This window comes from Hippoglossus stenolepis, chromosome 15, assembly GCF_022539355.2.
Source record: "Hippoglossus stenolepis isolate QCI-W04-F060 chromosome 15, HSTE1.2, whole genome shotgun sequence".
NCBI classification, from domain to species: domain Eukaryota; kingdom Metazoa; phylum Chordata; class Actinopteri; order Pleuronectiformes; family Pleuronectidae; genus Hippoglossus; species Hippoglossus stenolepis.
In genome coordinates this window covers 34722-323079 of record NC_061497.1, presented here as the reverse complement: position 1 = coordinate 323079, position 288358 = coordinate 34722, and the positions used below count along the sequence as shown (strand labels likewise).

Sequence of the window (288358 nt, the reverse complement as noted above, 5' to 3'; positions counted from 1 at the left end):
AAACCACGTTCATATGAAGTGGAGACTGCGGACGGCTGTGGCACAACCCTTCACACCTAAAGGAGGTGCCAGTGCCTCCTGAAATAAATAACATAAAAGTGACTATGTCAGGAAGGCAATCTAAGGCGTCTGACAGACTGGACCTGTGATTCACACTCACACACGTACACAGGGGTTGGACCCAAATGCACGACTCAGACAATGAATGACTTGGCGTGACGTGCTGCATAGTGTGGTAATGCTCAATGTCGTGGCGGTAGGTGAAGCTCGCTGGCTTCCACAGAGTAATCAGCAGGGAAACAGGTGGACAGGATGCCCATACCTGCCAAATCAATCACAGACACACTCACACATACAAGCCATGCCACACCAATCAGTGCTCATTCAAACTTTCATTTGGATGCAGGTTTTATCAAACACTTGATGTGTTGTTATATAACACACTGTCTCTTTATATACCATATCTTCTTTACCTCTTTCACCTCCACTCTCTTTTTGAGTCTAACAAGAATGGTTCTCCACCTGTCGCCATCATATATATGTATATATATATCCCAAGAAGTGGCACAACTACAACTGCAGCTCTTCATCAGTCTACTTCAACACTTGATTATTTGGGCTGCTGGTCATCCTCTGCTTATCTATGCTACATCAGGCTCCATAAGAAGGCCATTACTTAAAAGTCGCTGAACCGCTTGGCTGCCAAATGCTTTTGTTGCATATCAGACAGTTTGCTGCACCCTCAATGCTTGTATATGTATCTACTTGCTGCCTAATGCTATTGTTGCATATCAAATGGTTTGTGCAACCTTGATGCTTAACTATGCATCTGCTAGGCTGCCTACAGCTATTGCTGCATATCAGGTAGTTTTTTTGTTTACAAATGATGAACGTGAGTGTTAAATCATATTGATTTATTTGCTGCCAATGTGCTCGCAGGAAAACCACATTTACGAGGTAGAATATTCCCCAACGGGATATTTTTCCCCATGTTAATAGGGTTTTTTGGTAGTTTTTCTATTCTCTTGTTTAGGGTTAAGGACAGAGGATGTTGTTAAGCCCTATGAGACAAATTGTGATTTGTGAATATGGGCTATACAAATAAAATTTGATTGATTGATGATCTCAGTTGACCATACATTTCTGTTTTATATTATAAGTTCAATATTTTTCATCACCACACTATCTGCTAATTATTTCTTCCACCTCTCTTTTCTCATACAGACTCTTTTACGACAAGGAATAAATCTCCTTTTAAATCAGATCATTGCATTATTGATACCAATTCATCAACATGTAAGATGCATTTAAATGTGTTAATGTAACAATTATCTGAAATATTATGAAGTAGTAGTAGTTTGCACTTAATATTTGATCTATAAATATATGTTTTTTGTATCCCTGGTGCTTTCCCTTATAAACATGTCTCAAGCTTCCTATGTTGCAGGAGCTCAGTACGAAAGATACCGAGTTCAGTTGACTGAAGGGACACAGCAGCACACATCTGTCAAGAGAATAGATCACAGTTTGAATGTGCTGTAGAGTGGATGCTTGATACAGTGCTAACCAAAACCTCCACCTCCTCCTGCTATCCCTGCTGAATCCAGGTTTAAGGTCCCCTGTACAGCCAGGCAAGTGCTTACAGCCAAGGCCAGGTGAGATTATAATTATAGATGAGAGACAGATTTATGAGAAAGTTGTATCCAAAATATGCAAACAGTGGTTATCCCATGTGTTGTGTTACTGAATGAGTTACTGTACCGTACTGTGAGGCTCTCATCAGTAAGCTATATAATTGTTAATTAGTCATAATTGAGTGGTTAAGTGTAGTGAAACTATTAAGTGACTGGCTGAGGTTCAGCTAAAGAATTTTCTGGAAATTCCCTGTGCCTCCAACATCCCCCAAGAGACTCCGATAAATTTCAAGAAAAGAATTATCTCTGAAAGGGCTGTGATGGTACTTTTCATAACTGATGTCATCAACTTCCACGCTAAACTTTCCAGCAAGGCACCCTAACCCGGTACTGGGGCAGGAACTAGGAAACGTTTTCATTGAATTAACAAAACTGTTTTCCTATGAGTCTTTCCCGAGAGTACCTAGAGTTTAGCCATACATCTAGCCCTTCTGACCATTGCCCTAATTTCAGCTGCCAGTAGAGAGATCTGACAGCTTTCTCTGTGAAAAACGGAATATATAATATATGATGATATGAAACATATTTTCCAGGACGCGACCGTATTTTTCTTTCACATTTTACCATATATGTTGTTTTCTATAGGTTTTTCTCCCTCTCCAGCCCTGATTGAAGTGCAACGGATTGGAGATGACTTTGCGGCATCTTGCCTACAGGTGGTGATAGTGTGCATTCAGGCGGCTGCGGGATGGGAAGAAGAAGAAAGTCCACGGTGTTTTCCTGGATGGATGGCCCACTCTGGATCCAGCCTGTCAAAGCTGCACTGAAACGAGAACGACGTGGGATAAAGTCAGTTAAATGTTGATTAACTATTGTTATATAAGTAAGTGCAAACTGCATCGGATTACGTGATTACGAGGGGCTGTCGCTTGTAAGAATTGTTTGTCGACGACTTTGCTGCTAGCTACATCTACCAGAAGGCATATGATCGCTAATGCAAGACAACGTTTGCAAATGAAAAACAGAGTATGGAAGTTATCAGTGTGCGTTTTAGCCGTAAAACATTGACTAAAACGCGATAATAAGCTTTAATTAGCCCAGTTAGTTGTGACTATTATAACATCTGCTTGGAAGTAACGCATTATTACTCGAAGTATCGGCGCTAAAAGTTCTCTGCGTTAGCGAAGTAACTTTAAACGACTGCCCAGCTAACAGCAAGATTTGCGACAGGTTAGCTTAATGCCGTGATTCGCGTGGTAAGCAAGGACACTGAAACTGAATTACAGTAACGAATAATCCATTTTATTTACCTCTAACATACTCATATTTTCCATTATGTGTTAGGTCAACGTTAGCGTTAGATATAAGTTATAAATATAGCCCTTCTTCCCAGCAGTAGCTTTCTCTGTTAGACGGTCAGATCACACACTAAATCGGTTAAGGTACACGCCTCCTGGAAATGAACTATATAGAAATGTAGAACATTTCGTGTTATTTTGTGCAGTGTTCCCTGCTCTGTTCAGCTTCCCCTTGACTTCAGTAATGATTCACGATCACGTCAAGACTCGCACTGTTTGACATCACCGTCGTTGGTGAACGGCTGCAGCAACATGAGCTGCTCCTCGCCAAATGTTGAATTGTTTACTGCTTTCTAAAGCGTTTCATGTGCGACCCAACGAGATGTGTACTCACAAGTGACTGATTACTCACAGGTGCGGCTAAACTTAGCAGATCAACAGCAAAAAATAGTTAGTTAATACAGAGTTTGCCAAGATGGACACATCTTGCCCATGTGAGTGGACTTCACAGGGAAAGCAATCACTTAGTTTCAGATTTGTTGAATGTTTTGTATTCTTGTTCTGTACACTGCTGTTTCTTGATCCTAACCCTGATCTTAAGACCCTGTGGAATGGTACCATTGATACCATGTTTATGGGCTGTTAAAATCTGGCCACACATCAGATGATTTATTTGTTTTCTGGGCAAAGATAGAAACGTGTCATCTACTGATATTCTCACTGATCCAGATTTGCATTTCCCTGACCCATACCACATCCTTCCCCGACACACAAAAAACAACCCTATCTTACAATGCTAAAGAAAGTGAAAAAATATAACTGGAGCTGTACCAAAATTTAATAGGTTCTTGTTTTTGTCACGCCCCACTCCTCCACAAAATATCATGTAAATCAGTTGAGTAGTTTTTGTGTAATCCTTCTTACTAACTAACAAGCAAACACAGATGAAAACATAACCTCCTGGGTGGAGGTAATAACATAAATTAGTGCTGCACGATTAATCTAATCGCAATCACAATGTTAGCCTGTGCAATTATATAACCACAAAAAGCTGAAATTCAAATAAAAAAAAACTGGGAGTAGATTTCTAGAAGCAATTACATGTTTTATTTTTTGTAATCTATTTCTGAGGTTATAAGTTTGTATGTTCAAGAAATATATGTAGAAAATGTTTAGTAACATGTGCATTTTCTTTGATATCCAAGCAATCATACTTAAAATACCAGGAGTTTATTATATCCCAATCGCAATAATGCATATCCTGTAGCCCTAATGTAAACAAGACTTGGTTGCTGCCTTGTATGCTGCCATGTTAAATTTAACTTGATAAAACTTGAAACCCTTAGTATGGAAATAGAGTGAACTGAATTTACCCTCTGTAATCACTGCTGACTGTCTAAACTACTCTGTTACTCATTGAGACTGTTTCTGTTTTTGTATGTGAAGATGATCATATTTCATTTGTCCTGCCTGTTTCATTCAGCAGGTGCTGTTCAGATTTGAAGCGGTGACTGAGACTGCAACAGGCCAAAAGAGAAGTCCACTGCTCCTCCCACCCCCCAACTTCCCTCTCCTGACCCTCTCTGAAACAAAGCTCTCGCTATGAATGAAGTTAATATTATCAGAGAGGGCTGGCTCCACAAAAGAGGTGAGGTGTTATGCTGACAAAGGCTTGTCCTTAAATCAGTGGAAGTCTTAAGTAGGGCTGCACGATATATGTTCCATGCGCCACGCATTCACGCTCTGCATATCAATATATTTGGCCAATCAGATGGAGCCCTGCTGCCCTAGATGATACATTAAAGACATTCAGATTATTGAAGGGTCAATGAATCATTGTCGGAAGAAGAGAATAAGAAGAGATAGAGAAAAAACAGAATTTGAAAACAGAGATTTGACGAGTCTCTTTCTCTCTCTGCTGACATCTCTGATTTGCTACAGTTTAGAAGTTGATTTGTTTGACACCACAATATCAACACCGATCATCACATAATGATCAATACTTTTATTAATGATTTCAAATCTTTCTTTTGAGAAGTGCATTTATCAGTCATCCTGCTCGCTCCTTTCCTCTCTCCCTCTCCCTCCCTCCCTTTCTCTCTTCCTTGCCCTTTCATTCAACGACGGTAAAAACAACAGACTTTTTAAACTATAGCTGGAGGACATGGTGTCTAGCTCGGTTCGGTTTGATGCGGTTGGCGCAACGCACAGCACACAGCACGAGTGATGGAGGCAGAGAGTAGCAGTGAACTACTGACAGAGCCACTAAAAACTCTGAAAAAATAATAACTTCACGGTCCAAACATGCATAAATGACCCCAAATTAACACTAAGGGGATGTAGTGGAGCTGTGCATGGCTCCCTGTTGTCCGCCCCCCGACTTGCTGTGGCCGGGCTGTGCGCCTTCTCTCGGCGCATATCGCATGTTTTCCTAATATCGTGCAGCCATAATCATTAGGTTCTAACACAGAATTGTTGCTAAAGGGTTTATGTTAAAAAGCCAGTTGCATTCCAGTTGACTGACTGTACTTTAAATTGCATCTCTTTTTCTCACCCAGGTGAATACATTAAAACATGGAGGCCCAGATATTTCATCCTGAAGAGTGACGGTTCCTTCATTGGCTACAAGGAGAAGCCTGATCTAAATGACCAGATTTCACCTCCACTCAATAACTTCTCAGTGGCAGGTTTGTCCTCCACATGGTAAAATATGACTAATACCTGCTGCACACTAGGACATAATAACAGATGTAACAGATTTTTTAATCTTTAAATCTCGAGAACGCACACACTAGACCACACGAGGCGTTTATAGAAACATTTTCTGTGTGGCTATTCCACAGAATTGGAAACTCCCAGAAGCTTTTATGATCAAACGTGACTTCAGAATAATACAGGACACATTAAACAAGCACTCACACTGTTGCCACAATTCCACAAGTTTGTCGTCCTTTTCTACTGTCTACCTGCTATGGGAAACTAAAGTCTTATTTACGCTTTAGCCGCAATTCTTCGTTTTTTAACACAAGTACGCAAAACATCCAGTTGGCATTGCCTCCTAGTCGGCTCGCTTTCATTGGCAATTTCTTGTTTCTGCTTACTTGCCCAGCCGCTGTTCCTTTCATTATGTACAAGACTCGGATTAAGTCTGTGACATTAAGATTATGTTTGTAAACCCCTCACAATGCAGGATAATTTGGCCAGATAATCAGTTCAGATCAGCCTCAAATCGGTACCACCCCTGCAATCGTCTGGAGGGCTCAATCGGACCAGAAATCGGGCCGATAATCCTCTAGTGTGCAGCAAGTATTAGAGCCTGGCTCTATCTGGAAAATTACTGCTGTCTGTTTCCAAAATTTATCCTTATTTTGACCTCAGTTTTTTTATTTTTAGCTGTAAACATCCATGTTAACTGTATTTCACAGAATGCCAGTTGATGAAGACAGAAAGACCCCGGCCCAACACTTTTGTCATTCGTTGCCTACAGTGGACCACTGTTATTGAACGCACTTTTCATGTGGACAGCAATGAGGAGAGGTAAGAACAGGGCAAAATATATTTTTAGACAAGCTTCCACTTTTCCAACAGGATTGTGTCAAAAACTATGCCAGTAACATTTTGAATGATATCCAAATTGCATGCAATGGCCTTTGTGTGCAAGAGGCTCTCCAGTACTCAATGTATTTGTTTGATGCCTCAGGGACATAATGCCTGATCATTTCTTGGACTTCTGCTTCTCAGAGAGGAGTGGATGCGTGCTATCCAGTCTGTGGCAAACAGTTTGAAAATGCGAGAACATGAGGAGGAGGAACCAATGGATTTGTTTGGCTCACCCAGTGAAAGCAGCCTGGAGGAGATGGAGGTGGCTATGTCCAAGTGCAACTCCAAAGTGGTGAGGATCAGTTGTGAAAGATGAATAGTCTTATTTTGATCTGATCATTTCTGCCACTTGTATACAATATAATATAGACTATATTCTGTTTAAATGTGCTTTTTGCTGTATAATTTCAATATTAGTCAATGAAGTCAAATAAGTGGTTTTCCCCCTTTAGAGGGAAACTAATAATCTATACATGATAACAGGTCTGCACAGCTCATAATTGTCAAAATTTGTAAATGTGGCAGGTAAAGAACCAATCTATTGCTACAAGTTATTCTTGCATGACGCCCAAGGTATTTTTTCCAAAGATGTCTGTCATTGAGCTTTCTCAAAGTCTATTATGTGATACATTTATAGCTGGGTTCAATAGCAAAAGTTAAGTTCCTCTTTCATCAATGAGGCTAAATCAGGCTAAATTTGTCAACTTAATACAAGCTTTTCTGAAAAGATTACTAAAACATCTATAATACATTAGTTGTAAAAGAGAAACACACCAACAACAATAGAAAGAACAGTTTTCTGCTTGAAGAGTTTTTGTTTTCGTTAGAATTTATTTTCATTATTTTTATTATATAAATTAATTTGACAGCTCAATGTCATGTCCTCCACAGACAATGTGTGACTTTGAGTACCTGAAGCTGCTTGGCAAAGGGACATTTGGGAAGGTGATTCTGGTCAAAGAGAAGTCCACTGGAGTTCACTATGCCATGAAAATACTGCGCAAAGAGGTCATAATAGCCAAGGTAAGAGGTGTTGTGTGTGAGATTAAGGATATGTGAGTAGTTGAATTTTTTATATTTTATATATATATATATATATATTAAATATTAAACCAAAACATCATGGACACACTGATTTGTTCAGGGACTGGAGGACTTTCATCATCTGTGACATTAATTATTGTCCTGCTACTGCTGCATAGGCCAAAGAAGCTAAAATAGAATAATAAATACATAAATTATATTAATTCTGCTTCATCATTCAGTTAATATCAGCCCCAATGCACTGAACATTACCTGTAGGCAAACACATAAGGTCACAGAATATGGTGGATTACCTCTGGTGAACTGAGGCTGAGACTGGTATTTCTCACATTATGAAAAATCACCCAAATTCATACTTTAACCATGTTGGACAACCATATTGTTTTTAAAATATGTCAGTGAAGGTAAACTTGATATTCTTGTTCTGCTCTGTCTGTAGCAACCTTTTGGTCATGCCTGAATTAGACATTAAATACAGAACAGTACATGAAGTAAATCTTCAAGTTAAAACATTTATTCTCAAACTGCTGTTTTATAACATGATAGTTCAGTTTCTTTTCATTCACTCCTGCTGCATGCTTCTTGGTGTCCATTATCAGTCTGCCCTCGAATGTTACTGTACCTCCTTGTGGCATTTTGACTGCATTTGTACTAAACAAGGATTTCAGAGGCACATTCATGGGTTCCACCTCACCTGCTGCACCACCCATCACCTGAAAACTCCAGAGATTTGTGTTGTGAACACATCTGAGCTGAGGATCTCCTGCTGTATTTTTAGTGTGTGAAAGGCAAACTCCGGAGAAAGTCTGGACCCAATTGTGTGGACATTTACTGGAGTTCATGTCTGAAAACAGCTAATGTGACTGTTTTGATAGCTGTTGCCTATTTAAGTATACATAAATAAGCCTATTTATGTATCATTTTGTCAGTCTTCTTGACAATAATGTGTTTGTTGGCAGGACGAAGTGGCCCACACAGTAACAGAGAGCAGAGTGTTACAAAACACACGACATCCCTTCCTCACGGTGAGAATACTTGCATATTACCCACTTGTTTTGATGGCATTTTTTTTTCACAAGATATGATCATCAGGGGTCTCATTTATAAAACAGTGCGTGGGATTCATACTAAAAGTGTACGTGCGCACAAAAGCCGGAAATGGCGTATGCAAAAGAAAATTCTGATTTATAAAACCATGCGCACGCACACCTGAACGCAATGTTCGCTTTATAAATCACAGTCCACCTGGAAACGTTCTTACTTGGATCTGCCTTATACTCCGCCCTCTACACGCCCCCTTTCAACCATAAATGGTCAACGCAAAGCACCTCATGAATATTAAATTGTCCTGCTGACTAATGGGTTTCCAAGGTGACTCATGACAGAGTCACGGCATCAAGCGATGAGAAGAGGAAGCGAAACTTTCTGACACTGACATCGAGGTGTTTGTTAGTGAGGTGGAGGTGAAGAGTGATTTTATTGGACAGCAGTGATGTCACTAATAAAGAAAATACACTGATACTCTGCTGCGGATAATACAGTGAGTGAGAGTGAGGACGAAAGGTGGGGGCAAAAAGAAAAAAACTCTGAATTTAAGGGAACTTTTTGTGTCTCATGTTCGTTTTTTAATCATCCAAAACTGCAGGATTATTAAATTCAGAGACAGCTGTGATGTCCTCAATCTATAGAATTTAACAGAATTATTATTATATGCTCGTGTTTGTACTGGGATGGTTCGGTTCCGTCGGTCGATCTGTGTGATACTGGACTCAGCTCAGCAAAAAGATCACAGATCAATAGAATCTATATCAGCTGATCAGACATCGCTGAACCCTCGCTTCCTCCTCATCCTTCCATTCGCATGAACACATCACGCAGAATCACGCAACAATGTCACGGCAGTATTTATTTATTTAGAGCATCGGACCGATTACCTCACATCAGTGGATCCTAACCTCCACTCTGGGATATTATTTGGAAAGTGAATAGTTTTTCTTCATTTCTTGTAAGTGATGTCCAGTGTGTTCTGTGCGCTCTGTGTGCCTGATGGCACAGTTACGTTCACTGCAGCGATTTGATGATACACGCACAGTCTTAGAAGATATTATTAAAAACTGTTAATGACTCGGCTCTGTAACTCCGCTGTTTAATGGAATCTGAATGTAATTTGCTGTAAGTTGTTTTATATATTTGTAACAATTCACCTTGCTTAGGATGTAAGGGGAAAATTACATACGCTATTCTAAAGGAGCACCGGTGGATTTGTCACGCTGTGTACGGGCGCCGCCCACTGACCATCTTACAATAAACGAATAATACTTCATAGGACCGATAACCTTGTCATCTGGCGCCACCACATATGAAATAATATATATAATAACGAAATTAACCCAGAACGTTGCATTCAATTATCTGTATTTCAATAAACCTAATCACACACACGTAGCACCTGGACGTGTGCCCGCAAACAAAGACGGGAAACTGAACACAACCACTCAACTTAAAACAAATCACATACATCAATATTTCCCCCAAACCCCAGGTTCATACAGTCCCTCAGTTCATCAAACGAAATAGTTTGTCCCTTATAGCCTTGAATCCCCAAAAAACGTCCCAAAGCAAAGTTTAAGCAGCTGTGGCGTGGTGAGATTGCCGCAAACAATAATATACAAATAGTCCACGCTATTCTCACCACCTCTGACCGCCAAGAAAAAGAGCCCGGTCCTCACGGTAATCCCTGAAAGTTTCGCCCAGGCAATAATCCAGTTTATTTGGAAATAATCCTTTGTAGGTCCTCAGGTCCGCCGTTTCACCGAACATCGCTGGTCGCTCACCGGCCTGCACAAACAAAACAAACCCCTAGTCGAGACGTCACTTCCCCCCATTTATAACATTTGGATATAAAGAAACAAATATATACACAATAATACATACAATAAACAAATACAGACGGAGATCCAATCCCTTATCCTTATAATTTAAGGCTTCTGACAGATGGATATGCACAGACTATAATATATGTAGGTAACAAGAGCAGATTTATCTGTTCTCCCTAACACATTTCCTGTACATAAATAATAATAAAGTGCACTTAGGTGACATTTACATATTTATCAACGAAAAGGTTTGTGTGGAACAGATTAGTCGCACGAGCACAACTAAAGCTGTTGGTTTTAAAGTAAATGTTGAAGTGGATCAATAAACTGGTTTCAGTTCACCACCTCACGTTTCCACCGCCACTTTCCCGTCTCCAAAATGTTCGTACGCATGGGTCAGATTTTGCGTGGTTTGTTTTTGAAAAATCCCAATGTCCGTGTGAGAAGTGGCATACGTACGTTTCAGGCCCCGTTTTGTGCGTACGCAACGGTTATAAATGAGACCCCTGGTCAGTACTGATTAGGGTTGGGTACCGTTCACAGGGCCAGACACACACACTGTGGCCCAATCCCATTTCACCCTTGGCCCTACCCCTGACCCTTGTTTTGGGGATGCAAAATGAAATTATGTGAAAATACAGGACTATCATGCAAAAAAAGATCGCTAGCATGCTAACGCTAGCACAGTCGTGATCTTTTGTTTTAAGGTTGTTGTGAAAAAAGTGACCATAATACATTGAAATGATATCAAACTAAGATATTACAATCATTATCATAATTTTTAAATCCTTATTAATTGAGAAAATACTACATTTGTGGGTCTCTCTCCCAACTTGCCAGTGATTCGCAAGGCATTCTGGGTACCCCAAGCAGGGCTCTCCCCAGAAGTTCAGAGTATGATGGTGCTGTTTTCCATGGGGAGGGTGCAAAGCGCAACGCCAGGGGGGAAGCTCTAGCATTTTGGCTCTTTCAAATACAAATGGAGATCATTTCTTGCAACTTCAGTCTTAAATCCTGAAATAACAAACTAAGAAGACACAAAAAATTCTTCAAGTCCAAGATCTTTTTTTATATATAACAAGTTTATTTATTGCACAACTGGGTAACAAATAAAGGCTACAGTCTATATATATATCATCCTGCCACCCAATTTTGTGATTGGAAATACAAAACAAAAAAAGAATGCAAAAAAGTCTTAGTGATGAATATATTACCAATATAAGATTTACCATATCCCTTGCCAAGTAAAATTGAATGCACATATAAGACAGGCTAACAATTCTGGAGAACAGGGAAAAGTTCCAAGCATCTAAAATATTTCACACCTTCTGCCAGCATAATTACATTGCAAAGTTTGAATCCCTAAATCACCAATTGGGGCCATTCAACCACTTTACCGCAGGGACAAGTGTGAAATGTTCACACCTTGTCGATGGAGTTCAGGGGTTGAATCCCCTCTTCATTGTTTAAAAAATTTGTGTAACAAAAGAGATCTCATTTGCCTCCCCCCCAAAAAATACAATTCATATTGATCTTATAAATGGAATAAAACAAATTGCAACAACCTGCTGAAATTTATCAACAAGTGTTAAGGCCTTACTCTCTTGTTACGATCATGGTGAAAATATAGGGATGTATATTTAAAATGGGCTTCAGAAAAAAGACATTAACAAGCATAAAAATCTTAAAGAATGGAAATCATGCATGCCATCATCCCGAAACAACATCCATTTGATCGATCTTTAAAAATACAGGATTACAAACATGTCATTGTACCTCACGAATTTTGATCTCCTCTTTGCCGTTTTCTCTGCAAATGAGCCCTTGTTGACGGTCACTGCGACCGAAGCATTACTGTTGGCCTCCGATCTGCTCGGTTCCTCGGTTGTCAACGTTTATTTTGCCTGAAGTCCACTTGCCTCGGACTAAGCGATGCCCGGCGTCGGCGTTACGGTGGCCCCCTCGCTGATCGCTTCGTCCTGTAGCTCCTGACGTTTTTCGGGTTGTTCACCGACAGTGTTTGCTGCCGAAGAAGCCACAAAAAAAATAAACACTCCTCTGACTAGCAGGCTTTGTGTACCGCTTGCGCTTGGTCATGATTCGTTATTTAAACAGAGACAGCTAAAGTTGTTTTGAAGAATTTCCACACATAAGGGGGCTTTTAATCACTCGCTCGCTCGCTCACTCACTCTCTCTGTCTCTCACACACACACACACACACACACACACACACACACACACACACACACACACACACAGACTCAGCTGATGTATCTGATCCGCTATGTTTAAACATTGATTTGTTTTAAATAATGCCACAATATCAGCACTGATCCTCACATAATGATCGATACTTTTCGTATGTGACTCGTCTCTCATGCTGACACACACTCACACACACAAATATTGTGATCAGACATGTGTAAACTCAGACTTGGTAAAAGCAACAACATTTTAAAACTTAGACAACGAATGGAGACCCAGAAGAGATAGCGGGGCGTTCTCGACCGGTCGGGGTGAGCAGAAAAATGTGGCTGAGAGGGTAGAGTGGTTGTCCTCCAACCAGAAAGTCAGCGGTTTGATCCCAGTCTTCCCTGTCTGCATGCCGAATTGTCATTGGGCAAGATACTGAACCCTGAATTGCCCCTCATAGAAAAACTGCTGCCCATAGATGCACTGTATGAATGTGTGTCTGAATGGGTGAATGGCAATAAATTGTCCTGTAAATTGTTTTAGCGGTCATCAAGAATAGAAAAGTGCTGATCATTTACCATTTAATATAATAATAATGATGATGATAAATAATAATAATTATAATAGTAATTGTTGTCATCTAGATCCTGCAGCCCTGGAGTCTATCTGCAGAATATGTAATTATATAATTATTAAATCAGCAAATCCCCTGGCAGCAGTGCCATGTATAATATCCTGCAGATACAGGTCAGGTGCTTCAGTTTCTGTTCATATCAAACTATAATAATAATAATAATGGCTTATGTTTATATAGCGCCTTTCACAGGACCCAAGGACGCTTTACATATGTTCGTAAGGACAAAAAAGTAGAGAAAAGAAAAAAGTTATAATACAAGTACAGAACAGGATAGAATTTAGCAGCAGGGTGGAGCATTAACAGAGGCCAAAGGCCTTAGTGAAGAGGTGGTGCTTGAGGAATTTTTTGAAAATGTCCGGAGATTCAGCGTTGCGTAGTTCAGCATGGAGAGAGTTCCAGAGGTCGGGGGCTGCGACACAGAAGGCTCTGTCTCCAAAAGTTCGTAATTTGGTGTTGGGGATGGAGAGCAAACCTAAATTTAAGGACCTTAGCCTTCTGAGTGCAGTGTAGGGTTGGAGGAGGTCGGTTAAATATGGTGGGGCTAGAGCGTGGAGGGATTTGTAGGTGAGCAGGAGGAATTTGTGGTCGATGCGAGTGGAGGTGAATGAGGGTCGCCGTGATGTGTTGCCAGGGCTTAGTGCGGGTGAGAACCCTGGCAGCAGAGGTCTGTACATATTGCAGTCGTTTCAGGATGTTGTCAGGTACCCCAAACCGGACTCCATTGCAGTAATCCAGGCGGGAGATGATAAAGGCATGGGTGAGGGTTTCTGCAACGGAGTCAGGGTGTGAATGCCGGATTCTAGAGATATTTTTGAGGTGAAAGAAGGCGTATTTGGTGACGGATTTGATGTGGGATTTGAAGGAGAGAGCTGAGTCAAACATCAGAATAATGAAAACAAGTGATCTCATTGACTTTGTGACATCATTGTTGTGGTCAGGTTGGTTTGAGTGTTTCTGAACCTGCAGGGAATCTCCTGGGATTTTCACATGAAATCGTCTCTAGAGTTTACTCAGAATGGAGCCAAAATCAAAAACATGCAGTGAGTAGCTGTTCTATGTTGGTGAAAGAGGGCTAAGGAGAATGATCAGACTGGTCGAAGTGAACAGAAAGGCTTCAGTTACTCGGATAACCTGTCACTTCAACTGTGGTGAGCAGAGAGCCTTCTCAGAATGAACATGTCTAACCTTGAGTTGGATGACCTACATCTGCAGAGACCATGCCAGGTTCCCTCCTGTCAACCAAGAACAGAAATCTGAGGCTGCAGTGACACAGACTCACCAACACTGGACAAATTAGAGTTAAATAATCTGGTCTCCCCAAAACACCTCTTCTCATGCACAGATATTACCAGCCATACACACAATTATACTCACGCAGAAATTCAACAACCTGCATGTAACACTGGCAGCTCCCATGTAAAAATAATTTCTGTAAAAATACAAAAAGAAGCACCTTCTCTTAAATTATGACTTCTATATCTTTATAGATCTTATGGATTCCAACTTCCCCTCACCTGCATAGGGGATACATCTTCAAAGACAAACTTTAAAAAAAAAATTAAAAAAGTAAATTGTCATATTATTTTCAATTATATAGCTGAAACTAATACATCATCTTACATATTATTCAGAAATAGAGAAATGAGGAAGCTTGTTCTTTACAGCAATCAAGAAGGTAGGCTTAAAGGGATAGTTCAGACTCAATATCTATTCACCACTAATACAATGAAGGGGTGGGTGAAGTGTTTGAGTCCACAAAACACTTTTGGAGTTTCAGGGGTAAACAGCATTGCAGCCAAATCCAATAAAGTAATTGGGGATTGAATTTTTCAAATGTATACAAACAACAAAGGAAGTAGCAATGCTCGCTGAAGTAGCCAGTGCCTTCCCTAGGTTTCTGCCCCCAAACTGTCAAGTCAGATTAACTTGCGCGGCCAGAGCTCCAAGATCGTATGTGCCCCTCAGAAGGTGCTTTTTGCACCTGCAGGTTGTTTTGTTTTTACTTGCCCGCAGCTGCTTGTATTATTCACAAGTTGTTCAACACAGTTGTTTGACATAAATCTGACACCATTCCAACCTCAAGGTTCTGTTTTAGGCCCCATCCTATGCTCCTTATATATGCTGACCCTAGAGTCAATTTTTGAGAAATATGATATCTCTCTCCACAGCTTTGTGGAAGATGTAAAAATCTACCTGACATTGATTTTAATAAGTTTGAGAAGAGTGCAGAAGAGTTCACTGCGGCCCCTGCTTGATTGTCTAAATGACAAATAAATCATGGATGAGCTTAAACTTTCTCAACCTAAATGAAAACAAGACTGAGGTCATTGTGTTTGGACTCCCTGAACTTCTGGATATGGGCAGCCTTGGCCCTCTAGCGCCTAATATTCACTCTCTGTGAAGAGTCTTGGTATTTATTTTGACAGTGTTTTTGAATTTGAAAAGCAGATTTCCTCCATTGTTAGGTCTAACTTCTTTCAGTTGAGACTTATAGTCAAGGTAAAGGCCTGTCTCCCATCTAAAGATCTAGAGAGGGTGATCCATGCCTTCATAACTTCTCAACTTGACTACCGTAATTCTTTGTATATGGGCTTAGACCAGTCATCCATTCGGCACCTGCAGCTCGTCCAAAATGCTGCTGCTCGCCTCCTGACAGGAAAGAAAAAGAGGGACCATATTACAACTGTGCTGCGCCCCCTCCACTGGCTTCCTGTTCATTACAGGATCGATTCTAAAATTGAGTTGTTAGCTTTTAAATCTCTAAATGGACTTGCATCGCCCTACCTAGCTGAACTCCTTCATGTTCACACTCCAGTTAGAGAGCTGAGGTCAGGCCCTCAGATGCTCCTGGATTTGCCTGAAACGAGGCTCATAATCAGAGGTGATCGAGTCTTTGCAGTAGCCCCCAAAACTTTGTGGAACAGCTTACCACTCCATATTGGATTATCCCTCTCTCTCGCACACTTCAAATCATTGTTAAGACACATCTCTTCTCTGTGGCCTTTTTTTCAAGTTGAGAACGTTTCTATCACAGCAGATTTAATATAATTTTATTATCATTAGTCGTTTAAGGTATTAAGTGTTGCTGTTTTCTTGTCGTATATTTCACTTTGTAAAGCACTTTGGTCAACCAAGTTGTTTCAAATGTGCTATATAAATACATTTGACATTGACACTTTCCAGCCTGGTGGTGGTGGTGTTGGGAATGTCTTCTTGATACACAATTTGGTTCAGACATTCATGTTTCTCTCAGGATGAGGTGTAATAATGTCAGTGATCCTCTGACTTTTCATCTAGAGCCATCATCAAGTCAAAGTGTTAGTTTGTCCACTACAGATACTTTATTTGCTAAAATAATCACATTCCCACAAGTCTTGGTGTGTAGTGCTAAATGGGAATGATAAGCTGATTGTAGGATGAGAGCATTACTCTGTTTAAGTGAGGCTGCAGACGATGTGGTTTGTAATTTAAACAATTTTTTTAAACCACACACACGTTGAATTGTGAATTGGAAGATTTAATACTAGATATATTATCCATATTTGTGTTGATTTATTTGTTATTTGTTTTTAGGGTGGTACCTGAACTACAGTCAACTCTGAGTCACTAATTTAGTCCAAATATTCCACTTGAGTTTATTGGGTTATGTGTCTACATCTGGCGCAAACATTCACTTTGACTCATGGAATTTTGTACATGATTAGAATTTTGTGGTCAAAGGTCAAGGTCACCATGACATCACAAAACCCTTCTATGCCCGTGATAACATTATGCCCGTGATAACGCCTAGAAAGCTTCCTTTGCGAATTTGGCCTCACAAAACAGTTTTTAGGCCTCTTGAACATGATATCTCACATCTATGGAATTTCTTAAATTTTTAACTAGTTATCTGGATTCAAAAATGATTTTTTTCTCTTTGATTAGATTTCAGTGGTCATTGGTAAAAGTCATGGTGACTAATGTCTTCATTCTCTTCCTGCAGACACTGAAGTATGCATTTCAAACCAACGATCGGCTCTGTTTTGTAATGGAGTATGCAAATGGTGGCGAGGTAAGTCCTCCCACACAGTCTTATGGAGATCTATTTATGTGTCATGTGTTGTCAACAACTTGCTATGCACACTCCGATTTTATGGAAAGGGTAAGTGTTTGATTCCAGCCGCTCTTGTTTTAGCTCTTCTTCCACCTGTCACGAGAACGAGTATTCACAGAAGACCGGGCACGCTTCTATGGTGCTGAGATCGTGTCAGCACTTGAGTACCTGCATTCACGTGATGTCGTATACCGTGATCTTAAGGTGAGTGCTCATTAGATCCTTCTATATGAAATACAATATCCATACACAGTGTAAATCATGAGTTCAGAGATGATTGATTGGTATGTGTATTAGGGCTGAACGATATATCGGAAATTTATCGTCATCGCTTTATCAACATGCTATCGCAAAAGACTGCTTGAACTGTTCCATACGCCATGTATTCACGCTCTGCATGTAAATATACACTCACCGGCCACTTGATTAGGCACACCTGTTCAATCAGCCAATCACATGGCAGCAACTCAATGCATTTAGGCATCTAGACGTGGTGAAGACGACTTGCTGAAGTTCAAACCGAGCATCAGAATGGGGAAGAAAGGGGATTTAAGTGACTTTGAACATGGCATGGTTGTTGGTGCCAGACGGGCTGGTCTGAGTATTTCAAAAACTGCTGATCTACTGGGATTTTCACGCACAACCATCTCTAGGGTTTACAGAGAATGGTCCGAAAAAGAGAAAATATCCAGTGAGCGGCAGTTGTGTGGACGAAAATGCCTTGTTGATGTCAGAGGAGAATGGGCAGAGTGGTTCGAGATGATAGAAAGGCAACAGTAACTCAAATAACCACTTGTTACAACCAAGGTATGCAGAATACCATCTCTGAATGCACAACACGTCGAACCCTTGAAGCAGATGGGCTACAGCAGCAGAAGACCACACTGGGTGCCACTCCTGTCAGCTAAGAACAGGAAACTGAGGATACAATTCGCACAGGCTCACCAAAATTGGACAATCGAAGATTGGAAAAACGTTGCCTTGTCTGATGAGTCTCGATTTCAGCTGCGACATTCAGATGGTAGGGTCAGAATTTGGCGTAAACAACATGAAAGCATGGATCCATCCTGCCTTGTATCAACGGTTCAGGCTGGTGGTGTAATGGTGTGGGGGATATTTTCTTCGCACACTTTGGGCCCCTTAGTACCAATTGAGCATCGTTTAAACGCCACGCCTTGTTGAATCTATGCTACGAAGAATTGAGGCAGTTCTGAAGGCAAAAGGGGGTCCAACCCGGTACTCGTAATCCCCTCTCGTTCTCTCTCTGTCTCTCACACACACACACACACTCACAGTGTGATCGGACACATGTGTAAACTCAGTCTGGGTAAAAACAACTGTCAACTTAGTCAATGTATTGAGGAGATGTTGGGGTGCGCTCGATTTGTTTTTACGCCATTGGGGCAGCACACAGCGCAAATCATAGAGGCACAGAGAGGGGCAATAAATTACTGACAGCTGAAAACTGTATAAAAACAAAAAAAATACTTTAGATTAAACAAGTAGTCTGACTTTATGCATCATGATGAATTTGTACAGATTTAAAAGTGTAAAACTGTTCTGCCTCCTTGACAGCCATTGGCTGGAGGCATAATGTCTTTTTGGGCTGTTCATCTGTCCATCCGTCCCATTCTCGTGAACGCAATATCTCAAAAATGCCTTATGGAAATTTCTTTAAATTTGTTAGAAATATTCACTTGGACTCATGGATGTACTGATTAGATTTTGGTGGACAAAGGTCAAGGTCATGTCACCTTACTTTATTTTGAATGCAATATATCAGGAATGCCCAAAGGAAATTTTATTACATCTTGCACGAACATTCACTTGGACTGAATGTTTCTGACCTGAATAGAATTTGGTGGTCAACGGTCACTGTGACCTCTCACTCTTGTGAATGTAATAGCTCAGGAAAATCTCCAGGGAATTCTTTCAAATCTGGAACACATGTTCACTTTAACTTACTGATTAATTGATTAGATTTTGCGGTGAGGATCAAGGTCACGGTGACCTCAAAAAACGATTTTGGGCCTCTAGAATGTGATATCTCAACACTGACTTGAAGGATTTTCTTCAACTTTTGATCACTTGTCACTTGGACACAGATGAAGTGATTACATTTCAGTGGAGAAAGGTAAAGATCACAGTGACCTTGTATAAAAATATAATTATGAAAACCCAGAAACTGCACTGGTTGGTAGTGCAGTAATTCTAGTTTTCCTCCAAAATCTACCAAAGGTAGATAAATAACGTAAAACATTATGCTGCAATAAAACTTGAAATTACTCAAGTACATGTAATGCAATGAATGTAACTCCTCACCATCCACTTCACTTTTTGTGAAACCAGCACCTGAGTCAGGACATGTGGACTCTTGTTCCTATCATCATGTTCATTATCATTAAAGTTCAGGTATTTTTGTTTACAATAGAAACAACACAGTCCAATAAAATTCTGAAATTATGAATGGGATTTGAACATTAGGTCTTTTAAAGCATTGATGGGTTGATGTTTTTAATTTTGTTCTGTCTCAGCTGGAGAATCTGATGCTGGACAAAGACGGCCACATCAAAATCACTGATTTTGGCCTTTGTAAGGAGGGTATTACTCCAGATGCTACCATGAAAACCTTCTGTGGAACTCCTGAATATCTTGCACCTGAGGTAAGACACTGAAAATGATAAACCGTAAGACAAAGACATCGAACAATGTGATATTTTGTTGGATATGATGAAATTATACAAGCCATTTTCAGACATGACCTGTGGAGGAAATCCGGAGAATTGAGTCTGGACTTTCTCCAGAGGTTGCTTTTCACAACGCAGCGGTGTGACTGTCCGCTCAGAAGTGTTAGCATCCGCAACAAATCCTCGATGTGGACATTAATGTGGCTAATGTCTGTTCTCCCTCAGGTCCTAGAGGATAATGACTACGGCCGGGCAGTTGACTGGTGGGGTCTGGGTGTAGTCATGTATGAGATGATGTGTGGACGTCTGCCTTTCTACAACCAGGACCATGAGCGTTTGTTTGAGCTTATCCTCATGGAGGAGATCCGCTTCCCCAGGAACCTGTCGCCTGAGGCCAAGTCCCTACTGGCTGGACTGCTCAAGAAGGACCCCAAACAGAGGTGTCTTACCACACTCATCCTGTGTGTTCATTCCTTCTGGAAATACCCTCTTAATTCTTACATGATCTTGTTTGGACTGACAGGTTAGGTGGAGGTCCTAATGATGCCAAAGAAGTAATGAGTCACAAATTTTTCAGCCCCATCAACTGGCAAGATGCGGTACAGAGGAAGGTACGAGACTCTGTAGATGGAGTGTAACTAATGTTTTTTTCTTTGTCACAGACACAAACTCCTGTTTAGTCATCATTGACTCTCTGATTTCAGACACTTTCACCGGGGTTAAAAAATTATCAACTCTATCTTTCACTCAGTCACATGTGGCTAAAATTCTTTGATTTTATTTTTCCCAATACTCAATCAGTATTGAATGAGTAAATGCACAGATTTGTTATGATATATCACCACTACGAAAGCTTACCCAGTATACAGGCTTCTAACTAGGTGTGTGCATTTGAATTACGGCTTCCCAAAACATACTGCATTCTCAAGAGTAAGAAGTAGTTAGTTAGTTGGTTAGTTGGTTAGTTAGTAAGTTAAAGCCAGCCAATTGAGCCACAATTACTGACAATGAATATCATTGACAACAAAGTAAACCTTTTGAGTAGGCTTGGACCGGTGTATAAGTGTTTGAACAGATTTGCTTTTTAAGGATCATATTTGGAAAATGTTATTGATTTTCTGGATTGGCTAGCAATGCAGTAAGACTAAAACTGGCAATTTGTTTGTGGGCTGTCTGTTTGAAAACTTATGAATCAGTGAGCTGTTCAAATTTGGGGCCCCAAATAACATCAGGTGGGGGAGGTAATTGAATTTGAGTTTAAATGCACCAAGACAAGACTGGACATGACCCTCTCAGAGTCCCTAGACATATCTATACGGGCTGCTGGACCATCACTGACAACAGGACGGAAATGGACAACAAAAGAAGCAACTCAACAGAGAAAGCAGCACTCCATCATGCTGACATTGTGGGCCACGTTCAGCAGGGAAGAGGAGGTTTAGGCCTGGGTCAGAGTAGACCCCCGTGGAACCATGCAACTCCTGCAGAGCGGCAAGAATTGGTAGTCCTTTAAATCTGGTCTCTGAAAAAGGCAGCCAGAGGTTCAAAGGGCAGTGGATGAAATGGGAGAGCATAGACAAAAGGTAGATCAGCTGGAAGAACATGTGGGGAAAGCAGGATAAGCTTACTGCTTAGAGTTACCTATAATGTCCTTCCCTCAGCCAAAAACCCACAGAAGTGGCTGAACGAAGATCCATCCTGCCCACTATGCTCAACTTCAGCTACCCTCAGGCACATCCTCACGGGTTGTAAAATAAGTCTCTCTCAAGGCAGGTATCATTGATTACAAGGCCAAAAACCTTGATGACGCTATGGCGCACAACTGAAGTTATGTCCCTAACATCCGCTGGTGGCCGCAGACACCTGCTAACATCTACTGTTAGTTGGTAATTTCAATTGTGCAGATGATCTTCAACCGTACGAGGGAAATTCACCATTTAGTCCTATATTCTAAAACATAAATCTGAAGTAATCAAAAACTGATCAAATCAATGCAAGTAGAAGGGAACTCTGAGAGTGCAAACTGATGGGCCACTTAATGACCATATTGCATGTACATGTATTACATCAGATACATATACCATCTACACAGAAGTTTTCTGCAAACTAATAACTTAAATGCAGGCAAAATATCCATTATCTCATATAATTTCAATGTAATTGATTTCATTTGTTAGTGTACAGTAACTGAATAAAGATAACCCCCTAAAAGTACTAATTTTTATTTACAAAATCATGATTATTATCCAGAGCTGCACAAAATTTCACCTGTTAATAGACATCAGTACTCTACAGTGTTTTTATTTAAAAAGATTTCAATGAAGGGGAGAATAGAAAGGGAAAAGGGGGAAACAATCCTGGATCCACCCCATGGTCCAGATCTGCACCAAAATGTAGTATGTCGTTCCCTGGCCCATACCTCTTCCTTTCACAAAGTTCCCTTATATTCTGACCAGTTTTTGTGTAATGCTACTAACAGACAAAAGCAGATGAAAACATAACCTCTTTCTCGGAGGTAATAATATAAAAATATTTATTTTCAGTTTTCACATTGAAGTGAAGGGGTTATAAATAATCACTCTAATAAAAAAGGCTTTCATGTCAAGTAAAAACTAAAATACTTATCAAAGCTTTTTTTAAATGTGCATCTTTAAAAAGTGCATAATTTTTGAAAATAAATTAAATAAAAGTGCAAATAAAGTTTCCATTGTTCTTTTTAAGTTTCCCACTTTAAAAAAAATAAATAACTGTCTGAATCAATTTTCTATCAATTTCTACACATCTTAACTGAACAGCTTCAACACCTGCTTTTCTCTTTTCAACTCTTATATCCCACCCCCACTTTTCTTGTTCAATGAGAGAAGTGAGCTCTAGCTTGGCCTGTCAGGATTTTAAATCTTAGCTGGAATAGTGAACATATGAGACATGCACCGAACTCCGGAGATCCTCTAAACTTTCTCTGCAGGGGCTGTATGTGTGAATGCAAATGTGAGAGCCACTGGCGTTTTTGCAGCCTTTCTCCTTCTGGCCCTCTAGTTTAAAGTCTGCAGAAAGTCTGGAGGAGCTGATGTGAGAACATAGCAGGAGATCCTTCACAGGGTTCACCGCAGGCAAGTGGGGGTGTTGATGACCTTGATGACATCACCAACAAAGATGTCAAGAGAGCCTTTGGTGATGGGGATCAACGTGCTCTGCAGCAGAATGTATACATTACATCCTGTCTCTGCATGCTGCACCACCCCTAACCTCAATGCTCTGTTGTTGTGAACACATCTGAGCAGAGAATGTCCCCCTGCTTTGTGCCTCTGGAGTTCATGTCTGAAAACAGTTATACTGTATTTTAGCTGCCTGCCTGAAGAATGAACATATTCTGTCCAGTCTTGATTTGAAAACTCTCTTTTCGCTGTCTTTTCTCTTTTGAGAGCACGCCATATAAGGTTATATTTCGTACTTCTCACTGCCCATTCATCCTGCTCTCGGTCAGGCTCTGGATTCTACAGCGACTGGGTCTGGACCCGAGCCACAGTCCACCTATTAGTGACCCCTGCACTTAATAGTAATCTCTACCTCTCTGTCGCTCTTTATCTCTCTTTCTCTCTCAATAAGTCAGGTTTTTCCCATCCTTGGCAGGCAGAATTCATGATAGACTCAGTTAATGTAACATTTGCTCTGCGCGCATGTGTGATCGGGCCAAACAGACAATGATCCAGAGATGAGATGAAGTGAAAACACTGGGTTTAAACGAGATGAGAAAGGAGAGCTCAGTATCATGAGCAAGGCAGTATGTCGAATTTGTTTAGGAACAGTGGCAACAAAAATTGGGAATACAGGGTTGCCATCCTGTTCATTGTTACTGCTGCTGCTTTAGGATTAGAGCTGTCGTGTTGTCCTCCCTCCCCACTCCCCTGCTAACCTGCGCTCACTTACACTTACTCACAATATACACCAACACTAATCAAACGTATTAGGACCTGAACAGTTGACCTGAAGTTTACTTTTTGTATGTTAGATTCACTTGCGTTAATGAGAAACGCATTTAAACACAAAAAAAGTCAGTAGTGTGCACTCAGTTCACCTGCTACACACAACACAAGAAGACCGCAGGCAGGACACAACAATCTCGATTCATGATCCAAAACATTGATTAATAACTAGTCAGTCAGTTTGTGTGTGAAGAGCGACAGAGACAAGACACGCGTGCACACACACACACACACAAAATCCTCAAGGAAATGCTGGAATACTAACCTAATACAATACAAACCTTAAAACTCATCTAAAGCATAACATCCCATCTTGTTTATTGAGCTTTTAACATATATCCTGTGACAAATGTTTAACAAATATTCAAGAGCAATTTTTGTTAACAGCCACATAGTTATTTATTGTTTTGTCTGTTGTTTATTATATTTATATTTTTGTTCTTTGAAAGGGTTTACTTGCATTATTATGGTTTTATATTATGATATCAGTGGTATGCCTGTATTCTTGTGTGAACGAGCTCAACTTTGCATGAATGCTCAACATACTTATGAAATACAAACTGTATTTAATTCCATGACATTGTCATCATTTGCTGCTTAATTGTATTGTATTCCTATGAAAAAGTTCTCAAGCAAGATATTTCAGTTTGTAAGAGATAGTATGGCACATATCCCCCTAGTTGATGTACTCTATGAACAATGCAGTTCAGATGATAGACCATTGTTTAAAATCCAGCATGTATCCAACTGTTGAATCTTCTCCCCTTTCTGCCTCAGCTTACCCCACTCTTCAGACCACAAGTGACATCAGAGACAGACACCCGGTACTTTGATGAAGAATTCACGGCACAGACCATCACGCTCACTCCTCCAGACAAGTGTAAGTATCCTTAGCTGCAGGGGTGCAGTGCACCTACACAATCTGATTCATGATCATCTTCTGGTTTCATGGTTCGAATGTGACGACGGCCTTCTGTCTTTTACAGATAACAGTCTGGACTGTGAGGATCCCGGCCAACAAGCACACTTCCCCCAGTTCTCCTATTCTGCTAGCATAAGAGAGTGATAGCATCTCTGACACACACACACACACACACACACACACACACACATTCAAACACACAACCACAGAAGAGGCATGAACACCTTGGCCATATCACTTACAGCTATAAAATGACCAGAACCTCTATCTCTTTGGTCTCAGCAAGATCTACATGTAATTGCCTCAGCTGGCAGCCGTATTGCTCTGTAGAACCTTCTCTATCCACACGACAAACCCTGGCCACACTGGCAGCACTGTAACTTCAGTACCTCACATAGTCGTCAGCACAAGTCAACAACACACTCAAGACTCAGTCTGTAGCACCTTCGGATGGCCTGTAAACAACTGCTGCTTTTCGGACTGAAATGTTTTTTTTTTTATGCTCTCTGTTCTGTGGTGTGATGAGAAGTCATACAGCTCTTTTGTGATGTTTCAAAGTGCTCTTCTTCACAACTAGCTCCTACCACTGGTGATAAGTCAGGTGCATCTATGAGGGAGGAAAAAGTGTGGCTGTTTGTTTGGTCTGTCAGTCTGTCTGTCTGTTCGGGTGTCTGTTTTGTTTTTGAGAAAATGGGGGCTTCAAATCCAAATTGTGTGTTTTTTATAGGACACTTGCCCAGTGTGCATAAGGAACAACATATGAATGGAAAACACACGAGGATCAAAGTGTCTTCATGGAGAACAGTTTTGACCGAGTGAAACATAAGGGGACGGTCATTTATATATTGTATGCAATGGAAAAAAATCACTCGCACATGAGTTCGCTCTCACCTCAGACATGATCTTTGGTAACAGATCTGTCAAGTGTGGCACCAAAATTATTGGGAATTGGGAATAACTTAATGCACAAGGTGTATATGTTATTTAAAAGAGTTTTTTTTTTTTTTACACATTTTTGATCTTTCTTGATCGTATAAATACACAGCAGCCATGTTATTTAAGAGGCTCATTAAGCACTTACTGGTTTAAAGAAGACCTTATTTCTTTCAGATGGCCCATGTTCATAATGTAGCTGACAGCTTTGTGGATTGTGTGCTTGCCTGTTTCACAATATATCACCTATATATCATAAATGTCAAAAACTGTCAGATACTGAGAGTTGGCATCAAATTGTCCCATTTACTTTAGTTTGCATGAGGTTTTTGCATTTGGCCATTTTTAGATTATTTAATTTCAACAACCTTCTATATATATGTATAGTATAACCAGCCCCAGCGCCAAACTGAGTTATTAGCACTTTCAGAAAACATGTTCATAATTGGAACATCATTATCTCTTGGCTTCCAAAGCTTGCTCTGTAACATTCTCAGTCATGTCTAAATTAGATATATTTTAAATTGTTCCAGTGCATCCGAACTGCTGCTGCTGCTGCTGTTCAGCGATGAATGTGCCACTAGATTTGATTGGACTTGTCATAACTTGAGGGCTTAAAAAAACATCCAGTGATATCAGTGAGCTGTCTATATCATGAACATGGTCCAAGGTGAGATTTTTAGTGCAATGTGGACTTGCAGGGGACGTCTTTTGTTGTTTTCAGTTCTTCCCATGTGTTATTAACAACATGAAGTGGTTATCAGGAGGCGTGCAGAGATTTGCAATATTGGGTGTTACACAATGTTAGATACATTTTCATGTACAGTTTATGTGTCACTCATGATAAAGGGCTGGGGCAGAAAACCTGCTCAACTTCCTGTTACTCTCAGAGCCTTCTACCACCACAAGCTGTTCTGGCATCATATCCGTTATTTTTGTCTCTTATCTTCTAGTTTTAATTGTCCACTTGCTGTTCTCCCTCATCCTTCCTCTTCCCTGAGCCTACTCATATTAAAGGGATAGTTCACAGAAAAATTTAAATTTACTCATCTACTCACCACTATGCCGATGGAGGGGTGTGTTTGAGTCCACAAAACACTTTTGGAGTTTCAGGGCTAAACAATTTTGCAGCCAAATCCAATACAATTGAAGTCAATCATGGCTCCTTCAAACGTAATAAAACAATAGAAAGCCTCAACATTCAAATCTGACTTGAAACGGCACCATGTTTTAGGCCTAAAAGTCTGCTACCGGAAGTAGCGATGCTAGCAGATGTAGTGATGTAAACGTGCACCCCCCGCATGCCCTTGGGCGAGAGCTTGTGTGCAGTGTCAATGGATCACCATTTACTTCAATTGTATTGGATTTGGCTGCAACGATGTTTAACCCGGAAACTATTTAAGTGTTTTGTGGACTCAAACACTTCACCCACCCCTCCATCAGCATAGCGGTCAGTAGATGAGTGAATTTTCATTTTTTTGTGAACTATCCCTTTAAGGAAGTTGATAATGGTTGTCACAAATGTATGTTTTTCAGTGACATTATTCTATCAAACAGTTCATTACTATTTGTTTATGAATGTAATTCTGAAAGACAAGGATCCAATACACCTGTTTAACTGTCTTAATAAACCCTTGTGTTTGTGTTTTGATTCTTCTCATCTCTGCTCTGTTTCTCCACTTGGTGTCATTAGCAAAGCAGGTACCAAGCACTAGTCCTGGCCTCGGTGAGGTGGGTCTGACACTTACTAATACCCCATAGATTTAATTTGAGGTATTGGTACCCCTAAGATGATATATCAGTGGTTTAAAGTTAAAAAAAAAGTATTTCCATGTCCTCTCTTCTGCCTCTCTCTGGAGCTCCAGACAGAACAGGCTGTTTATGTCTGCCTCATTAATTATTAATGAGGCCCCGCTGGAGCATGGAAGAACTCTCAGGTAAACACAAATGGCGACGACTGCAGCTGAGAGTCACATTATTATGTTTGGATACAGCTGCAGAAGACCAACCACTCACTCATGCCCACAGTTAGTAATGATTTCGTAGATAATAATAATACTTTATTTGTATAGCACCTTTCATACAAGAAATGTAGCTCAAAGTGCTTTACATACAATAAAGATAAAAAATGTATTTAGGTTCAAATGTACTTCAAATAAGAAAAGATTTTATACAACATACGAACAGGTTAAAATGACATTGGAAATGAAAAACATAAGCATGCAGGAGTGCAAGATCTAGTTAAAGGATGAAGCAAAGAGATGTTTTAAGTTTTCTGTAAAAGATAGAACTGGCTTGTCTGATAAATACTGGGTGCAATTGTGGCTAGTGTATAATTAACATGTTGGCATGAATTGAAATGCATATTTACAATAAATATATCAACTGGTTAATAGTAATGTTAACTTCACTTTATGAAATAAACATTTGAGGCACTTACGTTACGTAGAAAATTACTTTATTACAGAAAATAAACAGTAACAGTGCAACTTGCAACAATCACACTGGTGTGTAGAAAAGATTTTGATCTAAATGTAAAAGGTTTAATAATAAAAAAAATAGAGATGTCTGTGAGGTAAAATATAGATTTACAAACATTTCAGATAAAAATGGCATTAACTACAATACATCATACATTTATTACCTGCAAAACATTAAAATAAAAGGGACGATGACATTCTTTGAGGCAAACATAAGATAACACTGTAGAATGCCTCCAAAGAAGAAGTCTGGTGGTGGGGGCTCAACTTCTCCACATCTTTCAGGACCCTCTACTTTGTAGTGATCTTGATTTTTCAGGCGAAAAAAAGAAAAGAAAATAATTTCCTTGATATGTATTTTTAGCCTGTTACAGAGAACACACGACTGTGTAAACACTGCGTTCTTATTGTATGATGCACAGTTGCGATCCCTGAAAAGATACTGATGGAACACAAATATAGTTGGAGCATTGTGAAACATTTACAGTACACACCTGGCTACAACCACTTTCTTCGGTCAGCTGTTGGTTTCAGTGGATGTTCTTCATGTGTGTAGACATCTTGGAGGTGGTTCAAAAGAGATCAGATATGATGTCCCCTGCAGATAAAAAGACATGTAAGGGACAGGTGAGGATTTGGTGTTATAAAATGTAAAGTCAATGCAAAGACACAGCAGCCTTGTATCTGCTTTACTCTCTAACACATCTGTGGAAGGGATTATTGTAGGGAGGGACTATTATTATTCTAACAACCACATTGAAAGAATTGATAAGTTTTTCTCATGTAAGATAAATAAGATGCTACCTACATACACTTTTAAACTACCACACACACTAAACATGCACATTTATAGTGACATTGGCTGTGATTCAAGTCAGAATCAATGTGAAGGCAACACAAATGTGGGCTTCATGAACTGTGTAACACCCATAGACTGTATATAAAAAGTGGACGCAGCTTCCGGCTACAAAAGAAGAAGCCTATGTGAAAGTCCTTAAAAGTGTAATACTGTGGATATCCAGCAGGGGCTGGCTTAAACTGCCTCCAAGAAATCTCTGGCTCTAAAGACTGTCATTCAAATTCCCACTGGTGATTACGATCTCATTCGCTAGATACACTCCTTCCTATCAGAGATCTGGTGGTCCATCTGAAATAAATATCGTAATTAATTAGATATTAGAGCTTACAAAGCCAGACAGAGCGCGTTTCTGTTTGATTGACACACAGACTCCCGTATGATTGACAGGCAGCAGTACAGACGGGTCAGAATAGAAAGAGTTTCACCGGAGGAAAACTGTAGCTTTACTTACATTGTGTTCAGTCACTTCTCTGACATTTACTCTGATTATGTTGTTATCAGTCACCGGAGAAGGTTTTTACACCGACACTTTTATTGTTGTCTTTATTAGGGCCCGAGCACTCACAGTGTGAGGACCTTACTGGTGTCAACAGAAAGAAGATCGTGTGTATCACAGCAGCATGTTTGGTGCCATTCTTCAGGATGTGGAGGAGCCTGGATAACAACATCCTCAATTCTTTAATGAGATAATGATTTCAATAAACCACCTTCAGTTTCCTCTGGGATGAAAGACCAACAGAACTTTGTGTTTGACTCTCTTTATTCTCAGATTCAGTTTCTTACCTTTTACTTAATTTCAGCTGTTTTTAGAGAGGGTAGTAACATTCTTAATATTTTATATATATATATATATAAAATATTGTATTATTATATATAATAAATTATTAAACTAGAATTAGTTGATGGATCAACTTCAGCAGTTACAACCTTCACAGGTAAGTGTTTATCAATGTGATGTGAAGAGTCCTCAATCGTAAACAGCTGGAACTGTCCAACCTGAAATTCACCTTGATTAAATGTGTCTTTAACAAATGTTTACTGCTGTTAACACTTTAAAATGATGTATCAGATATAAAAACTCTTAAGTGTTTACCTAACCTCTGATATTTAAATTTGGGATGTTTCCTTTACACTTGACTGTTATTGAAGCAAAATCTCCAAATTGACCAGTGCAGGCATAAACCTGCAGTGTCTGATATTGATTTGCATTTAACACAAGTGAACACACTATATTAAATGAACCCGATGATTGTTGAGAAGTCGAAATGTTGAGCAGTGTGATCACCGGTGTTCACTGCTTATCCCTATGGATTAGATTCCTGACTCAAACACAGCCGAGGTAAGAGTGAGAATCGGATCGTTTATTTCCACCCTCGTGTAAATCACAGGCCATGAGGATCGTTTTATGTTCAAACTGTGCACCCACTGCTCCTCTTAGGTGAACTCAACACCTGAGTAATGTCCAGAGCTTCTGGGGGTTCATGATGTGAGGGTGAACAGTGTTACGTAACCAGGTAGCTTTGCTCCCCTTGCTGGTCAGAGACGCTGGAGCTGCTGCCTGTTCTCCGCTCCAACACGCGGGAGCCTCGCCGCGCTTCTCCTCGCTTCCCCAGCAGTGAACATGTGCTGCCGGGGAGAAACCACGCCTCCGCCCGCCTCACATGTTACCGCACACATTCACTGTCTCATGCCGTGCGCTTCACGTTCAGGGGAACACGACAACACAATCGATGTCTCAGGACACTGTTCTTGGTTCTATTTTACATTTATCTTAACCCATGGTACAAAGCTCATGGCTCAAGTGCATTTAGTCCGTGCCCAAATCCACTTTTCTTAGTTTAATATCAGGAAAAGTTCGTTTAACAGAGGGTCGCTGCTCCATCATGGTTCGGAGTTGATCCTCTCATTGTGTAAAGTATCAAGTATTATGCACCCGTGACAGTGAAATAGTCTGTGCTGCTGGCACGACCACTGGTTCCTGTTGCTCAGTCCAATTCCTCAAGATATCGATGCACCTGACCACCGCTCATTTTAACACTGATGCACCCATGGGGGCTCTGGGGCCGCAAGTGCGCGGGACAGGAAACTATGAAGGTTGCGCCCTGAGCTGCTGAGGGACAGGACTCATAGGTACGGATCGAACAGCGGAGAGACACGAAGTGAAACGTACAAGAGATGACCCCAGCAGATGGCCTGCGAGTAATGATCACAACTGTTCTTTCAACCATCGCGAAGAAAATGGTTTTTTATCCCAGATACACTGATGTGTTCCCCGCACACAGGCACTCCTCCGGACAGTGCTGGAGGAAACTCCTTTCACTGTTTTAGTTCTGCCGGATGAGGTCAGACATGCTTTCAGCCTCTCGTCACGAGCTGCGGTAAACCAGTGTGGCCTGAGACCTGACACGTCACGGTAGTGCCTTTACGTGCTCCCTGTAAAAAACCCCTCGTCCATATATCTCCATTGAGGGGATTCAACAATATCAATCTTGATCAGGCAGCGATTTGGTCGCTATTGATACTGAAGAGTGAACAAATTTGTTTAATGCAGTCGTTGTAGAATGAAAAACGGAAAAATAAAGAGTAACTTTCATTAAGCACATTTTTGTATAAATTTAAAATAAAACATGCGATGTCATATATAATTATCCCTCGTTTCTTTTTGAATTGCTTTAAACCACATTTAAAAGCATTAAGGGTGAGGGTGTGTTCACGTGTTCTTGGTGTCTTTACACGATTGTATCTTGATGAGTTTTTTAATATTGTGATTGTTTTTTAATCAATATGTTATGATTTAAAATAAAAAATATGTAAAAAGAATCATATAAAAATATGTAAACTCTGGATGTACTTTACACTGAATGTACCTATATGTGTAAAGATGTTCTATACACATGTCCATGGTTGGATCCCAGTGTTCCACTGTTCCCACCTTAGTGTCCTTGGGCAAGATACTAAACCCTGGCAGTAATATGTGATGTGTAACAGAGTGTAATAGAGAAAGTGCAGCACATAGATGCACTGTATGAATGTGTGAATGGCAAAAGCTGTACTGTGAAGCACTGATCATCAAGACTAGAAAAGCTCTTGATAAATACAGACCGTTTAGCATATATTTGTAGTAAAAAAATGTATCTTCTTTGCATTTGACCACCAAACAAAGTTTGTCGCTTTAAATGCAACATCCTCCAGCTTTTGTATTCACCGTATTGCCTCCAAATGCAACGCTCACGTGCATTGTCCGACGTCACCGTGCAAACACGTGTCTTGGCACGAGATTGGGCAAACAGCCTCCGCTACGTCATCGCCGAGCTGTTTAGGCAGTGACACAGTCGTGAATATTCTAATATGGAGGCGTGGCTACACAGATGGGCATCATGGATGCTCAGAGTAAATGCTCGGACTGACTGTGTATCCAGGAGCAGGACCCCTCCGGTAGACAGCAGCCTCCCCATGGATCTCCTCAGCACCTTTTAAACTCGGAGTTGGGGGAGGTCGTGCCCCCCTCCATGCGGAGATGCTAAGATTTCCTGCTTCCTAAAGGGAGCTGTTTTCTCTCAGACCCTGGATAAGACACTGACAGGTGAGTGCTTAGTTTCAAAGTATAAAAATAATGTCCAGGGACCGAATCTCCAATGTGAGCCCGCTCTGCATGAACCTGTAATCACACTGTGTGTCATCTTCTGTTGACCACACCGTTATTATTACACTGTGTAGAGTGAATATTGGCAGTGAATGGATTTACAGCAGGCTCGGTTTTTCCAGTGAGCAGTGGCAGCAGTATGTTACGTAACAGAGTTTGTGATGTGACTGTACTGCCTGGGACGATCTTATCAAGTTCCTCCTACCTATGCTACCCTATCCACTTGTCTACTAGGATGTGGGGACCAAAACAATTGACAGGCACTTCCACTCTCATGAAACTGCAACTCCATCACAAAGATGTTGTGTTTTCTCATTTGATGTCACTTATGGATCAATGTTGTGGTCTAAGTCAAATTGGTTTTGATGTAATCTAAAATAACCTGGAGCTATAATGTTTTATATGTCTTCAAATATCTCACTAATCCAGTTTTTCAGTACACCCAGCCTTCTCTGTGGGAGATAATGGCTTAATTAATGTCCAAGTTAGTTTGATCACAAATGGAGTGATCTTTGTTGCACAGTTCTGTCAGATAAGCTCACTGCATGTCTTACATTTCTTTTTACATTCACATAAGTGCTGGAAACATTTACACTGTTCTTTTCAATGCATTCTAACTGGGTGCTAAATGGGCCTATCCTCACCTGTCATGTGGAACTGCAAGCTCCTTTCTTTTGAGCTTACCTTGATTTCTTTGCTCATCTGACTGTAGCATATCTTTGACTCAAAATGCCATGACACCACTACAGCTTCCAGATATTGAGTAGATGTGATCTAGTGTTAGAGTAGCTTCCATTTTATTTGCACTTTAATTCATAATTTTTATGATTGTAGTTATTGGAGTATTCTATTGTATGCAAGTGTGTAGGCCTCATTCATATTCATATATTTTACTTATAGAACAACCTTTAAATTAATGAATGAGGTGCAGAGGTCATTCTTTGTAACCCAGAGGACTGGTTTGCAGTAGAGCTGATGGTGTGAGTACAGTAGCTCCTCAGGACAAAATACCTACAACAGAGAAAGCACAAACATTAAGGGAAACATGCACCAGATCTGGAAATGCAATAAATTCTAAAATACATGCAAGTAAAAGCACCATGATCAAGGCAAACTCTCTAAATACAAGAATGTACAGATATGAATGCAGATACAAATCTGAAATTATATATAGGCTACAGTCATCGATATAAACAGAAAATAAGCTATGCCAAAAGTGCTCCAGGATGCTAGGAGGGGTGATGGACTTGATTTGCATAAGCACCAATATTATAGGTGCTTTTGCATTTCTATCTGACTTTATATACCTCCCCTAACCTAACCTATTAATGTTAGGTATTTTTCAAGTGACTGAAACTAAAAATGTATAGTTTGAAACAGTTTATCCAAAAAAAACTTATTTAGAAATTTGCAATGACACTTTTCAGTTGAGAGCAGAGTGTTATCTTGGTGAGCCCTTTTGTAGTTAACCATTGGCTATGATCGCTGTAGACTTGTTATATATGTTCTAATTCCCTTTGGAAGATACAGTTTGCTCTCAGAGATTAAATCTACTATTTGTTGCCGTCACTTTCAAAAGCCTTTTTTGACTTTAGGCTTCTTAGAATTTGCTTTGTTTTAACAACCGTTACAGATTGTTTGGAATGATTTTTTGATGTTACTGTTAAAGGGGACATAGCATGCCCATTTTACCACAAGTTGATATGGTTCCTTGGGGTCTTAATGAAATGTCTGTAACATACTTTGGTCAAAATACCACAAGGATCATTTAAAACAGCACCCTTTTTACCCTGTATAAAACAGCCCATTATTATTATTATTATTAGTAGTATAATACTACTACTACTACTACTAATAATAATAATAATAATAATAATAATAATAATAATAATCTGTGAAGATTCTCAGTCATCCAGGTCAAGGTGTCTTCAGGACTTGTACATGTGTCCATAGCCAACTGGACTTGATTGTGTTTCTTGAATATGCTTCAGCTCTCATGCGAGAGGCTTCTAGGCTGTCCTAGAAAATGTTACACTCACCTCTTAAACAACAACAGCAGTATATTTAAACTCAATTTATTTATATAAAAAAAGGCTTTAATAGACAATAGTAGATAGACAGCAATAATTTAATTTACTAATGCATTGATCAAATGTATTAAATAACCATGATATTGACACCCTTTCATCCTCATCATTTATTGTCATAATTAAAATCTTCAACTATACCAGTTGAGATAGTTTACTTAGTTTGCAATAGAGTATATGAGAATGTTCATGTTGAAATGTAACAGTTTTGGGTTTCGTAAAATTGTTTATTAGCCTATATTTGGTCACTCCCAACAATTTCTAGTGGCATGAAATTGCGCATCTGTAGTTGATTTTAACTGACTATTTAGGTATATTAAAGGGCATGCAGGGTATATAAATGACTCTGATTTACCTCCAAGCTAGTGAAAAGATGGCAGATCTAACCTTGCTGGAAGGTGCTGCTGCCCGTGCCCGAGCGCATCTTCAGAGACCTTAAAAACATGTTTGAAGAAAGTAAAGATTATGCAATTCCCTGGAGTGGAACATCGTCACTGCGGAGGACAAGCTACTGAAAATTGTGCATTTTGTGTCTGACACAATTATAAAAATTTCTGCTGTTGTGAAATTATGCCGTTTTTGCCTTTTGGGGCCATCTCTTATAACTTTAACTTCTCTGTTCAGCACGCGGCTCTCTTCATGATCCACCAAACGGATGTCCTTATACAGAGAAATAGAGGTGTGGCAGTATGCTAATTGAAGATAGCGGACACACGCCTGTCAATTTAGAATGATGAGTCATTATGTTGGTCTTGTCCGAGTCCCCTGAGTCAATGTGTGAATGGTTATTAGTACTTGTTAGTTGTAGATCCTCCCTTTTATTATGTGTGTCTTCAATTTCTTCAATGTTCATCCTGGCCTGGCACAGAGATCCAACACATGGCTCTCTCTGAGGTTTCTACGTTATTGTTTTAACGTAGAAACGTTAAAACCCTGTTAACCCCGTTAACAGGGTTTTTCTAGTAGTATAAAATAGTATACAAATAAAATTTGATTGAGGATTGATGAAGGCTGTGGATGTGTATGATTTGTCTGGGAATATAATCTAAAAGCTGTAGATGTACTGTTTGGAAAACATTATTTTTTTAAATAATAAACAATTTACACAATGCTTTACTTTGATAAACCATCAGACAAAATGTGATGGAGAAGGCACTGTAGTCACTGTAGATTCAGTTTAAGAGAAGTCTTGATGACCAAAGGCTCAGTGGATTCAACACAGGATTTAAACCCCTGGTGAACCTCACAAACAGACAGGTTGGGTCCTAGTAAGAAACCATAAGAGCTCTGAAAAGTTCTATGGGCTAACGAAACAAAAATAAACCTCTATCAAAATGATGGAGTAAAGTGAGGAGAAAAAAGAAAAGGCTCGTGCCCCAAAGCCACCATCTCATCTGTCAAACATAGCGCTGGTTCTGTTATGGCTCCGACATGTATGGCTCCAGTGGAACTGGTATGGATACAACTTATTAATGATTTCACTGCTGACTGAAGTAACAGGATGAAAGCAGATGTCTACAGGGGCACTTGTTCTCATATTCATTCAAATGCATCAACACCCATCCTAAACATATGACCAAAGCAACCAAAGACCTTTATAGGGTGAGGTGGCAGAGAGAACATCACCAGAGATCATACAAAGAGTCTGCTTTTGTCTTTGGATCCAAGACTGGACACAATCAGATGATTTTCCACATTTTGATCATAATGATTTTGTTTCTTTTCATGTTAATGTTTCTAATCGCTTTTGAACTCTTAATCGTTGGGCTCTATGTGTTAAAAAGGGTTGTCTCTCCCACACAGTTCTTTCAATATTGATGAAACCTGCTCAAGTTCAATCTGGAAGAAGGCTTCAATGTAGTATCCATTATTTTATTATAGTATTCTTCTGTTTCTAAACTAAGCTGAGCCAGTGACTTGACTGGCTGTTTGTTTGGTCTGAATGAGCAGACAGTTGGTCATATATGTGTCTCTGCTCTGTTTTTTGAAAAGTGCCATGTGCCTCTCTAAAGTGAACATTGGATTGTTTGCTTTCATTTTTAGAAAACTTGAATGCCAAAAGAACAGGGGCATTGTGTGGAACGGCCTGTCCGTAGCACCTCAAAGAATGCCAAGGATAAGAGTAACAGTGCCACTCTGCGGGCATCCAAGAGTGGCTACTACATGGAGCCACCTGGAATGGGTGACATGATTGACCACCTGCTGCGCTGTGACTCAGAGAGGGACTCTGAAAAGGATTCTGGGTACTCAGGTGAGCAAAGATCCATTTCAATGGATGGACACAGACACCACAAATTTTTCATTTGATAGTTTTCTTCCTTTGGTGATGTCAGTGCTGAACATATACTCAGTTCTTTCATTTTAGTGGGCTCACATGAAACCTGCTTTAACACTGTTAAAGGAGTCCATAAATAAAATGCTTTATTTCTCCTACATGTTGTATGTCTTTCCTCTGTCCCCTCTCTCACTCCCTCAGATGCTGGCTCAGACTCTGTGCATACTGATGTCGACGACCAGCGTAGCAGTGTGAGCGAACCTTACAGGCAAAGCAGCAAAAGCTCCAACAACAACCATGTGAACGGTGCAGTCCACAACATGCCTCCTTATGAGGAGCTTCCTCCTATTTACGTCATCAAAAACTTGATAGTTAAGCCGGTGAGATAATCAGTCACACACCCAACAACTTATTTAGTGTTATTATACATTTAGTCAGTAACTAATCAAAAAACATCTTCATATTTTCCTTTTTCCTAGTTGTTGAAAAATCATTATAAATAAATTGTTCAGTGGATTTATTGTTTGGCATTGCACTTGCTTTTGAATGTGTGTGTGAATGGGTGAATAGCCAAAAACTGTACTGTAAAGCACTTTGAGTGGTTATCAAGACTAGAAAAGAGAAATATAAATACAGACTATTTATCTTTTTAAGATTTACTATGATATAAAAGCAAACAAAGTGGCTGCAGCCGCGGCCCTGGATCTACGGACGATAAGGCAGTAACATGTATTGATGAGACATTAATTTCTTTGATGTGATAAGGATGGAGAAGAGGAAGGAGAAGCTGGAAAGAGAAGCTCCGTGTGTCATGTGTCCCCCGACATTCTAGACCTATAGCAGCAAAACTAAGAGCAGGTCCAAGACAAGCCTGGACCGGCTCTAACTATAAGCTTTATCGTAAAGGAAGGTTTTAAGCCTACTCTTAAATGTACAGCTGGTGTCTGCCTCCCGAACTGAAAGTGGGAGATGATTCCACAGGAGAGGAGCTTGATAGCTGAAAGCTCTGGCTCCTACTCTGCTTTTAGAGACTTTAAGGACGACAAGTAAACCTGAATTCTGGGAGCGCAGTGCTCTAGTGGGTTGATAAGGTACTATCAGCTCTTTGAGGTATAATGGTGCCATATTATTAAGGGCCTTGAGGGTGAGGAGGATAATTTTAAATTCTATTCTAGATTTAACCGGAAGCCAGTGTAGCGAAGCTAACACAGGAGAAATGTGGTCTCTTTTTTTGGTTCTTGTCAGGACACGTGCAGTAGCATTTTGGACAAGCTGCAGAGTCTTTAACGACTTACTGCTGGAGCCTGATAATAAAGAATTACAATAATCAAGTCTGGATGTAACAAAGGCGTGGACTAGTTTTTCTGCATCTTTTTGAGAAAGGACATGTCTGATTTTTGAGATATTACGCAAGTGGAAGAAGGCAGTCCTAGAAATTTGTTTTAAGTGAGAATTCAAGGACAAATCGGGATCGAAGATCACTCCCAAGTCCCTGACTGTTTCATTGGAAGCAAGGGCAATGTCGTCTAGCGCAGCTATATCATTAGATAAACTATCTCTAAGTTGTTTAGGGCCAAGTATTAGAACCTCTGTTTTATCTGAGTTTAATAAGAGAAAATTGCGGGTCATCCAGGTTTTTATGTCCTTGAGACATGCTTGGAGTTTAGTTAATTGATTACACTGTTCAGGTTTTATTGACAAGTATAACTGGGTGTCATCCGCATAGCAGTGTAAATTTACCGAGTGTGTCCTGATAATGTTTCCTAGTGGAAGCATATATAAAGAGAATAAAATTGGGCCGAGCACAGAGCCCTGTGGAACACCGTGGTTAACTTTGGTGCGCACAGACGACTCATCATTAATTTGCACGAATTGGAATCGATCTGAAAAATATGATTTAAACCAGTTTAGGGCGGTTCCTTTAATGCTAATTAACTGTTCTAGTCTCTGTAATAAAATTTGATGGTCAATTGTGTCGAATGCTGCACTAAGATCTAACAGAACGAGGACAGACACAAATCCCTGATCTGAAGCTATTAGAAGGTCATTAGTGACTTTTGCCAAGGCTGTCTCCATGCTGTGATTGGCTCTAAACCCCGACTGAAAGTCTTCATAGACATTACTTTCCTGGAGAAACTCACACAGCTGATTGGCTACAACTTTTTCAAGGATTTTAGACAGGAAGGGGAGGTTGGATATTGGTCTGTTGTTGGCTAAAACCTCCGGGTCTAGGGTGGGTTTTTTGAGGAGGGGTTTGATTACAGCTATTTTAAAGGACTGTGGTACATATCCTGATGATAATGACAGATTGATTGTGTTCAGTAAAGTACCATCAATTAGGGGCAGAATTTCTTTAAGTAATTTTGTGGGAATGGGATCTAAGATACAAGTTGTTGGTTTAGAACATGAGATTATTTTGGTCAGCTGATCAAGGGTGATCAGAGAGAAGCTGTCTAAATAATTGATAAGATTCTCAGCAGTTTCTGAGATTTCTATTCTTGATGGTGTATTAGTGCCACTTGAGGGCAGGAGATAGTTGATTTATTTCTAATAGTTAGAATTTTATCATTAAAGAAGGTCATAAAGATATTGCTATTTAGGGATCGAGGAATACTGGGTTCGGTGGAGATGTGACTCTCAGTCAGCCTGGCTGCAGTGCTGAAGAGAAACCTGGGGTTTTGATTCTCTTCTATTAGTTTTGAGTAGTAGGCAGCTCTTGCTTTGTGGAGGGCCTTCTTATATGCTTTAACACTATTCTTGCAGGCTAGGAGATATTCAACACGGTGGCTGGAGCACCACTTCCTTTCTAGTTTTCTTGATGCTTGTTTTAATTCATGTGTGTTGGAATATACCAGGAAGCTAATTTACTATGTTTTACACGCTTCTTTTTTAGAGGCGCTATGGAGTCTAATGTTAATCGTAATGACTTTACAGAGCTATCGACAAGATGGTCAATCTCAGTGGAGCTAGGATTTTTAAAGAATTCGTTGGTTATATCAACAGATAATACGGGTTTAAATGTAATTGGAATTATTTCCTTAAATTTAGCTACAGCACTATCAGGTAGACATCTAGTAAAGGAGTTTTTTATTAGTGGCATATATTCTGATAATGAGAAATCGAAAGCTTTTAAATTATGGTCTGATAGAATTGGATTACGTGGAAGTACTATTAGATGTTAAATTTTGACACCGTATGATAATACAAGGTCAAGTGTGTGGTTACAACAATGAGTAGGTTGGTGTACACACTGACTGAAACCAATTGAGTCTAGTACTGAAATAAATGCTACGCTAAGGCTATCATTATTATTGTCAACATGAATATTAAAGTCACCGACAATAATAATTTTATCTGTTTTTAGGACTAGGTTTGATAAAAACTCCGGGGATTCCGTTAAAAATTCTGAATAAGCCCCAGGTGCATGGTAAACTACAGCAAATATGATTGGCTGTTGGTATTTCTTGGATGGGTGTGGAAGACTAAGAACAAGACTTTCAAATGAGTTGTAGCTTAGTTTAGGTTTAGGATTAATTGATAGACTGGAGTTAAAAATAGCAGCAACTCCACCTCCTTGGCCAAATTCTTGGGGAACGTGTGAATTTACATGACTGGGGGGAGTAGATTCATTTAGGCTGACATATTCATCGAGATGCAGCCAGGTCTCAGTGAGGGACAATAAATCAAGGTTGTGATCTGAGACTAGTTCATTAACTAAAACAGCCTTTGATGATAATGATCTTATGTTTAAAAGTCCACATTTAAAAGTCTTTGTTACTTGAGTTGTTGCTAATTTGTATTAGTTTGTTGTGTAGAATTCTCCCTCTGTTATTGTTTGATTTACATAATAATAATAATGATGATATTTTTGTGGCCTGCTGCCTATTTCTTTGTGACTTTAACCTCCTCTGCATCTTCTGCTCTCTCCTTTACACTGGTCTGTAATTGCTGCTCACATAAAACCCTGCTCACAACCTCCTGGTGGTACAGTCTAGACCAGAACCGTTTCTGCATGGTCCCCTGGCATTGGGTGGAGGATGGCACAGCCTCACCAGCACCCAAGCACCCACCCAGCTTCTACTGATCCAACAACCAGCAATGCCTGCTTCCTCCACTTCTACCCCGTCATCCAGTCAAGCTGCCCCTCAAGCTCAAATTAAGACGGGAGGCAGCCGCCACAACCAGAACCACGGCAGTAAGAACTCATACCTGCCCATCCTGAATTCTTATGCTCGCATTGCCCCCCACCCCAGGAAGGAGAGTCATAAGGGCAAGGGTAGAAAATGGGTGGAGGGGTTGGAGGAGGCTGGGGGGGAAGGCCAGAGCCAGAGCAAGAGAGTGTGCACCGAGGATGAAAAGAGGGAAGCTGTATCTACCACCCACCACCTCCTGAAGCCACAGCAGCAGTGCCAAAAAGAGGGCAGATTCCATTCCTATTTCCAGTATAAAGACAGAGGAGGACACAATCCTTTTCCCATCTTATCTCAGAGTCCACCGCTCAGCCATCCCCACCATTTCAAGCAAAGCTTGGGCTCACCCTCCATCTCCAGCTGCCAGACACCCTCACCACCTTCTTTCTCAGAGTCCCCCTCATTCTCCTCTGCTCCTTCTTCATCTCCCTCTTCCTCCACGGCTCACAGCCCATATCGACTGCCTCCAGACAGCTCATTTACATGCCAGCACCGTTTTCTAGACACAGCTGAGAGCCTGAATCAGTTGGGCCTGTTGGCCATCACGCTTCGCACAAAGGAGCTGCTGAAGCAGAATGCCGCCACAGAGAGAGAAATTGCCCAACTACGTCAACACACCCATCTTCTGTGCCAGGTGGCCAAGACCGGCCATAGCAGGTGTAGCAATGGCTCAGGGAGTCTCAACAAACTCCTGCAGGCCTTGTCCAAGTCACCCTCCTACCCCAACTTAGACTTCAATCAACTGAAAACGCTGAGTAGCAGCCGTCAACAGGGCAAAGCCAGAACACAGGAAGACAGAGAAAAAGATAACATAAAAACCACAAAGACACATAGCAACCCACTGCAGGACGTTTCTTTACACAAGTTAGATGATGGAACATCACCCCCCTCTCCGCTGTTTGCCCCCTCACCAGACACAGAAGAGACACAGCATGCTGATGATCCCCTGAATCTCATGTCCACCTCTTTGACTTTTCCCAGGTCTATCCCTGAACAGCGACACAGACAAACAGTCATGGACTAGGAATTAAGTTATCTCACTATGTTGCCAGAGAGCTCAACGCACAATGACTATCTCTTCTAGCCTCCTGGAGAAAAGGATGGCAGGGCAATATAAACCTAGATATAGAAGAGAGCATGGGTTTTGTTTGAATTGTTTTACATATCTGTGTTAAACCGGATATAACTGGTTGAATGGATAGACAGATGATTTTGCTGTACACAAATGCTTCAAAGTTGCTGGTATATTTTCCTACTGTTCGGTCAGAGATTTACTCTTATTTGATGTGCTTTTTCCGCATATACACATGTGTTTGTCATTTAGGTGGTCAAATTCTAACTCAGAGATGGATGTTCTTGGTACGACAAGAAGCAGCGAGCCTAGCTAAACATGTTTACAGAGAAACAGAGAACATGAGTTACACTGTTGTAATCATCACTCAGGTCTCCTCTTGAAATTCATATGCTGATGAAAATATTTAGCTTTGCAGAGAGAGGAAAATATTACTTCACACAATAGCTGTTAAAGCTTACAGGAGTTATCCAAGTAGTTTATAGTTGCTTTGGCTCTATTTCCACAAAGAGTTTCAGTGTGTAAATGGGACATTATTACACACAATTCCAGCTCTAATGTTTGGTTCTGGGACCCCTCTAGAGTAGCTCTGATTATAAAAGGCAATATTAGCACAGGCCTCCTTAAGATGCTTCCTTGCTGAACGTCCTGAACTAAGTAACTAGTAACTAAAACTAAGTAACTGAGCCTGAATCTGATCCAGAATGTTAGAGTGGGCAGAGCAAAGGTTACAATAGGATGTCTATGTTCTCTAAAAATTACACCTATTACCTGCTTATTTTGGAACATAACAGTGGATTTAGTCTTTCAGTCTTAATCCGTATATAAAATGGTAATTCAGCAAAAATTTGGACTGAAGTGAAAAATGTCAGGAAATACTAAAGCTTATGTTGCTTGTAAAATGTAATAGTGTTGTTGCCAAATGAATGTATTGTATACCTTGACTGTCGACTTATTTGTCTGATGAAGTACATTAAACACTTGTAGTACTACACAACACCTGAGCTTCTGTCTTATCTGCACATACGTTTACTTCATTATTAAAACTTTGCTAATGTTTAATAAGGATGTCCAACATTGTACCATATACTGTATATAATGTTGCAATGTATAAATATATATACGACAGAAAATAGGGAAAGGCATACTAGTCAAAGGCATAAAGACCCAATCATTCTAAATTCATCTCTAAATACAATATGCTTACTCAAGAACTACATGTTTAGTCCGCAGAATGCATACACCTCACATCAGCACAAGTTAAGTGCTACGTATTTACAAGCATTTATTTGTATTTGATGAACAGCCTTTCAAAAGACTGATTACAGATTACGTTTTTGTTTTTTTACAACTGCTGACTTGCATTTTTCAGTTTCACTAAACTAGTGAATTCACCCATATTCACGAATCACAATTTATCTCATAGGGCTTAACAAGGAGAGACATCCTCTGAGGAAAAAAGTGGCGTTCGACCAACCAAGATGATTTTCGCCGAACCGGGATAGAAGTCTGATAAATTACAAGAAAGGACTCTGAAATGCCAGAACCTCCTATTATTCGTTATTCATAGAAGAAAATAAGAACAACCCCAGGTTCCTCTTCAGCCCTGTAGTCAGGCTGACAAAGAGCCACAGCTCTACTGATCCATCTATTCCTTTAACTCTAATGAGCAATGTGTGATGATTCTGTGTTTGGTGGTTTTTGTGTTCTCTCTCTCCCCCTCCCCTTTCTGCTCTTCCCCTGAAGGTCATGTGTGTGGCAGGGGGTGTGGCTGGCTTCCCCGCTGCTGCTGATGACAAGGCACACCTGCTCTCATTCATCATCACCTCTCAATAAAAGCCTGGTCTTGACTCCGCTACACTGCCAGATAATTCCGTCTTGTTCGGTAGCACACCCGCATGTATTTCCCTCAGCTCTCTAGTCCTTGTGTTTGTTAATTACTAATCCGTATTTTCCTCCCGTGTTACGCAGACCTCCCGTGTGCCTTGCAGCTCGTCCTCGTCTTTGTTTTCCCATGCCGTGTCCTCCCCGTTCCTGTTTCTGTGTTTGTGTCTTCTCGTGGATTCCAGCCAGCCAGCACCCTGCCTCCACAGCCTGCTTTCTCTGCCTACTTGTGCAATAAACTCTGTCTTAGTTCCGATCTGGTTTCCAGTCTCTGCTCTGGGGTCCAACTAAAAACAATCCCTAACACAATGATTTCAACTTCTTCACAAATAAAATTATAATCATCAGGGAAAAAATTCACCACCTCATCGCCATGAATAGCACAGGATACATAGTACAGAAACCATAGAACCACCTGTAGCACCAGATTTATATTTGGACCACTTTTCTTCAATTGATCTTACTCAACTGACTTCACTAGTTTCATCCTCTAATCCAACAACTTGTCTACTAGACCCAAGTTTTTCCCCTTATTGACAGTTCCATACTAAATGCGATTAATATGTCTTTGTTAAATAGCTAGGTACTGCAGGCATTTAAGCTAGCAGTAACTAAAGCTCTGCTTAAAAAAAACACTCTTGACCCAGATGTTTTAGCTAATTATAGACCCATATCAAACCTTCCCTTCATTTCCAAAATCCTTGAAAAAGCTGTTGCTATGTGAATACTGTGATGGAAATCTGGAAATACAAGAGGCTGGAAACACCAAAGTTATCTACGTGTATTTTAATAGGGGCTTTCTGCAGAAAGGATCAACACAGAGAGTCACAAGGATCTCAGAGTGAAGATGGAGGACACTCAAATGCAAGGATCTTATATAGGAGGACTAAGGCTATCTCTCAGAACCAGTTCAGACTGGTTCTGTAGGCGCAGGTTGAGAGAGAAATCTAAACACAGACAACTGATTTCCATACAGTATGTCTCCTTTGGAGATAAGCAGACATACATTCAGTTCTTTGGAGAGTAAATAAGTGATAAAAGGGTCTGACAGTTTTCAGGTCAACACAGTGCAGACCATAAAACAGTTCAGGTCATAAAGTATTTGGACAGTTTGTATATGTATGTAGATACAGGTCATAAAAGTCTTTAGACAGGGCTGCAAAAACTTACTTTTCAACTACAACATAGGTTTCAACCATACTTACTTAATTTTTCCAGTACAATACTTAGATGGTAATGGTTTGTTGGAAGACTTTCAGTCAGGATTTAGAATCCATCACAGCACAGAAACAGCACTATTAAAAGTTACCAATGACCTTTTCATGGCCTCAGATAATGGACTTGTCTCTATACTCGTCCTGTTGGATCTTAGTGCAGCATTTGACACCATGGATCAAAAGATTCTGTTACAGAGACTGGAACAACATGTAGGGATTAAAGGAACAGCACAAAACTGGTTTAAATCACATTTATCAGTTCCATTTCAATTTCTTTATGTTAACAATGACTCCTCCATGCACAGAGAAGTTAGTCATGGAGTTCAGCAAGGTACTTCAATGAATGGTATTAGATTGGGCCCCAGCTCCACTGTTAGGAACCTTGGAGTTATGTTTGACCAGGACATGTCATTTGACCCACATATAAAACAAGTCTCTAGGACAGCTTTCTTCCACCTGTGCAATATTAAGAAAAGTAGGGACATCCTGTCTCAGAAGGATGCTGAGAAACTAGTCCATGCATTTGTTACCTCTAGACTGGATTACTGTAATTCTTGATTTTCAGGATGTTTGTTAGTCTGTGAAAAGCCTCCACTTGGTCCAAAATGCTGCAGCACAACTGCTGAGAGGAACTAGAAGGAGAGATCATATTACTGCTGTCTTAGCTTCTCTGCATTGGCTCGTAAAATTCTGAATAGAATTCAAGATCCTGCTCCTCACATACAAATCCCTTAACAATCAAGCCCCTTCATACCTCAAAGAGCTCATAACACCGTATTGTCCAGAATACAGGCTCTCTTGTGACTCCTAGAGTCTGTAAGAGTAGAACAGGAGGTGGAGCCTTCAACTACTAGGCTCCTCTACTGTGGAAGGAGGCAGACACCATCTCTATATTTAAGGTTAGACTTAAAACGTTCCTCTTTGATAAAGCTTATAGTTTGGGCTGGATGAGGTGAGTCCTGAACCATCACTTAGTTATGCTGCTATCCTATCCATATGCTAGCCTAGACTGCTGTGGGAAATAAACATTTCTCTCTCTCCCTCTTTGCCCCCAGTTAATGAGATTTTCTTTGGTCGCCAAAGTGCTGCTAATTGTGAGAACTGTTGGGTTTTTCTATAATTTTTAAGGTCTTCTATGTAAAGTGCCTTGAGATAATGTATAATATGATTTGGCGCTATACAAATTTAATTAAATTGAATGAAGCCCTTGCTTTCTTAACGTTTTGCAGTTTTTATCCTCAAATATGTTTATTATGCACCACAACAGTTGTGGTGTGTGTTTTGACCGGAGTAGGGGAAAATGTTAGCCTTCTAATTCCTGTCCCATGTGAGTGTGAATTGTGATGCTAACAAAGCTTGCTAGTTAGCTGATAACATTGCAATGCTGGGCCTACCTTTTCCATTAAGGCTGCTAACCTGTGTTAACCATGAGTTAAAGTTAAGCTTGATGAAAAGATACATTTAACCAACATTAAGATGACGTTTGTTTTGTTTCTGCCACATGTGACTGAGTTTAATTGATGTGAGCTGCATTAATGGAGGTTCAGTCAGACAATGCACGTTCAAATGTTTATTGCAACAGTAGAACATGTTAGTGTTTGGCGTCTTTGCTCTGACTTCATCACTCCCCTCGATATGATTACAGAGATATGATAGGAGTGATGAGCAAATACTTATAACCTCCCGTCGGAGCCTACAGGTAGATGCTTGGGTGGTGGAGGGGCTGAAGCAACTGGCAGCAATACTGACACAGCAGCAAAGGCAAGCAAAGGGAGAGATGACCGCATAATAAGGTGGGTGTGTATTATAGATGATTGTAGAGAGTAAGGTATGTCATGTGGTGTATGTCACATGATTGGAGCAGCGCAGCTCGAGTTGGCTGCCTGAACTAGCTCGCAGGCGTGGATCCATTTCAGTCAGACAACTCACATTCAAATGTTTATTGCAACAGTAGAACAGGTTAGTGTTTGGTGTCTAGTCTCTGACTTAGTCATTCCCCACTTATTTGATTCCATAGATATGATGGGAGTGATGAGCAAATACTTGTAAGCCCCCAAAACAGCACATATTCAGAGCCTGACATTATGGAACAGTATCTTCTATGTCTGCGCCTGGGACCAGCCTCAGTGAGCTGTTCTACATAGCTCCGCGGCCGTAGGGGAACATACTACCTAGTTAGACTGCTATGTGTGGCCATTCTCTGTCGGCGTATTGGCCTGGAGGAGAATATACTACCTAGTGAGGTTCCCCCCAAAGGCACCCTGGCTGTAGGGGGATATACCTAGTGAACTTGGATGTCCTGCGAGCACATGGCAACAACTAAACCAAAATCAAAATTAGAACACTTTAAACCCAGCAAACCACCTGATATGCAACAATATCATTAGGCTGCAAAGCACATACATATTATTTAATCAAATTTTGTTTGCATTGCACATATTCACAAAACATGATTTGTTTCATAGGGCTTAACGAGTGCAACATCCTCTGTCCTTAACCCTCAACAAGAGTAAGGAAAAAATACCAAAAAAGTTTTGAGGAGATCTCGTCATGTATATTCAGACATTGTTGTTGAGCAGGGGTGTCGCCAGATGGGTTGGAGAGCAATGCAAGTGTTTCATCATAGACGAGAAAGAACAGAAAGCAGTATTATTCTTAGCAATGATAATTCAAATGTCTTGAAAAGATCTATCAGTCTTTGAGTGCTACGAAATGTCGTGTACATGTGTTCTTCTAAGGTTAGAGAGGGTAAGGTCATGTAGAGAATTAAATTAGAATGCCTTTGGCAGATTGCTGGCAAGACTGCTTCCATCATCATATCAATGACAGTACTCTGCCTTACCTTGACAACAAGTAATAGAGACAACTTTTCTGACAGAGATGCTTTACTATACTGAGATATTCCAAATTGTGGAAGGGCATGGAGATTGCTCTATAAGAGGCACAAGGCTTTTAACTATGAAGATGCTGCTGACAAGGGGGACGAGATAAGGTCAATAACTAGGAAGTCATCCAAATAATTGAAGCGAAACAAGCTTAACACATCTGAGAGGGTGATGAAGAAGCAAGGGCCACTTTGGCAACCATATGTGAACAATATTAATACCAAAATAGCATTGTAAGGTGAAGAGACATAACTTAGAAGGCATCTGTAATATCACGCCTTTTCCGACAACTCATGGCAATGTCGGCAGAGGAATAGAACAATGAAATGCTTCGAGGAATTAAAGTATTTATCTATTTATTTAATCTAATTCTTATTTATTTCTTAAATGAGGGGGCGGAAACCAGACTGGAATCGTTCAAAGGGGTTATTGTCAGATAAATGGTCATGGAGCTGAGATGAAACAGTTTTTTTTCCAGGATTTTGGAGAGAAAAGGTAAGTTAGAAATAAGACGAAAGTTATTGGAATTGTTGGGGTCTGAACCAGGTTTCTTAAGTATAGGAGTTATTGCAGATGATTTGAAAGATGAGGGAACCAGAACAGAGGTGAGGGAGGAATGTATGATTAGGGAGGCTAGAGAGGGTAGGCAGGTTTTTACTAGGGCAGTCGGAAGAGGGTCTAACTGACAGGTTGATGGCTTCCATTTCTGAATGAGGTCAGAAATTTCAACAGCAGAGGAAAGATTGAAACTTGAAAGTGAAGGAGAGACAGGGGCTGAGAGAACGAGAGGGGATGGACTAAGGGAGGAGTTAGGAGTCAGTTGCTGGTGAATTTTGTCAACTTTCACATTAAAAAGGACATTAAGGAGTGACAGTAAGAGGTTGAGTACAGGTGAGGTGCAAGAGAGTCCGGTGGCCGTAGTATGTTGCTTACCAAGGAGAACAGGGCCCTTGTGTTGCCTCCACTTGAACTGATGAAACCTGAGTAATAGGTTGATTTTGCTGAAGAGAGAGCGTCCTTGTAATGAAGAATATGATCATTGTACATTTCTTTGTGCACAACAAGTCCAGTTTTCTTGTAGAGGCGTTCCAAGTGGTGGCCATTCATTTTGAGTTGGGGTAGGGAAGGTGTAAACCTTTGGGCAGAGCAGGAGAAGGAGACAGACCAGATTTTTAAAGGAGCCAGACTGTTTAAAAGGCCATGAAGACCATCGTTGTAATGTTAAACTAATTCATCAGTGGTGGATAAACAGTTTATGCTGGGGAGGCTGACAATGCCACTGGAGAGTGCATTTAAATTAATGTCTTTAATGTTGCGAAATGAGATTTCACGAGACGGATTTGTTTTGGACAAAACTTAAAGATATCAACTTATGATCAGAGATGGGGAGATCAGTTGTTGTACAGTCAAGAGGAGTAAAACCAGAACAGCAAGTCAAGTCCAGAATATGTCCTTTGGAGTGAGTGGGAAACGCAATATGTTGCTTTAATCCAAAACTGTCCAGGCAAGATGTAAAGTCCCTTGTGAGAGCATTGTTGATAATCTCCATATGTATATTAAAATCTCCCAGTAATATTATGTTAGAGGAGAGTGAGCATACATGGGTAAGGAAAGTGGCAAATTCATTTAAAAAGTCCTTATTTAGTTTGGGTGGACAATAAACAGTTGCGACTATAGTGGGGGTAGGCCCATTCAGTTGTGATACAATAGATTCAAATGAGAGAAAAGCAGGTACAGCGACAGGCGAGACTTTCCAGTTCTCGTGGTAGATTATAGCGAGACCTCCCCCTCTGCCGGAGGCAAGGGGCTGACTGATTTTCTTGGGGGATGACGAGTTGAAGACCCGATGGATTTAAGCATGCTAGAGATTATTTTTTTATGGTTGTTGTGAAAAAAATGACAATACATAGAAACGATATCAAACTAAGATATTACAATTATTATAGGAATTTTTAAATCCTTATTAATAGAGATAAATCTACATTTGTGGCTACATTTGACCCATAACAAAGATCTAAAGTCTCTTCCCGCCTGGTTGGGCAGGAGACATACTGATAAAAATGATTAAGAGTCTTTTTAAGAGATACGTTGTTAAAATCACCCAATATAAAGTTTTATAAATGAGTCAGTGATGCTGCTTGTTAAAGGGATAGTTCACAGAGAAAAAAATGCACTCATCATCTACTCACCACTATGCCGATGGATGGGTGGTTTAAGTGTTTGAGTCCATAAAACACTTTTGGAGTTTCAGGGGTAAGAAGTGTTGCAGCAGAATCCAATACAATTGAAGTCAATGGTGAGTCCTTCTTCAGACGTAATAAAACAACAGAAAAAACATAACATGCCTCCATAATGCGGGGGGGGTACTGGTGGGGTGTCATTCTAAAATTTCCACTGGAAGTGGCTAAGCTAGCTGACATAGCCACACAATGGTGTGTCCACGGGTCCGTGAATGCACCTTGTAGGAAGATATCAGCGGACATTTAGGCTTAAAACAAGGTGTAAAAGTTTTTTTTCCCCATCTTGCCAGTGTGGTCCACGAAGACACAGGAGAGGGTTTAACAAATTTAGCCCAGAAACAGGTGTTACAGTCTTTGAGCTTCCATTTCAGTATGATTACTATGGCTCACTTATTGATATAGTTATATGTATGTTTATCATCTGTAAAGATAATTATTGCTTGTTTTATGACGCCAACTCGTTATCAAGCTAATTAAGCTCACTTATGTGTCGGCAGTGTTCGGTTGTGCTTTATGTTACATTGTGCTTGTTGTACCCTCACAGAAGTTCAACTGTGAGATACATACATACATGTTATAGCTGATTTCTTTATTTGAGTGGTTGTCCTGTTCTGAGCTGTCAGGTATTTCCCTTTTTTGTGGTATAGTGTGGACACCATTTTTGTCTTACTGTTCCACCTTGTGGCTGTGTTAGGCATAACAGCAACTTAAGTTATGTGACCTGTCTTATACAGCTCAAAACAATGCTAAGATTTAAAGTCTGTATTATGTTTTTCTGATTTGGATTTTCACAGTTATGCCTATATCGTAACTAATTTTGTCTGATTGCCGATGCCGGTAAAGATATATGTGCAATATCCAGCAAATGGCAGAGAACATGAAGTCTCTTCTGTAGCAGGATTAACATATTATTTATACCATCTTGTGTCTTGATGGCCTAATGGCAGATGCAGACATAATGTCTGCTTTTGAAGATGTGCACATTACTGGGCAAAATGAGAAGACCTCCTAAACTTGCATGGAAAACATGCCATGTTATTTATTTTTATGTAACAATTTCAAACAAAACTGGAGAATTCATCTTACTTTAACAGACTAGGATGATGCTCTCCCTGAGGCAATCCTAACAATAGCCACTGCCAGGGCAAATTTGACCTCTTTGACAAGTTGCAAAAAAAGTCAGTAAACATAAACTCTGTCCACAGGGATGATGTGAAAGTAAGTGCATTGTACAACTGTACAGCAATTAAAGCCAACTGAAAGAACATCAATAGACATAGTGTACTCTTTTTCACACTGCTGAATACATCAGCCTAAATTCGGAGTTTACATATGCTTTACACACTTAAAACTTAACTAAACTTGATAATGTATTAACTGAAATAATCCAAAAATAGGGGCCCATTTTGGGGTTATACAATCCTTAAAGCTGTGAACTGCAAATTAGACTTAATCTGTGCTGCACAAAGAGCTACAAAGAACTTTGTAACAGCCAGGTGAAATGCAAACAAAGACACTCCTTGCAAGACTGAAGTCGAGCAACATGTCACAGTTCCTCTGTGCCCCCCAGTGTATTTCCTCCTTCCCTTGTTTGATTCCCTCTGCAGGTGTGTGGCATCTCCCTGATGGCGTGGCCAGGGACAGCTCACCACCTCACCTGCAGCTCATTCACTGATCACCTGCAGGCAGGATATCTACCGTCGTGCTCCCAGTCATCGCCAGTCCGTCCACGATATCACAGAGTTAGTACCTCGGCTCTCTTGGCTGCTCTAAATAGTGTGTTTAGAGTTTATTTCTCCTTGTGTCTCCAGGATCCACTCTCTGGTTCTCCTGCCTTCCTTCCTTGTGGACTGATTTCTGTGAGCGAACCAGTCACTCTCCACCACCTCATCTCATCCTCCTGCCACCTTTTGATCAGACAATAAACTCCTGTTGAACTTTCCATTTGGACTAGTGCTCTGTGATTCTGTCTCTGCGTTGGGGTCAACACACACCTGACAGGACAAAGCATAAGGGGACCCCTCATTTTATTAACACAAAATGAAGTTGCACCTTAAATATTTGCAGTTTAAGACAGGAATCAAGACACAGAAAACTGATTTACATGATTTCCTTTGAAGATAAAGCAGACAGAAATTAAGTCCTTGGACAGCCAATAAGCAATAGAAAGGTCATACAGGTATTAGAAAGGTCATACAGGTTTCAGGTCACAAACAGTTCAGGTCATAAAAGTCTGAAAACTGTAAAACAACATCAAAGCAGAAAATGGCTCTGAACAAGAGAATACAAAGATGGTTTTGGTTGATTAGGAAGAACCCAGTCTGGTTCTGACATGTTAACCACATAACAGAGAAGCTCAGTGTACTTTTTAACCAACACATCCCCCAATCAGCGATTTAAAAACTTTAAAAGGATTTACAAGAAATCAAAAAGAAAAAGGGGTTTTAAAATGTATTTACATGAATGCAAAAAGTTACTTTTCAACTACAAAATATTTTTCAACCACACTACAGGAAAATATTTGTCACACAAACAGAAAACTAAATGTGTTGGCCAGTGGGATCAATCAAAATTTCCAAGTAATTCCACTGATTGTCTCTTGGATGAAAAAAAATTGACGGCTCACTTGATTTGATTTTCCCAACGAAATTTGTCTAACTCAGACTGATAGTTAGCCTCAGCTGAGAGACTGAATGCATATCACTGACCAGCCACAACATCAAAACCACCTGCCTAATGCCATGAAGGTCTAAAGGTCTGCAACAATGTTTAGTGAGGTGCTTTATCAGACCTGGCCACCTTCTTCCATTGCTAACTGATACAGTTCTGATGCTTTGGAGTGCCCATGCTGACAGAGGCCAACTTCACTCCCCATCACATCGACAGGCTTTAAGCTGCCCATGACCTAGTTAGTAGTTCACCATTTGTCCTTCTATAGAGCATTTTTGGTAGGTACTACCCACTACAACTTAAAGACACACAGTTCACTTGCTGCCTAATATATCCCACATCTTGACAGGTGCCATTGTAACAACAACAAAAATATTATTCATTCACCCGTCAGTGGTTTTTTAAATGTTGTGGATGATTGGTGCATATTGTATATACAGTACTCTGCACAAGTATTAGGCAGTTAAAGTGGGGGTGCTTTCATGAGTAATACCATTAATAGTTTGATAATTATTTATAAATTAACAGTTAAGAGAAAAACCCAAAATCAAATCAATATTTGGTACGAGCACCCATTCTCCTGGATACTTGGTAGGTTGTTCAGCATCCTTGATAACTTTACACAGTCCTGCTGTGGATTTAAACTGTCTCAAGGTCTTCTGCCTCTTCATGTAATCCCAGACTGAGTCCATGATGTTGAGATAAGGACTCTGTGTGGCCATGTGTTGTAGACTTCTTGTTCTGGTTCTTTATTATTTTGGCTATATGTTTGGGCTGGTTGTCATGCTGCACAATGAATTTGGGACAGATGCCTCCCTGATGATATTGGGTGATGGATAACATTCACAACATCAAAATGTCCAAACAAGTGCTCAGTACTGTATATTTTAGGATAGTTTCCATCGATCTCATTAATAAGGCAACATTTTTGTACAAAAGCAAAGAAATTTGCCACAATACAACAAAAGTAGTTTTTTCACAGGAAAAAGTAAATTTTACCAATAGAAACATAACTATAGGGTGTGGTAACTTACCAAAACCTGCAGTTTCCTGGACCTATTCTGTGATTGTAGAATCTAATGCAGTAACCACAGTCTTACCATTTCCACCCTCTGATGCTGTGACGGCTGTTTCACTGTCCAACTCACCCTAACTGTCTTTGGTCTCAGTGTCACTCAACTCAATTTCCTCTGGGAAAAGGTATTAAAACTAACATGAATAGCTCATCATTTACATTAAAAAAATATTTACTTTGGAAATTATATTTCAGCCCAAAATAGTAGCGACATGTAAATCCACAATTCTGTAATTGGCTGTAAGGGTAAACTGAAAAATCCTTAGTATTGAGAAGCAAAAATTCTAAAATCTGAAGCAGAGCGTGTGTCTAAGGTATTGGAAATCCCCCTGACCAGGTGTCTCACTGCTGTGATACTGTCTACCTGACAGGATGGAACCCTTATTTGGCAGTGTCTCACTGCTATGACCTTGATCAACAGGGTGCATGCCCTTATTTGGTGATGTTTTCTTCCAACTGCTACAGCGGACGGACAGACACAGATGATGATCTCATGTCTTTCATGTCTTTTTTTCATATTATGTTTTATGAAACGCCTCTTTGTATAAGTTCTGGCTTTTGTGAACTTGCGGCCAGTTACACTTTGAGCACCCGTGCTTGTTGTGTAACCTCTGCAGAGCTTACTATTAAAAAGACTCAAAGGCAACTCCAGTCTGAGAATTTCATTATTTCAAATCTCAAGATGAATTCCCATCACATTATATATTTGTATTTTTTATAGCCTACATTTTTGTCTGCCTGTGTGTGCATCTGTACACAGTCCAATTTGACAGGCTATTGAGAGCATCTGAAATAAATGAGCATGTGAAATAAATAATGTTAAGCATTTCCTCACGTTTTACATATCCATATGTCAAACCTTGTTCATATTGCATTAAAATGCTGACACCAAATGGATTCTGATGTGCATTTTTCGACACATCCAGTATTTAATTTTTAGAATATGTTTTTGGGTAACTTGTTTTATTAACTAATGAATGTAACCTCTGGAGTGAAAGAAGGAATTTGCATTTGTGTTTGTTAGTGGGTGTGCGTGTGTGTGTGTGTGTGTGTGTGTGTGTGGGGGTGGGGGGGCGCCAATCTGAAATCTCGCCTAGGGCTCCAACATTGCCAGGGCCGGCCCTGCTCTAAGGGAACCAAAATCATCTGCTTTGCATATTGTGCTCCATTTATCAAACAGCGTCCCTTTTTCTCTGGCAAACTGCACGCAAGTCTGATTCAGATTTTTTTTATGGTTTAGAAATTTCTTTCTGTACGCTTCAGGGACTAATTTGTATGTTCGGAATATTGCCGATTTAACAAGGTCATAATTAAGACTGTCCCCCACAGGGAGAGCAGCTACAGCTGGGCTTTCCTGTGAATTTTACACTGTAACAATATTGGCCACACTTCAGATGGCCACTGCAGAGCTGTAGTGATGCGTTCAAATGCGGCAAAATATGAATCTACTTCGGTTTCACAAAATATGGGCACTACAGCAATGTGCTTGCTACTATCAAATTGGCTAAGTGATAAGGTGGTGGAAGAGGAAGACATACCCAAGGCATCAGCAGATGCACTCTGCGCCTCAGCCTCATTCAGGGACTCGAGCTCCAGCTGGCGCAGTCTCACAGCTTTGTCTGCTTCGATTTCCATCTTACGGATCTCAAGCTGCAACTGTGCTTGTCGGTTCTGTGCTTTTTCCAAGCTTTAACAACTTTTAGCTCCGGGAATCTTTTTAAGAGATATATAGCCCCCAATTATGTTATGACCCGCTCGCTAGGAATGAGGCGGCAACATAAAACCAGATGTTTTTGGTATATGTAAGCTGTTTATTTTAATTTAAACCTGGTTTTAAGATTGCAGGACAATGCAAATAATATGAATTAACCCAACAACAAGGTGCTATTTGAAATATGAAAACAAATATAACAAAGGGAGGACTCTTACTAAGAGCTATCTTGAGAACACCAAAACGAAAAACGGTACTCACTGATAACACAACAGTTTCAAATCAAAAGTCAATAATTCTCCAATGACAATTCTAGTGTGACTCTTAGTCAACATCAATTCTTAATTCAAAAAGAATCTCAGGCGGTAGTTCAATCAGGAGAGACTTGATTCACAAGTTAACGATGTTTATTTGACAAATGCACAGAAGCAAAGTGAATGTTTACAGTCTTTGGCATTTTAGACCCCTGTGAGATGTCATCAGGATTAGAAAGGGGTGGAGCAGAGCATCGAACAGGAATACCCCCCGGGGTCTAGACACTGGTGGTGGTTCATCAGTCAATCGATTGTTTTGGATGGCTCATTGATTTGGGTCATGCAAACAGGAAGACATTTGTGGAACAAATACCACATTCAGATCGTTTACTGGTCAATAGTGACAAAGCACTCACCACACTTGATGTGAGCAGAACTGCAACCTTTCTCCATCTTTTTCCCATGATTTCAATTCGGTTGAAATAGCTGCAGAGCTTCTGTTCAATATTTGACAATCCCATAGCAACATCCTCATGGAGCTTTGAGCAGTCTCTCTCATGAAAACTTTTGAGGCGCATTTTTTAAACCTCCCCAGCACGTCTACGATTGAACACAATGATTTGTGAAAGAGTAACCTTTGCAAGTCGAGCATAATTCTGAGCGGTGGCTTTCTCCTTCAAGTTGCAAAAGGGACTTTCCGCAGATTTCTCAAGGAACTGATCAAGTCCACTGACATTTTCAAGAAATTGTACACGTCCAAGTGGACTGAGTTGGTGTCTCACAGTGCCCTGAACACACTGGGTGATGCAATTCAGATTTTACTTTATGCAAATACTGTTTGTGTTACAGCTATTAAAGGTTCACTGCAAGAAAATGCAACAAAAAAAAAACGCCGGTTCTGTTATTCTTCATCATTTGGTTCGGCTCAGAATTGAGATCACTTTTTTTTTGCACTTTTCCCCACACATTTCTATATTGTGCTCTTGTGTGAACAAAAATGTAAGGTGCAACTTAATTTTGTGTTTATAAAATCATGGTTCCCCTTATGCTTTGTGCTGTCAGGTGTGTGTATTTATGTTAATGAAGAGCTATTTAAAAGGTGACATCATTGTCCCTTTGAAGTCCCAGCATTGTTTGTTTTGTCCTCAAAAGTCACACATTTATCAAAAAGAGGGATGTCTGCGAAAACCACAATATAGTCAGGGTCCTGTGTATGAAGTTCTGTAGTTTATATCTACAGCCTAAAGTGAGCTGAACTTTCTTTCAGATTTTTTGCAGTTCTTCGTGTCCTTCTTCTATTAATGCCTTGCAATATAAGTGAAGTAAACCTCCATTTCATTATTTCATTCCGTGTATCCCGCATCAATCACCACATTTTCATATATATATATATATATATATATATATATATACCATGATATACCTTATTTGTACATTAAAAACGGGTCAAGCATTCATCTCTCTCTCTGTGTGCATGTGTACGTCTGTATTTTCCGCAGGCACAGCCGGTGAGGAGATACCCTTTAATCTTCAGAGATACTCCAAACTCCTCTCCCTGCAGAAACAAGACGACGGGACACCTTTTTTATACTTTTTAATAAATATTAATTAAATAACTCTTTCACGTCTCATTCTTCAACCAGTGACTTCTCATTGGTCACGTTCACCCCACGACGTAGAGCCTTCTCATTGGTTCACCCTCTCATTGGCCAAGGGGTGGGACACCGTGACATGACAGCTTCTCATTGGTCGGGTGAGACTCGAGGGGCGCGGCTTGGTGACGTCAAGGGACGTGGGGCCTGTCACTTTGACAAACAATGTCCCTCTATTCTCTCTAAGGAGCAGTAATAACAATTGTAATGATAGAGGTATTGCCAATAATAGTAGTGTACATGCATAGGCATATTGTGTATCTAAGCAATCTTGTTTTAATCGTAATCCACAATCAGCTGCCACCAGGGGGGCCCGCACCACCAGGCTCAGAGACAGTTTCATCCCCCAGGCCATAAGACTTTTAAACTCCTCCAAACCAGCACCTTAGCATATTTGCACTATTGCACATAATTGCACCATTGTTTTTCTTTAGGTGTGTATATATATATTTAGATATATATATTTTATTTTCTATTTTCAACTTTTGATATTCTATTTTATATTATTTTATTCAATAATTTTTTGCTTGTAAATATTCGGAGCATTGCAATAAGAGAGCCTGTGACCCAAGCATTTCATTGCCAGCGACTGCTTAATGTAATTGTTGTGCATTTCACATTAAACTCTTGAATCTTGAACCACGATCCACCACAATCTAATTGCCATGTCACAATATGAAGAATATGCAGAAAAATTGTTTATTATCAGATTGTGGGTAATCATTGTCCATTCAGAAGCTAATCTTAACTGACCTAACCTTTAAAATATTTTCACAAAAAACACAATATGTTAAACACTAGTCACATTTTTATTTCTATGCTCACTGTACATATGGCACTAAGGTGTTTTTTAATGGCAGATGGCTATGGATTATTAGATGACAAAACCATGCACTATTCCACACGTAAAATATGATGATCATAAGACCGTCAACATAACCAAACAAATTCAAATTAACACAACTTAAGAGATGCCTTGTCTGCTGCTGGCAGCATAAACTGTTGCATTCATATTTTGAAACATCCTTGGCAGAAATACATTTCCTAAGAGAAATACTCCAGCAAATTCCCAAACTGTCTGTGAATCATGACCAGGAGAGCCCCAAGTTTAAAGAGGATGAAAGTAACCAATGTGATTGGCTATTACTGTCACAACTTATAACTTGGCAACCTACAATATACGATGATGTAATCTGTCTGTGCTTGGCATGCCCTCAGTCCTGTGCTGCTAGGTTCCCAGAAATAAACCTCGAGTAAAGTGTTCTGATTTACATAAAAATGGGAAGTTGTGGGCATATGTACATAGGAATTTGTACACTATTTTTCCAGCGACAAAGTACACTACCGTTCAAAGGTTTGGGGTCACTTAGAAATTTCCTTATTTTTCAAAGAAAAGCACTGTTTTTTTCAATGAAGATAACATTAAATTAATCAGAAATACACTCTATACATTGTTAATGTGGTAAATGACTATTCTAGGTGGAAACGTCTGGTTTTTAATGAAATATCTACATAGGTGTATAGAGGCCCATTTCCAGCAACTATCACTCCAGTGTTCTAATGGTACATTGTGTTTGCTAATCGCCTTAGAAGACTAATGAATGATTAGAAAACCCTTGAAAACCCTTGTGCAATTATGTTAGCACAGCTGAAAACTGTTTTGCTGGTGAGAGAAGCTATAGAACTGGCCTTCCTTTGAGCTAGTTGAGTATCTGGAGCATCACATTTGTGGGTTCGATTATACTCTCAAAATGGCCAGAAAAAGAGAACTTTCATGTGAAACTCGCCAGTCTATTCTTGTTCTTAGAAATGAAGGCTATTCCATGCGAGAAATTGCGAAGAAACTGAAAATTTCCTACAACGGTGTGTACTACTCCCTTCAGAGAACAGCACAAACGGGCTCTAACCAGAGTAGAAAGAGAAGTGGGAGGCCCCCGGTGCACAACTCAGCAAGAAGACAAGTATATTAGAGTCTCTAGTTTGAGAAATAGATGCCTCACAGGTCCTCAACTGGCAGCTTCTTTAAATGGTACCCGCAAAACGCCAGTGTCAACGTCTACAGTGAAGAGGCGACTCCGGGATGCTGGCCTTCTAGGCAGAGTGGCAAAGAAAAAGCCATATCTGAGGCTGGCCAATAAAAAGAAAAGATTGATATGGGCAAAAGAACACAGACATTGGACAGAGGAAGATTGGAAAAAAGTGTTATGGACAGACGAATCAAAGTTTGAGGTGTTTGGATCACACAGAAGAACATTTGTGAGACGCAGAACAGGTGAAAAGATGCTGGAAGAGTGCCTGATGCCATCTGTCAAGCATGGTGGAGGTAATGTGATGGTCTGGGGCTGCTTTGGTGCTGGTAAAGTGGGAGATTTGTACAAGGTAAAAGGGATTTTAAATAAGGAAGGCTATCACTCCATTTTGCAACGCCATGCCATACCCTGTGGACAGCGCTTGATTGGAGCCAATTTCCTCCTACAACAGGACAATGACCCAAAGCACACCTCCAAATTATGCAAGAAGTATTTAGGGAAGAAGCAGGCAGCTGGTATGCTGTCTGTAACGGAGTGACCAGCGCAGTCACCAGATCTCAACCCCATTGAGCTGTTGTGGGAGCAGCTTGACCGTATGGTATGCAAGAAGTGCCCATCAAGCCAATCCAACTTGTGGGAGGGGCTTCAGGAAGCATGGGGTGAAATTTCTACAGATTACCTCAACAAATTAACAGCTAGAATGCCAAAGGTCTGCAATGCTGTAATTGCTGCAAATGGAGCATTCTTTGACGAAAGCAAAGTTTGAAGAACAAAATTAATATTTCAAATAAAAATCATTATTTCTAACCTTGTCAATGTCTTGACTATATTTTCTATTCATTTTGCAACTCATTTGATAAATAAAAGTGTGAGTTTTCATGGAAAACACGAAATTGTCTGGGTGACCCCAAACTTTTGAACGGTAGTGTATATGTTCAAATACATTGATGATATATTAGGTGTCTGCATAAAATCTTTTACAATCAGAGCCATTTATCCGTGTCTATACTTTAAGAAACCAAGAGTGAAACTATTTTAAGTGGTTTAGTCATTGGTGCAGGTGTTTTCATTTGCAACAGATGTAAAGTGGTTTATTGTTTGAAGGAAACTGTTCAAGACTGTTTGATTATATTGTAAATGACTGAGTGTTCCTTTTTTGTTATTCCCTTGTTTTCGTGATCGGTGCAATCGCGTCCTTCCATTAGCAACCAACTGCTGCTTCAGGTTCAATACCTCCCTATCTAAAAAACACTGATGTTTCTCACAAGTGTCAATAACACCAGAATAAACTTTTTCTTATGTTAGAGGAAAGCAGATATTCTTGAAACGTTCAATTGCTGAAAGTGTCCACTAGACTGTGAATACTGAGAATATATCTTGATGATATAACATGATTTTTATCAGACTATAACTCTTAAGTTTAGGTGGTTGCCATGTCCTGAGGCAGCAGCAGTCTTTACCTCTGTGTGAATACAGTTTTATGTCTGCAACTTCTACACAGTTTGGAAGGCCTTGGTTTGGGGAGGGACATTAACAGCTTTGGCCCCCATGTGGGTCAGCTGCCCTGTGCACAGTTCAGGGGGATTGTTGGAGTTTGAGGTTGAAATAGAGGTCGGTGTACAGGGTTCAGGAGTCTTGTGAACTGTCAGATTGTAGCCAGGTGGAGAGTGAGGGAAGGTGGAGGCTTGGCAGTCTTCCTTGATGGCCGCCACAGCAGGAACACAGCCATGTTGGCCTCGGGGCCCCATGTTGCGTATCATAGACTGGGTAGAGGAGGTGTCTGAGCGAGAGCTGCCAGTGCGGGATGAGGACAGAGAGTTGGGCTTCACCAGTTTGGCTTTGGGAGCCTCTGCATCCTCCCTGGAATGAGAATTTGGTTGTATGACTTCACAGAGTTCCCTAAACAGATTAAATAGACATTTACCAACAATGTGAAATGGAAAGGTTAATGCTAACACTAGAGATAAAGTGAAATTTGGTTATATCAAAGTAGATCTTAGACTTAAGTCACATCCATAGAATGCATACATTATCTCACGTGATGTTTATACAACTTAGCTGGAGACAAGGAAAGTATGTTAGCTTTTAGCCTTCTTTCTTTGTCACTGGCTACTTGAATTTCTTATAGACAGCAATGTCCATTAATCTATTGTTTTTCCCACAGATAGAATGAATGCTTCAGCTTTTTGTAAACTGGTATAACAAAAAGTACAGCATTTCATGCCACCATTTAGATAATAATGAATGAGAAGTTTTGGTTTTCTTCTTTAGGAGCATTATTAAAGTGTGTGTGTGTGTGTGTGTGTTTGTGAAGTACGGCGCAGGTTCTGGTCCAGGCTCTGGTCATCTCACTCCTAGACTATTGTAACTCCCTCCTGGCTGGTCTGCCTGCTAGTGCCATCCGACCTCTGCAGATCATCCAGAATGCAGCAGCTCGACTGGTCTTTAACCTAAATTCACTCAAACTACTCCGCTCCTCCGCTCCCTTCACTGGTTACCGGTGGCTGCCCGCATCCATTTCAAAACATTAGTACTTGCATACCATGCTGCGAACGGATCGGGTCCAGTCTACATCCAGGACATGGTCAAACGTTACACCCCAGCCCGTTCACTCCGCTCTGCTTCGGCCAATCGGCTTGTTGCTCCCTCACTGCGAGCTAAACACTCATCAAAATCACGACTGTTTGCTGTCCTGGCTCCTAAATGGTGGAATGAGCTCCCCATGGACATCCGGACATCAGAAAGTTTACACATCTTCCGCCGCAAACTAAAAACACCCCTCTTCCGACTATACCTTGAATAAAAGTTTAAACTAACAATTTTAGCAGCACTTAAATGGCACTTACTTATAGCACTTTGAAGTTTGGCTTTCTTGAAGAAAATTGTACTTTCTTGATTCTTGTTGTTCTGGGTTTGTACCCTCATGGTTGACTGCACTTATTGTAAGTCGCTTTGGATAAAAGCGTCAGCTGAATGAAATGTGATGTAATGTAAAAGTACTTACGGTAAGTACTTCAAATATATTTGAATTAATGAATTGATGAGTAAGTTCTCAAACATAATTTTACTTCTGAAAATGGATCTACCAACAAACATTGGTAGGTTTTCTTTCTTTGTCAAGTAACTGTTGCGTTTATGGTCTTCTGGGGTTGCTCTGAATTATTTATTCATAAATTGTAAGATTTAAATGATTAAATTATATAATTTTGTAACCTGTTGTAACAGCTATTCAGTTATTCACAGTAAAAGTAATTTTATTTTGAAACCGGAAATAGTTTGCTGTGAATGACACTTGTCTGACTGTGTAACTCAGAGGGCTCCGTTTAGTTAAGTTTAATTTTTTCTTTGTAATAATGTACATTAAAAAGTAAATGTTCCATTTGCCTCATCTATGTACACTTCCACTACAAAACAGGGGGGTTATGACAGCTGCAGATGAGATTCCTCTCCTTTGAGGTTTTACCTGATTTCGTTTGGTGTCTCTTCTTCATATTTCTTTGTCTCCTTCTTGCGACACACCAGCCAGATGATGAAGATGATGAGGAGGATACCAAATGACACTCCAACCACTGCCCCTGCTACCACACCCATTCCCCTTACATCTACACACAATTACACAACACACACACACAGAGTCATTTGCAAAAGAAAGAGTATAACAAAATTGAACTTGAAAAATCACAGTGAAATACAACTTAAAATGTGATAAATTAGTAAGAGCACAGATTAAATTAAAGGACCTCATGGAACACATTTGTTTTGTGTAAAAGCAATTTAGGACAACTTGCCGCATTCACCAATTTTCTACTATTTGGAATTTTCTTACAGGTATGAAAAGAATATACGAATGATCTAGACCTGTCGTAGTCATATCAAGTATTCCACAAATGGATTATGTATTTTATTACATTGAAAAAAAAAATTAATTACACCTCATAAATATTTTGACATTATTCTGTTTAACGCTGTAATTTTAATTATAATGTAATTCTAAATTTATTAATGTTCCTGCTAAATGTCTAGATGTCCAGGGGAGCACATAATTATTTTGTGATGCAAAATGGTGCAGTTGGCATGTGCATGGAGATGCTTGATTTATTTAATTTGAATGACTATGTGATAGTCACCGTGTAAACTATTTTCAGATTATTTACCTAAAATGGAATTTTTTCTCCAGGTGATTGATCTATCCATTCTTCCAGTAATCCAGGCTTGGGTAGCATACGAAGCTGGCCAAGTAGGGTATTCCAGATGTCCCCCTCCCTAGCAACGCTTTCCAGCATTTCCTAGGGAATCCCGAGGTGTGCCCAGCCAGTTGTAATATGTAATCCCTCCAGCAAGTTCTAAGGCTACCCCAGGGTCTTTTCCCAGTTGAGCTTGTCCGGTAAACCTCTACTGGAAGGCACCCAGCAGGCATCCCAACTAGATTCCCAAACCACCTCAACTGTTACTGTTCTCTAAGTCCCACCACCTGATGGAAAAAACTAATTTCGGCTACTTGGATTTAAGATCTCAATCTATTGGTCACTACCCAGAGCTCATTACCAAATATGAGGGTTGGAATGTAAATTGACTGGCAAATTAAGAGCGTTGCCTTGCACCTCAGCTCCTTCTTCAACACAACACTCGGTACAATGCCAGCATTACTGATGATGTTGCACAGACCCGCCTGTCCATCTCACACTCCATCTTCCCCTCACTCAAGAACAATACCCCGAGATACTTAAACAAAATACATTTACTTTACAGCACAATGCACATCTACCGTCAAGTCCATTGCCGTGTCAGGAGAATGCCAAACCAACTACTGGCATTTCTCCACAAGGAGAAACAGCAGGTGCTAGCGGCACCATGAAAGCGTAAGCTAGTCTGCCTTCAAGTCAAGTCCACGATTGAGTCAGGAGATTGCTATTTCAGCTAGCGAGAGTGCTCCACAAGAAACAGATGTTAGCAGTGGAGCGCAGACACCTGAACAATAACTGTACAAGGTGAGGATATTTGATTGATCCCAGCAAATGGCCAGCTACAGTAACCCAGGCACTTCAAGACATTTTAATTCAGAGAGGACCATATCAAGTCAAAGGAATTGATTTTCCCAGGGACAGTGCACACACAATTTTCTGTACGTCATTACAGTCGGACATTAACAAATGGAGAGTGACTAGAAAGGCAATGGCTTGTTTATTCAATAAGCAAGGAGTTTACGTTTTGCTTCTGTTGGAAACTTTTTGGTGGAAGTGAGAGAAAGTCAGCTCTGGCAAGAGGAGGTGTTAAAGACTTGAAAAATATGTCAAGCATTCTTAGCACCCATGAAACATCACATGAGCATATAGAGAGCTTTCATAAATAGAAAGAGTTTGACATAAGATTGGCCACGTAAAACACCATAGATGCACAAAATCAGCAGAACCTCGCTGCTGAGACAATGCATTGGCATTCCGTGGTAGCACCATTAGAGTGTTTAAGCATAACAATGGCAATTTCCTCAAACTAGTGGAGATGATGGGCCTTTTTGACACCGTCATGAATGAACACATGGTTACAGGAGAGTAACTTCAAAGGAATCGCACTTCAAAACAAAATCATAGCAATGCTCCCATCCCAGATTCAGTAGGAAATTCTCACGATGCTGAGGTCAGCTATATACTACTCCATAATTTGTGCGAGTAGAACAGAATGCATGACCATTATCTTACGCTTTGTTACAAAACAGGGAGGAAGTGTGGACATCAGAGAGCATTTCTTGGAATTCACAGAGATAACTGATTGTACAGGTGCCAGTATGACTGAGGTTCTTATTAAGAAACTTAGGGAGCTGGATATTGACATTTTGGATTTGAGAGGTCAAGGTTATGACAATGGATCAAATATGAGAGGCAAACATAGTGCTGTGTAAAAACGAGTTAGAGAAAGTCGGGTAGATGCGCTTAAAACCATCCGACACCAGTTAGGGGATGTATATGATGCACTGCTGTCAATGGCACAAGATGAAAGTCTAACTGGCGTTTGCGGAGCTAAAACTAGATGTGAAGCCGGAGGCATTGCAGCTCAAATTGAAAGCTACCCATTCCTGTGCTCCATCATAACGTTGTTGATGTAGCTAAAGCAGTGGCACAGCTTCTTTTTTGTTTTTTTTCTTTCACAGAGTTCTTGACTGCACTATCAATGCTGTGGAGGAGCGTTTTTCTCAACTTAAGGAGCACAGGGACGTTTGGAGTGTTGTATGACATTCCCTTCATCGAGAAGAGGAACACTGCGGACGTTCTCCAGGAATGCATAGCCCTGACACACAGTAACTCAATGTTGATGGGAAGGAACTTTTTGCGGGATGTCTGCTTTGAGTAGACATCTAGCAGCTGGAACTAAACCACTAGACGTACTCAAGTTCACCTGTGACAATGGGATGGAATCAGTTTTTCCAAATGCTTTTATAACATTACGAGTGCTTCTCACAGTCCCCATTTCAGTTGCTTTAGGAGAACGCAGTTTCTCAAAGTTGAAACTGATAAAAAACTACCTCCGCAGTACGATGAAAAAAGAGACTTAATGGACTGGCAACGATCTCTGTTCTCCTGCAAGTTTCAGAGCCTTATAATTTATTTAAAGAAAGTCACTAGAAAGTCACTAGTTTGTTTTACTACATTGACCTGTGATGTAACAGGTAGTTTAAGGTTAAACAGGAAGTTGAAGAGTAAGTAGGAAGTCCACTTGTTGATCCATGCTGCCATGTATCCCAGCCATACTGAAGCCTGCAGCCCTGTATACTAATGCTGAGCACAGCCTGTAAGTTGAATAAGTAACATTTTAACTTTTAGAACATCATGTGGTGTATAAAAACACTACATTTAAGCATACTTTGTCACATGGGGATTGAACAGTTAATTTGCCTAATGGGGGAATGGGATACTTTGTACCCTACTGATGGTGGTTTGTATTTTTATGTTGCAGTTTTCACTCTGTCTAATGAGTGGCAAATACAAATAAAGTTCATAGAGGAAAACTACTTCAACCAGTCATTAATTGGAAGAGTTAGCTATCTGCATAGCTGCGTCGGGGAAGCAGCGAGGGCAGAATAATCTCTATAGAACAAGAATAGGCACGGAAAGTCGAAATTGAGCAAAAAACTAAAAACAGCCCAGTCTGAACTTCTAATCTGCTTTTTACAGTCCCATATCTCTCCAAAATAACATTATTGGCGTATGTGTGTTGGGCTTGTATGGTACATTGCAAATAGAGGTGCTGAGGTTTACTCATGATATTTACACACTTTTTTATACATATTGACGAGAGTTGATTGTACATACTCACAAACAAATGTAGGAATAAAATGTAGGATAAGTATTGAACAATGTTTTTGCATGAGGCCCAATGCTTTTTCTAGTTTAGAACTGTGAGCAATGCACGTTTTCCATATTTTCAGTCTTATGTGACATTAATTGATTTTTTTTGCACACTAACATCCTCCATGTACATCTCCTGGCTCTTAGTGTTAGTCTTAGCATCACCTGGGCTGAACTCAAATTTGAACAAGAGAACGTTAAGAAACGAGTGCAGTCCAGTATTTGCAGCCTGTGAAGGAGCTGCTAAGATGTTCTTAGGAAACAATATATATGAGTAAGTGGCTTCTTCTTTTCAATCAAAGGGTGGCAATTTTGTGCCCAAGCAGTGCTCAGTGTTCAGCAAAGGGTGTCCACTCACAGTGCATCATAACCTCCACTGTGCAGCTCTCTTCTCCCACATCATTGTTGGCTGTGCATTTGTAGACTCCAGTGCTGTCCTTGGTCAAGTTCCTCAATGTAACAATTTCTGGGTTTTTCAAATCTTAAAGTTCCAACACAGAAAAAACAGGACAAAACATTGTATTGTTTTATTATGCCATTGTTAAAAATAGACAAAAATAATTGTGAATTACTGCTATTTTTAAAAGTAGATGTTGGTAAATGCTTTACGCCAGGGACACACTGGAGGCGGAAGTGCAGCAAAGTGTCAATTCTGGTGCGAGCAGCCGCCTGGCTGTTCACACCGGAAGCGCATTTGTCCGTGCCGGTCAGCCCGCGATTCTGCTTTCTCCGCTGGTTGTTGTAAGCTCCGTTTAATGTAGAGTAGGTAGATGATGATGGTCTTCACAAGTGACTGACCTACGCAAGCCTATAGCCACCCCCCTCTGTCTGTCTGTGTGCTTGTGTGCCTGTCTGTTTAGACACAACTGACAAATGTGTGGAATAAGTACATAATTAAAAAAAACAATTACAGTGGATGGGCAGATGGGGAAATTTTGTTATGTGTTGGTAAATATTGGGGAAATTGAAACTCCAGGAGAACAGCAGGACACTCAAAAGTATGGGATGCATATTTGACCATTTGTATCATATATAATATATCATTTATATCGTTTACAATCGATTATAAGTGTGTTTTCTGGCCCGATTTGCTCGCAGCGAGTAGAAAAAATAGAACAGATGCCGAAACGATCGCGAGCTGGTGTGAACAGCCCAATTGATTAACATGGGCGCGGAAAGAGTACGGATCGCATTTCGTGGCGCTTTGCAGCGCTTATGCCTCCGGTGTGTCCCTAGCGTGACAGTCTGAGGCTGTATGGCAGGAAGAAGCAGAAATAGAGGGAAACTAATTAGAATAGATAGAGCTTTTGAGAATTTATGACATTAGACTGGTTGAGTTGCTATAAAAAAACAATACATTTAAATAGCTGAAATATGACCACAATCTATCACTTTTCTTGAACTGAATCCCTGTTCACCTGGGTTGGATGACTTAAGTGTTTTGCTAACAGCTGAAAAATCCCACTCTCATCTGCTGTACCAATATGTGGTGACACTCTGCTTCATGTCTCAATGTTCTTCTTTTTGCAGTAACATTTAATACGTGTTTGTATGTACTTTGTAATCGGTAGGCATTGTGTGCTGACTTACCTAACAGTGCCAATGGAGGCAGCTTGCCAACATGCTTGCCATTGTCCAGTACCCTCTGCCATTTATAGTGGATGGGATCAGAGCCATCAGCAGACTTGCAGCTCATCTTAACATCACCACCCTCCAACAGTTTGCCCTCAATCCAGCACTGCGGCTTGGATGGCTTCACTGCACATAGACAATTACATACAAAAACAATGTTGTTTCCCCACACACCAGTTTTTCTCCTGCAGACTGATATTTCCTGATGGCTAAGATATATTATTTAGATTTGTTCACCTGTTCATGCGGACACGGGAACTACATTAAAAAAAAGGTTTAACAAATCAAATCACTACCTAGTATGATCACATTAACCATGTTTTGTCTGATCAACCTGAGTGAAACCTTGAGGACAAGTTTTAACTTTTAATTTAATAAAAAAAATGTTTTGCTCCTTCAGTTTTGAGTTCCATCCAAGTGGAAACCAATCGTGATGTCACTCACTGGTTTGTGAACTTTCGTTTTGAAGCCGAGAGATTTGAATTTGATCAGCGTCATCTTGGCAGTTTGGAGCCGGATGTTAACATATTTGGTTAAGAAGGAGGAGCTTGAGAGGTGGGTCTGAAAGAATGTAAACACGACCACCAACAATGGCTACTGACAACACCGAGCTCCCAAATGCGCTGTGAGAACTAGCTGCTAACACAGTTAGCTTCCATCATCCGAGGTTAAATTCATGTGTTAAAATAATATAAAAAGCTAGTAGTAGACATGTTCACATCATATTTCAGAGCAGTAATGAATTGTAGCTGGAGTTAGCAAGTGTAAGATAATGTTAATTAGTGTGTAAAATATTTTGTGTTTTAATCTAGACCATGAAGAGACTTCAGAACAGATGTGAGCTGTTACATGAACTGTCTGACTAGACTCATGATGAAAAAGTGTTTGCATCTTTCCTCTATTTATATCATTACAGTCATAACACACTGCTAAACATTTTAAATGTAAGAGCAAGTTTGGACTTTACTCTTTCAGTAAACAGACAACTGCAATACTGTAAGTGCTGTGAGGTTTATATAAAATACTACTTTAATATTGTGCTTTCTCTATGCTAACATTTCTACTGTAATTTATACTCACAAAATATTAACAAGTTATGATCCTGTTTACCTTTATCCACAACTGTATTTCATTTTTTGTCATTTAAAGTTATCTATGACACTCTACTTTACTACTCATGATTTGAAGGACCACACCTGATATAAACACTTTGATGGACATGTCACAATTTGAAATTAATTAATTAATCAAATTTTTGTTTTAATCAAATCCATCTTTGACAAAGATATTAGTTAATACCTATGTGTCTTATGACATATCAAATTTTTTTTATTACAATAAAAACATTAACTCACCAAAGTGTCATGTTTGATTTATTATAAGAAAAAAGCTAAATAAGAAAATCCAGGCAAGTCATCTGTAGTCAATGGAAAATGTTCTCAGTACAGTTTAATCATGTTCGGTTCATGTTTTTTAAATACACTGTTCAATTACACGAGCTGTGGTTTCAAAATGTAACCATCAGAGTTTACATTCTCTGAGTAAACACTTAAGAGTTTGTATATCGAATACATACTTTTAAAGTGCTAACAGCAGTTGTTATTTGTTAGAAGTCACATTTAATCCAGTTGAATTTCAGGTTGGACAGTTCCAGCTGTTTACGATTGAAGAGTATTCATGTCACATTGATAAACACTTACCTGTGAAGGTTGTGACTGCTGAAGTTGATCCATCAGCTAATTCTAGTTTTATAGTTTTTAAATTGTGTTTTAAAAATGTTACTACCACCTCTAAAATAGAAGAAATTAAGTCAAAGGCGAGAAACTGAACCTGAAAATGATAATACAGAGAATGATAGACAAAGTTCTGTTTGTCTGTCATCTCAGAGGAAACTGAACTGGAGGCAGTGTATGCATTAAAGAATTAAGGATCTTGTTATCCAGTCTCTCTCCTCCACATCCTGACAGATGGCACCAGATATGCTGCTCCATACATAGGGTCCCCCTTCTGTTAAGAACAGTCATGCAGTTTTCATTGTGGACACCTTTCCAATTGCAGTAAAACACAAACATTTTAGTTAAGACTTGATGGATCACGGTGAATCACATACATAAACCAGCTGTCAGGAGAGGTTAGTTGAGGACTATTGTGTATGAACTTACAGTTTAACATGAACAAACTCTTTAAAAATACAGAAAAAATAATATACATTACATAGTACAAATATTGAATATATAGTTTAATTAGTGAATATCTGCTCACTTTCTTGTATGTAAAGATCTGATCCTCAAAGTTTGAACTGCACAGATGCGATGTGATGGATGAGGTCCAGTTGTTTCACATCGTCATCATCAAGCAATGCATCAGCCTTTTAGCCTTTGGTACATAGATGGATAATAACAAACATAAAAAAGCAAGAGTACAGTCAATTAGTAGGTGAGAGGCGAACATTAACACATGAAATCAAGTAGAAATAAATGGTAAATGGTTTGTATTTATATAGTAGTTTTCTAGTCTTGATGACCACATAAAGTGCATCTATGAGGGGCAATTCAGGGTTCAGTATCTTGCCCAAGGTCACTTCGGCATGCAGATGGGGAAGACTGATCGAACCGCCGACCTCCTGGTGGGAGGACGACCACTCTACCACTCAACCGAAGCCGTAGACACCCAGAAGTCAAACATCCATGCAGCAGGTTATCACAAGAACCCCAACAAAATACAAAACATTAATGCTACATTTCAACCAAATACAAGAAGTTATGTTAAACTGAACTATCACAACATCCTTATTGACTTTCAATAACTCCCATTTATGCAGCTTACAAGATGTAAACTAGGTCACATGTGGCAGAAACAAAACAAACGTCATATTGATGTTGGTTACATTTACCTTTTAATCAAGCTTATCTCAACACCTGGTTAACACAGGTTAGCAGCCCTGAGTGCTCAGGTAGGCCCAGCGTTGTGTAGCCAGATGCGCGCTCCCTCCCTGCCGCTGCGGGGCGCTCTACCTGTTCTAATGGCGCACCAGTCATTAGGCGACGTCGGGCGTCCCGTATTTAAGGAGGCGGCCGTGTTTGGCTCGCACTCCTTCCGTTTCCGCTCCTCTCCGGTGGGTCGTGGATAGCGCGGAAGAGCTACCTCTGTAGCCGCGGCGTGGTTGTGCAACAGCCAGCGCCTCCTCTAATTTTCCCCCCTCGTACGCAGCGTGACTGACTGCTGGCGGGGGATCGCTCCGCCGGGGGACCTTCGGGGTGCAGTTGCGGGTCTGCTTTGTAAGTAACGTTGTCTGCCGTTTCTTGCTTCTCTTACCCAAGCTGACTGTTTATGTCATGCAACAGCTGGACTCATCTACGGCTGGGGGAGACTCCCACCCTCCGGGTTGCTGTGACGGTGCCTTGGCTTGCAGGGTGGTGCGTATGGCCCCATTATTAACCCAATTCAGTTGTTGTCATATTAATTATTAAAATTGTTTATTTCGCCCTCCTAGAGGCCCTGCTCCTTCGTCGGCCGTCATTGGCCACCACGTCTCAGACGGACCTGCTGTTTTGGCTTTACCGGAAATTGCACTATCCTAACTCACACTTTTAATGAACTGTGGCAGCTGATAGGAGCACGGCTCCACAGTTGGAGACTGCCCGGGCTCAGGACCAATTCTGTGTGTTCTTGGAGTATTGTCTCGTGCACTGTGGCTCTCCACGCTACACCTTCACGGCGCGTGGAGTGATCACCACAAAGGGACGCCTAGTCTTTTAGCAACCTTTTAAATACTGTTTATATTGGTTGGTATTTCGTCGTTTTGTTGTTTGTTGTTTCCACGCGGACATGTTTTAATTATTCTTTTATTGTTGGTCAGGTGCTGTGGGCCAGGCGCGACCAATTCCTGGTGGCGGGTTTTCTTCACAACCCGTTTTGTTGGTTTGCTGTGTCACGGGTGGCGAGTTTATTAATTTAATAACCTTCGATTTTTCACTATCAGAATATATGCCACTAATAATGAACTCATTTTCAAGATGTTTACCTGATAGTGCTGTAGCTAAATTTAAGGAAATAATTCCGATTACATTTAAACCCGTACTATCCGTCGATATAAACAACAAATTCATTAAAAACCCTAGCTCCACTGAGATTGACCATCTCGTCGATAGCTCTGTAAAGTCATTACGACTAACATTAGACTCAATAGCGCCTCTAAAAAAGAAACATATAAAACATAGTAAATTAGCTCCGTGGTATAATTCCAAGACACATGAGTTAAAACAAGTATCAAGAAAACTAGAAAGGAAGTGGCGCTCCAGCAACCGTGTTGAAAATCTCCTAGACTGGAAGAATAGTGTTAAAGCATATAAGAAGGCCCTCCACAAGGCAAGAGCTGCCTACTATTCAAAACTAATAGAAGAGAATAAAAACAACCCCAGGTTTCTCTTCAGCACTGTAGCCAGGCTGACTGAGAGTCACACCTCCACCGAACCCAGTATTCCTCGATCCCTAAATAGCAATATCTTTATGAATTTCTTTAATGATAAAATTATAACCATTAGAAATCAAATCAACCATCTCCTGCCCTCAATTGGCACTAATACCCCATCAAGAATAGAAAACTCAGAAACGGCCAAGAATCCTACCAATTATTTAGACAGCTTCTCTCTGATCAGCCTCGATCAGCTGACCAAAATAATCTCATCTTCTAAACCAACAACTTGTATCTCAGACCCCATTCCTACAAAATTACTTAAAGAAATTCTGCCCCTAATTGACAGTTCATTACTGAACACAATCAATCTGTCATTATCATCAGGATATGTACCACAGTCTTTTAAAATAGCTGTAATCAAACCCCTCCTCAAAAAACCCACCTTAGACCCAGAGGTTTTAGCCAATTATCGTCCGATATCTAATCTCCCTTCCTGTCTAAAATCCTAGAAAAAGTTGTAGCCAATCAGCTGTGTGAGTTTCTCCAGGAAAATAATATATATGAAGACTTTCAGTCAGGGTTTAGAGCCAATCACAGCACAGAGACAGCCTTGGCAAAAGTCACTAATGATCTTCTAATAGCTTCAGATCAGGGGTTTGTGTCTGTCCTCGTTCTGTTAGATCTTAGTGCAGCATTTGACACAATTGACCATAATATTTTATTACAGAGACTAGAACAGTTAATTAGCATTAAAGGAACCGCCCTAAAATGGTTTAAATCCTATTTTTCAGACCGCTCCCAATTCGTGCAAATTAATGATGAGTCATCTGTGCGCACCAAAGTTAACCATGGTGTTCCACAAGGCTCTGTGCTCGGCCCAATTTTATTCTCATTATATATGCTTCCACTTGGAAACATTATCAGGACACACTCTGTAAATTTCCACTGCTATGCGGATGACACCCAGTTATACTTGTCAATAAAACCTGAACAAAGTAATCAAATAACTAAACTCCAAGCATGTCTCAAGGACATAAAAACCTGGATGACCCACAATTTTCTCTTATTAAACTCAGATAAAACAGAGGTTCTAATACTTGGCCCTAAACACCTTAGAGATACATTATCTAACGATATAGCTGCGCTAGACGACATTGCCCTTGCTTCCAATGAAACAGTCAGGAACTTGGGAGTGATCTTCGATCCTGATTTATCCTTTAATTCTCACTTAAAACAAATTTCTAGGACAGCCTTTTTTCACTTGCGTAATATCTCCAAAATCAGACATGTCCTTTCTCAAAAGGATGCAGAAAAACTAATCCACGCCTTTGTTACATCCAGACTGGATTATTGTAATTCCTTATTATCAGGCTCCAGCAGTAAGTCGTTAAAGACTCTGCAGCTTGTCCAAAATGCCGCAGCACGTGTCCTGACAAGAACCAAGAAAAGAGAGCACATTTCTCCAGTATTAGCTTGCTACACTGGCTTCGGTTAAATCTAGAATAGAATTTAAAATTCTCCTCCTCACCTTCAAGGCCCTTAACAATATGGCACCATTATATCTTAAAGAGCTGTTAGTACCTTACCAACCCACTAGAGCACTGCGCTCCCAGAATTCAGGCTTACTTGTCGTCCCTAAAGTCTCTAAAAGTAGAGTAGGAGCCAGAGCTTTCAGCTATCAAGCTCCTCTCCTGTGGAATCATCTCCCACTTTCAGTTCGGGAGGCAGACACCATCTGTACGTTTAAGAGTAGGCTTAAAACCTTCCTTTTGATATAGCTATAGTTAGAGCTGGTCCAGGCTTGTCCTAGACCTGCTCTTAGTTAGGCTGCTATAGGTTTAGAAGGTCGGGGGACACATGACACACGGAGCTTCTCTTTCCAGCTTCTCCTTCCTCTTCTCAATCTTTATCACATCAAAGTAATTCATATCCCATCAATACATGTTACTGACTTGACTTCTTCCCCGGAGTCCCTTTGCCTTATTGTCCGCAGACCCAGGGCCGCGGCTGTGGCCACATCATGGATTAGGATCTGTGGATCACGTATCAGAGGTCGTAATGGTGGATCCAGTATGGCGGACTCTGCATCGTGCTGGCTGATCGTGATAACAAAGGCAGATCCTTTATCGTGTTGGCATCAGATACTGGTAGTGGACCACGACCGAGGTGGCAGCTGATGGTGGATCCTAATGGCGGCAGTGGACAATAACTGTGGACTATAGTGGCATCCGATCTTGATGGTGGATCATGATCTTGCTGGCTGCTGACCATGGACTATGATTGCAGCAGGACTGCTCGATACATAGTATTTCTCCTCAGACACTTGACCATTAATGACATTAATCCACCAATTCACTGACCTTCAGTTATACTTCAAAATGTTTACCCTAATCAATGCTGCTAAAACCTTTATCTTGATGTTCTCCTTTACACTTGACATCCATTGCACTTCTGTCCGTCCTGGGAGAGGGATCCCTCACATGTGGCTCTCTCTGAGGTTTCTACGTTCTTTTTTCCCTGTTAAAAGGGTTTTTAAGTAGTTTTTCCTTACTCTTGTTGAGGGTTAAGGGCAGAGGATGTCACACCATGTTAAAGCCCTATGAGACAAATTGTGATTTGTGAATATGGGCTATACAAATAAAATTTGATTGATTGATTAATCCTTCCCCTTTTTCTTTGGTTGTCGTCGCCGCGGTAAGTCCCAGCCCTGTCCCTGTGTTGCTCATGTCAAGCGTTGTATTGCCTGTTAATTGGTGTTCTGTTTGTTTTCATTTTGTTTGTTGATTTATGCATTTATTTGGTTATATTAAAGTTCTTTGTTTATTAGTTAAACACGTCTCTTGCCCCGTGATTTAAACGAACCTGTGCTGCTGCACTTACAATAGTTGAGTTATTTCCTGGAGGTGAAATTCCCCAGGTGGCGTTGTGGCAACCTATCACTATCCCCGCTTCCCCACCTCGCTACAGTTGCAAAAGCTATCAGCTAACTAGCTAGCTTGGTTAGCATCGTAACTCACATTCACTGTGACAGTCATTAGCATGCTAACAGTTTCGTCTTCTCCGGTCAAAACAACTAGAAACACAGTAATTTTTGTGGTGCATAGTAAACACGTGATAATAAAAACAAGAGTTTACTCACCCAACAAATTGGATACCAGCTCCTCTGTGTCTGTTGTCCCGGACAACTCAGAACTAATTTAAACAAACTTACAGTAAAATTGTCCATGCCCACCCACTGTGTAGGCCTCATCTCTGTCTCGATTCAAGTACAAATTGGACTGAGTGAGTCATGGAGAATGAGAGACGTCACGCAGGTAGAATTGGATGAAAGAATAGGGGGAAGACCATGAAGCTGCAGCACAAATGTCTGCCACTGTCATTCCTCTGTGCAGAGCCATGGAAGAAGAGATTCCCCCGGTGGAATGCGCTCTGATGGTCCCCGGAGGACCTGCTCCAGAGGGGAGATATGCCTGTGAAATAGCCTCACACAGCCAGTAGAACACAAATAAACGCTGGGAGCGACGAAGTGCAGTGCTCTCTGAGCCACCTCCATGCCCACATACCTCCATCGCCAAATTAGGTAAGGCCGGATGGCTACCCCTCGCGTGTTTAGCGTATGCACGTCATGTTCGGTGTGAACCGATTGTGGACACGGCACCACAGGTGGCTGATGATCATCTGATTGAGATAGATTCAGCACAGCCAGGCAGCAGTTCACAGGCAGTGGCTGTATACTGTCACAGCATTTTAAAGGAGGAATGGGCAATGATGTGACATCTTATTAAATTATACAGAAGCCCAACAGTTCCCACAATGAGCAAGCACTTTGGTGTGGAGACTGTGGAGAGAAAAAATTTACAGAATAAAAACCCTAGCAGAACCAGACCCAGTATGGGTCCCATCTGCCTCAACCGGTTGGTAAGCAGAGAGAAAATGGGAAAAAGAGGAGAGGTGGGTGTAATGTTATTTCGCTGTTTTCCGGTCTTTCAGGCTAGCCGAAAAGCATCTTGATTGGTGGGATGCCACTTTCTTTCTAACGTCTGTGATGTCTGCTTTAAAGCAAGTGTTTGAGAAATAAACCATTCCCTTCTCCTCTACTGTTAGCAAGAGGACCAACATCACCCATAGTTTTGTGGGAAAATGCAGTTTTCTTCAACACCTTAACATACAGTCAAAGCACTACAATGAATTTGTTTTGCATTTGTTTCTGATATTTATATATATTTATAAATAAACTAAATAAAATCACTCATACTAAAAAAAACAGTTTGTTCTGTTTATTTAAATAGTGGCATATCACACTGGAAATGTGAATTTGGCAGATCTTTATCTTACAAGTTTTGTTTTAGGTCTACAAGGTTTGGTTTGGAAAGTAAGGTTGGAAAGGAGAGCGAGGCTTATTATGCACTCAGCACTCCTGACATCTGGTGTAGAGAAGTGAGAAAACTGGTGTAAAACCTTTCTGTAAGTCCTGAAGATCGCTCCAGTGGAGTTAGGAGGGGATTTTCACGGTTGTGAGAACTCACTTCATGCATAACGTGTTACGATCCAGTCGCCTCTTAATAATAATAATTTAAACAATTATTTGAATGTGTACTTAAGTCTGCTGGTACTTGTTTATACCAGTAATGTATTCTCTAAAGTGGGGTTTACTCTTCTTATGGAAGTTTGTATTAAAGATGTGTTTCTCCCTATTTCACATTTAATACCAACATTGAATGCAATGAGAGTCAGCTGATTGAGGAGGCGGCTCTTCCAAATTAATTTGAGAAGTTTTGCTGTACCATCTCTGCCCATTTTGAGTGAGCTTTGTACAATGAGATTTGTATTTTGTGTTTGTATTTATATAGAGCTTTTCTAGTCTCGATGACCACTCAAAGCGCTTTACTTTCTGTCTGTGTGTACCTCGCATTTCCCCAAAACCTTTAATGCAATCTTTGTTCAGGCTTCTCATGTGTATTGAGGAAATGCAGTGTTGAATTTGGCATGATTGTCACATAAAATACATTCAAAATAAATGGATTTTGAATTAACAGGAGACCAGTGCTCATTGTGGCATTGTCGATCATGAGAGCAGCACGTTCATGACAGTGGGTCTATGACAATGGCAACTGGGCTCTGCATACTGAGTCAAGTTTCACTTTACTGTGAATAAAGCTTCAGGGCCCTGCTGACTACTTTTACACTTTCAGAAAGAAAGCTGCAGTCAGCATTACCACAGGCCAAGCATACAGCCCATTCCAAACGGGCACTGCTAGAAATACTAACTGATGTGTTCTTTACTGATGCATAATTAACCTATTTTATCTGCTTCACTCATTAGGAGAGAGCACCACAGAAGATGTAAGCTACAATTCATTCTATAGAGAATCAAGTAAGTGAATGAGAGCTCCAGAGGTTAACTTTCAAACTCACACGTTGGTGTACCACAGTGTGCTGTGGGTTCAGGATTTTATGACACCTCCAGTTGTACAGAGTTCTCTTGAGTTTCCTCGCTGTGTGGAATTTCTCCTATTGGACTAAGACCTGTCAGTCTCTTACCGAGCACTATGAGGCTGATTGTGCTCCAGTGGTATTGTGCACCATTCTTGACTTTGCAGCTGTACTCTCCTGAGTCCATCATAGACAAGTCACTGATCAGCAGAGAGGCATCGCCTTTTAAGTATTCTCCAGCAAAGGCGACATGGCCGTGCTCCCCTTCACTGGGATCAAAAACCCGTCCAGCGAAGTAGGTGATCACCTGGTGGGGGAAGTGAAATTAGTGATGGGGTTTGTAATGGGGTAAAGATAAGACAGACACACAAGGCACTGGGGAATGATCAAAGCAGAGAATATACACTGCCCAAAAAATTAAGGAAACACTTAATCGTCACAGTATAACACCAAGTCAGTTAAAGTTCAGGGATATCAATCTGTCCATTTAGGAAGCACAAGTGATTGTGAATCAATTTCACCAAAATGCTAATCAAAGTGACAATCAATCAATGAGAGGCAAAAGCAAGACAATACCCAAAAAGGGAATGTTTTTGCATGTGGTGGCCACAGGCAGTTGCTCTCTCCTTATCCTTCCTGACTGATTCTTTTCTAGTTTTGTGTTCTGCTAGTGTCCTTGTCACTACTGGTAGCATGAGGCGGTACCTGCAGCCCAATCAGGTTGCACAGGTAGTCCAGCATGAGGGCCCGACGTTCTTTAGTGGGACCTGACTCACAGCACAGCAACGTACAGCTCGATTGGCATTTGCCAGAGAACACCAGCATTGGCAGGTTCGCCACTGGCTCTCTGTTTTCCTTACAGATGAGAGCAGCTTCACACTGAGCACATCTGACAGGCGTGAAACAGTCAGGAGATGCCATGGTGAACCTTATGCTGACAGTATCATCATCCAACATGACCAGTTTGGTGGTGGGTCCGTGATGGTCTGGGGAGGCATATCCTTGAAGGGTTGCACAGACCTCCATGTCATAGCTAGCGGTACCCTGACTGCTGTTAGGTACCAGGATGAAATCTGATTGTCAGACCTTATATCCTGGTGCAGTGAGCCCTGGGTTCCTCCTGGTGCAGGACAATGCCCGGCCTCATGTGGCTAAATCCAATTAAGCACTTATTGGACACCATCCACCAACTCATTAGGAGCATGGCCAGACATTATCGGAAGTGCATACAGGCACGCAGAGTCACATTATGAGTTGGATCAGCCTGTAATTTCAATTTTTCACTTTGATTTTCAGCGTAGTTTTGAATCCAGCCCTCAATGGGTGATGATTTTGGTTTCCATTGACCATTGTTACATCATTTTGTTCTCAACATATTATACTATTTACATCAGTAAAGATTTTCAACTTGAATAATTTGCTCATCAAGATCTGATGTGTGATTAAACTGTTCATTTAAGTCTTTGAGCAGTGTATTGGGGGCTTACTGGAAAGAAACACAGGTGCAAGACTAATGAGGTAACAGGTAAGTACCAGTTAAACAAGGGGAACCGGGAACTAAAATGACAGCAAGAGTAAGGACATGACCAATTTAAAACAGGAAGTCAAATAAAGAGAATTCCTACAAGAATTTCCTCAGGAGGCAGATCATGACACAACTTGCAATTACAGAAGGCTAGGAATGCATCGGTAAGATAATGTAGGCCAGGGGTGGGGAAGCTTTTCTCTATCAAGGGCCATTTTAATTATTACAACATCCTTCCAGGGCCATACTGAGTTATTGTTTATTATTAATACATATATCACACCAGGGCTCCAGCCTAACTTTGTACATTGGTTGTACTGGTGCACATAATTTGTCGCCAAAATGTTTCAGTGCGCCTTTTGGCACGTCAATAATACACCTATTAAACCTTTTCTTGACAGTTCCCATACATTGCTAATTTCTTAATTAGGGATGGTTTCCCAAATCAATTCGATTCTGGTTCACTAGATCTCGATTTAATTCAATATCGAATCAGTTAAGGATATTTCATTGTACAATACCAATTTTGCCTAGGACTGTGCAAGAAACCTCTAACTTATATTAACTTAACTAAAAATAAAAATATTAAGGTAGGCTTGTTACGACAACAAATTTTGTTGGATGCTATGTTGTCCCAGAAATGATTGTCATACATTATTTTATTGTTTTATTTTATTGTATCAAAACAATAAATAAAATGTACTCTTTGGCTGTTAACAAAATTGCTCTTAAATAAATCTTAAACATTTGGCACAGGATATATGTTACCGGCTCAGTAAACTGGGTGGGAGGGTTACCTATGATTTAGATTAGCTTTATGTTTGTGTTGTATTAGGTTAGTGTGGCACAGGTCAATGCCACCAGGGTCTCTCCACAGCAACCAGAGACGAACCATTGACATTTTAACATTCTTTATTTCTTTTATAAATCAGGAACAAACATAAATGGAACCAACTCAACTTAGAGGGTCCAGCAGTTTCTGCTGATGTGACAGCTCAGCTCGGACTCTTTCAGTCCCTCTCCGAGCACCTCTTATGAGATTTTTCTCATGTTCCTCCCATGTGTCTCCATGTCTCACCTCTGGCAGCTCTGCTGCTGCCTTTTGTTCCAGAGGATCAAGCTAACAGCCCTCAGCTGCCCTGATCAATTCTCTGGTCCAGATGGAGGTGCTCTCTGAGCCACCTCCGGGCCCACAGTTAGGATTCCAGCATTTCACCTAGGATTTTGTTTGTGTGTGTCTGTGTCTGTATGTTGCTCTTCGCACAAACAGACAATCACATTTATTTAGTTATTAATCAATGGTTTCAGATCATGAATCCGGATCATTCCAGTCACTTTAACACTGATGTCCTGGCTGTGGGCGCCTCTTTGCGTCTCATGTTGTGTGTAGCAGAGAGTGCGCAAATAATGTTACTTTAATGATTAGTGTTGGTGTTTGTGTTGATTGCTACAGTGTAAAGTGAGCACAGGTCAGGAGTGTGGAGGGAGAACACGGTACAGGAGACAACACGGAACAAATCATGATCATGATCTGACCATGAATCGTTTTGTATAAGTGGTCCGTAGTGGAAACCCTGTATTGAACAGTTTTTGTTTCCACTATTCCACATTTATCGCCTCGCTCATATTAACAGACTCTCCCCTCTCATCTCTGCTTCACTGTCTGTTTCTCCCTGTGTGAGTGAGTGGGGGCGGGGCTTTTGTGTGTGGGTGTAAACCTCGCTCCTTGACTCATCGGACACTATTCGATCAAATAGATAGACACACCAGCTAAATGAAAATTTGTTGTCACTATTCAAGGATTGTTTGTGGATTTATGAAATGCCTCGCAGGCCAGATACAGTACAGAAACCAGACAATCCCCACGCCTGATGTAGGCTTTATAGACTCATTTTTTTTTTTTGTGATTGTGATTTATTTTGTAATTACATAATAATCTTGTTGATGAGAAAACACAATCCCTTCCAGTCTCATGTCTCTTTATGCTTATTGTGTCTAATAATTGTATTTCATCTATTTAGTATACAACTTAAATTACTGCATTCTGAACATAGCCAATATTTTAAATAGATGTAAAATATTTTAGTACTAGGACTAGCATTCTGCTCTGCCCTACAAACACAGATGGAAGTAACTACAGAAAATGTTTATATTTGTATTGAAATCATTATTTTCCTTAAATTGCCTAATTAAATCACCACACTGTTAGTTCATTCACAATTTTTCATTTACATATAACAGCCAGGAAAGAATCAAAAGTACATTAACTTTTTTTATTTTAGCTATGGCTAGCTGTGCTTCCTCAGCAGACTTTCACTTGATAGGTCTATAGTGTAAGATTACAAGCACAGACTTCAGAGTTCACTTAGTCCAGCTGGGTTAAATTTGTGGCTGTATTTGTTCTGCAGATTTTTCCATGTTGTTTTTAAGGAAATAATTTCTGTTATTATATTTATTTTGAAATAGATGACAAAATGTCTAATAAATGCCTTTCAATTTTGACCGTTGGCTCTCATCCCCTTAATATACTGAACTTGACTAACTATTTCTACACTTCCCAAATGCAGGTGTGTGACGTTTGTAGAGACTGTAACCAAGAAGATTTGAGACTGTACCTGCTGAAGCTTCTACAAAGCAGTGTATTCAGGGTCAGAAAAACACTGATTTTGATTTTTAATAAATACAAATCTACAACATTTCTAGAATCACATTATCACTTTATTGTTATTATTTGAGTCCGTATAGATTTGAAAATTTGCAATTCTATCCATTTAAAATTAAATCTATGACACAACATGCACAAAAATAAAGACGTCTGAATGTTTTATGATGCCAGCAAATACATATGAATCTCTAATGAATATCAGCCGAGTGTGTTCAATCTTGAATAAACATTTGACCTCTTGCATTAAGAGACACTCACCACTTTCTGCCTGCTGGCTGGCTTCAGGAGCAGCCATTCAATGTCCAGAGTGGGGTCATCTCCCACCCAGAACTGATGGTGGCAGGGCAGCGTGGCATTGTCTCCAACAACCCTCTTCATCTCCATCTGGGCATATGTCATCAACACACCCAGCAGGACCACTAGAGAGACAGTTCAAGTCAAGATTATTCCATCAGATAATAAAAGAGTATTAATACAGTAAAAATCACAGAGGCCTGTCTGTAGGAAAAAGAATACATTGAAGTGCTTTCAGGAACTAATTTGTAGACAAAAATGTTGAAATGATGTTCAGATCGGGTTCAGTCACATCAGGTTTGTGGGTTTGTCTTTGACAAGGTTTATTTCTGGATTTCAGTTACAAAACTCTGTAAGTTCACTGTATATCTACATGCTTGACCAAATGGAAATGGAAACCCCGACCCCCATCCCCCACCCACAAGAACAACCAAAGGGCACATATGCCACACAGGTGCAGGTGGAACCATCTACAGCTGAACACCTCCAAGAACAAAGAAATGGTTGTGGACATCCTGAGGATCAGGCTACATCTGCAGCCAGTCTCAATTGAGGGGGCTGATATTGAGGTGGCCAGGACCTGTAAATACAGACCCCCTTGACAGAGGGGGTCAACCACTATTGGTCACTCTGGGCCCCATGACCCATGAGGTCACCAGGCCAATATAAGCCCAGTTCTCCCCCCTTCTTCCTCTTTCTACGCAACCCTCCGAGAGGAGAAGGGTGGCTGCCCAACTCAGCATCTCTTCTACTCAACTCTCCGAGAGGAGGTCTCTTTCTGCTCATCTTCAATGGAGGAGAGGTGCAGCTTTCCACTCACCGAGCGAGGGAAACCTCCTCCCAATCCAAGCTCTACCAACCTTCAAGCAGGCCTGACTGGAACATACTGCTAAACCTTCCAAAAGGCAGCGACGCAAGGTCCTGCCTTAGAACCAACAAGAGCTGCATCGCACAGCAGAACTACAACAGGAGCCGCAAACCAGCAAGACGACTTCACTGGACTTCGAACAGCACAGCAACCTTTTTTTCCCTTTCCATGGACGGGTGACACAACTGGGCTTAATAATTATACTAGGCTAAGCAAAGACTGTTTATTCGATTCCGTGTGATGTTTATAAGTTTGATATGTGTTGCTGTGATATTTTGGTTACAAGTTATTTGAAAGTTAATGTCAGTTGTGTTATGCTCTTCACTCTACGCTCTTTCTCGAACCTGACACCAACCCACATACACGCATATCTCAGCACCCATCTCTCTGAACCCCACTACATGTCGTAAACATACTAGGGGGGATGGTTTATTGCCCGCATAGGGGCCCACCGCCATTTTGAAAGCACACTCACTCACACAGACACACACACGCATACTCACATACACATCTTTATATAGTAAGTACATCTTTAGTAATTTGTGTTTTTATACTTTATTATCTTCATAATAAATGTTTTTCTTTCACAAATGTTGTTTTAATGAATGTTGCATAAGTGTGAATTTTGCCAACCTCTACACTGTCAAGAACTCTATATCCTTCAACTTTGCTAACTATCTATATGGTAATTTTGGTTATAGTTATTCATTTAATTGTTAATCAGAGTTCCAAATTTGTAGTTAGTACTTTATGAGTCTTAATCAATAAATTGGCTATCTTTTCCCTTCCTTTGAAGGGTGGTGCCTGAGGTAACTTTAATCAATTAAAGTTATTATTTAATATTAATATTTTGAATATTAATATTCAATATTTTATTTTGATAACCAAATTTATTGAATGCCGAAAAGCACACCTTTTAATGGTATCACGTTTAATGCATTATTGCACAACACTGGGGAGGCAACATGGAGAACAGAGATGCTACGCGGCTGCACAGACTGGTGAGGAAAGCTGGCTCTGTGGTGGGCACGGAGCTGGAATCCCTAATATCAGTAGCAGAAAGAAGCACCCTAAACAAACTGCTGGACATCATGGACAACACAGACCACCCCCTGCACAGCGCACTGACCGGGCAGAGGAGTACATTCAGGGACAGACTGCTGTCTCAGTCCTGCTCAACAGACAGACTGAGGAGGTCTTTCATCCCCCAGGCCATACAACTGTACAACTCCTCTCAGGTATGGCGAAATGAGATTGGCACATTAACCATGTCACTAGGCTGCATCTTTAGTTGAGCGTGATCAGAAATTACAATCGTACGAAAGTCACATTTCAGGACTGAGGGAAGGAGCCACTTAGTCGGCTGTGGCTGAGGGGTAGAGCGGTCGTCCGCCAACCTGAAGGTCGGCGGTTCGATCCCCAGTCTTCCCCATCTGCATGCCGAAGATGCTGAACCCCGAATTGCCCCTCATAGAACAACAAAGTGCTGCTAATAGATGCACTGTATGAATGTGTGTGTGAATGGGTGAATGTAAAAAACTGTACTGTAAAGAGATTTGAGTGGTCATCAAGACTAGAAAAGCGCTATATAAATACAAAACCATTTACTTATCCATCAGGATATAATCAATTTGTGAGAACGTTATGTGAACCACTGAGAAGAAAGAATATATGCCATACATCTGCAATGCCAAAGGTATCTAGGAACAGCAGGATTGAAAGTGCTGCTTTAGAGCTACGATTGAGACTAGGGGTTAACACACAGTTCGTATCGCCACTTATTATCAAATGATGTGCATTTAAATAAGGTAACCGAAAGGAACATTTTGTGAAAAATGCAGCTTCATCCCAATTTGGGCCATAGACACTGGCCAAAAAAACTTGGGTGCTATATAGTTTGCCTGTGACAATAGCATATTGGCCAATGTCATCTGCATCAGTCTGAGAAAAATAAATGGTACATGTTTCTTGATAAGAAGTGCTGCCCCTCTTGATTTAGATTAAACTTTGAATGATTTCACCAGCTCATCCAGCGTCAGATACTGTATATTTAGGTGAGTTTCCTGAAGGATGGCAATATCCACCTTGAGCTGATGTGTGTCAGGACTCTCTTATGCTTCATGGAATGGTTTAACCCAAGTTTAACACCCCTGAATGTAGCACTTCGCATGTTAGACCCGTAACATTACAAAAATCGAAGAGAAAGAAAAGTATAAAATAAAGTAAGTAATAAAATATACCTGAGACAACGACATCATTAAGTCACTCATTTCTGCTCCCTTCTGACTCATCCTGACTGGATTAAACCCTGTCCCACAATAACAGTATCCACACTATGTGCTTTTGCTGGGGAAATTACTAAGCTAACAGCTAAACTCGGCAGAACAGAAAACTAGAACTTTTAGGCATAAGCATCAAGACATGAAAAAACGTGGGAGAAAAAAAATGCATTTTCAATAAAGTTACAACTAACTAACTTACTCTAGCCCCCCAATATGTACATTCCAACCCAGGTTAAGAGGATGTCCTACACAGAACATATGTCTGTAAACAGTAAAAAAAATAGAATCATGTCATCTTAAAAAAAAGGTTGGTGTCTTCTGAGGTAGATGTAATTTGTCAAAGTAAATATTACATTACTATTTTTAGATAGGTATATATGTTTGCTTAGCAACTGAAATGTGCTACATCTGTAAAGAACTGCAGATGAGATTGCATTATAGGCCTAATAGCAGTAATTTACGTTTTGAAGACACCCACCCTTCTTCCACTCCCTTTTTGCATTCTACTAAGTGTTTTGAATAAACTTTGGTGGAGAACTCCCCAGACTTTTTTAATGTCTCTTGAATTCCTTACATTATTAAGAGTAAAAAATACTGCACTAACATCCTATATAATTAACAGCAGGACTTAAACTGTCTTAATTTGTGATCACCCTTTATATAGTTATCCTGCTGTGGAACTCAGAACTGGAACAAATGTGCAAGTCCTTGGAAAAGAAGATAAGAAAAGTAGAATTTGCATTTCTTGTAAGAAAATGCATGTGATTGCTGCAAGTTGCAGTTGAAGTTCGGATGACCTCAGCATTAATTTGTCATAAACACAAACATAAAACTGATTGAGTTAAACATTGTTTTCAGAGGGGGAAAGGTGCACAAAAGCATCTTAAACAGGGAAGTGAACTATTGTACCATAAAAGTGCAAGCAATTGTGTAGTCCTCTAGGCTGTCAATGGCATGTACAAGTACAGTGCAGATACTCTGTGGCATTTCTAGCTGGTATGGCGCCCTATGAATAACAACCACAAATACCAAAAATTATATACAATCACTTTAATCACAGAAGTAAAAAATGACATTCTTATATATAATAATAATAATTTTAAAAATAATCAAATTATACCATATTGCTAATAAGCAAACAGAAATTAAACTAACAAACTTATAAAGAATGATCGATCATATTTTCATTGCTAAGTGTCATGAATAATTTTGAGTTAATTTCTATATCCATTATGGTTGGTTAAAAAAATCTGTAGCCACAACACTCTGATTTGATACACTTGAGATAAAATCCTATTTTTTTAATTTTTCTTCTTTGCCATAAGAGACAGAACATGGTCAGCACAGCTGTCATTATTGCAGAGTAACTGGCTGTTACTTATAAACAAAGTTTGTGGTGTCCTTATATTCTGTGGATATTCAATGTTCAATTCAAATATGTATTTGAATACAGACAATGAATGTGCAGTATGGAGTTCTTCCAGATTCAAATTATTGCATGTATAATTTTCCGCATTATGGATTATGTACAATACTTTGCTTTGATTGTTTATAAGTTATGCAAACAGGAGTCAGTGCTGAAGTGATGACTCTCAGTGGTCAGTCTGGTTGGAGTCCAGTTCTGTCTCCTCAGGTTGGACATCCACGGGTGCAGGCTGTCTGAGTCACCTAGAGGAAAACTCAACACAGACATATAAAACTAAAATTCATACATGTGCTGCTGGACTAACACTTTCACAGACTTACATGATAAAAATAAAGGTTATTACTTCAAAGTTCATCAGATCAGAATCACTTCACTTTAGCTTAGGAAATGGGTGGTGGACATCAGCCTCAGGTTCTCTATGTGACTGTCGATTCTAGTAAAGTTACACTTACTATAATTTATTTTCATGTGACAAACAAATACATAATTTTGCATGTTCACTTATTTAACACAAGAATGACTCAGTTGATTCAGTAAAGTCTGTTTAAGATTAACGATGTAAAAACTGAATGTAGCAGACAAGTTTAGTTTTCACTAACACGTTACAACACATCAACACCAATACTCTGAATAAAGCTTTAGGAGACGTAATGCTATTTTAAACAGCTGCTCTTAAAATGCACATGTGACGTTAAATATTCACGTTTCAGTCGATCACAGTAAATCTGTTTCTGCAGTATGATAATCTGTGTTGGTTGTGGTAATATTATGTAACTATTTAAATTCAACGTTACGTTACCGTACAGCCGCAATAACAAACTCATAATCTAATATGACATTAATACTAAAGTTACTCAGTATTGTGTCAGTTTAATAACAGTACTGGACAATCATACGCTCCCGTTAGCATCGTCATTACTGCTGGTATATAGCCTGAAGGCTAACCTAAGCCTAATTCATTAGCTGGCTGATTAGCGGAGCTAAGCTAACAAACCAGGTACAGAGACACCGATACCTGCTAATCACTGCTAACACATAAATAAAATACTGTATTTACTTACCACAGACCCTGGACCACAGACGTCTTTAACTTCTCTGTCAGGACAATCAGACGAACAACAAATCATATTATTTATCCGATATGTGACTGAAACCTTCTCCACAGACTCGACTGGGTCATGTTCAATGACGAGGATTAGCCTCAGGTGAAGCCGAGCAGACCACAGGCGAGAAGCTGGATTGACGATAATAATTATGCATAATTTCAACCTCTATATCATCTAAATGAGCGAGTTATAAAAGTATTCACCCCCCAAGGAAGAAGTTAGTGATTGAGACTAAAACAATTTTTTGATCGAGGCTGTAAACAGGTTTAATTCTGCTCTAAAGTCGGGCTTTTTAACATGGGAGTCAATAGGAATTGACTCCTTCTTGGAGTCAGCCTCAAGTGGCCACTCAGTGATCTGCAGCTTTTTGCACTTCTGCATAGGCTTCATTGCTCAGCTCGAGTTGTTGCCGCTTAGTCTAAAAGCAAATGTCAAGTTTTTCCATTAGGACCTTGACATACCACTTTTTTTGTTATGGCTTTTTTACCGGTACCAACATTATTCTAAACATCTATGTTTTAGGTGGCAGGGGGAAGGTTTGAGGGGATAGAAGTCACAGGACCTTATTAACTTAGAAGCTGAATTAAGGAGGCTAGAAAGGCAACACAAAGCGATTATGGACCCCAACCTTGACAAAGAAATGCTTCAGATAAAAACTCAAATAAATGATATTCAATCACGAAACATACTTAAAAATATCTTATGCACAAAGTCAACAAAATAACTGGCCCACAGGATAAAGAAACTACAAGCTGAGAGAACTGTTTACAAGATAAGGGACCCCCCAGGACAGTGGAATTAAATATGATTGAGGGGGCATCAGCAAAAGCTTTGAGATTTTCTATAAAGAATTATATACAAAAAACTAGATAATGATGGTCAGGCAGAATCTTTGCTTTGGGGGATTGACCTTCCAACAGTATCTCATCCAAAATGACGCCATAACTGCAGCAATTACAAGTGAGGAAGTGAATAAGGTTATTACTGGACTCGAGTCCAATAAAAGTCCTGGGATGCATGAATTCACAGTCAAGTGGTACAAGGTGCATAGAGAAACCTTGACTCCCCTTCTGTTAAGGACGTTTAATTATCAATCAATCAAATTTTTTTTGTAGAGCCAATATTCACAAATCACAGTTTGCCTCATAGGTCTTTAACAAGGTGCGACATCCTCTGCCCTTAACCCTCAAGAGTTAACAAGAGTAAGGAAAAACTTATAAAAAAAACAATCTTTTAACAGGGGAATTGTGTACTACAGAAAGGGGAGAACCCCCCCCCCCCTGGCGGGGGGCAGTCGCGACAGTCATCACAAAGCAGGGTAGAGATGGGCTGGACTGTTCTAATTACAGACCTGTGAGCCTCCTAAATCAGGATTATACGCTTTTTTCTTCAATACTAGGTAAAAGACTGGAATTACTATTACCTGAAATTATACAATAAGGGCCTGATCTACTAAGATCCCAAATAAAGAGTGCTAAATTGCGTGTGCATTATAACAGATTGCACGTTGGTTTGTGGGCATTTTGCGGGTGATCTACTAAAAATAATTACGTAAATAATAGCATGTGCAAACATGTTAGAGGTAGTAGTATTTAAATGGTTTCTGCCATGGAGCATAATGGAGAGCAGAGTGACCGCAAAATGTAGTACCACAGAATTGGAGGTGTTGGTGGAAGAGGAAAACAAACATGTTGTTGAGCTACAGCAAAGAAATATTAATATAACTCAAAGAAACGCGATGTGGGAGAGTATCTGCGAGAAGGTAAATGCTGTGCGTAAAACAAAAAGAACAACAGATGAAATACAGAGAAGATGGCAGGACATAAGAAAAAGAACAAAAGAAAAAGTAGCTCATAATAAAACCTTGGCTAATAAAACAGGTGGGGGGGCGGTGGAAGAGATGACCAATATTGAGCAGCAGGTGCAGTTCACTTTCTGTGGCATGAGTGCTCAGGCGTGACACTCGCGCCATTGTAGCGCACACCAGGCAGCTGGTCAGCGCTGTATCTGGTCTGACGAGGGCCAATCGGTGCCCTGGCAAGAGGGATCCAAGATGGGGTTCAGGCAGTGGTGAGGTCTCTCAATACAAGTGGTCCCACAAGAGAGCAGCCAGGGAATGGAGAGGGAGGAGAGCTCACTCGAGGAGATGAACGCACTGGAGACAAGCGCAACTTGCGAGAAAGAAAAACTCCAGTTAAAAATGTAATGTTGGCAAAAAGAGGGAAATAGGAAGACATAATGAATGTCAATGTAAATATTTCTTTAGGCTTGAGGTAAATTTTCTGTTGTTTTGTGGCTGTGAATGCTCAGTTTTGTTTGGCTGCAGCCATCTGTGCGCAACACTGTGCAGATTAGCACCTACCTTTCAAACGTATTAAATATAGACGCAGTCACAATGCACGCAATTATTTTCAGGCTTTGTAAATCACAATGCTTGAGCTAAATTAAAGTATTTGCATCTACTCATCCCAATATACGTAGAAACGCCCGAAATTGCATATTCATTAAGGCAAACATACTAAATGGACAGCGCATGTTATTCTGCACGCAATCCTCACTGCGCACCGTTAGTAGATCAGCTTGCATGTTTTTTTTGCGTGTAAAATCAAGTTTGCACACGTTTTAACACACGCAAACCTTTAGTAGATCAGGCATCAAGCGATGAGAAGAGGAAGCAAAACTTTCTGACACTGACATCGAGGTGTTTGTTAGTGAGGTGGAGGTGAAAATCGATTTTTTTGGGACAGCAGTGATTTCATTACTAAAGAAAATACACTGATACTCTGCTGCTGCTGCTGCTAAAACAGTAAGTGAGAGTGAAGACGATAGAGAGAACGGAGCCTGAAATAAAAAAAGATCCAATTCAAAGATGGAAGCAAATAAATAACCGCTTCACACTGTCAGAATGTCAGGGAACTTTATGTATCGCCTGTAGAATATAACAGAATTAGTATTATATACTTATGTTTGTGCTGAGATGTTTTGGTTCCTCGGTCGATCTGTGTGATACTGGACTCTAAGATCCAAGATCACAGATCTATAGAATCTATGGGACAAAAACTCTTTGTGATCGCTGAATCCTCATTTCCTCCTCATCCTTTCATTCGCTAGCACCCATCACGCAGCATTACGCACGAGTGTCACAGCAGTATTTACATATTTAGAGCAATCGGACCGATTACTTTACACATCAGTGGATCCTAACCCCCACTCTGGGATATTATTTGGAAATAGAAGTTTAAATGTGAATAGTTTCTCTTTATTTTAGTGAGTGATCTGCAGTGAGCTCTGTGCGCCTGATGGCACAGTCAAGTTCACTGCAGCGATTTTAAACACACTCGGACTTGATGATACAACCACAGTGATAGAAGATATTATTAAAAACTATTAATGACTTAGTACAGCCACAATTTGCTGCAAGTTGTTTTGTATCTTATTCAATTGAACGTTCTTATGGAACAGTTATGTCACACGAGCACAAATTACGCTGTTGGTTTTAATGTTAATGATTAAGTGAATCAATAATCTGCTTCAGTTCACCACCTCACCTCTGCATCATGATTTCCCCATCTCCAAAATGTTCATACGCATGGGTCAGAGTTTGTGTGGAAGTGTGCACATTCTCCCGTCAAGTTTGTTTTTATAAATCCCAATGTTTGCATGAGAAGGGGCGTACGCAAGTTTCAGGCTCAGTTTTGTGCTTATGCAACGGTTATAAATGAGGCCCCAGGTCTGAGCATTTCTCACTACATATATTACATTGCTCTGCCTATGTCTTTGGGATGTACCACTTTCTGCCCCAGTGTTTTGGTAGGCTTGAAATGTACTGGGATATGGTGTTTATTGAAAACCCTCCTGAGTTTTTCAGATACTCCAGCAACATAAGGGATCACAACATTGTTCCATTGATCCTTCTTTTCCTCCCTTTCTGTTCTGTTTCTCTGTTTTGTGGTTTTGACAAAGGCCCAGTTGGGTTAACCACATGTTTTAAATGCTTATTTGATGTGTGTTTGTTCCTTCTCATTGCCGTCGGCCCTTGTAGGCAGAGACTGAGTCCGATGGTGCAGGGTTCTGATAAGCCCCAGTTTATGCTCCAGTGGGTGGTGTGAGTCAAATAGTAAATATTGATCTGTGTGTGTAGGTTTTCTATATACCTCAATGTTGAGGCTTTCATCACCTTCAATATTCACTACACAGTCGAATAAGGCCAGACTTCTACCACTTACATCTTCCTGAGTGAACTTGATGTTGCTGTCCACAGCATTGATGTGTTTTGTGAAGGCTTCATTAGAAGCAAGGTACAAATCAATACAAAACTAAAGGCAATAAAGAAGAGGTAACACCAGATCATTGACCACAATAGAGTGGCAATGATCTTCAGAGCTGGTGCCTCTTCAAACAGTGCAATGCCATCAGGGGATCGAGCCACCTTTCCAATCCTGTGGCTTTGCTGAGCAGCATAGATACCACTTCATCGCCGAGTGCAGAGGCGCTCATCCCCAGCTGCCCTAAGACACCAGTGGCACAGAGTAGTGATAGCGAGGACCTAATAGAAAGGGTCATTGGAGACCTCGATTTTAAGTACAGGTGAGTTTGAGTTTATTCTTGTTCCATTTTCTCTGTATACATCATACAATGTGCAAAAATAGTGATGGCTAAGATTTCCTTTGTTACTACTGGCAAGCTAATATTGTTCCTTTTGTATTTGCCTAGTGTCGTCATCAGTGTTGTGCATGAACACTGTTCCTGAACACTGATCTGTGTTTCTGTGACCTCTTGTATTGAAATGATGCATCCCTTATTTAATGATGTGATCTCGCAGCAGAGCCAGCTGTAAGGTCTGTTTAAAATTCAGAAGGTTTTAATGAGGACAGCTGTGACATGTCAGTGTCAAATTGACATCACCATCATCACTGCGAACATCACCGTTGCAGTCTCCCCATTGTAGCAGCAGACTTAGTCAGAGCACTGTCACTGTCTTGTCACGCAACCAACAAAAATTTGCCCTTGGTCAGGGGTCACAAAGATGACAGCAGGGCTGCCTTCACTGACATGATAGGCTGACATGATGACTTTGCTGTCAGGGTTGTTGATAATAATGGTGAGAGGATTATCTTCTAAACCATTCAAGGGTAAAGATGTCCACAAATCCATATGGAAATAGGGTTTGGATGCTATGACCCTGCATCTGGCTTATGTTTAGGAAGAATGTAGTTGTTTCCAAAGCAGACCAAAGTCAAACTTCAAAGAGCAATACAAATTACTGGATATTCTCAGAAATATGAAATTGTACTGCAGAAGAGCTAAGACCTTCAAGATAAAAGGGAAGGGTCTGCAGTATGTCATTTGGAATGAGTATCCCCGGTAAGTCATGGAAAAACTCCTAATATATCCAATATTCTGATACTAAAACAGCAGATGGTGATTTCATTCAAATAATTTTGGAGATAACTGTGAAGAAAACACTGCAGGATCATAATTTCAAAAGTGTCACACACTAATAATACTTGATGAATAATGAATCCTGAGGGAATCCTCATTCGGCGGAATTATGTCTGATTGTTTGCATAAAGATCCAAACATAATTTCCTGAGAAAAAATGTTGAAAAATGCAATTAAAAAATGTGTTCCTGACCCATATCCCATCCCTCTGAATTTGTTCAGTATTTATTTTCTAATCCTGCAAAAAAATTTAATAAACTTAAAAATATCAATCAGACATTATTGAAAACATAACCTTCTTGGCAGAGATTAATATACTTTCAGAAACGTGTTAGCTTGAAAAACAAATTGGGCTGTGGAAAAATATCCAGGACTCTGTGCCCCTGAAGTCAACATTGTCTAAGTTTACAAATTCTGTTGTTTTTTTTACCAAGTCTGAGTCTGATGACACTGTGTGTGAGTGCATGTGTATGTGTCTGTGTCAAGAGAGCGGGACAAGCTGGTGAATGCACAGCTATGAAGAAAAATTTTACTCAATAAGAAAAGTAACGGCCATTATGTAATGATCAGTGTTGATAATATGGCGTCATTTCAAACAAATCAACGTTTAAACTGTAGCTCAGCGACGTCAGCTGAGTCAGTGTGTGTGTGAGAGAGAGAGAGAGAGAGAGAGAGAGAGAGAGAGAGAGAGAGAGAGAGAGAGAGAGAGAGCAGCAGAGTCAGTGTTTGTGTGTGTGAGTCAAACAGAAACTACGCAATTTGTTCATAGAAATCAACCACATATAGTGATCATTTTGGCCAAATGTGGTCACTAATCAGCAGATTCCACTGTATTAAGAAGACCTGGAAGGACCTGATCTGACTGTGACATAATAAAACCTTTTTATGTGTGACATCAGTGAGATCTCTTGTGATCTCTCTCTCTCTCTCTCTCTCTCTCTCGTTGTGACTCTCTGTCAGCATGATTAATGTTCCTGGTGCTCAGGAAGTCATTTGACATTGCCACAGTGGGTGGTGTGTTCATGAGCAGTTTGACAAGAAGGGAAACAAACATGAAGAGACATTGAAGAGATCTCAATGATGTGGCTGCTTAGTTGCCCTGCCCAGCCTTCTGCCTCTCACTGCCTTCAGGCATGACCCCAAACACTGTCTGACCCTTTCTCATTTATTATTTGGACTCAGCAAGATGCCTCATGCTAGCTGGAAGTTTTGATTTTTCACCAGTGACTGCATAATGCAGCCTTCCATCTTTCCCCTCCTCCGCCACCTCCTCCTCCATACTCCAACTTGACCCCATCAACCCTTCAAAAACCCTTCATCCATCCCTTTTGAAATACTTTATCCCCTCCCTCCTACTCTCTCACTCTTTGGTGAATTATAGGCCCGTGAATTACACCTTTTCCAAGTCTCAGCATTTCTGGCTTGGCCTGCTGATCATTCTTTATTACTCTGAACTCTTGGCACAAAATTTGATCAGCCACCTCACGAAGAATGTATGATTTATTTTGAGTCCAGAGAAGTGAGAAGTGTTTGAGTTCGCAAAAGACTTTTGGAGTTTCAGGGGTAAACAGCGTAGCTGATTAGTGACCTATCTTCAGACATAATAAAACAACAGAAAAAACATAACATGCCTCCATGCTGCTGTGGTGTCAACCAAGTGTCTCAACTGAACTTCAAGTTCGAAGTAATTTGAACTGATACCTACTAGGGTTGAGCCGAATACTCGGATGAAATGAGTATCCGGTAGGGATATTGAACTTTTACAAGCACGAGTACCGTCCGAGTAAAATGTGTCAATATCCGTACTCGTGATGAATGAAAAAGTTCACTGCTGCTGCGCCAGCAGCGCCAGACAACGCAATCTTGTCGTTGTCACAGCCACTCTGTCCACAGGGATACTAACGTGTAACATTGTTATCTATGATCATATATTCTCAGGGTCCACTGGTTGAGTCAGCGTGCACCCAGCACGGCCATACAGACAGAGAGCCACGTGCCGTGCACAGGCTCCACAGCAGGACAGAGAGCCGAGTGATAATTTAGTTGGTTGAACAGATACAGATACAGATAATGGTGCACTCGCTCATCCCTAATTAACAGTGATAAATGAGAAGTTACAATCGCTGTTTTTTTATGAAATCAAGCAAGGAAAAGGCCTCCTGAAGCTCTGGGAGGAGCCAGAGAGGGACAGGAGACCACACAAAATCCTCACATCCGCTTCTAAATTAGTATTTTTTTGGAAAGATGTTGTATTTAACAGAAAATACTTAATTTTCCTTTTGATCATGCTAATTCCCAGGACTCATCCAATAGACAATTTGTGGAAAGACAGTGCTTGGAACTTAAACCAATAATGTCGACCCAATCTAATTCTCGTGATTCTTAAAGGGGATTCTCCCATTTCCACCAGAAAAGCAGGGTTGGGAGTCGTTCTAAAAGCATCTCCACACAATATAATGGCCTTAGCCTGAATCCTATCCAGTTTACAAAGGACAGATTTAGCTGTCACAGCACACAACAAAGCCATAGTCTGTGGCTTTCCCTAGTCCTCCACAAGATTCAAAGCCCTTTGAATTTATACAGCCAGTTTAGAAATAGTTTTCCCCCTCCTCCAAATGACCATGATCTGTAAATAAAGACAATCCGTATCCATGGTGACAATTACTAAATATGTCATTTACCATTATATCAAATAAGATAGGACAAATAACTGATCCTGGAGGGGTACCATTTTCAATTTTAGCAGTTTTAGAAAAGACTACCTTGACCTGAATGGATCGATTATTTTAAAAATCCTTTATCCAATAAAGCTTTCTCCCTCTAATACCTGCATCATACAGTTTAATAAGAATTCCATCCATGCACACAGTGTCATACTCCTTTTCTATGTCTAATAACACCCCTATTACTACCTCCGTACAAATCATGGCCTTCTTAATAACCTGAACTTTTATGGTAACAGAATCCATAGTGCTTCTCCCGTTCCTACATCCCTTTTGGTACTGAACAAAAAAACATTTGTTTCAAGAAACCATCTGAAACTATCCTTTCCATTATTTTACACATTACTGATGTCAGAGCTATTGGCCGATATGAAAATGGAACAACTGCATCTTTTCCTGGCTTCACAATCAAGACTGCATGTTTCAATTTTATCTGTAACTTACCCTTTTCCCAACTGTAATTAATTATACAAGGTGAACATTTCTTCTAACACAATGTGATCTAAATGTTTGATTAATTCATAGTTTATTCCATCTTGGCCTGGGGTATAATTTGACCCAGCTTTAACTGCACTTTGTAATTATTTCAAAGAAAAAAAATATTATTTCATTCCAATTTATGGGATAGTTATTTACCTCCTCATGGCATAATTTCCATTGCTCATCTCTTAAAACTATTTGCCTTCTCTCCCTGAGATTTAGAGTTATGGACCTCCTGTAACACCTTGACAAACATCTTTAAAATATTAGCTTTTTCCTTATTCAATTCTGCCTCAGCATCACCATCATGAACTACCATCATTTATGACTACAATGTTCCATCCATCTAACATTTCCTCAATAACAGATCCATTACTATCCCTCATCTGGTTACCCCACAACGGGGAAGAAGTTCATTAAAGATATTCTCCCTTGAGAACTCCCACCCTCAGTGACCAAACATTCCAGATGATCATCAGCTGTTATTATTTTACACTGAGTTTCTGATCTAATAAAAGTTGCACATCCACCACCTGGTCTGTCAGATCTATCATTTCGCAATGGAATGCCATTATCTAAACATGGTTTCAGCCAAGTTTCCTGAACACATAAAATCTGGCTTATTTTCGATGTCCCAAACAAATCTTTTGAATTCCTGCCCATTGGAAATCAAATTTGTGGCATTCCACTGCATCAAAATACAACCAAACATCACCTTGATCATCAAAGAAGTCACCATCATCCAACTTTTCACCTTCTATCAACCCTTCCTGCAACTCGTCGCTTCTTCTTCCACAAATCGAATTATGTCCGACCTTGATTTTTTTTGTCTGGTACCAAATACCACATCTACAATAAAGGGAATTAAAATGGCTTTGTTTCGTTATGTGACTGTATCCCTATTTGCTAAAGCTGGAAAATGTTCCTGAGACAGCAGGGGTCCATCCGCAGATTATCTGCTCAAAACAGTGGGACCATTACGGCCTTCCACCCTCTTTAATGCTTCTGCATAGGATATCTCGTGCTGATTTCTGACTTCTTGAATCTGCTTTGCTTTCTGAAACTGACTGCATTCCAAGGAAGATGCCAAAGGATTTTTCCCACAATTACAACAATTCGGGAGTGTCACTTTACAGCTTCCAATATCATGAATTCCCCGGTACTTTGCATACCTGCAGCTTTCCCTGCAGGACATCGCAATGTGTCCAAATCTGAGGGATTTAAAGCACCTGTTGTGCAATAATGCATTAAACGTGATACCATTAAATGGTGTGCCTTTCGGCATTCAATACATTTGGTTATCAAAATAAAATATTAAATATTAATATTAAAAATACTAATATTAAATAATAACTTTAATTGATTAAAGTTACCTCGGGCACCACCCTTCAAAGGAAGGGAAAAGATAGCCAATTTATTGATTAAGTCTCATAAAAGTACTAACTACAAATTTGGAACTCTGATTAACAATTAAATTAAGAACTATAACCAAAATTACCCTATAGATAGTTAGCTAAGTTGAAGGATATAGAGTTCTTGACAGTGTAGAGGTTGGCAAAATTCACACTTATGCAACATTAATGAAAAAACTTATGAAAGAAAAACATTTATTCTGAAGATAATAAAGTATAACAACACAAATTACTAAAGATGTACTTACTATATAAACGTGTGTATGTGAGTATCCGTGTGTGTGTCTGTGTGAGTGAGTGTGCTTTCAAAATGGCGGCTGGCCCCTATGAGGGCAATAAACCATCCCCCCTAGTATTTTTACGACATTTGGCGGGGGTCAGAGAGATGGGTGCTGAGATATGCGTGTGTGTGTGTTGGTGCCAAATTAGAGAAAGTTACTAGATGCATGCAAGGAAAAACTGAAGAGCATAACATAACTAACATTAACTTTCAAATAACTTGTAACCAAAATATCACAGCAACACAAATCAAACTTATAAACATCACACGGAATCGAATAAACAGTCTTTGCTTAGCCTAGTATAATTATTAAGCCCAGTTGTGTTACCCTTCCATGGAAAGGAAAAAAAGGTCACTGTGCTGTTCGAAGTCCAGTGAAGTCGTCTTGCTGGGTTGTGGCTCCTGTTTTTGTAGTTCTGCTGTGCGATGCAGCTCTTGTGCTGGCTGTTAAGCAGGACCTCGTGGCGCTGCCTTTTGAAAGGTTTTAGCAGTCTTGTAGTGGCCGTTTCACTTCGTTCCACATTACAAAGGCCACTTATATTATGTCTGCGGAGTGTTTCTTGAGTTTGACTCGTGTCCAACATATAGATCTTGCCTTGTTGTGAGAACCCAATGTCAACACAACTCCAGGAGGCAGGTAAAACTTGAAAAAGGGTTTATTTTCCGTTCCAGCACATTACAGACACACCTTTTAACGATCCTTTATCGAATTGGCGATGCCGTCTTTTCAAAACTGTCACGGTGTCACGATGTCCCAATTTCACGTTTCCACGTTATCATGATGTCACGCTATCACGGTCAAAAACTTATTTCGTTCCACTCAACAGACTCCACACTCACCACGATCTTCATGCGCTCAATAACTGTCACATCCTCAACTGTCGCAAACAAGCCGCAAAAAAGCGCCCAAAACAGAATATAATTGAATATAGCAGACACACTATACAAATTATATTTTAACTGTATAAAACTAAAACTACAAACTCGGATAATATAAGAAAATATCAAACCAACATTAATATTTAACTACACACACGCAGGCATGGTGGCTCTTACAAGTCTGCTCCAGTCAGGCCTGCTTGAAGGTTGGTAGAGCTTGGATTGGGAGGAGGTTTCCCTCACTTGGTGAGTGGAATGCTGCACCTCTCCTCCATTGAAGTTGAGCAGAAAGAGAGGTGACCTCCTCTCGGAGGGTTGCGTGGAAAGAGGAAGAAGGGGGGGGAGAACTGGGCTTATATTGGCCTGGTGACCTCATGGGTCATGGGGCCCAGAGTGACCAATAGTGGTTGAAACTTGTGTCTCTGGTCGGTTTTCACACCTCTGTGTGACGTTTCAAGCACCCTGGGAGACTGATTTCTGGAGGCTCTGGTTTGTCTTCAGAACAAGGAACATGTGCTCGGGATTTGGCCTCCACATGTACTGACGAACTGTAGTTCACAAATACCAGGTCCCAACACACCACAAAGGATAATTCTTCCAGACAACCAATGTCAATACTCTTTCTCAAAGAACCTAACCAGTAAAAGTGACCAGAACAGGAACATTTGGAAATCTCATAGCATCTTTTATTTCTCCTCCCTTAACACTTTCCTTTATTTCCTTCTCTGATATCTCAGTCCAAACTGCACAAATTACACCTTTAACATCTTGTGTTAACTCTAAATTTATCACTTTCACCTTTTTCCTCTTATTTTTCCTATTTTCTTGGCTTTGTCCAATTGCTTAACATTTTTACAAACCACCAAGATTTGGCCACTTGCAAGAATTCTTGCTTCCAGTCCATCACCCACTGATTTCAGCGTTTCAGCCACTTTCAGAGGGCTCACTGATTTAAACCTACTTGCAACTTGGTCTCTCATTTTAAACATTATTTTAAATTCCATTGCAATGTTTGCAACTTTCATGACCTTATTAACCGTTGTGGATAGGGCTCAGAGAGCAGCTCCAGGTGAACCAGGGAGAGTTGATTGATCACAGCTGAGATTAGTTAGCCAATGAACTCTCCCTTGATTCAAAAGGTGGCAGGGGATTTAGATCCGGAGCCGCGCCCGCCACCGGCTTCAGCGCTGTGCGGCAGGCAGGAACAGGAGCCAGGCCAGCAGATGCTCCAGCAGCATTGTCCACCTCTCCACCTGCCTCTGGGGAACCTCCAGCTGCCATATGCTCTTCGCTGATAGGATAGGTCAGTGTCTCTGGCAGTCTTGAGCCCCACGTTGGGTGCCACTGTGGAAAAAGACCCCTGAAATGCACTGCAGACTAAACACGCAATGATACTCAACTCAAACCGAACGCGACAGACATGTTGCTGATCTAGCAGCTTGTTAGCTGCCACAGGCTAACCACAACAAACAACACTGAAGAAACACTGCAGTGTGGAGGGATGCAAGGAAGAGAATGTGTCCGTGCACATTCCTCCTAAGAACGTTAATGTTCGAGACCAGCGGTTAAGTTTTATTTCTTCTGACGTGCCGTGTCGGTGTGCTCGGCTCATTTCACCACAGTCTCTCAACCTACAGTATTATGAATTGTTTTCTGGGCCAAAACTATATATATAAATACATAAATAATTATATAAATACATAAATAAAAGGATAAATAAATACATAATTATATAATTAAATGCCTAAATAAATGACTAAATGTGTATTTATACATTTAGTTATATATCTCGAATTTTATTTAGAGAGTAGATTAGAATGTCTAGTATTTACATTATTCCCAAATAATAATAAAATGATAATCATTTAAAAAAGACCATATTATAAATATTTTGAATCGTATGACTTCTTTCTGCCTCATCTCCATCTGCTGGATTGTAGCTTCACAGTGCAAACCAAACTCATAGCTCGATCCAAGAGAGCTGAATCGACTGGTTGAGCCTGCTGGGTCTGTAACACTGTTCACAAACCAATCAGAAGCTTTAACCCGCCCCCGGACTTTTGATGACTGAAGTTGACAGTTTTATTTTGTTCTGAATAAATAAATGTATAAATACACATTTAGGCATTTATTTAGGCATTTAAAATTATGTATTTATTTATGTATTTATTCATTTATTTATCCTTTTAGTTATGTGTTTATATAATTATTTATTTATATATATATATAGTTTTGGCCCAGAAAACCCTCCATACAGCAACTCCTCAAGGATACAGCTGTTCCACACTGCTCACCGCATGCTCTACATGCAGCGGTACGGAGTAATGTAGACGTTTATGCCCTGTGGTAATTGATGAAACTGTGTGACTTCACCATTAGCTTTAGTAATTTCCTGGGGGTGAAACTCCTCCAGGTGGCGTTGTTCCAACAAATTTCCACTCCATGGTCACGCTACAATATTAAGTCTAGCATTCGTTACGTTTGATAGGGCATGATGGAAGTTGCTCATCGCTCAGATAGAGCAGGACGTTAAATGGTTCAAAAATGCGCTCAGTGCTCATGGTGAGCATTCTACTTAATGCACCTACAGACAGCAAGCACAGTGTTGACACAGTGTCAATACTACCATTCAACCAATAGACTGTGTAGGCTGAGAGCTATGATCAATGCAAAACCTTAGATTCAAAATTATCAAGAGACATTGTAGTAACCATTACTAGTGGATTTATGCGACCAGACATAATTTCTTATTACAAAAACAGCAAAGCTAAGACACATTTTGTAGTTGTGAATGAACAAATGGAAGTTTTTTTTTTTTAACGGGTTATTCAGTGTCAAGCCTTGTTGGTTAAGTAATAGTATGCTTCGGTTGTATTCCTGTAGGAGCTATGTTGACATTTTTGAGTGGGCCCCCAGCTGATGTGACAACCAAACCACCTTCCCAGGTTTCTCCTACTATGGCTGCTGGTTACATAGTTTATACTAACAGTGTTATTTGTGTGACATTGCAGATATACAGTATGTCAGTATAAGATAAACGTTTTCTGGTTATTATATATTATCTCATATGTCTGCTTGAAGGTCTTTCTACTCTAGCTGATCCTGAACCAGCTACAGCGGCAACCCAACCAGAACCATCATACAGTTGTCAAGTGTGTCCCCCTTGATGCTGGTGAGGGAAAAATAATGTTTCATAGTTAACACTTTGTTTAATGTCATGTGTGACATTGCAGTGGTCCTTCTACTCAGCCTGAGCCTGAAACAGAGCCTCATCCCACAGAATGTCACAGCTCCTCTGTGCCCCCCAGTTTCTCTCCCCCTTCCCGTGTCTCTCCCCCCTCTGCAGGTGTGTGCCATCTTCCCCTGATGACTCGGCGGAGGCACAGCCAGGGACAGCTGATCAGCAACAGGATATCTACCCTGGTCGTGCTCCCAGGTATCGCCAGTTCGTCCTCATCACTACCGTGGTAGTGATTCGTCCACGGCCCCTCTGCTTAAATTAATCAGAGTACCTTCTTGTGTTGTTATACACTGTTCTCACAGTGTTTTCTCCTCGTCTCCTCCAGGATTCACCTGTTGATCCTCCTGCCGTCCTTCTTTGCTGACAACCTCCCAGAGATATATTTTCCCTCAGCTACCACATCTCAGATCCAGCGTTTTAGAAAAATAAACACCCTTGAACTCTCCATTTTGACTCGTGCTCACTGTTCTATTTCTGCGCTGGGGTTCTAAAACACATCCCGAGCATAACAGAGCGAACTGGCCAGCTATGGACCCTGCAGAGTCAGACAAACTCCGCCATGCCATAGCGATGCAGGGAAACCTGCTAGGACAACACGACCAGACCCTCAAAGTATTAGTTGACTCAGTGAACTCCGTTGGTGCCATGTTGACTCAACTCCACGCACGTTTCAACTCATCTCCCGGACCATCTTCAGAGGAACAGTCAGCCCCAACGCCGCTGTTGTTGTCTCCCGTAATTCCCACATTCCCACACCAGAACGCTACTCCGGTAAGTTGGGGTCTTGCAGACGATATTTGCTCCAGTGCTCTCTTGTGTTTGATAATCAATCCTGCATGTACAATTCTGATCAAGTTAAAACAGGTTTTGTAGCTCTCGGGTCCGGCAGCTCAGTGGGCCACGGCGCTGTCAGAACGAGACTCGCAAGCCGTTTTATCTTTTGAGCAATTCCAAGCTGAGATGAAAAACGTTTTTGACCACCCAGTTAGGGGCAAGGAGGCAGCCAGTAGGTTGCTTTCGCTCCGACACGGTACACGCTCTGTCGCCGACGAGAACTTCATAGACTCTAATCTGGTGTCGCAGAGCAACATCCCTCTCACCCCACTTTTAAAACCAGAGAGGTGAATGCCTTATATGGCAGACACCTGGCTAGAAGCACCCACCAAACCCTACCCATTACCCTGATCACTTCTGGCAATCACCAAGAAATCCTCAAATTCCTGATTATCACCTCACCCCACTATCCCCTGGTTCTTGGTCAGCCCTGGTTGCAACTCCACAATCCCTGTGTCGATTGGAGACGTGGCGTAGTGATAGTTGGAGCATTCATTGCCACTCTAATTGACTTAAATCAGCCTGCCCATCTCCAGGTTTCCATCACTCATCTCCTTCCAAACCCCCGGACATATATTATGTTACCCCAGTTTGCCACAACCTGGAGGAGGTGTTAAGTAAGGACAAGGCCCTTACATTACCCCCTCACTGACCCTATACTTGTGCCATTACACTCCTTGCTGATCACACAGCAGGCTGTACAACCTATCTAAACCCCAAAAGGAGGTCATGGAACCATACAGCCAGGAAACGCTGGCTGGAGGACTCAATAGACCTTCTTCATCCCCTGTGGGGGCAGGGTTCTTAATAAACATCCACTTCCTCTGATTGACTCAGCGTTTGTTATGCTGCATGAAGCCTCCATCTTCACCAAATGAGACCTTCGCAACGCTTATCGACTGTTCCGGATCAAAGAGCGCGAAGAGTGAGGAAAACGGCCTTCAATACCCCCCTGGGACACTTTGAGTACTGGGTGATGCTGTTTGGCCTCACAAATGCCCCTGCCATTTTCCAAAATCTTGTAAATGATGTTCTCCGTGATATGCTTAATCGCTTTGTGTTTGTGTACTAAGATGATATCCTCATCTTCTCCAGGAGTTTGCAAGAACATCAACAACACGTCAGGTTAGTGCTTCTGTTGCAACTGTTGGAAAACCAAGTTTGTCAAGGCCGAGAAATGCTCTGTCTGTCACTTTTCTGGGCTACTCCTCTGAGTTTCTCTCCCCTTCCCTTGTCTCTCTCCCCTCCGCAGGTGTGTGCCATCTTCCCCTGATGACTCGGCAGAAGATGGCAGAGCATGCCACAACCACTACTTCTTTAGAAGATTGGTGAATGGTGACAAAATAAGTAGAAGCTGCCTAATTTATTCCCCCATTGGCAATGCACTTTTTTGTTTTTGCTGAAAATACTTTTCTCTAAAAGATTATAATTTGATCAAAGGGGGTATAAGTGATTGGAAGAATTCACAATTTTTCTTGAAAACCATGAGAGCTCTCCTGAACCCAACAAGCATTTGGCTGCCAGGAAGGAGTTGCGTCTCAGAAAGGGGGAGACTATAGACAGGCAGGAAATGTCACTACTAGAGCCTGAGAAGAGGCATTGGAGGGGCGTTCTTAGTCGTTTAGTGGCCATGATCCAATCTTAATAAATTGTGACCGAAATCAAAACAGCCAAATCTTCCTCAATCATGTTAGATTGCACCCCAGATTTAAGCCACCAAGAACAGATGTCTGCAATTTGAATAGTCATTTGGCGGGATGGCCAAATGAGCCAGAGTTTTTGCGATGGGGGTATGTGGAGGTAGATCGTCAGAGCACCTCTAGCACCTCTAGCAGTCAGAAGAAAAATAAAGCGTAACTGCTGGTCTCGAACAGTAACGTTCTTAGAAGGAATGTGCACGGAACATTCTCTTCAGTGTTGTTTGTTCTGGTTAGCCTGTGGTAGCTAACAAGCTGCTAGCTCAGCAACATGTCTGCTTAGTGTCGAGTTTGGTGTGGAGGGGTGATGGTGGTAATTGGCCAACTAGACTCAGCCGTGCCAATTAACTCTCCCTGGATGAAAAGGCAGCAGAGAAAGCTGACAGAAGAGGAGAAACTCATGGAGGAGCAGAAATACAGTTTAAACAGATGAGAGATGGAAGAGACTAACAGTCTGAGCTGCCTGTGATTTTCAGTTACTACTGTTGAACTTATTCAAATAAACATGTTGAAACCAGAATGGTTTGTGTCTGGCTGCTGTTGGGAGAACCTGGTGGCAACGTTGGTTGCCACTGAGCGTATTAACAAGCCGTCACTGGTTGTAACCAAAATGTTAGCCAAAATATTATATAAGTAAGATTCAAGTCTTAATAAACCAGGATTATATTGTAAAATATTAACTGTTATATTAACTCCAACAATGTAATACCAGGCACTCCCACTGTCTTAGCATGGAGGCAGAAATCTCTTAAGGCATAGCTCAAACCAAGACAAATAAAGCAAAATTTACCTGCATGCTCTTACTTGGGGTATATGAAAAAATAGGCTTTTGTAATTTGTGTGAGTCTCTCATCCTGAAACAACAAATCTAAAGCTGTCTACCTAGCAGAGACTCTTGACTATCAAAGTCACCTAAGAGCCACGCTGCAAAGGCCGAAAGAAGAGACAAGAGGAAAAGAGAGAGGGATGAAGGGAAATGAGTCAGAGTGGCTGCCAAAGATTCAAGGCCAGAGCGCTGCAAGATGTCACATCCTAACCTCTGGCACTGGAGACTTCTTTCATCTCCACACTTGACAGATCCGCTGGCCTGCCACTGTTGATCTACTCTACATACAGAGACAGACATGTCTTAACACATTGTTTGTGCGATCAACTCACTGAGGATTGTCATATGGCATGGGAGGTGCTGGCGCCAGCTGATCATTGAATGAGACAGGGGGCCCAAAAAATGAGTACATATAAAGGCCACGAACAAGGTGTATTAAAAATAGAGCACAAGATCACTTTGAGAGTAAATGTTCTGGCTCATTTCCTCCTCATCATAAATCTTTATTCAGTCTCTGACAATTCCAAAATCTTTTTCATCAGGACAGCTTATTTAGCATTAATGGTGTATAAAAATAATCACGTAAAAATACTTTCAATTGTATTATATTGGTCTATAACACGTTATTACATTTATTTTCAAGGTCACAAAAGCCGGCAGTTGTTGAAAGATAAAAGCTTTATCACAACATGCCTTGAAACTCTCCCTACTGAAGTGTAAGGTTTACTTCAATGTGAGCGGTGAATTGTCACAAATGCAACACTGTGGACCACCTGCAAATGTTTTCAATTAATGAATATGTAGAGCTTACTAATAGGGGCTCCATACAATTCATCCAGCTGCATTTAATCTGTGGTAAAGCGACGAGTGAAGGAGGCAGTGCCATGAGGTAGAACATGTCGTTTTTGCCATGGCCTGTCAAACTCACTCTCATAATGCATCTAATGAAAGCTCACATCAACTAGACTAATTGAGATGCCAAGGCGCTGTTCTGTTGCGACACAACTTACACACAGTAGACACTAATGAGATCCTTGGTTATATTCTTATGAGATGTATTTCACCTCAACTCATAATGTGGTTTGTCATTGAAGTAAACAAGTTTGGACAACTTCATTGAGCTGGTGACAAAAATATCACCTTGCATAAGGATTTCTATTTCCTTTGCACCATGGATGGATTAACACATCTAGAGTGACAAAGAGAGCTTTTGTGTTTCACCTAGAACAATAATACAGGGAGAAAAGAAAGTCCCTGAAGATATTGCACCATTCATTCACAAGGAATTTCTTTTCAAAAGCCACAAAACTGAGAGTCAACACTAACTGCTAACGATAAGTGCAGTGCTGTCATAATAAAAGGAAAACTGCGATTATTATGTTCAACAACCAGCAAGGTATTACTTTTCATGACCTTTACGTACCTCGACAACAGTGAGACTATTTGGCAACACATATGCATTTCAATGACATCTGGGAAATACACCATCCAAGTTCCTCTATCATTTCTATATTTATATGTTTCTATATTTTTTCTGCAACTTAACTGTGCAATAAGTTCTATATTTATTAATACTAATACTGATAATATATCAGTGAAAAACACAGTTAGGCTACAGTGATTTTTGTAAAACTTCTATAATACTGTAATTTGGTGTGTTGTGCTGCTAGATAGTGTGTTAAAATTAAATCTAGTGGTAAAAAGTGAATACAATTAAATATATGTTAGGACTGCAATAGTCCCCCAGCACCCCAAACGCACACGCACAGCATTAAATCCCTTAGACCTGCAGCAACTGAACTTACCCAAGACCAGTGTGAGAAGAGGAGAAGGAGGCATCCTGTATCCCAGCAAGGGCAAATCCCAGCAGAGGCAGAAGAGGACTGGCCCGGTTTTACAGCTACTACAATGTGACCTGACAGAGGACTGCGGAGTACTGCATGTATCCGGCACGCGTGCAGCCTACAGTGTCAGCATCCTCACTGATTCAAGAGCAGAAGCCTCTTCCTGCTTGATCACAGTGATACGACTTTTCTCCTTGAGCTCACCCTGTGCGGGGTGTTTCCCTGAAGTGCACAAATCCACACGCTGCGTCTCCTTCCTCCCTCCTCTGCCCTATGCTCCACTGCATGGGAATCAGAAGAGGAGGTGCAACAAAGGTGTGTGTGTAGCAGTCGGTAAAAGGGGGACCTCTACAGTTGATATGGGCGTATGCCTATATCACATACAGTGCTATTGAAATACTGCGTCCCAACACAGGCATTCTTTTAGGGGACAAACATGATGTTTGTGTCTGTTTCTGTATAGGTTATGATGTATTTTACAATAAAAAATAACAACTATTATACAAAAGTGTTGCATTCATAGCAATAGTTTAAGGAAGAATCCATCCTATATATGGTAGTTCTAAAGTAATTGAATTATTATATTACATATGAATAAAGCTGAAAAATATAACATAAATTAACACAAAATCACTTTACAAATCTTTGTTTGATACATAAGATCTATAGAAAATATGAACTGAAAATAGAAATGTTAGGTGTACAATCAAAGTGATGGAGGCATTGCATATAAACTTTGGGTATTGGCTATCACTCTAACTGTGCTGGATGCCCAACAAAATACTTTGCTAATGCCATAGACAACAAAAACCGCACTGCTGAGTTGAGTACACACGACATTTTAAGATCTTAAACGTAAAATACTGTCATTGCATTGTCATTTTGTAGTTTGTAAAGCTTTAATAAAATTAGCTTAATTTGGTATTTTCCAAGAAAAAGAAATTCAGACAAGGGTAGGTTAAGAGCAGATATTTAGCTAGGTTGGGGACGACGGCCGTCCCTGTCCTCGCTCTCTTAGGTCCAATGTGAGTTTAACTCTGATATCTTCACTTTCAGTAATTAACAGATTTTCAGTACATAGCCAAATCCCTGACCCAGCCTTATACTGACCACTCTGATGAAAACCTTTTTAAAACAAATTAATCAATTCAGTTAACAGAAAAGCTGGAGTTACAAGATCATTTTCACAGTGTATTCTGCTGTGAAGAGAGCAGAAGAGGAGCAGCCCGGTTCTGTGGCTGAACTGCAGGTGATGTGGCCTGGGCGTTTGAGTGAAAATGGAAGAAACAAACGCAAGGGGACCACGGAAAAATTGCGAGGTTGGGTTGGGTTGTTTCATAGTTGTGTGCAGGTGTGTGTGAGTCAGGCTGCAATTACACCGCTGAAACGCTAGCGGCGGTAGAGTTTCTATGCTGGTGTTGAGTGTCTTCCAGTTTCTGGTCCGCTTAATTACAAATTCTCTGGCGTCTGTGTTTACTTCATCATGTTGGTGTTGGAGCTGATAGATGTTGAAGAGCAATTCATTTTTCTTAAAGAACTGTAACGAAGAAAAGAAATACGTCATCCGTGTTCATTCCTTCAACTCAATGAGGTGTATGAAAAGAAAGATGGACAGAGTTATCTGAGCTGGAGCAGCTCATCATTGGAAACACAGCACTGCAGGTGAGCCCTCAGCTGAGAGTCTGTGGATACTCGACCTGAGCCTGACGGGATCCATCGGGACCGGACATGTTGGGCCAGTTTCAGACTAAATGTTTTGAATCACATTCTGGTTCAGGTCCATGCGAACATCGAGTAGAGCGTAGAGCGTAGAGCATAGAGCGTAGAGCTCTGCATCCACAGACCTGGGTGCAGTGCACACCGGGTGGTGCGGTTGCATCTCCTGAGCCACCTCTCGTCTCAGTACAGAAATAAGCTCAGTTTTCAGAATCAATAGGCCAGATGGAACATTTTAACTCAAAGCTGAAGCAGTTGTTGTGATTCCTTGCCTTAAACATGGCACCATTCAATGTTGTGCCTTTGGGCATTCAATACATTTTGCTATCAGAAAAATATTTAATATCAATATCAAAAATATTGATATTAAATATTAACTTTAATTGACATTAAAGTTACTTTGGTGCACCACCCTTCAAAGGAAGGGAAAAGAGAACCAATCTACGATGATTCAAATTTAGAAACTGATTAATAATTAAATTAATAACTATAACCAAAATTACCACCTCAGTAGTTAGCAAAGTTGCAGTATGTGGAGATCTTGGCAGTGTAGAGGTTGGCAAAATTCTAAATTATGCAACATTAATAAAAAGACAGCATGTGTGTTTAAGAAAGACATTTATTATGAAAATAATAAAAGTAAAAACACCCAAACTAACCAAAAGTGTACTTACTCTTTACAGACGTGTATGTGAGTGCATGTGTGTGCGCGTGCGTGCATGTGTGTGATTCAAAATTGCTGCTGTGACCACTATGAAGACAAAGGCCACATGGAAAGGTTAGACCATGTGGCTTAGGTCACATGTGTGTGTTAAGTTTTTGGAGATGTGTGTGTGAGGTGCTGGTGCCAGGTTACAGAAAGTGGTTAGTTGCATGCAAAGAAAGAACCTGAGTCTGTGAATAGCATAACACAACTAACATCAACTTTCAATAACTTACTACCAAATATCACAACAACACATATCAAACTTATCAAGATCACACTAATCAAATAACAGTCCTTTGCTGAGCTAAGTTTAACTAGCCTAGTTTTGCTACCAGTCCATGGGAACAGAGGAGGAAGGGTCTGTTTGGTGCTGTTGCGAAGTCAGCTAAGTGGTCTTGCTGGCTGGTTTGGGGCTCCTGTTGTTGTGCATCTGCTGGCAAGACTTTGTGTCCTGGCTGCTTGTGTTGAAGTCTGTGGCTTTATTGGCCTGGTGACCTCATGGATCCTGAGGCACATTTCACATGTAGGTGTGAAATGTGCCTCAGGAGCTGATCAGGGGCGGCTGGTCAATAGGGGGCGATAGGGCGCCGCCCTCCCAAAGAAAAAAAGGAAAAAAGACGATAGTGATAAATGTTGTTAATTATCATTATAATCGTCATTATTATTTTTGAAATGTATTAAATTATACAATAATCAAGACAGTGTTGGGCCATGGTTCTTTGTGAAACCACACTTCGGCCTACATGTTCAGTCAAGAGCCTGAAGCCGCATGTTCCTCCAAGACTCAGTCTCCCAGGGGCCATCAAAAACCAGGGCAAGGAACTCAGTCTCCCAGGGAGCATCAGAGGTGTGAAAACCCCCCCAGGGACACAGGTTTCAACTCCCATTGGTCACTCTGGACCCCAGGACCTGTGAGGTCACCGGGCCAATATAAGCCAGGTTCTCCAACTCTTCTGCCCTCTTTCTACACTCCCTCCAGGGAGAGAAGGCTGTCGAGCCAGTTCTGCCTCTTCCTACAATCCTTCTACAGGAGGGAAGGCTGTCGAGCCTCTTCTCCAGCTCACATCTTCTCTTCCCATCCAACTCTTCGAGAGGAGCACAAAGGTGCAGCTTCCAGCTCATCTCACCAAGGAAACCTCCTCGCCCTCCAAGCTCTACCAACGTCCTAGCAGCGACTCGATGTCCTGCTTGCAAACTTCAGCCAGCAACTGAGCTACACAGCTCAACCGAAACCAGGAAGACTTCACAGGACTTCGAACTGCACAGCAACTTCCTTTTTCCCCTTTCCAAAGGACGGGTAACAACTGGGCTTAATAATTATACTAGGCTAAGCAAGACTGTTTATTCGATTCTGTGTGAGGTTTATAAGTTTGATTTGTGGTGTTGTGATATTGTGGTTACAAGTTGTTGAGAAAGTTAATGCTAGTTATGCTCTTCAGTCCTTCCTTGCATACATCTAGCAACCTTCTCTAATTTGGCACACACACAGACACACGCATAACTCTTCACCTCATTATCTCTACAGGTCGTAAACATTCCAATAGGTGGAAGGGTGTTGTCTCTTTGGCCAGCCACCATCCTGAAAGCACGCTGACTCACACAGACACACACACATGTATACACACATACCTATCTTTGTTTAGCAATTAGACCGTTAGTAATTTGTGTTTTTATACTTTATTATATTCATAATAAATGTTTTTCTTTCACAAATGTTTTTTTCATTAATGTTGCATAAGTGAATTTTGCCAACCTCTACACTGTCAAGAACTCCATATCCTTCAACTTAGCTAACTATCTATATGGTAATTTTGGTTATAGTTATTAATTTAATTGTTAATCAGAGTTCCAAATTTGTAGTTAGAACCTTTATGAGACTTTATTCAATAAATTGGCTATCTTTTCCCTTCCTTTGAAGGGTGGTGCCCCGAGGTAACTTTAATCAATTAAAGTTATTATTTAATATTAATAATAAAATATTAATATTTAATATTTTATTTTGATAACCAAATTTATTGAATGCCGAAAGGCACACCATTTTATGGTATCACGTTTAATGCATTATGGCACAACAACAGTTTGTCCTGCCTGCTACTTCTGAATATCATCGTCCAATCAGCTGCAGCGCAGAGCCCTGTTTAATAGACTATGGGGCGATTTCCATATGGCTGAAGATCGCCCCACATCGCTCTAATAGACTTTCATTGTAAAACGGTTTTTTTTCAAACTGCAGGCACTGCAATGCATTCCCTATGACTTCCGGGAGGGCTTGCACTAACGTGATTTCATCATACGTAAGCTGCTACACGTGCACCTGGGGGGTCTAATCACGCCGTACCTATGATTACGCCACTGTCACAGTAATGGCTAACGGGAGCAACTCGATCGTGTCGCTAAAAGTAATGCCATTTCAATACGGAGTAACGTCTATGTTACTCCGTATTGAAACTCCGTACTGTAACTCTGGACTTACTCCTACATTGGCCGACTGTCCTGCTAAAACTTGAACAAACATGAGGGCGGAGTAAGTTACCGTTCAGAAACATCCTGTTGTAACCAACTGTAAATATGTCGCTGGTCTTCTATAGCTGTATCCAAACATAACAATGTAACTTTCAGCTGTGTTTACCAGAGTGAATGCGCCAGAATGAGACCGGTGATAGGCCTGGTCGCGTGTCACTCAAAGTGCAGTCAGCCAATCAGAGGAGGGGCTCAAGAGGCAGGCGAAAACAGCCTGTTCTGTCTGCAGCTCCAGAGAGAGGCAGAAGAGAGGACATGGAAATACACATTGCAGCAGTTTTTTCCGACTTTAAACCACTGATATATCATCTAAGGGGTACCAATACCACAAATTAAGTCCAAGAAAAGTGTAAAATATGGGCCCTTTAAACATCAAGCAAGCATCTACAAAATGAGGGAAATGTTATAAGCGGGGCTTTTTACGGAACTGGTATGACCGGAAAACATGTTTAACAGGATGCGAACTAGCTAACTCCTTGTTTTGCTACCCCTGTATTTATTTCACCCCGATGGCAGCACGGACACAGCGTGGACAACTACATGCATCATCTGTCAGGGAAGGTGAAAAAGCAAGAGACATCAAAGATGCATATGGACAGTTGCCTGAAATTTTCAACGTTGGGTTAGGGTTAGGTTTAAATGCCCCCTGTGAGTTTTATATTATTAGGTATCATATTATTGGATTAATAATTCTAATGCATTAATGTGTGAGTAGCATTTGTACTATTATAGTTTGTCATGGTGGAGGAGCTCACTCATCTCTATACTTTTAGTAGTTTATTTTACAACAATGCAATGTATTTAACTCATCAATTTCTTTATAAAATCTGAATCTGTAAATAAGTTATCAAATGAAGTAAAAATAGTAAAAAGTAAAAATTTTCTTTGAGGTGTATTGCAGTAAGAGTATAGAGTAGCATGACATGGAAATTATCAGGTAAAGTACAAGTACCTAAAAACTGTACTGAAGTAGAGTACTTGTAATTGTCCACACATACTGAAAGTATGTAGTCTAAGGAACAATCCTTGTCTTATGTTCCCATCTAGTGGATACTTTGTGATCTGCACTTTTAGCTGTAGTAAATAGGAGATGCCAGCATTAATTTCTTTGTTTAATAACAACACAGCTAGCTACAAAATACATGTTCTTGATTTTCTGAACCTTAAATAAAATGTTATCTGATGACTCACCTATTTTATAAATGGCAAAACAGGTCTCTCTTTATATTCAAAGGTACTGACGGATGACATTGTATCAGTTGGCCACAGTGGATTTTCAGTCATTTTAGAGCTAAATTAATTTTAATGAAGTCTTGTCTACAACATGACAGTACAGTATGTAGCCTAAGGAACAATGCTTGTCTTGTGGTTACTGGTGGTATTGCAATGTGAGGTGACCAGAAAAAAAAGATTTATGCAAATGTACATAATGCAATGAGACAATGTCTAACTGACTTGAGTTTATTTACCCATTAAACAGGTAACCTTAGCCATCATCGCAACAATTGCCCCCCCTGAGAAATTTGGCAGGAGCTGCCACTGGTTCTGATGAATTTTTCTGCCGTCCTCATCACTCTCTGGAGGGATTTCTGGTCTTCGCACTGATTACACAGCATTATTAGCTATAGATTTTAAGTGGAGTATTTACCGGGTGCTTCCTCCTTTGTCTTGTTGACATTCAGTGACAGGTTGTTGTTGTCACACAAGACAACGGGTTGGTTCACTCCCTCTCTGTAGGCTAAGTCGTCATCATTGGTGATGAGGCCCACCATTACATTTCATTACATTACATTTCATTTAGCTGACGCTTTTATCCAAAGCGACTTACAATAAGTGCATTCAACCATGAGGGTACAAACCCAGAACAACAAGAATCAAGAAAATACAATTTTCTTCGAGAAACCCAAACTACAAAGTGCTATGAGTAAGTGCCATTTAAGTGCTACTAAATTTTTTTGTTTAAACTTTTTAATTTTTTTTATTCAAGGTATAGTCGGAAGAGTTGTGTTTTTAGTTTGCGGCGGAAGATGTGTGGACTTTCTGCTGTCCTGATGTCAATGGGGAGCTCATTCCACCATTTAGGAGCCAGGACAGCAAACAGTCGTGATTTTGTTGAGTGTTTAGCTCGCAGTGAGGGAGCAACAAGCCGATTGGCAGATTGTGAGTGAACTTAGGTAGGTTAAAGACCAGTCGAGCTGCTGCATTCTGGATGAGCTGCAGAGGTCGGATGGCACTAGCAGGCAGACCTGTCAGGAGGGAGTTACAATAGTCTAGGCGTGAGATGACCTGAGCCTGGACCAGAACCTGCGCTGCCTTCTGAGTGAGAAGGGGACGTATTTTGGATGAATGTGCAAATTTGGCATGATTTGGGGCGTTTTCACACTTGCTACAAAAACCTGCTCCTATAGATTTCATCCGATCAACTTCAAATTTGTTATTTGTCTTATTAGAGACATTTCCATTAAAAGGTTTTCTGTCATGATGGTGAATCTTGATGATCCAGAAAACAGGAAATGCTTATAACAACCATGTATATTGTCCAGTGTGCCTCAAAATGTAAATGTCCGACAACAGTCCCACCCTGACCAGGTCCATGACGATATTCAACAAGTCATAGCGCCCACTAGCTGCAACAGGAAATGTCATGTTTTACATTTAGGAAGTTCTTACATCATCCATGTATATTGTCCAGTCTGCCTCAAATTTCACATGTCCGACAGAAGTCCCACCGTGAACATATACATATGCGAATATTCGATAGTAGTCATAGCGCCCTCTAACTATAACAGGAAATTTCATATTTACATTTTGGTGTCCAAGAAGTAGTCCCTCTGGGTTAAACGTTTTTACCTGAAAAATTCCTAGATGACTCCAGACCTTGTAGCTGAATCTTGAGACATGATCAGCAAGCATTCTCCAGTGCCACTTAATGGATGCAGGGACACACTAACATCCTTCCCAATGAGTCCCAAGCGAGTGCCTCTTAGTGGGGCTGATGGCAGGCAAACGGCCACTGTCGCCAGGTGAGGGCCCGCTCATACTTGCTTGCAGGTCTAGTTCAATTTGTTTTCTTTTGTTCTTGTAAGTGGAGAAAGAAATATTTAGTGATTAGTGGTGATGACTTTGGGGAATCATTCATTTCTAGGAAGGAAGCCCGCTGACTGTCAAACTCATTTTTTTGGAGGGATGTGTTGAAGCGCCATCTGGTGATAGGTTTACAAAAAGTAAAGTTTGAAATGGATGAGAGGGAAGAGAAAAGATTATTAAAAAAGGATGGGTCATCTGTATTTGGACCACAGTCAATGATAAAATGTCTTTCTGGACTGGTTATGGTATGCAAAAGGATGTTCAAACAACAGTTCAAATTTTAATTATTTATTCACACCCAATTTTTTCTTGTGTGATGGAATGAAATCTGGGATCTTATATTTAGATCTGTCTGAATAATTTTCCCATACTCCCATACATAGATACCAAGAAAATAATACAAAGCAGAATTATAAGTCAAGATTTAAAGATATGTTTGTATTACGAATTTTCTCTCTCTCTCTCTCCAGGTTCAAAGTTGATTTGTTTGTTGCCACAATATCAACTCTGATCATCACATAATGATCGATTCTCTTATTAATGAGTTAAATCTTTCTTCAGAGGAGCGCATTTATCAGCCGCTCGCTCGCTTGCTCTTTTCCTCTCTCCGTTTGGTTTGACGCAGTCGGTGCAGCAAACAGCGCGAATGATAGAGACACAGAGGAACAGTAAATTACTGACAGAGCCGCTAATCTGTTTATGTTTATTATCGCAAGTCATATCATCATCGCGATATTAAACAACGTTATCGATATCGCATGTTTTCCTAATATCGCACATCCCTACCCCCAACACATTTCAGTTCAAATGTATGTCAGGTGAACATAAGGATTCAAAAGTAACCCAAAATATTTATATTATGTTGAGAGCTGATAGGAGAAAGAGATGATTTTTCTGTAGTTGGTTCCGTTTGGTCTTAGCGCTGCTTGATGACCACCAGGTTCTTCAGCATGTCAAAGGAGTTTCCATCAGGCTCCACTGAGACCACGCCATGCTCCTCACTGTGCACTTGGAGGAAGCCATTGTGGTCCAGTCCGAACACCTCAGCTTCTATTCCATCCTCACTCCAAAGATGCACCTTGGTCCCGCTGAGGTCAGAGAACAGAGAGCAATTGTTACAGTTTTGTTCAGGATTTCAGGATTCAAGATTTCACTATGACATACAACTATGTATACGAATTTGCCAGTACACTCCCAACCTGGTATAATAATAAAGGAGACAGCTTCATGCCTTGCGCTCAAGTCAAACACGACGCTGATCTTTCCTGATTTTTGTGGGTGCTAGACCCCAAATATTGGGAAGTACCAACATTCCTCATCGCCTTGCAAATATGTTGCTGTTTCTGGATGCTGGTTTTAAAAGATTTTCTGCGTAGAACCAATGAAATGCTCCTTCATTTCTGGCTTTTTGTCCAGAGTACGTTTGAATACCTCTCTATCAATAATGTCAAGAAAAGCCTCATCTTCCACAGAAAAAGCTGTCCGATCATCATCTTTTGACCTTCTGAAAACTGTGGAGCCAAGACTGTCCGTAGTCTCCTCTTGGCCTAGGCTGTAACAACAGTTTTGTCTCTTGCTCCCCGCAATGCTGTTTTACAGGAGCAGAGTCAGGGTGTAAAGCAGATACATGTCTGTCACATTCCACACTCTTAAGTGTCACTTGACAGTCCGTTGCCATGTGATTAATTGAAGTACAACATTTAAAGCAGTACTTCTGAAGCTACAGCACTTACTGAAGGGATGAGGTTTTTTGGGGAGAGGACAATGGGCCTTATTCACTAACATGTGCACAGAAAATCGTACTCTCCGCACAAAATAAGTGAGTGAGCGGTTATGGCCAACAACTGTTTATATTCTTTCCAGTTGTTTATGACAGCTGATAATATTATCTTATTGCATTATTAACATTATGCTTAAATTCTTAAGACAGACTCTTTCAATAGGGTATTTCACATTATAATATATTAGAGCCAGGAGAGGCATAAGTGGTCCAAGATTAAAAGGAACTTCAATACCTCACATCCTCAAGGCCTGGTGCAAAGACTGTTACTGCTTTCGAATCCTTATTAAAAATTTAAAATGTTCCCCTTCAGTGTTATGATACTTTTCTTAAATAATAAATACTGTTTTATTTCTTGAAGATTTTTCTATGGACATTTTTTTGAATGTGTCGAGTGAGACAATTTTTTTCACTGCCACCATAGTGGTTATATACTGTAGTTTGTATTTACTTTACTTGCTATGTTGTCTCTGTTTTAGTGCTATACAAATAAAGTTTATTATTATTGTTATTATTATTATATGAAAATGAATAACTTCTACATCTGTGTTATAGACTAGTTTCATTCATGCCTATGAGGATCCAATTCATCATCAAAAAGAAATGCAAAAGTATGAATGTTAAAAACTAGAATCTCACTGATGAAGTGTGTTCTGACTTTTGTTGGAGTCAGTTGTTTAATATGGACTTTTAATTATAGCATAATTAGTCAAATGTTTATATATTTCAAATGAACTGGCTTCATTTTTCTTGGACTAATAAATTAATACAATTATATTCTATGTACAGTTTTGTATCCCCATTCCCACAATGCTTCAAGGAAGCTGCCATAAGTTCTCCTGCCTCAACAACTTCAGCCCTATTGCTCTAACATCTGTGATCACAGTCATTTGAGTGCATCACACTTACCGATCTCAAGTCTGTCACCACCCTACTGATGGACATCCACCACTTTGCCTACCTTGCCATTAGGACTGTTGAGGATGCTCTCGACCTCGCCCTACATCACTGTCTTCAACACTTGGTTTTAGCCTTACACACAATAAACGTGGTGCATCTCTTCAATAAACTGCTAAACATGGACATTGACCCCTGTCTATGCTACTGGATCTGTAGTCTTCTGTGGAGAAGACAGAAGGGGGCTAAGATGAACAATATATCATCCTGCTCTATGTCCCTCAGTCCAGGGGTCCCCAGGGTTGCGTCCTCTCACCCTAGCTCTTCTCCCTCTACACCAACCACATGACATCAATCCATAGCTCAGTTACCATTCTGAAATATGGAGACAACACCACCATAATCAGACCTGTCACCAACAACAACGAAAATAAATACCATGAGCAGGTCGCCCATACATTCACCTGGTGCCAGGACAACACCCTCCAGCTCAACACATCCAAAACACAAGAAGTCATTATGGACTTCAGATGCAGTCTCTCACCTAAAACCCCTGTTTCATCTCTGGTCAATCCATAACCATGACGGATTAATTTAATTTTCAGGGCATTCACATAAATAACACACTCAAATGAAACACCAACACAGACCACATTATCAAAAAAGCCAATCAAAGACTTTCTTTTTCCTGACACAACGCAATCAATTAAAGTCAAACATAACCACCTTCTCCAGTTCTACACAGCAATCATTGAACCATACTCACCTCCATAATAGTTTGGTATAGGCAGCCTCAACAGTCAAATACAAAAAAAACTGCAACACAGTCAACAATTTATCAAAGATCACTTGCACCCCGCTCTCTTCTGTTGAATCATGATACCACAAATGCACCATCACAAGGGAAACAAAAAATAATCGCTACAGAGCCTTTCCCACCAAATCATCCCATTACAAAAACAGGTTTTCCCCCAAAACCATAAGGACTCTGAAGTCTCTGCAACAATCATGATGTACATGCATTTGAAACACTCCGCACCATTACGTCACTGTATGTGATATTGTCCTGTCCATATATTGTCAAGTGTCATTATGTAGTGTTACTGCTGTCCATGTCAATGTCTGTTATATTTTTCATGTTTGACAATCTTTTACATGCTGTAGCAACAAATAATTCCACCAATTTTGTGGTGTGGTCATTAATACATTATTCTGATTGTTGCATCCCTTGCACCTAAATAAATTGCTTGTATGCATGTACAACCTGTATCAAAATATCTGATTCTGATTCAAAATGAGAAGTGAAACATGAGTATAAAGACCAGAGTCATGTTTGCAGTGCTCACCTGTGTAGCCATCTCTTATAGTATGTGGGCAGGATTGCATCTGGGCCTCCATGTTGGAAGCTGCTGATGAGGACCTCCAGACAGCTGACAGTGCGAGCAATGAGTTGGGCGCAGCAAAGCGGTTGCAGACTGCAGTTATGCTGTGTGTTGTATTGCTGGATCAGGTCATTGATGCAGACAGTTGGATTGCTGTTTGTCACATTGAACCCACAGCCTGTAGAGCACAATATGTTTATGTTATTCTGAGCAAACAAAATGAGACTGTATTTGACTGGTGCACACTGGATAAAGTATTGAAAAGGGTTTTATAATTACTATAGTTGACTAATTATTTGTTCCAACCCTTATCATTATAAATAGAAAGTTGTAAGGTTAGCACCCATGATTGCATGCATATGAAGCCCCTTTACTATGACACCAAAATGATCACTAATAAAGCCATTTGTTTGTAAAAGTTGAAATATGAATGCACTCGAATGTACACAGTCCAACTGCCTATGGTCTATCTCCCATTGCTGAAAGACAATGGTCAAATACTGCTAGTAAGAGGCCTGATGTCAATGACAAAGACAGGACAAGACAATTAAAGACATAAAAATCGAATGTTATTTGGGCTAGAGTTTGTGTAGTAGGCATGTGGCAGACTCAAACAAAAGCCTTTTCAGACATGAAATATGTCACGTTGCTGATCAATCTATACTTGAGAGAGTTGGCTTTATCAGAGGCATTGACCCATAACCATTATCTATTCAGGATTATTTATTGATTATTAGCCTGTGGGTGAACCACAATGATTCAGACTAATCAGTGTCCTATTAGGGAAGAGCTACTGGCAGCTACAGGCTTATTTTAGATGTGACAACACAAAGAAGCTGTTTGTTAACAACAACTGCTGGTCATATAAGGGTGTTAGCATAGATGCTGAGTACATTGCTTATCAATAGTTGATTTTTTCTGTGAAAAAGCAAAGAATGGCACTAATGATTTTCTGAGTGGAAAAGATATTTTCATTCTTCTCCCAACTAGCTTTAGCAACTGTGATACCTTCTGCCGTACTACAGACAATTTCCAACTAAGCCTAACCAAATGGTTCTGTGTTTTTAATGTCAGTAGGATTATTTGTTAAATCTATTTGTTAAAATTATGTATTTTTGTCATTCACACTTGTCCTTTATCCAAACGATTTTTATGTTTTTTTTCATACATATGAGAATTATCATAGAGAAGGAACAATCTGGTGTGCTGATGCTGCTAAAGAGAAGTGCTTAGTTCAAAAGAAGAAGAGTGTTTTCTGTTCTTTAAGAGGTTGCATTATTGATGAAATGTAAATTTATTTTGCTGTTGAAATAATGAGTACATTGGTCACTCACACCCTCTTCTAAATGTCAATGAACCAACAAAAATTCTCATCAGTTTCATGGTTTACTAGATGGTGAATAATTATACTGCCTGTTCTTATGTCAGACAGTAGTGTGGGGAGTTTTATATACAGGAATGTTTGTGTGGTTTGGTTTGTTAGGTGACAAATAATTTCTTAAATTGTGCAGAAAATCTAACCATTCACCTTATTTGGACAATTTAGTCCCATGAATAGTATATTTGAAATGAATCTGTGACCATGCACTCAGATAGCTAACTTAAAGCTTTCACAGGGCTTGAAGGTGCACAACTTCATTCTGGGCAACTAGTTTAGCAATTAAATGACTTTCCCCCAGTTTCTGAACAGTTCAACAGTACAGATGAAATATTTTTATTTCAAAATCATAAACAAATACCATGTAATCAACCCAAAAGAGGTGTGTTTGTTTAATCATGAGATGGTAGATATATTGGTGAAAAGCTGATGCAGCTTTCAGTGAAAGCTTCCAGTTTCTTTAGCTGTAATATAGGGAGGGTTGTTACCTATGAGCAGATGAAAAGTCGATCCTATAACAGTGGAAGTCACCAGTACTCCCCCAAGCTTCATCAGGTTACTATAGTAGATGTCATTGGGCCATTTCACTCGCAGGTCTATGTCCTGACAAAGGTTGAAACATGTTCATTGATTATTTAATACACTGAACTTCAACATGTTACTTCGTGATATAATATATTTTTCAAGATCAGCCACATATTTGAATTTTTTGGGTGTATGTAGTGTATGGGCTTAATTACATAAGATAGGGTAATATAAATGAACAAACTTAGGGAAGTGTGTAGGCAGATACCTGGTATCCAGGCAGTGTGCGAACAGCCTCCACCACTGCCAGAGCAGCTAGGTGCTGGAGGAAGGGAATCCTTTGTCCGAGCCTAGAGCTCAGCTCAACTTGGATCTTTAGAGTGAACATAGCACAACCCAGAGGGCTGAGCCAGGTGTTCTTGCCCCGACCTGAAGCAGTAGATAGCAAAGCAAATATGTTACACACTTCTGACAATAAGATGAACAAAATTAACTCCACTGAACCTGCAGTTTATAATGCCTTTGTGTTGTGAGTGAATGTTAAATGTTCATTTATACAGTTTGCTGGAGCACGCACCTCTTCCCTGTCTTTGTCGACCAGCTACTGCTATTAAACCCACATCTTTTGGTAAATGTAGACTTAACCTGGAGGGAGACAAGAATAATAAAGCCATGTTAAAGAGTACTATCACTAGTTAGTAATATTCTTTGTTACACCTTTAGGTAGTGGCTTTACTGTAGTGTTACCCTTTCTGTTGCCCTTATTGAGAAAATTCTTGTCATACTTTATACCTAGACCCAACACTGAATAGTCTCATCAGGGACTAGTTAGTTGGGGCATAGTTGGCTTTTCTAAATAAAATAAAAACAGTTTCCAAAATGTATGATATTAATATTTATAAAAATATTTTTTCATGGGAAAACCATTCATCTTAAATTAGGTTGTCTTTATTAAACTCTTTATATGCACTATTAAGTACATCTCAGGTATACTGTGTCAGCATCAGCTGACAGGAGTTATACAACAATAATTTCAAGTAATCCCATCAAAGACTGTTGCTGTTTTCAATGCATGCTTTTTAGTTAGGTTTTTGTCTATTATATGTGCTTTACTGAGTTAATGAAACATTGTTGACTTAATTGATCTCTTAAATGGATCCACAGTGACATCCTATGCCCTAATCACAAAGTGGTAGGGGGTGTGCCAAAGGGTCAAATACTGTTTGGATTTTTATTGGACATCTTTTGATCATTGACATTTTCCTTGTGTTTGGATTTGGTTTGGTTGTTTTCATGCTGAGTTGACTCATTCTGACACTTAAAACATGATGTAAATTAAGCAGTTTTGAGTCAAATTTGAATGTCGGGGCTTATGGACACTAGGATGACACCACAGGAGCAGTTTGGAGGCATTTTTCTGTTGTTATTTTACATTTGAAGAAGTGGTCACCAGTTACTTCAATTGTATTGGATTTGGCTGCAACGCTGTTTACCCCTGAAACTCCAAAAGTGATTTGTGGACTCAAAAACTTCACCCACCCTTCCATCGGTATAGTGGTGATTAGAGAATAAGTACATTTTCATTTTTGGGTGAACTATCCCTTTAACAAACCAGCCATTGTTTTAAACTACCCTTCTCCTTCCCTCTAAGGAGAGTGTGCACCTCACATCAGTGTAGTTTCATTTTGGTGAGGGCTGACTGTCTCAGAGAGAGAGAGAGAGGGAGGGAGGGAGGGAGGGAGGGAGGGAGGCCTCTCACAAGGCCAAATCTGTAAACTGTCTATCACCCATTCCAAATAAATATTTAATTTCATAGGATAAACCTACCAACCTCTTAAAGGGAAGGATAAAAGTATATAAATATGTCTGGTTATCCCACCGCTAACACACCCAGTTCATCAATATACAGTAAGTAACTCCCACAAGTAAAGAAATGTAGAGCGATGCAGTCTGTGGTACTGTGAGCACCCCGCTCCTACGTTAGGTTGGTTATATCCGGCTCCAGCAGCTGACAAAGGTTTATTTTTCCCTCTGATGGGAATCTATATCTTTGATTAAGATTTTCACCAGAGTAGGTAAAATTATTTTGTCAGTCTCTGAAGACCCTTGTCCTACTCAGAGACCCTCTAACAATCCGTGCACCAAGCTCCAATGGATCCTCTAAAAATGCTGATGTCATGTTTCAAAGGACCTGATTGGTCAGTGGACGGGGCTTTTATACTGGTTGATCCCTTATCGCCAACTTAACCTGGTCTGGAGCAGGTCAGCCATTCAGCATAAGTTACCATGGTGATTTACGCCGATAAGAATTGAACGAGCTTCGTAGAACCCGAAACCCTGAACTTAACCTGAAGTTGCCCGGATAAGTGCAAATCCGGCTTCGTAGTACAGGTTCCTGATCTGTTCTGGAATCATAAATAAGCCCTGCCGTTTGTCCCAAGTCAGTGTGATTTTTGACTCACACACACAGACTTAATTCCACAGATCTCAAATACCCTACCGCATGGACTATCCTGAGTTTAACCTTTAAAATCGATCTTTAGATTTTGTGATATTTTTGTTTATAATAAGCTTTTTCTTTATAAATAAGATTTTTTGGGGATGTCAGATATAATTTTTGTCATAGTGGCAAAGAATAACCACAACAGTCATAGTCAAAGCTTTGTCACAATTCATTGAAAGTTTTTGCATTCCATGTGTGGTTCTAAGCTATGCATGGTGAGAAAATAGCTAACACACTTGAGATTATTCTGCTGTCAAATGACAGTGACCTTGCAAATTCACGTATTACATAAAAAACAGCTGACGGTCAGAGTAAAGACAAGTGACAAGTGCGTCAATTAAATTGCAGCTGCTTGTAATTGGACGATACAGATACAAGGTGAAAATGTACTGGGATATGTTGTTTTGCACATAACTGGAGACATGTTGCAACATTTTTTAAATGCTGGACAGTAAAAATACAGGAGGAAGAACTAAATTGGGAGAAGGGCGTGTCTGTGTGTTTTTTGGGAAGTCGCTCTGGATGTGACATTATTATATTGCTTTATCCACAGAGAAGCCCTGGTTTTTAACAACTTAGAACTGCTAAAGTTAACGATGGCTTCTCTCTCTCCCGCTCAGTGTGCTTGATGGTAAGTTACTCCTCTGCCTCCTTTAGTGATACAGGTACTTGTAATAATTGTTGTTTATTTGCTATGATGGAGGCAAGGATTAAGCAAATGGAAAGTCAGCTCCGCTACATGGAAACAAAATCATGAGCTTATATAGTTAGCCAGTATCTGGTAGCCGGTACGAGCCAAGCAGCTGTAGCTTCTCCAGCCCCACCAGCAGCTCCCAAGCAACAAACGAAAACTTGGTCGGATTCGCAGAGACAGCATTCTTTCAACTAGCTCTATATCAGGACCAAAGAATAAAAGGATAACATGTGATTTATTAAATTTCTTTCTTAAATTAGGTCACTCTACTCCAAATCTTCTACTTGTCAATGTCCCAAAACAAAGCTTACGCAGGTGTGACGTGGTGAGATTATAATAAATATGGCTGAGGCTTTAGACAATGGGTGTGCCCAAACCCAGACCAGATCTCCAACTGCAAAATGTATATCTTTGCGTCATGCTTTGTAGTACCTGGCTTGTCTCGCTTTGGCCACACCAAGCTGTCTTTCAACCTCCTTGAGCAATTGTCTGTGTGGGTGTAGAGTGTGGTCAGTGCAGGGGGCTTGTGTATGAGACGCTCAAGTGGGCCTTTGAGGTTGCATCCTAGAGCTAACACAACAGGGGTCACAACAGTGGTCTCGTGCACTGCAGTGTAGATAGTCAACCTAAATTCAGGCAGCCACAGGTTCCAGTCATGATGTAGGTCTCCCACAAAAGAGGCAATCATGGTCTTCAGTCTCCTATTAACCCTCTCTATCAGGTTAGTATGGAGATGGTAGGCTGTAGTGAGCTTTTTGGTTACACCCAAAGATAGACAGAGACTGGACATCAGCTGGCTTGTGAATTGGGAGCCCTGGTCTGTCACCAGGTTGTTGGGAACTCCCCAGCGTGTGAAAATTAAATTTTTCAGGACCTGACAGACCTTTGACATCTTAGCATCCTTCAGAGCAAAAAGCTCCACCCTTTACTGTAATAATCCACAACTATCATCAGCACTTAATTCGGTTCACGGATATAAAGAGTGGCTCATGATTTAATTAAATGTTGATCTCCACATGTTCTATAAATTATTGCGGAAAAATTTACCATGTTGGTTTTTGAAAAATTCACGGCCACTACTGAGCATTTGCACATTTAGAGAATTTACAGTTTAATTATTGCTTTAGAGGACTGCATATATGCCTTCATGTCTATCAAGATTTTATCCTCCTCATAGTGTGAACTGTACAGATGTGATGAGATGTGATCGAGGAGATCCTGTTCTTTTACCTTACATTCAGCATTGCTCCAGCCTGTCAGAACTTGGCAGATGATTTAATAAAATATAAGCACCCTGGCACCAAGAAATTCCACATTCACACATGGGAATCAGACAGCTTGATCTAATATAGTAAATGTACTAACTGATGTTATTCCCAGTCAGCATAATCTGACATCTACACTACATAACTACATAGACTTGAATACAACCTAACACAGACAGCACATATTGGACTGCATCACTTGGCTCCCAAAATACAGGCTCACTTGTGGTTCCTACAGTCTATAAGAGTAGAATGTGAGGTAGAGCCTTCAGCTGCCAGGTTCCTCTCGAGGTTTGGGAGGCAGACACTGTCTCGACATTTAAGGTTAAAGGAGATTCTCTCTCTCGCTCTCATTCAAATTAAAGATAGTCAGATCATTGACGGGTTTTTCCCGTCTGTCAGAAGAAGAGAAAACAGAGAATTTAAAACAGAGATATAATATCGCGATATTTTTAGGCTATATCGCGATATTTGTTTTAGGCCATATCGCCCAGCCCTAACTTTTCACGGTCCAAATATGTATGAAAAGACCCAAATTAACTCTGTCAGTGGACATAGTGGAGCTGTGCATGGCTCCTTGGTGGCGCTGTGGAGCAGTCCGTGGTCTCTGCGTCGGTAGCCAGGGACTGTTTATGTTTATTTATCGCAAGTCATATCGTCATCACAATATTAAACATTGTTATCGCATGTTTTCCTAATATCGTGCAGTATTGACATTTAGTTGGGTACTGTTTCAAAATCATAATTTTGATATTGTGACAGCAATAAGAAATTTCCTCAAGTCTCTCTTGATATATTGTGTTCAATGTTCATGAACTTACACATGGACAACTGAAAACATAAATATCTTAGTCCATGGCTGTCAACAGCAAATAAGTTGGACAGCTTCAAACAAACAAGGAAAGGTACAGCTATCAGTGAGTTAAAGTAGTTTTTGAGTACTTTTTTGAGTAACTGCAGGTAATGGTGTTTTAGGGTGGTGAATTGCATTGTGTAAGCTGTTTAGCTTGTGCACAATACAGCAATCACAACAGTTGTGATATGTACACCTTTTGGTCACAAACAACAACTTTGACGATGGCAGTAACATTCTGCCTGCCTCAGCACGTTTTTTTAAAATATCAAACAGATTCAAAGGGTTGTGTTTTACCCTTCTAACAGGTCCATCGTAGACGATGCCATCTCAGTGTAAAACAGGTTATGTCCGAGCAGACTGGTCTGTAGGTTCTTCCTGTAGGTCTCCATTCTGAACTCCGCCCAGCTCTGAGACTCAGAAGAGTCGGTGACCAGGTCCAGAGAACCCTCATGCAAAAAAGAACCATCCTGCAGCTCAGAGCAGGATACCATCCTCAGGGAGTGCTTGGACAATGTGAGGAAGCCATTTTGATCTGCTTGTGTCTCCAGCCACTTCAGGAAGTAGGCCTTTGCCTCCTGTGTGGACAACAGGGAAGTAAAGAAGGACAATAACACAATTAATTTGATCTTTTATATGAAATATGGTAGCCATATTTCTACACAAGTTCAAGATAAAAAGGTTTCTTTAATTCCGCCAAAAACAAAGTTCAAATAATCAAAACACTAAGAAACACTAGGGAACTAGAAATGGCTGGAACACAGTACTGAAGTGAAACTAGTCCTCCAAAAGGGAGGCAGGGATAATTGAACAGAGATGAAACACATTAGGAACAGGTGCAGATGATCACAAGAGTGGGAAAACAGGACAATGGCACAGAATAAAGTCGCAGACACACAAGGAGAGAAATTCCTAAATAAAACAAGAAAGAAAAGAACTCAGAGTAACCAACCAAACAGAACACAAACCCAAACAAAAGGAAAACAAGGTCAATTAATTTCCACAAACTAAAAAGGCCACAACAGAAAATCAGGTCCAAAAACAGTCCTTTTCAATAATTTAAAGTAGGGCTGCACCATATTAAGAAAACAGGCGATATGCAAAAACGTTGTTGAATGTCGCGATGACAATATGCCTTGAGATAAATAAACATAAACGGACGCAGAGACCACGGACAGCTCCACAACATCTTTAATTATCTAGTGCAGCAGGGCTCCATCTGATTGGTCATATATATTGACATGCAGAGTGTGAATGCATGGTGCATGGAACACCATTTATCACAGTTTAAGCTGTCTTTTGCAATAAGTATATCGTGCATTTTGATCTCGTCGATGACAGTAGATTTTCGATATATCGTGCAGCCCTAATTTAAAGTTTCAGGGGCAGAATCATGACACATGCGGATTTTGTCAAATGAGAAAAGAAGTTTAGTCTATCTCGGGTCACAATTTAAGATTTATGGGCTAACTAAGTTTGAACCTTTTTAGGGGACTCTGAATTTGCCTCCCCACATCTCTGTTAATGAAGGTTAGAGAGAAATGTTTTTAAGCTCTTTACAAGCTCTCCGATGTGAAAAACAACACTATGAGCGAATATGACCAGTGAAGTTGAATTGCAAAAAAGATTTACCAATTTTAGCTTATAATGACATTAAGACCTTCAGACCATTTTAGACTTTGGATTTGGAGTTATTGAGATATCAATATTTTCTGGCACTTATCTGACATGGAATGACTAATGTGTTATTGGTTTATTGGGCCAAGATATGGTTATACAATGGTATCCAATTATCTGTGATAGCACCCAATTAGATACTATTACAACACTTGAACTGTAATATTTAATTGCTATAAATATTGAATCAATACCAATTTGTATATTTTCTTTCCCTTTCATATTTTACTGTAAAGATCTAAGCAACTTCTATCAGCACAGCAATACTGGTGTTACTCTAAGTTTTAGCCAAATTCTCAATTTCAAGCAACACTATAGGGCCCTTGCACCTTTGTGCATGTCAGGCAGCAGTATACTGTAGATGCTGGGCCATTACCACAGGGCAACACAAGGAATCTTTCTGAGCTTTGGATTCTGCATGTCTGAATGGATCAGCACATGTAGTTGGTGTACATGGATTCGACATTTGAAAACAGTAATTTCTTTTAAATGGCGAACATGATGCTGTGTAAGATGACCACTATAAGGTGACCACTGAGTGGGCACAGACAAAGATACTCTTGAGTAGTTAATATAGGAAATCATTCTTTTAATGCTGACTAAATGTTATTTTAGTGCTGCTTAATAAATTGTCTATACACACACACACACACACACACACACACACACACACACACACACACACACACACACACACACACACACACACACACACACACACTAACTTGCATATAAAAACATGGCAAAAGACCGAATTTATGTTTTATGAATATATTCATATTGTCCATCATAAATATTTTTTTCAATTACGTATAAACTGGAATAAAAAGTGCAATAATAAAGAAGAAATTAAACATTTCTTTTGTATATATACACACTGCTCCAAAAAATTAAGGGAACACTTAATTCACACATAGTATCTCTATGAACAAAATATTCATTTTGAAAATCTTTACTGATGAACATCGTGTAATTCATTGAGAACAAAATAATGTAAGAAGGGCCAATCAAAACCAGAATCATTAACCCCTTGAGGGCTGGATCCAAAACTACACCGAAATCAAAGGGAAAATTTGAAAACACAGGCTGATCCAACTTGTTTGACCTTTCATCACAACAACTCGTAAGGTTGTTCAGGAGTGTGTATGGCCCCAGCGTGCCTGTATGCAATCCCAACATCGTCTGGGCATGCTTCTGATGAGATGGCGGATGATGTCCTGGGGGATCTCCTGCCAGACCTGGATCAGGGCATCAGCAAGCTGTGGAGGTACTTGGCGGCGATGGATACACGGATAAATAAGGTCCCAGACGTTCTCAATCGGATTCAAGCCTGGGGAACGTGAGGGTCAGTCAATGGCATCAATGCCTTCATCATAGAGGAACTGCCAACACACTGTCAACATAAGGTCAGGCATTGTCCTGCACCAGGGGTCCAGGGCCCACTGCACCAGCTTAAGGTCTGACAATCGCTCTGAGGATTTCACCTCAGTACCTAACAACAGTCAGGGAACCAACGGCTATGACATGGAGGATCGTACAGATCTCCATGTCATAGCCACGATCAGAATTTGTGGAAATTAATTGTCATAGCCATTCCAACAAAGTTACTTGAAGAAATTCTTCCCTTACAGTCCTTTAAGTTAGCCGTAATTAAACCCCTTCTCAAAAAACACACTCTCGACCTGGGTTTTTTTCGCCACCTACAGACCTATATTCAACCTTCTCCTCCTGTCTAAAATCTTCGAGAAAGTTGTAGCCAATCAGCTGTTTGATTATCTCCAGAAAAATAGTCTAAACGAAGACTTTCATTCAGGGTTCAGAGCTCATCAAAACAGGGAGACAGCCTAGGCAAAAGTCACAAACTACCTTCTCAGATCAAGGGTTTGTCTCTGTCCTCGTCTTGTTAGATCTTCGAGCAACATTCGACACTATCGATAACCAGAATTAGAAAAAGCTGTGGAAATTATCTGAGGGGATAGAAGAGGCAGAGGGAGAATGCCAGAAGCTCGATAACCAGAGTGCACAGTTCCTCGCTCACAACGACTGTAGAGCACCATTGTGTGTTTACATAGAGACACGCGCCACCACCATGTTGTTTACCGGTGAGCTCACAGTCTCAGTCCTAGAGGGGAGGAAAAGTCGTCGATGTACAGCATGCCATCGTCATCTGTCTTTTTTTATCCATTTTTCAGTAAATGCAAGAATGGAGGCAGTCCTGTATTCATGCAAATGGTTAATGTTGGCTTGTAGCTCGTCCAATTTGGGTCTGAGGGAGCGCACAATAGCAAGGAGGATCACTGTTTACACGACTCCCGTTTAAGTCTGGCTCTGATTCCACCTTACTTTCCCCCCTTCTGGTTACCTTATTTTTGTTGTGGGCAGAGTCGCCATGCTTGGATGAGTGTCATCGGCATGTGACCTCGGCAAACGTGTCAGTGTTGATAGCATGGTGGAGGAGAAGACCGAGCTGCAGCACAAAGTCTCTGGAATAAGTGACTCTTCATCTGTCTGCGAGATCATTGGTGTTAGGGGTTAGTCCATGGATATCCATGTTGATGTTCGGGAAAAGACAGAAAGAGAGTTTGTGGTGTATTATAGTCCTGCGGTCACGGTTGTAAGTAAACAAAGAGAGAACAGAGAGCTGGATGGATACGGGCATAAGAAAGTCGCTAGAGAAGCGTATGGAGGAGGCAGATGCCAGAGTTTTCACTACAGAGGACAACTACTGCAACAGGACATCTAGCTGCCGTGGACAGTACACAACATCCTCACAACTCGTACTTGATTATTTTTTTTAATCCCCTACATACAGTCCCGGATTGCTGTATAGATTCATTGTTGCACCTGCACATCAACCCAGCATTTAATATTAGCAGAACTTCAATTTGAAGATTCAATACATCTTTTTTACTTTTTACTAAACAGAAGTATTATGAGTCCAGTCCAAGTCCAGTCGTTTGCTTGCCCACGAGTTGAAAAATCAGAACAACAATGGTAGGATCACAGTAGGCCAAGAAAAAAAAATGTTCTCCCGATTTTCTGTATCTGAGGATTCCTGAGAAATCACATCCAGTGGTTCTGAATTCTATAGCCTCATTTAGTGCTCTGCTATAAAACCTTCACATCTGCCGGAGCTTGCCCACACAGTTGGACAAGGTGCTGGAAGTCTGGTTCAGTATCAGTGAAGACAGATAAATACTTTAGAGAAAGAAAAAAATAATTTGTTTCCACATACAGAATCCATTACTTACATAGGTCAAATGGGGGACAAATGACAAAAAATAATAAGAAAATTCATAATTAATAACAATAGTAATTCTCTTATAATAAAGCCAAATACAAGACAAGGGAGTGCATTGTCAGCTTGACTTAAGGTTCTGACAGTATTTCAGGAAAGGTCCCCAGACCCTATGGAACCTATTATTGGAGCTATAAACTGAGTAGCGAATCTTTTCAAGTTGAAGACATGACATGATGTCCCTCAACCACTGAGCATGGGTGGGCGGGGCAGCATCCCTCCATCTGACAACTCACCCAGTCGGTTTTTATATAGCAAATTATTTTGGACCATTTTTGCACTTCAGTCAGTGAGGAACATTTTGTCCAATGCCCTTCTTTATACAAAGACAAATGAAAAAGTGAACTTTAACTAACTAAAAGATACTGGAACGAAGCCACACATAGTACACTATGTGCTTCTTGTACTATATACTAATCCTCTATGTAAGGATTGGAGAAGCTATTCTGCAGACATTTTGTGGCACAGAGCTAGAAGCTGTGTGCCTCAACCTGCATAGCAGTCTGGAAAACATTCTCAAGCTCTCAATTCCATTAGCCTGTTGCTTGGTGGCATTGAGTGGCTGGGGAAGCAGGGCCAAAGATCACACAGTAATTTCTATATTCAATAATAAAGACAAAAAAAACTGCAGTACTAATGTTGATTCTACTTATATTAACTTAATGCTATATCCATGGGAGGCTCAAATAGTACACTGAAACAATACCAGTGGAGGGGTCAGATTTGGGAATGTTGCCAGAGCTGCTTTGAAATGACTAGGGTCGCTTACTGCTTCTCAGCAAACTGGTGTTCTGACTCCCCCTACAGGTACATTTTTTCTTTAATGAAGATTTGACTTCTATACTATATAGCATTGCATACATTGCAGTTTTAACTAAACTCTCTACTGAGTATATATCATAATGACACACTTTTCAATAATTTCAAAGATACTCTTCATTATTCTATAGTCTGCCTTCAGTGGGCACATGTAAAATATATAGTTAACTTCAGTGTAAACCTAGATCTAACCAAATGCTATCAAATGGAGGAGCTCTCACTGCGTTGAGTCAATATGATGGCAGATCAATTTCAGAAGTACAGCCTTAACATCATTGTATTGACCTTCACAGACAGATGAGGACTCTGACTCTTACCAGAGAGATGGCCAGCAGGTGAATTGGGGTTGGAGTCAGATCATGGTTTAGTTCACAGCTGAGTCCCAAAGATATGAGGATTTCTGTCAAGACTTCATAACGCAGTGCATTGCTGACCTTCAGTTCATCAAAACTTTCAGTCGTCAAATTCTCAGGTGCAATTTCCAGGTGGACCTGCAGACAGGGAACAAAATTTGAAGCATTGTCTTACATATAAATTAAATTACAGCTTCATCAAACATTTTCTACTCCAATACTCAACATTAATTTGATTTATCAGCTATCACATACAATTTTGTAGACCAAATTTAATAATGTGCTCCACAAAAAACTCTCTTGGATAATGAAAATCAACCATATTGGATGTTTTGCTAATTTGAATATTATTAATTAAAAAAATGTATAGAACTTCTTGGATTTTTATTTTATCCAAACCAAATTTGGTATTCAGCCTGGGGAACAACATTTCCATAATAAATGAGCAAGAACGTTTTTTTAAAAAAATGGCCACCATCAACCAAAATATCTTTACAACAGGCGGTGCTTAGCATTTATTGGCCGTTTACTCTTTAAAGGGGAGCTATTATTGTTTCCCTACTGTCAGAGGTACAGGTTTACACAGTTACAAGATTTTGGAAGTTTGTCAGTATGCCTCTCCGAAATAACTTTTTTGGTTGTAAAGAAAAATGTATATTAGTTTCCCTTTCCTAAAGAAAAACACACCAAGCAACAATGGATAAACTTTCTCTTTGCGGGCCAACAACAGCCACATGCAACCGTCTTTGTTTGTTCCCGACACTTCACAGAGGACTCTTTCGTCAACAGAGCCCAGCATAAAGCTGGATTTGCAGCTTGGCCTCTGCTGAAAGATGGGGCTGTTCCCTCTGCTAAAGGGCTGTGCTGAGGACCCAGAAACACAAGCCGTACCTAACATATGAGATAAATGTTTCTGCTCACCTTTATATCGCTTTTTACTCAAACATTGTGTGCATATGTTTGACTACATGTAGGCTAACAGACTAACGATATTAACATGTTGTAGTATAGTCATCATTACGGAGGAATCCTCGCTCAGACCACGTGCTCCCGCTAACCTAAAACAAACGGACCATTTCCAGCATGTGAGAAAGTGTCTCACACAGACAAGAGAAACTTTCACACTCCATGACAGGAGTTATGTGAAAACAGATTCACCCTGCTCTTTAGTCAACCATGCTGTAGCTACCGATACAGATCATTAACAAAATGATTTATCTGCGTCGTATTTTTGTTTTAGGTGTACCAGTTATTTAACCACAACAAAAATAATAATTTCTTTGACTTATATTCGTATGGTTTTCCACCAAAAGAGCACATCACAACAGACACATCCAACACAGGACAGAGACACAGGATGCAGGACTGACCCTGAACCCAGTCTCAGTGGAAACACATTTCAGCCATCACATGGTACATGTTGGCACACAGGTGTCCTACTGATCATCTACCAAATCTGTGGGCACACAGTTTTTACACAGAACACTGAAAGCACATGTGAGAAGTAAAGGTGTATTTGTCATATGGTCACTAAAATAGTTTGAATTACTACTGAAGTTAAAAAATGACATGATTAGTTTATAAAATAAATATTTATAGCAGTTGACCATTCACAAGAGACTGGACCTGCTGGCCAATCACAGCAGACTGGGCTTTCTTGCGATGGGGTGCAGGAGCGGAATCTGAGCGTTAAAGGACGAGTATGAAAAAACTAAAGTGTTTTCTGAACATTGGAGCCTGCAAACCTTTTCAAGTAGTGAGTAGGGTTGTGCGATATTAGAAAAAAATGTGATATCGATAACGTTGTTTAATATCGCGATGATGATATGACTTGCGATAATAAACATAAACAGGCCCTGGCTATGGACGCAGAGCCCACAGACAGCTCCACAGTTGGGTGAAGGCGCGAAGCCCGGTCACAGTGCCACCAAGTCCGGGGCAGACACCAGGGAGCCATACACAGCTCCACTAAGTCCACTTACAGTGTTAATGTGGGTCTTTTCTTACCTGTTTGGACCATGAAAAGTTATTTGTTTACAGTCTTAAGCGGGATTTGACAGAGCTGCGTCGCTCCGTTTTCTCTCTATTCTCTTCTTATTATCTAATTCCGACAATGATTCACTGACAGAAAAACCCGTCAATGATCTGAATGTCTTTCATTTATCATCTAAAGTGGCCAAATATATTGACATGCAGAGTGTGAATGCGTGGCGCATGGATCATCATTATCGATAACACTCGATAACGTGAGTTCGCACATCGTTAAAACAAAAATTAAGATATTATCGTAGACGATATATATCGCACACCCCTAGTAAAAATATGAACCCAGAAAAAGGGGAATAATAGGTCCCCTTTAAACATTTTTCCAATCAAATCCCAATAGACACCTACAGGCCAGCTTTGGAAATCATATATTAAATCCTGAATAATATTCTGCCAGAAACACCAATAACGTGTTCCTCCAACCCAGGTGGAAGAGAATTTCACCAAAGTTGGTACATATGTTCTGGTGCGATCCTAAATAATATTTGGAAATACTATGTTGATTGTTAGAGTGGGTATGGCGTATTAATCAATACCTGCCATCTTATTCCATAGCTCAATTTGCTTTATGAATTTTAAATGTATTACTTTTATTGTAAAACACCAAATTTGGTATGCATTCTTGGAGGAATTAGATACACATCTCTTGAGCCTCACCCATAGGGGGCACCACAAATACCAAAACTGTATACCTCAAACCACAGGTCAGAATTTCAAGTGCTGACCAAAATCATAAATCAATAAATTAAGTGACATATTAATGTGTGCAAATGGGCGGGGCCTATCATGTCTTTCATCATAACAATAATTTAAAAAAAAAGAAAAATTAATTTAGAATTTTCAAGATTTTTTGTCATGTTTATCTTTGTAAACTTCTACAATCATCACTTTGAGTAATGTCAAATGTATTTACCTGACAAAGGACAGCTTGCCCACCATCTTGTTCATGGGTAATTCTGACGATTACCATATCCCTCTGATGAGGGACCTCCCCTTTCAGCTCTCCCCAAAGCTCCACTTCCCCTCCTCCCTGAATATCCCTGACATAGAAGTTCCCACTCGCCAACACGCTCAGTTCCAGCTCTGTGCTGTCTTCCTTAATGAAGTTCAGCCTGCTGACCATTCTTTGCCTCTCCCTAACTTCCAGACAAAGGCCTGCAGGGCACAGGGTAGATGTAAGCCCCAAGACCCTGCCACCCTGGCTAAGGTAGGTGAGAAAGCGGGTCTGAAGTTGGGGGGTCAGGGCTTCCTCTTCTGCCACAACCAGGAGCCTGGTGTTGTCCATCCATGGATGGCTCAGCGCCTGCTGTGGTTGGAGATGATATATTACATGGTTTTCCATGTCTATACACTCTGATAAAAGTTGGCAAACAGTTTGAAAACGCTCCTGGCAACCATCCGTGTACACCAGAACATTTGGTGGTTTGTTATTACAGTCAAAACCCCCACTTTGACCAAAAAAGCCTCCAGTGTCTTGGTGATGTTCATCCAAAGTCTTAGCTCTACTATCCAGCTCAACTGAGTTATCATCAGGAAGGTCTGGAATGTTCTCCGCTGATGCATATTTAACAGAGATGATGGTGCTGTTTTCCAACTGCAAACATTCATGGCAGCTGGACAGGTGGAGGTGGTGTCCATGGCTCTCCATATGATGATTATTCCCCATGGAATGATCTTCAGAGTCACCAACCAGTCTTATATCCTGGGTACCTTGGAGTGGCTCTGACCCTCTTCGTTCCTCAGTCCTCCTCTTTGCCTGTGGAGTGAGGAGAAGGCTGCCTTTATGGCTCTGTGTGTGCCGGTGGTCAGCTAATAGGTTACAGGGTAAAGGTTCAACAACACCCTCTTTAGTCTGGGTACAACAGAGCCATTGAGATGTCACAGTCTTTGGGCTCTGTGGACATTGTTTCTCCAACAGCTCACTGAGAGTAGATTCTTGGAGGACAACAGCTAAAGGAATGTCACAAAAATAGTAAAAATATTAATTATCAGTGGAGTCTGACTTACAATTCGTACATGAAAACATATTACAAGTATTTCTTTTGACAAGGTCTTAGGGTAAGGATAAACCCTAACCCCCCTAACCAATTGATTATATATTGGTAAATTAGTTATGAATATACCTCAAACTGAATTAAGTAATTTTTCAACCAACTGGGGAGAGCAAGAAATTGCTCAGGGATTAGGGGTGGGTACCGAATTCTGTACTTTAAGGGTACCGACCAGGAACCGATTTACTTTAAATCAATCTCTGCCAAATTTCTGTACATGCGAGCGCATCTGGGTGAGAGATTATGTATACATGAGTGAGAGTAAAAGAGAAAGTCTAGTTAGATAAAGAGAGAGAGTAAGACCATGTCACTCAACTCTGGAACGGGATCAAGCAGAGCTAATTTCTGATCACACAGTCAAAACAATGGCGAGTCAAAGCGTTCTCAAGTGTGGTTACACTTTATGAAAATTTACACAGACAAAGCTCAATGCAATATTTGTAAAGCAAAATGCAAAGCTGGCAAAAAGAGTTTCAGGGGTACACAGTGATGCAGCCAAATCCAATCCACTTGAAGTAACTGGGCTAGGCTAAAAACATGGTGTTAATGACTCAGAGTTGAATTTGAATGTCAGGGCTTACGGACACTTGGAAGAAAACACAGGAGAAGTATGGAGGCATTTAATGTTTTTTTCTGTTGTTTTTTTCGTTGAAAGAAACGGTCCCCATTTACTTCAATTGTATTGGATTTGGCTGCAATGCTGTTTATCCCTGAAACTCCAAAAGTGTTTTGTGGACTCAAATACTCCACCCACCCCTCCAAAGGCATAGTGGTGAAAAGATAATGAGTGAATTTGTTTTTCTCAATGAACTACCCCTTTAAGTAACGTTATGGCCAAAACTTAAATATGAAACCAATACAGTGGAAACGTTTTAGAATGATCATGTCTCCTCCTGGTGAAGGTCGGGCATTTTTGGGGTTATTCAGAGAAAGTAAAGTACCGGAAAAAAGTACTGTTGGATAGGGGTACTGAATACCAGATACCGGTTCCAGTTCAAATGTGAATGGTAACCAACCCTATCAATTAAATATGTGAACATTTTAGCAAACAGTTACCTATTTACACATCCTGCATAGACAAAGCATTATTACTCATCTGCGGTAATGATGAATTGTAGGAAAATATTGTGTCCCCTTTACAAAATAGAACGTAAAGTCATACATTAAATAATATGTATTTTGCAAGATATTAATACACAAATAATATGTTCTAAAGCATTATGAAAATTCGACAAATTATACAAATTTATGATAAAATGAAAGGCAACATACGGACTATCTTTGAAGGCAAAAGTCCATTGTCTAGCTGAAGGCAACCTTCTAGAAAAGCAACTCCCAGCCGACTGAAGTTATCGACAGTGGTCTGAGCCACCACCCTGAAGGGCTGGCCAGGGCTGCAGGCCAAAGGAAGACAATAATCGGACCACTTCAGCACCTGCACATAACACATACCACAAGTTAGCTCACAAACTGCATTGTTCCATAGCACAGGAAAAGCCAAGTTTATTATGTCCTATTTACTGTACTGACGGGACTACATCACAGGAGTGATTTGTAAGTAAGCAATTAATTCCATGCTAGCAGCTGGCAGCATTCACACACAATTCTCCAGAAAATGCACCAGTCTTAGTCACTTTCACTTACTTGTCCATAAATTCGCTGTAAGGACGGTACAGAATGTTTAATTCTGACTGGTAAAAGTAGACATTATATACCATTTAAAGTAAAGATAATAGTTGATAAAATTGGGGGGGGAAATACATAAATGTGAATACATACACTCAACTATATATATTACTGAATAATGAAATTGGGTGTTAAGGAATTGAGGTCAAACCCTGTCTGCTAAAAGTAAAGTTTGCTAAATAAGAATAATAGCTCTGCCAAGTTTACTTGTAAACTTATGCGTGGGGCCTACTTTCTTATTCGATGTGTGACGAGAATGGCAGCCCACTCTGTATCCTGTTGCTTCTATGATGAATGAAATATTCTCTATTTGTGGACCACGAACCAGAGAGGACCCCAACAGCACAGTCCATTTGCTGAGGTCATCACATGCCTGGGGACAGGACAGACATCAAAAAACCTCATTAGACATTACAAGCACTGTTCTGTAGAACCTGTGTAGTATGATAAGAGTTTATAGAAACAAGTTAATATTCAGACTGCAGCAATTTTATGCAACTAAACAAATGATTGAAAATTATTTTTGAATGCAATTGTACACAATCATGTTCATTTTTAAGTTCAGAGAACAAAGGCATCAACATCCCCAGTATGACATCAGCTAGTTATACTACTCAACTAAACACTGCAAAACCTTATTCAGCATTCAGTATTTGCTATGAACCTAAGGGTCTGAAGTTGGGGTGTGCGATATTAGGAAAAAATGCGATATCGATAACGTTGTTTAATATCGCAATGATGATATGACTTGCGATAAATAAACATAATCAACCGCTCATAGTGATGAATCTGACCTGGGACAAACGTGATCACTAGAAGTTTCCACAGTAGAATTTAGTCGGAGGAGGCAGAGCAAGATTTGAGTTTAATTGGTCATTTTTGTCAATTCACACACATACTTTAACAAAATCCTCTTGAGCAGACCTGGGGCCTCATTTATAACCATTGTGTACGCACAAATCAGGTTCTGAAACTTGCGTACGCTACTTCTCACGCAAACGTTGGGATTTATAACAACAAACTTGACGGGAGAATGTGCGCACTTCAACACAAACTCTGACGCATGCGTATGAACATTTTGGAGACGGGAAAATGACGATGCAGACGTGAGGTGGTTAACTGAGGCAGATTATTGATCCACTTCATCATTAACATTAAAACCAACAGCGTAACTGTTCCATACGAACCTTCAATTCAAAAACATATAAAACAATTTACAGCAAATTACGTTCAGATACCATTAAACAACAGAGTTACAGAGCCGAGTCATTAATAGTTTTTAATAATATCTTCTAAAACTGTGCGTGTATCATCAACAAGTGTGTGTAAAATTGCTGCACTGTGCCATCAGGCACACAGAGCGCACTGGAGATCACTCACAAAAATAAAGAGGAACTATTCACTTTCAAACTTCTATTTCAAAATAATATCCCAGAGTGGAGGTTAGGATCCACTGATGTGTGAAGTAATCGGTCCGATTGCTCTTAATATAAAATACTGCGGTGACACGTAATGCTGCGTGATGGATGCTAGCGAATGGAAGGACGAGGAGGAAACGAGGGTTCAGCAATCACAAAGATTTTTGTCCCATGATGATGACTGATCAGCTGATATAGATTCTATAGATCTGTGATCTTGGATCTTAGAGTCCAGTATCACACAGATCGATCGACGGAACTGAAACATCCCAGAACAAACACAAGCATATAATAATAATTCAGTTAAATTCTATAGATTAAGGACATCACAGTTGTCTCTGAATTTAATAATCCTGCAGTTTTGGATGATTAAAATACGAACATGAGATACAACAAATTCCTTCATATTCTGATAGTGTGAAGTGATTTTTGCTTTGCCTCCACCTTTGAATTAGATATTTTTTTATTACAGGCTCAATTCTCTCTATTGTCCTCACTATCACTCACTGTATTATCCGCAGCAGCAGCAGTGTATCAGTGCATTTTCTTTATTAATTACATCCCTGCTGTGGCAACCAAAGGAAATCTGTCTTTCTTCACCTCCACCTCACTAACAAACACCTTGATGTCAGTGTAAGAGAGTTTTGCTTCTTCTTCTCATTGCTTGATGCCATGAAACTCATTGTTCAGGAGGATAATTAAATTTCATGAGGTGCTTTTCATTGACCATTTATGGTTGAAAGTGGGAGTGTAGAGGGTGGACTTTGAGGCAGATCCACCTACGTATGTTTCCAGGTGGAGTGTGATTTATAAAGTGAATATTGTGTTCAAGTGTGCGTGCGCACGGTTTTATAAATCTGATTTTGGGGTTTTGGGGCTTTTGTGCGCACGTACACTTTTAGTATGAATCCTACGCAATGTTTTAGAAATGATACCTCTGGGCATTGTACAGTGGGCCACATCCAGTCCTTTGGCTGTCCCTGACCAGCCTGTGTGAGGTCAAGAGGAAATTAGGAATCAAACTTTAAAAAGTGCACATCATGCACAGAATACAACTACATTCCTTTATTTTGAAGGCGACTTTTGTTTTTTATGAACGTGCATTCTGAATGCAAGCAAGCGTATGCTGCTTCACTGAAATGTTTTGGCAAACAGTTTAGGAACACTGTGAGTTAGCCGTCAGCCCTCAAAAAAGATTGATGCAGAATGTAGAGTTTTTAGCAAAACATGAACTTCTAAGTATTTATTTACCGAAGTCAAGGGTAAAGATGTGTGCTTAGTTTGTGGAGAACAGATGGCTGTGTTTAAGATTAACAATTTGAATCGCCATCTTAGATCTTGCATTTGCTGTTGATGTCACTGCACTAACCAATGAACTATATACCAAACTGCAAGGCAAGGGCCTATTTGCACATGAAATGTACAGCTTAGTGAAGGCTTTCATGAGAAAGTTGCAGTTTCGTTCAAGCCAGTTGGAGGGTAACATTGTTAACCGCATGCCAACACTGAAAGAAGCCACAACATCAGCTGATCACCTACGCAGGTACTGATCCATGTTAGGGGCACTGCATGGTGTTTTCAAGGCAATTTCAAGACTTCAAAACAGTTGAGTGAAATGCACATGATATCTTCTCCCTTCACGTGCAGTGTGGATAATGCACCCAGTGATGTTCAGCTCGAACTCATTGCATGTTAATGAAGAAGTGTATCGGTAAACAGTTAAACTTACGACTGTCTTCATTGGCAACAGTTTAACTTGGTGTTTAGTGAGTTTCTATACACCCTTCACGAGAACACTAAAATAACATAATAGGTACCAAACAGTACTGAAGTTTACTTTGTGTTCATTTGATTCACTCCAGAGTTTGAGAAACGTATTTAAAAAGACATTGAAAAAACAAAGAGACGAGACATAACGTGAAGCACACAGCCAGAACATCAGGGTTAAAGTGACTGGAACAAACCGGATTCATGAACCGACATCGATTGTAACTAAACACATGCGTTTTTGTTTAAATGAAGCTCGACTGAGACAGGGAGACGCAGACACGAACACACACACACATACACAATCTTGCAGACAGGAGAGAAGTTCATATATGGAAACCCCAAGGTATGAAGTATCTCGGAAAAGATATTAGATTTCCAATTAGTAAGATATTTGAATTAAACAGCCCTAGCAATCTAAAAGCACTGAGAGAGGACATAAGGAAATCGACAGTCCACCCTTTGTCACTGTGGGGTAGAGCTGATGTGATAAAAATGAATTATCTGTCCAGACTTCTTTCTTATATCAGCCATATCATTAAAGTTTCCCCAGAAATGGTTTCAGGAAATTGACAAATTATTTATGAGCTTTCTATTGCAGGATAAGAAGCCTAGAGTTATATTCTTATATATTATAAGAAAATGGCCATGCCTAGAAGTAGGGATGTCACGATATGAAATTTTGGTGCCACAATTATAGTCAGAGGAAATATCACGGTTTCAAGGTTTTCACGATTATCGATACTATAGAAGGAAAAAGACACACAAGCAATAAATAGCTAATATAAAGCTAATAATATAGCTAATGAACTAAAATATTAACTATATCAACTATATCGTAACTTTGGCTATTTTAAAGTAATTTATGTAAGCTATTTTATTTAGTTGCCTTTTTGTGGAAGGTTGGTCAGTGAATTTGTGTTTCCTTTCATCATAAGCAGTCTGTATGGGACCTTTATTATGAAGGCTCACCAACGGAAGTGGTTCTGTTTTGGGAAAGTATTGTCCTGGCTCAAGTACACATTCTTGGTGGCCTTATTATACTATTACCTCTCAGTATGAATTACCTCTCAGTATGAATTAAACTCTCGGCTACATTTATAATGGTTAATAGGAAGAGAGATAGTGACAGAGAGAGGGGGTGTGTCAGCCACTCCTTTGGAGCTGGTAAGAAACCGAAAGTAAACAAGGATTTCTCCACTCGCTTTGAACTCCTCCGATGGACACCATAGTTGGAGATCGTAGCTTTTACAATTCTTACAGTTATGAAACCATGACGTTATGAAACCGCGGTTAACGTAAAATAGTAAAATCGGTTTATTGCAACACACCTACCTAGAAGGAAGGATGGTCCGGCTGTTCCTGATGTCCATCTTTAATACTTCTTAGCATACAATGCAAGATTCTCACTGTTATAGGCATATAAAAATTCAAATTTGGGCTGCACAACTTATCAAAAACCTATCGTTATCTTAATATTAACATGCGTGATATACGTATCGCAAAAGACTGCGATAAATGGTGTTACATTCGCCATGCATTCACGCTCTGCATGTCAATATATTTGGCCAATCAGATCGAGCCCTGTTGCCCTAGATAATGAATTAAAGATATTCAGATCATTGACGCATTTTTCAACAAAGAAACATTGTCGGAAGAAGATAATAAGAAAAGAAAGAGAGAAAACTGAGATTTGACGGAGCCACTTCCTCCAGAATTTATCCGCCTCCTTCCGACTAAAATTGTACTGTGGAAAAACTATTAGTGATTACGTTTGTTTATCACTATGAGAAGTTGATTATATAAAATAATTGTGTAGCTTCTTTATGATGTACATATTTCTCTTTCTCACTAGTAATGGATTGTAAAATAAGACTTACATGCATCAGATGTGCAAAAGCAGCTGTATGAAATGAATGGCAGGTGTTCCGTAGTGAATACATACTGTAGGGCTCATATTTGACCCATGTGTGTAACTTGATGTAGAAACACAAAATGTATGTTTGTTCATAAAGTAAGAAAGGAAAAAGGAATATAATGGTTTGTGGTCATTATAAACAAGATATTTAATCAATTCCTGGAATATTAAATGATAAAATACAATTATTTCAAAGATATAGCAAAGTAACAATCAGCCATGCATGAAATAACAAAGGGAATGAATACGGGTCATTGTTTTACCCATGTTGTTCATTGGAAGGGTGGTGCTACAAAAAATATTTTTATCCAAAAAGAAAGGAAAATTTTAAATAAGGATTTGTGATGATCAAAAACAAATACCTGAAATACTTAATGATGCAATTAATTTACTGCAAAGATATAAAAAATGTTTTTTTGCCGCTCCACCTATCCGTACCACCCTACCGTAAAGGCACAAATAGACGTGCAATACATGAGGGCTCACTTTACTGCGGTACGTATTCCATCGGGGTCAAAGAACGTTGGTTAGCAAAGGAGATTATTTGGACTTTACGAACGCACCCCAGTATCCAGTTACCATTGATTCTATCCATGTTAAATCATGTAATTTGACTGAACGTTAGCTAAGGTATCACACCTGAGGATCCGTGAGATAGACAGCCTTGTCTCCCAGCTGAAGGAAGACAATGTCCTCGGGTGGAAGTGAGCCGAGATACCGCCGTGCATCTGCTTGGACTCCAGCTGGCGTTGCTGTGGCTGGAGCTGAGGGCGAGCTGGAGCAGAAGCTGAAGCTAAAGCTGCTGCCTTTTAGTCTGGAAAGACTGTTGCGGATCAGAACCGAGTAGCACTTGTGAAACCGCACCCACATGTAGACGTAGCACAAGGTTATTAACATCTTAACCAGCAAACAGGGAGGGAGCCATTGTGTCTGTTATTGATGCGTCAATTAAAATTATTCCCAAATGACAAAACGCTGCAAAGGTATTCAGCTGTCAAATCTTCGAAGACGGGTTGACCGCAAGCAATGACTAGACAATCACTTCCGGTGCACGCGGAAGTGCGCTGCTGCTGCTGCTACTTCTACTTCTTCTTCTTCTTCTTCTTCTTCTTCTTCTTGTTGTGGTGTTTATTGGCGGTTGGAAAACCTTCTTATAGGCGCATCACCGCCACCTTCTGGACTGGAGTCTTTCATTCCTGATACTAATTCCCTTCTTTGTTCATTATATTTGTTAAACTCTATCAATACATGAGTGAGAGTTTCCAGTTGTTTGCAGTGTTCGCAGAGTCCAGTTGGGTGCTTGCCAATGTGAATAATTTAATCTTGTGTGACCAATTCTCAGACAGGTAACAACTTTCTCTCATCTGCTCCTCTCACCAGTGCCTACATGTGTGTTTGAATTTAAATCTCTGCACCATACTACTCCGCCTTTGAACAGTGCACTTGTCAGTCTATTACATGGATTATAATAGTTCTCTATCTCTAAGCTGTCTGTTCCCTAACATTGTACCTCATCCCACTCCTCACAAAAGTTGCAACCCCTCAACCCTTTCCAGTTTTCCTATCATACCTGATTGTTGTATATACATGTATAACAAAATGTCTCTTGTATGCATATTATATGTGGTTTGTCTGATTATTTTGACTCAAACTTTAAAAAATATTTATTAAGTTTGGCAATTAGGCTTCTAGCATTCCACTGCAAAAATAATTAATTCCATTAAGAGCCACCTATCCATGCCTGAGAGTTTCCTCCACTTAACTTTCTTTCTACTTCTTCCCAACTTAGTTCTTTCATTCCAAGGTATTTCTCGGCTGCCTTTACAATGATCTTGATTTTCTCTGTTTTCTTACCTGATAAATGTATCACCTCTACCATAACCAGGACAAAGTCATTTTTGCCCACAACGAGTGTATCTTTTTTTGCAGGAATTTAACATCCCCCACAGGTGGCGTTGCTGTTCCTTGTCACCTCTGTTTTAGAGACACCTATCTGTGTGGGCACTTTCTTCACTGCCTCAGCATATGAGAGCCCCAGCAACATTTTAACTCTTTGCACCCCTGCTGCTTTCCTGGAAAGGCTGAGCTGTCTTCTCCTCTGCAGTTACAACATTTAATCTTTGCTCACATATCCTGTACTCATGATCACCTGCACATCTACCAAATCTCTGTTTGCCTTTGCAGATTGCTGCTATGTGGCCAAATTTTTGGCACTTAGATCATCGCAGTGGGGGAGAAATATAGGCCTTTAGCTCATAGCTCATATAACCCAGAAACACTTCGTCTGGCAGTCTGGTCTCCTCAAATTTGATCATAACAAACAGGCTATTGCATTTGTCTCCATACCTGTTTGTTTTGAGAAGTTTTACATCAATTACTTTGGCTCCTTCCAAGTTATCTTTAATTTGGTCAACAGGCCTTCCAGCAGTTTATTTAAAGATTTCGTTAGTTGAATTGGGTTCCACTCACCAAACGATGCTCCCTCATGAGAGAGTTTAATGAACACTTAATATTCATCTCGCAGTCTTGATGTTTCACTTATTTATTATAGAATAACATAATACTTTGTCATGGAATCGCACATTTGGCGGCCTAAACATGCATAAGTTTTGCTGAAACTTTGCACAAAATTTAGATGTATGAGAAATGTATGTGTCCAAAGGTTTTCACGCATGGGCGTGCCCAATTGCCACCCTAAAGTGCAGCCCCTGCTGCACGTTTTACCAAAATGCATGAAAATCCTTGGGCATATGTATCATGCCCTGACGTACAAAAAAGTCTAGAGGAAGTAAGCCATTTTGGATTAAGTGGTCATCTTTGGCAATTCACACACATCATACATTAGTGCAATCTAAACATCTTGATGATGAAAAATTTAACTCTTTGTGAGCGTTTGACCAAGGTCGTGTCCGTGGCGTTGAATTTTAATGTTTCACTGGGAAACAGGAAGTTGTTGTCACTTCAGTGTACATTTACATCTGATCTGCACCAAACTTCATGTTTGATAAATGTCCCGGCCTGAAAACATCTATATGACATTTTTTCAGTCAGACATGACATGTTTTGTGAATACTGTGATGTAGTCCTAGCAGGTTGAACACATCCAGCTGAAATATGGTCAGAAGACAATTAAGACATGGTAGATCATTGTTGGTTATGAATGTTGTGTGTTTTTGTTAACTGCTTTTGCTGTGGCCATGCACTGAATCTTGATTTGTACATTTTACAATTGATCACATTTTTTGGGGGGGCTTAACATGCTCAAAATGTCACGAAACTCCTCATTTTGAATGTAATGTAAATTTTTTGCTTGTTTTTTGCCATTTTCATGCATTGTTCTTTAACAAACTCCTCCTAGATGATTAATCAGATTGCCTTTATAGTGGGTCAGTGTAACTTCAAGATGAAAAGTTGTAAACTTCATGAGGTTTTGTTGAATGGCGTGTCCGAGGCGTGACGGGTCACACGGCTGTTTGTGTGTCGCAGATTCTCAGTTGTCTAATGTTCATGTAGCTCAATCAATCAATCAATCAAATTTCTATTGGTATAGCCCATATTCACAAATCACAATTTGTCTCATAGGGCTTTAACAAGGTGTGACATCCTCTGCCCTTAACCTTCAACAAGAGTAAGGAAAAACTACTAAAAAACCCTTTTAACAGGGTAAAAAGAAGGTAGAAACCTCAGAGAGAGCCACATGTGAGGGATCCCTCTCCCAGGACGGACAGAAGTGCAATATATGTCAAGTGTAAAGGAGAACATCATCAAGATAAGGGTTTTAGCAGCATTGATAAGAATAAACATTTTGAAGCATAACTGAAGGTCAATGAAGCTGAGCCTTCATCATTAACATTAAAACCGTTAGGGTAAAACAGTGTTATTTGTGCGCGACAAAACCATAAGGACCTTCAATTGAAAAAGATACAAAAGAACTTACAGTAAACTATGTTCAGATACCATTTAACAACAGAGTTACAGAGCCAAGTCATTAATAGTTTGTAATAATGACTTCTATCACTGTGCGTGTATCATCAAGGACGAGTGTGTGTAAAATCGCTGAGGTGAACATGACTGTGCCATAAGGCGCACATAGCTCACTGGAGATCACTCACAAAAATAAAGAGAAACTATTCACTTTCAAACTTCTATTACCAAATAATATCCCAGAGTGGGGGTTAGGATCCACTGATGTGTGAAGTAATCGATCCGATTGCTCTAAATATATAAATACTGCTGTGACATTGCGTAATGCTGCGTGATGGATGCTAGCGAATGAAAGGATGAGGAGGAAACAAGTTCTTAGTGATCACAAAGATTTTTTGTCCCATGATGATGACTTATAGATCTGAATCTGTGATCTTGGATCTTTGAGTCCAGTATTACACAGATTGACCGAGGAACCCAAACATCCCAGTACAAACACAAGCATATAATAATAATTATGCTAAATTCTATAGATTGAGGACATCACAGTTGTCTCTGAATTTAATAATCCTGCAGTTTTGGATGATTAAAATACGAACAGGCGATACAACAAGTTCCCTCACATTCAGACAGTGTGAAGCGATTCATTTGTTTACCTCCACCTTTGAATTTGATCTTTTTTTATTTCAGGCTCCTTTCTCTCTATCGTCTTCACTCTCACTCACTGTATTATCCACAGCAGCAGCAGAGTATCAGTGTATTTTCTTTATTAGTGACATCACTGCTGTCCCATTAAATCGCTCTTCACCTCCACCTCACTAACAAACACCTTGATGTCAGTGTCAGAAAGTTTTGCTTCCTCTTCTCATCACTTGATGCCATGATTCACCGTAGAAACCCATTGGTCAGCAGGATAATTTAATATTCATGAGGTGCTTTGCATTGACCATTTATGGTTGAAAGTGGGCGTGTATAGGGCGGGTTATGAGGCAGATCCAAGTAGGAATGTTTCCAGGTGGACTGTGATTTATAAATTGAACATTGCATTCAGGTGTGCGTGCACACGTTTTATAAATAAAAAATTTTAAAAAGCAATTTTCTGGCTTTTGTGTGCACGTACACTTTTAGTATGAATCCTACGCACTGTTTTCTAAATTAGGCCCAAAAATCATTATTACTTACACTAAATTGGTTATGTACTGTTCATTAGTGACTACCCTACACTACACATTCATTTGTATAGTATACTATGAAACCGAAACATTTTTTAAAAATGCATGAGGAACATCATGAATTGACAGAGGAAGAAGGCCCACAGAGAATGGTTGTATATAGGGCCCAGAATCTTGTACCACGCCCCTGCCTGTAACACCTGGAAGGGGGGGGGGGTTAACAGTTATTGCACTTTACTGACTGAAAATCAGGACCTCACAGACATGCCACTTTATTATTTTCCTGTGCAATACTTTTTGCAATAATATATTTTTTATTCAAAGTCTTTTCGACACACCACAATGTGTGATTGTTGCAAGTTGCTCTGTTACTGTTTATTTTTGTAATAAGGTAATTTTATACTAAACACAGCCTCAAATGTTTCATTTCATAAAGTGAAGTTAACATTGCTAATAACCAGTTGATATATTTATTGTAAATAACAGTAACAGTATTTCTTATCAGACAATATAAATCAATGTGCTATATTTAAATAATTAAATGTTACTAAATATATCTCGAATAATTAATCTTACAATTTTTACGAATCAGGCTAAGTAATTAAATTAAAGACCAAATCGCTCAGACCGGATGTGTTTACTCGATTTTATTTTGTATTTTTGCGTGCATTTCCTGTCCTGACGTTGGAGGTGTCCTGAGCGCGGGGAGTTGAGGGTGCAGTTCCCGTCCTGACAGTGGAAGTGTCTTCTGAGCAGAGTCTGCACCGGAAGCGACCTCCACAGGTCTGCAGTCAGACTCTTGGAGACACATTTAGTCAAACGCAACTACAGTCTGTGCTTGCGCCAGCTAGGCGCTTCATCTTTGCTACCATCATAAAATCCGGTTTCCGGTTCCTTCAGTAAACCTACGGCAGCAACGGCGCTCACACAGAACTGTCTCCAGTCAGGCTGAAAACTACTCATCATGGAGACAACAGTTGATAAGCTTGAGGCGATGGTGAGCGATGTGGAAATAACTCCATGTTCTGTTTTCTGAACTTGATTGTATCCTTGTTAATTGATGAAAGAGGAAACCAGCTGCTCTTTAGTCATCGTAGAGTACAGGACACATTCCATGGCAGTCATGTGATCTTCTCTGTGTAACGTTATCAACACACCTCAAACTCCACAGCGCCATTCAGCAGGCCCATGGTGCCTGAAGAGAATACACCAGTTGTTCCAACCTCCTTTATAACGCTTCAGTTGTAAGGACAGTTCACTCCGTTTATAGCGAGCTTCCTACGGTCCTCAGCTTTAAAATGAACTTCATTAAACACGTACATGGCTTTGATTTACCTGTAATGTAGCATCATAACAATATTAGTTCTGCATGTGGCTCTACGACGGTATGAGAGAGGTCAGAGATTAGTTGCCATTGTCAGAAAGCTCAAATGTCTTTCCTCGCTGTTGTAGCCTTTTTTTTTTAAAAACTATCTGTTGTCCAAGACACGTTCTAATCAAATATACCGTAGCTGTACTCCTTGTTGGAACCAGGAGCGAGCTGCTTTAGATCCTAATAGCGTTATGTATCTGCTGGTTTGTAAATAGAGGAGCAGGTAGACATTCTTATCCTCAGGTTCTCTCAAAAGCTTTTTCAACAGTATCCCACTAACTGTGTCTGAGATTTGTACGCTTGATTCTAAGTAGAGTTTTAGTATGTACTGTGTTGACACTAGAAATGTGATCTATATTTGAGTCTGCTTTTGATGCACTGTTCTCTGACATGTAATGCACAAAGAAAATGGAAAATGATGGTTAAAATGTTAAATATAATATTGGTGGTGGTAAAACGGCTCCAAACAATACAAGATGTTCATGTCTGTTTGCTGCAGGATTTGAATTGAATTATGTTTGCGTAAAAAGTCAACAAAATGTGCAGTTCACTTAAATATTTGCATAGCAATGTAGAATGTAACCTAAACCAAGACAAGGTCCACTGTGTGTCCAATGCCCCACTACATTGTACCACCGTGGCCCTGCTACAAAACCATTGAAGTGGTCAGAAGTTAAAAGTGGAGGAAAAGTTTTCAGCTATTTGCAGGTGCTCTGACTTTGTTGCACTACTGTATCAGACAGCTAGCAGTGCAATAGTATTGTCAAAGCATCTGAAAACAGCAGTGACCAGCTGCACTAACTACATGGTAGGATCTGACAGGATGTGTGACACCACACTTGGGCTCAGTAGTTTAATCTAGTTGTTGAAAATGGATAGTGCACAAATTTAGTCACTAATAACAGAGACATGCATCATTGTGCTGGCTACTTACCTACTCTGTTTTTCCTGCACTTGTATGCTAAGACAATCAGACTTGTTTAAAACTTCTTAAAACAATAATTAATCAATAACCATTGTGAAGGAGATTCCAGACAGTTTACGAAAGTAGGCCTGGTTTAACCCTGTGGACATTTTTGGGCTTTTTCATTTTTTAATAATTTTGGCAAAAAGTGTGTATTTTTTGTGAAATTCAAAATTTTATGATTTGTCTTTTTTTTTAACTGTATATAAAAAATACTAAATTTTGGCACCTTTGTGGCAAAAATGGCCCCATTGAAACCCATTCTAACTTGTTTTTTTGATCCCACTGCCATTAGAACATAGAATCATGCATTACATGTTTGCATGCTTTCATTCTGAGGTCCTGGCTTCAAATTTATATTTTTTTATATTTACAATCATATTGACCCATTTCCTATATATGTCATAGGTGAAATACATACTATTTAATACATACTATTTCCTGGCCTCCTGTGGTGGCACTGTACTTGAACCCCAAATTGCTTCTTCTCATAGAGAAAGTGCTGCACATGAATCTTAAAAGGTTAAATTAATGAAAATTAATACATATTTGTATTCAGGACAGATGTTGGTTAAAAAAACAAAGCCATTAAAGGTGGAAAAAACTATTAACATATACTGTATAGTGCAGAGGTCTTCTACAGGGGGTCCGTGAAATTTTTGGTTGATTAGACAAATATTTATATTTTTTAATTAAAAAAAATTTTCCAACCAATTTTTTTCCCACAAATTTAAATGTCTTTAAATACACATTAACATGAATCCAACATATTGTAGTGAACGGATAAATGGAGGCAGAAGACGTTATCTTTCAGTCAGCAATGCACACATTCAGCGACACACAATAATAAAAACATGAATATATGAACCTGTGTATTATTTGAATAGCTTAGTATTGAATGCACAATAACAGGGTAGCTATGTTTATACATGGCACTAGGCCCAGTTGAATATAAAACACAATTTTATACAATATATATAGTAGGGGGTCCCTGCTCCATCTCTCCATCAGTTTGGGGGTCCTTGGCCTGAAAAACGTTGAAGACCCCTGGTATAGTGTATTACAGCAGTTTTAGAGAGTGGACATTTTTGTCCACGTAGGCGCTGAGAAGGTAGTGTTTTTTGAATGTGACACTACACAAAATATAATAATGCATACAAATCATGTTGTTGCTAATCAATGACATATGCCAGGCTGTATTAACCCTCCAATTTCTTGTGTTTTATAATTTTTTTTGTAAAAAACTGGAATCACATTTTCAAGACTGGCATTTAAAGGATTAAAATACTGAAAATTAATGAATATTTGGTATTTATGATCAGGCAGCCCTAAGGGTTAACAGCTAATCTCAATATCACTTTTAACTACCCTCTATAGAGTTTAATCCAAGCCTCCAGTTTCCTAAAACACCACTGTAAACAATGGCAATAGTTGGCACCTTCGCCTGTATTAAAGCTTAACCCATTTTAACCATGGATTCTCTGATAACTTATATTGTGTTTTTAATACTCTGGTTCACATCACAACATAACACATGGAACAAATAACATCTACTGTAGGTTTCAGGAAGGATGGCAGCATTTTCTTGGTGCTATTTACTTTAACAAACAGTATTTTAGGTTTTAGATTAATTTTGTGTACATGAGCTGCATTTATGAGTCATATGGGGTATTTATCCTCTATATTTATTTGGTACGAAAATAAATGTTTATAACACTGTCTATTAAAAGTATATATTAGGTTTAAATATGCTTTATGGAATAATACAACTGTATATTAAAACAGAATTTTAAATCATTTAATTAAGGTTGGATTTACAGTGTTATATACTGATTCTCTGATCAGATAGTTCCTGATTTTTATAACACATATTTAGACACAGATTGATACAGACACAGAGAGGAGCAGTAAATTACTGACAGAGTCAGTAAAAACCGTAAAACATACCTTTTTTTCCTGTCCAGGTTTGAATGAAAAGACCCCAAATGACAACTGTAAGCGGACTACTTGATCACTATAACCAAATTATTTATTTTGGTTATAGTGAAACAACAGAATTTTGATCGATATAAGCAGTTCATAACTATTTGTGATCACTATATCCGGTTTCCACTGTACTAGTAAAAAGTCCAGCACTATTTGAGCATATTGAATCATGTAAAGCTGAATGTCTTTGCAGTTTCTGAAGTCAGAGGCTGACCTGGAATACATTGAGAAACGGCTGAAGCTGGACTTCATCAACAGAACTGCAGAAAATGGATGTTCTGCTGAGGTAAATATTCAATAACCACCTACATTGATTATTCATGGTCAATATTTATGGCCAGTATTTGACTGCCATTGATATAGTCATGCAAACTGACAGTCACACAAGTCATTCCGGCAGGTTTTGCCGTTAGTCTACATGTTAAACAAGAGTCACTTCCCATTTCCCTCCCTAATCAAAAGTTTTAATTGAGTTTTGCAATTCATTAATAAACATAATGCAGCACACACACACAAAATATTTCAGTAAATAAATGGAGAACGGGAACTAGTAAAAAGGCAAAAAGACAAATAATATATTTTATCCTCTCAGAAAAAATAGTTACTCTCGCAGTGACCAAGGAAAACAAGTCAAAATTCTTGTTTGAATATAGGCTAAACCTGATGGCTAGAGAGTCTCCTAATTAGAGGCATGGACAGGATGAAACTGGCAATGGTTTAAAACCAATCTCCACTACTTTTGACTTGTTAGTATCATAAAAGGAGAAATAAAAGTGCATTCCCAAGCAAAATGAAAGTAAGGACCTAATTCCTTTTTACATTTTAAAGTACCTGTAAATTTGTTGGAGTATATTTCAATTCTGATTGTCTTCATCACTATCAATATTGGTTTTGCCATATTTTCCAACTTCTCTAAATTTCAGATCACACACACTTTGTTTTTGACCACAGTTCTGTTATATCAAAGCAGCTGAGGCTGGATGCTAGTCAGTCTGTACAGGCTATTGATTGATCCTGTTCCTGCAGGAGAACCCGGCATTGATGCTGGAGAACCTGAGGGCCCTCAAGGCCAAACACACAGCGTTGTGCTCTGACGTGAAGGAGATCACAGCTGCACAGAAAGAATCCATGGACTCCATCAAAAACAATCTTGGCAATGTCATGAAGCTGATCCAACATTTACAACAGACCACTGATGTGAAGGTACCCACACAAACAGCACATTCAATGTTCAAACAAAAACCTTATGTTCATAGGTGAAACACTGTTTCAGTTGGGAAAATGTGTCAAAATTATCACGAGGACTCAGTCTCATGGTCAAATCACAGATTACATGTTGCAATTTTGGTGAAACATCCCCTGGGAGCCAAAGTCCATAATGTTCCTGCCATATCCCTTGCTTACAATATTTGGCAAAACTATGTTTAGCTTACTGCAGTTGAGTTAATAGCAATTAAATGCAAGTCACAATCTTGTCTTTCATTTTTTTAACTCAGCTTGGGACCTGACAGATTTTAGTTAAAGGGGACATAGCATGCAAATTCCACTTTGTTAGTGCTTCTACAGGTTAATGTGGGTATCTGGCATGTCTACCAACCCAAAAACTCTGGGGAAAAAACACTCGCGCGTTTTGTTATAGTTCCTCTAAGTCAGAAACGTCATGCTTGAGCGACTCGATTGCGCTTCCTGGGTATTGTTTCGTAACAAGGAACTGGAAGTCTCCCTACATGGTCTTGGCCCGTCCCCCTGTCCCCCCGTCCCCCCACACTCGTTACTTCCGGGTTTACACCGGAGGCAGCGAGGCTGCGAGGCAGCGCAGCGCCGTTCCCAAGCACGCAGCCGCCTGGCTGTTCACACGGGACGAGCATTTCTCCGCTGGTCAGCCCGCGATTCACTCACATGTGGCATTTGTCTGGATCGTTGGGACTGGGAGGCTGCAGCAGCTGCTCGGGAGCGACCGCTCGCTCTCCCGTGCGTGAGCTGGAATTTGTGTCAGCGCCACACAGCCGGCAGTGTGGAGGACTTCCGCAGTGTTCAGCGCTACTGTAACCCCCGAACCCCGACATTCAACGGGTACAACAACAAGCGGAGAAAGCAGAATCGCGGGCTGACCTTATATATACAGTCTATGGGGCTGACCAGCGGAGAAATGCTTGTCCCGTGTGAACAGCCAGGCGGCTGCACGCAGACAGAGCTGCGCTGCCTCGCAGCGGTCTTCCACACAGCTGTGTGGAAGACTTCCGCAGTGTTCAGCTCTACTGTACGCCGGGTTACAGTAGTTACGCCGGGTTACAGTAGTTACGCCGGGTACAGTAGTTACGCCGGGGTACACCGGACGCGGAAGCGCAGCTGCGAGGCAGCGCAGCGCCGTTCTCCAGCACGCAGCCGCCTGGCTGTTCACACGGGACGTGCATTTCTCCGCTGGTCAGCCCCATTGACTGTATATATAAGGTCAGCCCGCGATTCTGCTTTCTCCGCTTGTTGTTGTACCGATGAATGTCGTGGTTCGGGGTAAATGATGGTCTTCATGGCCCCCACCCCTCTCTTTCTCTCTCTGTCTGTCTGCTTGTGTGCTTGTAGTGGATGGGCAGAGGGGACATTTAATTATGTGATTGGGAAAATTAAAACTCCAGGACAACAAGGGGAATACAAAGTATGGGATGCATATTTGATAATTTATATCATATAAAATATGTAATTTATATCGTTTAAAATCAAGGGGGGAGAGGGGAGCTGGCTCATTAGCATTTAAAGGAACAGGCAGTCAAAACAGGTCGCTCTGTGGAGGGCTGTTTTATACAGGGTAAAAAGGGTGCTGTTTTAAATGATCCTTGTGGTATTTTGACCAAAGTATGTTACAGACATTTCATTAAGACCCCAAGGAACCATATCAACTTGTGGTAAAATGGGCATGCTATGTCCCCTTTAAACAGGCCTCCACAACAGCAACACAGTTTTCAGTTCCGACGTAAACACATCATGGTGGTATGGACCGGCGCGGATGTATGACGTCATGAGGGCGACCAGGCACGCTGTGTTTATCAGACGTTTTATCGGCTATAATTTCCGTTTCCGATAAATAAATATTAATATAAAATTCCCATTATTAATATATATATTTCGCATCCCTAATTATATTTGCATAAAGATGTGTTCAGGGCAGGATCTTTATCACACATAAGAAGTTTGAAAGTGATTAGAGCAAAAACATCAATGTTACAGCTACTTGAGTTTGCATGGGTAGACATCTACATTCCCCGCCAGGCCATGGACACGCCCCCTGATGAAAACTCACAGGTTTCATTGTATGGCATCACCAACTCCTATACACAATTACACATGCATCGGTAAACAAGCTAGCCCGGGACACCAAAATGTAAAACATGACATTTCCTGTTACAGATATGGGGCGCCCTAAAATTATTATCAAATATTATCATATCGATCCGTTCAGGGCAGGACTTCTGTCATAATTGTTAAGTTGGAGGCAGATTGGACAATTTACATGGACGTTATCAGAACTGGCTAAATGTAAAACACGACATTTCCTGATAGAGCTAGGGGGCGCTATGGCTATGACACATAGACAATTGGATGTGTTCATTTCAGGACTCTGACCAAGTGTGAGAAATTTGGGGCAGATTGGACAATACACAGCGGAGTTACAAAAATGTCTGTTACATGGCGAATCCTTGACGCCACGCCACAGAAACGCCATTCAACGAAAACTCAGTTTTCACAAGCCTTCATCATCATTGTCTTGACGCCACTTGGAGGATTACCTCAACTCTGTTTTCATGGCGCCACGCCACGGTCACATGTTATGACGAAAACTTTAACTTTTTATCTACATTAGGTTAAGATACTAACTGAATTTGAAGTTGATCTGATGAAAGCTGTAGGATTCAAAATGGCTGTGGTTGCGCCGCGGTTATGCTGTGTGTCGCGGTTGTCTGTTCACACTGGCTGCAGTTCCACTGTGGAGCTGCGACAGCCAGCGTGTTGTTTTAACAAAGGGTTTACATTGAAAATGGCTATAAGTGTGTTTGTGTGTGTGAGAGGGACCGAGAGAGACTACTGCCCATCACCTCAAGTTGTTCTTCAGGTCTTCTAATATAACTACAGCCTTTCTGAGGTTTGTGGTGTGATTAATGTATTCCTTGAATAAAAGCAGTCCCATGTACTCAAATAAATACCAGTACTATACAGTGACACTATACAAACCAATAATGACCCTTTGATTGAGTGGAGGCAGGGCTGGCTTGGGGCCTGTGAGTGTAAACTCCACTCTGAGACTGAAAGGGGGGAGATGAGAGAGGTGGTATGACTCGATCAAATACACAGAGACAGAGCAGCTAAACGTCAGGCATGACCAAGGAAAGTTTTTAGTCGCACTAAAGTGGAAATACTGTCCTGAGCTCCATAAATCCACCCAGTATGGTCCACTACTTTGCTGACAGCTTTCTCCAAAATGTATTGTTACTATACCATGCTATGAATTTTATTATTCAATATTTTATTTTATTATTATTATTATTATTATTATTGTCTTGTTCTGCTTACGTTCTGCCTCTCTTCTCATTATTATGCGAACACAGCCTGCACCCAGTTCAACCCCCGGCTTTAGAGATATGCTGTCATGTTACTGCAGGTCACAAAGAAACAAACGGTGGCTTCATTGCTGCTCTAAAAATGTTGAATTTTTTACCTTTTACATCATTTGTGTATATATATATATATATATAATAATAATGGGCAAACCGTTTCAAAAGAGACATGTAGAATAAAGTGATTTTGATGACATATCACAATTTCCAACTTATAATATACTGGCACAAGCGTATGTCACATATCAGGGACGGGCAGAGACATTTTGGGGGGCAGGGGCTCAAGTGAGACACTCACACACACATTAGACTGCATCCGGTTACTGTTGACTGTGTCTTTGTTAATGTGCTGCAGGTTGAGCCACTGACGAAGTCAGAGCAAGAGGCGGCAGAGATCCTGGCTTCAGCTTTAAGTCAGACCACTACAGAAGTAAGTATGGAAAAGTCATTATCAGTGCAAAACATCTGTGCACCTTTGACAATGGATTTTGTACTTATTGAAAGGACTTTGTAGATGTAAAAAATAGTCACACTTGTAAATTCGTATTCACAGAGAAAAATGAAAAAATACATTGTCTCCCACAAATACAACACAAAAATTACACATTCTCAAATTTGTCATTACAGGTTAACAAATCACATATTAAGAAACTCCTTCTCTCATGTTTTTTTCTCTTTCTTTTCCAGCAGAAGTTCAGCGTGCCTTCACTTTTGCACCAAGGTTCTCAGTGAAAGTGGAACAAACTGATTTGTTTATCTGTAGAGCCTGGAGTAGGCTTTGTTGATTTGTAGATCACACATTAAATGAAATCTCAATAAAAAAAGTGTTTCTTTGAGTTTTAAAAGTGGTTGGCAAACCAGCTTCTCCAGAAATGATCCAAAGCCGATGTATGTGAAATCACACATTTTCAGAGTTTCTCCTACCATCCCCCTGGTAAAATGGCCGTAGAATGTCCAAGTAAGCCCATGTGAGAAAACAGCCGGATGGTCAGAAGAATTCACAGCAAGCAAGTGGGCATAACATCCTAACACATGACAGACGCAAGCCTGAAAAATATAAACCAAAAAGAATACAAATGGAGAGCTGTTGGTGAATGTGAATGTGCTCCAAAAAAAACAGGTGAGCTATACACTCACCGGCCACTTTATTAGGCACACCTGTTCAATTGCTTGTTAACACAAATAGCTAATCAGCCAATCACATGGCAGCAACTCAATGCATTTAGGCATCTAGACGTGGTGAAGACGACTTGCTGAAGTTCAAACCGAGCATCAGAATGGGGAAGAAAGGGGATTTAAGTGACTTTGAACATGGCATGGTTGTTGGTGCCAGACGGGCTGGTCTGAGTATTTCAAAAACTGCTGAACTACTGGGATTTTCACGCACAACCATCTATAGGGTTTACAGAGAATGGTCCGAAAAAGAGAAAATATCCGGTTGTGTGGACGAAAATGCCTTGTTGAGGTCAGAGGTCAGAGGAGAATGGGCAGAGTTGTTCGAGATGATAGAAAGGCAACAGTAACTAAAATAACCACTTGTTACAACCAAGGTATGCAGAATACCATCTCTGAACGCACAACACGTCGAACCCTTGAAGCAGATGGGCTACAGCAGCAGAAGACCACACTGGGTGCCACTCCTGTCAGCTAAGAACAGGAAACTGAGGCTACAATTCGCACAGGCTCACCAAAATTGGACAATCGAAGATTGGAAAAATGTTGCCTGGTCTGATGAGTCTCGATTTCAGCTGTGACATTCAGATGGTAGGGTCAGAATTGAGCGTAAACAACATGAAAGCATGGATCCATCCTGCCTTGTATCAACGGTTCAGGCTGGTGGTGTAATGGTGTGGGGGATATTTTCTTGGCACACTTTGGGCCCCTTAGTACCAATTGAGCATCGTTTAAACGCCACGCCTTGTTGAATCTATGCTACGAAGAATTAAGGCAGTTCTGAAGGCAAAAGGGGGTCCAACCCGGTACTAGCAAGGTGTACCTAATAAAGTGGCCGGTGAGTGTATATGGAAAGCTTCCAATACTGAATGAGAGGAATTGCACATATTCAATTAAATTAACAAGGCATCTTCCAGTACAGCACATGTTTTACGAATGTGACTCCTGCACTTGCACAAAGACTTTTGCCAAGCCCTGATGTTTAGGTCACAAAAACCTAGAGCTTCTGGGAAGGGGGAAGCCTGTTCAGACAGCTTGTACTTATTCTCTTCATCAATCATGGGTGTTTTTAGATGCAATCTGCAATAAACCAATCAGATTACCATTTTCCATTCCCTTTGAAATTCAGGTGTGCTAGCACCTTGGCAGATTTGGCTTCATGCAAGAACCATCTGACAAACCATTTTGTTCTCAAGTTGTACATACAAGGAGGCCGCGTATATCTCACCTGGTAGAGCTGCCGCCCCATCGAGGATAGGCCTCAACCGTAGCGGCCCGGGTTCCAGTCCGACCCGCGGCCCTGTGCTGCATGTCTTCCCCTTCACAGCGTACTCTCTCTCTGTCCTCTCCCAATAATATAATAAAAATAAAAATTGTACATACAAGAAAATTAGAATAACTTGTCACAGCCACTAATTTTCTCTTTTTTTTATTTTCTTTAAGGTATGAACAGAATTCAGAGATCTGCTCTCGGCATCACGAGAATAAAGTGTTGTTATTGAAATCAAGTTGTATATTTTAGATTTAAGTAATTATAAACAAATATATAAATTACATCTCATAATTCTGACATTATTCTGTTCAAACTCTGCAGTTTGGTTTATAATATAATTTGTCATTTATTAATGTAGCCTACCTGCTAAATGTTGCAATGTCCATGTAATTGTTGCCATGTGTATTTTCAAATCATTTACTTCAAATTCACTATTTTCTCCAGGCCCACCTCGAAAACTCATAGACAAGACAGGAGTGCTCATACAAGAAGCATCATATGCACACACCTACCATGGCACAGTTGGTGTTGTGAAGGTGGATGAGCTTTGACACAGCTAGTGGCTGTTCTACATGCCAGAGACAGCATGTTGTATTGTTTTAACATGCTGTATATCGTATAACATTACAATTGATAAGGGTGTTTATTTGCCCGATCCAGCACCAGCAGAAAACATGCCAGTGCAAAATCACCCCTGAGCCGGTAACAGCCAGTGGCTGGAGGCATTGGGTTTTCCGGTTGTCTGTCTGTTGTCTGTCTGAATGTGAAATCTCAACAATGCCCTGAGGTAATATCTTCAAATTCGGTACAAATATTCAGTTGGACTCAAAGATGACCGGAATAGAATTTGGTGGTCTAAGTTCAAGGTCACTGTTGCCCCACAAAGCAAATATTTTGCCTTGTGAATGCAATATCTCCGGAATGCCTTGAGGGAATTCTTTCACATTTGGCACAAACATTCACTTTAACTTAGCCAAGGGTCAAAGGTCCAGATCATGGTGGCCTCGCAAAGTATGTTTATGTTATTCTTTAACCTGTTATCTTAAGATCAGCCTGAGGGAATGTCTTAAAATTTGGTATGTTGTTCACCTTGGACTCAACGATAAACTGATTACATGTTGTTGCCTGCAGGCCAAAGGTCACAGTGACCTCATGTTCCTTTCAATGTGATGTATAGGACTCCCTGTTAGAAATTTCAATTACATCTGGCACAATTCACTTGGACTCATGGATGACCTGATTACAATTTGGTGGTCAAAGGTCACTCTGACCTCAAACACATTTTGCCTTATGAATGTAACATCTCAAAGGAACTCTTACAAATTTGGGACACATTTTCCCTGGGACTCACTAATTCAATTTCAGTTGTAAAAGGTCAAAACAATTTTTGGCCACTTGCATGTGATATTCCAAGACTGCCTGAAGGAATTCATTCAACTTTTGATCAGTAACAGCTATAAGATGAAGTGATTACATTACTCCAAAGGTCACGGTGACTTTATACGAATCTGGTATATTATATGAACAAGTATGTACCTGGAAACTGCACTGGTTGGCAGAGGCATCCAACTGCAGTGGGGTAATTCTAGTTTCATCCACATTATTGACCGTTTTTACCATGACCTCCAGCCATCGATCACTGTGGCAAGACACACTTTTAGACCATTTTCATCAATTTCTCCTTTATTTCAGCGACAGTGTGACTCACAGGTAACACAGCTTTAACTTCACTACGCATGTGTTGGCATGTACAGACTACACTTTCTCAGAAATGGACTTTTACCCACATTTTACTAAATTTTAGCCACATTTTTAAGCTACAGATCTGAATTATTAGGTGTTTTTAATAATAACCTTAAACTGGATTTGGGATTTCAGTTTTGGGAATTGGGATCATCTGACCTTCATCTAGCTCCAAATTCAGCCCAACACTTGAATTTACCTAAAACTTTTGTCATCATCAAAACTAATCACATTGTGTTTGTGGTTTAGCAGTACGCTGTTACCATAGAGGAACACAGATAGTTTGCAGTTGGTGCACCACCATTTACCCCAGGCCTGTGTGCCATGTTTTTTTTTTTTTATATATTTGAAAACTATGAGCATACTTGAATTATAGTCTACACATGCACTCGATTTCTGAAATTGACTCACTCACTGATAATGAATTTAGAATTTCTCCCCAAAGCACTTGGCCATTAGATTGTCTGTGTATGATGGTGATGTGTTTAGTATTTACTTGATTCTAACAATGATAAAACATAAATAAAATAAACCACACACACAACCAAATCAATAAATAAAATAGACTCTCTGGGTCTGGGATAGTAAGAGCTTTGATTGGTCCGCTTTGTAGCATCGCACTACTGACAGACAGTATTTCCGTAATGTTCTGCTTCGCCTCACTGGTTTAATGGTTATACAGACCATCTCCTCCGACCCCTCTCTTTCTTTTCTGCATTGCTGCTCTTTAAGAAAACATTCCATCTTTTTCATGTTGCTTTCACTTCATCTCATTCTTACATGTGTAAGTGTAAACTCTGCATCGCTCCCAGACACAGAGGAGAGAAGCGGCAACTTGCTTAAAGGGGACATAGCATGCAAATTCCACTTTGTTAGTGCTTCTACAGGTTAATGTGGGTATCTGGCATGTCTACCAACCCAAAAACTCTGGGGAAAAAACACTCCCGCGTTTTGTTATAGTTCCTCTAAGTCAGAAACGTCATGCTTGAGCGACTCGATTGAGCTTCCTGGGTTTTGTGTCGTAACAAGGTACTGGAAGTCTCCCTACATGGTCTTGGCCCCCGTCCCCCCCCGTCCCCCCACACTCGTTACGCCGGGTTTACACCGGAGGCAGCGAGGCTGCGAGGCAGCGCAGCGCCGTTCCCAAGCACGCAGCCGCCTGGCTGTTCACACGGGACGAGCATTTCTCCGCTGGTCAGCCCGCGATTCACTCACATGTGGCATTTGTCTGGATCGTTGGGACTGGGAGGCTGCAGCAGCTGCTCGGGCGCGACCGCTCGCTCTCCCGTGCGTGAGCTGGAATTTGTGTCAGCGCCACACAGCCAGCAGTGTGGAAGACTTCCGCAGTGTTCAGCACTACTGTACGCCGGGTTAACACCGGACGCGGAAGCGCCGCAGCGAGGCAGCACAGCGCCGTTCTCAAGCGCGCAGCCGCCTGGCTGTTCACACGGGACGTGCATTTCTCCGCGCTGGTCCGCCTCATAGACTGTATATATAAGGTCAGCCCGCGATTCTGCTTTCTCCGCTTGTTGTTGTACCCGTTGAATGTCGGGGTTCGGGGGTAAATGATGGTCTTCATAGCCCCCCCACCTCTCTTTCTCTCTCTGTCTGTCTGCTTGTGTGCTTGTAGTGGATGGGCAGAGGGGGACATTTAATTATGTGATTGGGAAAATTAAAACTCCAGGACAACAGAAAGGGAATACAAAGTATGGGATGCATATTTGATAATTTATATCATATAAAATATGTAATTTATATCGTTTAAAATCATGGGGGGAGAGGGGGGAGGGGGGAGCTGGCTCATTAGCATTTAAAGGAACAGGCACTCAAAACAGGTCACTCTGTGGAGGGCTGTTTTAGACAGGGTAAAAAGGGTGCTGTTTTATATGATCCTTGTGGTATTTTGACCAAAGTATGTTACAGACATTTCATTAAGACCCCAAGGAACCATATCAACTTGTGGTAAAATGGGCATGCTATGTCCCCTTTAATCCTTGTGTTGTCCCTGCTTCCCCCGGCTGTTGGCCCCCTCACATAGCCCACCCCATATTAGGACGCACACATAGGGCAATAGACAAGTGAGCAGCCCTTGCAGATGTATTTGTTACACCCGCGGCACACGGTGTGGCTCGTCTCGTGCGTCTCGTCTCGCAGTCGTCGAAGCGCAGCAGTCTGGAGTACATGTGGAAGAGTTTTAGGGGCATCGTGGCATGAAATATCGCCCGGCCGCTCTCGGCGTCCCACAGGCTGGCGGCGGCCTCGCCCCGGCACCTGTACACGCCCGCTAAGATCAGCAGCCCTACGTAGGCGCGCAGGTCGGTCTCGTCCATCCCTTTCCATTCGTCGCCGTATTTTCGACGACCCTCCCGATTCGTCATCTCCAGGATGATGTTCTCTACCGTCGGCGTGATGAACAGGCGGAACGTCGAGGCTAGGTCACCGGTGGGGGACGTTTCATGGATCGTGGGGCCCGGGGGGACCCCGCTTTGAGCCGCAGCAGAGGAGGAGGAAGAGGAGGAGGAAGAGGAGGAGGAGGAGCAGTGGCCCTCCTCTCGGCCTTACGCCCTCGAGGACCATGTTATTACCCCGTTTCTTGACGGGAAGGTCTCTCTTTCCACGAGTCCGGTGGTGGTGGTGTCGCCGTGGTCTTGTCCTTCTTCTTCTTCTTCTTCCAAGGATGACGAATCTGCAGAAGCATCACCCACTGGGTCGTAGTCTTCGTCGCCGTCGTCCTCTCTGTCTTCTTCTCGGTCTGCTTTTCTGTCTGCTTCTCGGTCTGCTTCTCCATCTCCTTGTCCGTCCGCTTCTCGGTCTGGCTCTTTCGCGTCCTCTTCGGGTTCAGAGGATGGTTGCAGGGAGAATAGCTGTTGGAGAACCTGTTCTCTGGTGAAACGCTCCTGACGTGACATCGTGCCATGGTCCGGGAGGGTGGCACACGGAGAATGGCCCACCGGCTTCTCTGTGGGTCTAATGTACCCCCCTAGATTACAATTGGAATCAGGTGTGGGTCTAAATGACCCCACAGAGCACCACAGCGCCCTCTCTGGGGGTCTAAATGACCCCCCTGGAGAATCGAGAATGACAATCTATTGGTCTCAATTACCCCAGGAGAATTGGATAATGACAATCCTTGGGTCACCCTAACCCTAACCCTGACCGGCCAGGGCTTGCAGATGATCGCACGCACGCACGCACACACACACACACACAGACACACATACACTCTGGGTCAATCCGACCCAGGAACAACACGAGGGTTAATATGATGTGCTATAACCCCACAGCTGAATATGTGCCATGGGAAGATTTTTTCTTGTAATATCAAATACCCTTTCTAGACAGAAAGTCAGAGCTGACAAATGAAATAAAGGCCTAAAAGGAAGCAGTCCACCAAGCATTGCCTATCTTATCCACAAAGCTTGACTTAGTCAAGCATCAAACCCTACAGCCTATACAATACTGAGCAGCAGATTGTCCAACATTACATGATGACAGGGTGGTTCAATATGCAGTTACTACTTCACTTACTACACCTCCAGACATTACCATACAATGTCAGAACAACTGATGTTGTGCAATGACAGAATAGTATTGCCAGAAAAGATGAGGCCTGAAATATTGCAGGACACAAAGTATGTATTGAGTATTGTGAAGTGTAGAAAACTTGCTAGGTGTAGTATGTGACATGAGATATGCAGAGACATTCAACAAATATTCAGTAAATGAACTGAATAAACAACACTACTTGATCGTTCTTCAAGGTATTAAAGAAATGGCCTACCTCAGAGATGTGTCAGGTGAAACCACTAGAGGTAAACTGAAGAACATCTTTACCAGATGGGGTTTGCTCAAATGAATACTAATGCCTTTGTTGTACTTTTTCTGTGCTTAAGCAATTTTCACATTTGCAATTCTGTTTTGTCTATCGGATTGAAGGTCATCCCTGGGATCCTTCCTTTCTGTTCAGTCCCTAGCAGTCACCAATTCTTGGGCAGAGCTTTCATCCAAATTTCTCAGGAGTATGATTTCAGACATATCACAACCAGCCCTCATGCTCAAGCCCATTGAGAGAGAAAGAGAGCTGTCCAGACAGCCAGAATAATTCTAACAGACCGAAACCTTCTTCAGTGCTGCCGTCCCGATAAGGCTACACGCCTCTGCAGTGACCCGGGTTCGATTCCGCATGTTGTCCCCCACTCTCTTTTCCCCCCTTTCACCGCTTGCTCTCTCTGTCCTATCGCAATAAAGGCCAAAAACCCCAAAAATATAATTTAACAAAAAAGAGCTGTGGGCATGCCTATAACAGCAGACATTATTTCTGAACCTCTGCCAGAACTGAAGTCTGGAATCAGCGTTGCTGTGATGCTGGCCAACAAACGAGGATGGACAAAAACTGCTACTGTCATTAAAGATTGGGACTCATCAAGGTCATACTTACTGTTGTCCAGAGGGATGGAGGAGAACTATGCAAGAATCGCCATCTGAGACCCCTCCTGGATGTTCCAGAGGCCTCTGAGACAAGTGGAGAGGGACACTTTGAGTGTGATGGAGAGTTGAACCCACCTGCTCCCGAATCCACTTCCTGTTAAACTTTCAGTTACTGCGCCACAGACTCTGACTCCAGTACATATGACCTCCACAGGCAGGCTTGTGAAGCCACTGGACAAATATGGAGAGGATGCGAAGTAGTTAGGATGGTTGTTTAATAAATGTATGTTTATGGACAAAGCTCTCTCTGATAAATTTACAGCAACTTGCTCTTTATGTTTTGCCTAATTTGATTTATTACATTGATCGACTACAGCTTGTAGAAAATTCAGCAGCCAGGGTTTTAACGAGAAATAGGGGGAAAAATCACATTCCTCCGGTTTTAGTGTCTTTACACTGGCTTCCAGTAACACTGAGGATTAATTTTTAAATGATTTCACTTGTTTCTAAGTCTCTTAATGGTACACCACCCTCATACATCTCTGACTGTTTATCGGAATATGTTCCAAACCTTTCCCTCAGGTCTTCTACTGCGGGCTTGCTCAATATCCCAAAAATGAACATTAAAAGTTTGGGGAAGCAGCTTTCTGTTGCTATGCACGAAAGGTTTGGAACAAACTCCCACCACACAGACAAGCTACTTCTGTTGATTGTTTTAAGAAACAACTTAACACCTATTTCTATGATCTTGATTTTAATTAATTTTATCTTCTTTTTTTCAACACCATTGTCTTTATTCTTATTTTTGTAAACATATTTTATACCTTTTGCTAGTTTTATGATTTTTTTTATCGTAAGTCTTTGTTTTATTGCTAACGTGTTCTTATTGGTCTCTTATTTCATGTCTTTGATTTCGATTTTGTAGTACGTATAGTAATATATACTGTATATATACTGTATATAGGGTTGTCATGATCTTTGCTGCCTCTGGTCCTATTCTCTGTGCTGGTGCTGGTGCTGGTGCTGGTACTGGTGCTGGTGCTGGTACTGGTACTGGTGCTGGTGCTGGCAACTGCAATAGGGCCGCTGTCACCTGACTCTCTCCCTGGATCTGACCCTTTCACCATTCTCGGTGACCTGAACAGTCTGTCTCCTAGAATATAAATTAGGTGTTTTCCATATTGATAACTACACAGTTCAAAACAACAACAATACTAATGTCTTTACTTTTTACAAGTTTAAATACGAGAGGGCTTTACATCATAACTCTGAGACAAAAACTAACAAACTTACCTGAGACTCCATGCCTCAGTCTGACTGTCCCTGCCTGTCTGTGCTCAGCTCCTCTCTCTGAGTTGCCTTTGTCTGATGACACATTCGTGAAACATTTCCATAAGCACTTTATTACTTTCTTATATCAACTTGCATTGATTGCATTTCTTATATCAACTTGCAACCTGCTGTGACGTTTTTTTTACAGTAGCAGTATATTAGACTAGCAGTAGAGACGCAGCACCCATTAACTGCGCTAAAGCAAATAATATGCCTGATTAGATTTTGTTTTCCTGAAAAAGCAGATCTCTGATATTTGTCAATGTGTAAAAGTCCACAAAATTATGAAGCCTTCCAGACACTGAACATATGTCCCTGTCCCCCGTGAAATCCGCCCCTGGCTGCAGAGTTACAAGTGTCTACTGGAACTCATAAAAGACCTTTGTTATTTTTCATCTTTTTCTGAGTTGATGGCTGTGACACATGGGCTCAAAACAACGACCAATTTGTGTTGATAATATAACAAATGCAGTGCTCAAACGTATCAATAGTTTGCTGATGTATTGGTTACTTCCATGGGCTAGTTTTGTTCATCATAATTACGTTTGTGAGTTTAAAAGCGAGGAAGATTGGAGAAGGGATTTCTCTGATCCATTTTTTTTCTTCCAGTTGCGTTGGCTTGAGGAAGAGGGGGGGGAAAGGGGGAAGAGCGGGGGGGACATTCTTCTCATTCTGCAGACCAGGCAGGGGGAACTTCCTGCCATTTCTCCCACACCGCTTCCTCTTTACAGTGTAGCATGAAACTTGCGGGGAAAGACGAAGTCTTTGTGGCAGCGAAGAGGTTCCCTTTCCGGGAAAAAAGGATTCGAACTCGCAGCGAAAGCCAAAAGTGAGCAGCAGCAGAGAATTGGGTTGGTGTAAAAGGAGGTTCAGTGCAGCCGAAGGAGTCGCTTCAGTTCGCTTCGGAGTAAATAAGAGTAAACGATGTTTCCTCGAGCTGACTGTCCAAGAAAGTGAACGGAAGGGGCTCTGCAGAAAGGTAAAACTGCGTTTATGGAGTAAAGAAGATAGAAAGTTGATTAAACTCTGTGTCTTTTCCCCCACTTTCGCTCGTTCAAGTTTTATAGTGAACCAGTTGAAGGATTACAAATGGCTGTCAGATAGAAACCGTTGAAAACCTGGTCATTTTTCTTTGTTGATCATGAAGGCAGTCAAACGTCTGTTATAGACCCAGAGAGGGTTTCCATCTTTTATTCTGTTTCCACTCTCTCACTCTCTCTTTCACTCGCTTCTATGATTCTTGACTTTGAAGTATTTCCTGCTGATAGCCTCCCAGTAAGTGAAGCTTGAATAATGTGTAGTGTGTGTGGCTGTATCTTTACCTGCATCCCTGCCTGTGTTACCACAACTCCTTGCGTTAGCTGCTTCTCAGCCTCAGCGTTATATTTTCCAGTGAGGGGCCACACAAGGGGCCCTTGTTGTGGTTCAAGGGGCTCCTCAAGGACATGGAAAAACATAGATGTTGTTTCGTCAATGGTGCTGCATACACAATATTTTACTGAGAACATTCACGTGCATGCATAATCTGCTTATCTTGAGATTTTTATCACAGTTCACGCACTTCGCAGTAATATGATTTTGTCCCAAAGGCGGTTTAACAAAGCTTTGGTGTGTAGGCACTGCAGCTTGGTTTGTTAATGTGACATCCAGGATACTTCCTCGGGTGACCTTTGACCTGTAAAAACATCCATATCGATGGTAGCATAGATTGTTTATTAATATTATTCATGGTTATAATAGAACTGTTATATTATAATATGTATAAGTTTATAACGTGTAGATAATATATTGCATTTAACCTTCGGCCATATGACATTACAGCGGAAAAATTATGTATGTCTGTGTTGAACCAGTGTGTGAGTGGCAGCTTGCAGTTCATCTATTTTGTAAGAGTTCGAAGTGTGGCACATGACCTAAAACACAAAGTTGTTACACTCTAGGGTGAGAAATAATTGTGATTTTTGCAGGTCATTGCTGGGGATTCTGCATGTTCTCGCTTATCAGCCACACTTAGCATCGAAATGACATCACTAGTGTCCATTTTCCTAAGTTTACCATAAGTTTTTGCCAATGTGGATAGCTGAGTTAGCTCTAATGCTAGTGAGCCTCTCTGTTAGCATAGTTACAACTGACAGATGTGTATTTGGGGTATCTCCAGCGGTCATCTTATCTCCTGCCAAAGCCAAAAGAAGTTTTCCACAAGAGTTTGTTGTTTTTAGGCACTTTCTAGACCCTCTGGCTGTTAAGTAGCAAATTTGTCCAGAAAAATGTATTATAACCCTTATTTTGAAGAACAGGGTTCAGGTAACTTTATGAGATTGATTTGTAATACCTGGATATATTTTGACCATTGTGCCATTGGGAGCATGTGTCATCTTGAGCAAGCTCCGTTATGTTACAGTCCTGCTTTTAATTAGTCAGATTCAAAAACTGTAAAAGCTTATTCCTCATCATTGGTGACATTTGGTACACTTCACCTTCATTTGCAGATATTCTAGCCCTAAAACCTGCCATATCAAAGAAAATACTGTAAGCTGATAGCCAGATCACATCATCATTGTTTGATGTTTATTCACAGTTGCAGTAAGACAGTAACATCACAAAGTCAAACTGAACAATGCCTACTATTACTACTTGCTTCCAACATACTGTACATAGTAAAAAATGTCCCAGAACATATCTTGGGTTGCCTTTCAGACTTTTTAGAGAAAACCATTAAAAACACAAAGGTTTTTAAAGGCTTTGACAGTTTAATACAAGGACACTATTCATGACAAAAAGAGGATTATCTATGAGTTCAGTGCTTAATGGATTTAATGAAATTGATAAATTAGACAGGGTTTAATATAGTCATGGAACACAGTATTTTGGGGTTAAATAAATGTAAAATTCCGTTACAAAAGCTGGTTAGTTTGATTTATTTTCTTTAATTGAAACTTTAAATAAGGCAGTAATGTTTCTCAAAAATTGTGTTGTAATTACAGACGGTTGTAATTGAGATTCCTACATGCTTTAATGGGTTTTACTTTAGTTGTAAATAATTGTGTCCTGATCACCTACCTGAAGTATAAGTCGATAGAAATTACAGAAGTTTAGCTCAGTAACAACTTCGGCTGTTGCTGTGAGGTCACCAGTGCACCTCAAGAATCTGCCATTTTCATGTAGGAAATATTTGCGTGTGAATGAAAACCTAAAATATAAACACTTCTTGTTCTACTTCTACCACTTTCTTCCAGCCACTGCCCTCCCTTTTGTTTTCTGCTCCCTTTCCATTTCTTTAACTTCCTGTCATCTGCACTGCACATTTGATTTTTTTTCTTCAAAGTCCTAGGTAAATAGGGTAAATAAAGTTTAAGAATATAGGGGTTCATTGAAAGATCAACACAATTTTCACCACACTTTCACAATAACACTAAAACCTTATAAACAAGAACCCCTTTTACTTAAGGGATATCTATAACTACTCAACAAGTCATCACAACAATTATATCTTGCTATGCATCAAGCCTTCAGCATCGCAGACATTATACTACATACCAAGCTCCCAGTCCCCACGTCCCCTTGTTGGTTTTTTTCTGCATTATCTAGAAAGAAAATAGATTTAATCATTAAGTAATGTAACTAAATGATAAAATTAGTAGTGCAGGAGGTCAGGCAAGGGTAGGCTATATATAGTTTGTGGAATTTGTTGAAAAATACATTGAAATGGAAATATGGCAGCCACAGAGCATCAGTGACATCATAAAACTAAAACCTGTAGGGGTGTGTGTTCAAGCATTAACCTTACATAAGCTAGTAGCCTATATAGTATCTGATCCTGCAGAGCTGGATGCTTATGTGGCACGCTTCTTTGGGGGGGGGACTTCTACATCCTGAAAAATATTTTAGGTGGAGGGGTTAAAAGTATAATCTTTAGACTGGTTTAACACTGTACGATTCATCATACGACAGCCTCTACCTGTAGTTTCTTTTGCGCCTCTGAAGTTCTGAAGGAGAACTAGGCACCACCATCGCCGAATTTGCTGCATGTTCGTCTTGAAAAATCAAATCACACAACCAGATGGGTCAACATGTATCTTGAAAAGCCTTGTATCCACTAACAATATAATTTCAAATACTTATTTATACATACCTCAGTGAAATCACATTCCGCTTTTGTCACGATGTACAAAGCATACTGTAAAGTAAGAAATAGTAGGTTGTTGTGATGTAATTATGATTATTGAAAAATAATAATCCCCCAGGAATATAATTTTTGGATGTACAAAACTAAAAGGATGTCACATCAACTCTGCATGAGTTTGGTGTATGAATCTTTCATGTAGTTTAAAATGAGTTGCAAATGGTAGTGTGTCCAGAGGAATGATAAAGAAGACCAAGAATGACCAATAACAATGGAATGCGTAGCAAGCTGCAAGCATTATACATTTTCATATGTTATTAATAACAGAAAATAGGACTTCTATATTATATACTGAATACCCAGCATCTTACCATCAAAACAAACCCCACAGTTGTTTGATAGACCTTGCTTTGGTAGGCCCTGTGGTGTGAAAAGACACACACATTTCAATAAAGGAATGACAACAAAATGTTACTGTTCAGTGAAATAATTAAGAAATATCTAACCTGAACATCATCCACACCAAAAGTCCTCCAAGGCCCAGGGGACAAGATCTGAGCAATGTTTCTGGGAACACAATGTATGTGAAAGTTAAGAAAAAGTACAATTCAACAGCTTTTTCAAAATAAAAGTCATAATGGGGAGAAGCGAACAGCCCCGCTGATAAGTGTCATCCATGGTTCTGTTTAATGCATTGAATCAAATATGAAATATCCCATATTTTAGTTTAAATAAAACAGAGCCATAGATTAAAAAAAATAGACAAGTGGTCTAAAACCGAACTACCACTGCCCAGATGTAATGAAACTGCGCCTAAAAAACCTGAATGGTTTCCAGCGAGTGCAACGGAGGGGATCTAGAAAAAAAATCTCCCTATCTTGTGGCCTCAGAATCTGCCAATGTTATGTGTTCAAATATAAAACAGACAAATCTTGACATACAATTGTCAAACCGACTTTTAAGTTGTGGGATTTATATTATAAAACTAAAGACAGTGTTTAATGAAATATATATACACTTTAAAATTATTATTTATCGATGATGTCTGATCATGACTATGACTGAAGTAGTTCAGTCTTGTCAAGGTTGATTTTCAGGTGGTGTGCAGATATCCACTGGGGGATGTTAGTGGAGTCAGACAGGCAGAGATTCGTGCTGCTACCTGTGTTTGAGATTTGGGAAAGGAGACAATTAATTGGGTGTCATCAGCATAGCTGTGGTAAGAAAAGCCATGTGAGTGAATGACAGAGCTGAGAGAGTTGGTGTACAGAGAGAAGAGGAGGGGACCCAGGACGGAACCTTGAGGGACCCCAGTAGTGAGAGGACAAGGTTCGGACACAGATCCTCTCCAAGTTACCCGGTTAGTGCCGTCATTGAGATAGGATGAGAGCAGGGAGAGTGCAGAGCCAGAGACACGCTGCTCGCATTTTCCCACATGAATCTCCGTGAAGTGCAGCCGTTCAGGTGTATTGGTGATGGCATGCCCGCTAGCTATAAAAACGAAGGTACGGGCATTTCAGCCCTCATGGGCAGAAGACTATGGCTTTGTTTTTCATAAGGACCGTGCTGTGTGCACGTTATGTTTTGAAAATGTTGTGTGCCGATCGTCCAGTGTTAAGCGAAACTTTGAGAGAGCACGAAAGAAGTTTCAAGGATCAGGCAGACAAGGGAGAATCAATCAAACGTGCAGTGTCCAGGTATGAGAAGCAAACTCTCTCAAAGTCTTTGCCACTGCCAAAACAATGCGACTGAAGCAAGCTTTCGCAATTCTGAATATGAGTGTGGTTGGTGGGGTTAATGACAAACTTATTATTGCAATCATAATGAGATAAACATGTTTCTTTAAAGTGTTGTTCTATATATAGCCAATATGGATGGAATAAAATGACATGTCTGTTGGAAATATTAATGTGGTTCAATAATAAAACTAAATATAAAAAAATGTTGATATGGCACACTAATTAACAAGCAAATTTCACATTGGCACTTATTGTCAAAAAGGTTGCCGACCCCTGGTCTAGAAGGATAAGGACAGAGGAGAGAGCGGCGGTTCTAGCAGTGTGAAGTTGCTCAGAGACAGCAAGGAGGGCAGTCTCAGTTGAGTGGCCTGCCTTGAAACCAACCTGACTCAGTCTGTTTCTATCCTTCAAAGACAGGTTACATGATAAAATAGTGTCAGCATGGTTTTGTCAATATGAAAATAAGACATTTTCCTGAAGCAGTACAAACGCTGGTGCCCCTTTTTGCACAAGCCTTCACTGTTTGCTTCAAAGTTTGGAGTAAACAATAGTCCCAAGGTATTTATAAGATTGCACACATTCCACAGTTTGACCTTTGATAAATGTGTCTGTGTGTGTGGGCAAGTTTTCTAAAATCAATGACCATATATTTGGTTTTGGATATGTTAAGTTGGAGGAATGACTCCTTGCACCTCTTAAAATGCTCAACAGTTCATGGCTGTTCTCATTTGCCTGAAACAGACTCACAATCACAGAGTCATCCAGGTACTTTAAAATTATCCTATCTTTAAATGAGCTCTGACACATATTTGTATAAAGGATAAAAAACAAATGAGAGAGCACACACCCTTGTGGTAAGTGTGGAAGAGCAAACTTTATCTGATAAAAATATCCATTCACTCTGACTCTTTGTGTCCTGTTTGTTAGAAAATCTAAAATCCAGCCCACCAGATTAAAACTTAGGTTAAAATGTTTTAAAAGCCTACGGGTTAAAATGTAAGGTTGAATTGTGTTAAAAACAGATGAGAAATCAATAAATAAAAGCCGAGCATGACAGCCCTTTCCGTCTAAGTGTTTAAAAAGCAAATTGAGCAGAGTGTGTGAGGCGTCCTCCACTCCTCTGTGAGGCCTGTAGGCAAACTGCAGCGGGTCAAGGACGTGCTCAGTGTGTCTTAAAATTTCAGGCCGCACAATTTGTTCACAAATTTTCATTAAAATAGAAGTTAAAGCCACAGGTCTGAAATCTATAAGGGTTTTTGGAGTGTTTATTTTAGGTACAGGGACCACAGCAGCATCTTTCCAGACTGTGGGAACATGCTGTGTCTCTGAAGATTTATTAAAAATGAAATTAAAAACTTGGCTCAGCTCTTTTGCACAATATTTTTAAAATGCGCCCGCAGATATTCACTTTTTCAACATCATTTTGGTTTTATAATGAAGTGCTGATTTTCCCGAAGTTTAAGACTCAATTCTTGAATTTCATTTCTAAAATGAAACGATTATAAAAGCAATTAAGAGTATTGGCAAAAGTAGTGTCTGAATCAAAACAATCTGAAGTGACTTGAATGCTTTTTGTTTTATTCTGGAGGCCTGCAATGGTCTTCATGCATGACCATGCTCAGCCAAGGTTGTTTGCAGCCATTTTCCTCTCCAGATCTGATTTAAAGTTTTGTTTCGCTCTTAAAATTCCTATTTTCAGCTCTTTGGTAGCTATGTGCAGGTCAGACGTGTCCCCCATTTTTAAAAGCAAGTTTCTTTATCTGCAATGCAGATTACACTACTTTGTTGACCCATGGTTTATTGTTAGGGTAAATTTGAACCCTCTTGTTCGGATGATCATGTCCCTGCAGAAAGCAACATAGGAACATGTAACATCCACCAGTTCATCTAGATCGTCACAGGACTGCTGAAACATCTCCCAGTCAGTGCACTCATAACATTCTTGTAAAGACAGCAAAAATTCCCTGGTCCAGTCTTTTACCTCCCTAGTCTGCATTTTTTCCCTCTTCAAAACAGTTGTGTAGATGGGCAGAAGATGAACACAGTTATGGTCCGCAGAGCCAAAATTTGGAAGTGGGAGAGATTTAAAGCATCCTTAACTGACCCATAACAAAAGTCAAAAGCCTTATCCCGCCTGTTTGGGCAGGAGTCTTTTTAAGAGATACGTGGTTAAAATTACCCAATATAAAGTAGATGCAGACAGCACACTTACAACAAAACCAACCATGATCATTGATTTAGATATGCCTTGCTCTGTAAGGAATAAACCTGATAATGTTTGGACATTTCCCAAGCACACCTTACCGATTGAAAGGGAACAACCGCAATCAACCTTTATTTCTATGAGCTTTGTTATTAACAATACAACTTTTTTTACTTGCTTATGTGAAGAGTCCAAACACACTTGACTTATTAAAATAATGACACAACAAAAGAGGACATACTTCTTTTCATTCGTCCTTCATAATTGACCTACCATCCCTGTTCCCAACGCAAACACAACAACACTTGCACACAATTTGTCTTACCATTTTTGCAGTATGCTGCTGTAACAAGTGATTTTGCCCACAGTGGGATCAATGAAGTCAGTCTTTTTTTATTACAACAATTAAACCATTTACCTTCTCCTCATTATCATGCTTGAATCATATATGCATATGATGATGCATGTTTGATTGACATGATATTTTCATGGTCTGGTCTGCACTTCATATAATGAAACATAGCCCAGCTGCAGCACACCTTTCTGCAATTTAATGTACACTTTCTGCTAAATTTCTGACACTTCCATGACCTTGTACTTACCCCTACTACAGCATTAATTCCACCAGTGCTCCTGCTATTGTTTCTGTCTCAACATGAGGTGAGCAGATATCATGTGCGGTTGGCTTGTTAATATCACAATATTTCATTTTTGCTGTTACCGGAATAGCCCTAGATCCTGGATATTTAATATAATGCTGTTTAGGCACAGATTTACTTGGAGCTACTTGTACCCCATGCGTCCAGTTCCGGCCATACACTTCCCTCAGCTCTAACACTCTTCCATATTCTGTTGTTCCCCCCTGCTATAATTTCTTTATTCCTCATTATGTGTCTTAACACCAAGTTAATGGTACTATTGTCTTTTTTTGTGCCTAAGTTATTTTTACATGGATTCCCCCTTCATGGACAGCAGAGGAACCATGAAATTGGAGAGAGAGTGGGGACTGTATGCTGAGTGCCCACTAGCTCACCTGGTAGCATGAGCTCCCCACATACGGAGGCTTTTGAGCCCCTACTCTTGTCTGTACTTTTATCTAATCACTTTTTTATCAAGATACCCTTTATTTCACACAACTCTTCTCCATAATTCAAATACTCCCTGATTTGTGCTGGAGCATCCTTTCTCTCCCTTGGCCAGACCTCTTTCACTATTGTTCTCAGTGCTGACTGCATGGAGCGCCTCTTTTGTTTTTTGACATGAGGTGTACTTGAGCGTCAATATCTTCCTCACGATTTATCAGCTGGATCAGGATTATCATGTTACATTTCTTTTCTTTTGGTTTGTGTATCACATTCAGCTGGTTGGGTTGTAGTTTTAAAGGAGTATGTGTCCTTAATGAGTCACTTCTGATTGGTTTCTTGAATATGGATACCAGCAACTTGTGATCTCAGTTGTTTTGCCATATCTGAAATTTTGAAATCTAAACACAACTGCAAGCACAGGGGCGGCTGTGGCTCAGGAGGTCAGGAGCAAAGGAGTGGGTCACCCACTAACCAGAAGGTCAATCTCCACCTTCTCTAGTCTACATGCTGCAGTGTCCTTGGGCAAGACACTGAACTCCTAAATTCCTCCTGACAATTGTACTGGCAGTGAATGTGACATTGAGTGGTCCATAAGACTAGAAATGTGCTCTTTGAATAAAGTCCATATACCATTTTTTGATGCATGTATAGTTGATATGTGGTCAGTGCTTTTGTGGTTTTTATTTCCTACTCACACGAGTCTCTTTGATGTCGTTCACTGCTTCTTCATACCTCTTGTTCCAGTGCTGTGCTTCCTCTTTCTGCAGAAGTTCACTTGGTGGTTGAGTGAGTGTTAAGAGATATGATTTTGTTAGGTATGTCACCACAACCACTTTGTAGTCATATTTTGCAGGAAATCATTAACACGCTTCATTTAAGTTAAATACCTACACTGACTTCACATGACTAATTTGACATTACTGACATTAGCCCCTACCATTACAACACATATACTGAAATGGAAGTTAATTTAAAGTAGAGTAGGTTTTTGACTGTTGGTTGGATGTCAATGCGGTATTAACTCTATTTGTCTTTGTATGGATGAAATGATTGATAGATTTATTGAAAAAGAAAAACCATAGGCATTCTATATTAGTTCAATCTCCAGACCGTTGTGAAATCATCAAATCACACAATTTTATGTGCAAACAGTGCTTTTTAGTTTAAAATGTTTATTGATAGCTTTGGGGAGTGTCATACAGCTGTCTCACGTAGTGTTTGTGATTTTGGTTTAAGGATTCACGGTTTCGCTGGTGGTTTAGTTCCTCCGATTTTTCAGAAATTGTTATTCCTCCACTGTCTTTTTTTTTTTTGACCCATCATACATCAATGGGTGTTCCATGGCTTTTTGTGGGGGACAGCGAATCAGTGATGGTCGTGGATGGTCCATGTGCATCTCTGACTTTGATAATTCATGTTCCTTTCCCCTTTCCCCCCCTGTATTTTAGCTGAATTTTCACACTCTCTGCCTTTTTTGTATCTCTTGGATTGTTTTTGTTTAATAAAATTCAGATTCTTATCCTTTTCTCTTTTCTCCTCCTCCTCTCAGGGAGTGTAGACCTTGGGCAGGGTTTGTCCTTCCATGAGGTGGGTGATTGATGTGAGGCAGAGATGAGGACGACAGCTGAGGAATCATCAAACAGCAACAACAGTGTGGGTGGTGGATTAGGTGGCGGCAGCACCGTCCTGCAGCGCCTCCTGCAGGAGCAGATGAATCGTAATTACGTGCTGCAACAGCAACAACAACAAGGAGGAGTAGCAGGGGGGGGTGGGGGTTACCCAGGACAGGGACAGGTTGGCCCCTCTGATGATCACTCCATGACCCCCCACATAGCTCGACAGGAGCCCCAGGGACAGGAGCTGCAGACGGACAATGGCCTGGAGAAGTTGGGCTCCACCAGAGTAGGAGGTGGGGGTGGGAGCAATGGAGGAGGTTTCGGGACTGGGGGAGGGAGAGGTGGCAGCATTGGAGGCGGCCAAGGGCAATGCCCAAACCCAGAGGACCTCCCTACCTATGAGGAGGCCAAAGTACAGTCCCAATACTTCCGTGGCCATGGTCCTCTTACTCAGCCACAGCAGCAAAACAACCAGCCCCAGCAGCCTCCTATCTCAGCCTCAGTGGGTGCTACCTTCTATGTCACTGGGGTAACCAGCACCAAGGTGCGTACTGAGGGTCGCCCAACTGTACAACGAGTGAGTGGTGCAGGAAAAGTGCACCAGGATGATGGGCTGAAGGATCTAAAGCAAGGGCATGTTCGGTCTCTCAGTGAAAGACTTATGCAGCTCTCCCTAGCCACCAGCGGCGTGAAGGCACATGCTCCTGTCACCAGTGCCCCTCTCTCCCCCCAGCTACCCCCACCAGGCCCACAGAGTGACTTCTACAAGCCGCAGCATCGTGGCCCCCCTCCAGAGTACCCCTTCAAAGGAATCGGCTCACCTTCAAAGCAGCAGGATCCTGGAGGCCATTTTTACCAGGAGCAGAGAGGGAGGGAGCACTCGAGGGAGCTGCTTCCTGTCCGATACCAGCCACCACCTGAGTATGGTTCATTCAGGTAAGAAACATACACACGTGATATGGTATTAATTAACGTATGTACAGTATACACACTTGAAGCTGCAATTTTAAAATATCAGCCATCTACTTGATATGTGAAAGGGATGAAGTCACAAACCCAGAGAGTGTGTGTTAGTGTTTGTGTATGCCATTCATGCAATAATAACAATGATTATTATTTATTAAATTCATTTGAACTTGCTTGTGGTCACTCAGTGTCAGTCAATGCCACATAGTGCAGTATAAGTTATTTAATACTGTTTTTGTAGCTAGCAAAGTTCCCTAATGCAGGGGCAACTTCAGCTAAAATAACTTTAACGAGCCAACTTTATTTTGTTAGCACCATTGCCCATGTTGCTATAGGTAATCATATTGTCATAATAATAATCATATCACTTTAAGGTTTCCCTTGATAAAGATGCATTATAAAGCTGTGTAATAGACATATACAAACTACTATACTGAATGTATGGCTAATTATGTGTAAGCCTGCAGGGGAAAACAGTTTTCAAATTGTTTGGTGCTGCTGTCACGCAGGAGTTACACAAACTGTATGTAAATGTCAAATTCCCAATCAAACTACTAGCATAGTTTACTTCACATGCAAAGATACAACTATTAATCCACTCTGGACATTTATATAAAACAACTGAAATCTGTAGGAAGTGGATAGTTAGTATCCTGAAATACTGAGACTGGACTGGTGAGCCCAAATGTGAGACTTACAGAGGGAAAAGTTAAAGGGTATTCATAATAATAATTTTTATATTGCCAAATAGAAGCCAGGTGTGCAGAGCAGAGTCCAGGAGACGCGCTCAGAGACAAACCAACGCAGAGGGACAGAAGGGAGGGGAAAAGGGAGAGAGAGAGACACAAGGAAAAAATACAAGCTGCAGTGACCGAAACCATCACATGCAATACTTGTTCAACAAACAATTCTTTGCTTATAACCAATGTTATTGTTAAACCTGTAGAGCTTTTTCAAATTTTTGCTAAATCATCTCTCTGTATCTTTTCAAGGCAACATGATGAAGTTACAGAGGAGAAGAGAGACAAGGAGGAACTTGTTTTAACATACTTGTATGTTAAATTTGTATGAGATGATATTTTGAATTCTAGCAGAGCTTGTCTTTAAGAATTTCTTACACTTCGATCACCAAGGAGTCAGTCAAGTAAGAGTGAGCAAGTTCACTACCACTGCTTAGTCTATGACACTTACTACTTATTTGTAGTTGTTTTGGGGAATAGTATGTTATTAAGCATATTTAAATTTTGGTGGGCCGCCTGGACCAAAAATGTCCGGGGTCGATTCTTTTGTCCCAGTACAGCCGTGGTATGGTGGTTGAAATTGGTAGTACTGGGTGGATGGGTCTTATTGTGTACTTTGTACACTTGCAAGTAAACGTATCTGTGCTTAATGCAGGATTACACACTGTACATGTGTACACATACCTGGATGGTTACTTAAAGTAAGTGCAACTGTCAAATGGTTTTACATTGGCATGAAGCCACTAAAACTAACAAAATAAACAGCACAAGGGAGCATGAAATATGCTAGAGCAAGACTTTGAATCCTTGCCAGAGGAACTGCCCTGACCTGTGACATTCATACATGGGGATTTCTCAGTGGAGATCATTAATAAATCTGCAGTTTTTAAAACTGTTTTTAATCCCAGTTAATAGTGTCAGAAGCCATAATGGTTAAATCTCATAATGTTTGTTTGGGAAATTGTGTCTCACCATAGTCATGTGAGTGGTTTCCATAGCGATGACACCAAGTACAGAACCACAAAACATTTCTTTCAAATTAAGTGGAAAAATGATGAAAATGCTGAGTTTGCCATTATCCACAAAGACACACATTCATTATTTCCGTCCCGTGATTATCAAACAACTCTTTTTTGGCTTCTCAATTTTCTTAACTGAAATGATCAATTATCAATCAATTAAACTGGTTGCCCTTTCACCAAAAAAAGTACTAAGACCAGTTGGCCTTTTCCACATACAGATTATCAAATACAGTTTAACATTGATTGAATGCACACACACACAGATTCATGTTGAGTTTAATACTTCAATGATTATGTCGATGCTGCTTGGGTTTGGTTCCAAAACAAAAAGCACACAATTATACAATAAACAACTGAATACTCAAAGTTTTCATGACATGCACTTTGGAAAATGATAAAAATAAACATTGAAAAAAATGATTTGCGAGAACTTTTCATGGTCTCCCAACAGTGTTCTTGAAACAGGGAGAACAGATCCTGTTGGGCCTGTTTCCCACGCGCCTATTAACCTCAGAGTAAACCAAATTCAAACAGCCATGAATACTGCATCAGGCTAGGACGAGTCTAGACATGATCTATGTGGCTTTGATGATGTACCATTGTGGGCTAAAAGCAGGAATATTTGCTCCACACAAAGTCAGCTGACAGCTGGTGTTTTGTCACCTCCCTCAAAAAGTTGTTCTACTCAAGCAGTCTAGACTTGTACATTTAACCATTTGTCAACAACAGTATCCAGAGTTGCAATTGATTAATAAGCTTTGCCTTTGCTGTTTTTAGACACTCTCTGTTGATATTTTGGATTGTAAAAAACATAATAACAATATCCTGTATCCTGGGTGTTTGCTAAGAGTCTGGCAACATTACACATGTCTCACTCAACGAGAAGTGACACTCAACTGTGCAGCAGCAGCTTGTTGTCCCTCCTCTGCCAGCCACTTTTCAGTTGTCTGGTTTTCCTGCAGAAGTTTGAGATAGGAAGAATTTTCTACACAAGAGATCAGCTGTCACACTTTGTGGCCCTCTTGAGCAAACAAATAATTAAAATTGGCACACATGTTTACTTGGACTAACTGATTAGATTTCAGTGGTCAAAGGTCAAGGTCACAGTGGCCCTTAAAAATAGTTTTGGCCTCTTTAATGTAATATCTCAAGAACTCCTTGAGGACATTTCTTCAGCTTCAACATCAGTTGTCACAGAAGTGATTAGATTTCAGTGGTCAAAGGTAAAGGTCACTGTGACCTTATATTATACCTTAAATGTAGACGGAAACTGCACTGGCTGGCAGAGGCATACCAACGCTTTAGGGAAATTCTATTTTTTATTGTAAATTAATTGAATTTACTAATTTTTGTGGTTATTGTTCAAGGTTATTTCTGCTCCATTGTTTTTTTTATTGTAAATACATGGTCATGAGCTTAAATTGATTTTAAAATATTTTCAACCCCCATGCATCTTTTAATGATGTACTTTTTTTTCATCTGCTATCTTCTTTCCTGTATGGATAAGGATTATTATTACTATGCAGAAAATGAACAAAGATCACATACTGTCTCTATTAGGAATCGCAAATTGTCTCTATTAGGAATCCATAGTCTATTTCAACATCTTATTCTCACTGAGTAAAATTAAATAAACATGTAACTAATACAAATAAACATTCACAATGTTTGTTAAAAATAATTCTAGATTCTAAACATCAACCTAAGAGACTAGCTTAGGTAGAGAACCATGTAATCACACAGCTGATCTCTTCTCAGGTCCAGTAAGGAGGGTTCGCTTCACTCCCAGAGACCCCTTCACCAGCACAGTCCCACCTCCTCTGTCACCTCGGTGGGCTCCTTGTCCCGTGCTCAGTCTTCAACCCTCAGCAGCATGCTTGGTGCCTCCCACTCCTCCCATATTTCCTTTCACCACCAGCACCCGCAGAACCATGGTGAGCCTTTCCATTGCATTGGGCCCCGCAGTCCACAGAGTCCTAGTATGCACCATGCAAGTGAGCCCTTGACCTTAGGGCCCATTCACCCACCCCTACAGAGAGGTCATGGTTTCCCACATGACCCCTATGGCTCTACCCCAAGGATGCACCATCAGCAACAGCACCATCAGTATCAGCAACAACAGCAGCAGCAGCAGCAGCTGCAAGGACACTTCCAGCTGCCGGTCCAGGCTGGAAATTTCCCCCATCCGCACTCCTACTCCCAGCTGCAGGGAGAGCCCTTTGCCATGATGGCACGTACCCACCAGATGGTGGATGTGTTGACGGAGGATAACAGGATGTTGAGGCAGGAGATGGAGACGTGTCGTGAGAAAGTCACCAAGTTGCATAAGGTAGCATCTTCTGCAGAAGACGTTTACAGGATATGTTCACATTTTCAATACTGATTCCTACTGTCCATACTGACCCCTTCTAAAAGCAATATCAGTGTAAGAGAAGGTGGACTCAATCCACAGTTCTTTTTCTGTACAATTAGCCTTTATTTGGACTACTGTTTACGCACCTTGTTTTTAGGCACATTTGTGACACTTGATTAAAAAATGCAGCAAAGCAAACTTCTCAACAGGCAATGGGAAAGGACTCAGTCACCTTTTATCTGGGTTAGACAACATTCAAAATACCCAGAACTTTGCACTAATTTTGATGGCAGATGGGTTTTACAACAGCCTTACTTAAATAAAGGAAGAGATTCTGAGTATGAGATTCTGATGTTCACAGGCAGTGTTTATTCTTGCTGAGATGTGGCAGAGGGATAGTAACTCTACAGGCATTTTATACTTAAGACTGTAGAGAGTTGGACTCAAATGTAAATAATACTAACATATCAAGTGCATCATATGTGATAAAAGGGAAATAAGTTTGAAAAAATCCACTGCCAAATTAATGTAATGATCACTTAATGCATGTAATGTATCTCAATGGGACATCTTTTTGAGAAACATTGACATTTTTTCTCCAACTTAAACTACTATGATACTATGCACAAATTTATATTTTTACAAAGTATAATAGGGGAGAGAGCTGGATAAGTGCCATGTGTCCTGCAAAGATTAAATAGTTGCGCACAAGGATGCATGTTAATACATTCTATATTCTTAGGTGTTCATCATGCAAACGTTGCTGAGATACTTTGCGTTGTAAAGGAAAAAACTAACCTCATTTTAAGTCAGGGGACTTAAGTTAATTTGTTTTTAAAAATTCATGTGTTCATTCATTCAATGGTAGGTATTTCAGGTTTGTTAACACTGGGCAGGGTCAAATCTCATTCCCCTATGAAGAGTGAAAACCTCACATTTTGTGAAGACTAAACGGGAAGTCCCCAAGATGCACCATTTGATAGAAAGCAGACCCAGCAATCAGAATACAGTGTTGTTTGTCAAATGGCTCTCTCTGAGGTCCTGTGTCTGTGGGCAGTTGGAAACAGAGATCCAGCTGGTGTCTGAGGCCTATGAAAATCTTGCCAAGTCCTCCTCCAAGAGGGAGGCCCTGGAGAAAACTATGAGGAACAAGCTGGAGCTGGAGGTGCGCCGGCTGCATGACTTCAACAGAGACCTCCGAGGTGAGAGTGCACAGCGATGCAGTAACCATATAATAATGTGTTTATACAGGTTTTACACAGAGGAGAGGAGGATATGTAAATGTGTTAATATATGGCAAACACATAGCAATGTTTATTATTACTATGTTTATTTACCGTCTATTGAAAGGTTTGTTGGCACATCATTGTGCATAAAGTTCAAATGGAAAAAAAAGACAAGTCCCTGGCTGTAAATATACATACACAGGGGATATTTTTACATTTTATGTAAAAAGAAAGAAATTTCATTTAATTTAGCCAATTTGTGGTAAATCTGAAGGGTTAGTTTTTTCATGGAAAAGACTTACAACCACAAAAAATTATTTTTTCTTAGTCAGTGTTTTATAGTAATCAATAGTAAATGTTCTGGTTCTGATGAGCTGTAGTAACTGCTTACACACTTGCTGCAGCCACAGTTTTAAATGTATAAGCCATAGATGAACAATCTGATCACTCAATCAGTTTTTTTAGAGGTTTTGATGAAGGCCCAGTTTGAGTAGCCACAGGTTTTAAGTATTTCCCTGATGTTTCCTTCTTAGAGCCAACTCAAACTGGGCTTTTTTCCAAAGCTCAAAATGAAACAAAACAAACAGAGAAGAGAACAATAAACAACATTGTTTATGGATTTATATCTTAATATACAGGGAAACAAATGTGTCTGTGTGTGTGTGTGTCTTCAGTCTGGACTGAATGTGGTCTGCCTCTCTTCAGTGAGTCTCCCAGTAACACTAAAGCCATTTTCAGACATGAACCCCGGAGGATGTCTGGAGAATTGGGTCCGGACTTTCTGCGGAGGTTGCCTTTTGCACATGCACAATGCATAAAGAGGTTCTTCGCTCAGACGCGTTCATAACAACATTGCAATTTCCTCAGCAAACAGAGGCAGGACGTAATGTATTAATTCTGCTGCCGAGATCACATTTAACACATTTAATTTACAGCACATTGACACATTGAGCATATGCTCTTATTACAACAAACTCTCTTGACATCTTCGTGGCTGTCGCCTCTTTTTTCACCCTGTTTTCTTTTTGTTTTGTTATTGTCATTTTTGCATCTGTCGCATGTTAGAAACGTGATAATTACCCCCACTCACTCACGTTGAATCCTGCAGGTTCTTCTGCTATGTTCTCTCATCAGCTCTTCTAGACTTTCTGTGGACTTAATACTAGGGAAAAAGTCTGTAGAAAGGCTCTCACTTGGACATTTGCATTCATCCCCCACCCCTCCGGAGAAAGTCCTGAGGATCTCTGGAGTTCATTTCATGTCTGAAAGTAGCTTAAGGCTACATACACACTTGTACATTTTCTTTTGAAAATCCATCAACTCAAATACCTGGGTGTTTTAGAGTTGCTTAAACAGAGAAGTTTGCTGCTGGCCCTTTATTAGTTTGAAAACTCCAGGGCTGTGTTTTAGGCTGGACGGACAGAAACAGATGTTTGTAAACGGTGATTAGACACTCACAACCACTTACTTGGGTCTTTTCGATGACAACGTAGCCTTCGCTGATTCATCAGGCTCCTATCACATTATCCACTACCAGAAGAACACAACTGGCATTAGCCTCGGCTACCAGTGTAGAATGCAACATGGATAATCAATTACAAGCATTGCATACACTGTTATTTACAACTGATAACGTGTCCAGCGGCAAGCGAATGCTTTCCTGTTTACACCGGCACATGCATGACCAGTGTATGTGACTGGCCAGGTGATATACGTTAGTATGGAAAAGGTGTAAAACTTACATGGAGCCAAAATGCTGGTTTGGATTGAGATAGTCTAAATGTATGTTGAGCACATTAAATTAAGAAAGTAAAAGATTCAAGATTCAAGATTCAAGAGTTTATTGTCATATGCAATGATTACGTTAAGCAGTCGCTTGCAATGAAATTCTTGGGTCACAGGCTCTCTTATAGCAATGCTCATAATATTAGTAAAATAAGATAAAATAGAATATCAAAATTAAAATAGAAAAAAAATATATATATATATATAAATATATATATATACACCTGAAGAAAAAACAGTAGTGCAAGTGTGTGCAATAATGCAAATGTGCAATAGTGCAAATATGATAAGGTGCAGATTAAGTGGAATTTGACAGATTGGAGGAGTTTAAAAGTCTTATGGCCTGGGGGATGAAACTGTCTCTGAGCCTGGTGGTGCGGGCCCGGATGCTGCAGTACCGTCGGCCAGATGGCAGCAGGCAGAACAGTTTATGGCTGGGGTGATAGGGGTCTTTAATTATCCGGTTGGCCTTCTTCTTACACCGCTGGGTGTAGAGGTCCTCCATGGATGGTAGCTCCGTCCTGGTGATGTGCTGGGCAGACTTCACCACCCTCTTTAGAGCCTTACGGTTCAGGGCGGTGCAGCTGCCGTACCAGGCGGTGATGCAGCCAGTCAGGATGCTCTCTATGGTGCACCTGTAGAAATTGCAGAGAATCCTGGAATCCATGTTGAGCCTCCGCAGCCTGTGGAGGAAGAAGAGCCGCTGTCTGGCCGTCTTCCTGATGGAGTCTGTGTGATGGGTCCAGGTCAGGTCATCACTGATGTGGACCCCGAGGAACCTGAAGCTGCTGACTCGCTCCACCGTAGTCCTGTTGATGGAGAGGGGGGCGTGTTCTTCTCCCTGTCTCTTCCTGTAGTTCACAATCAGCTCCTTCGTTTTGCCGACGTTGAGATGGAGGTTGTTGTCCTGGCACCAAGATGTCAGGGCTCTGACCTCCTCTCTGTAGGCCATCTCATCGTCGCCGGTGATCAGGCCTATGACAGTCGTGTCATCAGCAAACTTAATGATGGTGTTGGAGCTGTGGGTGGCCACGCAGTCATGCGTGAACAGGGAGTACAGGAGAGGACTGAGCACGCAGCCCTGGGGGGCACCGGTGTTTAGAGTCAGGGTGGAGGATGTGGTGCTGCCTATCCGCACAGCCTGGGGTCTGCCCGTCAGGAAGTTCAGGATCCAATCACGGAGGGCGATGTTGAGCCCAAGGTCTCTGAGCTTGGTGACGAGCTTCAGGGGCACGATGGTGTTGAATGCTGACCTGTAGTCAATGAACAGCATTCTCACATATGTAGGCAATGAGACAACGCTATGACTATCACTTTTTATAAACTAGTTTTAGACTGATGCAGTTATCATTGTCCCGTCCAGAGCCCACATTGTGTGTGAAGCAACTGCACTTGTGCACATGTGAGCGCCCATGGGTGTGTTGGTCTTAAACACTCACTTCATGTATGAATCACATTGTGCGGATATACCCTCTTTAAGCAAAGTTGGTTATTTTGTTTAATTGATGAGTTTTTTAAAGTAAAAGTCATGATCAGAGCAAGTAACAAAAAGAAAGAAAAGTTAAATGGAACATTTGTACAGATCTACTTTGAGAGATTTTTTTATAAGTGTACCTCCAGTATGTTTAGTCCCATTCACCTCTTGTTGCCTGTATTGTACCATTAACTGTGAGCATTTGTGTTGTGTGTGTTTAAGAGCGTATGGAGACGGCCAACAAACAGCTCGCTGCTAAAGAGTTTGATGGCTCAGAGGACAGTCGCAAAACCATCTCCCAACTGGTCACACAGAGTGAATAACACACACGCACACACCTACTCTAACCTTCTGTGAAGATTCGGGGGGCTCATCCTTCAGAGGCTGCATTTGAAGACTAAATTCATCACAGCAGCGCGAATAGACCGTCTCAATTCGGAGACTCACCCAAATAAGGGGTGGGCGGATCAGTTCCAAAGTATCGATATTACCAATACAAAGGGAACAGTTTCAGTTTCTTTCTTTAAAGTTATTCCCATGCATAGAGAATAAGAGCTGTCTATCTACCTGGTCAGGAACACGCGCATACCTACTCTTTCCTCCTCGCCACTACTGTGTCTGTGTGTGTTGCTGCAGTGCACACCCTAACCAGTTGCTTAACCAGACATGCAGTGATGGCTGAATGAAAGGGGAGCACTGTTTGGGACCTTTTTACAGCTGTAAATGAAAATATTGCCAACTGTGATGTGTACAGGAAGGCTGTTCGCTGTTAGAGCAACACCACAAACTTGTTGAAACACACAAAAAGAGTAAGTGAACTCGGATCTGCAGCAATAAATGAGGGAGGAGGTGGGCAAAGATGCCTCAGCAGCACCCAGACCCCTGACACAAAGACAGAGTTCACTGGCAGAATCTTTTTAGAAAGGTAGAGAATATCCAGGTCAATAGTAGTGAAAATAAATAGATTAGTCAAACTGTAATTGGTCCTTATTTGCTGTTACTTCAGCAGACTTATTAAATATAGCAGACTATATTCAGACATTGAAATAACACAAACATAACATTAATATTCTTATTCAAGATTGAGAACCCTGCTTTAATGAATGAAATAAAAATGGTTGGCAATAGTTAAGTACTTTTGTTTTATTATTGGAACATTGATTGATCTCAAGGCTTGAAAACATTACTTGTTTGCACTTTATTAAAAAATATTTATTTTCATGTATTTACTTCAATTTATAATGATAAAATAATTATTTTGGCTCTAAAAAGTGCCCTGTTTTAATAATAAAAACTATCAGTATCGGCAATATTAGCCAGAAATGATGCAATAAGAAGACCGGACTCAATTCATTTTGCTCAATGCGGTCTACACGGTCGATGAGGAATGCAGCTGAAGTCGGCTGCGTAGACCAGGTCCCCCGAAGGATGAAGCCCCTGAATTGAGACACAGCCATTAAGTCAGATGTGCCATGACTAACATTCTGAGTACATAACTATTACCTTGAAAATATGCTGGAAAGTCTGTTTCTACAATGATTTCATGTTTTTGTGTGTTCAGACAAAGAAACACTTCGCGAGAAGGAGAAGCTGGAGATGGAGGTGCACTCGCTGCGCTCCACCACTGAAGATCAAAGGAGACACATTGAGATCAGAGACCAGGCACTCAACAATGCTCAGGCCAAGGTAGTCAAGTTGGAGGAGGAGGTAAGAGCATCATCTTTTAATCCTACAGGTTTTTGGTTTTGGTGTGCTTGTTGTCAACTTTCAGAGCCAGAAAATCCTGATCATCACCTCCTCCCTCCCTGACTCACTGGACCCCCTTCAGTTTGCCTACAGGCCAAATAGGTCAACTGAAGATGCCATCTCCCTAACCCTACACACTGCCCTCTCCCACCTGGACCAGAGGGACACATATGTGAGAATGCTGTTCATTGACTACAGCGTTCAATACCTTCGTGCCCCTGAAGCTCGTCACCAAGCTCAGAGACCTTGGGCTCAACATCGCCCTCTGTGATTGGATCCTGAACTTCCTGACAGGCAGACCTCAGGCTGTGCGGATAGGCAGCACCACATCCCCCACCCTGATTTTCATCACCGGCGCGCCAGGGCTGCGTGCTCAGTCCTCTCCTGTACTCCCTGTTCACACATGACTGCGTGGCCACCCACAGCTCCAACACCATCATCAAATTTGCTGATGACATCACCATCATAGGCCTGATCACCGGCAACAATGAGATGGCCTACAGAGAGGAGGTCAGAGCCCTGACATCTTGGGGCCAGGACAACAACTTTCATCTCAACGTCAACAAAACAAAGGAGCTAATTGTGGACCACAGGAAGAGACAGGGAGAAGAACACGCCCCCCTCTCCATTAACAGGACTGCAGTGGAGAGAGTCAGCAGCTTCAGGTTCCTCGGGTTTCACATCAGTGATGACCTGACCTGGATTCACCTCACAGACTCCATCAGGAAGACGGCCAGACAGCGGCTCTTCTTCCTCCACAGGCTGTGGAGGCTCAACATGGATTCCAGGATTCTCTGCAACTTCTACAGGTGCACCATAGAGAGCATCCTGACTGGCTGCATCACCGCCTGGTACGGCAGCTGCACCGCCCTGAACCGTAAGGCTCTATAGAGGGTGGTGAAGCTAAGCACCTCACCAGGACAGAGCTGCCATCCATGGAGGACCTCTACACCCAGTGGTGTAGGGAGAAGGCCAACCGGATCATTAAAGACCCCTATCACCCCAGCCATAAACTGTTCTGCCTGCTGCCATCTGGCCGACGGTACTGCAGCATCCGGGCCCGCACCACCAGGCTCAGAGACAGTTTCATCCCCCAGGCCATAAGACTTTTAAACTCCTCCAATCTGCAATAACTCCTCTAAATCTGCACCTTACAACATTTGCACTCCTTTTTTTAGGTGTATATTTTATTATAGCCTATATTAATACCTTAAAATTTCTTTTTTTATCTATTTTTTTTTTTTTATATATATTTATTTAAGTTTGTGTACAGTATTTAGTATTTTTTGCTTGTTTAATATTTTGAGCATGGCTAGAAGGGAGCCTGTGACCCAAGCATTCCATTGCCAGCGACTACTGAATGTAATTGTGTGCACATGACAATAAAGTCTTGAATCTTGATGAGAAAGAACTTGACTGTGGAGAGAAAAAACTCCCTCTTAACTGGAATAAACCTTTAGCACAGCCACACTCAATATGGACAGCCATCAGCCTTGGGTGGTTGGGTTAGAGTGGAGGAAATGGGGAAGAGAGAAGAGGTGGTTGAAGATAAGGAGAGAGGGGCCAGGAACAGTTTTTATCTCATGCGTTATTGAACTCCAGAAAGCAGTTTTTCAAGTCTAAATATGTACTGCGTGCGTGTGTGTGTGTGTGTGTAGCTGAAAAAGAAGCAGGTTTACGTGGAGAAAGTGGAGAGGATGCAACAAGCCTTGGCTCAGCTTCAGGCAGCTTGTGAGAAGAGGGAGCAACTCGAGCATCGTCTCCGTACGAGACTGGAAAAGGAGCTGGAGTCATTGCGCATGCAGCAGGTAACATGACTGTGCTAACAGCTTATCATACAGACTATTGCTTCTTGAAAAGGATAAGTTTGTCATATGGTATAAATCTGCTGTAAACCACAAGTACTGTCAGATTTTAACACATTTTATAACAATACAGACTATTTGTCTGTCTTTAATGAGACCAAAGTGTTGGTGGCTGTGGTTCAGGAGGTAGAGTGGGTTGTCTACTAACCGGAAAGTCAGTGTGTGCACCTCAGGTGTGGAAAAAATTTATGCCATCGTGACATAAAGTATACGTATAAGGTATAAAAAACTTAACCTGTTATTTTTAAGAAAGCTTGCAGACATGCTACACTGTTTGTTTGTCCCTTCTCTTTCCCATGTTTTCATTTTCCCTCTGCTAACTACAGACTCTTTATGCAAGCCTTTTACCCTCCTTTAAAAAACTACAACTTTCATCCTCCCATTTGATTTAACTGTTTATCCGTTAATTGGGATTACACCAGCAACATATTTTGTTAGGAACTCACAAGTGACAGATTTCTCTTTTTTTGTCTCACTCGTTCTTTCTGTCACCCTTCTTCATGCCTTTGTCCCTCCCAGCGTCAGGGAGCCTCTCAAAGCAGTGGTGGGGTCCCATCTGAGTACAATGCCACAGTGCTGATGGAACACCTAAGGGAGAAGGAGGAGCGGATCCTGGCTCTGGAGGCCGACATGACCAAGTGGGAGCAGAAATACTTGGAGGAGAGCGTGATGAGGCAGTTTGCATTGGATGCCGCCGCCTCTGTCGCCACTCAGAGGTACATTTGCATTAGAGTTACTGACCTTTCATTTTGTGTGACAGTGGCCCTCGTTGAAGAGGCAGTTGTATGACCATATTTGCTCCTAAGGGGCATGTACAAGCAGAATTTGACGATACCACAGATTACTCTTTCTTGACCATGCCAAGGGGCTCTCACCACAGCAGCCAGAGACAAACCACTCAGGCTTTAACATCTTTATTTGGAAACCAGGTGCAAACATAAACTTAAATACAACATAAATCCAGCCCTTTCTGCTGGCATATAGCTTTACAGCTTGGTTTCTGTCCATGTGTCTCTCCCGTAACTGTCTCTGTGTCTCTGAGTCTCTGTGAGGCAGCTCAGTCGCTGCCTTTTAAACGTGAGGATCAAGCAGCCAACAGCTCTCACCTGTGCTGATTGGATTTCACCTATCCTAGGGTTAAAAAGAAACATTCATAACTGGTCAACAGTTTATTCTAAAGTTCTCTGGATGTTCTGGACAGTACTATAGAATAATGGAGACTCTGTCCTGTTTTGCAGGGATACATCTGCATCAATGATAAGCCACTCTTCCAACAGCAGCTATGATACATCAGTAGAGGCTCGAATCCAGAAGGAAGAAGAAGAGATTCTCATGGCCAATCGGCGCTGTCTGGATATGGAAAGCAGGTAAAACAATCTTCACATGCAACCTTCCTCAGATTTTCTCATGTCAATATAAATACATCCTTTAAGTTGGGAAGATTATGTCATGCAGTTTGCCAATGATTAGTTTCTGTGTTTAGGATGTGGCTTTTGGTTCTTCAATGTGTCTTGAGGGAACTTTGTATATTTTAGCTCTTAATTAATCAAACAGAACAAAGCTGATAGCTGGTATAAAGGTAAATTCACCTTGAGCAATTAGGTGGGCATTAAATGGACAGCAAGAAACCTGCCTTTACACCAGTTCGGATGAACTGCCTGTTATATTTGGTTTGTTTGAGCTGTTGTAAAACCTTCGTCAAACTCTGAAGACATTCAACTATGAGGAGACTGGGATTTTGGCAGCAATTTCAAACGTTAGGAGTTAAAACAGAGATGTGTGGTATGTTTTAGTGTTTTTTCAGTAAAACATCAAACTTATTGATCAAACAGTAATGTTACAGCACAAGGTCTACTGTTGTTAATGACTTACGAGGTCAGTTAAAACGTACAATGTACAAGGAGATTGAGGTGACTCATTCCTGGTCCTCTGCTTTTTTTTACCTAATCCAGGATAAAGAATCTCCATGCCCAGATCATAGAAAAGGATGCCATGATCAAGGTGCTCCACCAGCGCTCAAGGAAGGAGCCCATCAAGTCAGACCTACCGTCTGCAATGAGGCCGTCCAAGTCCCTGATGTCCATCTCCAACAGTGGCTCTGGTGGATCAGGACTGCTCTCTCACAGCTTGGGACTGAGTAGTTCGCCCATCACTGAAGAACGCAAGGACACCTGCTGGAAAGGCAGTCTGGGTAAGAACCAGTAGTCTTGACACAGAATGTGTGACACATGGGAGAACAACAGCTGAGTTGGTACTAGGGGTGTGAAATGGTTATAGACAGTTACTTGTAGCTATTGTGTAACTGTCATTATCTTGATTAATGGCTGCTCTGTTCATTCACCAGGGCTTCTGCTGGGTCCTGAGTTTCGTACAGAGTCTCTCAGGACAGGATCAATCTCATCATCCCCCTCTCCAGTGCTTCCCTCCACCCCGATGACCGCAGGCCATTCAAAGACGGGCAGCAGGGACAGTTGCACGCAGACCGACAAGGGTCAAGGTCAGGATACCAGCAAGCCCAGCACTCCAGCGGTTCAGAGCATGACACTGCCTGCCCGCCTGTCCAGCCCCGGCCCCATCTACATCCCTGACCGCATAGCAGGTCAGATGATAATAAGAGCCTCTGAACTTCTAAGGTTCTGATCACAATGGTATCTTAGCGCACTTGAGCAATACATTTCCAGCTCAGTGTCTTCTTCAAAGTGTGGTTTCAAAAGTGTTTGACCAAATGTAGGTTAAGGAGTGGATGTCACACTCAGTAAATTATAAATTATTATAGAAATTATTTCAGATACAGCCCTTTTTCCAACACTGAAGAGTCAGCACAGTCAGCAGTGAATATTCACACTGAGCTCCTCCATCCAACTTAAAGTTCAGGATCATTAATTAGATGATTGACTTAGCTCTGGGGAGTTTATCTGGTCATTAATCAGAAAAAGAAATTTGAATGGAGCCCACACACTAGCAAGTCGTTGGTGTTAAGTGAGTAAATATTATGTAGATGTTATTTAGAAGACTAAGGGCCTGATCTACTAAGATCCCAAATAAAAAGTGCTAAATTGTGAGTGCATAATAACAGATTTCAGTAGGTGATCTACTAAAAGTAATTGCGTAAATGATAGCAGGTGCAAACATGTTAGAGGCAGTAGTATTTAAATGGTTTCTGCCATGGAGCATAACGGAGAGCAGAGTGACCGCAAAATGTAGTACCACAGAATTGGAGGTGTTGGTGGAAGAGGAAAACAAACATGTTGTTGAGCTACAGCAAAGAAATATTAATATAACTCAAAGAAACGCGATGTGGGAGAGTATCTGCGAGAAGGTAAATGCTGTGCGTAAAACAAAAAGAACAACAGATGAAATACAGAGAAGATGGCAGGACATAAGAAAAAGTAGCTCATAATAAATCCTTGGCTAATAAAACAGGTGGGGGGGCGGTGGAAGAGATGACCAATATTGAGCAGCAGGTGCAGTTCACTTTCTGTGGCATGAGTGCTCAGGCGTGACACTCGCGCCATTGTAGCGCACACCAGGCAGCTGGTCAGCGCTGTATCTGGTCTGACGAGGGCCAATCGGTGCCCTGGCAAGAGGGATCCAAGATGGGGTTCAGGCAGTGGTGAGGTCTCTCAATACAAGTGGTCCCACAAGAGAGCAGCCAGGGAATGGAGAGGGAGGAGAGCTCACTCGAGGAGATGAACGCACTGGAGACAAGCGCAACTTGTGAGAAAGAAAAACCCCAGTTAAAAATGTAATGATGGCAAAAAGAGGGAAATAGGAAGACATAATGAATGTCAATGTAAATATTTCTTTAGGCTTGATGTAAATTTTCTGTTGTTTTGTGGCTGTGAATGCTCAGTTTTGTTTGGCTGCAGCCATCTGTGCGCAACACTGTGCAGATTAGCACCTACCTTTCAAACGTATTAAATATAGACGCAGTCACAATGCATGCAAATATTTTCAGGCTTTGTAAATCACAATGCTTGAGCTAAATTAAAGTATTTGCATCTACTCATCCCAATATACGTAGAAACGCCCGACATTACATATTCATTAAGGCAAACGTACTAAATGGACAGCGCATGTTATTCTGCACACAATCCTAAATGCGCACCGTTAGTAGATCAGCTTGCATGTTTTTTTTGTGGGTGAAATCAAGTTTGCACACGTTTTAACACACGCAAACCTTTAGTAGATCAGGCCCTATATGTTATAAACAAGCTGAACTTAAATTCTGTCTCTGCTGACTTTCTGATGTTCCTTGTCGTCCTTGTGTAGATGTGGCGGCGTTTCACAGCAGCACCCTGGAGCGGAGGCAACCTGTCCAGTCCCACCTACAGCAACAGCTCCACCCATTAAATCCATCCACCCAACAGGAACTGGACAATGACATGGTGGAGATCCTCATCTGATACAATGACCTCTGGAAGAAAACATCTAAATGAAGATGGCAGTTCAATTGGAACAAACACAACAACATGTAAATCATCCTGGCTCATTCCTTACACCAGCTGACCCTCATGAGACACATTTTCTAATGTTTACACATGCATGCATTCAAACACATTCTCTTTATCCCTTCACCGAATCACTGTTTGTTATAGTCATATGAAAAAGCTATTAAAAGCAAAAAGCAGAAGTGTGATAACCTCTGCTTTCCCTAAACTTGAAGTGGAAGTTTATGGCCTTATATTTATCTTTTTAACTGTGATGGTGATGAGGAACTTGGGGACTTATGTTTGAAGTTTAATGAAAGTCATTGAGTGTTTTCATTCCTTTTGTATTCTTGAAAAAGTTGACAGGAATAATGAGATGGAATTTAAACAGGGTATTTCCTGGCTGAAAATTAGGCAGAGGTGGTACTGTCAGACCTTGCAGGGGTGGGGGAGCCATGCACAGCTCCACTGCCCAGGTACAGCGCACTGAGCAGGGGCAAAGACCCAGGGACCCGGGACCCCTCCACTGCCCAGGCTAGAGTGAGCACATCTCTGCCACAGTGCCACCAAGCCTGGGGCAGACACCCAGGGAGCCATAAACAGCTCCACTAAGTCCGCTTACAGTGTTCATTTTCATACATACACAAAAGTTATGTTTTACAGTTGTCTCCGGCTCTGTCAGTAATTTACTGCTACTCTCTGTGTCTCTATCATTTGCACTGTGCACTGCCAACCGAATCAAGCCAAACTGAGCCGACCTGCCATCTCTTACGGCTCTCCATACATTGCCGAAGTTCACAAATTCTGTTGTTTTTACCCAGTCTGAGTTTACACATGTGTCTGATGACACAGTTTGTGTGAGTGTGTCTGACTGTCTGCGTGTCGGCAAGAGAGGAAGAGAGCGAGCAGAGTGCGCACAGCTCTGAAGAAAGATTTAACTAATTTGTTAAAAGTATGGATCATTATGTGGTGATCAGTGTTTATGTTGTGGCATCATTTAAAACAAATCAATGTTTAAACTGAAGAACACAAGGAACGCACTTTGTTTATAGTAATCAACTGCTTATAATGATCCATTTGGCCCAGGATAAACATGATCACTACAAGCTGTTTCCACTGTACTAGAATTTTGTCAGGAGGCGGCATGAAATTTGATGGAGGCAGTTGCCTCGCAATTCTCTATGCAGTAAAAGAAGACCTGATATATATGTATAAAAAGAGTAGACCAAGCTTCACCTAAAAAATGAAAATTCACTCATTATCTACTCACCCTTCGGTGAACTATCCCTTTAAGGTAAAAGATTTCTTTCTTTGTTAGTATTGTATGAGTCACAGTGGTTGGTGACAAAGGTTTTGTTTGAATGCAATACTTTTTGACCTGGGGGGTTGTCACAAACCATAATACTTTCAGCAGATTTTAGGAACTTTTAAGAGGCTTACCATGTAACATTTTTCTTTCGTAACACGCAAACGATGCCTAGAAATTGGCCTAAACAAAGCAGCTTGTTATTTGGACATGTGACAGATCTGTAAACTCTCTCATGCAGTGTTGCTGGAGGCTTGTTAGCTCCTTTGGACCAAATGTCTTGGCTACCTTTTTGTTGCATTTAATTGCACTAATTATCTTTGAAGTGTTTCTTTTTTGCTATTTTAATTCTTTATTACTTCTGACATTAGGTATTGTATTTATGTGTAATGTATTACTGTAGTTAGACACAGCACTTGCATAATCAGAAATCATGTCAAATATAAAACATTATTAATTGTATATATAGTTTTACATAATGTATGTACTATATTGGTCTCTGTAACTGTGTGCCATGGTGGAATCTGAGAGTTGAACCTTACAGTTGTGTTACATTTCAAGAACTGTTAGTGAGTTGTGATGCTGCCTTTATGGTAGAAGACCTATTTTTGGTATAACCTCAAGATAAAGTGCTGCATGGATCAGTGTGCAAAGTCCTCACGGTTCCTCCTGAAACAGCCCCCCGACTAATAGATGTAGTTGGTCGGTCACAGGTCGTCTCAAACAGGCCAATGCTGATGCAGATGTGACCATGTCAAGGAGTGAAGTTTTAGTGTTTTGGAAAGGTGACCACTGTGACTCTCCGCAACAAGGTCGCTGCCTGCATGACCCCACTGGGTCACTGTCAAGTGGCAGAGACTCTTTATGTAATGAATTCAGTATTTCAATTCCCATTGTTAAACAACAGTATGGAGGAGATTTATCTTTTAGTATGATGCACTTAATGGCACAAAACTGACAAATGTACACTTTATTATTAATAGCCACTTATGTAACCGTACCTACTACCCACATGACTTGTTAGTATATCAATTTTTTTTTTATTCATTCAAATAAACACCAGCCTTGGCACTGTTACGCAGTGTTACACTATGTCTGCTCCTCCATCAGAATATTAAATATGATTTCTGTTGTGTTATCAGACAAAGACAATTTACTTTACACTATGCATTATATAATGCTTTGTTGACCAAAGGTCACAGAATGGATTCATATCTGCAGATAAAATTCTTCTGTAAACTCAAGAAGAGCTCAATCTTAAAAATGTGTCACATGTTCAAGTCCCTCTAAAACTTAGCAGGAAATTAAAGTTTTTTTAGTGGTGACAGGTTTAGTGGTTGACCTGTTCAAGGCTACAATGTAGCAATATATTTTTAATGTGTGTGGTTAAATATTTCGAATGAGGTTAATATATTCTAATTAAATATGTCCACTGAAAACCAAACCTTTTGGACCAAATAAGCTATGAATGGTCAGCCAATGAATGTTGCAAATTTAGATGGTCAGTAGTAGCATTTCATTGCTAAGAAACACACTGATATGTTGTAAGGTACCTGATGAAATAAGGACTCAGACCACTACTTAACCTCGTCATCAAAAATGATTTGTGTTATTTTTTTCCTCAACAGAAATCCACATTCCTCGAGTGAGATCATTTGAAAATCAAGTTGCTTTCCCTTTCTGTCACAGAATATGCAGCAACCTGTATTTTGTCTGAAACATGTTTATTGATACATTTTAGCTCACTGTTGTATCCATCGCCATATTAGTATTGGTTAATAAATATGTTGACAAATTTTGCCATCACTAGCACATGCAGTTTCCTTCATACTGGTATTGTTAAATGTCTATCAATGTGTTGCCATGTGTCCTGTTGGGCTCAGCAAAAAATGTAAAGACATCTGACCGTCTGGGAATCACAAAGCGTCAGGTGGAATCAGTGCAGCTGGCTAATGTTAGAGTGCAATCTTCACAAAGTTATCATTTAAAAAGCTGCTTTATCTTCACAGTGACCATAGAGAGTTTGGTTTCAGAGTTAAATTGGTTTCCTCAGCCCAGACCCATATGAACTGGTCCCTTTGAGCAAAACAAACTCAGTATTTGTGCAAAACTGAATTGACCCTTCAGTTAGTGGGATTCTCAGGCTTAGACTAAACACATTTCACTGCATGTTCGTGTGTGACTTATTTTGAGTAGCAGCTTTTATTGATCAGACAGAAACATGCCATGTGTACGGTTAGGGTCAGCCGAGTTCTGTGTCATTAAAGCATGGAATAGTCTAATCCTGGGAGTTAAATATTTGGTGTTATGACTCCAAGAAACGACCTGAGAATAAGGATGTCAGCAGATACTCACATTTGAGAAGTTGGAACCAGTCAACATTTATTTGTGACAAATCAATTATTAACACCTATAAAAACCAAGTCATTGTTGACTTAGTTTTGTCAATCAATTAATACTTTCAGCTCCTCACAAGGCACTTCTATGAAATGTTTTTCTATCGGCACTTAACATGAACTGATTTAGTGTCAATCAGTGCCAATACACACCCCTATAATGTTTCTGAATCCCACACATTTGTGTTTTAACTTGAAACTTGGATATGTAACTTAATAACACCTGTGGGCTCAGCATAGGCCTCTGTCCTGCTTCATTCAGTCCACCATGCATACACTCACTGGAGTATCTGCTTTATGTGTAAGTTAATACAGCCTATGCAGTTACTGCTTTTAAAACTGTTTGTCTTTTCCAGGCACTTGTCTTTAATGTCTCGATACAGGCTCTCAAGTCATTAAAAACGTTTACTGTGCTTCCTGAATGTACAAACAGTTTTACATAATGTGAGAAATGCCTGGCAAAGAAAAGCTAATTTCAAAAAGTTGTGAAGTCTCTTGGAGAGGACTGATGAAAATCTAGATGTTTACTGGCTGTAGACAAATAGTAAAAATGTCAATGTCTGTATTGTAGGGATTATTGCTTAAGCCAATATGTTTCCAGTACAGTTTATGTACATGCTGCTTCATTTTGTCATTGCTGTACAATCACAGAGTACATAAAAGTCATTTTTATGAATCATCTTTTTTTTTACAACATTCGTCCCATAGTTTCTTTTTTATGGTATGAATTAATGTAGTTTTCTTTCTGTAAACCTTTTGTAACTTTGTCAATAATAATCAAATGTTTGTTATAAAGTATTAATGAGTAAAGTTAGTATGAACTGAATTATTTTGTTGAATAAATTAATGCAGGGAGTGGTTGTTCCTGGTGTTTATGTGATTTTGTGATTACGTGAGCTCACTTACTGCTCAGTTATTTGGTCACCACAGAAAAACACTGTCAGTACTTTTGGCACCTGGAGCAAGAAAGGGTCAAATTTCTTATTCAAGGTTATTTCACATGCATAGAAACAGTCAAAGTGGGACACACATTTAACTATCAAGCTCCCTGTCCACCCACACGGCTTCTTTAAGTGATCTTCACTCTTTTTATCCAGTAGGACGGAACCAGCACAATCACAACCCTTTGCCTAGGTGAACTCATGTTTCTGAGAGGGAACATCTCAATTTCTAGGGGGTCCATACATCTAGTACTGATATCACTTATCTTTTGAGGGCCTCTGGGGAGTAAGAGCAATGTAGCCAGGCTGACAGAGTCTCAGCTCTACAGAACGACCCTTACTTATACAATAGTGACAAGAGAGAGATACAATTAATCACACAAATAGAACAGACCATAGCACCGATCAGAAACCTTACAACCAACTGTAGCACCAGATTTATCTTTAGACCTCACTGGTCTCTTCATCCAAACCATCAACCTGTCTATTAGATCCTATTCCAACTAGCCTTTTTTAAGGAAGTTTCCATTGTTTTGCAGATGACACCCACCTGTACTATCTATGAAGCCAGATGAAACTGAAAAGACAAAGGCCTGGATGACCCATAACTTTTTACTTCTAAATTCAGACTTAAGTTTTTAAGTCATTGTACTTTGCCCTAAACAGGACGGACTGGGCCAATAATTCAGGATGGGAATTTGACTCATTTCCAGGCCACCTTTTTCACGCAAAGCACCAGACTTCTAAATATGTAGGCTAACCCTATTTGTTAATGTAACGGTTACCAGACAAGTGAACAAGTAGGCTGCACAGTAACTCACTGCCCTCTGCTATCTTTTCAATGACATCATCTTTGTCAAGTGCCATAAGAATCTCCTTCTCTGTTGCCACAACTAAAACAGTCAAAATATGATATTTCCAAGGGCTTTTACTTTAAAATTCTACATCAGAATTTCCTAATAATGTTAGAGTGAGACTCTGAGGGGGTGAACTAGATTGGGAAGTGAAATTAGTCTGTGGAAACAGATAGTTTGTCAATTACAGGAGGGGAAGAAATCAAGTTAGTAAAATATATTGCTGAGACATTAATGTGATGAAGAGGGAGATGAGAAAAGAGTTCCATGTGTCATGTGTCCCCGGGTAATCTAGGCATATAGCAGCATAAGTAAAAGCTGGTCCAAGAAAGCCCTGAGTAGGCACTAACTATAAGCTTTATCAAAAAGGAAGGTTTTAAGCCTAATCTTAAATGTGGAGAGGGTCCCTGCCTCCCGAACTGAAACTGGTACATGATTCCACAGGAGCTTGATAGAGTAGAGTAGGAGCTCCGGCTCCTACATTACTTTTGGCGATTTTCAGGACGACAAGCAGGCCTGAATCGTGGGGGTGCTATGGTATGATGGTGACATTTCATCATGGGCTGTGTAGGTTGGGGGGAGGACTTTAAATTCTCCACTAAATTAAGTAAAGCCAGTGTATTGAAGCAAATAGAGGAGAAATGTGATCCCTTTCCTTGTTCTTGTCAGTTCTGCAGCATTTTGGACAAGCTGCAGTATCTTTTAAGACCTTATGATGGAGGCTGATAATAGAGAATCACAATCATGAAGTCTGGAGGAAATGAAGGAATGGACTGATTATTCAGAATCTTTTTGAGACAGGATGTGCCTGATTTTTTTTTTCCGATGTTACTTAGAGGGAAAAAGCACTCTGTGAAATTTGTTTAACGTTGAATCACAGGACAAGCCACAGGAAGCAAGGGCAATGCCATTCAGAGTAACTATATCATTAGATAATGGATTTCTGAGGTGTTTAGGGCCAAGTGATATAACTTCTGTTTATTCTGACTTTAAGACGAGAAAATAGCGATCAGGAAGACTTTCCCCCATTCAATCAATCTCAATTCTCTCGCTCTCTCTATGCTTATGAATCAGCTGTTTGCGGGCAAAAAATGGCCAAGCAGATACTGCTGATTGGTCTTAAAGGCCAAAAGACTTGTAAAAAATATAACATTCACATCACTTTCTCTGTACACATGTCAATAAATGTTTGTTAAACCGTTGAATCGAAGTCTCTCCTGATTAAAATGTCTTTAAACCATAGTTGGAGTTCAGCAAGCTGATAACTTTCTATGAGAGGCCCTTTGAGAGATAGGGTCTCTCGCACACACCAGTATACTCTCTCACACACACTACTATACTCTCTTACATGTACCATTTACATGTACCATTTCTTTGGGGAGAAATGTCCGATCTTTAAGGGGGGAGGTGTTACGACCTTGAGGTCGTGTGAGATGTACATTGGTGTAGATACTTTAATCTGCTGTGTCTGTGTTCTGGATCTTTCTCCCTTTCTCTCTGCTGTGGCGCTTGTGTGTGATGTGTTGATGTGTTGCAGGTGTGTTTGGCTCAATGACTGACTGAGTGGATGAGTTTAGGTTGCTTGCCTTTAGGTTGTTTTTGATTGTTGTTTTGCTGTTGGCTCACCCTGAAGCAAAAAGAGTTTTAATAAACCTTTAAACAGGCAGTAATAATTTGTTGCTGGTTGTTCTTGGGAGCTGAGAAGAGGGGCGACACATTCATCATGTTGCGACTGGGTTTTCTCCTGAGCTGGGTCGTAGAAGGTGTAAAGTCTGCATCTCTATCACTCACCTCTGCAACTGCCTGACTGGCATCACACAGCACAGCACAGCAATGTTGTGAAACACACAGCATGCATACAAAGTGCAGTGCATACTTTTTGTTGTTAGATAATGGAACAATTAGCAGTACATTGACTACCTCGAACCTACCTCTCCAATGTTGTGCTCCAAAAGGGAAACTCCTGAATGCATATGCAGTAAGGCCAGCCACAAAAATAACTGGCAATGCCATTCATTGCTAAATTGTCACTGCGCATCTTTCTTGACCATCTCTGACATTAATAATGCTATGTGAATGTGCACCATATCTTTTAAATGTTGTGAAAGCTACAGTAGTATTACTACCAACATCCAAAATCGTTACTTTTTGCATGTTTCAGATGAATAAATTAAAGAAAAATTTAAATGACATGACAATGCCATGCATTAACTTTCCTTTGGTGGGATTCAATACCTGCAGGAGACAGACATTGACAAAATGCAACACTATCTAAATGTCCTTTTTTTTTAAAGACCAGTGTGCAATCACTATTCTTTTCATAAATGTATTTATTGAGAAGTAAATTTGTTGATCATGTATTTACTACTTTTAACTTCCTGTTTATTTCAGTGTTTATTTCCCATGTTGCACTGGTGAGTGCTCTTTTACAGACTCTCAAGCCCAATGTGCATTTTATTACAACTTGTTGATTTTGTGAGCTTAAGCCAGTACACCTACCATGTCTGCTGTTCAAATGCTTTATGAAGCTGCATGAACGTGTAAAAGTGACATCATTACACAAATGGCAGTGGTATAGCTTCTGGTCAGTAGTGTGCTGGCCTGCTTCTGCAAGGACTTTCTCTGAAAAACACATTCAAGAAAGTGTCAAAATGCAATACAATCACAAAATTAAAACAAGTAAATCACATCATATAATCCAGCTTTACTACACACCTTCATTGTGTTGCAAAAAGAAACTGCGTCTCTGAGATGCTTTTTGTAAAGGTGTTCCTTATTTGCGAGCACCTTTTGCTGACAAAATACACATTCAGAACGAGCACAGGCCAAAAATGAAGCAACATGTGAGAACGTTTGATGTGATATTGTGAAAAACAATTTATGTGACCAAACGAAGACAAGATGCCCCACTAAAACTTTCAATATTTAGAATTACCTGAAAATGTTGGCATTGTCAATAATCCGCCTGATCAATTATACAATTTTTTTTTTAATTACATTAAAGACCTCAATTTGAGACACAAACATAAAAGCTCACTTGGTCTAATTTTTGTCCTTCTCACCTTCAATTTTCCAGACTTGTTTATCTATGCAAACAGACTCATCCACCAGTCAAGAGTCTGTAGATACATTGAGAGAATAGTAATCAATAAATAACAACACATATTGAATGAGAATAAAGACCATGAACAATCCTCTGTTTACATGTTTTAACTATGTAATCTTATTAATGCATATTGTCATACAATTTTAATATGAGTTTAAACACTGTGATTTTTGGAAATAAAAGTGCAAGTTTACCTCTGTCTCCACCAACTGCTCTACTTTTGCTAAACTGTAGCAACCTACATACAATTTCCTGAGGGGGGGGGAAAGGAAAATGAAAAAAGGGAGAAAAAGTAGTAATGGCGCATGGTCCGAGTTCTGTTTAGCTTTTCCTCGGAACCATCCAAACTAAACCTAATACTTTTGATAAAGCATATTGAAGTTGAAATACCGATTTTTTACATGTCACAATGATTTCAAATAAAATGCAACACAAATTAAAAGAAAAACTAAAAATCTTTTATGGAGAAAAGACTGTCCCTTAATAAACTTGTGAGAAAATACAGAAACTAAAGCGAGGGTTGTCACATTTTTCAAAATCATACCACAGAAGTAATGGTGGGGAGTACCGTTATCGAAAAGGACGCTGGACATTTTTGGTCTTGCACCGACAACTCTAACTAAAAGCTGTCCTGACACACCGGTGGGCGGTGACCTGGTTGTCACTCTCCAGTTGACGTCCTGCAGAGTTGCCAAGTATAGATTACGGCTGCAAATCAACTGAGTTTGTGGCAGCAAACAATCATAAGAACAATGTATTCATAATTTCACACATTGTCAAAGGCTACATCCCTGACAAGTACAAATAGGCTTCTTACAATGCATCGACCCACTGTCCTGCCTTTACCTTTTGTACCTTATTGACGTTTCAATGGTCACCTGTGTCTTAAAGTGCTATCAAAGATCGTGACACTACACACTTAAAATGGACATAATTTGACTAGTTTTTATAGAGAAATTATTTGAAAACATGTTATATTACAAACAACTCAAAACAATCCACTTAAATTTCCCAACTGTATGGAGTATTCTGTTGTACAAAGTGACAGGAGATACATAAATATGGCAACCATTTAAATGTTTATTCTACAAATTAACGGGTCACAATAAGGTAATGACGTGTATATGTGCCTTATTTCATATCGTGGCAACATAAAATGCCTTACGTTTAACGAAATAATAAAACAGCATAAAACACTAAAATCCAAATAAAAAATAAAATCATAACAACTGATAGGTCTATGCAGTTACAATTTATTGGAACATACTGTCAAAAAATAACGTTGCATAATAATGTCAGTGAACTTTCCATACAACATGGTACAATTAACATTTAAAAAGATTGTGGTGTTACACACCTTAAGAAAATGAATAAGCATGAATTATACAGTTATACAAAAAACAATGAAAAAGGATTAACCTGTTCATTGATGCTTACTGCTGAATTCAGTCATTAACACTGAACAGCGCCCTCTGCTGATATACCGAATATCAGAATCTAAACATGACATGTAATTAATTAGCAACCTGTTTACACCAAATAAAAACAATATAATGAGAATAAACAGCACAAAAAATAAGCTTGCTTAATAACACATAACACAATTTCTCTCTTACATTAGCAAGCAAGAGTCAGTGTGTGTTGGTTGACATGCAGAATAACAAAAGCGGTACCAATTAAATTGTTCAGTGTTTTATAGATTAGTAACAACTGCATTTAAAAAGGTGAGGTTAAATAGATTAGATCAGACTACATCAATATTAAAAGATTGTCACACATATTTAGAACAATTGAGTTTACATTTATGATGAGTTCTTTTTACTACAGTGGCAGTCATGTGTGGATTATGATAAAAAAAAAGGTTGATCATAGGCATCTGTAGATTTTAAATTTTTAATCTTTGATTAAAAACCTCAGTGGATGTGTTTCTCCCATTAGCTCCAGAGAGATTAAACAGAGTTGTATTCCAGATATATGGAAAGTGGGTTCCAGTTGGTCTGATGAGTTGTCATTGGGAGCTTTGGATCCAAGGTCTCTACAAGAAACAAATTTAGACAGCATATCAACCACGAGATTAGTGTATAACTTAAAGAGATATATAAAAAATTTCAAATATATACTAATAATAACAGGACGACAGAGCAGTGACCTCATATAGAACTGGTGTGTGGTTTTGGTCTTGCACTATTTATACCAGTATCAGCATGATCCTGTACCCGTACTTAACCTTGGTGGAGGTGTACTTGAAATTACTGGTTAGCCAGGAAAGTATTAATAACAGTTTGACTCATTTCCTCTCCCACGTATGGATGATTGTATGGATCGTGAACATGAAGAAACCTTGCAGGAAATATTCAGTCGTTTAGAGGGTGCGTTTTTTTACTTTGAATCTGGCAAAATGCAGAGGTGGGAAGTAACGAAGTACAACTACTTAAGTAGATTTTTCTGCTACTGATTAGAAAGTGAAAGGTCCATGTTTAGTGATATTTACAGAATTTTTTAATGGTTATACTGTGATCTATTAGTGTTCTTAGGCAGACACACGAGGCACTTGTTTGTTCTGCTGTGCTGGTTCTTTGTTGACCCTAGAAGTTCAGATGCACTTGTCCATTACTATTTGTGACTTAGCATCTGGGGTTCAAAATTTGTAAAATTATACAGTATATGTATATTTTTGTTATAATTTTTCAGTCAGTTGAAATAAAGCCTGAAGAGAACAATTTTAGGTTTTGTGTCTGTATAGGCCTACAATAAAAAGCACTTTGCATTTTTAATTTTGGTACTTATACTTTTACTTTTGATACTTAAGTACATTTCAACACAGATACTTTTGATACTTAAGTACATTTAATATGAGCTACTTTAAGACTGACTCAAGTCATTTTCTTACGGGTGACTTTAACTTTTACCGGAGTCACTTTCAGGTAAGATATCTGTACGGCTAAGTATGGCTTTCATGTACTTTATACACCACTGGCAAAATGTGAGTTTGGTAAAGCTGTGGTCACGTACTTTGGAAAGCAAGTAGGGCAGGGAGAGGTGCGTCCCCTGTCAGCCAAAGTCCAGGCCGTTCTGGACTTTCCTGCGCCAGAAACGCTCCGTCGGTTTTTAGGTGTGTGGCTATTATCGTGGTTTCTGTAATAAATTTGTTATTATAGTTGTGCCACTAACTATGTGTTTTGTGTTGTTGTTGTCGTCTCTCCCTGCCTGAGGGTAGTGCTGTTCCCCTGCTCTGTGTTTTTCCTGTGTCTGTGTTTCAGGTCCGGTTGGTGATTGGAGGATAGGCTGATGGGGCTAACTTTAAAAAGTCACCTGCTGATGTCGGTTGGCCTTCGCCTTTTTCCTGGCTCCCAAAACAATACCGTGCCTTCGTTTTCTGAAACCCGTCTGATCTGAAATGTTTTTGTGATCGCTAGATCTTTAGAGTGTTTTCTGTTCGAAGCCTGTGAATTCTATATTCTGATCAGTCCTGGTAGTTGTAGGGTAGAAAAGCCTTTTTGTTTGTAACTCCTTTCTCCTGTTTTTGTTTAGGTAGGCAGGTAAGATCCCTGTATTTTGTTTTTGTTTCTCCTGGACATAGGTAAGTTAGTTTGGTATTATAGATTGTTTTGTGCTGTGCTCTTCCTGACGTTTTCTTCCTGACGTTTTCTTCTGCCTGATTTATAAAATAAATAACCTTTATTTTGGACTGCAAATCTGCTGTGGCACTGTTCATACTTGGGAGTGGGGAACGAGTGGAGCCAACTTATGTTATGCTCAGGTTTCTCCTAGGCCGGGCATAACACTTTGTTAATAAAAAGCCTTAATGTGTATAGGTAACTCCTTCGCTGAAATGTCCATACAATACAACCTCTATTTAATAAGATCAATATCTGGAAGTTTGGTTACTCTATAAAGAATGAGTTGTGTGTGACCCCTGAAGAGACGCTTCAGGGCCACTTTAAGTGCAATGTGTAATAAACCATAGAGTATACAGTATCTATTTCAAGTTATCTTGAAATGGGGAGACATTGTTCCTTTAAGTGTTTTCCACAAGAATATATATTTATGAATATGTATTTATGACCTAAACCTGACCTCCATTGTTATCAATAACTGATATTTCCTAATCACATCACATTCCAAACTGACAAGAAAGCTCAAATATCTTGGGCTGTCTGAACTTTCACACAGTGCTCTATCTTTTCACCCTAAAATGGTACAAAAAACAATACACTTGCTTTAAATGTTTAAAAGCATTTTCAATTATATGCCTGTTACAGGCCTCAGCTGCTTCCTTACTGCTGATTTAAATGTGGTGCAGTGTTTTCTGTTCTAGGTCATATAGGCTTCGCCTTTTAAGGCTATCGTTAGTGGGTTTATCCCTCATGCACAGCACTGAAAAGACTTAAGTCCACGCCCACCTGTTGTAGGCCTCACCTCTGTCTCACCTAGAGTATAAATTGGGCTGAGATCGGACAATCGGCTCCCATTTCTCTTCACCCTCATATGAGAAAACTACCACAATGAAATCATCCGGCGGAATCAGAGTTGGCCCGGCCTGCCAAACAGGGTATATTATATCCTTCGACCTGCACGCCCGCTTCGAAAAGGAGCATGCCTGCGTGGCGCTTACACCCCAGGCAGTCTGCCCCTACTGCAGGACTTCCTGCTGCAGGGTGGAGGCCTTAGCCTCTGCCACGGAGGAGGTGTTTCCGGTGTGTGACTACTACCGCGGAGATGAAGCGATTGGGTTTTTTAATGATCGCTGGTCGGCGCGGTCCCAACCAGCCACATGCCCTCAATGCTTCGACCGCTCCAACAGCGTCTCACCCTCCTGCTCTTCCTGCCTCTCTTCCTCCTCCACTGTTACCTCAGCCGGCTCTCCCAGCTGCACAGCAGGCGCCTTGTGGGGGGAACAAAAACTGCCACGTGGCCTTCTCCTGGTCCAGTCCTCCCCAAGAGCAACAGAGGGAGCAGGAATGGTGTTTTTTTTAAATGAAACACGAAAATAAAGGGCAACTTTCCTATGAAAACGCAGTCTGTCCCAGAGTCTGTCGATCAGCCGCAGCTGTTACATTGTGAGAGCATCAGCCGTTAACCTCTCCATTAACAGGCAGCACGGACTCATGGCACTAAAGCAGTACATCTCCTCTGTCACACATCCAGAGTTTCCCTCCACACACGTTTGTTCTAACAATGAGTGCAATTATGAGCCCACAGGAACCGTCCTTATTCCTTGTGTGGGCAGCATCTCCCCAGCAGTGCCCGGCTGCAAGCTTGTGCGTAATGCGCTCTGCACAGGGTCCGCTCAGGCCTTTTGGTCCAAGCCCCCCATGCGTTGCTCTGGTGAGGGCTCCGACACGAGCAGTGAGGGCTCTGACACGAGCAGTGAGGGCTCCGACACGAGCAGTGCGGGCGAGGACTCTGGCTTGGCTCCTTACCATGACAACCACAGCGCATCAGATAAATGATACAGTGGCCAGCCCACTGTATCATTTAGACAGCAAGGTGACAGAAGCCTACATAAATCGCCAGATCAATCTCAGGGGCTTCCCCTGTCTGCACAGCGCCTGTCAAACTGGCTGTGTGACGCTGTTTCTCAGGCATATCACTCCTCTGGGAGCATCAGAGTGCATTTTCCACCAGGGGAATTCCATTCTCCATGGCTTTGCATGGAGGAATGACAGCGGAAGACATCTGCACTGCAGCTTCCGGGTCTTCCCCCTGCTCTTTCATCTATTTTTATCTGCGGGATGTTTTCCATCACTCACTCTGTACTGAGTGTTTTGTCTGAGTGATTGATATTGGATTTCGTGTGCTCTTCTCCTGCCTGTCGGTCTGTGGAAAGCTGCTTTTCCTACTCTGTCCTTGCTGGACTGTTACAGTGTGTAACATTCGTCTACCACTTCTCACAGCAGTAGGTCTTGTTTGTTCCCAGCCCTCATCCCATCATAGAGAATTATTACATATTCTACTATGCTGTGTCATGCCGGCAGATATGGGGCTTTATGACGTGTCATTACACATGGGTTGGGATAAATAATTTGGATAGTGAAGTAGGTGTGTTTGTGCTTGTGGTACTGTACAAACCCAGTGAGGCATGAACTACATTGTGCTTCGCCTTTAACCCACTAGCGATAGCCTTAAAGGGCAAAGCCTATACGACATAGAACGTTAAGTTTAAGATTTGTGCCTCATTGGTTCCGTCAATGACTGAAGAAAAAGCTGTTTTGGGGGCTGATTGTCCAGTCTCAGCCCAATTTATACTAAAGGTGAGACCGAGGCCCACAATGGGTGGGCATGGACTACTAAGTTTTTTCAGTGTTCTAGAGATAGCCTTAAAGGGCTGCGGCTAGACTCATAGAATCTGGAGTTACAATACATAATTAACGTTCTTCCTCAGGTTAACCACTCCTCCACCATATGCACCTCGAGGGGATTCCTCCTTGATGCCGCCATGCACCGCCCACTGGCTTTAGAATCCAGTATTCCCCAGTTCTAGCTGGCTCCTCCTCTAATTTCGCCAGCTACCAATGAAACACCTCGTCTTCAAATGTTAACTCGATGGTGTGGTTGTTAACGGGTATTGATTTACTCTTTAGAATTTGATGAATGTTAACTGGCGAGGCACTCGTTCTGTGACCCCATGAGTTTTTATTGGGATATAATTTAGCTTGTTATTTTCTTTATTTCATTGTGCACCTCACCCAAACTTTTAATTATCTTAGAATTCGGCACCCGTTTCCCCCTAACTCATTGTCCCTCATCTTGTTCAATGTGGTTTAAAATTGCTTTTTTGAATGTTTTTGCATTACTACATTGATAGGTTTTTCTGTCGCATTTCGCATGTTTTCCTAATATCGTGCAGCCGTGTAAAATAACAGTTAAAAAAATGATGATACAACCAAGGGTTCCCAAACTTTAGTAAGATATTGTATTTTTCTCTAACATACAATTAAAACAATAAGGTTACCAGGCAATAAGGGTACCAGCCCGAGGATGGAGTAGATGCAGCATATATGTCTTGGTGCATGTATGCAGGAGGTGTACAATTGTACAGGTACAATAATAAAGTGCCCTTTCATGTAATATTGGTTTATGTCATGGTTAATCCACCAATAAACATGTATAGCCATTAACAACCATAGAATAAAAAAATATTTTTGCAACTTGAGCATTTCCTAATCTACACAAAAACTAACAAACTAAATTAAACTGTATTAATACAAGCTTATGAAGTGTCTTACAACGCCATGCCACTAATAGAAGGAAACTGAACATCTAGTACCTGTATTCATGTCATTAGGGCTGAAAATGTATTTCAGCACTCTATGATAGATAAATAAATACACTGGTATCATATCAGTGAACAGCTTTAAGCAGCACTTTGTATCTCCACTCATATTTTCATGGCTGTGAGCCCAAATAAAGGTCAAACAAAAGCTCTTAAAGTGTATGTTTCCTTTAAAAATTACACAAAATCAGTATAAAGTTAAAAAACTATATATATAGTGTTCATATCGGCGTATGTGTGTTTGTAGGCGTACGGCTGTTTTAGATTTGTTTATTATGTAGGCATATGGTTGATTTAGATATATATTTATTATGTAGGCATACGGCTGTTTTAGATTTGTTTATTATCAGAATCAGCTTTATTGGCCATGTATGCGGACACATACAAGGAATTTGACTCCGTTTTTTCCGTTGCTCTCAATGTACATACACAGAAATAGACAAATATACAAAAAAAGCAAGGACAACAAAGCAGAACAGTTTAAGATAAACATTTAACTACTATATACATTTAAAATCTGAATTTAAATATATATACTAAAGTATACATATATGAACATAAAAAACACAACAACAATGAGAATGAAATGAGGAAATAGTGCAATGGTTTATGCAGAGTGCAAAGATGCTTCAATAAATATGGAAAGATGTCACAGGATACTTTATATACATGAGGTATTATGAAGGCATACTGTATGACTGTTATTACTTAATAAATGTTTATGTTAGTGAATAATCAATATCCACAAACTTTTTATAGAAGACAAGGAAACAAACTATATATATGTATAATATATTTTATGTTTTCATTATATTAGATTATACATATACACACACACAATGTTGGCTCATGTATAAACGGTGGCACATGCGTAGGTCTAAAACTCAGAACATAGACTGTATATTAAAAAAAGGAGGGGGCTCTCTGGCTCTACAGGAGGGAGGGAGGAGCACTCAGTTTGATGCAATTCTACACACTTCACCTTTAATAGAAATATAAAAGTAATTTCAATCACGCGATTTTGAAACAGGCACAATCATTTTTCTCTCCACCTAAATTTTTCACATTATTACATTATTTGAAAATGTTCGTTTGTATCTTCTTTTTAAAAAAGCCTTTCGTAACTCCTCACGGCTTCTCCTTCACATTTTCACTTGACATCGTGACGTTTTCCATCGGAGTCAAGGAATATTGGTTAGGAAAGTTATTTGGACTTTCCTAAGGCACCCAAGGTCTGCAGCAACTGATACAGAGGAAGTGGCGGAACCATAGAGCGAGCGTTTCCATAACGACCGGACGTTTTTCTCGGGCGGACCAAGTAACCTCCATGACATGGATGTATGAAACAATTGACAACAATACCGAGGTAAACTGCTTTATTTCTGTATATCTATGTTGCAGCACACAGTTGTGCAGTCTTCATTTTTCTCCTAACATTAACGACTGTGTTTAATGTGATGATGTGCAGTGAAGCGGAGCGGTGACTGTACATCAGCGGTACAATCCGGGGACAAAGTAAAGTTTGATGCACATGAAAACGTTCATACACATCACTTCCCTTCGTGCACAAGTGGAGATACATTTCCAGTCGCTTCTAATGGTTAAATGGTTGCATTAGTACAACGATATACGCATGGGTTATGGTTAAAACCAGCAGCAAAGCTATTCGAAACTTTGATTATGGTCAAATTTTATATTTGCTGGATTAAAGGTAACTAAGTAGCTAAAGTTTTGCAATTTTCCAAATGTAATAAAAATAGAACCCACCCTCGGTGATATTTCGTAATTGTGAGGTGAGGTTGACCAGTGCATCTGAGAGCAGTGTTACTGACGGGTGTCTCACAAAAGTGAGATGGGTTGAAAGATAGCAGTAGTGAGTTAATGAGTTGATCATACTGAAACTGGTCCTTCTGTTGTCATAGTTCAATTTGACAGCAGTTGTTGATGGTGGACGAGAGTATTGAGAATACTGGGTTTTGAGGTGTAGTAACATTTATCAACTGAGAAAACAGCCTGAACTGCACATTTCACTGCTAGTTCACAGCTAAATTGCTAACTTCTAAAGCTGTGTCTCAATTCAGGGGCCACATTCTTCGGAAGACCCAGTCTATGCAGCCGACATCCTTCATCGGCCGCATAGACTGCATCTGCCCAACAAAAACGGTCTGGTCTTCTTATGGGATCACCAGCTTGTCCTGCCCTTACAGCTATCGCCTAGCAACAGAGCTACAGACAAAAATGTTCTACGTTTGATTAAAATCATTGAAAATAGGTTTTTTTTAAACATATATACTGTTTAGTTAAGTACTTATTAAAAAATGTATTCTTAAGTTTTCGCCTTGCTTGCTACTGCCATTACCTTTTTGAAATACAGTTCGTGAAAGAAGTGCAATCTGCTCCAGTCACTATTCTCATGTCACGCGTCCTCTCCCTCCCTCATTACCCAGTACCCACACAAACAAACTATCTACAAAACGTCTGTAACATATTTCGGTCTAACCTTAAACCCCTTCTGTAATATTATGCACAAGATACCTGAGGCCTCATTTTCAAACAGTGTGTAAAATTTATATGAAAGCTGTACATGCATTTTTTTGCACAAGGAGAAATAACACTGCTGGTTTTATGAAAAAACAGCAGACGGGAAAGTGGTGATGCAGACATGAGGTAGTGAATTGAAGGCAGATTATTGATCCACTGTATCAAAAATGTGTGTGTGAATGTAAAACTATTCTGTAAAGCACTTTGCGTGGTCATTAAGACTAGAAAAGCGCTATATAAATACAGACCATTTACCATTTAATGAGACACATGGTGTTCTGGGATCAGATGTAAGGAGCGATATCGGTTCGGTTATCTATTTTAAAATTAAACAAGTAAACCTCTGCTTAACTTGCCGTCACTGACAGCACGCTATTGATGGTAAAACTGTCAATTTGTAGATGATTAAAATTTCTTATTTCACAAGACATGAGGGTTATGTTCCTTCAGCATTTAAACTGATATAGTAATGAGCAGTAAACTATATTGTGTTCACTAGTTAGTGTAGTGTAAGTTGGTGTTAATTCAACATAATTAAATTTGATTTGTATATAGCCAAATCATATTATACATTATCTCAAGGCACTTTACATAGAAGGTCGAGACCTTGAAAATTATAGAGAAACCCAACAGTTCCCATAAAGAGAAGCACTTTGGCGACTGTGGAGAGAAAACACTCCCTCATTAACAGGAAGAAACCTCTAAGAGAACCAGACTCAATGTGGGCGGCCATCTGCCTCGACCGGTTGGGGTGAGCAGGGAGAAATGAGGGAGAGGTGGGTGGAAAAGAGGAGAGAGAGATAGGGGGGAGGAGAGGGTGAGAGAGAGGAGAGAGAGACCAGGAACACTTGTGCACCATCAGGTTTCAGCTCTGACTAGTTGTAATGAAAACAATAAGAGTGTAAAGATGTTATTAATGATAGCAGTAACAATTCCTATAATAACTAATTAATAAGTATTACTGTTAATAATCATACTAATAATTGTTGTTATCCTGCAGCTCCGGAGCCAGAGATACCTGCAAAGAGAGAGAGAAAGAGAGAGCAAATATGGGAGGAAATATAAAACACATAGTTAATGAGACCGAGAGAAGGGGAGAAGTGCTCATTGCATGATGGGAATTCCCCCAGCAGTCGAGACCTATAGCAGCATAACTAAGGGATGGTTCAGGACTCACCTGATCCAGCCCTAACTTTAGGTTTTATCAAAGAGGAACGTTTTAAGTTTAATCTTATATGTACAGATGGTGTCTGCCTCCTGAACCCAGATTGGGAGCTGGTTCCACAGGAGAGGAACCTGGTAGCTGAAGACTCTACCTCCCATTCTACTCTTACAGATTTGGCACCACAAGAGAGCCTGTATTTTGGGAGCAATTTGATATATGAAATATATATATATTAGTGTGTTAATGTAAGCTGCTTTATCTTTTTGTATTTCTATGTGTTTTCTTCGTACCTCCTATCTTGTTGATTACTAGCAGACAGCCTCTTGTACACTGCTCAAAAATATCAAGGGAACACTTAATGGTCACAGTATAGTCAGTTCAACTTCAGGGTTATCAATCTGAAATGAAAGTGACAACAGGTGCAATGGAGACGCAAAAGCAACCCCCCTTTTTGGGGGTTGTGGTGGCCAAATACAATTGCTATCTCCTTATCCTTCCTGACGGACTCTTCTCTAGTTGTGTGTTCTGCTAGTGTCCTTGTTACTACTGGTAACACAAGTTTGATTAGCCTGTGATTTCAAATTACCACATTTTAATTTCGGTCTGAGAGATGAAAGATTATCAACATGAATATTTATTTATAGTTTATTGAGATCCTATGTGTGATTCAAGTGTTCCCTTAATTGTTTCGAGCAGTGTATATGTTAAACATATATTTGCAAGAGGGAATGAGAAATGAGCAGAACAGCATGACATTCATTAATAAGAGTTTGTAATGCAGCACAAACTCAAAAACTGACAAACAAAACATAAATCAAGCCTGACTATGAATATCAAATCTGATTATGCCCTTTGTCAGTCCAGTCTGTTTGAAAAATCTGCTGATGATCTCTCTTGTAGTCAATGCTGGCCACTCTGTCCACGATGATGTCTCATGGTTTCAAGAGCAGTAAGCAGAACTTTACCTTTGGACAATGGAAAGTGACTGCTGCCAAAAATCACATTATGAAATCCAAAGACATCGAAAGGTAAGATGTTCCCCATGCTTTATTCGTATTATTTTAGAATTTAGTATTTATTCAGTATTTGTACTTTTTTTCTAAATTTTACTTGATAAGCTCTGCTGGGTTCTGCCTTGTCTTGAGTTATGCTGCCTAAGTACAGTGGCTTCAGACATTTTCCAAGCACTTTTACCTTTTGCTCACTTTGTTATTTTTGATTTATTTTTAAATTGATCAAATTGTAATTTTTACACATCCATATACTCTCAATATCCCATAATGACAAAATACAAAAAACTGTTTGAGTTTTTTTAACTCATCAAAAATAATAATAGAAAAGTGTTTAGACTGTTTCACTTGCAAATAGATGCATTTGAGTTGTAAAATATATCAAGGAGCATGTGTGGGAATATCATGTGTAACAAAAATCAACCCAGGTATTTGACAGAAAGGTTGTCACGGTTAGCACGATTGGGTGGAAAGGTCATATTGACTTAAGAGTGACATTTTTTCATGCATGTACAGTATGTCTGTTTATAACAGTGAACACTGAGTATAGATCTGATAAATGTAGCTTTGAGGATCATAGTGATTCGTAGTAAGTGTAATTCTAATGAGAGATTAACAGTGCTGAATACCCCCCACATTCTTTATTAAATCACATCTTTTTTCAGTTATATGATTGCATAGGCTGTGTGGCTCAGGAGATAGAGCCTGTTGTCCACTAACCACAAGATCGGCAGCTCGATTCCTGTCTCCCCTGTTTCATGCCGAAGTGTCCTTGAGCAAGATTACCGCTGATGGTTTTACCGGCAGTGTATGAGTGATTTGTGATAGAGAAAGTGCTCCACATAGAAACACCGTATGAATGGGTGGCTTTGAGTGGTCATCAAAACTAGAATAGTGCTATATAAATAAAGACTGTTTTAAACCATTAACAGGCTAGCACTATAACACAGTAATTGGCCTCATTCACCAGCCATTCTTAAGAAGAATTTGGCAACAGTGGATGTTCACATTTGTCAGCTATGGCCAGAGATTACTAAGAGTTCTCCTTCTGTTACATCCCTGCCTGCCTGCCACTCCTTCCACCATGTTTTTACAACACAAAACAAATGCTGCGCTTGCTGCCCCTGCATCTTGGAGACTTGCTGACTGTGGTTAATGCTGGACAGTATTAACCTAATCATCACAGTACAGTGTTTCCGATAGGATTTTTTTTAGCGGCAGGGAAAGGTTTTGGAAAAAATTTGAATCAGTTTTCTTTTTGTTGTGTTTCTCTAAAATGGTGTAAGGTTTTATGTAGGACTAGATGTTAAGATCCCTTGCTTGTCTTCGTGACAACTGCTTCTTGGACTCTGCGGGATGGTCAAGTGAGTGATGGTGCCTCATTGGGTCATCAAGTGTGTAACCTCCTTTCCCAACATTTCGCTTATACGCCCACAATGTCTAAAGAGGGTTCAACAAAGAGAACTTGCTTTCAGGGCTCACCCCCTCGGTGCCATCTACTCATTTGAGGCCCAGGTGGAGTCCTTTCTCTTCATCCAGTGCTACTGACTGCCCTTCTCAGCAGATCTAGAGAGGTCTTTAACCGCTTGCCGGTGGGCCTTTCCTCGCACTCCCATCTCCAGGAGTTGATGTGACTACAAACCCTCTGCAGCCAACATAGACTAGTCAGACTTTTGCTTTCCCGCCACGTCGACCGCAAGTTCAGTGTACCACAGTTTTTTGCACTCGCAGGCCTCTCCACTGCATCCTCAAAGGGTACAGTAAGTTTGATGATATAAATGAGCTGAAGTGAGGCCGACCATAGCACAAGGTCTAGTCGGCCTTAATGGTGAAGCTCGGTCTGAATGTCTCCATCTCCCACAGCTCTTTCCAATAGATCTTTCCGTTCTCCACTCCCTCCCCATCTCATCCATCGTGTTTTAAAAGGGAGTCCCCTTTCTTTGTGTATGTGCTTATCAGGCTGTCAGCATAAAGTCAGTAGGGTGTTGGTTCTTTCATGTAATGCCATTATCATCACTAAGTGTCATATCCAATTAATGAATATTCCTTATTAGTTGAATAAAGAAGCTCCAATCTATATCAAATGTTTCACAGTTCAGAATATAGGCTAACTTCTCCATAGCACAGCACTTGGTTAATTTCTCATGGTTTCTGTATTCTCAGGATGGAAACTTTTTTCAGTTACAGCACTCCCACAGCCTAATGCAGGGGAAAGTGAAAAAAATGTATATATATTACAGATATTACACATTTTACCACCTGTACTGACATGTAGTGTAGCTATAAATAGCCAAACATAAGCTGAAATGTTTTACTATTTTGGTTGTGCAGAGAATAAGATTATTGACACAAAGAGAAATGATTGTTGAGAAAATATAAATTAAATTACAAAAATTGTATCAAACCTTGTGACTTGTATGATTCAATCCTGAACTGAAGTACAGGTGTTATTGTTGATAAGTGTTTGTAGTAGCGAGAACAGTTGTTTTCTGTTTGCCTTCCCAGGTTAGCAGGAGAGATGAACATGCCTTCCCTTCCAGAGATGCTGTTTGGGGACAACTTCTTACGTATCCAACACATAGATGGCTACGGCATTGGATTCAATGCCATTGATGCCCTTAGGAGAGTAAACAACATGGAGGATGCTGTCAAGGTGGCCTGTGCTCAAGAATGGCAGGAAAGCAGGCAAGATGAGCATGGCAATGTGATACAAAAGAAAGTAGCTTAATATTTGCTTTGTTAACATTTGACATGTGAAAATGTGGCCAACCATTCAAACATTGAGAACCAAAGAACAACCATACTTCTTTAAAATGACAAATGATAGAAAATGGAAAAAATTATTGGCTCAAACTAGACAGTGTAACAGAGTTTCAGTACAGACGGTTTGATATTAGGATATTTTTTGTTGGCACAATTAAGCAAAACTCGAAGTACCCCTCCCTCTGAATGAATGTCAGTCTCTCCACAAACAATTATATTTGAGGTTCTGCCATATCTGCCACTAATGGGCCTTCAGAGACATGTATTGTTAGCAATCAGAGTTAAAGAGGAACATACACTAAATCCAAATAGTTGAATGTTTTCTACCCTGTCGTGCCAAAACAGGCAGAAAAGAAAAACATTGAGAAAAATATCACTGTTTGCTCCACTGAGTGATTGGCTATATGAGGTGCATGTTCAATAATAAGAGATTAGTTCTACTATTGGAGTTATGATTCACATGTCTGAGGTCAATACATAATAAATAATAGGACAACATGAGTTGAACAGTGTCAATCTCTTGTCACCCATACACTGAGAAAATAGGACATCACATGCAGGGACGCTGTCAGAATTAACTTTTTGTTGAAAAAATAAGTAAAGCAGCTAATTCCAAGTATCTCATCTGCAATGTTAACATGAATCTGTGTCATCTCATTCCAGAGCTGATTCTGAACACTCAAAAGAGGTGGTGAAACCTTACGACTGGACATACACCACAGACTACAGAGGCACTCTAATGGGAGAAGATATGCAGATAAAGGTATGGGGTCATTTTCATTAATGGAATCTAACACAAAACTCGCAACAACTTTTGTTATGTTTATTATTAAGGCTCAGAAATATGAAGTGGGATTTTCTGTCTTTACGCAGCTCTGCTTTTGTCTGCGTTAAATTTGTACCTGTTGCTCCTCTGAAGGTGACTGAGACAGCAGAGCGTATCGATATGGAGAAGCTGAAGGCTCGGGAACAGATCATGTTCTTTGAAGACGTGCTGCTGTTTGAGGATGAGCTGCATGACCACGGAGTGTCAATGATCAGTGTAAAAATTGTGAGTGGTGTTATAAGATTTAAGAGGAAAACACATTTGAGTTAAGCATTTACTTGATTTAATAAAAGCTTATTACTAATGCAGTAATCTTTTTAGCTTTCATTTATTCAGGGCCTTTTCACTTAGAGTCCACCTCTTTTTTGTAGGGAACACACTCACACAGTTATGCAAATTCACTCTGAAATCTGTGTGTCTTGATGATGCAGAGGGTGATGCCCACCAGTTTCTTCCTGTTGCTGCGTTTCTTCCTACGTGTGGATGGAGTGCTGATAAGAATAAATGACACGCGACTGTATCATGAGGCAAGTTCGTTTCCTTTAGCCAGGATAAAGTTCAATACAGTGTTTCATAATAAGCTATTAATAACATTGAAAATGTGGCAGAAGTTATACCATACTAACTATGATAAAAGCTTGAATGAGTAATGAATGATAATTATCCCTTTTCTGTTTTCAGGCTGGAAAGAATTACATGCTACGAGAGTTCAGCACCAGAGAAAGCAAAATAGCGGAACTCAAGGTGAGTTCTTATGACAAGGTATAAGGCACAGCTACAGAGCATGAATCTCCTGAGCTGTGATCAGACCTCTGCTCATGGTTTGTAAGATAGGTTTGTAAATAAATGGTGTTTTCGGGCATTTAAGTTAATTCAGGTCCTCAGGAATAGTAGTTTAATGAGATAATCTGCTTTGAATCCAGTACTGTCCTCTCCCCCCGATTTTTCCAGGACAGTGACCTCTCATGGTCTCCATTAGCAGATGCAGTTGTTTGCTCAGTCTTCATGAAAGTGACTTACTATTGTAATTTTGTATGTATTGTTTTTTTATCACTTTTTTGATGTTTTTATACGTGGGGAGATTGCAACCCCTTTCTATGTTTAAAGATGTTTTCTGGTGTTAAATTTGAATGTCATCCTCGATCCTTTTCCATTCATCCACTGACTTCAGGTTGATGACCTGTAATCCCTTCCAATTGGATGCTGTTACAACCCAGTTTTTGTCTAGGAGGAAGGGAAGCAACACAGCGCCGATGGTGTCTGGCAATGCTAAATAATTTACATAAACAAAAGGTGAACATTGAACAAATTTAAGACACAAAGGGTTAGGGGCGGAGGGTGATGCCAAATCATAAAAAAAAAAAGACAAACCCTCTTTCTTAACGCTGGCCCTACTCCCCTGACTGATAGTTTCACAAAAGAAAAACTGTCTGCTAATTAAACTAAACTATCCTTCATATAAGTGACAAAATACATTCAGGCCGCCATCCATAAGGCTTAATGAACTAACAAAAGGAGTCTAGGTGAAGTGTACAATGAAATTAGGAAAATAACAAACTAAACTATAGCCCAACAAAACAAACCCTTAATCCCTGAACGAGTGCCTCACAAGGTAACATTCACTAAATTTCCAGAGCAAATCAATACTTAATATGCACACATAAGTTAACATACGAAGTCAAGAGGCACGAGGAAGACAGATCATGTTAAATCTCAGCTGCCCCTGGCAACATCACACAGGGCTTCTTGTCCTCTTGCCCACGAGGACAAGAGAGCCGGATTGGTCAGTGCGTAATTGGCCTGTGGGCGATGCAGGGCGGTGCGTCAGGAGGAATTCCCTGGAGGTGCATAGGTTGGAGGAGTGCTTCACCTGTGGGGAAATAAGAGAAACTCCCCCACATCTTACTCGGTGATAAGAAAAACGCAGAGGGCCGTAACAGATGCTGTGAGCGTTTTTTGTCTCATGTTCACAGGCAGCTAATTTCATTCAATCTCTTGTCCAGACTCCTTGCTTTGTTACTGACACTCCAGTCATCTTCCATACTTAAGTTACAGGATGAGAACTAAACCAACAGCTCTCTGCATCAAACCATGCACGTACTTCTGCATTTCAGGTTCAGGTGTTTCAGCATGAAACACTGACTTAAATATTTTTGTGTAAAAATGTAATTTGTTCCACACTCTACAAAGGATTTGATTTATGGCTTCATCACAGTACAATCACCAGCCACAACAACAATTCCAGGTGCAAAGTGGGATTAAAATATGCAACATGGTGGAAAGATCTGACAAAGATTACAGTGACCACCTGAAACAATGTTCGACCCTTCACCAGCAATACCATGAATTCAGACCATGTTGACCCGGCAACAGGGGATGGGGGCGTCTTGTTCAGAATCACAAAGAGTTTACAGCATTCAAAATTGAAAGACATACAAACTTGATTGTAAAAGGTTTTTTTTATGATAGCACACAAACATAACATCAAACGTCACAGAGGCTTAGTTGGCCCCACCAACATTTCAGCTGGTCCCACATTGTAATATTGTACACTATTCTTTTAGTCAAGAGTCTAATCGCTGAGGAAAGGGTCAAGGGAAATTTCTATTAAAATCTGCGCAGTCAAATGTTGCAAGACAGTGTTTCCCTATAATAGTCCAGGCCTCGAACCACCACCAGGCCAACAAAATGAAAAATAACCAGTGCTTTCCACAAGCCCACTACTTATTAAAATCCAGTCAGTTACTTTATTAAGGCTTGTTGTCGAGCAGACAAACCTATACATCCTTTCTATCTCCCAAGCTTGGCCTTTTGTATTGCTCTCTGAGTGAAGTGCACATGCCATGACTCTGCCTCCACCATATTTGACGGTTCTTTTCTTTATCCATTCTTTTCTCTTCCCATTGTTTTGTTACAAGTTAATCCTGGTGTAATCTGTCCAAAGAATCTTCCAGAACCCAACATTTTTAGATTGTGTTGAGTGTTCACAGTGGTTTGCACCTTGTGGTGAACCCTCTGTAGTTACATTTATGAAGGCGTGTCTGTATTGTAGAACATGACAATGATACACCTATCTCCTTGAGTGTTCTTAACTTTTCTAGATGTTGTGAAGGGTTATTTTTTCACCAAGGAAAGAATTCTGCACTCTTCCAGGCCTTTTGTTGTTGCAGTCATTCTCCTGAAGTCTTTGCTATCTGTCAGATAGGTTTGGTTTATTTTTACAGCCGAATGATGGCCTCCTTCACTTGCATCGACACCTCTCTGGACAGCATATTGAGAATTCCCATGAATAGCTACAAAATATATATTCAACATTTGGAATCAACTCCAAGTGCTTGTCAGTCAAGCATTGTCGCATGTGTAAAAACATCAACTTTACTTCCAGCACACTACTGGTCGAAAAGAAGTATGTTTTCTGAAGGCAGTGGAAATGCTGCTGATACACCTAGGGCACCAACTCATACAAACACAGGACAGCACCAGTCTTCAGTCTTCCACTGAAAGAAAGGAGCAAGCCGCCTGAACTTTACCTATCAGCTTACATCGCAACAAAATGGCCCTACATCAGCTGGCCAATTTAGAGCATTAACAATATGCTCAAATGCACTCACAGTATAACCTCACACACATAACATGGGAACTAAATGAATGTTCTTACTTGGGTCGGAAAATTGTTCCAGAACCCACAAACTGCATTTTATCAACAGAAGAGTCCTCACCCTTCTGGAACTCCAATTTGTGCATTTAATGGCCGTGTCTGCCTCTACTGGAGCTTAAATTCTTGCTTTCCCTTCCTCTCCTGACTTTCCAACAGAAGAGGGTTAGGTGCACATCCTCTGGCCCATCCGCATTCATACCAGGGGAAAACGTGGTGGGTCGGTCACATTTATACCCTGGGAGCAGATGCCACAATCCGGCCTCCTGCTAGCTAATGTCCGGTCACTGGAGAACAAACTTGACAAGCTGAGAGCCAGGATTACAGGACAACAGGAAATTAGGGACTGCTGTGCCTTAATTTTCACGGAGACCTGGCTGTCAACCAAAGTACCGGAATCCGCTGTGCAGTGACAGACTCACTCCGTTCACCATGGCCAAACACACACACACCACCATTAGAAAACTCCATGCTGCATCAGTGCGCAGAAAATGGCTCACCCTGATGCTGTGTTGATTTGCGTGGGAGACTTCAACCACTGCAACCTACGGACTGTGCTCCCGAAATACTTCCAGCATGTAAACGCAACATCTGTAATGCATACATAGCTGCCCCCGACCACATTTCCCTGTTCCTGTAACCAGCCTACAGACAAAGACTCAAACAACAAACCCGGTGATTAAACAAGTTAAACTCTGGTCTTCAGAAACTGAGAGCATCATGTAGGACTGTTTCTCACCGACATACAGGTATGTGTTTAAAGCTCCGCCACACTGGAGGATTCTTCCATCAACAACAACAGGAGTGTGCTGAATGTGTGACTTGATACATTAGAACCTGTGTTGACAACATTGTGCCCACCGTACAAGTTAGGAAGTTTCCAAACCAGAAGCCCTGAATGAACAGTCAGGTACATCACATGCTGCAAGCCCGTTCAAATGAGATAGTGTACAAAACAGCAAAGTACAGACTGAGGAAAACGATCAAAGAGGCTAAAAAGGAGAACAGGGAAAAACTGGTGAGCTTCTACTCTGATGCCGGGCAGATGTGGCTGGGCCTGCAACACATCACAGATTCTAAAAGCGCCACCACAGAGATCACCAACTCCACCATAACCCTGCCTTTACAGTTCAACCAATTCTACGCCCGCTTCGAGACCTCCAGCAGCAACATACAGGGAAGGCACTCACACACCCAGATAAATCACCAGCTGATGTACACAAAGCCCTGAGGAGAATTACCAAAATTGGAAAAACAGCATCAAATAGCCTTGTGATGAACACTGGTACCCTGCAAGGATGTGTTCTCAGCCCCATGCTCTGCACACTGTTAACATACGACTACATCACCTCTCACAAATAGTGGCTCCAAAGTCTACAGGCCGGTGGCGCTGATGTCCCACATCATGAAGACCCTGGAGAGGCTCATCCTGGAGCAGCTCAGGCCCATGGTCAGGCCATAATATACCTGCTGAATCGAGTCTACGCCCACCTGGACAAGCCGGCTAGCACTGTGAGGGTTTTTTGACTTCTCCAGTGCTTTCAACACCATCAGGCCAGCTCTACTGGGCGAGAAACTCACAGCAATGCAGGTGGTTGCCCCTGTTTTGTCCTGGATTGTGAACTACCCGACTGGCAGACCACAGTATGTGCGCTTGCAGCACTGTGTGTCTGACAGTGGTCGGCAACACCGGGGCCCCACAGGGGACGGTCCTCTCTCCCTTCCTCTTCACCCTCTAAACCACGGACTTCAGCTACCAGACAGAGTCCTGCCATATCCAGAAGTTTTCTGATGACTCTGCAATAGCTGGATGTATCAGCAAGGGTGAGGATGCTGAATACAGGGCTGTGGTGGGTAGCTTTGTCACATGGTGTGAGCAGAACCACCTGCAGCTTGACAAAGGAGCTGGTTGTGGTTCTGAGGAGGGTCAGGACACGGTATGACCCCTGTTTACATCCAGGGGGTAAGCGTGGACATTGTGGAGGAGTATAAAGACCTGGGAGTGTTCATAGACCGTAAGCTGGACTGGGCTAAGAACACTGATGCCCTCTACAAGAAGGGCCAGAGACTGAAGTCCTTCAACATTTGCCGGACTATGCTGAAGATGTTTTATGAGGCTGTGGTGGCCAGTGCTCTCCTGTTTGCTGTTGTGTGCTGGGGCAGCAGACTGAGGGTTGCGGACGCCAACAGACTCAACAAACTGATCCGCAAGGCCAGTGACGCTGTGAGGGTGGAGCTCGACTCTCTGACGGCGGTGTCAGACAGGAGGATGCTGTCTAAGTTGTCAGACAGTCTGAGTCAACAGACTGGACTCATTACATTGCCAGCAATAGCCGCACATATCAATGCTTGCACTAAATACTTAATGTACAGAACGCACATATTGTATATATTTCATATTTTATTTTATATGCTTATATTTCTACTCTTGCATTGAGCAATTGTAACAAACACAATTTCCCCCTGGGATCAATTAAGTATTTCTTATTCCGATTCTGATTCTGAATACCATCCTGAAATTTGCAAATGACCCCACAGTCATTGGCCTTATTATTGGCGGTGTCGAAACAGCATATCGGTGTTAGGTGGCAAGAAAAATGTGAGTAGAACAATCTCACCCTCAACACAGACAAGACCAAGGAAATGATTGTAGACATGAGAAAGGAGAACTCATTAGCCGCTGATCATCCGTGGGCTGGAGGTGGAGAGGGTGAGCAGCTTCAAATTCCTGGACGTCTATATCAGTGATGACCTCACTTGAACTCTAAACACCACCCAGCTGGTCAAGAAAGCACAACAAGCGGCTGTACTTCCTGAGGAGGCTGAGGAAATTTGTCATGTCACCAAAGATCCTCAGTAACTTCTACAGCTGCATCATTGAGAGCACCTTGACCAGCAGGCATCACCGTGTGGTATGGGAGCACCACTGCGATGGGCCGCAAGCGCCTGCAGAGAGTGGTCAAGACCGCTGAGAGGATCGTCAGGACATCTGTTATGTTAAGGACTCCGACCACCCCCAACATGGACTGTTCACACCCCTGACAGAAGGTACAGAATAGTTAAATGCAGGATGTCCAAACTGAGGAACAGCTTCTATCCAACAGCAATCAGACTGTTAAGTTAAATACTCACTGGCCCTGACACCACCCTGGACTAACAGACAGATCCTTCTAAAAAGCACACACATGCACACACAGCACACCAGCTGTCAAATGGCCAGAGAAAAGGGCCAAAGAGCATACTTGGTTTATATGCTCCAGGTCCTGATGATGTTAGGTGTTAATCCACTCACCCGCGGAACAAGAAGCATGAGGTGCGGATCCTGGAGAGAAAGAGTACACACAAACGGACAACACTGGGGTTGTAGAACGCTCCATGCGCCTGCGTAGTACCACTGAGAGACGGCGTTCTCTAATTTGTGAACGGTGCTTCATATGCTTGCACATATGAAAGAGGAAGTGAACCAAAGAAATGCTACATGTATATGTAGTCTGTTCCTAAGGCCCACACTGTTGTTTTTGTTTGTCTGTCTGTCTGATTGTTAGGCTGCCGTTTGGTTTGTATAGCCATGTAACAACGCGTTGAACAATGGGCAATTCCCCTTGGCAAAGTTTGCAGAATTATGCAAAGTGTGCATAAAAGGCTCAGAAATCTGCAAGAGATTCATCGCATGGGATGATTTTACAGTTAAACAGCCCTAGAACCTCTCGTGGACTAACTGGGAACAATTCTCAAAGTCTGCAAGACCTTGATGGTGGACATTTGGAGTGGGTGTCAGACTGAAACTTAAAGTTATCTCTATAACCACAAATTCTGCTTCAACAGAAGTTAAGTTCATTTAACATATAGCCATATAACAAAAATATTTCCTGTTAGTATAGACCCCAGTTCAACACCACTGTAAACATCAATCTTAATAATAAACACAAAGCTATCAATATCTCTCTGATGGTGGCAATCAGAGCAGACCATTTTCATCTTTGTTATGGTTGATAATGTAGTTTAGCTGTTGTATTGGCCTTAAAAAATAGGCTACTAAGTGCATGTATGGTTGTTTGGTCGCAGTTTTCTATAATAAGGTCTGTCTGTAAAAACCCTTGGCCCTCATCACAACATAAAGACTTCCTACATTACCAATATTTGCCGAATCTGTATTGGAAATTAGATAAAAAGATAAAAAAAACGTATAATGTAAATTTGCTAAAATCTTACCTATGGTACAGCATTTGCATGCAAATGTTATTTTGGTGATTGACAGTAATTATATATTAAACTTTAAATGAAACGTTCATTCTTTACCAAATTTATGCCTTTGGTAACAGAATCTCAATTAAATTCTTGAGGATTAATTAAAGGCTCCTGCCCTTTATTCATTGTTGTCATTCTAACAAATGTTACTTTCTCTTTCAGAATGTTCCTGCTGCACTGTACACTGATCCAAATGAGATCGCCCAGCACTTGTCCCTGAAGCTGACAGTGTGTGAGAAGCTGGAATTTCCCGTGCCACATGCTCAGACAGCTGTTAATGAAGTTCTCCAGTGACCAGTACAATATAAGGTGCACACTGATGTGTTGTGTAATTAAAAACAGGAATAAATAGCACATCATTAATCTTACAGTAACATGACCATTGATCTCCTCTTTAATTATCTGAGGAATTGTTTTATATGTGACCATTATGTTGATGTGCTCTTGAAATTTGGCCACTTTTGAGAGTTTGATTGGTTTTTCAGTGTATCAACATGCATTGTCAACTTTCAGCATTTGACAAACTGTAAAGCTTGGTAGGATAGTTGTATCCATACTTTTAATATTAGTGTATTCATGACATATTTGTAAGACACTGCAGAAAATGGAAACAAAGTCGGGCATCCAAAAAAATCTGTAAATATGGTTATTTCTCTACAGTGACTTATCGAAGTTGAAATAGTTTAGTTTCCATTTGCAAGTCAAACACCTTTAGAATCTATGTGATCATGTCTACCATATGGCCAAATAAATTTTGTTTGTGCAAATATAACTAGCTTGATTTACTTGCACTGTAATCTTGTTTTCTTTTCAGGAATGTTCTTGAATGAACCTGTGAAATCACACCAAAAAGAGTCTAAGATGACAAGATTGATAACATAACTAGACTTGCCAGCATATATGAGTGGGCCCTCGCCTGGCCACAGTGGAGAAGTGACCAACGAGTATATATTCAGGTTATTCCAAAGAAATTTGAACCAGAGGGACTACTTCCAGTTTCCAGTTGGTGGCATTGTTCAGCCATTCTGCCTCAGCTGCCAAATATTGTCCTTGTGGTGTGTTCATGTAGTGACTCTCATTTTACATGTCAAGTTTGAGGCAGATTGGAGCATGCGTAGTGACGTTACAACTAGGGTTGAGCCGAATACACGGATAAAATAAGTATCCGGTAAGGATAATGTACTTTAACGAGCACGAGTACCATCCGAGTTAAATGTCACACATCATTCCCTGATAGGCCAGCCACACACAGAGCTCTGTACGGTCATACATGTACACAAAGAAAGCCAGTTATGCAACTTATCTATTCAATGCACAATATTCACATTAATATCAATGCATATTTACAGCATCTGTTCAATTCACAATATTTAGCTTCTCAGTTCAACTATTTGTTCTGCAGAGGAGCTGTTCCTGCAGCACAAGGTTTTTACATATAGGTTTTGCCTTGAATATAGCCATAAATATGACTCTTTCCTTGTATTAAAGTAGTCCTGTGTACTTAAATAAATACCACTACTATACAGTATGATGCCGTGCATCTCCTGCTCCTGCAAATATTTCTAAATAAAAAACCTTTTTAAACAAAAGAATGGATTTGGTCAACAGAAACGCTGGGGTGCTTTTATTTTGACACACAAACAGAAAGTGTTGCAACCATTTATAAATAAATAAACTCAACAGATAAACATTAAAACTCAGGTGAAAGATAATTTTCTCTGTTTATTGTGCTGTGAACCACAATGTTTATCTGTCTATGTTACTAACGTATTTCTGACACTTCCTGAAGCCGTTTCAAAGTAAAGGCACTCCAGCGGTACACTTTCTAAATCCATTTGTTCTAACGGGGCTTTGATTGTTATTGGAGACCGGAAGATGCTCGTCTTCATACTGCAGTGTCCTGGTATTAAGTTTAGTACATAATCCGACTTGGATTCAAGGAAATGCAGTAGATAAACCAGGCTCCGCCGCCAGTATCGGACACACTGTCCATGTGAACAACAGACAACCGACACACAGCTGATCTGCGGTACAACCTCAGCCACTAAGTCCACGGGGGATCGACAGTGAAGACTGTCGAGATCGACCATTAGATCACGATCGACGGATTGGCAACCACTACTTTAGGAAAAAGTAAATGACTAGGAGAACCTTTTTTGAGGTGGAGCAAATTAAAAAGCTAAGTCATAGAATTTCACCGCCACGCCATGGACACGGATAAATCATCTTTGCGGACTAAATTTGATCACAGGGTTCCTCAGGGTTCTGTGCTCGGCCCAATTTTATTTACCTTATATATGCTTCTATTAGGAAACATTATCAGGGAACACTGCAAATTTTCCCTGCTATGCGTTTGATACCCAGCTATACTTATCAATGAAACCAGAACAAAGTCATCAACTAACTAAACTTCAAGCATGTAAGAACATTAAAACCTGGATGACCTGCAAGTTTTTCAGCTTTCAACACCATAATTCCCCAGAGATTAATCACGCTGAGCACTGGATCCCTCATAAACAGCCCACTGCTGTTTTCACTGCTTACACACGACTGTGCAGCCAGACACAAGGGGAATCTAATCGACCAGTTCGCAGATGATACCACAATACTGGGGCTGGTACACGGAAAAGAGGACACAATGTAAAAAAAGGGAGTCGAACATCTCGAGAGCTGTAGATAAAATAGCCTGGTGCCCAATGTCGACAAGGCTTAGGACATGATCATCTACTTCAGGAGGTTACAGTCTGAGCACACATCTCTCAGCATCAGCGGCTCTATAGTAGAGAGAGTAAAGGATGTCAGGTTCCACCGAGTGCAGATCTCTGAAGTCCTCAACTGGTCAAAGAACACCACTCTGATTGTGAAAAAGGCCCAGCAGAGACTGCACTTTCTGAGGAAACTGAAACAAACATTATTTCCAACCAGAATTGTCACTACTTGCTACAGAGGCATGGTGGAGAATGTGCTGACATCTTGCATCTCAACCTGGCATCCCAGTTGCAATTAGTCGGACAAAAAGGCCCTGCATAGGATAGTGAGGGGCGCTGAGAAGGTCATTGGATTCTCCCTACCCTTTGTCAAGTACCTCTTGCAGAGCTGGTGCCGGATCACAGCACTGAACATTCTTAGAGACTGCCCCCATAAACCTTTTGAACTGCTACCATCAGGCAAATGGTACAGGAGGATTAAAACAAGAACTCCCAGACTGCTAAACAGCTTCCTTCCATAGGCTGTTCGGCTGCTCAACGCGTGACTTTCTGCACTAAGTTTGCACTTAACTCACAGCGACTAATTGGGCACTACAGCCAGTGTATATTTTACTATTTAACATCTTAGTTTTAAGATGGATATTTTATCACTACATTAACAATAGATGGGACTCAGAGACAATGTGTGTGTTTTATTTTGTATTTGTATGTGTGATCTCCTTTCGTTTTTTAAATCGTATTTAGTCATCCCAGGGAACCGCCATTTCATTCTTCCTGCACTACTGTTGTATGTCTGGTTAAATGACAATAAAGTCTGATTTGATTTGATTTCCAGTTATAATGCTTGCACTTAAATACCTCAGAAATGCACTATCTAATGATATAGCTACTGTAGATGACATTGCCCGTGCCTCCAACGAAACCTTTGATTCTCATATAAAATATATTTTTGATAAAGCTTATAGTCAGATATGCTCCTATAGGTCAAGAATATCAAGAGACACATTACACACAGAGCCTCTCTTTCCTCCTCTTCCTCTTCATCACATTAATGTCTCATCAATACATATGATTGTTGACTTGACTTATTCCCCAGAGTCCTTGTGCTTTATCGTTTACAGATCCAGGATCGCTGATGCAGCCACATCGTGAACGTGAATCTTGACCATGATGGTGGATGGTAGATTGTGATCATGGATGGTCATTATGGTGGCAGCTGAACATGGATTTTTAATACAACTAGATTGCTCCCTTCATCTCTGTGGGACATTTTCTTTTGTACAAATACTTAAAATACAAATACATTGATAAACCTCTTCATTTTAGTTAGACACTGCCTTTTCTTATCAATGGTGTAAATATTGTTATTTTATTGATGTGCTCTGCTACTTGCAGCATCTGTTGCACTTCTGTTTGTCCTGGGAGAGTGATCCCTCACGTGTTGCTCTCTCTTATGTTTCTAGGTTTTTTCCCCCTGTTAATAGGGGGGGGGGGGTTAGTAATTTGTGTATGTGGTCCACTTTTCCAGTATTTTATGTATTGATCAGATCTTAGGGAGAAAGTCAACTTCTCCATGCAGTGTATTTCATTAACATTATCGGCCCCATCGTCCATTGATGGTGGGTTTGTCTACAGCTTCTTGCTCGCCACCAGTAGTACTTTGTAAAGGTACTCATCGTGAGTCCTGAAATTATCTGGGATTTTGCCCAAGTATAGTGTGACAAAATAACAGTCAACTTCCATTCCAAAGATATTTCTTATTTCTTTTGCATCCTCTTGCCAGTATGATTGAATCAAAGGTCAGCCCCAAAGGACATGGTCCGAAGTGGTCCGCCATTGATTTACCACACTGCCTCTAGCAGATATCTTGACCCTGAGAACCCTGCTTTACAAATTTCAGTTTTGGAGTCAGAAAATTGTATAATGTTCTTTCAGCAGAATTCTTGCCACGACATTGAGTTGGTAGTCCTAGCTTGACACTCCCAGATATCATGCCAGTCCTTCAGAAATTTTCAGCCAGAGTTAATCTCCCATTTTTGTTTGACCTGAACGGTACAATAATTTTTTGAGTTTTGTAACCTGTTATATATTTTGGATATAAGATGTTTGTTGTCTCTAGTCTCATAAGAATCAATAAACATATTGACCAGATTTGGCCCACTGCCCTCCGATTGTTTAATTTCTTTATTAAAATAGTCCCTAGCCTGGAGATATCTGAAAAAGTCTTGATTTTCAAGGATGTAGTCATTTGAAAGATGGGTAAAATGCTGTAAGTCATTACCAGTGGTTATAGCACAGTAAACTGTTACCGCATTGTATGCCCACCGCTTAAAGGGGTGGCTGTGGCTTAGAGGTAGAGCGTAGTCCTCCAACCAGAAGTTCGGCGGTACAATCCTCAGTCTTACCCATCTGCATGCGTGTCCTTGGGCAAGATACTGAACCCCTAAATGGCCCCTTATGGATGTTGAATGCCTCAAGTTTAAACATTTTGCAAGTCTTGAACTATACTCTGAGGGCAACCTCAATCCAATTGGTTTGATTTATCCAGATAAGTATCCTTATGACTGTAATTACCTAATATAGACTGCTGGTGATTCGAATTGCTATAATTCCTAATCTTTCCATCTGGCTTAATAGGGTTGCAACAGCATACTAGTGGTTCCAGCTGGGCAGCAATGAAATAGTCCTCAATGCATGGAAGAGAGAATCCACCCTTTTCTTCAGGTAATTGTAATGTCCCATTAACCAGGGGCTTCTTACTGTGCCACACAAATCTTGAAATCATCCTATACCATTCACTGAAATCTTTAGGGGGAACTGCAGCAGGAAGTGACTAGAATAGGTACAGACATATCTAGAGGCAGCAATGTTAAGATCAGTTAAGATCTGTTTTAATTTTCTTAGTAACACATCCATAGTTAATGTCATATATTGTGCTGATATGTTCCTTCATTACATGGTCTACCACATGCAATGTCCGCCTAATGTTTTCCTGTGTTTGTCTTTCTTGAACAAATCCTGTTTGGTTGGCTTCTATTAGTTCAGAGACAATATGTTCAAGCCTTCTAGTGATAATCAATGCAAATAGTCGGTATTTAAAATAGATATTGGTCTATATCAGGGCAGCGCAATTTGTTTTGGCCTGTCATGTAGTTCAACCCTTGGGACAAACATGACATTAAAAGAAAGAAGGGCGAATTATTTTCTGCCACAACTGCTGTCTTTCAAGGCTCACTGCAGTTCCAGATCTAACCACACTTTTATATAGGGGAAATTGTGGGGCGCTGTGGCATTTTTGTTAGCAAAGATCCACTGCCTCACAACATCACGAGCCAGGCAGGTAAATGATGGAGCGAATGAAGCAGTGACACACTGATAAGAGGAAGTTTAGAAAAAACTGTCAGGAGGAATATTTTATTATAGAAATAAATTCAACCGCAGTTTTTCTCATTTGCAGACAGAGAGTTGATGTTTTAAAAGAATATAATATCTGCCGCCACTACGAAACAAAGCATTCCCTAATTTTTTTGAAGTAGCAACGAGGACCGAAAGGATAAAGCTATTGACTTGCTAGCTCAACTTAACTCTCAGCAACATGCTCTGTTGCAGCCGTCATCAGCACAAGAGAATGCAACGGGAGCAAGTTATCAGATATCCGCTCTGATTGCGAAGAGTGGATGAGCTTTTTCAAGCAGGGACTTTGTGAAACAGCATCTGACCATAGCTGCTGAAACTGTTTGCAGGTGTCCTAATCAGGCGCAGGCTTTCTCCCAGATCAGCTTTTCCCGGATCACTGTTACCCTTCGCATCAAAGACATGGCTCAAGACATCCTTGAGCAAATCATAAATTGCTCAAGGATGTTTGATCACTTCAAGCAAAAACTGCTATTGCTCAGCAGACATGTCTCAGCAGGTCTACTTTTAACATTCAAATGATAACAAAAATAATACAAACATTTTAATGATGTTATTATTTATATCAAAATACCATATTATAATCTATTCCAGGCGAATTTCCCTGTTTTTTATACCCGGATATTACACTGTTCTTTTTCTTATCTTGTCTCCACATTTAGGAAATTTGGCCTTTGAGAGGTAGGCTTTGTGGAAGAGAATTGACAGAAGTACATCGACATTCTCAGAAATCTTGAGAAGGAGTTTGACAGACACTTTGAAGATTTGAGAGACAACGCAACAGCCTTTGAGCTTTTTGCTCAGCTCTTCTCTGTTATTGTAGATACAGCAAGTGAAGAGCTTCAAATGGAACTAACTGAACTCCAGTCTGATTCACTACTCCAAAACAAGTTCAGAGTTGATACAAGGCAGGATGGATCCATGCTTTCATGTTGTTTACGCCAAATTCTGACCCTACCATCTGAATGTCGCAGCTGAAATCGAGACTCATCAGACCAGGCAACGTTTTTCCAATCTTCTATTGTCCAATTTTGGTGAGCCTGTGCGAATTGTATCCTCAGTTTCCTGTTCTTAGCTGACAGGAGTGGCACCCGGTGTGGTCTTCTGCTGCTGTAGCCCATCTGCTTCAAGGGTTCGACGTGTTGTGCGTTCAGAGATGGTATTCTGCATACCTTGGTTGTAACAAGTGGTTATTTGAGTTACTGTTGCCTTTCTATCATCCCGAACCACTCTGCCCATTCTCCTCTGACCTCTGACATCAACAAGGCATTTTCGTCCACACAACTGCCGCTCACTGGATATTTTCTCTTTTTCGGACCATTCTCTGTAAACCCTGGAGATGGTTGTGCATGAAAATCCCAGTAGATCAGCAGTTTTTGAAATACTCAGACCAGCCCGTCTGGCTCCAACAACCATGCCATGTTCAAAGTCACTTAAATCCCCTTTCATCCCCATTCTGATGCTCGGTTTGAACTTCAGCAAGTCGTCTTCACCACGTCTAGATGCCTAAATGCATTGAGTTGCTGCCATGTGATTGGCTGATTAGCTATTTGTGTTAACAAGCAATTGAACAGGTGTGCCTAATAAAGTGGCCGGTGAGTGTATATTTAACACACTGTTCAATCACAAACTGTGGCTACAACTTAAGAGTTTCTATGTCTAATATGTATTCCTATACTGTTAACAGCAGTAAACATTTGTTATAGACACATTTAATCCAGGTTAATTTCAGGTTGGACAGTTCCAGCTGTTTACGATTGAGGACTCTTCACATCACATTGATAAACACTTACCTGTGAAGGTTGTAACTGCTGAATTTGATCCATCAACTCATTCTAGTTTAATAATTTATTATATATAATAATTCAAAAATAAATTATGTTTTAAGAATGTTACTACCACCTCTAAAAACAACAGAAATTAAGTAAAAGGTAAGAAACACAATCTGAGAATAAAGATAATCAAGTTCTGTTGGTCTGTCATCTCAGAGGAAACTGAAGGTGGTTTATTGACATTATCTCATTAAAGAATTAAGGATGTTGTTATCCAGTCTCCTTAACATCCTGAAGAATGGCACCAAACATGCTGCTGCATACACGAGGTCTTCTTTTTGTTGAGATCAGTCTTCATAATGGATGATATCCGGTTGAAGTACAATATGCCTACTGTTAAGCCCGGCCTAGGACAAACTTGAGCATAACATAAGTTTGACTCCCGTCTTTCCCCACTCCCAAGTATGACCAGTACCACAGCAGAATTGCTGTCCAAAACAAAAGTGATTTAATTTATAAATCAGGTAGAAAATATGTCAGGAAGAGCACAGCCAAAATAGCAAACACAACAATCTATGATACCAAACTAACTAACCTGTATCCAAAAGAAAAGAAAACACAGGGATCTTACCTACCTCACTAAAATAAACAGGAGAAAAAGAAAAAACAAAAGGGCTTCTCACCCCTACAACTACCAGGACTGCTCAGAATATTATTCACAGGCATTGAACAAAGAAATACTCAATATACAATACAATGTAACGATCACAAAACAATACAGATCAGACAGTTTTCAGAAAACGAAGGCACGGTCGTGTTGGGAGCCAGAAAAAAGGCCAAGGACAACCGGCATCGGCAGGTGACTTTTTAAAGTCAGCTCCATTAGCCTCCACTCCAATCACCAGCCGGACCTGAAACTCGGACAAAGGCAAAACCACAGAATAGGGTGAATAGCACCACCCTCAGGCAGGGAGGGAGAACAACACCATAAAACACATAAACACACACATACACACAATATGACTCAGAGTCATAACACTACTCACATACGTAGTATGGAGGTATTTTTTTTTTACGTCCAACATGATGAGTGGATATAATGCACCTAATGTTGGTTTCCACCTGCCATAAAGCAGAAAAGAAAAAAAGAAGGATGAGGAGTGGATGTGATCAGTTCCTGTCCTCCACTTTAATGGAACTGAGGCTGTAGATAACAGAAGATAATAAGAATAGAACATAAATATTGAATTGAAGATAGACCAGTTATTTAAAAAGGGAAGTGGAAGAGAGAGAGACCTGTAAGAGTTGTGTACTATCAGGTTTAAGCTGAAACAATAACAGTGATAAGCAACAACTCATATAATAATAATAATAATAATAATAATAATAATAATAATAATAATAATAATAATAGAAATTGCACTACAATATGCAATGTCAGAATATTCATCAATTATAAATAAGAAAGTAAAATAAATGATAGCAAACTTATTGTCAAAAAAGAAGGGGAGTTTATACTTTAAATTCAATCCAACAGTGGTAAAAAGCTAAAACCAGTTATGATTGTAAGAGGAAAAATTCTATTTCTAATTCAACCAGGTTGTCCATTGTAGGACAACTGTGAGCATAGAGGCTCAGGGACAATCAGACACATCCTCATTCAGTGCAAAATTGACTCAATTAAAGAAAGACGCTGTTTTACGACCTGGGAGCTCCTGAATAGACTATTTACCCTGCAAACTTTACTCCACCTGGACAATTGGACTGAAATGAAGATGCTGGTAGAATGCCCTATACTCTCAATAAACAGTAGAGGGCAGCAATGCGCAATCGAGGTGTCTAGTCTGCCCAATCCAAAGAAGAAGACGGCATTGACGTGATTGTTAGTATTTTTACGACAGTTCAGATACAACTTCTGCCAATAAGGCTTCTTGCTACACGAGAGTTCCTATTCATGAGGCAGTCCGTCCTTCGGTTTATTAGGGCAGCGTGCAATTTAGGTCACAGCGTTGTGCAGAGAAACGGGCCGTTGAGCAGTGTCAACTCATCCACCGCACCGGAGATAGGCACCGGCATTTTTAACAGATTTGGTTTTTACTTTCAGGTGTCCAGAAAAACCAGCATGTCGTTCCCCGCGAGTTCCCAGAGAATGGTGTGGGTTGACCTGGAGGCAAGTCACTGGGATGGGTATCTGCCATGCATGTATGATATGAAGTGCCACGTCAATTAATGGGCGATGTTATTTAACAACCTGTGTGTCACTAACTGATGTGAAGGACAGAACCAAATGTAACTTAAATTTAAAATACAAAATGTATTAACGTTTTGCCTTCCTGCCTTTGTTTTCTGAAGAACGCTGGTTAAATTCATACAGATTAACATATGGTTGCAGCGTAGCAATGTGTGGTGCGTACAGAGTAGCATGCTACCATGCCTTTAAACAATATTTAACACATGCTTAATACATTTTGTACACAAACATTCCGCTTGAACTCCAGTTGTTGAATGTGTGGTAAAGCACACAATCACACTGCTGACCGCAGCAGTAATGTTATTCAGATATGGTAACAGTAGATATTTCTAACAACACTGCCTGGTGTTCATGATTTGAAACTACAGCATAATTTTGTTTCCATCGATTCTTGCTCCCCTCCTGTGGTACCAGTACTGCTGTCAGTCAGGCACAGAGATGCCATATAAATACACAACGTACTGTTGCCTTTTAATGTTGCTGTAAACTACACTTCACATTATTTGACACTGCAATGTATGAGAGCAGGCTCAAAGGTAAAATTCTGGTTGGAAGGAACTGCCCAGAAGGAATCTTCCATCTGTGTCATTTGTTTTCATTCCTTCATGCTTGCTTCTCAAAATATCTGATATATCTGACAGATAGTAGATGAAGACTCAATCTTTGTGTTTTTTGTGTGTACTTTTTAGATGACCGGTCTCGACATTGAGAAGGACCAGATCATTGAAATGGCATGCATTATTACTGACTCAGACCTGAACATTTTGGCTGAGGTAACAGAAGCCTAAACGCCCATGGACTGCCTCTTGTCTTCTAACTGCCTTGTAAAGTAAACACTTTTTTTTTTTTTCGATTGACAGGGGCCCAACTTGATAATTAAACAGCAGGATGAGTTGCTTGATGGGATGTCCGACTGGTGTAAAGAGCATCATGGAAATGTAAGCTTTCTATGTGGTCAATGCAATTCGTAGGGGCATAATCAGGTCTAAAATCGGCCCGCTTATCCTCTAGTGTGCAGCAGCCTTCAGTTTTAAGTGATGTTCACAGCCAGTGTTTTGCCATTGTGTTGTAGTCAGGACTGACGCAGGCTGTACGGGATAGTAAAATCACCCTGGAACAAGCAGAGTATGAGTTCCTGTCCTTTGTCCGACAGCACACCCCACCTGGAAAGTGTCCCCTTGCTGGTGAGTTACTTTTTGGCACCAGCAGCAGAAATGTGATGTTATTCAACTGGTTTGGCTCCTACAATCATGTCAAATGGTTTATTTTCCTGCAGGTAACTCTGTGCATGCTGACAAGAGGTTTCTGGACAAGTACATGTCGCAGTTTATGTACCACCTTCATTACAGAATCATTGATGTCAGCACAATCAAGGAGCTTTGCAGGCCAGTATGATTGTGGGGTGTTTATTTTTGAGAAAAATTATGAAAACTTTCTTAGCTTTGACTTTCTACCCTTTTCTGAGTGCTCTGTTTTTGTTCAGATATGATTGTATCCGTATGTCTAAAGAAGCATTTGAATACTTGAATTCCCATTCATCTATCACCTGTCCTCTTTAAGTAGCCTCATGATACGGAAACACTCAATAATAAATACAATATTATTTTTTCTCGCCTATTTAGCATGCCTATTGGGAACTTTCCTTGCACGTCTAATTAAGGCCTTGTTTGGACTGTTACTTTCAACTGACTTTGACATGATTTTCAATTTTCTTGTAATGTATTCTGACTATTTCAGACGCTCCAATACGCTTGCACTTCTATATTGTATCTATGTATATCTTGTTTTCAAACAGGTAAATACATTGCAATTATAAACATCCAACCCCACCACATTCAAATTAATATTTAAATTTCAAATAAAAAGTGACAGCTCTGGGCCTTGTTTGAGTTTGACCACTGAGACTCTTGGTTCATGGGTTTAAATATCAAAGGCCCACTTTTAACATTGCATTGCTGAGTAGGTTTTGTGATTATTCCCACACTCAGAGATTAGTGTTTCTATTTGGTAGTACATCACGTAGGGATATCGCAATGAACCAATTTTATGATAAACGTGGTTTCATAACGTCATGGTTTCATAACCGTAAGAATTGTAAAAACTATGATATCTATCTACGGTGTCCAGCCTCTTGTGAGTCACGTAATTTGTGTGTTCGCTGTGCGGTGAAATCTCTCGCCAATCAGTTTTGTGTGTGTGCGAGCCACTGAAACATTAGTTGAGAAGAGGTAACTGACGAGGAGTTCATAGCGAGAGGAGAAATCCTTGTTTACTTTTGGTTTCTGAACAGCTCTGAAGCAGTGGCTTTCACCCCCGAACCAGTACAGTATGCCCCTTTACTTTTTCACAACTAGTCAACACTTAAACAGAACAACTTCCGTTGGTGACACTTTCACCAAAAAAGTCCCAAACGGATACACTGCTTATGATGACAGGAAACCAATTCACTGACCAACCTTCCACAATAAGGCAACTAAATAAAATAGCTTACATAAATTACTTTGAAATATCCGAAAGTTACACTATGTTAACTAACTGGATATAGTTGATGATGATAATTAATATTTTAGTTCATTATCTTTATTATTGGCTGTATATTGCTTGATGTCTTTTTCCTTCTATAGTATCGAAAATCGTGATATTTCCTCTGACGACAATCGTAGCCCCAAAATAATTATTGTGACATCCCTAACATCAGGACATGGAAAACACTTTCTGTATGACAAGTCTAATGGAGAAAAGTAATTTGGGATTGTTTTTGTTCTGGGCATTTTCAGACGGTGGTTTCCAGAGGAATACAAGATGGCACCTCATAAGAAAGCCACCCACAGGTAAATGATTAGAAATCCCCTTTAATATAATGTAATGTTTGTTTAGACTATAATGATAGATCCATATTGTTGCACCATCTGCAAAAATAAGTCAAGAAGAGATGTTTTTTCCTCCAGACACCCTTCTTTTTAATGCCATTATGTATTTATTTTCTTTTGTATTTTGCATAATCCATTAGCTAAACTGCTTATCCATTGAGGGTCACAGTGGGACTGAAGCCAATCCTAGCTGAGAGGCAGGGCACACCTGCCCACTAGGTTGAGGGTGAGCTGCTGCCTTAGGTGAAGAATTTAAGGAGCTCAGGGTTTTGTTTATGAGTGCAAGGAGGATGGAATAGGAAATGTACAGGAGCATCATCAGACTACAATTAATTGTAATAAAATTGTGATCGCGATTCACACCCATGTGAAATTAATTCCTATTCATGATTCTGCTGCATTTTAACTGGAAACTTCAGCTGCATCAACACCAACCAAGGACAATGCATAGTTACCTCACATGCTGCAGAGTAGCAGAGAACTGGTACTAAAATAGAGCAAGTGAGAGAAAAGCAGAGTAACGTTTGTGTTGAGGACTACTAAAAATAATAAAGATTAATCCTGAGGAAAACACAACTGAAGATGGTTAGAGTCAGACCTGGTATTGACATCTGTCCCGAATGTGCCTCTTGTGCAATATACGGCTGTGGCTCAGGAGGTAGGGCGGGTCGTCTACTAACTAGACGGTCTGCGGTTAGATTCCTGTCGTCCGCATTCAGCATGCCAAAGTCTTGTATAAGACACTGAACCCCAAGTTTGCCCCTGAAGACATCACAGTGTTTGAGTAATGTATGTTATAGAAAGATGTTTCTACTTGACATAATGTAGCTGACCTAGCCAGACGACAATCATCTTGAGCTTAACTTGCGTCTTTGCACATATCCTACTGTCTATAATTATACTGTGAATACCTGCTCCCCTGTTTGATTTGGTTTTCGTTTGGATGTAACTATTGTTGGATCCCTTGTTCAAACAAAACTGTGCATAACACAGAATAAACACAGGTGGTCAATGCTGAAGCATGAAGTTGTTCCATAAGCTGTAATGGATGTTTACAAGGAATGGTAATTTTCCAGTTTAACAACAGAATAACTTTTAAACCTGTCTGCTGAGGTATCTTGCATAATCATACTTATTCTTTCTTGAAATTAGCATGCTTAATAATTAAGAGAACTGATAGTAAAACCTGCAAAAAAATCCAAGTAGAAATTAAATTCTAAAGAAGGTTCAGAAGAACACACATGACAAAAGGAATTCATTCACATCTTTTGTTTTCTCCTTTAGGGCCTTGAATGACATCCGAGAGAGCATTAAAGAGCTGCAGTACTACAGAGCCAACATCTTCAAAGCAACAACCGAAGAGAAGAAGTGCAAAGTTGTAGAAAATGGTGACAGCAACAAGAATTGTCACATATGAATGCGACAGTATTCAGTGTTGTGTTGCTGCATTTCCTAAAGAAACCCGTTCATTGATTTTAGTAATCATATATAGATGCCCATTGATACTTTGTTCCAGTATTATTCAAAAGGTAAATGTTGAGGTTTCATCAAAGGGAGCTAGATTCTAGTACCAGTTTATAAAATAAATATTTAATAAATCTAAATTTAAAGGAGTAATATTTGAAAGTGACATTTTTACTTTGCAGTTTTTGTATTTTCTCAACATCTGTAATCTGGGTTTCTTTACTTTATTTTTTTATCAGACTATAAAACTTTTTGACCAGTCCTGAATTGAAATTGTTTTTTGTGTGACCTGTTCTTTTCTGTAGTTAAGTGAAACAACTCCCCCGCCCTCTCCATTACTCCACCTGCCCCCCGTCTTCCATCCCTCAGCCCCTTTCTCAATTGTCCCTGATGGAGCTGTTCAACTTCACGGAAGGAATGAGAAGCTCCACCTGCATCCTGGACCCCATCCCATTCAATCTTGTCAAGGACTGTCTCCCAGCCATCTCACCAGTGGCGGCCCCTGCCAAATTTCTCTCGGGGGCAATTGTTACGATGATGGCTAAGGTTACCTGTTTAATGGGTAAATAAACAAGTCAGTTAGACATTGTCTCATTGCATTATGTACATTTGCAAAATCTGGTCACCTCACATAGCAATACCACCAGTAACCCCAACACAAGGATTGTTCCTTAGGCTACATACTGTACAGTCATTTTGTAGACAGGTCTTCATTAAAATTAATTTGGCTCTAAAATGACTGAAAATCCACTGTGGCAAACTGATACAATGTCATCCGTCAGTACCTTTGACTATAAAGAGAGACCTGTTTTGCCATTGATAAAGACACTGATGGGTTAAATACTATGCATTGTTGTAAAATAAACTAACAGTATAGAGATGAGTGAGCTCCTCCACCATGACAAACTATAATAGCACAAATGCTACTCACACAATAATGCATCAGAATTATTAATCGAATAATATACCTAACAATATAGAACTCACGGGACATTTTTCTGCATTTTGAGTACTTTTATTTTTAATATTTTTACCTTTGTGTATATTAAAGAAGAGCTTTGCTCTGTTGTCCTTGGAAGTAAAAAATTGTCCCTAACAACTAATAATACTTATGTACTTTAACCTAAGTACATTTTTGTACGCAGGACCTTTCCTAGTAACAGTATATTTATTTTGTTGTAGTTCTACTTTTACTTAAGTGAATGATCAGAATACTTCAATTTCTGGCAATTTATTGGTTCAGCCTCAAGACAACATTGGATGTAAAGACAACTACTTAACAGAGCAAAATGAAGAACAGTGAAATTGGGGCTGACAATGTGGAATGAATAAAAATATTTACAATTCAACTAATGGAAAGATATGAGCGCAGTCTGTAAGGGAAATGTAACATTTTGACCACAATATGATCATGTTAATTTCCCCTTTGATCATGATTTAATCTCATACAATGTAACCTTGATCTTGCTGTATCCTGTACAACTGAATGAATCTTGGCCTGATTGCTTTAACTAAGGCATTGTTGCCTTGATGTCATCAGAAGATCCTGACCTTTTGACTTTGTAACAACCCCAACCAGAGTGGGAGGGATGAGCCAAATGTATAAAGACAAAGAACAGCTTCCCATCGGTGTGCATATTACAAACTAACCGTTGTCTTATGCACCATGCTCTGAGCATTACCTGTGACAATACTGTAAGAGAATTGTGTCTCGTTCCTCGTTGTCAAAGTGGGATTGCAGAAATTGCCACGACAATTTGGGGGCGCGTCCGGGATGCCTAACTCATTCATGCTTCAAACCACTTTCAAGACCAAGTGTAAATCTGCGCACAGTCGGTGAGGGGATTCAGAAATTGCCCAAGAACCAGAAGTCTACCTCTCCTGAGGGCAAGTCGTAATCGACTCCCAGGGTGAGAAGAGGCTGCTTGTGAGATCTTGGAATGAAGATAGTTCGATACGGCATCTCAGTTTTTTTAAGGAGGATACAGTATTGAAGACCACGGGGTGACGTCTGAGGTAGAGTGACATTACTTAGGGGTGACGACCCATTGATAAAGGAAATAATAAATAATATCAATGAATGTCATGTCTGAGAGTGATCTCTGTTTGCTGGTAAGTGAGTGACTGCGAATTAATATCGAAATGGGGAAACTTAATAGCAAACCTTTTACTGAAGTGTCTGATCTAATGGGATGTGCAAAAAATTATGTGTGAGAAACATGGTGATGACTCCTGTAAACAGCTGAATTTTCTGAGAATGGTAGTTTTAGTATAAATCATATACAGACGCTACAAAATAAATTGGGAAAATGTGACCAAATGAAGGGTAAAACCAAAATAAATCAGATAGCATTTATGATGTGTGAATCAGAAAAAAGAAGCCGACAACAAAGTAGTGAGCAGGGGCGCAAGAGGGAGGGGATGGGAAACTAATCAATGTCCTCAGCTCTCACATTCACAGAAAGAACTGGATCTCCTCCCTGCCTCAGCCGCATATCAGAGTCACCTGAACCAACAGCCTGCTATCTCATACCGAGACATCCAAGTACAGTCGGCCGCAACAGAACACCAAATCAGGCGCAGCATCCGCACCAACCCCATATCACCAAATCAGGGTGAGGCCGCTGCAACCATCGCGGCACAAGACAGTCTCGGGTCTGACAGACTCAGTCCCATATCTACAAGAACAAGAGCATGAAACGTCCACAATCTCCCAATGATTGAGGTGCTTAATCCAAAAGCAGACGGCGATGCAGTGATGTATGTCTACAGAGCCTTGACACCAGAGGAGATGCGCTGAATTTCCAGTGAACTGCCAGACATAGCCACACAAGGATGGGCTGCAGTTGTTGAAGTACTGTCCCAAATTGTACAACAGTAAAGGCAGAATTTGAGAGAAACCAGAAGTCTCTTGCTCCACAGCATGAAACTGAAATGGGGCAGAGTATAAGGAGACTGGCCAGAGACAGACATGCGCTATGACTGGAGAACAGATGCTGTGTATCGCGGACATGTGGAGAGACTCTATGAAAACAGCCTGCTGAAGAGGTGGTCAGATTGATGAAAGTCTTCAAAGAAAACAGCTGAATGTTGCCACCAGAAGACCCTGACCACTGTGCGAGAGACTGTAACAGAACAAGGCTGAAAAGGGGATCCACTGGACTTCTTTTTTACTTATCCCAGAGACTGGGAGAGGCAGAGGCGGAGGAGACTCCAGATTCAGGTGGATTCCCAACACCACATACACGTACACACATTACAAAGAAATGTTTAACATGACAAAAAATAAGTGGATCTGAAGTTTTACCTGAAATACCTCTAGAGGTAGCAGGCAAAAATATCACATTTCTGGTTGATTCTGGGGCCATAAAACAAAAACTATCTTCCAAAATTGAGTGGTATATATATATATTTTCACTGTTGGGGCATCAGGCATCACAATTAAATAATCATAAAAAAGTAAATGTTGACTTGTAAACACATATGGGGTGTTTACGTCCCAAGAAGAGATTCAGTCACTATCCACAGTGTTAGAACGTCACATGAATCTTTCTACAGCCGCCATAACAGCTACATCAAGGCGCTTAGACGATGTAGCACGTGTAGCAACAGAAAACAGAATGGCCTTGGAACATAAAACATAATACTGAACAAGGGATAAAAGATCTGCATGATGTGCACGGGTGGGACCCTTTTTTCGAAGGTGTTTGGCCCCCTGTCATCCATGGGTACATCCTTCTTTCGCACACTGATTGTAAGTGACGACAAGTGACGACTTCCTCTTAGATCAAATCACTAAGTCTACGAGTGAAGAGGCAGAAAGACTAAAGCGCCTGGGCACAGTAGCAAAACCTCGACCAGTGACTGTAAGTACAGCTCAGCTTGACAGTAGTGACTCAGACAAACAAGCGAAAGTTGACACTGAGTTACAGGCTAACCGTGCTGCTATTAGAGAACTGACTGCACAAGTGTCCTCACTGACAAAACATCTCGCCCAGATTGCAAAACCACCTGACAGTGTGACACCTGCGGACCCCTGCCCACCAGCAGCCCGTCCTCAGCTTCCATCATCTGAGACCAGGGGCAGATGCAGTAACTGTATACAGCAGAGCAAGGTGAGCTGCCCTCACTGTTTTTGTTGTGGCCAAGCTGGTCATCGTGCCATCGGCTGTCTGCAGAGAAAGGTGTCGGGAAACGGGGTGAGGTCACTGGAGAGGGGCAGCCAGTGACCGTGACAGCTGAGGAGCCCACAGCACAAGCCAGTAATTCTAAAACAGCCAGCCGTAGGGAAGTGCCAACACCGTCCCAACCACCACTAAGAAAGCGCCTAGCACATCTCATAGGAAAGCAATGTATGGTCTCATGTGCTATCAATGGAGTCCCTCTAGAAATGTTGCTTGACTCAGGGTCCCAAGTGACTATGGTAGAGAGAGCATGGATAGACAAAGCACTCCCCAATGTTCGAATCCAGCCACTTGAATCCCTCTTTTCCGAGCAGCCTTTGGAGATCACTGCAGCTAATGGCACAGACGTTCCTTTGATGGCTGGGTAGATGTTGAACTTCAGGTCTGTAGTGAGAATTATGGACAGGTCAAAATACAAGTGCCACTGTTAATCAGCAGCAACAGCCTGAACTGTCCTCTGTTAGGCAGTAATGTTATAGCTGAGATAATCAAAACAAATCAAGATGAGACGGATATTTCCGCTTTGCTTAAGGAAGCTTTAAGTATCAGTGATAGTGCAGTGGAAGCGCTAGTTTCTAACCTCCAGATTCTTACTCCTGACGCAATAGCCTATGAGTACTGCGTGAGAACAGGGAAGAGAGGCTCAAACATTCCTGCGGGCAGATTTGTGAGCTTAAGTGTAGAGTCAGAGAGTGGCCAGGGGCGGGACTATGTTCTTTCAACCTAACCTAGTGAGTAACTGTCCTGAAGGGTTAGAGCTGTTGCCAGCTTTGGTAGATGTTCCAAGTGGGTCCACAAAAGCTGTTAAAATCTCCATTCAGAACCCCACTAAACATGATATTTACCTCACAAAGAGAACAGTTCTAGGCACATTGGAGGAAGTTACTGCAGTGACACCAGTTAACCGTTTTTTAGGTGGTTCAAAGCCACATCCAACTGTTAATGTCTACTCAGCTCAGCTAAAAACAGATGAGCAGCGAGAAGCGAGTGAGAGACATGAAACACCGGACATGACAAAACAGAGATGGCACCCTCAGGTAGATGTGTCACATCTTGAAGAGGATGAGCAAAAGATGGTCAGAGACATGTTGTATGAAGAGTCAGATGTGTTTGCTAAAGATGACTCCGACATTGGTTGCATCCCAAACTTACGACTGAAAATTCACCTGAAGGACGAAACACCAGTCCAAGCGTCCTACAACTCAGTTCCCAAACCCCTGTACAAAGAGGTAAAGGACTATGTCCAAAACCTGCTCGACCATGGCTGGATCAGAAAGTCCACCTCACCCTACTCATCTCCTGTGGTCTGTGTCAAAAAAGGACGAAAGTTTCCGTCTGTGTGTTGACTTTCGGGGCTTGAACCGCAAAACTGTCGCAGACCGCCACCCTCTTCCACGCATCCAAGATCTGTTAGATAACCTGGGGGGCTACTCCTGGTTCTCAATACTCGACCAAGGCAGTGCTTACCATCAAGGTTTTGTTGATGAGAGCTCCAGACATCTGACTGCCTTCAGCACGCCTTGGGGCCTGTACGACTGGATCCGCCTTCCATTTGGCCTTACCAACTCTCATTTCAAAGGTGCATGGAGGGAGTGCTCGATGGTCTAAGAGATGAGTGCTGCTCTCCATACTTGGATGACGTTCTTTGCTTTTCTAAGACCTTTCGTGACCACGTTGATGACCTGAGGCAGGTGCTGTGCCGCCTGCGAGAACATGGTGTTAAACTACGCCCAAACAAATGTGAGCTGTTTAAAAGTCAGGTCAGATATTTAGGGCGCCTAGTGACCAGTGAAGGTATCAAGATAGACCCTAAAGATCTTGAGGCAGTTCAACATTTGAAGGATAGAGAGCCAAAGAATGTAGGCGAGGTCAGAGCTCTTCTAGGTTTTCTAGGCTATTATCGAACCTTCATACAGGACTTTTCCCGGATAGCAAGGCCACTGTTTAAACTCCTAGACAGTACAAGTGAGTCTAGCCAGACAGCTAGCTCAGTTAGATCTAACAAGACCAAGCCAAAGGTGTTACAAAGTGGTCAGTTATCATCCAAGACCCCTGTCCAGTGGACACCAGAACACAGTGCTGTGGTGTCGCGCCTTGTTGACATGCTCATCAGTCCACCCATATTGGCTTACCCAGACTTTAATTTGCCCTTTGTCCTCCACACTGACACATCAAATGAAGGTCTGGGAGCTGTGCTCTATCAACAACAGGGAAAGAAACTCTGTGTCATTGCTTACGGGTCCAGGACCCTCACGCCGGCTGAAAAAAACTATCACTTTCACTCAGGCAAGCTCGAGTTCCTGGCGCTGAAGTGGGCAATTTGTGATAAATTAAGAGATTATCTTTATTATGCCCCCACCTTCACCGTATATACGGATAATAACCCCCTTACTTACATCCTGAGCACCGCCAAGTTGAACGCTGTAGGACACCGCTGGGTGGGTGAGTTAGCCGACTTCCATTTCACCATTAGATATCGGCCAGGCAAGTCAAACGCAGACGCTGACACCCTGTCAAGATATCCCGTGCCACTTCACGACCACCTTAAAGAGTACACAGAGACAATGCCCCCAGATGTAATCTCTGCCATCTGGCAGGGGGACAAAGCTGCCGAAGACAGTGATGTACCCTGGGTGGCCGCACTGCAGATGAATCCGGTTGAGGATGAACCACCTCATGAAGGCATTCCAGTTATCACTCCTGAAAGCATCAAAGCTGCTCAGAAGGAAGATGCTCCCATCTGTGAGGTGATAAACCTGAAAAAAGAGGATGGAATCCTAACGACAAAGACAAGCGACAAATGGGTAGAGACAGAGGCTAGTCCACGAGTGGAACAGACTTACACTGGACAAGGGAATATTGTACAGGCAGATAGGGCAAAGGAAACAGTTGGTTCTCCCCAGTAAGCTTAAATCTACTGTACTAAAACATCTTCATGATGATATGGGACATGTTGGCGCAGATAAAGTCATCCACTTGGTGAGGGAGAGATTTTATTGGCCCTTTTATGCAGCGTGAAATCGAAGATTACGTCATTCGCCAGTGCCAGTGTATTAAACAGAAGCAGCCAGGCATTCCAGAGAGAGCACCTATGGGTTCAATAACAACCAGTGCCCCCTTTGAGCTCATCTCTGTTGACTATCTCCATCTTGAAAAGAGTAAAGGTGGTTATGAGTACATTTTAGTCCTAGTAGATCATTTTACTCGCTTTGCACAAGCCTACCCAACCAAGAACAAGTCAGGCAGGACAGCAGCTGAGAAAATCTTCTTTGACTTTATCCCACGCTGGGTATCCTGAAAAGTTGCATCATGATCAAGGCCGAGAGTTTGAGAACAATCTTTTCCAGAGACTCCAACAACTGGCAGGAATATCTCATTCTCGAACTACGCCCTATCATCCACAGGGAACCGGTCGAGCGTCTAAATAGGACACTACTGCAGATGCTTCGCACTCTGCAGGAAGAGAAAAAGGCTGAGTGGAAAACCCATCTACCTCATATAGTTCACGCGTATAACTGTACCAGACATGAGGGAACGGGCTATTCACCATTCTTTCTATTGTATGGCAGAACCCCACGCTTGCCGGTTGATTTACTCTTTGATTTAAAACCTGAACAAGAGTCCCAGTCTAGACAGGAGTATGCACAGAAATGGGCATCTCGCATGCAAGAGGCATATAAGATCATATAAGATATATAAGATATAAGCTCAGCTAAAGGGAAGAGGTACTATGATCGGCATGTTAAAGGCATGGTGCTGCAGCCTGGAGACAGGGTGCTTGTCAGAAATCTGTCAGAGAGGGGTGGGCCAGGTAAACTTCGCTCTTACTGGGAAAAGAAAATTCATCGGGTTGTTGAAAAGATTGGAGATGGACCTGTGTATAGAGTTCAGCCAGAAACAGGAGAGCGAACGCTTCGTGTCCTGCATCGCAACCTTCTGTTACCTGTTAATGACTTACCCTTGGAACAGAGTCAGCATGCCTCGAGAAAAGACGAAACAGAGAAACAGTCAGGTTCATCCCAGTGAAACAGTTGACAGGGAGTCTGAACATTCAGATGATGAGGAAGAGTACACTTATTGTCTGAGGTCAATACCTGCGTATGAAATGAGAAAAGTCAGTGCCCGGTCCGAACTAGGGAATGAACTCAGAGCTGTAGCTCCTGAATTTCAGCCAGTGAGACGAGTTACTGAGACAGCTCAAATGCAACAGCCACATGAACTTGATCCGGTTCCAGTGCCAGGGTCAGTACAGATAGCAATACCGGCCACTACACCACCAGCTGAGGGACAAGTGAGGGATGATATAATGGAGGCAGTGGTAGAGGAGCAAGGAGACTGTGAACTTGTCACAGAGCTGCTAGAGGAGGAAATGCCATCGGTGAGGAGGTCAACCCGAGCAATGAAACCTCGCGAGATGCTCACATACAACCATTTTGGACAACCTTCATACCAGCCCTGGAGGCCAGGAGTAAACATGATGGTTGCCTGCCTGCACCCCATGTCATGTTACCCAGCTATCCCTGAACCCTGTTACTACCCTGCACCAATATGGACATACTAGTCAGGTGACGACATACTTGACTTAATTGACATTTTGACATTGCGACAGACTGACCATTGACAATCAGACTTTCTAGACTTTTGACAGGTGCACCTTACTTCTGTTAGTTTGGTTCTAGATGCCCGGAGACATCTCTTAAAGCAGGGGAGAGTGTAATAGGTTGAAAATGCTATGCATTTAGTTTTCATTTTAACAGATACCCCCCCTATTTTTTGAAAGACAACTGAACTATTCTAACAGTTTCACATGAGAATTCTACTCCACGTCAGTAGGTGGTGCTGTTGTTACAGCGGTGGATCCTGAAGGGAGACCGTAAGCACAGGCTCAGCGCATGCGCAGCTCATAATAAATGAGTTCAGTCTGAGCAAGACGCTAAATTTAGTCTCCTCCCTTCTTAAATCCACAGGTAATACAAAACTCAGTTTTATAACTTAATTTAGTTTCAGAGTCAAGTGTGGATGTTATGTTGGTTGTTAGATGAGTGTTGATGATAGTGAGAAGTGTGGTTAAAGTACAAAAATATATAGTTTGGTGACTCGTCGTCTCTGACGTGCTTTCTCATGAGCGGTACACGTATTTTTCTTTGAACTTAAGTTTCAACCACTGGTGTAATAAGTCCGTGTAACAGATATTCCGGTTCTGTAATGTAGCATTTGTTCTAAAATGTGCTAAAAGTATTTGTAGCCAGCTCTTGGCGCATGTTCACAAGTGAAATGTTATATGCTAACTAGCTTCACTTTACCGGTCATAGCCGGGTCACGCCATTTTGTTAGATGCCGCTGATGAGTGAAGTGTGTGTGTGTGTGTAGAGTGTAAAATGGTGATAGGTATGATTGAAAGAAGTGCTAAAAACGGGAGTTGGTTTATGTTATATGTGTGTAATCAGAGTAGTGTGTGTATGAGCCAGTGTAGGAATTGATGTTAAGTGAATGTGTTTCAGTCTTGTTAATTAGTATTTATGTATTTGTCATTTCATTTTTGTATTATTTTGGGTATAATGATAACAGAAAGCACTTTAACAAGATAGTGAAACCGAATGGAGAATTGAGATGAATGATGTGTGAAGATCTATAAGTTGTGATATTTCATAATAAATGAGTTCAGTCTGAGCAAGACGCTAAATTTAGTCTCCTCCCTTCTTAAATCCACAGAGACTACATCTATGTATCTATTGGTTACGCAGCGCTCCCTAGCCTGTGTAACCCTTGCTGCCGGTCCAGATTTCCCCTAGGTCTGGCGCCGGTAACATAAGCATTGTCATGTTTTTGATTGCTGTTTCTGTTATCACTTGTATGATTGGTCTGATACGCAAACAATGCACTAAGACCATTGTTATGCTATGCAAATTGACCTCTACCCTATCCCAGACTGGATTCCACCATATGATGATGTCGATGATCTTGGCACACAACTGAAGTAACCTCAATCGGTCAACCCCTGACAGAGTGGGATTCCCCCACCTTATAAAGTGTTTGCTTTAAGCGTTGATCCAACATGATCAAAAGGGGGGATTGTAAGGGAAATGTAACATTTTGACCACAATATGATCATGTTAATTTCCCCTTTGATTGATCATGATTGAATCTCATACAATGTAACCTTGATCTTGCTGTATCCTGTACACCTGAATGAATCTTGGCCTGATTGCTTTAACTAAGGCATTGTTGCCTTGATGTCATCAGAAGATCCTGACCTTTGACTTTGTAACAACCCCAACCAGAGTGGGAGGGATGAGCCAAATGTATAAAGACAAAGAACAGCTTCCCATCATTGGCATATTACAAACTAACCTTTGTCGCATGCACCATGCTCTGAGCATTAAAATGTGACAATACTGTAAGAGAATTGTTCCTCGTTGTCAAAGTGGGATTGCAGAAATTGCCACGACAAGTCACATTACACACAATCACTGTCCATATGCATCTTTGATGTCTCGTGCTTTTTCACCTTCTCTGACAGATGATGCATGTCAGAAAAAAAACGTTTTAGAATAAAAATAATGAAAGTCTATGAGAGCGATGTGGGGCGAATTTCAGCCATATGGAAATCTCCCCATAGTCTATAAAACAGGGCTCTGCGCTGCAGCTGATTGGACGATGACATTCAGAGGTAGCAGGCAGGACAAACTGTCTTGATAATTGTATAATTTAATACATTTTAAAAATAATAATGACGATTATAATGATAATTAACAACATTTATCATTATCATCTTTTTTCCATTTTTTCTTTGGGAGGGTGGCGCCCTATCACCCCCTATTGAGCAGCCGCCCCTCCATCTCACCACTCATCACAGTAATCATTAACTCGTCCTTCCGCTCCGGTTCAGTACCGGATACACTAAAACTGGCTGCTGTCACCCCCATCCTCAAAAAAACTGGACTTGACCCTGATACCATGAGCAATTTCCGGCCCATCTCCAATCCTCCCTTTCTGTCTAAAATACTGGAACGTGCTGTCGCCTCACAACTCAAAGACCACCTCATCTCCAACGATCTGTTCGAGCCATTTCAATCCGGTTTCCGCTCACAGCAGAGCACAGAAACAGCCCTCCTCAAAGTCACAAATGACCTCCTCCTCTCCTCAGACTCTGGTCACTTCAACATCCTCATTCTCCTCGACCTCCCTGCAGTTTTCAATACCATCAGCCCCAACATTCTTCTTTCCCACCTCAAATCCTCCCTCAACATCAGCGGTACTGCTCTATCCTGACAGTTCATCAGTATCAACAACTGTACCTCCTCCACCGCTCCTATGTCCCAAGGCGTCCCCCAGGGTTCGGTGGTTTGTCCTCTCCTGTCCATCCTCTACTTGCTCCCCCTAGGTAATATAATACGTCAACATAGTTGACGCCGATGACGTCCAGCTCTACATCTCCACTAAATCCATCAGCAATGCTACTTATTCCACTCTGACCAACTGCCTCACTGACATTAAATCATGGATGCAAATCAACTTCCTCAAACTAAACTGTGACAAATCCGATATGATCATCATCGGTCCCAAATCCCTCACTCAAACCAGTCATAACTTCTGCCTCACCGTTGACAACTCCACTCTTTCTCCCTCCCCACACATCCGCAGGCTCAGAGTCATGCTTGACAGCAGCCTCTCCTTGAACACCACATTAACCAAATCACCAGAACTGCCTTTTTCCACTATAAAACATAGCCCATCTCCGCCCATCACTCTCTCCCTCTGCTGCTGAAACTCTGATCCATGCCTTCATCACCTCCAGAATCGACTATTGAGACAGTATTTTCTATGGCACATCATCCAAAGTCCTAAATAAACTACAGTACATCCAGAGCTCTGCTGCTCGCCTGCTCACCCACTCGCCCTGCCCATTAAACTGAGAACATTTCATGTTTAAGAAAGATATATGAATTATTGATATTGTAATGAGCAGAGGACACTCTTGCTGATTTATTGTCACACCCGGCTTTTCCAAAGTTTTGCACTGTATTTGAAATTACCCTAGTTTATGTGAAATAACGGCCGGACGGCGATGTCAAACATTAATTACTTTTGATTACCTCCTTTCTGATTAGGTTAAAATATCCCAAAATAAAAATTAGAAACTAATGAAGAATAGAATGATGGAACACACTTTATAGGCTAAAACTCAGGATTTACATCAACAAGAGTTCAATCAACAGAAGTTAAGCATTTTACTGCGCAAAAGAATGCAAAACAAATTATGAAATTGAGCTTATCTTAAACAAAGTAGGCATAGTATACTAGATCTCACACGAACTAAACAAATTTAAAAAAAAACTAAATTTGAAATGACAATAAAATGAAATGCACATAATTCCTCCTCTGCGGTGCGCACATTTCTGCTGCTGCCACCGTCTCTATCAGTTCAGTTTTTGTGGCACTTAGCTTGGGTGGCTTAATGTGGTCACCTCGGTATCGTGGTAGTGCATCATCCTTAGGGTCGCATCATAGTCAGATGCCTTCCATCTACTCCAGGATGACGTGCTTCAGGTCAGCTGTTAGTTTGGCGTCTTGCTCTCAGCTCTAATAATGAACCCCCTAAGCCTGCTGCATCGATTATTTCCAATGGATAGGCCTATGATAATCAAACCACAGCTGACAAAAAGCCGTCATCCACCCTGATGCCTGAACAACACAGAGCTCTTTCTCATCTGGAGAAGCCTGGGAGCACTGTGAGGATAATGTTGTTGGATTTCTCCAGTGCTTTCAACACCATTCAAACGGCACTTCTGGGGGACAAACTGGAGCACGCTGGAGGGTATCTGCACCTCACATCCTGGATATTGGACTACCTGACCAACAGATCCCAGTATGTGAGGATCCGGGACTGTGTGTCGGACACGGCTGTCTGCAGTACGGGGGCACCTCAGGGAACTGTCCTGGCTCCGTTCCTCTTCACCCTCTACACCACAGTCTTGTAATGGCAGATTTTGCATTTGTGTAATGTTTAATAGAAGAACAGATATGTATTTAGAAGAAGTAGATAACAAATGTGTTTCTGTGACTTACAAAAGTTGCAGAGGGGACTATAAGTGTTTATGGCCCCCACATGTGTGTCTTAGCAAATGCTTCACTGCAGGGGGTTACTTAGTGTGTCTGATAGAGATGGGTGAGGGGAACTCTGCATTGTATACAGGACTGGGGTCTTTGATGTTGTAAATCTAGATAGGATCTCGAGACAGATTGTCTCACACCAGAAAGGCACACCAGGGTCTGAGACGGAGATGTGAGACAGGAACTCTGCCCAACCTGGTCAGACATCAAGAGGCTGAAGAATACCTTTTGGCTCCTCGCGGGGAGGGGCTTCTGATTGTATAAGTGAAGTGATTCTCCTGTGCTCTGTGCTCATTCTGTACACGTCACACTAGGTGGCTGTGTGGGGTGAGCCCACCTGCAGGTGTTTTAGTTGAACTTTCCTAGAGACAATGTTATGTGTGTATTATTATACAATAGAGTATCATTATTAAACAGAAACTGCCACCACAATTTTGGCGTTGTTGGCAGGATCACTCGTGTGAGCAGACACTCTGGATCTCAATGCTGAGGAAAGTCTGGGACTCATACCTCAACAAAATGAGGGCCGAATGCTTGAGAGCCAGGAGTGCACTCACTGAGGTGATCCAACGGACCTGGTCTGGAAAACAAGCATTGTCTCTCGGGTAAGTAAAATTAAAACGTTTCGATCTTTAGGAAAAGGTCCAATGTTGTGATCTATTAGGAAAAGATCCACATTTGTTATGACCTTTAGGAAAAGGTCCAGGAAAAAGAGATTCACTCATTCATTGTATTGAGGGACAGACGTGTCTGCATGGCAAGGTTTTGGAAATCGGTGTAGGATCCATGAAGCTTCGGTTTCGATCTTTAGGAAAAGGTCAAATATTATAGATAAGATTGGGCTCTGATGTCGGGCTCATGACTAGTAGTTATTATTAATATATAGTAATATTATTATTATTTTGCAATAGAGGTGTAGCTGGGACGGAAGGACCAAGGCCAGGTCCGGATCGTCTCAGTACAGCAATCTGTTGAAAATCTGATAATTCCAGTACATTTTGTACCTGCATGCGAGGTGCTAAAGAGAAGTGTGAATATGAGATTTCTCTAAGGCATTATATCAGGCAGTGTATTTAAAATGTATTAAGGAATCAAAAACGTAGGAACAATAATTGAGAAATTTGCCAAGTGATCAGGAATTACAAGAGGTAATTACAATTGACAACAGTATATCGAAGATGGGTTTTATTGTTCCTTACAAAAGCATTTTTTGAAGGTTGGTTGAAGGTTAAAAGCATTTTGGTGTTGGTTGAAGGTTTAAGGTTACTAACACTAAAACACCAATAAACTAAAAACTTAACAAATTTTGTTGATGATATGTGTGACTGTGAAAGAAGAAACATGTAGAATTTGATGAAACTAAACTGAGTATTTAAGCTGAGGATTTCAGCTGAGAAAGCAGAGGAGAAAAGAAAAAGAGAGGAATCTGAGAATCCTCGAACTGGAGAAAAAAGGTGAGTATATGTTTAAATATATTTGGGGTATAATTGGGTTTTTAAAGGCTAATATTAAAAGGAAAAATAAACAACCTCATAATAAATCTTAAAATAATTTTTTTAAGAGAGAGAAATGATTTGGTTAAAAAATTAAATTAAGAGACTTTTAAGTTCTTTTCCCATATAAGCAGAACTTTATTTTCCAAATTTCGTATTCTGCTGAACAAACCAGAGTTTAAATTTATAAAATAAGAGTCGGGTTCACAATTGCTGAGACAACCTATTTGAGGAAATAGGTTTAAAAATAGAGAGGATGACTTTTCGGAGCATGGGAAGTTTGAGTTTAAATTATCTTTGGTAACTAAAAACTAAACTGCGTGTGAAAAGAGAGAAATAAAAAGAATAAAAATGAAAGTAGGGATATTTGTGCTGGATTGAAGAGTGTATGGATGTTGTTTAACTGAAGTGAATATGCAGGAACTGAAATAATCTCCAGTCTCAGTGTTTCCGACTAGATTCTGATCTGGACTCAGCTCCACCAAGAGGTGGGCAAGAGAATGCCCTGGGAAGCAGCGCACACAGTGCGATTGATTAGCGGTGAGCTGGGGACAGTGAAGGAATTCATCTGGTGAGGACACTGAGATGGAGAGAGAGAGTTTCAAGCACGTCACTAAAGTAAGAACACGGTTACACACACACCATGTGAATTAATGTTAGACATAGAACAGATGATTAAGATTGCTATTGACCATTGTGAGCTTGATCAGAAGATCAGTAGAGAGAGGCCTACTGTGCCTTATGTTAAATATTTTCAAAATGATGTGTATAAACTAATGCCCGAACACACAAATCACAGTGAGTGGTAGAAACATCACATATATTTGTAGATTCAGGAACCGGAATCAGTTAATAAATGTGAAGAGTGTGATATTACTCCTAAAATGAATGTTGGATATCTCATAATGATTGGAGCAACAGGTCTATCAACAGTGATAGAAAGATGCACTGTACAATTGCTATTTTTCATGATGTGGTTGAAGGGGATTTTTTAAGATTCATTTTTGTTGTTACCACACTGCCTGATAAATCTTAGGGGTAAAGATTTGATGTGTTCATTGAGTGGTATGTTAAATTTAAACACCGCAGGGCATTAGAGGTAACTGGAGTCTAAATAACATCTGCATTTGTTTGATAGAGAAAGGGGGATTTGACACTAGCATATCAATGGGAGGTCTAGACTCTTTTCTACTCTCTGGAAGTAACACCCTCTTGCGAAAGGCAAAGGCAGAGAGACTTCAGACAAATGTGAACATAGATGTTATTTACTCAGAGAAGCGGACTTTTAAGTAAGAGCAATCTAAGTTTAAGAAGGTTATAGAGGATGTTAAGTAAAGAAAGGATAAAGTAAGTTGGTTGTATTGAGATAGTAAACACTGTGTTGTCTTAGTAGTTTTGATAGACTCATTCGCTAGAGATTTGTTAAAATATCAACTTTTGATTATAATACTACTGGAGGGGAAAAGACATTTAATACCAAAAGATATTTTAAAAGAGGGTTAAAGGTTAATCGCAAACGATTTTCCATAGTGATAAATGAAATTAGGAGTGTTGAACTCATTCCTGAATGTGGTAAATCTTTGATAAAATGTATTAATATTTTTAGTTTTGGTGTAAACAGTAATGATTTTCCTGAGTTGAAACAGGTACCGTCATGTTTGTGGACCGGGCACAAATATGTTTTGGGTCTGATCAAGGGATAAGACCCAAATAGAAAAGAATATCTGAATCCTCGTATGGAATATGTAAACATTGTCTGTTAACACACTATTTTTTTCCTGTAAGGAAAAACAAAGGAAGCAGAGCTTCAAACAATGTTTTAGAGTTTCGACAACTGCTGAGAGAGCTGTGATATTTGATGTGTGATATGTGACGCTGTGATATATGACTTTACTGGTGCCAATATGCTGATAGGATGATTTTGCTTGAGCAAAATACCTCCCACCTTTTAACAACCAGGTGGCTCAGATATGGGACAGTATTGCCTTAGATGATAGACATCACTATTTAGAGATGCAATGTTTTTAACTATGCGACTCTCTTCCCTACATCAGTAGGGATAGCCACATGATTGCGTAGCAGTTTTCTTAACTAAAGAGAAAAAAAGGTTTTTTTCTCCTAGTTTAGATTTAGATTTAAAAGATAAACAGCTAATTATGCAGAAGTGATAGTTGTTTGGTGATAAGTTCAGCATCAAAGGATGCAGCAACTGAGATAACCAAGTGGGTTTACGACTGTGTGATACAATAGAGGCTAAACCACTCCCATCACACTATTGTGCATTGACTGAAGAATGCAAATATGCTAGTGACAAGAGTGTCAAGATCAACACTAATAGCAGGTTTGCATGGGGGTGGCAAATGATTTTGGCCGAGTTGATTGAATAGGAGATTCATGAACCTATTTCACTTCACACTCATCTGTGTGCTGATGGATGCTGTGTTATCATGCAAACTGTATGCAGTCTGCAAATGAGGAGAGCGTATTAAAGATTTTTTAAATAATTAACTTAATGTAGGTTATAGGAGCTATAAACAAGGGTCAATCGCAATTAAATAATTTTTTTGTAAGAATACAGATTTAATTTAATAAATTTAAGGAATAAACTGTTGGTGGATAACAGTCTGTTTGGTGGTTGACAGACTTATGATGTGGGTCGCATGGATGATATTGTTTAACTTATGTATGTTTCTTCATTAGTTTGAATTGACACATGACTGTAGTCAGTGTGTCAAAAGGGAGGAATATAGATATAGATGTATTGGGTGTACAAAAACAACACTCTAAACAATACTCAATAAAACCTTTTTATCTGAGTCGTGTAATTGAATTACAATTAAAGTAGGTAAAGAAATCCAGATTCCACAAAGTGAACAATCCACCACCAAACGAACAGTTGATCATTTATAGAGGGAATTGGATAAAGATTAAATTGAATTGAGTAAGTTAGATAAATAAATAAATACTGTCTTGTTCTTGTTGACATGTATGCTATGCAAGTAGAAGCTTTCCCCACATCTAAACAGGATTCTTCAGCAGTGGCGCAGACACTGCTCGGAGAACTCATTCCACGTTGGGAAATTCGAAAAAGATGTCCACTGATAATGGTACACCATTTGTAAGCACAGCTTTAAGGATGCTGGTGAGTATGGGTATCGACACGAGGCAACATCGTGCCATCATCTCGCCAGTGGGGGCAGTGGAAAGAAACAAACAGTGGAAGGAGACAACAGCACATTGAAAAACGAACTGGTAGATATTGTATAAAGCCGCCCCTGTACTCTTTAAAATCCACAGGCAGGTGATGGACTCTACCAACAAATATAGAAAGGAACTGCATGATCTGAGACCAGGAGACTGGATTGTGGTGAAGGACGTGAGAAGGAAACCAGGAGAGCATGTCGATGGAACGAGTGCAAACCAAGTGCCTCTCACCACACAGACGGAAGTGAAGGTCAACCTGGAGACATGCAAGCCATTGAAGGAGGATTTCCGAGCCACGAGTGGATTCTACAGGACGGAGTGCGTTGTGTCAGTGTTGAGCCTTCAGCCTTCAATTGTTTTCGTGTTTGCAAGGAGAGAGGTGGAAATGATTAGGGCCACACGTCTCTAATCTCAAGAAGAGGCAACACTTTGAAGAGGGGTTGGCAAGGGCACTGCTGATACAAATAGCGCCGAGGGGGAAAACAACGACACCTGATGGGACGACTGGGATGCAGTTCGAGGGAAAAGATGGTTTCCCTGTTCATGAACACCGTCATCGTCGTCCTGCCACCAATAATATGGCATGTGAAACCTTGGCAGGAAGAAAAACGCGAAATATAACTTGAGCATCGGAGTCAGGACAAAAGGAGAACTCATGTTCGACTTCCCTGATGAACTGACAAAGCCTGGAGAATGCATGGTTTGAGTCCATGAAAATATCAGAGACCCAAGCTCATTTACAGATTCAACTCATTGTGTGTAATCAAGAGATGAGAGTTCCACAGTGTGAGTGTCTCCAGATGAAAGGTTTTGGAGGACTTGCCCCAGGGGGGAGCACTGTGAAGAACACACACAAACAGATGAGTTTGCTCTGGAGATGGAAGATTAACATCTTTAGAGGGGGGCTGGGTTTTCAACTCTTTCTCCCACTATCTAGAGTCAGGAATGACTCTGCATCACAGAAAGGCTTTGAGAAAAGATGCTAGCCAAGAAGGTGTTTGTCACATAATCAGGACGAATTGTGGCACATACACAGTGAACATTTTTGACAATATGATGCATATCGTTTCAAATTTTAAATGACCTATTGTCCAGAGAAAGAACAAGGACACTCAGATTCCTGAAGGGCGGAATTGATGGTCACGCCTACTTTTGAATGATTGCAAAATATGTTATTGAAGTTTGTTGAAACCTATTTGGATTTTCATGTGTGTACTAGTGTTGTTGAACTGTTGTATTGTCTTTTGAGTTTAAGACTATGGTTATTTCCTTAATCAAGTCTATGATTGGACGATATGTTCAACTTCCTGAAACTCATCTATCCTGGATGCTTCCCTTCCAGGATGATGAGATGGTATAAAGATGTATAAAGGATATTGAGCCTTTTAGGCTCAAAGGGGGAATTGTAATGGCAGATTTTGCATTTGTGTAATGTTTAATAGAAGAACAGATATGTATTTAGAAGAAGTAGATAACAAATGTGTTTCTGTGACTTACAAAAGTTGCAGAGGGGACTATAAGTGTTTATGGCCCCCACATGTGTGTCTTAGCAAATGCTTCACTGCAGGGGGTTACTTAGTGTGTCTGATAGAGATGGGTGAGGGGAACTCTGCATTGTATACAGGACTGGGGTCTTTTGATGTTGTAAATCTAGATAGGGGATCTCGGAGACAGATTGTCTCACACCAGAAAGGCACACCAGGGGTCTGAGACGGAGATGTGAGACAGGAACTCTGCCCAACCTGGTCAGACATCAAGAGGCTGAAGAATACCTTTTGGCTCCTCGCGGGGAGGGGCTTCTGATTGTATAAGTGAAGTGATTCTCCTGTGCTCTGTGCTCATTCTGTACACGTCACACTAGGTGGCTGTGTGGGGTGAGCCCACCTGCAGGTGTTTTAGTTGAACTTTCCTAGAGACAATGTTATGTGTGTATTATTATACAATAGAGTATCATTATTAAACAGAAACTGCCACCACAGTCTTCACCTAGAACTCACCCTCCTGTCACCTGTAGAAGTTCTCTGATGACTCTGCAATTGTCTTCTTCATCACTGATGAGGACAACAGGGAATAAAGAGGACTGACGCAGGACTTTGTGGACTGGTGCCAGCAGAACTGCTTCCAGATCAATGCAGGGAAAACCAAAGAACTGGTGGTGGATTTCCGAAGGCGCAGACACTCCCCCTCGATACCGGTGAACATCCAGGGAAGGGACATAGAGTCAGTGACCTCATATAAGTACCTGGGTGTTCACCTGAACAATAAACTGGACTGGACCAATCATGCCAGTGCACTCTTCAAGAAGGGCCAGAGCAGACTGTATCTGATCAGGCAACCCAGTCTCATCAGAAAATGGAAGAAGATGGGTAATCTTCCCTCTAGTGCGGACCTTACAGCCTGCCTGGCCCTTGCTGCCCAAAAAATCCCATAGTTGTTGGGTACATTTTTCCTTTGTTTGTTTTACCCACTTACATACCTGCACCCTCCCGGCTGAAATACACATCTGTATTAATGCTGAGTCCTGTTTTCTCTCTGTCCCTGTCTCTCTTGTTATCAGACAAACTGGAGCAGAAGCTGACCCCCTCCCTCAGGTTCCTGTACTATGGCTACCAGTGCGCGTATTGGAGCTGCCTCTATGGGCACCGGCCAGGGGTGTTCGCGAACCTCACGGACGCGGAGGTGGATGAGGCTAAGGCCTCTGGTGGGGAGGAGGGGTACACTCTCCACGTAAGCGCCACTCAATGTCTCTTTTTTCTGACACTGTTTGCTCTTTGGATGACCCTGATGTGTAAGAATAGGATCTAATCCCCCTCTGCTCTCTCCACTCTCTGTCTGTGTCATTACAGATTAAGGAGCACAAAACCAACAGGACCTTTGGGGAGGCACAAATGTGCAGATGTGTTTCTGTGACTTAACTCTTCAGTTTACGACTGTTGCTCAGGGGACTATAAATGTTTATGGCTTCCCCCACTGGGCAAATGGTCACGGCAGGAGTCACTCAGTGTGTTTGATATAGATGGGTGAGGGGATCCTGTATTGTATACAGGACTGGGGTCTTTTGTCTTGTAAACGAAGATAAGGGATCTCAGAGACAGATTGTCTCCCACCAGAAGTCACACCAGGGGTTTGGGACAGAGAGGGAGACAGGATGTCTACCCACCCTGGACAGACAGTGAAGAAGATGAGGAACTTCTCTTTCCTCGCAGGGAGGGGCTTCTTCTTGTATAACTGAAGTAATTCTACTCTTCTCTGTGCTCATTCCATACACGTTACACTAGGTGGCTGTGTGGGGTGAGCCCACCTGCAGGTGTTAGAATTGAACTTTCCGAGAGACAGTGTATGATTGTGTATTATTAAAGAGAAATTGCGACCACAATTTTGGTGCTGTCGGCAGGATCACTCGTGTGAGAAGACACTCTGGATCTCAAGGCTGAAGATGTAAGGGAGTATGGGACTCCTACCTCAAATTAAGTGAGGGCCGGATGCCAGAGAGCCAGGAGTGCACTCACTGATGTGATCCAGCGGACCTGGTTTGGCTGGCAGACATTGTCTTTCGGGTGAGTAAAATTTAAAATTTATGATCTTTAGGAAAAGGTCAAGGAAAAAAGAGATTCACTCATTCATTGAATGGAGGGACAGACATGTCTGCACGGCAAGGTTTTTGGGAAATCGGTGTAGAATCCAAGAAGCTTCATGGTTCGATCTTTAGGAAAAGGTCCAAAAAGTTTTTACTAGCATAAATGATTATTAATATATAGTAACATTATTATTTTGCAATAGAGGTGTAGCTGGGACGGAAGGACCAAGGCCGAGTCCGGATCGTCTCAGTACAGCAATCTGTTGAAAATTTGATAATTCCAGTACATTTTATACCTGCATGCGTGGTGCTAAAGAGAAGTGTGTCTATGAAATTTCTCTAAAGCATTATAAGCAGGCAGAGTATTTAAAATCTATTAAGGAATCAAAAACGTAGGAACAATAATTGAGAAATTTGCCAAGTGATCAGGTAATTACAAGAGGTAATTACAATTGGCAACATAATATAGTAGATGGTCTCTTCTTGTTCCTTAAAAAAAAGCATTTTTGAGATTCATTGAAGGTTTAAGCATTTTTGTGTTGGTTGAAGGTTTAAGGTTACTAACACTAAACACTAATAAACTAAAACTTAACAAATTTTGTTGATGGATATGAGTGACTGTGAAAGAAGAAACATGTAGAATTTGATGAAACTAAACTGAGTATTTCAGCTGAGGATTTCAGCTGAGAAAGCGGAGGAGAAAAGAAAAAGAGAGGATTCTGGGAATCTCAAACTGGAGAGAGGGTAAGTATATGTTTAAATATATATGGGGTAGAATTGGGTTTTTAAGGCTAATAGTAAAAAGAAAAAGAAACAACCTCAAAACTAATTTTAAAATAAATTTTTAAGAGATAGAAAAGAATTGGTTTAAAAATTAAATTAAGAGACTTTTAAGTTCTTTTCCCATATTAAGCAGAACTTTATTCCCCAAATTTCGTATTCTGCTGAACAAACCAGAGTTTAAATTGATAAATAAGCCAGAGTTGGGTCACAACTGTAAAGACAAACTAATAGTAAAAAATGGGTTTAAACATCAGTAGCTCGGTTAATCCACCTCAGCTTTCTTCTCCTACTGTTCAGGATATGGTAATGAATTATGGTAAACGTAGTATTGAGCAGTTTAGCGTGTGGGTGGAAGACTGTGGGTTTCCCATCACAGGAAGGTTAAGTCTAAATCAGTTGCAACAACTCAAAATTAAATTGATTGTGAAAGAAGAACGAGGTAGAGAGGACAAAGAAAAAGGGAAAATTAATGTAGGGATATTTGTTCCGGATTGGAGAGTGTTGAGAGTGGATAAGTGTATGAATGCATGTAACTATATTTGTTCAGGAGGAGGCGCTGTTGCGCCTCATATGGCATGGAGTCACGTGTGACTGATGACACCACTACCTTATAAGGGGGATGTTTACCCTCTCTCACCCTGTACCTGACTCTCATGGAGAGCAGCAGGTTGTGCACAGTTCTGCAATAAACAATGCCATGAGATTGATGGCTGAAGAGACAAACGTCTGAACGTCTGTTCATCCCTTAGAATTATTATTTCGCTGTGCAGGTAGACAGAAGGAATAAGCCTATAAAGTTCAGGCCACTGAGAGGTACCTGGCAGATGTAGCGCCTTATGGCACTGTGAAATGCATTAGATCAGATAACGGGACCGAGTTCACTAACAGAGAGTTTCAGACACTACTGAGAAAGAACAAAATCAGACACGAGACTTCCTGTCCTTACTCCCCGCACCAGAACGGGACAGCTGAAAGGGAAGGGCGCACTCTTTTCGAGATGGCTAGATGTAAGCTTATCGACAGTGACCTACCTAAGAGTCTTTGGCACTATGCCATCCAGGAAGCAGCCTATACCAGGAACTGGTGCTTTAACAAGCACACAGGCACTACCCCATATACAGCACTGACAGGTAAAAAGTGCAATCTAGCCAGGATACATAAATTCAGGTCAGTGTGCTATGCCTACCAGCAAAACAGAGGAAAACTAGATTCTAGGTGTGAGAGAGGACTCTTTGTAGGGCATGACAAGGGCAGTCCCGCCTATCTAGTTTACTACCCCGGTAAAGGAAAAGTGCAGAAGCACAGACTGGTAAAGTTTGTCACCAAGACAACCTGTGAAAACGAGACTCAGACACAGGAGCTAGGACTGGACCCCAAAGTAGATTGTGACAAGAGAGTAGAGACTCCACAGCCTAGTGTACTGAGCACAGATGTACAGACTGAAGGTCCACAGTCAGCACCAGAGGATGATGGCGAGAAGCACCCTAGGGTGACGTCACATGCCTCAGACAGTGGGAGATATCCCACCAGAGAGCGTAAACCCCCGGGGTATCTGAGAGATTATACTCTGGAAGATACTGATGATGATGGTACACTCGCTAGTGTAGATTATTGCTACCGAGCAGTTTGTGGTGTACCTCTGACCTTTAAAGAGGCCATGACATCAACTGAGTCAGGAAAGTGGAAGAAAGCGATGGACAAGGAGATGAAGTCCCTAGAGGACAACCAGACCTTTACCCTGACTAAGTTACCAGAGGGCAGGAACACAGTGGGAGGAAGATGGGTATACTCGATCAAGGGTGACATTGACGGACACGACCAGTACAAAGCTAGGTTTGTAGCGAAAGGATACAGTCAGAGAGCAGGGATAGATTATGGCGAGACGTTCTCACCAACAGCCAATCTTAAGTATACGTGTAGTGATGCAGAAGGCAGCCCAAGACGATTTGATCTTGCATCAAATGGACGTGAAAACAGCCAATCTGCACGCCCCCATTGATCGAGATATCTACATGGAACAACCTGAAGGTTACGAAAAAGAGGGAGAGAAGCTAGTGTGTAAACTAGAGAAGTCAATTTACGGCCTGAAGCAGTCGGGGCGTAATTGGAATGAGATGCTCCACACATGTCTAGTAGATGACAACTTCACTCAGAACCCGACAGACCACTGCTTCTACACAAAAGAGTCTAAAGAGGCAGGGAAGGTAATAGTAGTTATCTGGGTGGATGATCTTATCATTGCAGCCAGCAACAACGAGAGTCTAGAGAAAGTGAAAAACATGCTTTCTACCAGATTTAAGGACCTAGGTAGGTTGAAGTATTTTCTGGGCATGGACTTCAGCCAGTCTGACGGCTGTGTAAAAGTGTCACAAAAGAGGTATGTTGAAAAGATACTGGAACGTTTCGACATGCAGGAGTGTAGAATTAGAGAAACACCATGTGACCCAAAGTTAGACTACTCTGAAGATGCGCCTAAAATGTCTGATGTGAAGAAGTACAGGGAGGCTGTCGGCAGTCTCATTTACTTGACAACCTGTACACGTCCTGACCTATGTTTCGTGGTGAGCAAGTTATCACAGCATTTTGCTGACCCTACAGATGAACATTGGGTTACGGTGAAACATGGTAAAGCACTGGTCCTGGAGCTCACTGACCCAGGCAGCAGAGGAGTGAAATTTGATTAAGTGTCAGATGGGTGAAAATATATTTCCAAGTGGGCCTATGGAGGTGAAGCACTGGTCCTGGAGCTCACTGACTCAGGCAGTGGAGGTGAAGCACTGGCCCTGGAGCTCACTGACACAGGCAGAGGAGGTGAAGCACTGGCCCTGGAGCTCACTGACACAGGCAGATGAGGTGAAGCACTGGTCCTGGAGCTCACTGACTCAGGCAGTGGAGGTGAAGCACTGGCCCTGGAGCTCACTGACACAGGCAGATGAGGTGAAGCACTGGCCCTGGAGCTCACTGACACAGGCAGATGAGGTGAAGCACTGGTCCTGGAGCTCACTGACTCAGGCAGTGGAGGTGAAGCACTGGCCCTGGAGCTCACTGACACAGGCAGATGAGGTGAAGCACTGGCCCTGGAGCTCACTGACTCAGGCAGTGGAGGTGAAGCACTGGCCCTGGAGCTCACTGACCCAGGCAGCAGAGGAGTGAAATTTGACCAAGTGGTGTCAGATGGGTGAAAATATATTTCCAAGTGGGCCTATGGAGGTGAAGCACTGGCCCTGGAGCTCACTGACTCAGGCAGTGGAGGTGAAGCACTGGCCCTGGAGCTCACTGACTCAGGCAGTGGAGGTGAAGCACTGGCCCTGGAGCTCACTGACCCAGGCAGCAGAGGAGTGAAATTTGACTAAGTGGTGTCAGATGGGTGAAAATATTCAAAGTGGTGTGTCAGATCAGTGAATTTCTTCCAAGCGTCAGATGAGTGAAATATATTTCCAAGTGGGCCTGTGGAGGTGCTGCTCTGACTCAGGCAGCAGATGAGTGAAATTTGACCAAGTCTTTCAGATCAGGGAAATATTTCCAAGTGTCAGACTAGAAGGACTGTGGTGGGTTAATTTGTATTTAATTCCCTGGTGAGGAAATAAACCATCAGACTGAGAGATCAATTCAATGATATCAAAGTATTTAATTAATGGTCGAGAAACAATTTACAGAGAATATAAATCTGTAAATTGACATAACAGGACAGTTAGATTCAATACATTTCCATGACAAGGACCACCTCCATCTATCTATCTATCTATCTATCTATCTATCTATCTATCTATCTATCTATCTATCTATCTATCTATCTATCTATCCTTCTATCTATCTATCTATCCTTCTATCTATCTATCTATCCTTTTATCCTTCTCTCTATCCTTCTATCTATCCTCCAATCCTTTTATCTATCTATCTATCCTTCTATCTATCCTTGATCCTTTTATCTATCCTTCTATCTATCCTTCGATCCTTTTATCTATCTATCTATCCTTCTATCTATCCTTCGATCCTTTTATCCTTCTATCTATCCTTCTACCTACCTACCTACCTACCTACCTACCTACCTACCTACCTACCTACCTTATCTCCCATGGGTCCATGGGTCCTGGAGCTCACTGACCCAGGCAGTGGAGGTGGTGCGTTGGTCCTGGAGCTCACTGACTCAGGCAGTGGAGGTGGTCCGTGGGTCCTGGAGCACACTGACCAAGGCAGTGGAGGTGGGCCATGGGTCCATGGGTCCTGGAAAAATGAAAAAAAGTCATACTTTGGTATGTCGTCCAAAATATGTTAAAAACGTCAAAAAGTGGCTAGAAAGCACCTAAAAACACAGTTTTGTATTTCGTCCAAAATATGAGAAAAAATGAAAAAAGTCATACTTTGGAATGACGTCCAAAATAGTTAAAACGTCAAAAGTGGCTAGAAAGCACCTAAAAACACAGTTTTGTATTTCGTCCAAAATATGAGAAATAAAATGAAAAAAAGTCATACTTTGGTATGACGTCCAAAATAGGTTAAAAACGTCAAAAGTCGCTAGAAAGCACCTAAAAACACAGTTTTGTATTTCGTCCAAAATATGAGAAATAAAAATAAAAGTCATACTTTGGTATGACGTCCAAAATAGGTTAAAAACGTCAAAAAGTCGCTAGAAAGCACCTAAAAACACAGTTTTGTATTTCATCCAAAATATGAGAAAAAATGAAAAAAGTCATACTTTGGAATGACCCAAATATAGGTTAAAAACGTCAAAAGTCGCTAGAAAGCACCTAAAAACACAGTTTTGTATTTTTTCCAAAATATGAGAAAAAAATTAAAAAAGTCATACTTGTATGTCATCCAAAATATGTTAAAAACGTCAAAAGTGGCTAGAAAGCACCTAAAAACACAGTTTTGTATTTCGTCCAAAATATGAGAAAAAAATGAAAAAAGTCATACTTTGGAATGACGTCCAAAATAGGTTAAAAACGTCAAAAGTCGCTAGAAAGCACCTAAAAACACAGTTTTGTATTTCGTTCAAAATATGAGAAAAAAAAATGAAAAAAAGTCATATTTTGGTATGACGTCCAAAATAGGTTAAAACGTCAAAAGTCGCTAGAAAGCACCTAAAACACAGTTTAGTATTTCGTCCAAAATATGAGAAAATAAAATAAAAGTCATACTTTGGTATGTCGTCCACAATATGTTAAAACGTCAAAAGTGGCTAGAAAGCACCTAAAAACACAGTTTAGAATTTCGTCAAAATATGAGAAAATAAAATAAAATAAAGTCCTACTTTGGTATGTCGTCCACAATATGTTAAAACGGCCAAAAGTCGCTAGAAAGCACCTAAAAACACAGTTTAGTATTTCGTTCAAAATATGAGAAAATAAAATGAAAGTCATACTTTGGTATGTCGCCACAATATGTTAAAAACGTCAAAAGTCGCGAAGCACCTAAAAACACAGTTTTGTATTTCATCAAAATATGAGAAAAAATGAAAAAAAGTCATACTTTGGTATGACCTCCAAAATAGGTTAAAAACGTCAAGCTAGAAAGCACCCAAAAACACAGTTTTGTATTTCGTCCAAAATATGGAAAAAAAATGAAAAAGTCATACTTTGGTATGACCTCTAAAATAGGTTAAAAACGTCAAAAGTCGCTAGAAAGCACCGAAAAACACAGTTTTGTATTTTGTCCAAAATATGAGAAAATAAAATAAAAGTCATACTTTGGTATGTCGTCCAAATATGTTAAAAACGTCAAAAGTCGCTAGAAAGCCCTAAAAACACAGTTTTGTATTTCGTCCAAAATATGAGAAAAAAATGAAAAAAGTCATACTTTGGTATGATCTCTAAAATAGGTTAAAACGTCAAAAGTCGCTAGAAAGCACAAAACACAGTTTTGTATTTCGTCCAAAATATGAGAAAAAAATGAAAAAGTCATACTTTGGTATGACGTCCAAAATAGGTTAAAACGTCAAAAAGTGGCTAGAAAGCACCTAAAAACACAGTTTTGTATTTCGTCCAAAATATGAGAAATAAAAATGAAAAAAAGTCATACTTTGGTATGACGTCCAAAATAGGTTAAAAACGTCAAAAAGTCGCTAGAAAGCACCTAAAAACACAGTTTTGTATTTCGTCCAAAATATGAGAAAAAAAATGAAAAAGTCATACTTTGGAATGACGTCCAAAATAGGTTAAAAACGTCAAAAGTCGCTGAAGCACCTAAAAAACAGTTTTATTTCGTCAAAATATGAGAAATAAAAAAAAAAGTCATATTTGGTATGACGTCCAAAATAGGTTAAAACGTCCAAAAGTCGCTGAAAGCATAAAAACACAGTTTTGTATTTCTTCAAAATATGAGAAAAAAAAAAAAAGTCATACTTATGTATGTCATCCAAAATATGTTAAAACGTCAAAAGTGGCTAGAAAGCACCTAAAAACACAGTTTAGTATTTCGTCCAAAATAGGAAAAAAAAAAAGTCCTACTTTGTATGTCCACAATAGTAAAAGCATCAAAAAGTCTAGAAAGAACCAAAACACAGTTTTGTATTTATCCAAAATATGAGAAAAAAAAAAGTCATACTTTGGTATGACGTCAAAAATAGGTTAAAAACGTCAAAAGTGGCTAGAAAGCACCTAAAAACACAGTTTGGTATTTCGTCCAAAATATGAGAAAAAAAAATGAAAAAAGTCATACTTTGGAATGACCTCCAAAATAGGTTAAAAACGTCAAAAAGTCGCTAGAAAGCACCTAAAAACACAGTTTTGTATTTCGTCCAAAATATGAGAAAAAAAAATGAAAAAAAGTCATACTTTGGTATGACGTCCAAAATAGGTTAAAAACGTCAAAAAGTCGCTAGAAAGCACCTAAAAACACAGTTTTGTATTTCGTCCAAAATATGAGAAAAAAAATGAAAAAGTCATACTTTGTATGACCTCCAAAATAGGTTAAAACGTCAAAAAGTCGCTAGAAAGCACCTAAAAACACAGTTTTGTATTTCGTCCAAAATATGAGAAAATAAAATGAAAAAAAGTCATACTTTGGTATGTCGTCCAAAATATGTTAAAAACGTCAAAAAGTCGCTAGAAAGCACCTAAAAACACAGTTTTGTATTTCGTCCAAAATATGAGAAAAAAAAATGAAAAAAAGTCATACTTTGGTATGACGTCCAAAATAGGTTAAAAACGTCAAAAAGTCGCTAGAAAGCACCTAAAAACACAGTTTTGTATTTCGTCCAAAATATGAGAAAAAATGAAAAAAAGTCATACTTTGGAATGACGTCCAAAATAGGTTAAAAACGTCAAAAAGTCGCTAGAAAGCACCTAAAAACACAGTTTTGTATTTCGTCCAAAATATGAGAAAAAAAATGAAAAAGTCATACTTTGGTATGACCTCCAAAATAGGTTAAAAACGTCAAAAAGTCGCTAGAAAGCACCTAAAAACACAGTTTTGTATTTCGTCCAAAATATGAGAAAAAAAAATAAAAGTCATACTTTGGTATGTCGTCCAAAATCTGTTAAAAACGTCAAAAAGTGGCTAGAAAGCACCTAAAAACACAGTTTTGTATTTCGTCCAAAATATGAGAAAAAATGAAAAAAAGTCATACTTTGGTATGACCTCCAAAATAGGTTAAAAACGTCAAAAGTCGCTAGAAAGCACCTAAAAACACAGTTTTGTATTTCGTCCAAAATATGAAAAAAAAATGAAAAAAAGTCATACTTTGGAATGACCTCCAAAATAGGTTAAAAACGTCAAAAAGTCGCTAGAAAGCACCTAAAAACACAGTTTTGTTTCGTCAAAATATGAGAAAAAAAAAAAAGTCATACTTATGTATGTCATCCAAAATATGTTAAAACGTCAAAAAGTGGCTAGAAAGCACCTAAAAACACAGTTTTGTATTTCGTCCAAAATATGAGAAAATAAAATAAAAGTCATACTTTGGTATGTCGTCCACAATATGTTAAAAACGTCAAAAAGTCGCTAGAAAGCACCTAAAAACACAGTTTTGTATTTCGTCCAAAATATGAGAAAATAAAATAAAAGTCATACTTTGGTATGTCGTCCAAAATATGTTAAAAACGTCAAAAAGTCGCTAGAAAGCACCTAAAAACACAGTTTTGTATTTCGTCCAAAATATGAGAAAAAAAAAAGAAAAACAGTCATACTTTGGTATGACGTCCAAAATAGGTTAAAAAACGTCAAAAAGTCGCTAGAAAGCACCTAAAAACACAGTTTAGTATTTCGTCCAAAATATGAGAAAATAAAATAAAAGTCCTACTTTGGTATGTCGTCCACAATATGTTAAAACGTCAAAAAGTGGCTAGAAAGCACCTAAAACACAGTTTAGAATTTCGTCCAAAATATGAGAAAAAAAAAAAAAAAGTCCTACTTTGGTATGTCATCCAAATATGTTAAAAAAAAGTCGAAAGCACCAAAAACACAGTTTTGTATTTCGTCCAAAATATGAGAAAAAAAAATGAAAAAAAGTCATACTTTGGTATGACCTCCAAAATAGGTTAAAAACGTCAAAAAGTCGCTAGAAAGCACCTAAAAACACAGTTTTGTATTTCGTCCAAAATATGAGAAAAAAATGAAAAAAAGTCATACTTTGGTATGACGTCCAAAATAGGTTAAAAACGTCAAAAAGTCGCTAGAAAGCACCTAAAAACACAGTTTTGTATTTCGTCCAAAATATGAGAAAAAAAAATGAAAAAAGTCATACTTTGGTATGACCTCCAAAATAGGTTAAAAACGTCAAAAAGTCGCTAGAAAGCACCTAAAAACACAGTTTGTATTCATTCAAAATATGAGAAAATAAAATAAAAGTCATACTTTGGTATGACGTCCAAAATAGGTTAAAAACGTCAAAAGTCGCTAGAAAGCACCTAAAAACACAGTTTTGTATTTCGTCCAAAATATGAGAAAAAAAAATGAAAAAAAGTCATACTTTGGAATGACCTCCAAAATAGGTTAAAAACGTCAAAAAGTCGCTAGAAAGCACCTAAAAACACAGTTTTGTATTTCGTCCAAAATATGAGAAAAAAAATGAAAAAAGTCATACTTTGGTATGACGTCCAAATTAGGTTAAAAACGTCAAAAAGTGGCTAGAAAGCACCTAAAAACACAGTTTTGTATTTCGTCCAAAATATGAAAAAAAAATGAAAAAAAGTCATACTTTGGTATGACCTCCAAAATAGGTTAAAAACGTCAAAAAGTCGCTAGAAAGCACCGAAAAACACAGTTTTGTATTTCGTCCAAAATATGAGAAAATAAAATAAAAGTCATACTTTGGTATGTCGTCCACAATATGTTAAAAACGTCAAAAAGTCGCTAGAAAGCACCTAAAAACACAGTTTTGTATTTCGTCCAAAATATGAGAAAAAAGAAAAGCAGTCATACTTTGGTATGACGTCCAAAATAGGATAAAAACGTCAAAAGTCGCTAGAAAGCACCTAAAAACACAGTTTAGTATTTCATTCAAAATATGAGAAAATAAATAAAAGTCCTACTTTGGTATGTCGTCCACAATATGTTAAAAACGTCAAAAAGTGCTAGAAAGCACCTAAAAACACAGTTTAGAATTTCGTCCAAAATATGAGAAAATAAAATAAAATAAAGTCCTACTTTGGTATGTCGTCCACAATATGTTAAAAACGTCAAAAAGTCGCTAGAAAGCACCTAAAAACACAGTTTAGTATTTCGTCCAAAATATGAGAAAATAAAATAAAAGTCATACTTTGGTATGTCGTCCACAATATGTTAAAAACGTCAAAAAGTCGCTAGAAAGCACCTAAAAACACAGTTTTGTATTTCGTCCAAAATATGAGAAAAAAAAAAGAAAAGCAGTCATACTTTGGTATGACGTCCAAAATAGGTTAAAAAACGTCAAAAAGTCGCTAGAAAGCACCTAAAAACACAGTTTAGTATTTCGTCCAAAATATGAGAAAATAAAATAAAAGTCATACTTTGGTATGTCGTCCACAATATGTTAAAAACGTCAAAAAGTGGCTAGAAAGCACCTAAAAACACAGTTTAGAATTTCGTCCAAAATATGAGAAAATAAAATAAAATAAAGTCCTACTTTGGTATGTCGTCCACAATATGTTAAAAACGTCAAAAAGTCGCGAGAAAGCACCTAAAAACACAGTTTAGTATTTCGTCCAAAATATGAGAAAATAAAATAAAAGTCATACTTTGGTATGTCGTCCAAAATATGTTAAAAACGTCAAAAAGTCGCTAGAAAGCACCTAAAAACACAGTTTTGTATTTCGTCCAAAATATGAGAAAAAAAAAAAAAGTCATACTTTGGAATGACGTCCAAAATAGGTTAAAAACGTCAAAAAGTCGCTAGAAAGCACCTAAAAACACAGTTTTGTATTTCGTCCAAAATATGAGAATAAAAATGAAAAAAAGTCATACTTTGGTATGACGTCCAAAATAGGTTAAAAACGTCAAAAAGTCGCTAGAAAGCACATAAAAACACAGTTTTGTATTTCGTCCAAAATATGAGAAAAAAAAATAAAAGTCATACTTTGGAATGACGTCCAAAATAGGTTAAAAACGTCAAAAAGTCGCTAGAAAGCACCTAAAAACACAGTTTTGTATTTCGTCCAAAATATGAGAAAATAAAATGAAAAAAAGTCATACTTTGGTATGTCGTCCAAATATGTTAAAACGTCAAAAGGTAGAAAGCACCTAAAAACACAGTTTTGTATTTCATTCAAAATATGAGAAAATAAATAAAAAGTCATACTTTGGTATGTCGTCCACAATATGTTAAAAACGTCAAAAGGTCGCTAGAAAGCACCTAAAAACACAGTTTTGTATTTCGTCCAAAATATGAGAAAAAACGAAAAAAGTCATACTTTGGTATGACCCCCAAAATAGGTTAAAAACGTCAAAAAGTCGCTAGAAAGCACCTAAAAACACAGTTTTGTATTTCGTCCAAAATATGAGAAAAAAAAATGAAAAAAAGTCATACTTTGGTATGACCTCCAAAATAGGTTAAAAACGTCAAAAAGTCGCTAGAAAGCACCTAAAAACAGTTTTGTGTTTCGTCCAAAATATGAGAAAAAAAATGAAAAAAAGTCATACTTTGGTATGACGTCCAAAATAGGTTAAAAACGTCAAAAGGTCGCTAGAAAGCACCTAAAAACACAGTTTTGTATTTCGTCCAAAATATGAGAGAAAAAATGAAAAAAGTCATACTTTGGAATGACCTCTAAAATAGGTTAAAAACGTCAAAAAGCCGCTAGAAAGCACCTAAAAACACAGTTTTGTATTTCGTCCAAAATATGAGAAAAAAAATGAAAAAAGTCATACTTTGGTATGACGTCCAAATTAGGTTAAAAACGTCAAAAAGTGGCTAGAAAGCACCTAAAAACACAGTTTTGTATTTTGTCCAAAATATGAAAAAAAAATGAAAAAAAGTCATACTTTGGAATGACCTCCAAAATAGGTTAAATACGTCAAAAAGTCGCTAGAAAGCACCTAAAAACACAGTTTTGTATTTCGTCCAAAATATGAGAAAAAAAAATGAAAAAAAGTCATACTTTGGTATGACCTCAAAATAGGTTAAAACGCCAAAAGTCGCTAGAAAGCACCGAAACACAGTTTTGTATTTCGTCCAAAATATGAGAAAATAAAATAAAAGTCATACTTTTGTCCAAATATGTTAAAAACGTCAAAAGTCGCTAGAAGCACCTAAAACACAGTTTTGTATTTCGTCAAAATATGAGAAAAAAGAAAAACAAATACTTTGGATGACGTCCAAAATAGGTTAAAACGTCAAAAAGTCGCTAGAAAGCACCTAAAACACAGTTTAGTATTTCGTCCAAAATATGAGAAAATAAAATAAAAGTCCTACTTTGGAATGTCGTCCACAATATGTTAAAAACGTCAAAAGTCGCTAGAAAGCACCTAAAAACACAGTTTAGTATTTCATTCAAAATATGAGAAAATAAAATAAAAGTCATACTTTGGTATGTCGTCCACAATATGTTAAAAACGTCAAAAAGTCGCTAGAAAGCACCTAAAACACAGTTTTGTATTTCATCCAAAATATGAGAAAAAATGAAAAAAAGTCATACTTTGGTATGACCTCCAAAATAGGTTAAAAACGTCAAAAAGTGGCAAGAAAGCACCGAAAAACACAGTTTTGTATTTCGTCCAAAATATGAGAAAAAAAATGAAAAAAAGTCATACTTTGGTATGACGTCCAAAATAGGTTAAAAACGTCAAAAAGTGGCTAGAAAGCACCTAAAAACACAGTTTTGTATTTCGTCCAAAATATGAGAAAAAAAAATGAAAAAAAGTCATACTTTGGTATGACGTCCAAAATAGGTTAAAAACGTCAAAAAGTCGCTAGAAAGCACCTAAAAACACAGTTTTGTATTTCGTCCAAAATATGAGAAATAAAAATGAAAAAAAGTCATACTTTGGTATGACCTCCAAAATAGGTTAAAAACGTCAAAAGTCGCTAGAAAGCACCTAAAAACACAGTTTTGTATTTCGTCCAAAATATGAGAAAAAAAAATAAAAGTCATACTTTGGTATGACGTCCAAAATAGGTTAAAAACGTCAAAAAGTCGCTAGAAAGCACCTAAAAACACAGTTTTGTATTTCGTCCAAAATATGAGAAAATAAAATAAAAGTCATACTTTGGTATGTCGTCCACAATATGTTAAAAACGTCAAAAAGTCGCTAGAAAGCACCTAAAAACACAGTTTTGTATTTCGTCCAAAATATGAGAAAAAAAAATGAAAAACAGTCATACTTTGGTATGACCTCCAAAATAGGTTAAAAACAAAAGGTCGCTAGAAAGCACCTAAAAACACAGTTTTGTATTTCGTCCAAAATATGAGAAAAAAAAATGAAAAAAAGTCATACTTTGGAATGACCTCCAAAATAGGTTAAATACGTCAAAAAGTCGCTAGAAAGCACCTAAAAACACAGTTTTGTATTTCGTCCAAAATATGAGAAAAAAAAATGAAAAAAAGTCATACTTTGGTATGACGTCCAAATTAGGTTAAAAACGTAAAAAAGTGGCTAGAAAGCACCTAAAAACACAGTTTTGTATTTTGTCCAAAATATGAGAAAAAAAAAAAAAAAGTCATACTTTGGAATGACCTCCAAAATAGGTTAAAAACGTCAAATAGTCGCTAGAAAGCACCTAAAAACACAGTTTTGTATTTCGTCCAAAATATGAGAAAAAAAAATGAAAAAAAGTCATACTTTGGAATGACCTCCAAAATAGGTTAAAAACGTCAAAAAGTCGCTAGAAAGCACCGAAAAACACAGTTTTGTATTTCGTCCAAAATATGAGAAAATAAAATAAAAGTCATACTTTGGTATGTCGTCCACAATATGTTAAAAACGTCAAAAGTCGCTAGAAAGCACCTAAAAACACAGTTTTGTATTACGTCCAAAATATGAGAAAAAAAGAAAAAAAGTCATACTTTGGTATGACGTCCAAAATAGGTTAAAAACGTCAAAAGTCGCTAGAAAGCACCTAAAAACACAGTTTTGTATTTCGTCCAAAATATGAGAAAAAAAAATGAAAAAAAGTCATACTTTGGTATGTCGTCCAAAATATGTTAAAGCTCTCCCCTGCGGCCCTTGGTGGCTCAGCCCGGTTTTCAAAGTTCTGCCAGTTACAGGTCCAAAGATGATGCCAGAGGCCAGTTGATCCTGAAATCCACACAGGTGCAGTTCGGTCCCCGAACCACCCAGGGACCCCATATTCGCAGCACAGTTTAAGCTTGGCACACAGGAGGTGCATGAAAATCAGGGGGCTCTAGCTCAACCGGAAGTAAAAAAATTCTAACTTTTGTCTCAGTTGCTGACTGCACAGACGGCCTGTACTGAATGGACACTGAAAAGGGCCACTGTCTGGGCCCCTTAGCAGCGAGAGGTCTGAAATTTTGGATGAGCTATCCCCTGCGGCCCTTGGTGGCTCAGCCCGGTTTTCAAAGTTCTGCCAGTTACAGGTCCAAAGATGATGCCAGAGGCCAGTTGATCCTGAAATCCACACAGGTGCAGTTCGGTCACCGAACCACCCAGGGATCCCATATTCGCAGCACAGCTTAGGCTTGGCACACAGGAGGTGCATGACAAATCTGGTGGCTCTACCTCAACCAGAAGTAAAAAAAAAACCTCTAACTGTTGTCTCAGCTGCTGACTACACAGACGGCCTGTACTGAATGGACACTGAAAAGGGCCACTGTCTGGGCCCCTTAGCAGCTAGAAGTCTAAAATTTTGGATGAGCTCTCCCCTGCGGCCCTTGGTGTCTCAGCCCGGTTTTCAAAGTTCTGCCAGTTACAGGTCCAAAGATGATGCCAGAGGCCAGTTGATCCTGAAATCCACACAGATGCAGTTCGGTCCCTGAACCACCCAGGGACGCTATATTCGCAGCAGAGCTTAAGGCCAGCACCCAGGAGGTGCATGAAAAATCTGGTGGCTCTAGCTCAACCAGAAGTAAAAACAACCTCTAACTGTTGTCTCAGCTGCTGACTGCACAGACGGCCTGTACTGAATGGACACTGAAAAGGGCCACTGTCTGGGCCCCTTAGCAGCGAGAGGTCTGAAATTTTGGGTGAGCTTTCCCCTACGGCCCTTGGTGGCTCAGCCCGGTTTTCAAAGTTCTGCCAGTTACAGGTCCAAAGATGATGCCAGAGGCCAGTTGATCCTGAAATCCACACAGGTGCAGTTCGGTCCCCGAACCACCCAGGGATCCCATATTCGCAGCACAGCTTAGGCTTGGCACACAGGAGGTGCATGAAAAATCTGGTGGCTCTACCTCAACCAGAAGTAAAAAAACCTCTAACTTTTGTCTCAGCTGCTGACTGCACAGACGGCCTGTACTGAATGGACACTGAAAAGGGCCACTGTCTGGGCCCCTTAGCAGCGAGAGGTCTGAAATTTTGGATGAGCTCTCCCCTACGGCCCTTGGTGGCTCAGCCCGGTTTTCAAAGTTCTGCCAGTTACAGGTCCAAAGATGATGCCAGAGGCCAGTTGATCCTGAAATCCACACAGGTGCAGTTCGGTCCCTGAACCACCCAGGGACGCTATATTCGCAGCAGAGCTTAAGGCCGGCACCCAGGAGGTGCATGAAAAATCTGGTGGCTCTACCTCAACCAGAAGTAAAAAAACCTCTAACTGTTGTCTCAGCTGCTGACTGCACAGACGGCCTGTACTGAATGGACACTGAAAAGGGCCACTGTCTGGGCCCCTTAGCAGCGAGAGCTCTGAAATTTTGGATGAGCTCTCCCCTGCGGCCCTTGGTGGCTCAGCCCGGTTTTCAAAGTTCTGCCAGTTACAGGTCCAAAGATGATGCCAGAGGCCAGTTGATCCTGAAATCCACACAGGTGCAGTTCGGTCCCCGAACCACCCAGGGATCCCATATTCGCAGCACAGCTTAGGCTTGGCACACAGGAGGTGCATGAAAAATCTGGTGGCTCTACCTCAACCAGAAGTAAAAAAAACCCTCTAAATGTTGTCTCAGCTGCTGACTGCACAGACGGCCTGTACTGAATGGACACTGAAAAGGGCCACTGTCTGGGCCCCTTAGCAGCGAGAGGTCTGAAATTTTGGATGAGCTCTCCCCTGCGGCCCTTGGTGGCTCAGCCCGGTTTTCAAAGTTCTGCCAGTTACAGGTCCAAAGATGATGCCAGAGGCCAGTTGATCCTGAAATCCACACAGGTGCAGTTCGGTCCCCGAACCACCCAGGGATCCCATATTCGCAGCACAGCTTAGGCTTGGCACACAGGAGGTGCATGAAAAATCTGGTGGCTCTACCTCAACCAGAAGTAAAAAAAACCTCTAACTGTTGTCTCAGCTGCTGACTACACAGACGGCCTGTACTGAATGGACACTGAAAAGGGCCTCTGTCTGGGCCCCTTAGCAGCGAGAGGTCTGAAATTTTGGATGAGCTCTCCCCTACGGCCCTTGGTGGCTCAGCCCGGTTTTCAAAGTTCTGCCAGTTACAGGTCCAAAGATGATGCCAGAGGCCAGTTGATCCTGAAATCCACACAGGTGCAGTTCGGTCCCTGAACCACCCAGGGACGCTATATTCGCAGCAGAGCTTAAGGCCGGCACCCAGGAGGAGCATGAAAAATCTGGTGGCTCTACCTCAACCAGAAGTAAAAACCTCTAACTGTTGTCTCAGCTGCTGACTGCACAGACGGCCTGTACTGAATGGACACTGAAAAGGGCCACTGTCTGGGCCCCTTAGCAGCGAGAGGTCTGAAATTTTGGATGAGCTTTCCCCTGCGGCCCTTGGTGGCTCAGCCCGGTTTTCAAAGTTCTGCCAATTACAGGTCCAAAGATGATGCCAGAGGCCAGTTGATCCTGAAATCCACACAGGTGCAGTTCGGTCCCCGAACCACCCAGGGATCCCATATTCGCAGCACAGCTTAGGCTTGGCACACAGGAGGTGCATGAAAAATCTGGTGGCTCTACCTCAACCAGAAGTAAAAAAAAAACCTCTAACTGTTGTCTCAGCTGCTGACTGCACAGACGGCCTGTACTGAATGGACACTGAAAAGGGCCACTGTCTGGGCCCCTTAGCAGCGAGAAGTCTGAAATTTTGGATGAGCTCTCCCCTACGGCCCTTGGTGGCTCAGCCCGGTTTTCAAAGTTCTGCCAGTTACAGGTCCAAAGATGATGCCAGAGGCCAGTTGATCCTGAAATCCACACAGGTGCAGTTCGGTCCCTGAACCACCCAGGGACGCTATATTCGCAGCAGAGCTTAAGGCCGGCACCCAGGAGGAGCATGAAAAATCTGGTGGCTCTACCTCAACCAGAAGTAAAAAAACCTCTAACTGTTGTCTCAGCTGCTGACTGCACAGACGGCCTGTACTGAATGGACACTGAAAAGGGCCACTGTCTGGGCCCCTTAGCAGCGAGCTCTGAAATTTTGGATGAGCTCTCCCCTGCGGCCCTTGGTGGCTCAGCCCGGTTTTCAAAGTTCTGCCAGTTACAGGTTCTAAGATGATGCCAGAGTCCAGTTGATCCTGAAATCCACACAGGTGCAGTTCGGTCCCCGAACCACCCAGGGATCCCATATTCGCAGCACAGCTTAGGCTTGGCACACAGGAGGTGCATGAAAAATCTGGTGGCTCTACCTCAACCAGAAGTAAAAAAACACCTCTAACTTTTGTGTCAGCTGCTGACTGCACAGGCAGCCTGTACTGAATGGACACTGAAAAGGGCCACTGTCTGGGCCCCTTAGCAGCGAGAGGTCTGAAATTTTGGATGAGCTCTCCCCTGCTGCCCTTGGTGGCTCAGCCCGGTTTTCAAAGTTCTGCCAGTTACAGTTCCAAAGATGATGCCAGAGTCCAGTTGATCCTGAAATCCACACAGGTGCAGTTCGGGCCCCGAACCATGCAGGGGCCCCAGATTCGCAGCAGAGCTTAAGCCCGGCACCCAGGATGTGCATGAAAAATCTGGTGGCTCTACCTCAACCAGAAGTAAAAAAACCTCTAACTTTTGTCTCAGCTGCTGACTGCACAGAGGGCCTGTACTGAATGGACACTGAAAAGGGCCACTGTCTGGGCCCTTAGCAGCGAGAGGTCTGAAATTTTGGATGAGCTCTCCCCTGCGGCCCTTGGTGGCTCAGCCCGGTTTTCAAAGTTCTGCCAGTTACAGGTCCAAAGATGATGCCAGAGGCCAGTTGATCCTGAAATCCACACATGTGCAGTTCGGGCCCCGAACCATGCAGGGGCCCCAGATTCACAGCAGAGCTTAAGCCCGGCCCCCAGGATGTGCATGAAAAATCTGGTGGCTCTACCTCAACCAGAAGTAAAAAAACACCTCTAACTTTTGTCTCAGCTGCTGACTGCACAGAGGGCCTGTACTGAATGGACACTGAAAAGGGCCACTGTCTGGGCCCTTAGCAGCGAGAGGTCTGAAATTTTGGATGAGCTCTCCCCGCGGCCCTTGGTTGCTCAGCCCGGTTTTCAAAGTTCTGCCAGTTACAGTTCCAAAGATGATGCCAGAGTCCAGTTGATCCTGAAATCCACACAGGTGCAGTTTGGGCCCCGAACCACCCAGGGACCCCAGATTCGCAGCAGAGCTTAAGCCCTGCACCCAGGATGTGCATGAAAAATCTGGTGGCTCTACCTCAACCAGAAGTAAAAAAACACCTCTAACTTTTATCTCAGCTGCTGACTGCACAGAGGGCCTGTACTGAATGGACACTGAAAAGGGCCACTGTCTGGGCCCCTTAGCAGCGAGAGGTCTGAAATTTTGGATGAGCTCTCCTGCGGCCCTTGGTTGCTCAGCCCGGTTTTCAAAGTTCTGCCAGTTACAGTTCCAAAGATGATGCCAGAGGCCAGTTGATCCTGAAATCCACACAGGTGCAGTTTGGGCCCCGAACCACCCAGGGACCCCAGATTCGCAGCAGAGCTTAAGCCCTGCACCCAGGATGTGCATGAAAAATCTGGTGGCTCTACCTCAACCAGAAGTAAAAACACCTCTAAATTTTATCTCAGCTGCTGACTGCACAGAGGGCCTGTACTGAATGGACACTGAAAAGGGCCACTGTCTGGGCCCCTTAGCAGCGAGAGGTCTGAAATTTTGGATGAGCTCTCCCCTGCGGCCCTTGGTTGCTCAGCCCGGTTTTCAAAGTTCTGCCAGTTACAGTTCCAAAGATGATACCAGATTCCTGTTGATCCTGAAATCCACACAGGTGCAGTTCGGGCCCCGAACCACGCAGGGGCCCCAGATTCGCAGCAGAGCTTAAGCCCGGCACCCAGGATGTGCATGAAAAATCTGGTCGCTCTACCTCAACCAGAAGTAAAAAACACCTTTAACTTTTGTCTCAGCTGCTGACTGCACAGAGGGCCTGTACTGAATGGACACTGAAAAGGGCCACTGTCTGGGCCCCTTAGCACCGAGAGGTCTGAAATTTTGGATGAGCTCTCCCCTGCGGCCCTTGGTGGCTCAGCCCGGTTTTCAAAGTTCTGCCAGTTACAGTTCCAAAGATGATGCCAGAGTCCAGTTGATCCTGAAATCCACACAGGTGCAGTTCGGGCCCCGAACCATGCAGGGGCCCCAGATTCGCAGCAGAGCTTAAGCCCGGCACCCAGGATGTGCATAAAAATCTGGTGGCTCTACCTCAACCAGAAGTAAAAAAACCTCTAACTTTTGTGTCAGCTGCTGACTGCACAGGCAGCCTGTACTGAATGGACACTGAAAAGGGCCACTGTCTGGGCCCCTTAGCAGCGAGAGGTCTGAAATTTTGGATGAGCTCTCCCCTGCTGCCCTTGGTGGCTCAGCCCGGTTTTCAAAGTTCTGCCAGTTACAGTTCCAAAGATGATGCCAGAGTCCAGTTGATCCTGAAATCCACACAGGTGCAGTTCGGGCCCCGAACCATGCAGGGCCCAGATTCGCAGCAGAGCTTAAGCCCGGCACCCAGGATGTGCATGAAAATCTGGTGGCTCTACCTCAACCAGAAGTAAAAAAACCTCTAACTTTTGTCTCAGCTGCTGACTGCACAGAGGGCCTGTACTGAATGGACACTGAAAAGGGCCACTGTCTGGGCCCCTTAGCAGCGAGAGGTCTGAAATTTTGGATGAGCTCTCCCCTGCGGCCCTTGGTGGCTCAGCCCGGTTTTCAAAGTTCTGCCAGTTACAGGTCCAAAGATGATGCCAGAGGCCAGTTGATCCTGAAATCCACACAGGTGCAGTTCGGGCCCCGAACCACCCAGGGACCCCATATTCGCAGCAGAGCTTAAGCCCGGCACCCAGGATGTGCATAAAAAATCTGGTGGCTCTACCTCAACCAGAAGTAAAAACACCTCTAACTTTTGTCTCAGCTGCTGACTGCACAGAGGGCCTGTACTGAATGGACACTGAAAAGGGCCACTGTCTGGGCCCCTTAGCACCGAGAGGTCTGAAATTTTGGATGAGCTCTCCCCTGCGGCCCTTGGTGGCTCAGCCCGGTTTTCAAAGTTCTGCCAGTTACAGGTCCAAAGATGATGCCAGAGGCCAGTTGATCCTGAAATCCACACAGCTGCAGTTCGGGCCCGAACCATGCAGGGGCCCCAGATTCGCAGCAGAGCTTAAGCCCGGCACCCAGGATGTGCATAAAAAATCTGGTGGCTCTACCTCAACCAGAAGTAAAAAAACACCTCTAACTTTTGTGTCAGCTGCTGACTGCACAGAGGGCCTGTACTGAATGGACACTGAAAAGGGCCACTGTCTGGCCCCTTAGCAGCGAGAGGTCTGAAATTTTGGATGAGCTCTCCCATGCGGCCTTTGGTGGCTCAGCCCGGTTTTCAAAGTTCTGCCAGTTACAGGTCCAAAGATGATGCCAGAGTCCAGTTGATCCTGAAATCCACACAGGTGCAGTTCGGTCCCGAACCACCCAGGGATCCCATAAGCCCAGCACAGCTTAGGCTTGGCACACAGGAGGTGCATGAAAAATCTGGTGGCTCTACCTCAACCAGAAGTAAAAAAACACCTCTAACTTTTGTGTCAGCTGCTGACTGCACAGGCAGCCTGTACTGAATGGACACTGAAAAGGGCCACTGTCTGGGCCCCTTAGCAGCGAGAGGTCTGAAATTTTGGATGAGCTCTCCTGCCTGGTGGCTCAGCCTGGTTTTCAAAGTTCTGCCAGTTACAGGTCCAAAGATGATGCCAGAGGCCAGTTGATCCTGAAATCCACACAGCTGCAGTTCGGGCCCCGAACCATGCAGGGGCCCCAGATTCGCAGCAGAGCTTAAGCCCGGCACCCAGGATGTGCATAAAAAATCTGGTGGCTCTACCTCAACCAGAAGTAAAAAAACACCTCTAACTTTTGTCTCAGCTGCTGACTGCACAGAGGGCCTGTACTGAATGGACACTGAAAAGGGCCACTGTCTGGGCCCCTTAGCAGCGAGAGGTCTGAAATTTTGGATGAGCTCTCCCCTGCGGCCCTTGGTGGCTCAGCCCGGTTTTCAAAGTTCTGCCAGTTACAGTTCCAAAGATGATGCCAGAGTCCAGTTGATCCTGAAATCCACACAGGTGCAGTTCGGGCCCTGAACCACCCAGGATCCCATAATCGCAGCACAGCTTAGGCTTGCACACAGGAGGTGCATAAAATCTGGTGGCTCTACCTCAACCAGAAGTAAAAACACCTCTTAACTTTGTGTCAGCTGCTGACTGCACAGGCAGCCTGGACTGAATGGACACTGAAAAGGGCCACTGTCTGGGCCCCTTAGCACCGAGAGGTCTGAAATTTTGGATGAGCTCTCCCCTGCGGCCCTTGGTGGCTCAGCCCGGTTTTCAAAGTTCTGCCAGTTACAGTTCCAAAGATGATGCCAGATTCCAGTTGATCCTTAAATCCACACAGGTGCAGTTCGGGCCCCGAACCATGCAGGGGCCCCAGATTCGCAGCAGAGCTTAAGCCCGGCACCCAGGATGTGCATAAAAAATCTGGTGGCTCTACCTCAACCAGAAGTAAAAAAACACCTCTAACTTTTGTGTCAGCTGCTGACTGCACAGGCAGCCTGTACTGAATGGACACTGAAAAGGGCCACTGTCTGGGCCCCTTAGCAGCGAGAGGTCTGAAATTTTGGATGAGCTCTCCCCTGCTGCCCTTGGTGGCTCAGCCGTTTTCAAAGTTCTGCCAGTTACAGTTCCAAAGATGATGCCAGAGTCCAGTTGATCCTGAAATCCACACAGGTGCAGTTTGGGCCCCGAACCACCCAGGGACCCCATATTCGCAGCAGAGCTTAAGCGCCTGCACTCAGGAGGTATATGAAAATCTGGTGGCTCTACCTCAACCAGAAGTAAAAAAACACCTCTAACTTTTGTCTCAGCTGCTGACTGCACAGGCAGCCTGTACTGAATGGACACTGAAAAGGGCCACTGTCTGGGCCCCTTAGCACCGAGAGTTCTGAAATTTTGGATGAGCTCTCCCCTGCGGCCCTTGGTTGCTCAGCCCGGTATTCAAAGTTCTGCCAGTTACAGTTCCAAAGATGATGCCAGAGTCCAGTTGATCCTGAAATCCACACAGGTGCAGTTCGCCCTCGA

General features: G+C 40.7%; 8 protein-coding genes and 2 long non-coding RNA genes across 24 annotated transcripts; 7 read left to right on the top strand and 3 right to left on the bottom strand.

Annotated features, from left to right (window-relative positions):
* Window positions 1-2349: 2349 nt before the first annotated feature.
* On the top strand, window positions 2350-27551 carry LOC118121900 (RAC-beta serine/threonine-protein kinase). 5 transcript variants are annotated; one of them, XM_035178139.2, is made up of 14 exons: window positions 2350-2483; window positions 4416-4580; window positions 5491-5619; window positions 6358-6469; window positions 6674-6824; window positions 7424-7555; window positions 8536-8601; window positions 17265-17333; window positions 17457-17579; window positions 19910-20038; window positions 20288-20502; window positions 20586-20673; window positions 24823-24925; window positions 25032-27551. In XM_035178139.2, the coding sequence occupies exons 2-14, from the start codon at window positions 4535-4537 to the stop codon at window positions 25109-25111; spliced, it is 1443 nt and encodes a 480-aa protein (XP_035034030.1). In that variant the 5' UTR covers window positions 2350-2483; window positions 4416-4534; the 3' UTR covers window positions 25112-27551. The 5 variants fall into 5 exon arrangements, with proteins under 5 accessions (XP_035034030.1, XP_035034032.1, XP_035034029.1 ...); XM_035178141.2 differs by having other exon boundaries at window positions 2366-2483; window positions 4419-4580; XM_035178138.2 differs by having other exon boundaries at window positions 2375-2517.
* A 5047-nt stretch (window positions 27552-32598) lies between these two features.
* Window positions 32599-43503, top strand: LOC118121784 (CLOCK-interacting pacemaker). The gene is made up of 4 exons (XM_035177906.1): window positions 32599-32822; window positions 37013-37220; window positions 37446-37624; window positions 41235-43503. Exons 2-4 carry the CDS (start codon window positions 37022-37024, stop codon window positions 42456-42458), a joined length of 1602 nt encoding a protein of 533 aa, XP_035033797.1. The 5' UTR covers window positions 32599-32822; window positions 37013-37021; the 3' UTR covers window positions 42459-43503.
* A 17444-nt stretch (window positions 43504-60947) lies between these two features.
* On the bottom strand, window positions 60948-109323 carry LOC118122607 (CXADR-like membrane protein). The gene is made up of 7 exons (XM_035179438.1): window positions 108732-109323; window positions 83395-83555; window positions 79055-79253; window positions 69055-69222; window positions 67823-67945; window positions 63588-63726; window positions 60948-61984 (listed from the first exon to the last, which is right to left on the bottom strand). The coding sequence occupies exons 1-7, from the start codon at window positions 108763-108765 to the stop codon at window positions 61618-61620; spliced, it is 1191 nt and encodes a 396-aa protein (XP_035035329.1). The 5' UTR covers window positions 108766-109323; the 3' UTR covers window positions 60948-61617.
* On the bottom strand, window positions 70526-71513 carry LOC118122610. The gene is made up of 2 exons (XR_004698482.2): window positions 71359-71513; window positions 70526-71140 (listed from the first exon to the last, which is right to left on the bottom strand). It is a non-coding gene; the product is annotated as an uncharacterized LOC118122610 (long non-coding RNA).
* On the top strand, window positions 72171-73114 carry LOC118122609. Of its 2 annotated transcripts, XR_007034877.1 has the most exons (4): window positions 72171-72374; window positions 72441-72512; window positions 72590-72881; window positions 72956-73114. It is a non-coding gene; the product is annotated as an uncharacterized LOC118122609 (long non-coding RNA). The 2 variants fall into 2 exon arrangements; XR_004698481.2 differs by lacking the exon at window positions 72956-73114 and having other exon boundaries at window positions 72590-72904.
* A 7748-nt stretch (window positions 109324-117071) lies between the features above and the next one.
* Window positions 117072-146191, bottom strand: hlcs (holocarboxylase synthetase (biotin-(proprionyl-CoA-carboxylase (ATP-hydrolysing)) ligase)). Of its 4 annotated transcripts, none has more exons than XM_035178582.1 (12): window positions 145749-146191; window positions 142360-142413; window positions 140239-140379; window positions 139593-139755; window positions 137183-138219; window positions 134188-134361; window positions 128374-128654; window positions 123339-123406; window positions 123030-123190; window positions 122725-122839; window positions 120823-121036; window positions 117072-117887 (listed from the first exon to the last, which is right to left on the bottom strand). In XM_035178582.1, exons 1-12 carry the CDS (start codon window positions 146004-146006, stop codon window positions 117716-117718), a joined length of 2838 nt encoding a protein of 945 aa, XP_035034473.1. In that variant the 5' UTR covers window positions 146007-146191; the 3' UTR covers window positions 117072-117715. The 4 variants fall into 4 exon arrangements, with proteins under 4 accessions (XP_035034473.1, XP_035034475.1, XP_035034474.1 ...); XM_035178584.1 differs by having other exon boundaries at window positions 140332-140379; XM_035178583.1 differs by lacking the exon at window positions 142360-142413.
* A 4673-nt stretch (window positions 146192-150864) lies between these two features.
* ska2 (spindle and kinetochore associated complex subunit 2) lies at window positions 150865-159958 on the top strand. Of its 3 annotated transcripts, none has more exons than XM_035179333.2 (5): window positions 150865-151202; window positions 154721-154813; window positions 155554-155730; window positions 159490-159564; window positions 159825-159958. In XM_035179333.2, exons 1-5 carry the CDS (start codon window positions 151170-151172, stop codon window positions 159864-159866), a joined length of 420 nt encoding a protein of 139 aa, XP_035035224.1. In that variant the 5' UTR covers window positions 150865-151169; the 3' UTR covers window positions 159867-159958. The 3 variants fall into 3 exon arrangements, with proteins under 3 accessions (XP_035035224.1, XP_035035223.1, XP_035035225.1); XM_035179332.2 differs by having other exon boundaries at window positions 159822-159958; XM_035179334.2 differs by having other exon boundaries at window positions 154705-154813; window positions 159822-159958.
* Window positions 159959-169769: 9811 nt separating this feature from the next.
* Window positions 169770-200574, top strand: amot (angiomotin). Of its 2 annotated transcripts, XM_035178304.1 has the most exons (12): window positions 169770-170062; window positions 179783-180785; window positions 184336-184906; window positions 185988-186132; window positions 189638-189730; window positions 190977-191122; window positions 192820-192969; window positions 193546-193742; window positions 194265-194393; window positions 194979-195217; window positions 195371-195625; window positions 197299-200574. In XM_035178304.1, exons 2-12 carry the CDS (start codon window positions 179845-179847, stop codon window positions 197430-197432), a joined length of 3000 nt encoding a protein of 999 aa, XP_035034195.1. In that variant the 5' UTR covers window positions 169770-170062; window positions 179783-179844; the 3' UTR covers window positions 197433-200574. The 2 variants fall into 2 exon arrangements, with proteins under 2 accessions (XP_035034195.1, XP_035034196.2); XM_035178305.2 differs by lacking the exon at window positions 169770-170062 and having other exon boundaries at window positions 179856-180785; window positions 195371-195523.
* A 13980-nt stretch (window positions 200575-214554) lies between these two features.
* tiprl (TIP41, TOR signaling pathway regulator-like (S. cerevisiae)) lies at window positions 214555-234402 on the top strand. Of its 3 annotated transcripts, none has more exons than XM_035178615.2 (9): window positions 214555-214701; window positions 217942-218069; window positions 220557-220736; window positions 221478-221577; window positions 221734-221865; window positions 222072-222167; window positions 222322-222384; window positions 229706-229852; window positions 233373-234402. In XM_035178615.2, exons 1-8 carry the CDS (start codon window positions 214663-214665, stop codon window positions 229835-229837), a joined length of 870 nt encoding a protein of 289 aa, XP_035034506.1. In that variant the 5' UTR covers window positions 214555-214662; the 3' UTR covers window positions 229838-229852; window positions 233373-234402. The 3 variants fall into 3 exon arrangements, with proteins under 3 accessions (XP_035034506.1, XP_035034507.1, XP_035034505.1); XM_035178616.1 differs by lacking the exon at window positions 233373-234402 and adding an exon at window positions 230358-230376; XM_035178614.1 differs by lacking the exon at window positions 233373-234402 and having other exon boundaries at window positions 229706-230315.
* A 4907-nt stretch (window positions 234403-239309) lies between these two features.
* On the top strand, window positions 239310-245488 carry smfn (small fragment nuclease). Of its 2 annotated transcripts, XM_035179350.2 has the most exons (8): window positions 239311-239607; window positions 240378-240461; window positions 240549-240626; window positions 240761-240872; window positions 240965-241073; window positions 242466-242519; window positions 243843-243946; window positions 244328-245488. In XM_035179350.2, the coding sequence occupies exons 1-8, from the start codon at window positions 239392-239394 to the stop codon at window positions 244333-244335; spliced, it is 765 nt and encodes a 254-aa protein (XP_035035241.1). In that variant the 5' UTR covers window positions 239311-239391; the 3' UTR covers window positions 244336-245488. The 2 variants fall into 2 exon arrangements, with proteins under 2 accessions (XP_035035240.1, XP_035035241.1); XM_035179349.2 differs by lacking the exon at window positions 244328-245488 and having other exon boundaries at window positions 239310-239607; window positions 243843-244283.
* Window positions 245489-288358: the final 42870 nt, after the last annotated feature.

What these genes read in the sequence shown, in the direction of transcription:
- tiprl (XM_035178615.2), top strand. Translation starts at nt 214,663, where the DNA reads ATGACATGGATGTATGAAACAATTGACAACAATACCGAG. An exon ending in CAAGAATGGCAGGAAAGCAG is followed by an intron (nt 220,737 to 221,477) that starts GCAAGATGAGCA and finishes ATCTCATTCCAG; the next exon opens with AGCTGATTCTGAACACTCAA. An exon ending in CAATGATCAGTGTAAAAATT is followed by an intron (nt 221,866 to 222,071) that starts GTGAGTGGTGTT and finishes TTGATGATGCAG; the next exon opens with AGGGTGATGCCCACCAGTTT.
- LOC118122607 (XM_035179438.1), bottom strand. Translation starts at nt 108,765, where the DNA reads ATGCCTCCTTCTCCTCTTCTCACACTGGTCTTGG. An exon ending in TCTTCTCACACTGGTCTTGG is followed by an intron (nt 83,556 to 108,731) that starts GTAAGTTCAGTT and finishes CTGTCTCTCTAG; the next exon opens with TGGTCCTGCTGGGTGTGTTG. An exon ending in AGTGGAGGTTATGATGCACT is followed by an intron (nt 63,727 to 67,822) that starts GTGAGTGGACAC and finishes AATTGTGTGTAG; the next exon opens with ATGTAAGGGGAATGGGTGTG.
- amot (XM_035178304.1), top strand. Translation starts at nt 179,845, where the DNA reads ATGAGGACGACAGCTGAGGAATCATCAAACAGCAACAACAGTGTGGGT. An exon ending in CCTGAGTATGGTTCATTCAG is followed by an intron (nt 180,786 to 184,335) that starts GTAAGAAACATA and finishes ATCTCTTCTCAG; the next exon opens with GTCCAGTAAGGAGGGTTCGC. An exon ending in CATCCCTGACCGCATAGCAG is followed by an intron (nt 195,626 to 197,298) that starts GTCAGATGATAA and finishes GTCCTTGTGTAG; the next exon opens with ATGTGGCGGCGTTTCACAGC.
- LOC118121900 (XM_035178139.2), top strand. Translation starts at nt 4,535, where the DNA reads ATGAATGAAGTTAATATTATCAGAGAGGGCTGGCTCCACAAAAGAG. An exon ending in CAATAACTTCTCAGTGGCAG is followed by an intron (nt 5,620 to 6,357) that starts GTTTGTCCTCCA and finishes TGTATTTCACAG; the next exon opens with AATGCCAGTTGATGAAGACA. An exon ending in AGTATGCAAATGGTGGCGAG is followed by an intron (nt 17,334 to 17,456) that starts GTAAGTCCTCCC and finishes CTCTTGTTTTAG; the next exon opens with CTCTTCTTCCACCTGTCACG.
- ska2 (XM_035179332.2), top strand. Translation starts at nt 151,170, where the DNA reads ATGGAGACAACAGTTGATAAGCTTGAGGCGATG. An exon ending in TTGATAAGCTTGAGGCGATG is followed by an intron (nt 151,203 to 154,720) that starts GTGAGCGATGTG and finishes ATGTCTTTGCAG; the next exon opens with TTTCTGAAGTCAGAGGCTGA. An exon ending in TAAGTCAGACCACTACAGAA is followed by an intron (nt 159,565 to 159,821) that starts GTAAGTATGGAA and finishes TTTCTTTTCCAG; the next exon opens with CAGAAGTTCAGCGTGCCTTC.
- LOC118121784 (XM_035177906.1), top strand. Translation starts at nt 37,022, where the DNA reads ATGCCAAAAGAACAGGGGCATTGTGTGGAACGGCCTGTCCGTAGCACC. An exon ending in AAAGGATTCTGGGTACTCAG is followed by an intron (nt 37,221 to 37,445) that starts GTGAGCAAAGAT and finishes TCACTCCCTCAG; the next exon opens with ATGCTGGCTCAGACTCTGTG. An exon ending in AAAACTTGATAGTTAAGCCG is followed by an intron (nt 37,625 to 41,234) that starts GTGAGATAATCA and finishes CTGGTGGTACAG; the next exon opens with TCTAGACCAGAACCGTTTCT.
- hlcs (XM_035178582.1), bottom strand. Translation starts at nt 146,006, where the DNA reads ATGTTAATAACCTTGTGCTACGTCTACATGTGGGTGCGGTTTCACAAG. An exon ending in TCTATCTCACGGATCCTCAG is followed by an intron (nt 142,414 to 145,748) that starts GTGTGATACCTT and finishes GACCTCACACAG; the next exon opens with GCTGGTCAGGGACAGCCAAA. An exon ending in TATAAGAGATGGCTACACAG is followed by an intron (nt 117,888 to 120,822) that starts GTGAGCACTGCA and finishes CTCTGACCTCAG; the next exon opens with CGGGACCAAGGTGCATCTTT.
- smfn (XM_035179349.2), top strand. Translation starts at nt 239,392, where the DNA reads ATGAGGCAGTCCGTCCTTCGGTTTATTAGGGCAGCGTGCAATTTAGGT. An exon ending in TGGTGTGGGTTGACCTGGAG is followed by an intron (nt 239,608 to 240,377) that starts GCAAGTCACTGG and finishes TGTACTTTTTAG; the next exon opens with ATGACCGGTCTCGACATTGA. An exon ending in CATAAGAAAGCCACCCACAG is followed by an intron (nt 242,520 to 243,842) that starts GTAAATGATTAG and finishes TTTCTCCTTTAG; the next exon opens with GGCCTTGAATGACATCCGAG.